General features: G+C 38.2%; 5 protein-coding genes, 1 long non-coding RNA gene, 2 other non-coding genes and 1 pseudogene across 18 annotated transcripts; 4 read left to right on the top strand and 5 right to left on the bottom strand.

The window, feature by feature from the left end:
• Positions 1-52,504: 52,504 nt before the first annotated feature.
• CLHC1 (clathrin heavy chain linker domain containing 1) lies at positions 52,505-90,514 on the bottom strand. Its single transcript, XM_061156293.1, has 11 exons — positions 90,441-90,514; positions 83,082-83,269; positions 78,632-78,765; positions 78,076-78,277; positions 77,847-77,959; positions 77,388-77,472; positions 75,411-75,517; positions 69,488-69,662; positions 57,720-57,922; positions 54,473-54,652; positions 52,505-52,832 (listed from the first exon to the last, which is right to left on the bottom strand). Exons 1-11 carry the CDS (start codon positions 90,507-90,509, stop codon positions 52,636-52,638), a joined length of 1,653 nt encoding a protein of 550 aa, XP_061012276.1. The 5' UTR covers positions 90,510-90,514; the 3' UTR covers positions 52,505-52,635.
• Positions 70,073-70,145, top strand: TRNAE-UUC (transfer RNA glutamic acid (anticodon UUC)). Its single transcript has one exon. It is a non-coding gene; the product is annotated as a tRNA-Glu (tRNA).
• A 366-nt stretch (positions 90,515-90,880) lies between the features above and the next one.
• On the top strand, positions 90,881-93,249 carry RPS27A (ribosomal protein S27a). The gene is made up of 5 exons (XM_061155429.1): positions 90,881-91,067; positions 91,463-91,517; positions 91,926-92,011; positions 92,390-92,521; positions 93,067-93,249. Exons 1-5 carry the CDS (start codon positions 91,020-91,022, stop codon positions 93,214-93,216), a joined length of 471 nt encoding a protein of 156 aa, XP_061011412.1. The 5' UTR covers positions 90,881-91,019; the 3' UTR covers positions 93,217-93,249.
• On the bottom strand, positions 92,702-92,808 carry LOC133065767 (U6 spliceosomal RNA). The gene has a single exon (XR_009695015.1). It is a non-coding gene; the product is annotated as a U6 spliceosomal RNA (small nuclear RNA).
• A 911-nt stretch (positions 93,250-94,160) lies between the features above and the next one.
• MTIF2 (mitochondrial translational initiation factor 2) lies at positions 94,161-121,728 on the bottom strand. Of its 9 annotated transcripts, XM_061155419.1 has the most exons (16): positions 115,602-115,689; positions 115,316-115,437; positions 114,435-115,178; positions 112,853-113,078; positions 112,380-112,491; positions 111,582-111,753; positions 110,946-111,106; positions 109,859-110,035; positions 104,415-104,554; positions 101,778-101,902; positions 100,215-100,419; positions 99,629-99,881; positions 98,854-98,994; positions 97,091-97,255; positions 95,099-95,239; positions 94,161-94,375 (listed from the first exon to the last, which is right to left on the bottom strand). In XM_061155419.1, the coding sequence occupies exons 4-16, from the start codon at positions 113,069-113,071 to the stop codon at positions 94,203-94,205; spliced, it is 2,184 nt and encodes a 727-aa protein (XP_061011402.1). In that variant the 5' UTR covers positions 113,072-113,078; positions 114,435-115,178; positions 115,316-115,437; positions 115,602-115,689; the 3' UTR covers positions 94,161-94,202. The 9 variants fall into 9 exon arrangements, with proteins under 9 accessions (XP_061011402.1, XP_061011404.1, XP_061011407.1 ...); XM_061155421.1 differs by lacking the exon at positions 115,316-115,437 and having other exon boundaries at positions 115,602-115,701; XM_061155424.1 differs by lacking the exon at positions 114,435-115,178.
• A 106-nt stretch (positions 121,729-121,834) lies between these two features.
• LOC133064894 (prolyl-tRNA synthetase associated domain-containing protein 1) lies at positions 121,835-123,647 on the top strand. Its single transcript, XM_061155428.1, has 2 exons — positions 121,835-121,990; positions 123,125-123,647. Exons 1-2 carry the CDS (start codon positions 121,907-121,909, stop codon positions 123,554-123,556), a joined length of 516 nt encoding a protein of 171 aa, XP_061011411.1. The 5' UTR covers positions 121,835-121,906; the 3' UTR covers positions 123,557-123,647.
• A 1,884-nt stretch (positions 123,648-125,531) lies between these two features.
• Positions 125,532-237,611, bottom strand: CCDC88A (coiled-coil domain containing 88A). 3 transcript variants are annotated; one of them, XM_061155416.1, is made up of 33 exons: positions 236,766-237,611; positions 236,569-236,669; positions 209,475-209,583; positions 204,097-204,166; positions 201,679-201,737; positions 198,983-199,066; positions 197,358-197,498; positions 192,052-192,224; positions 182,096-182,177; positions 179,971-180,129; positions 177,872-178,018; positions 177,135-177,279; positions 173,897-174,081; positions 168,470-168,607; positions 165,921-166,991; positions 164,524-164,651; positions 162,713-162,851; positions 159,216-159,380; positions 153,836-153,997; positions 152,409-152,686; positions 152,026-152,169; positions 149,190-149,376; positions 144,933-145,078; positions 143,739-143,831; positions 143,409-143,623; positions 139,881-139,964; positions 138,697-138,900; positions 138,024-138,095; positions 136,952-137,032; positions 134,265-134,524; positions 133,594-134,056; positions 129,381-129,481; positions 125,532-128,665 (listed from the first exon to the last, which is right to left on the bottom strand). In XM_061155416.1, the coding sequence occupies exons 1-32, from the start codon at positions 236,826-236,828 to the stop codon at positions 129,417-129,419; spliced, it is 5,613 nt and encodes a 1,870-aa protein (XP_061011399.1). In that variant the 5' UTR covers positions 236,829-237,611; the 3' UTR covers positions 125,532-128,665; positions 129,381-129,416. The 3 variants fall into 3 exon arrangements, with proteins under 3 accessions (XP_061011399.1, XP_061011400.1, XP_061011401.1); XM_061155417.1 differs by having other exon boundaries at positions 134,265-134,521; XM_061155418.1 differs by lacking the exon at positions 139,881-139,964.
• On the top strand, positions 129,767-149,183 carry LOC133064896 (uncharacterized). Its single transcript, XR_009694764.1, has 3 exons — positions 129,767-130,791; positions 131,191-131,248; positions 147,148-149,183. It is a non-coding gene; the product is annotated as an uncharacterized LOC133064896 (long non-coding RNA).
• Positions 224,726-225,845, bottom strand: LOC133065571 (large ribosomal subunit protein bL12m-like; annotated as a pseudogene).
• Positions 237,612-288,358: the final 50,747 nt, after the last annotated feature.

Below are 288,358 nucleotides of genomic sequence, written 5' to 3'. Positions count from 1 at the left end.
TGTTGGACTCTGTGGGAGAAGGTGAGGGTGGGATGATTTGAGAGAAGAGCATTGAAATGTATATTATCGTATGTGAAATAGATCACCAGTTCAGGTTCAGTGCATGAGACAAGTGCTCAGGGCTGGTGCACTGGGATGACCCAGAGGGATGGGGTGGGGAGGGAGGGGGGAGGGGGGTTCAGCATGGGGAACACATGTACACCCATGGCTGATTCATGTCAATCTATGGCAAAAACCACTACAATATTGTAAGGCAATTAGCTTCCAATTAAAATAAATAAATAAATAAATTTTTTAAATGCTACTAAATGATAAAAATTAAAAAAAAAAAAAACAAATGTGGATGCTTGAGCGAGACCTTGTGACAACAGATGTTATATTCACATTTAGCATCAGAACCACAACTCTGTGTCTGCTTTTTCTACTAAACGACTGTGCATTCTCAAAGTACCTCTGTTGTTAAACTCGCCTGCACTGTTCTGGGACTGCCGAGCATGTCAGGGGCTTTGTGCAGAAAGGGATGGGACTCTCCATGACTCAGTCTTCCCAGTGGCCTCAGACTTTCTGCACCCTCCCAGGATGGAGTGGACAGCAACAGCAGCTTGAAGAACTCTGTCTAGACTTGCCTCATGGCAGTGGTGACCATCCACAAGCCGTGGCCTCTTTTCTTTGCCCTGGATGAAGGAAGTGTGGAACTGTTCGACTCCAGGCAGGGCCAGCCCCACCTGGGCTTCTCTCCTAAGTGTCTACAGCCAAGGAAATGCTGGCCTACAGCTCACTGCAACTTTAATAAATGTTTTCATTTGTTTATAACCATGGGGTGAGGAAGGCCTACTGAGGATACAAAAACACCAAAGCCACAAAGAAAAAAGACTAAAAACCTGGGTCACATAACCATCCAAAATTTGGGGCCATAAAAAAATCACAAAGTTAAAATAACAGTTAAATGTCTGCAGCGTGTAAAACAAGCTAGGGCTAATATTCAGTATGTGAACAATTCTTATAATTCATTAATAAAGCAAACCATTTAACAAAAAGGGGGAAAGAATATAAAGAGGTACTTTGTAGCAAAAGAAATAGAAATGGAAAACAGCAAAAGAAACTATTCCATTTCTCACTGTAATAAAATTACAATTAAAATACTAAAATGTTATAGTTCATCAAATTAGCAAACATTAAAAAGACAGATTATATATATAATATAATATAATATATATAAAATATATAATATAATATAATATAAATATATATAAAGTATAAATATTATATATAATATAATAAAATATTATATATATATATATAAAGACAGATAATATCCAGTGTTGGAATTTCAGTTTGACCTACCAAGAAAAAAAGAAGAGAAAGGACTCAAATAAATAAAATTATGAAGGAAAGAGGAGACATTACAACTGATACCACAGAAATACAAAGGATCCAAAGAGACTACTATGAACAACTGTGCTATGTTCAGTCACTCATTCATGTCTGACTCTTTGTGGTCCCATGGACTGTAGCCTACCAGGCTTCTCTGTCCATGGAGTTTCCCAGGCAAGAATACTGGAATGGGTTGCCATTTCCTACTCCAGGGGATCTTCCCAACCCAGAGATCAAGACCACGTCTCTTGCACTGGCAGGCAGTCTCTTTAACACAGCACCACATTATAGCCCAGCAAATTGGACAACCTGGAATAAATTGATAAATATACAACCTATCAACACTGAATCATGAAGAATTAGAAAATCTGAACTGACCAATAATGAATAAGGAGATTAAATCAATAATTTAAAACTTCCCAACAAAGAAAAGTTCAGGACTAGATGGCTCCACTGGTGAATTCCAATCCTTCTCAAACTCTTCCAAATAACTGACCTGAATAGAATTCCAAAGAAGACATATAAATGGCAAAGTAGTACATGAAAAGGTAGTCAATTATTAGGGAAATGCAAATCAAAACTACCATGAGATATCATTTACATCTGTTAGAATGGTCAAAAAGACAGGTGATAAGACAAATACTATATTATCTCACTTACATGTGGAACCTAAAAAAGCCAAACTCATTGAAACAAAGTAGATTGGTGTTTCCAGGGGCCTACAGACGGGGAAAATGAGGAGATTTTGGTCAGAGTATAAACTATCAGTTATAAGAGGACTAAATTCTGGGGATCTAATGTACAGCATGGTGACCATAGTTAACAATACCGTATTACATACTTGTAAGTTGCTAAGAGTAAATCTTAGATGTTCTCACCATAACAACAATAACAAAATAGTAATTATGTGAGGTGATAGTTGTGCTAACTAACCTCATAACAATTTCACAATCTTTGTGTATCAGATCATCACTTGTATACCTTAAACTTACAGAATATTATACATCAATTATATCTCAATAAAAACAGAAGAAAAGAGAAAGAAAATTTCCAGTGTTGGGAGTTAGGAGGGCAGTTATGTCTCATCAAATTTTAAAATATGCTGTGCTCCTTGACTCAGCATTCTAACAGTTAACCTAGAGAAATGTATGCACTTACAAATAGAGAAGCACAGACAGAAATGTTAATCACAACACTGTTTATCAAAGCATACCACTGGGAATAACCTAAATGTCCTCTAGTAAAGGTGTGGCCTAATAAGGCAGGGGATAGTCATCGCAGGGAATGTCACACAGCCATTAGAAAGAATAGATGAAGATGGTTTGCTGAGCACTGACATGAAAAGGTTTCCAAGACACAGGAAGTGAAAACAGTGAGCTGCTTATCAATATGCATGGTGTAATCTATTTCTATTTTAGACATGTAACCCTGTGAAACCACCCTTTTTTTTCATTTATTTTTATTAGTTGGAGGCTAATTACTTTACAATATTGTAGTGGTTTTTGCCATACGTTGACATGAATCAGCCATGGATTTACATATGTTTCCCCATCCTGAACCCCCCTCCCACCTCCCTCCCCACCCCATCCCTCTGGGTCTTCCCAGTGCACCAGCCCTGAGCACTTGTCTCATGCATCCAACCTGGACTGGCCATCTGTTTCACACTTGATAATATACATGTTTCCATGCTGTTCTCTCAGATCATCCCACCCTCGCCTTCTCCCATAGAGTCCAAAAGTCTGTTCTATACATGTGTGTCTCTTTTTCTGTCTTGCATATAGGGTTATCGTTACCATCTTTCTAAATTCCATATATATGCATTAGTATCCTGTATTGGTGTTTATCTTTCTGGCTTACTTTCCTCTGTATAATGGGCTCCAGTTTTATCCATCTCATTAGAACTGATTCAAAAGTATTCTTTTTAATGGCTGAATAATATTCCATTGTGTATATGCACCACAGCTTTCTTATCCACTCGTCTGCTGACGGGCATCTAGGTTGCTTCCATGTCTTGGCTATTATAAACAGGAAACCACCCATTTTTATATGTACATACATGTCTGCATCAATGGATAGAAATACATCTGGAAAGTTGTCTCTGGGGAGCAGAGAGGGTTTGTCTCCAGGTAGCCTAGTGGAGAGGCTCTTGCTCTGGTTATTCTGCTTGTTGATATTTTTACAAAAAGTATGTATTCATATATAACTCTTGCAATTTTAAAATAGAAAGGAACTAGCATAGGCCCAGGGTTGCTGAAGAGCAGACCTATAAAATCCATTAAGTTGGCCTTCCCTCTGGGGGCCCACATAGCCTGACCAGGGTCTGGAGATGGGGGTGGAGTAGAGAAAAGCAGTGCCAGCCCACCCACATGCCAGTGAGTCCCCTGACTTGGTGATTCTACTTTCCACTGTGTCTCAGGTCAGGTCCCTTGAGAAACAGACTCTGAGACATCTGCATGCAAGAGGTTTACTGAGAAGAGCTCTTGGGAACGACACCCCTGGGAAAGAAGACAGGACTGAGCAGAGGGAGAGGCTGGGCTGTGATGAAGTCACAACAAAGGCCTGAGCAGACCCCAGAAGGAGCTCTGGAGCCAGAGGGCTCTTCAGAGGTGTCCCAGCATGGAGGAAGGGGGCTGGGCCTTTGCACCTCCTTCTTCACAGACCAGTCACTGGACGTGGGCTGCCTCTGGGAAGAAGTGCAACTTTGGCAAAAGCAGCCCCTTTCAGCTGAGGGGCCAATTCTGGGAGAGAGCCAGCTGTGGGCAGCAGCTGGAGGAATGAACACCTCAGTCCTGAAGGGGAGTCTGGGAAGTGCACCATGTCTTGGGGAATCTGAAGCTAAGTGAGTATTCGTCTCAATGCTGATTCCTTCAAAGATGTCAGGTTGCAAAAATGAGGAAATAATTCAGATGGACCTAGCACCAGCGCTAAGCGCCTAACCCGCACTGTCTTCTTTAAACCTCACAAGTCTGGGGTGAGTACCAATATTCTGTTTTACAAGTACTGATATAAGTTGGTTTATAGATGAAATTGAAGAAATTATACAAAAATTATACAATGCAGAGGAACTTGAAAGCTCAGAGAGGTCAAGTAATTTGCCAAAGGTTATAGAGCCGTCAAGTAACACAGAAAGGTTTCAGTCTAGGTCTGGCAGATTCCAGAGCCACCAAGAGGGGAGGTGGTTTACAAAGACTCAAAACGCTCAGCCAGGACAGAGAAAAATAAAAGCAACAACTGAGAGGTGTCAAGAAGGTAATTTATGCCATTCTTCGGAATAGCAGGTTGGAAAAAACATTTCCAGGTGCCACACAAAAGTCCTGGGCCCCTTCGTTGTATAAAGAAAATCAAGTATTTAATTCTCTACATATTGTATGATGCTAAATTTAGCATGTTTCAAAACATGCAAATATTTACTATTTATTATTAATATTTACTATTATTTATTATTGATATATATTACTTTTTAATACAAACAAGTATAAAGACATGCAGGAGAGAAACACCTGTGGAGGGAGGGGGGCTGGATGAGAAGCCATTTAAAAGGCTTCCATGTATATTCATATCATACTAATTCTTAAGCTGGGTGAGCAGTACAACAATATTTATTATATAATTGTCTCTACAAAAGGTAGAAAGGATAATTTAATACCTTTTGGATTGTGAAACAGTTCATAAAATTGTTTTTCCAAAAGGAAAGTGTTCAGATAAGAAAGCTTATAATAGCTAAGCACATTATTTAAGCTTGTACTTGGTGTTTATTTTAATCCTTACTCTAATTTGAGGTGTTATATGACTTAAAAATAGAAGGTGTATATTAATAAATGTGCAGATCCTTTAACAAAGACATATATATTGAAAAATCCTGCTGAGTGTGTGCAAAGGATGGCCCATGTGTCACGTCTTTAACCCATTCTAATAATGTACCTATTACCCACCTGGATCTTTTATAGAAAAAGGATAAAAATACACACAGGATTGACATGCAATGTACACACCAGATTGACAGGTCTTGTTCTTCAGTCTGCAGGTTTTCACACAGGAAGCCAATGCCTCCCCTCCCCCACACACCCTGATGCATGTGATCCACAGCCCTTCTATCACAGTCTGCCCCTGTGCAGGGAACAGAACATTAGGTTTCTCGTCTCCAAATATACAGGCTCCACCTGCCTCACCAGCTGCCCAGGGTCTCCTCTAATCCCTAAGCACATCCCTAGCTCTCCTGGGCTACAGATGACCCAGCTTCCTCCTCTTAGGATTGCATGGCAGAAGTGCTCAAGGTAGTGTTCCTGCATGAGGGACAGTGGAGAAGGGGGTGCAGAAACTAGAGGTGAAGAGCACACCCCACACTGCTCTTGGGGAGTAAAAGCCCAGTGACACCTGGATCTCTGAAGCAGCCCATTCCCGTAAGAATCTGGAGTGTTGGGGACACCAATTCCCTTGGCTCCTTGGGGCCTCTGGGTTTCTGTGCGGGCCCCTCGGGGAAACTGGCTGGGAACCACACTGTCACTTGTGGCGTCTGGCCCAGCATCCACCAGTCACCCACAAGCCGGTGAGCACCATGCAGGACAACAGGAAATAACCTGCAAGCAGACAGCTCACAGACCACAATCAAGACAGCAGTTTTTAAAGTGCTTTTAAAAATATTTTGTATAGCTCCAACTATTCTTTTACTGATTCAAACAAACCAATGGAAAAAAAGATTAAATCAATCGGGAAAACTGAACACATCATTATCTAACACTTTTTAAGCTACTGTTAATTGTGTTGGGTGTGCTAATGGTATTATTTTGTTCTTTCAGAAGTCTTTACCTGTTAGAAATACTTATTCAATATTTAGCCATAGAATGATATGACATTAGGAATTTGCTTTAAAAACCACCAACAAAACAAAGTAGTGGTGGGAGGACGGAATGAAACAAAAATGTCAGTACATTCATTGTTGAAGCCAGGTGGTGGGTACATGGGTCTTATTATCCTACACTTTTGGGTATGTTTGAAGACTTTAAAAAATTTAAAACTGAGATCTTTAGTTTCTCACCACACATAGATATCTTTTTTGTTTCCCTTTTTCTGCCTTTTTTCACTTACAAAAGTAATATATTCTTAAAATATGTCAAGCAATACAAGCACTGTAAATCCAGTTTTCATTAATACAGGTAAGAACTATGTCATGTGTTTCTTGTCACCTTCCTGGTGGCTCAGTGGTAAAGAATCTGCCTTCCAATGCAGGAGATGTGGGTTCAATCCCTGGGCCTGGAAGATCCCCTGGAGAAGGAAATGGCAACCCACTCCAGTATTCTTGCCTGGAGAATCCCATGGACAGAGAAGCCTGATGGGGTACAGTCCATGGGCTTGCAAAGAATCAGACAGGACTGAGCAACTAATCACAGACAACAAAACTTCCCTATGCAGGACACTGCCCAGCGCTGGTATGTGCTCCATTTAATGCAGTTAGAATCATTGTTCCTCACACGAGCCCAGAAGGGACCTTTGAAGCTGCCTACTCTGATTCCTTCATTGTACAGATGGGGAAACTACACCCTGAGGAGAAGGTAAGTTGGTCAGTGTCCCTGAGCTAGTTAGTGGCAAAATTATAAAAATCTCTCACAATCTTTAAGGCAACCTTTGCTGGGTAATTCTCAAGGAGACCCCTCAACCACAGGGCTGGGGAAGCCCCCATTGTTTCTCTCACCAGCACTGCCCATTCCCCCCACCCTTCTGACTTCTTCTGGACAGAAGCTGGGGGCATGAGAGGGCAGATCCCAGACTGAGAGAAGGCCTGGGTGAGCTGCAAGGCCACTCTGCACCAGTACTCTCCCCAGCTGCAGCCCCATACTCACTCCACCTCTCAGGGGCTAATGCCCACCCAGTGGGTGCTCTCCTTAGCTCCCACAGCCCCTCTTCCTACCCCACACCCACCCCCTGCATGCAGTCAGTGAAGTAAATTTGCAATTTGATGCAAAAGGGAAAGTAAGAATGTGTTCTCTTAAAGCAAACACTTATGCTACTTGTCAGGCTTAAACAGAGGGTGGGATGACAGATGGGAATTCACACAAAATCCTAGGTTTATGATCTAGATTCATGAGATCCATTCTCAGACCCAGAGCCCCACAGGACCCAAGATCTTCAGGGCCACAGAAAGGGCCAGCTCAAAACTATTCTGCTGCAGATTTGAGCTGTTGATCCAGAATTCACCCAATCTGAGCCGAGGGGAGAGGGTTTCACTGGAGGGTCTAGATCTGTGCTCTCCAGCACAGGAGCCACTGGTCACATGTGGCGACTGAACACTTGAAATATCCAGTACCGAGTAAGATGTCAGTCACTGTAAAATGCACACCAGATTTCAAAAATGGTACAAAAATAAGAATGTAAAAAGATCTCATTAATAATTTTTATGTTGATATGTTAAAATGATGAGTGATTGTTGCTCAGTCATGTCTGACTCTATGGCTCCATGGAAAGTAGCCTGCCAGGCTTCTTTGTCCATGGAATTCTCTAGACAAGAATACTGGAATGGGTTGCCATTTCAGTATTTTGGATATATGGGGTTAAAACATATTATGTAAGTTATTCTGTTTCATTTCTATCACTTTACTGAAACATACCTGACATGCAATCAACTACATGTATTTAAAGTGTTATTTAAAGGGTCCAATTTGACATGTATACACTGGGAAGCCATCATTACATCAATATAATGAACATGTCCATCACCCCCCGAAAGGTTTCCTCATGCCCCTTTGTTGTCCTGCCTTCCCACCCCTCATTCTAAGATAATTACTGATATTCATTCTGTCTCTATAGAATAGTTTGCATTTTCTAGAATTTTTTTTTTCTAGAATTTTATGTAAGTGGAACCAGATAGTATGCATAATTTTTTACTGCTTTCACTCAGCATAATTATTGTGAGATTCATTCACATTGTTGCATATATCAGGAGTTCATTTTTTCACATTGCTAAGTAGTATTTCGTTATATAAATCTATCATAGTTTTTTGTTTGTTTCTTTATCCATTCGCCTGTTGGACATTGGGGTTGGTTCTAATTGGGTGCTATTCCAGATAAAGTGGGCTTCCCAGGTGGTGCTAGTGGTAAAGAATCCACCTGCCAATTCAGGAGACACTAGAGACTAGGGTTCGATTCCTGGGTTGGAAAGATCCCCTGGAGTAGGAAATGGCACCCATTCCAATATTCTTGCCTGGAAAATTCCATGGGCAGAGGAACCTGGCAGGCGACAGTCCATAGGGCCACAAAGAGTCTGACATAACCGAGTGACTGAGCACAGAACAGATAAAGTAGCTACCGACCATTTGTTTATCTGTTTCTTTTAACTTTTACTTTTTTAAAATACATCAACTATGAAATGTAAAATGTGCTCATGGTGTATTTCTATTGGATAGGGCATACCCAGATTCTCTTCTCAGCCCTCTGTTTTCCTGGCTTGGGCCAACTGCTTGCTTAATTGTATTTAATTCAACCAACTGGGGCCCTGGTCCAGGTGTGGAGCCAGAGCAGAGAGGTGACGGGCCCAGGGAGAGGGGGACCCTGAATACATCACTGCTTTGTGCCCTCCTGGCCTTTCCAGGGACCGCCTCAAGGCACTGGCGATGGGGCATGGAGTAGGGAAGCAGATGCATAAACAGTCACCTTGGATTCAACATCGGAAGCCAGAAAGAGCTGCATAAAGGCTCGGGTGATGCAGAGGAGGAGGCACCTGTGTCTGGGGAGTCTGGGAAGGTTTCCCCAGGAGATGACACTGGCACTGGGTCTTGGAAGGAGAGAATTCACGAACCAGAGTAGGGGGAGGAGTTTCTAAGTACAAGAGAAAGCTCTGAAATTCCCCGGAGCAAGGGCGGCGCCATGGACTGGGGACTCTGGACAGAGAGGAGGGCATGAGATGAAGGTGGTGAAAGCACAGGCAGGAGAGGGGCTGGCAGTCAGAATGAAGGGTCTGCTCCGCCGTGGGGAGGGGCTGCTCCTTGTCCTCCGTGCAGTGATACTCACAAGCTAGGGAAGAGAACCAGGCCAGAAGGCACTTTAGAAAAACCCCAGGGTGGGGGAAGAAAACAGGAGTGATGACTACTTGGGCAGTGCCGGTGGGAACAGACAACAGGACTAAGTTCTGGAGAGTTCAGAAGCTGGTTGAACATGAATTGGCAACTAGCCCGATGTGAGGCCCACAGAAAAGCACCACCTTGGGGTCCCCTACAGCTGGGCTCTGGGGTGGAAGCCATCCTCTCCTGTCTAGATTCTGCTACAGCGCCCCCCAAAGGTGTCCCTCTCACCCTGTCGAGACCACCCACCCCACTGCTGGTAAAGAGAGATTTAAACTCCACAACTGTCTCCTAGCAGTTCCCCTTGTGGCTTTCTACTCACTTCCTTAAATGTTCATGAAGCCCTGTGCAAGCTGGGCCCATCTACCCACATGCACAAATATACATATGTACACACATGTTTGTGTACACACACATATATGTACTCATACACACCCACACACTACAACAGAGCCCTGGCTTTCCATCTCCAAGATCTCTTGGCGTGAGGGCCTTGTCACATGACTTCACCCAGACTGAACACAAAACCCTCCTCCTTCCAGGCAGTGTTTAGGCTCCTTATCCTGAGGCCTTCCGACCCCTGCATCCAAGGTACACTGTGCAGTTCTAACCTCCTTCATGCTCACTAAACTGTTTTGTTTCTGGAACTGGATTGCTGGAAACAGATATGAGAATAACCTGGTGCTGGCAGTAATTGCCTTGGGAAAGCAGAGATGAGGGCAGAGCCCCAAGGCAACACTCCAGGCAACAGAATTTCTGACCCAACACAACATGGAAAGAGGGTCAGAGGCCATTTTTCCATTCTCTACTCTGCAAAGTCCTGGGAAGGCTTATTTTGTCAAAGGGGAAAAACTTGTATGGAGACAAGAAAAGACAACCGGAGGTCCCTGCCATTAACATGTTAGTAATTAAGGTGACTATGATAGAATAAGCATATGTAAAAAGGACAATGAAACATTGGATATCCACTGTTTTAAAAAGAGCAACAAACAATGTGATTTACAGGTCAAGTCTGCATGAAATTAACTGAATATTTATTGAGCTCCTACAATGTCATCAGGTCGTCCTCAAGCTGTAAATGATGCCACAAGTGAACCTAAGTTGTCCGCCCTTGTCTCCAAATATTACCACTCATACTAGGAAGCAAGGTCACACTCAGGAGGACATTTGAGGATCAACCCATCCCCAGGTGAGGAGGCCCAGTAAATCAATGTCACAGGTGTCTGTAACAGGGCTTCCAAACTTTTCTGCGCATTTGCAATTCCCAAAAGCAGATTCTGATCCAGTAGTTCTGGGGCTCAAGATGCTGCCTTTCTCACAGGTTCCCAGTGGAGGCCCCAGCTGTGGGTCTGGGCCCCACTTTGAATAGCCAGGACCTTAGTGATGAAGAGAACCACGTGAGCCGGGAAGGCTCCACCCACAGAACTGAAGGAGAGGGGGACTGGACGAAGCAGGAGGGCTTCCGGGGAGGGCAGCCTGAACAGGGACATGGGACAGAGGCCAGCTCACAACAGGAGAGAACCCTGGCACAGGAAGTCCATAGGCTGGAAGTGAAAACTCTCAATAGCCAGTGGCAGGAATGGCACAGGACTGAGTTATGTGGAGTCTTAAATGCCACACTCAAGAGCTGCAATTTAATTCAAAAGGGGAAACTGAGCTGGAGTTGGTTCTTGAGTCATATTTAGCTGACACATTTAGGAAAAGTAGAGGGAAAAGTAAGGAATATCCTTACTGTAAGGATATGTATATCCACACAGAGGATGAGGTGAAATAGAGCGTGGTTCCTCTCACTTCTTACTTTAAGACACTCAGGTCAGCTCCTTGAGGCCACATTCCCACCCACTATCCTCCATCTCTTTGCCTCAATCCAGGCCTCGCTCCCTGAGTCTTTTGGCTCTAGAAGCCTTTCAAGTCTCAGATGATCCATGAACATGAGGAAAGAAACCTTCTACGGTTCTGCACAGCCTTTCTTTCTCTCCGCGAATGTATAAACAATCCCACAGCACATGATAAAAGCAAGGGGAGGGGGGACCCACATTAATTTCCTTGAGGCAAATGATAAGCTGGCAGGTCTGGTTCTATGGGAGGAGATAAAAGCTCCAAACACAGCCAAGTGGCTCTCGGGATCCGAGCCTGGTACGGATGCAAATTAAAATAAAAACTATATAAACAGCCACACAATTGCACCATTCAGGGCTCCTTCATTAGAAGCCAGCTCTCCAGCACCACTGCCCACAAAGACAACTTCTCTTTCTTTCCCCTCCTAATGAATTTCCAAGCTGATCAACAAAAGGAGGTTAAGGACAAAAGCAGTTCTAATTGATGAGGCTCTGGGGAGAGGGTCGTTGGGGAGATTCGTTTTATGTGTGTAAGTAAAAAAGCAAATGTAATGTGTCAGACTAGCTGAGGATGGGCCTCCTGCTGGGGATCGCGGAGGTGCCAAGCCCCTCCTCTCAAGGTTGGGCGCAGCCGGATAACAACCCAATGATCACATGAACCAGCCAGACCTCCCAGTGCCCGAAAGAGCCAACTTGCCCAAATGCCACCTCATGCAAGAGGACCCACTTAAGAGCCAGACCCAGCATGCAACCACTCACTACTGTGGCAGCTTCTCCTGTATATTGCAGAGGACAGAGTTCATTGGTTGTATTATCATGAAGCATCTTTAAGCTGGGGAATCACTGCGGTGAGGAAAGAGTCTTACCAAAATCCACCACTTGTTGAACATTCAAGCTCCAGAGGGGATCTCTGCTCATAAACTATAGACCTCCCTGATTTTTTTTCCCACTTGGTTGGTATTTCTAATCACCTAGGCCATGCCAGAAGCCTCTTCTAGTGACAGTGTCTTCAACTGTATTATTCATCCATATGTCCTACTCTGCAGCCAGGAAGATGTCTTCACAGTTCAGATCCTTTCACTCTCATCCCCCCAACCCACACTCCTCGCCAACCTTGGAATTCCTTACTATTCCCTCACTGTCCTTCTATATCATCTTCACCTCATGAACCTCATGTTTTCTCAATAATCCTTGCTCTACTCATCTCCTGGGCTAATGGGAGACTCAAATGAAATGAACGTGAAAGTAACTATAAATGGCATAAATATTTATAGTTACACAGAAATGCCTTAGTTGAGGCTACAGCACTGGATCATTTAGTGACTACCAAAAATATATTGTTAAATGAGACTTCTTTTTTTAGCCAGTAGGACAAATGAAAATTCTTGCACATCAACGTCAGAAGGAACTCCCGACATTTTTAAATGGTGGAAAGCCAAACAGCCAAAGCAAGCCATCGCCTACCTCGGTCCCTTTGTGGTTCCCCAGATTATCTCAGCAGCACGTGCCTGGTACTCACCTTCTGCTTCACCCAGTTTATGCTTCTAGTCACACTGATCTGACGTCAGGCCAAAGGGCTGGTGCCTGGGAGAGGCAAAGACCAAACAGTGCTGAGGATGAGAGAATTTTTTTTCTCTAACTCTGGGTGTTGCTTTACTTTGCCCCTTTATGGAGGAGTCCATCATTTAGAAAATGAACTGTGTTTGCAGTTTCAGTGAGGGCAGCTGCTGTGGATGGGGGCCTTGTGTTTTTCCCACTTATATCCGAAGAAGCAAAGGAGGAACAGAGAGAGATATGAAAGGCTCATGACCAGACTGCCCTTCCTACCCTCCCCAGCCAGCTGGGTGGTCACAGTGCTCTATAGTTATTCTCTCATTTTCCCAGTTGATAAGGATAAGGGAGGTGCTATCTGCCACAGACACCCCCAGCTTTAGGAGAGGACAACTGTAGCACTGGTGGGTAATAGCACATGACCCAGCACTATTTTCCTCAACACTTCTAAGCCCTGGCTGCCCTGGACAATGCTGCTGAAAAGATAACAAGGTGGGGTTGATATGTTCAGGTCTCTTCCAAACCACACTCACATCATTACTTGTGAGAGCTGCCTAGGGTTGCCATAACAAATTACCACAACCTGGGTGGCTTAAAACTACAGAAATGTATTATCTCACGCTTGTGGAGGCCAGAAGTTCAAAGTCAAGGTGTGGACAGTGTTGGTTCCTGCTGGAGGCTCTGGAGGAAAATCCATTCCACGTCTCCACCGGGGGCACTCAATGGCACTGCTTGGCTTGGGGCTCTATGGCTCTAATTCCTGCCTCTGAGTTCATACAACCTTTTCCTTTTTGAGTCTGTGTCCTCCTCTCTCTTGAGGACACCTGTCAGTGAACCTAGCACCCGCTCTAAGTCCAAAATGATCGTGGATCTTTGTATCTGCAAAGACCTTTTTTCCAATGAAGTCAACTTTGCAGGTTCCAGGGACACATCTTTGGGGGTGACCCCTATTCAATCCATGACAAAAGGAAAGGCAGATGAGCACCTAAACAAAGGGAAAGGGAGACGAGGAGGAACCCACACTGAACCTCTGTGGAAACCTGCAAGAATTCATGGGGCAAAGTAGGGAGGGGAGTTATTCAGCCAAATTTTGGTAACAAGGGCTGTGGAGTACTGAATGGACGTTCAGCATGGCTGCACTAGGGAAGAAGGGTGCTCTCCACTGAGGCCACCACTGAGAGGGCACCACGTAGCTGCAACAAGAGTAACTGGCAAAAAGCCACCTCATCCATCCCTTGCTCCCACTTACCCACCCTCTTCCTCCTGCTTCACTTACCCCCCACTGGGTAACCTATGAATCACCCGTCTTTTTACTTCCCTGGGGGTTTAAGCGAGGTGGCATCCTGGGCTGAGCTCTGGAAACTTTCCCAGAAGCCTGTTAATGAACTTTGCCTGCCTGCCTTGTGAAAGTCAGTCAGCTCTGTCACACACCGAGAGGCTGCTCAGATGACCACACTTTCATGCCCAGTTTGTGAGCACAGATTTAGCACTTAACTGTCTTCTGCTGCTGTTCATGTTTACCAAAGGAAAAGCCCTCCAAGACTTAGTGCACAAAACCCCAATTTAAGGATCAGAAAAAGGTACACATGTATAAAAATTCTAAAAGATCCTTTCTCCTAGGAAGAAAATACTGAGTGAATCACCATTCCCAAGTTTCAAAGGAACAGTTCCTTAAGTTTCCCTCCAAGAAATCCCTATAGTGTGTAAATACATAGAAAAGATGTGTCAGTGATAGCTACCAATAAAGCGTCTGAGTCTGAGACGGCAGGCCTTCAGTCAAGGCCATGCCTATAACACGTGTGTGTGCATGTTAAGTCACTACAGTCGTGTCCGACTCTTTGTTACCCTATGGACTGTAGCCCACCAGGCTCCTCTGTCAAGGGGAACTCTCCGGGCAAGAATACTGGAGTGGGTTGCCATTTCCTTCTCTGATAACATGTCTTTAGGTTTTGTTTTTAGGCTTGGAGTTCATTTACAAATTAACAGTCGAAAGCCAAACTTTTCTCTACAGTGCTAGGAAGAGGAAGCCTGGCAAATGTGGTCTGAAAAACATCTATGGATCGGTTGAGGGGCAGGTATTTGTTGAGTGTGTACCTTGTATGGGTCACTCTACTGGATATCAAGGGTATAGCAGGGACAGAAATTCAGACATGGCCCTTCCTTCATAGAGATGGAGGAGAGGAGAGGGTAAACTATCACACAAGTAATTGTAGTTGAGCTAAGTGGTACAAAGCAAGAGCATGGACTGTTGTGGAACCATACACAAGGCACTTGCATACCTAAGAGATGATATGGATGGAAATAAAGGAAATAGCTACTTTGCCCCCCAGTGATGATGAAATGTCCAATGAGTCTGAGAGTGAAGGTTTTATATATACTCCCTCTCCTTTCTCAAGGATAGAGATCCTTGCCCCTCTAGGACCTACAAGTATTTGAAGCACATCTTCCAACAAGTTGTGAAAGTGTGTGCCCAGTAAGCCCAAAGGGAATCCTAGAGGCCCAGAGGACAGGAGAGGGATGCTCTTGGAAAGATGAAAGCAATACAAACAGGTCCCAGGAGCTGAGATGAGAAAATAAGACTCTAGCCACCTAGAGTCTGTTACCAAAAAAGCAAAAGAACAAATGTTGGCAAGGACGTGAAGAAACTGGAACTCTTGCACACTTTTGGAGGGAATATAAAATGGTATAATATATAAAGCAGTATAGGAGGTTCCCCCCAAAATTACAAATAGAACCACATATGATCCAGCAATTCCACCTCTGGGTATTCATCCAAAAGCATCAAAGTCAGGATCTCAGAGAGAGATTTGTACTTCCATGTTCACTGCAGCATTACTCAGAAAAGTAATTCTAAAGATATGGAAATAACCTAAATGTCCACCAATGGATGACTGCATAAAGAAAATGTGGTACATACAATGAAATATTTTTCAGCCTCCAAAAAGAAGGAACTCCTGCTATATGCCAAAAGAAAAATTTGACTTTCAGCTGTTGACAACATGGATAAACCTTGAAGACATTACATTAAGAGAAATAAGATGGTCACAGAACAAATATTGCATGATTCCAGTTAAATGAGATACATAAAATAGCCAGATTCATAGAAGAGAGTTGTATGGTGGTTGCCAGGGGCTGGGAGGAGGGAGAAACGGAGTTGCTGTTCTACAGGTATAAACTTTCAGTTACGCAAGATGAATAACTTGCAAAGTTGTAGAGATCTGATGTTCAGCACTGTGACTATAGTTGACAGGACTGTGCTATGCAGTTCACAGTTTGTTAAAGAGGGTCGATCTTATGTTAAATGTTCTTACAGAGAGACAGAAAGGAAGGAAGATAGAAATTAAAGAAGAGGAAAAGGAAAGGAAATAAAACAGGGAAGGAGAGGAAACAGAAGAGAAAGACAGAACTTTAGATCGGGAGTTGACCACCTGTGGCCTACAGTCAAACCCAGCCTGCCACCTGTTTTTGTACATAAAGCTTTGTTGCAACCCAGCCACATTTCATGTACACATTATCTGTGGTTCGTTGGCACCACAACAGCAGAGCTGAGTGGCTGTACCAGAGGGTGCATGATCTACAAAGGCTAAAATGACCACCGTGTACAAGGGTTCAGCTGTTGGCTGTCTTCAGATTCTCCACATTTCTGTTCTTGCTATTCTCCTACAGGAAAACTTGAATCTTTTCTGTCCTGCTCATTAGTCTGTCCCTCAATCCACTGACTGGGCTTAGCCTTTTCTTCTTGCCACAATTCTAATTCACAAGCTTCTAGCTTGCTACTGGTCACCGGACACATGTGACCATTTAAATGCAAATTTAAACTAATTACTTCTGGTGGCGGTGGTTTACTCGCTCAGTCATGTCTGACATTTTGTGACCCTGTGGACGGTAGCCTGCCAGGTTCCTCTGTCCATGGCATTTCCCAGCAAAGAATACTGGAGTGGGTAGTCATTTCCTTCTCCAGGGGGTCTTTCCGAACCAGGGATTAAACATAAGTCTCCTGCAATGCAGGCAGATTCTTTACCAACTGAGCCATCTGGGAATCTGGGCTTTCACAAAGAGAATTTTGCCACCCCTTGCTTCAGAGTCATCGGTACTCTCAGCACTACACCAGAATGTCTTTAAACACTTTTACCTGGGATGCTTTGGAGGGAGGAGGATCAAAACCTCAAGAGATGTCCATGTGCTAAGAACATCAGAGTGTACACATAAGCCCATCCTATGAGCCAGGCACTGTTTTAGAAATATCAATACATTTAGCCTTCACTTTATGAGGTATGAATAATCATCCTGATTTTACACATGAGAAAACAGAGGCTCAGAGATGTAAATTGCTGAAGTAGAAGAGCCCTATTTGAAAGTAGATCTGTCTGCGTATGCATGAAATCACTATATCCAGCTTCCTGCTCTGTCTGCTGCTTAAACATTTCCATAGGATTACTGAGGAGACTTCCATAACTTTGGATAAAGAGATGATCAATAGGAACTACCACAATTGAATCCACGTAACTGACAGTATCAGGCTGCCTGATAGGCCAATGCACTGTTTGGGCCCTTAGAGACTTGGAAGATTGGAGAGTCAGTTACCATTGGGTTCTTTTTGAATTCCTATAGTTGCGTACTGCAGTAAGGATGCAGGCAAAGGGGAAAGTCTGACTTATTGTAAGGCCATCAAAGACATAGTTGCTTCCTGCCAGGCTATTATTACCCCAGCAATCACATTATAAAAATGTACGCTCCTCATCCAGACAAGGGAACCAGAATTGTGAGGCAGTTCTGGCAACTACATCAACAATAAAGGAAATTTACAAGACCAGGCGGTGCTTAGTTCAAAGAAGAGAAGCTGGCTAGCTGTGCCTTATATCTTCAAGAAGCCCTGCCATATTGAGAAGAGTGGCATTCTGTGTGTTCTGTCAGACTTAAGAATGTATAACAATAGAAGTAAAATGAAAGCCAATTTTGGCTCAAAGGTTGAAAGAATGTTCCAACAACTGGAATCTAACAAAGGAAGGGACTTTTGAGATAATGAGCCCACTCACTTCTGGAGATGTCCAAGCAAGAGCAAATGACAGCAGGGATGCTCTGGCATGGATTTCTGAAAAGTATGAATGTTAAACTAGCTCACCTCCACAGCACCCTCCAATTCAAAGAGCCCACAATTCTGTGAACAAAGAGATCAGCCTGAGATCACACTAGGAAAATCAGCACTTTGAACCACATATTAATGCTCTAACTCTATCCACATCCTAACCACAACATCTCACTAAGAGCTAGTGGCTCTTTCCAACCAAGCCCTAGTCACCTATGGTCATAGTCCAGGACTAACTGAATATTTATGACATAACTATAACAATGACTTTTTAGTTTGCCAAGTGAAATTGTAAGATCTCTGGTTTTGAAGGAGGCAGCAGGGAGTGAGTGGGGGGTTAAAATGATAATATTAGCTAATATTTACACTAATGTTGCCATTTACAGGGAAATCTAGGATCCAGTTAATCTTCACAACAACCCTGTTACACATGTTAGTCATTATCAGACATTGGTATAGGAAGAGGTTGCCCGGTTCCCCCAGATGGTACAGACCTACGGAGTGACATTCCAAGACAGGAGGGATGACCTTGATAGATACGGTTTTGATCCATGTCCTACAGAGACTAGCTAAGAGTTTAGGGTTATCCATTAAAATTTGTTCACGATTTTTGTAATGGAGGTAGCCATTTTGGCACACAAAACGTGGCAGAAGTGAGTGCATTGCTCAGAACATCATGTATTTACAGCATATACTTCTTACAAAAGTACCAGTGTTTGCCAGTGTTTCAGTTATCAGGATGAGTTTCACATCCTGAGGACGCATTCAGATTAGGAGGCTAGACACTGCAAGAGATGATTATCAAGGCTCATGCCATCTACACACAGGTTGTCATTATCATTCACAGCTCCCATTGGCAGCACTGGATTTTGTATCCTGTATGCCCATCAGGTCTGGACTGAATCACCCCCTCTTCTGTCACAATACCTGTGGAGGCTTCTGGAAGGCAAACAATGTGCACATGTTAGCTAACCTGTGTGGGGATTAGAGGATGTTCACTCACTGTCACCTGGAGAAACCCTCCGTGTTGCTGGGGTTCTATTAGAGTAATTACAGGCCTGGGAATAACTGGAGATGACCACCTTTGCTTCTAAAAACAAAGAACATCCCTCATCAGAAACACGCCTTCCAGCATTTAAGCCAGGCAAAGCATTTAGGTAAAGCATCGGGTAGGGAGATACAGGGTAAGGCAGGGGAGAACATTCCAGGCAAAGGGGCCACCTGAGTAAAGCCAGGAAGGCATGAAAACGAAGAGCCTCTTCTCTGTAACAGAGCACAGGGGCGCACACACAGGAGGCTGAACAGTTGGCCTGGGGGTCATAATAGGGTGTCCCTCTGACAGCAAGCTCCAGGGAACACTTAATGCTGGGGTCCAGTGCTTGTCAGATGTGTATCAAAATCAGCTGGAGGGCTTGTTAAAGCTCAGCTTTCTGGTCCCCTCTGCAGAGTTCCTGACTCAGTGGGTCTGTGGTGGGCCCAAGACTGTGCATTTCTAACAAGCTCCCAGCTGATGCTGATGCTGCTGATCCAGGGACCACTCTTTGGGAACAACTGCTAGAGTCACAGCAGCTGATAACTTCTTTGAATGGGGAAGTGAGGTGATCAGAGCTGTGTGCTTACTGTCTTTTTTGACCAGTTTGAAGAGCCAATAATTCTGTGAGAAGGTGTGTAAGGAAAGGAATTTGTGGGAAAAGGAATTGGCTCAAGGAGTGAATATATGTTCGGTGGTGAGATCTGATACAAAGCGTCTCATTTTTCACCCATCTGGCAACAGGGACTAAGGAGGATGAACCACATGACCCGTGTTCCTCACAGGAGAACAAAGGAACATCAAAAGTTCTTTAAGTTACCAGATAAACCATATCATTTATAAAGCTCTAGCATGGAGTTTTTAACTCCTCAAATTAATTTTCTTTTTTTTTTTTAAGCAGCAAGGAGATCAAACCAGTCATTCCTAAAGGAAATCAACCTTGAATATTTATTGGAAGGACTGGTGATGAAGCTCCAATACTTTGGCCACCTGATGTGAAGAGTTGACTCACTGGAAAAGACTCTGATGCTGGCAAAGATTGAAGGCAGGAGAAGAAGGGGACGACAGAGGATGAGATGGTTGGATGGCATCATCAACTCAATGGACATGAATTTGCACAAACTCTGAGAGATAGTGAAGGACAGGGAAGCCTGGTGAGCTGCAGTCTGTGGGGTCTCAAAGAGTCAGACATGAACAACTGAACAACAACATAGTTGATTTACCATGTTGTGATAATTTCTGTTATACAGCAAAGTGATATAGTTATACATATATATATATATATATTCTTTTTTATATTCTTCTCCATTACAGCTTATCTTAGGATATTGTATATAGTTCCCTGTGCTATAGGGTAGGACTTGTCCAAATGCATTTTTCTAAAGACACTGACCATGTTAGTCATCAGTGACCCCCTCAGCTGGCAAAGGAATACATTATAGTTTTTCCTTCTCTATTCTTGATTTCTTAGGTATGAAGAGGAATAAGGGATTATGAGATTTAATCTGAAACATCTTGAGTTTCACTTCCATCACAGAAATGGCAGTCAGAAAAATACAGAAAAGGCTCAAAGACATGTCTTGTTTAGGAAATCCTGACATGGTCCAAAGAGGTATGTTAGCACAGTGTTATTCTAGGCTCAACACTAACAAAGATGCTGCCCTAACCAAGGTGGGCATGTGCTTCAGGGCAGAGCAGGAGGAAAGAAGGGGGAAGGTTTTCTACCAGTAGGAGGGATGGGAGCAAGTTAGCCTTAAACCCTATCCTATGCCTGGCTGATGTAAGAGAAAGCTATCACTCTCTGCTCTAAAGTATTATTGATGGTTGAAGCTGAATGCATGACTTCATTCTATCAAGGCTCCCCTTGAGTCAAGCGCTAAAGCCCAGTCTAAATGGGGAACATTGTATTCTAAGGCTACACCACAGTAGAGGTGAAAAAGTGACCCAGCAACTGTAGGACCTAAGTTTTTTCCTTTGTTCTGCAACCCTGAGTTTGGGCAAGATTTTATGGTTAAGAATCTGCCTGCAATGTAGGAAACCCAGGTTTGATCCCTGTGTTGGGAAAATCCCCTGGAGAAAGGAATGGCAACCCACGCCAGTATTCTTGTCTGGAGAATTCCATGGACAGAGGAGCCTGGTAAGCTATAGTCCATGGGGTTGCAAAGAGTGAGACACAACTGAACTACTAACACTTTCACTTTATCTTCACTGGACCTCAAATTCTTCATGTGAGAGAGAATGGAAGTCATATCTGGCTATCTGTATGATCCCCACCATCACTGGTCTTCTAGACTCTGCACCACCTAGCAGATGCCAATTATATGGAATGAGAGCACCCTGACTAGTGGTCATGGCACTGTCCCCCCAGACAGCTGGTTTTACCTGAACCCTGCTAAGTTTAAGTCCCTGGTGTCATTAGCATTTATCTCTGTGCTGGCCAGAGAAAACCAGATAGGAAAGTTTCCATATTAACTAGTAAGAAAACACTCTAGGATACTAATGATCTCATCTGGCTAGAGTGAATGAGGAAGGTTCAGTCCTCATCTCCTCATCAGCAGTATCGAAAGCATTTATGCCATGAAGAGAAACAAACACTATTGATCACTTTAAGGGATTTCCAAGGAAGCCTCAACATGGCTCTTCCCATTCAGATCACAAAGGTTGGCCAACCCCACACTCAGCTCATCAACCCCATCACCCCAGCTCTGTCCAGTCCCCTATATTATGTGTAAATGTGTCTGTTTCCCTAACCACCCAACACAGAGTCATTCTCTTTGAGGACCAGTGACATAGTTTGTTCTTCTTTACCTAATTATAGTCTTCTCTATCCACCACGACTGGGAAAACAATTAAGGGCACAACTGTAATGCCTTTAAGTCCTGATTCTCCACCTGCTGCTGGGAGTCTAAGATCCCCATGGGTTCCCACCATTCCCAAACATGCCCCTTGACTCCACGGCCCACCAGGACAATGGCCCTTCTCTGTAACCCTTCACCGCCACCACGGGTGGAGGAGGAGGCCTGGAGCTCACCACCACTGGCAGCAGGAGACCAGGGCCCTGCCCCTGCCTGGGCCAGTGCTCACCACGGGTCTGCTCTCACGGTTTTTTCTCCTGGCTCTCATCACAGAAGGGAAAGCTCCTTTCTTCACCAATGATAACAGTTGCTCATTCCTATAAGACTCCTCCCATCTCCCAAGGAAATCTGATATTCTTCATATACAGTTCCATCTGCGGGTAAGCAAAGCATTCCCAGAGGTAGACAAGAGAGTGTTGAATGCTACCTTCCCATGCATCACTCCTACCAACGGCAAGCTAAAGTCCAATGTCAGGGTGGATAAGAATGTAACTTTTCTCCTATCCCTCAGTAAGTTCCTTCTCCATCTAAGGGTATTAGGATTGCCCATGAGATGTCTCCTTTCTTAGTTTATAATTATGAACATAAGTGAGTTGCTTACAATGTAAGAGCTCAATTTAAGTCCCAAAATTCTTCTATTTTTTTTCCCCAGAAAGTTTCAGGAGATTCTCAGAAAAAAATAACTGCCAACAGTCTGTTCTGAATTTCTGGAAAGGTGTATCTTCAAAATATTACTCCTCTGTGGTGCCTTTCACAACACTTTGCTCATAGAAGGTACATGTTTGACAAGCAAATACATGTATCAAATAATTCACTCTCATCTTGGAAAATGCAAAGCTCACAAGTGAATGACCATGGGGTAGTCAGTATGCAGGAAAAGGTAAGTAGTAGGGAAGGTGAACAGACTCTTGCCTGGGCCATACATGTTCAGACAGGCAGTGGGGTGTGGAGGGGAAAGGAGACTGGAGGCCTGGGAACTGGGAAGGTAGGAAAGTGCATGTGAAGAAAACTGAAACACTTGGCTGAAGAGGAAAACAACAGTGTGAAAAAACAAGATGGGAAAAGAGGCAATCAAAGTGGGCAGATATCACATACCTATCTGGCCCAGCCTACAGCTGTCTCACAGAAAAAACTTCCAGTGTGAAAAGAGAGAAATGGCAGTGTAAACAAAGTTAGAAAATGAGGTGGATACTGTACAGATAGATGACTCTGTCCTCTAAAGACAGGCAAGACGGGACTTCCCTGGTGGTCCAGTGGCTAAGACTCAGTTCCCAATTCAGGGCACCCGGGTTTGAATCCTAGTCAAGTAACTAGATTCCACATGTCCCAACTGCGTGCTGCAACTGCATGCCACAACTAAGAGTTCGCATGCCACTAGAAAGATCCTGCATGCTGCCACAAAGATGGGAGATCCTGAAGACTGCAACTAAGACCTGGTGCAGCCAAATAAATAAATTTAAAAAAAAAATTTTTTTTTTTTTTAATGACAGACGGAAGTTCAGAGACCGGGTTACCAAAGGGTCCTCAGAAGTGCTCAGATGCTGGGCAGCCAGTTCTTTGCTATGATACTGGCATCTACCGCCCATCCAAGGGGTGGCATACAAGGGCCAAAATAGAGACTGGAGGGGGAAAGCTTACATTGCTCCACGAACCATCAGCTGTGAGACCAACAGAAATGAGAGCATTGGCTCTGTCAAAGTCAGGCCAGGAAATAAAGGACACATCATCCATACCACGGATCTCTAACCCGTCAGGTCCCCAGACAGGCTGGGATGCATTTCCCCAAGCGGCAGCTCTGCTCAGCGTTGAGGCCCCTGGAGAGCTGGGCTCGGCCTCCTCCTACCCTGCCCCCCCTGCATCGACAGCAAAGCTGTGAATTCTGAAGTAAAGGCAGAGAACCTGTGAGCCAGAGGCTGCAGTCACAAAGCCCATTTGCTGAACTCCTCCAGGAGAGAAGAGCTATTGCCGAGGCCTTGCTCCTGTCCGAGAAATGAGGCTGTGGATTAGAAGCAACAGAACGTGTGGCAGCAGGGAGAAATGAGAGTGGGAGAGGAGAAAGATTCAGAGAAACAAGAGCTCAGACACTCTGACTATTGGGGAACAAAGGGCCAACCCCACGTGTTTCAGTTGCCCTCAGACCATCACTGACTGACAGCAAGCAGCACTGCACAATCTCTGGTAGTGAATGTCTCCAGTCACTCAATTAAAAATTACATTAAATATGTGATATTTAAGAAACCAAGACTATAAAAGCTTAACAGCTAATTTTTAAATGTTGAAAAATTAATTTTTTTACTTAAAGAGGTAAATTTTAGATACCAGGAAAGAAGCATGTTATTTGGAATACATCATTGCAGGAGAAGGCTAGAAAGTTGGAAAAATAGAATGTTACTTGTATCTAAGAATGAGCTCTAAATTTCTGCCTTTTCATGCATCCTTACCTAAGTAACTAAGTATTAAGGTGGTGATCAGTGCAAGTAGGAAAAAGAAAGTCTTATACAACATTGATGGTGATTACATAGTATAGAAATTTCACAAGTATTCTGGCTGGTGTATATAAAAACTCCTCTGGAGAGCTAATGATAGACCCTAGGGAATTCTGGTTCTAACAAAGCATCAATAAAACCAGCAGCAACTCCCCAGGAATCAAAGGCTATGATCACCCCCCACAGGGGCTGCTGACAGCCCAGCCTCTGAAAGAGCTACCAAAATCAATACCAATCATTAGACAAAGACAATCAGAGGACATTGAGCACTCCAATGATTGTGTCAGGGTGCCATTTGTCAGAGCCAAGTACTTGCATTTCCAAATGGCAAATCCCTTTCAGGAGCAGATGTATGTCCATTAGGGCCTGGCTATGCTGAGAGCCTTGGAAACTGTTTTGCAAGCTGTTATCATTAAGCAAATAATAACACTTCTTAAGTCTGCTTCGGTGCATAATTCAGACGGGTTTCAACACATCAGCCACCACGCCTATTGTCTGAAAGCCATCACAGAAAGGATAAATACGCTTGCAATAAAATGAACTAGGGCAGAGTTAACAACTTCCAGGTAAGCTACAGTGCCAGAAAGCTGGGCCTTCAAGAAGCAGCAGGACAGAGGCCCAATCCCTGGTGCCCTATGTCACCAACCTGCCTTCCTCTCTCTGAATAAACAATTAGGTGGGCATGTCGGGGGCTTGCTGGATCCCCAAAGTACAGGAAGGTGGGGGGGACCTGGATGTGGGATGAGCCTGACCCAGGAAATAATTCATTCCTTTCCTGAGCTCCTCCACACAGCTGGGAACTAGGCACATGCAGGCTTTTACACAAGAAAGGATGGGTTCAGCCTCAGATGGCATTTCTGCCAAAGACCAAGGAAAAGACACTGCACTGGGGCCACCACCAGCAGCCTCGGCTTCATCCGCGGGTTGAGTGTGGGCACTGCCAACGTCGTGCTGGACACTGCGTACTCTGCGGTCACTTTTCTACTAGGAGCTGCCTCCTCTGGGCAGATTCCATTCATCTGCCCTCAGCAAGCTGAGAAGGGTGGCTCGGAGCTGGTGGGGTGTCGTGGAGAGTGTATGGCCTTGGAGCTGGGTGAACCTGAGTCGCAATCCTGGCTCACTACTTACGTAATTGCTGGGTCACTTCTTCCCTTTCCATTCACCTCCCTAGGCCTCAGCTTCCACAAGTATAAAGAGGGGTTAATAATACTTATCTTTCATGTCTGTTTTAAGAATTCAAGATAATATACAGCAAAGTGATGGCACAGAGTTGGTCAATGAAAGTGAAAGTCGCTCAGTCATGTCTGACTCTTTGTGACCCCATGGGCTATACAGTCCATGCAATTCTCCAGGCCAGAATACAGGAGTGGGTAGCCTTTTCCTTCTCCAGGGGATCTTTCCAACCCAGGGATTGAACCCAGGTCTTCCACTTGCAGGTGGATTCTTTACCAGCTGAGCCACAAGGGAAGCCCTTATGGTCAATACATAATAGCTATTATTATTACTAATATATTATCCTTGGGAGTGTATGACTACACGGAGATGATCTGAAGTGGGGAGAGGAGAAAAGAGACGTTGACACAAACAATGAAATGGGCTTCATTTGTAAAGAAGACTTTTCAGACTGCCACACATCTCTCCTACAGAAACCCTGCCCCCCTCAAAGGTATCACAAGTATGAACACACTCTTTACTTTCATTAAGTAAGTTTCCCACAGCCTTGTGATCTGCAGCTGGCAAGTTGCATCCTGTTTACGTGGGTAGGAGAAACTGAGGTACGCAAGATGACCCGATTCTCTGAGTGAGTCAGAAGCACTACCCAAACAGAAACCCAGGGGCACACTCTTTCTGGACCTGAACTGTCCTAACGAACGATTCATCTTGGTAGAAATCCCAATTTAAAAAAAAAAAAAGATCAGTCCTACAATGGAGAGCACTATGTTTGGAGCCACCAGGAAGTTCACATGCAGAAGCCCCAGGCTGGGCTCCAACCCCATTCTGTGCCAACTCTTCCTCTCTTGATTGTGTCTGGTTCTCAAAGGAGTTGAGCAGGATTACAGATAGAGAACCCACAGCACACCTTCCTCCCTAGGGCCTTCTGGAGTCAACCACAGGACCACGTCCATGCTGGGCATCTGCCTATCCTCAGATTCTGGCTTTCAGGCTCCCCTGGCCAGTTCTTGAGCACACACCTTTCCACCCAGGAGGCTAATTTGGATTCAGTTCACTGAGACTGAGCTGAGACCCTGCAGGGCCCCTGCTTGCTGTGGTATAAGGAACCAGCTTCATCAGGGGAGTCCGCTTCCACCACTCTGCAGGATTTGACCTTGCATTTTTTTCCTACTAGTTAGATTATTCTCCCACCTCTCACGGTCTAATGGCCTCCTGCATACACAGCCCTGGACAAGGGCCTTTCCTTATGAAACTTGGTAGCCTCACAAAGTTCAGAGAGGGTGAGACCAAATGGCTACCAGAGACCGCTGAAGAAATCCCTTCTCTCATCTCCCTCTGTTAGATGGTCTTCCACTGGAAGAACTTGAACCTGGAATTCTCTGCTCACTTAGTTGGGTAGTGTCCTGACCTTATCCATTTAAGTTGCCTATAAATAGGCAACTGGCTTTGCATGTAGCAAAGTGACTTAACTATAAAACCGGACAAAAATGTCTGCTGAATGAATGAATGTTCCTTTTCTTGTTAACCTATACTCTTATTTCATATCTTGCTATTTTTAACTGTACCTGAAGTGATGATGTACCAGTTCTTTAGAAATGCATATTCAAATTAAGCTCCTTTAGAGAAACCATTGGAATGTAGCTAGATTCAGGAGAGCAAATGCAAGGACCCAGTCACCTATCTGATTAGTAATTTTTTCTGCTGATTTGACGCAGAGTTCCGTCCTCTTACTGTACTTCAGAGACCACAGGCATTCCTCTGTAGTCAGGGAGAGGAAACCAAAGCAACTTCTTGCCACAAGTTCAAAAAGCCAAAGAAGCTCACAACCTAGGAAGGTCTCTCCACAGGCCTGGACGACTTTGCTGCCACGGTCACCGACACAATAGCAACGTAACAAACATCAGGGCATCAGCTGGCTGGAGAGCTTGCTGTTAAAATCCATCTGGGCTCAGGCCCTGGTATCCTCTCTCCACTTTTGCTAAATTTATGGCAGTAGTTCAGAAGCTCTGCGACACGAAACTGCTCCCTCTCCCCCAACATTCCTCCTGCCAATCCTCTTTGTAAATGTTTGTTTTAAACGTAATCTGCAGCTTTACTAAGATTATGTCCTGAGCACACATTTTTTTCATCATCTGTATCTGTGCTAAGAGAGCCGATGCCTTCCTGCACCCTCAGTTCCCGCCTCCGCCTTCACTCCTCAGCTTTTCCCCAGGCCTTTCTGTTCTGATGGGGCATTTCAGAATCCGAACCCTGCAGAATCCTTGAGGACAAGGATCACTAGTTACCCTTCCTTTATGTCTTCTCTGTGCCTCACACACAGGAGGCACTCGATAAATATTTTCAGCAAACTGGTCTGTTCATTGCTCCCTGAAGCACATTCCCATCTCTGAGTTCTCGATGAAGCCTTGCCTCCTGCCAAGAATGCACTCTCTACTCTTTCCCATTTATGCAAATTCTGACTGTCCCTGGGGACCAAAATCAAGCCCTCTGAAATCTCATAATTAACATAGCACTTTTTTTCCCACAATTATTTTGGATCTACGAGTTGTCTCCACAGTTAATCTGAAGTCCTGTAAGCTCCATCTGGACTGAAGCAATTTGCCAGAACCAAAACCAGGTGAGAAAGGGAGTCCAGGGCCAATCGTTTGCCTCAGGGGTGATGTCTGGGGTCTTTCCAAATCAGACACTGGGATAGCAAATGAAAGATGCATACCTGGAGGTGGAATCTACGCAAGTGACTCAGGCTCAAAGGCAAAAGTGAAGGAACAGAATGGATACAGAAGCTGAGGTTAGGATGTGGTCTGTCCAGAAGGATGCCCGAGGACAAGGCTTATCAACATGTCGTTGATAAGCCATGATACTGGTGTTGAAAGTCCAGGTCCTGCCCCTTCAGGCAGGATGACCTGGCCCTTAAAGCAGTCCTCCCCAGTCCTCCACACTGACACTGCCCAGTAGGAACTGCTGATCCCTTATTAGAATATTTCCATCCTCACCTGGGATCTAGCACAGTGCTATACACACAGCAGGAAGGAAAGGAAGCAGAGAGGGCAGATGGAAGACAAGCGGATTGTTGGTCCACTCCCCTCAGCCAGTTCAGAAGGCCAGAGCGAGCCCAGGTATCCACCACCCTCACATCCACTTGTCTTTAATAACTGCCACTTCTTTCATGCTTGGGGGATTGCTTTAATCTCTTTGGAAGGTTTTGACTTTCTCAAGCACAGGGACTTCAACTCTCTTTTTTCTATCTACCCCAGGTGGCTGGAATTCACCTTTCCTGTTCCAGACCCTGTGTGTCATCTCTGAGCAAACACAATCTCTGTGGAAAAAGAGGTTCCTATCTCTGAGGAAGCAGGTGCTGGTTCCAGCCTCGAGTGTAGGGTCTCACTGCACTGCTCGCAGGGGGCTCTGGGCAAGACTCCGCTTCCAGTTAAGCCAGGGCGGCTGGGACACCCCTGTGAGTCCAGACACTCTCCCTCTGCCTGGTTTCCCACACTTGCCTCATTCTCCATCCTACCCGAAACACACAAAGACAACTATGCCAAGAGGGGAGCAGTCCCCCACTACCCCATCTGCCTCCAATAGGGCTTCCCCAGACCTCTATTAGCGTTGAAGGTAGGGGACTGTCTCCTCATGATCCTTCTCACAGTCATTAGCAGAATCACCCCAGGTCCAGGTTTATGGCCCCACCCGAGTCCCCCCAAACTTTCCACTGCCAAGTGCACCAAGAATGGACATGGTCTGAGCATGACTGAGCCTGGGCCTGCCCCATCTCTCTCCTCACTGTTTTTCAAGACAGAATCATACCTATGGGAAATTTTAGTATCATGATGCCTCTCCCTCTAACCACATGCAAAGTTGGAAAACTAAGTGTATCAGGGGAATTCCGAGCAGTAAAAACAAAATCCAAATCCCTCATAAATAAATGAATGGAAAGTTCTGCTCCATTCAGTGAAACCTGGTTTCAAATCAACTGAGTCTAGAAAGAGAAAAAAGCCCATGTTACAGAAGAGTGACTTAAAGCAGCCAAGCAAAACCCAAACGGCAAAATGGGGGAGGCGCATGGTTATTTTCATAATCAACAAGAAAGAGGCAGGACTACGGGAAAGAGAGGTGAAGCGGGTCACAGCCTCAGAGAAGCAGCTCCCTGAGCAGACAGGTGGCTGGGACTCACCTTTCCTGTTCCAGGCCCTGGGCGTTATCTCTGAGCAAACACAAGCTGGGCTCTTATCAGAGGACAGTGCTGACCCAGCACTTGATGCACATGGAGACCGCTCAGGATTGGGACTACAACCCTGTGGGTAGGGAGCACAGGGGCTGCTGAATTCACTAATTACATAGATGAGAAAACCAAGTCCCAGAAAGATTTGTTCCAGGTCTTCTAAAAGAAAAATAAGATAACCAGAACTTGAATTTGGCTGTTCTAATGCCAAGTTTAGAGCTCCCTGCACAGGCTGGGGGGGCCCTGGGGCCTGTGCTGGAAGGGAAGGAACTCATCTGAGTAGTTGGTGAGGTCCCTTGGGCTTTTTTCACCCCTTCTAAACATGAAGTGAGAGCACAGACTTTCCGCCAGCTCCCAGCCAGCCCTGTTACTCCAGTGCAGCCCCTGGGCTCAACAGACTTTCGATGGCCATGAACTGGCCCTCCACCAAAGGCATGAGTTCAGCCTTACTCCTTTATGCCAAAGCTGCTTCTACTAAAACACATCTATAAAGAGATTTCTCCTCAGGAGGCCCCACCCGGCTAGCCAAAGGGAGAAAACGGGTGAGTGACAGGGCTTCCTATTTTAGGAAATCTGTCAGTTCTCCATCAGTAGAGCCTGGGCCTCCAGCCAACAGATCCCTGGAGGGAGGAAGAATGAGTTGGAGGCAGCTGTAGAGAACTGGTGTCCCCACTTTGGGGACTCCTGGGCTCCAATGAGGGGGTGGTCTCAGCCCCTGAGCTCAGGCTACAGCAGGATCACTGGCCTGGCCCCTCTTCCACCTCCATGGGAAAGAGGCTCCACTTCCCACAGCCTGGCCTGAGGCCACTGGGGAAGCGTGTGGGTTGAGGCTGTGCCCCTTCCCTTAGCAAAGTGTCCAGAGGCCAAGAGGCCCACGTGTGTCCTCTACCCCTGAAAGGAAAAAGCAGTCCCTTGCTGTGTGACCCTGGGCAATTTCCTCATCTGGAAAAGAGTGACAGCAACACCACCATAGAATACTATGGTGACTGTGGGTGAAGAATTCAGCACCCTGGGCACTTGACTAGCAGCCATTGTCCCCTTCTACCAGCAAATATTCTGAATCCCGTGGCCTCAGCCCCTCAAATATCTTGTTCTGTATCAGATACATTTTTCCCTGAAGCCCAGACACATTTCTCTCTACCCTAGCTGCGTATTTATGTCTCTCCAGCATTTCTAGCCCTTAGTTCTACTGGATATTTGATCTACCAAGCAGGTATATCACATTCACTATAGACCCAGCACTTTCTGAGGCCTTAACAAATCTGTTTCTCAAGATGCCGGCACAAGTTGCACTGGGGAGGAGCGCAAAGGGAAGAACCACACATTGTTTGGGCTTATGTGGTAAGAGGGACAGCACTTCAGGGCAACCCCTTTTCCTTAATCATCACCTAAATTGGGCTTTCCACCTAATGCTCCCAACAGCACACAAGAAGTGCTAATTTTGCAAAGAAAAATTTGGTAGGCTAATCCTTGTGTCTACTTCCGAATAGAGTGTATGTCTTCTCTTGGGGTGTTTTCAAACTCTTATTCTGCAGATTTCTGATGTTAATGTGTTATCTTTCTTTAAGAACTTCTTTTGGCTCAGCCCCTCCCACCAGACATTCCAGGACTGAAGCAACATCAAGAGCAGAAGCTAAACTGCTGGGCCAGCAAATGCAGAGCTTGAACGCCCTCTCCTCTCAGGCCTCTCAGCCCAGCTACGGAGGACGTCAGTGACTAGGTGAAGGCCACAGCTGGAGGAGTGAATGTCAGCAGCTTCCAGAGAACAAAGCAAGACATTTCAAGTCAAAACCTCTGCACAGGCCCTGGGCCAGGGCAGCATAATGCAGGGTGATTACAGGAACAATATAAAAAAATCAATCTTAAACAGGCAGCCAGTGCAGCGCCTCTGAAAACGGACAACTGTTAGGTCTTCTCCTCCCAAGAGCTGGCAGCTGCTACCTGGGGCAGCACAAACAGGAGAACTTTTTAAACCAAAATAGTATCCTTGGTCTGAGAAACAATGAAAGACAAATGCCAAAGCTCAGGGAAGGGTATTTTATAAAGGCCTAAAGCACTTCTGCAAAGAGAAACTAAAACAAGGTAAACCTGCTGAAGGGCTGTCATTCCCCAGCTCCCCCCCCCCATCATCATTATGCTCCTATTAACTCATGATAGTGACAAGGAGGAGGCAGTGTCATCCCCCTCATCCTCCTCACCATCATCCCCTTCATCATCACCACCATCTTCTCCCTCCCCCATCCTCCTCACCATCTCCTCATCCTCACCATCATCTTTTCCCTCTCCCATCCTTCTTCCCCCCCTCCCCCTCATCTTTCTCCTCCCCTTCTTCCCCTCCTCATCAAGGCCCACCTTCACAATTGGAATCAGCTCCTGCTCAGTCTCTGGACCTGCCTGAAGGTTTGATGAGGCAAAAAAAGGAGGCTAAATTTGCTTAAAGAGGTCAGTGTAGGGACAACAAGAAAGCAAGATAAAGAGAGAGACAGAAGCACAAATTCCTAGTAGACAAAGCCTACTACCAACTATTTGAGACTCAGCTGATTCTGCCAGAAACATGAGTGGATGGGTGGACCAAGGCAAGGGCTTTCTCACCTGTTCCCTAGCAGCACCAGGATCTTTGGTTACAGCAGATTTTTGAAAGTACCAAGGGGCACCAAGTTCCCAAGACCCTGTCCCACATCTATTTCCTTTTCTAGTTCAACAAGGACACTATTTTGTTCTTGTTTAGTGAGACTTTGAAGACAGTTTTCTTCTGGACAAAGGATGGTTTTACCAGATAATTTAGGCATCTCCAGGGTGCCCACCAACATGTCCTACTAGGAAATGAATGGTGTAAGAGGGTTGATGCATTAAGTAAACAAAGGAACAGCAAAATATCACACACCCAGAGGCAGTGGGCCCCTCGGACAGGGAGGCAGGGCTAATTCAGAAGGATTCACCTTAGGACAGACAGTGAATCCTGAACTTCACCAGCATGTGGGAGCCCCTCTACTCCTATGCTTATTTTTTTCTAGGAATTTTATTTATTGAAAGTTAATTTATAATGTGTTAGTTTCAAATATACAAAGTGATTCAGTTATACATATATATTTTAAGATTATTTTCCATTATAGGATATTACAAGATATTGTAAGAGCTGTATATTGTATAGTGTCACCCTGCTTATTTAACTTGTATGCAGAGTACATTATGTGAAATGCCAGGCTGGGTGAAACACAAGCTGGAATCAAGATTGCCAGGAGAGATATCAGTAACCCCAAATATGCAGATGACACCACCCTTATGGCAGAAAATGAAGAGGAACTAAAGAGCCTCCTGATGACGGTGAAAGAGGAGAGTGAAAAAGCTGGCTTAAAACTCAACATTCAAAAAACGAAGATCATGACATCAGGTCCCATCATCTCATGGCAAACAGATGGGGTAACAGTGGAAACAGTGACAGACTTTACTTTCTTGGGCTCCAAAATCACTGTGGACGGTGACTGTAGCCATGATATTAAAAGACACTTGCTCCTTGGAAGAAAAGCTATGACCAAACTAGACAGCATATTAAAAAGTAGAAATATTACTTTGCCAACAAAGGTCCGTATAGTCAAAAGCTATGGTTTTTCCAGGTCATGTATGGATATGAGAGCTGGACAATAAAAAAGGCTGAGCACCATAGCCTTTGAACTGTGGTGCTGGCAAATACTCTTGAGAGACTCTTGGATTGCAAGAAGATCCAACCAGTCCATCCTAAAGGAAATCAGTCCTGAATATTCATTGGAAGGACTGATGCTGAAGCTCCATTACTTTGGCCACCTGATTCAAAGAGCTGACTCATTGGAAAAAACTCTGATGCTGGGAAAGACTGAGGGCAGGAGAAGGGATCAACAGAGGATGAGATGGTTGGATGGCATCACCGACTCAATGGACATGAGTTTGAGCAAACTCTGGGAGATGGTGAAGGACAGGGAAGCCTGGTGTGCCACAGTCCGTGGAGTTGCAAAGAGTTAGACAAAACTGAGCAACTTAACAAGATATTGAGTTCCTGTGCTATAGAGTAGGTCCTTGTTGTTTACCTATTTTATATATAGTAGTATTTATGTTAATTGCAAGTTAATTTATCTCTACCCCACCCCCATGCTTCTTGCTCTAAGGCTAATGTCCTAGAAGACATCCCAGGATTTACTAACCAAGCTCCATTTGTGCCTTTCCCCATGCTGGGGCCTGGCCTCCAGAGTTCCCAGCAAGCAGAGGTGCCACTGAAAGTGAAAAGATCCCTCAGAGGAATATCATCACACTCATCAGATGCTGACATCGCCCTCCATCACACCTGCCTCTCTTTCCCTTTTCTCTACCTCCCAGAATGAGGAAGGGTTTCTTTTCGGCTGAGCCCACAGCTGTTGAGTCTCAAGGTGCAACGTGACATTAAAGCTGCCCTGGTGGCAGTCCCTTGTGGTTGCCATGGTGCCCTGGAGGGCCACTCAGCTGCCCCCTCACACCCAGCCTGCAGCTCCTTAGGCAAAAAGGCAGAATGCCCTTAAGATAATGAGCAGAAGCATTGAAATCTCGTTTCAGTCAACCCCACCAAGCGACTTATATACTCCCTATCAACCCTGGTCACTAGGGGTTAAAATAAAAGCTCTAGAGGGCAGGACTGGTGAAAGGAGAAGAGCATACAAGGCACCTGCCAATCCATAAGACAGAAAATAAGCCCCTGGGAACTCTAAATATCTGTTTAATGTATAAATGAACAAATACAAGCAGCTTCAGTATGGCATAGGCCTCTTAAGGGCCATTTTCTGAAAAGACACGGTTGATATTAATAATTGGTGTGCTTGATGTGTCATTTTCTGCCTTCCAAAATGCTTTCCTGTGTTATCACACTTGGTCTCTGCAACAAGAAACGGCACTAGAACTGGGCTGAGAAATTATTTCCATTTTGCAGCTGAGAAAAGGAAGGCATGGAGAGTTTCCCTAGCTGAGCAACTCAGCACTCAGGTGGAGTTCTTGGAGGGGAAGCCCTCTCCCACCTCCTGTAAAGGCTCAGCCACAGGCCCTTCCCTGTCCCTGGCCCCAGCAGGAGCCACTGAACACCTGAGGGGCTGCTGGGGACTCAGGTGTGCCCAAAGCCCTCCTCCATGCCTCCACTCTCTGGGGCCTCAAACAATGAAATATTTATTTGGTGATAAGACCATGCCCTCAGATCAAATGGCTGCTCTTGCCTCCATTCAGTTCAGTTTCTCAGTCATGTCCAACTCTTTATGACCTCATGGACTGCAGTATGCCAGGCTTCCCTGTCCATCACCAACTCCTGGAGATTACTTAAACTCATGTCCATCGATGCCATGCAAACATCTCATCCTCTGCCATCCCCTTATCCTCCCACCTTCAATCTTTCCCAGCATCACGGTCTTTTCATGAGTCAGTTCTTTGCATCAGGTGACCACAGTACTGGAGTTTCAGCTTCAGCATCAGTCCTTCCAATGAACATTCAGGACTGATTTCCTTTAGAATGGACTGGTTGGATCTCCTTGCAGTCCAAGGGACTCTCAGGAGTCTTATCTAACACCACAGTTCAAAAGCATTAATTCTTCAGCACTCAGCATTCTTTATAGTCCAACTCTCACATCCATACATGACTACTGGAAAAACCATAGCTTTGCCTAGATGGACCTTTGTTGGCAAAGTAATGTCTCTGCTTTTCAATATGCTGTCTAGGTTGGCCATAACTTTTCTTCCAAGGAGCAAGTGTCTTAATTTCATGGCTGCAGTCACCATCTGCAGTGATTTTGGAGCCCCAAAAAATACAGTTTCTCACTGTTTCCTTTGTTTACCCATCTATTTGTCATGCAGGGATGGAACTGGATGCCATGATCTTACTTTTCTGAATGTTGAGCTTTAAGCCAACTTTTTCACCCTCCTCTTCCACTTTCATCAAGAGGCTCTTTAGTTCTTCTTCACTTTCTGCCCTAAGGGTGGTGTAATCTGCATATCTGAGGTTATTGCTCTTGCTCCCAGCAATCTTGATTAAAGCTTGTGCTTCATACAGTCCAGCATTTCTCACAATGTACTCTGCAAATAAGTTAAAAGCATGGTGACAATATACAGTCTTGACATATTCCTTTCCCAATTTGGAACCATGTCCAGTTCTAACTGTTGCTTCTTGACCTGCATACAGATTTCTCAGGAGGCAGGTCAGATGGTCTGGTATTCCCATCTCTTTGAGAATTTTCCCCAGTTTGTTGTGATCCACACAGTCAAAAGCTTTGGCATAGTCAATAAAGCAAAAGTAGATGTTTTTCTGGAACTCTCTTGCTTTTTCGATGATCCAACAGATGTTGGGAATTTGATCTCTGCTTCCTCTGTCTTTTCTAAAACCAGCTTGGACATCTGAAAGTTCACAGTTCACATACTGTTGAAGCCTGGCTTTGGGCATTACTTCACTAGCGTGCAAGATGAGTGCAATTGTGTGGCACTTTGAACATTCTTTGGCATTGCCTTTCTTTGGGATTGGAATGAAAACTGACCTTTTTCAGTCCTGTGGCCACTGCTGAGTTTTCCAAATTTGCTGGCATATTGAGTGCAGCACTTTCACAGCATCATCTTTTAGAATTTGAAATAGCTCAACTGGAATTCCATCACCTCCACTAGCTTTGTTCGTAGTGATGCTTCCTAAGGCCCACTTGACTTCACATTCCAGGATGTCTGGCTCTAGGTTGTTGATCACACCATCGTGATTATCTGGGTTGTGAATTTCTTTTTTGTATAGCTCTTCTGTGTATTCTTGCCACCTCTTCTTAGTATCTTCTGCTTCTGTTAGGTCCATAACATTTCTGTCCTTTATTGTGCCCATCTTTGCATGAAATGTTCCCTTGGTATCTCTAATTTTCTTGAAGAGATCTCTAGTCTTTCCCATTCTATTGTTTTCCTCTATTTCTTTGCATTGATCACTGAGGAAGGCTTTCTTATCTCTCCTTGCTATCCTCTGGAACTGTGTGCTCAAATGGGTATATCTTTCCTTTTCCCCTTCGCCTTCAGCTTCTCTTCTTTTCACAGCTATTTATAAGGCCTCCTCAGACAACCATTTTGCCTTTTTGCATTTCTTTTTCTTGTGGATGGTCTTGATCACTGCCTCCTGTACAATGTCACGAACCTCCATCCATAGTTCTTTAGGCACTCTATCAGATCTAATCCCTTGAAACTATTTGTCACTTCCACTGTATAATCGTAAGGGATTTGATTTAGGTTATACCTGAATGGTCTAGCGGTTTTCCCTACATTCTTCAATTTAACTCTGAATTTGGCAACGAGAAGTTCATGATCTGAGACACAATCAGCCTCCAGTCTTGTTTTTGCTGACGGTATAGAGCTTCTCCATCTTTGGCTGCAAAGAATATAATCAATCTGATTTTGGTATTGACCATCTGGTGATGTCCATGTGTAGAGTCTTCTCTTGTGTTGTTGGAAGAGGGTGTTTGCTATGACCAGTGCATTCTCTTGGCAGAACCCTAATAGCCTTTGCCCTGTTTCATTCTGTACTCCTAGGCCAAATTTGCCCATTACTCCAGGTGTTTCTTGACTTCCTTCTTTTGCATTCCAGTCCCCTATAATGAAAAGGACATCTTTTTGGGGTGTTAGTTCTAGAAGGTCTTGTAGGTCTTCATAGACCTGTTCAACTTCATCTTCTCCAGCATTACTGGTCAGGACATAGATTTGGATTACTGTGATACTGAATGGTTTGCCTTGGAAATGAACAGAGATCATTCTGTCATTGAGACTGCATCCAAGTACTGCGTTTCAGACTCTTCTGTTGACTATGATGGCTACTCCATTTCTTCTAAGGAATTCTTGCCCACAGTAGTAGATAAAATGGTCATCTGAGTTAAATTCACCCATTCCAGTCCATTTTAGTTTGCTGATTCCTAAAATGTCAATGTTCACTCTTGCCATCTCCTGTTTGACCACTTCCAATTTACTTGATTCATTTACCTAACATTCCAGGTTCCTATGCAGTATTGCTCCTAAAGCATCAGACCTTGTTTCCATCACCAGTCACATCCACAACTGGGTGTTGTTTTTGCTTTGGCTCCATCTCTTCATTCTTTCTGGAGTCATTTCTCCACTGATCTCCAGTAGCATACTGGGCACCTACTGATCTGGGGAGTTCATCTTTCAGTGTCCTATCTTTTTGCCTTTTCATACTGTTCATAGGGTTCTCAAGGCAAGAATACTGAAGTGGACCTTGTTTCTCCAGTGGACCATGTTTTGTCAGACCTCTCCATGACCTACCATCTTGGGTGGCCCTACATGGCATGGCTCATAGTTTCACTGAGTTAGACAAGGCTGTGGTCCATGTAATCAGACTGGTTAGTTTTCTGTGATTGTGGTTTTCATTCTGTCCACCCTCTGATGGAGAAAGATAAGAGGCTTATGGAAGCTTCCTGATGGGAGAGACTGACTGAGGGGGAAACTGGATCTTGTTCTGATGGGTGGGGCCATGCTCCATATATCTTTAATCCAATTTTCTGTGATGGGTGCGGCTGTGTTCCCTCCCTGTTATTTTACCTGAGGCCAAACTATGGTGGAGGTAATGAAGATAATGGCAACCTCCTTCAAAAGGTCCCATGCATGCACTGCTACACTCAACCCCCCAACCCTGCAGCAGGCCACTGCTGACCCATGCCACCGCTTCTGGAGACTCCTGGACACTCATGGGCAAGTCTGGGTCAGTCTCTTGTGGGGTCACTGCTCCTTTCTCCTGGGTCCTGGTGCACACGAGGTTTTGTTTGTGCCCTCCAAGAGTCTGTTTCCCAGTCCTGTGTAAGTTCTGGCAGCTCTATCATCGGTTAACGGCGACCTCGTCTAAGAGGGCTTAGCCATACCCAGGCCTACTGCACCGAGAGTCCCTGCCCCTGCAGCAGTCCACTGCTGACCCGTGCCTCTGCAGGAGAAACTCAAACACAGTTCTGTCTCAGTCTCTGTGGGGTCTCTGGGTCCTGGTATGCACAAGGTTTGTTTGAGCCCTCTGAGCATCTCTAGTGGGTATGGGGTTTGATTCCAAATGTGATTTGGCCCCTCCTACCATCTTGCTGGGGCTTCTTCTTTGCCCTTGGATATGGGGCATCTTCGCAAAGTCGCTCTAGCGCCACACAGCCAGATTACCTTACAGTAAAGTAGACGCAGTGTCAGTGTCTGCTGCCCCCATGTGCTGGAAGGTCACCCACTCCAGCTTGCACGGAGAACTGCTCCCCACCTCAACCCTCTGGCAGGGAGGCAGAACCACTAGGAGGAAGATTCCTGGCTCTGAGGAGTAAGAGACAGAGCGCAGGCCTTGCACCTCTGGACCCCAGACACCCACCCACTTAGGACCCGCCAGTTCTGGCCTTTCCTTTTCCTTTCTTGGAACTGGCCTGACCTTTCTGCAAATCACTGGTGCTGCCTGCAGCAACCCACAAGATCCTCTCCCCAAAAGGGCTGCCTAGTGAGCAGAAGACAACCTTCTTATTGTTGGGAAACATTCAGGGTAAAAAGCATAGGTTACAAAGTCTGAAGAAGGAGGGAAGATTGTTCACAGGCACTGTCCCAGGGATTCCTTCCTAATTGACCTTGAGAATCCCTTTGGCCTCAAGCTCCTGATGGGTGTCAACTCGCTTCCCTCCTGTTGGCTCACCAGCCCAGACATGCCGTCAGGCATGCAAGTGTACTGTGCCCACAAGCCCTGGTATTCTGAAGAGCCCCGGGCTCTGCCTGCTTTAGAGTAATTTTGAAGATGAAGTGAGATAACATGTAAGAAACTACAGGTAACATAGCCAGGTGGTAAGCAGGTTAGTTGTCATTGTGCTAGGTTTTTTCCATTTGACTCACCTCCATGTATTCTCAGCCCCAGGAGCTTGAGGAAGGTGCCATTGTGAGCATCCCCGCTGGCTGGCTTCTGGTTTTGCCAAGAGGAAGCAGGAGAAATGGGCAGGGATTTCTTCCCCACTCCCTCCCTGTTCTGGGGCCCTGTCTCTGAAAGCCCTTCCTCGTAGCCCGCAGTCCTGCTAGGTCAGGCACTGAGCCTTCCTCCTGCTCTTTGCCCTTACAGAAGTAATGGCGCCCCATGATGCAAGTCTTCAGGTACCACAATACTCCCTATCTGTTCCCCTCATGCCCGCTGCTGTCGATCCTTTTATTATTAGTCTTTCTATTTGAACCACCTGGGATAAATTCTGTTTTCCTGGCAGGCCCCTGACTGATAAACTTAGAGACATCTACATCTGTGTCTAGTCAGCTGAAATGGCCCGCCTTGGCCTCACTGGTCACTGAGAGCAGGGGAAGGCAGCATCCAGTGTTGGTTAACAGAATCTGCAGTGCAGAGCTTCCAAACCCCCAGCAAGGCCAGCTGGCCCCTCCTTCCTCTGCTTCCTTCTAGTGGCCTAGCTGCACTTTCTTACAAGGCAGCTCAGCGTGGGCTGCCAGTAATCTGACATCAGAATGGAAGAATACAGAGGCCTCAGAGGTTCTGCATTTTCTGGAATCTAATGATTCTGCTGATCCTCTGGTGTTTGGCAATTGCTATTTCAATTTCAGGATGCTTAAATCACTTCTTTGTTCTTTCCGCTGTGTAACTAGGGCACCACTATGAGTCTGGAGCAATTGCTGTTTGGGGTAGGCATTTTTATTGGGGGGGGGGGCGGATTACGTAGGGTTGTTTTGTTTTGTTTTTCTTGTAATGGAGGAGTCAAATTATGCACTTGGAGGAATGTCAAGTTTGTTTTGGGATTTTATCCTACAGGAGGTCCACAGCTGACCCTTTCTTCAGATGGTGCTTCTTCTGTCCATCTGTTTCTAACCTTACTTCCTCCTCTTGTTTCAGGGTGGGTGTCTAGTTTCGGAGCTCCAAGGCCTCGCCTCCTCTTTTGTATTTACCTCCCTTCAACTTCCAGGTCGTTGCGAGCTTGTCTGCCAAATTCACTCATGATATATGTATTTGCTGAAGGCCGGCCTATTGCCAGGGAGACTCTGGGCACAGGAAAACAATGGTGACCAAACACTGTCCCTGCCCTCCAGGACCTCAGAGTCTAGCAAGAGGGAAGACAAGGGAGGCTCAGGGGATCACCAGGAGCACCAGAGGGGGAGAACTGTAGGGGTCAGACTGGGCTCTGCTGCCTCACTGTGAGCGTTCGAGGGCTGGGATCAGGTTTACAGCTAGCCCGTTTTCCACACCTCAGAGGAAATGTGCTTCATAAATAAGTAACCACACCTGCTACTATGCAAATAAGCTCAGCTCTGCTCTTGAACAGCCAGGTTCACATTTCCACTAGCCTTTTCTCTCCAGCTTCCACATTCTGTGCTGTTATTTACACTATGCAACCCATTTATCACAGTCTCTCATTACTGAATGAGGCAGCCAACCTCAAAAAGAAAGGACGATTTGAAGGGCCTTTACCTGGCCCCCATGTGCCTGGGTTCCCTTCAGGGGCCAGTGGTTACCCTGGCCCAGTCTCATGCAAAAAAAACCAACAAAAGACAAAGACTGCAGAAAATACCGACTCCACTAAGATTAAGAAAAGGGTGAGGGGCAGCGGGGGGAGGGGTTGGGAAACAGTAGAGTAAAATCAGCAGGAAACCACTCTTGTCCCAGTGGACTCCCTGAGCATTTCAGATGCAACTCAAGTCCTGATTCACCTTCACCGGCCTCACAGGAGAGCCTCACAGAGGTTAAGGACGGCCAGAAGACGGGCTGCTAAGAATTTTCTGGTTTCAGTTCAGGCTGCTTTCCAAAATTATCTGGGGATTCTAAGCTTTTACTCTCCCAGACACTTCAGGTTATGCCATAACTAATCGCACATCTTGCATTTATTTGGGAAAGGAGGCACCAGTCTTCTACGTGGGTGGGATAGGAAGTGAAGACTAGGGAATCTAGTATCCCCTTTTCCTTTGTGAAAACCCTTCAAATCAAAAAGTCATTGAATGTTGGACGTGAAAAAAGATGTTGGGGATCACTTGGTCCAGTGGCCTGTCCTCATTCCAGACAGCTAATCGAGAAAACAGGCTGTGATCAAAGTCCCACAAGCTAAGGGCTGAGCTGACCCAGGCTCCAGGCCAGCTGCACTACTGCCCTGGGAATTCACGCACAAGGTATTGGCAGAGGGTGGAGGTGGAATTTGTGGCCATTAGGGGAATAATGGAAAAACTCGGAGGAGGAAGAAATCAGCTGATACTCAGCTTGTCATCCAAGCTGGCTGTCACGAGGCTCAAATTGGAAGCAGGTGGATCTGCCTGATGAGAGTTGAAGGAGGGAAGTGAGGAAGAGCAGGAAGGAGGGAGGGGTGGAGAGAGGAAAGAATACATTTCAGAATCAACAGAATCTGTGACTCTGTGTACTAACTAGGGTGACAAGGGTTGGATAGGAACAAGAGTAAGGGTGATATGTTCCTGCAGGAGAGAAAATGCTTCTTATATAACAAGCAAAGGGCAAAAGGAATCTTAAATATGAGTAGAAGGTAGGGAAAGCTGCCTGTGGTTAACATGGGGATGCATCCTTAGGTCCCCTTTCCTGAATGGAGGGTTTATTCCCTCACGTGGCGGGAATGCTGCTGGAAGGAGACCCCCAGCTGTCAGCCTCCTTTGGGGAATGCCTGAGCTAAAGGAAGCTGCTCTGCCCAAGGTCATGCTTTTTCTTCAGTGGCTGCCACTTCTTCAGTGGCCCAACACTCTTGCCCCGACTGGAGACACCTGAGAGGGGCCAGCACAACCTCAGAGCTTTCCATGTGGTCAGCTGAGTTCTCTGTTGGGGTTGCTTCGAAAGCTTACCTTCTCCCTCAGCCTGATCCTACTTTCTCCCCTTCCCTTCCACAGCACTGATACCAAGAGCGCCCTCTAGAAAACAGCCTGCACACAAATCTTCATCTCAGAATCAGCTTGTGCGCTAAGTAGCTGAGTCATTTCCCACTCTTTGAGACCCCATGGACTGTAGCCTGCCAGGCTCCTCTCTGTCCATGGAGTGGATTGCCATTTCCTTCTCCAGGGGATCTTCCCGACCCAGGGATCGAACCCGCGCCTCATGCAGCTCCTACATTGCAGGCAGACTCTTCACCATCTGAGGCACTAGAGAAGCCCCCAGAATCAACTTGAGGGAACCCAAATGGCAACACTGCATATCTAAGTAAAACACACAGGGTGCCACTGAAGGCAGAGATAAAACTCTGTGAAGTTGGCCAAGTAACTCCCACCTGTGAAAGCATGTGGCTTTGGAGATGCAGTTAAGGCTGTCTAGGTGACAAGTTGTCACCTCAGTCAGTCAGTCAGTGAAGTTGCTCAGTTGTGTCCGACTCTTTCCAATCCCATGGACTGTAGCCTACCAGGCTCCTCCATCCATGGAATTTTCCAGGCAAGAGTACTGGAGTGGGTTGCCATTTCCTTGTCCAGGGGATCTTCCTGACCCAAGGATTGAACCCAGGTCTCCCGCATTGCAGGCAGATGCTTCACCATCTGAGCTACCAGGGAAGCCCTGGTTATATTTTCAGGGCTTGTGGTTGTCACCTTACCGCCGTTCAAATGCAGGAGCAGTGAGACAGAACAGGCTGTTCCTTCCCTTGCATGGCCACGCCCTACCTGAGCCAACCAGACAGAATCAAGTTCAGGCAATTCTTAAACACCTTTAAAGAAGATTCCAAAACCACTCTTGGAGCTGGCACCCCATGTAAAGCTGAGAAACCTTAATTAACTATCAGAAATGTTCCCCTACAATAAATTTAAATTCCTCACACCCTGTAGGTTTTGATTTCTTTTCGCTCTCTTAGGTAGAAAACATAAGCTAGTTTAGTGACAATTCATGATTCATCTTCAATCTATTCTTCAAGGTGAACAATCCCATTTCCACTATGTTTTTTCTTTTTGCAAACGGTTATACTTTCCATCCTGTCATCATGTCTGTGGCTTTCACTAACAGTCATAAAGAAATCTCTCTCAAATCTTGGTCAATTCAATGGTTTTGTCCATTGCTCTTCTATTAGAGTTAGCTTTATCATCCTGCATGGCAAACAGCAAATAATAAGGCACCATCAACAAGTCAACAAGGTCACTGTCCTTGGTTTCTACGCTTCAAAGTCAGCATTCCCACAGCCTGAAAATATAACAGGGCTTCTAACTGAAGAGGTGGGAAACCAAAAAGATAAACGTCAAGCTGCACAATTCCCAAGGACAGAGAAGCTACTGTGCCCCCCAGATAACTGAAGTAGGGTGGTATTCTGCAGAACTTGCCAGAGGCAGGCAGCTCAGGTTGTGTGCTTCTGCCTATGAGAGGAATCTAGGCACATCAATTCTTTCTTCCTTGCCAAGAATCCTTGAAATATTTATATTTCTGAGTTATGAACTGAAAGTGAGATAAGCCCTATTTTATTTGCTTGTTTTCCTGCACTTATCTCAGGATGTTTCCTGGATCTGTGTGGTAAAATAACGATTTAAGTAGGGGAGAGAAATAAAGGAAGTACATTCAATTATTTGGCTATCTTTGACCCACAGAATAACTATTATGTTTAACTGTGGATTGGTAGGGTTTTTACACTAATTAAGAAAATTGACACCAGTGGCTCTAATGACGTGCCAAGGCCCGGAGACATGTCTGCTTGACCCCGCTAGTTGTGGTGCGGGGGGTGGGGGAGCAGGGCGCCATCTAGTGGATAAACGCCAGAATGCCGCTAAGCACCCTACAGGGCAAGGACAGCCTCACCCAACAAGGAACTATCTGTCTAAAATGGGTTTTGGTTTGGTTTGGGCTGTGCCGGGTTTTCATTGCTGCACAGGCTTTTCTCTGGTTGTGGCGAGCGGGAGGTTACTCCCTAGCTGTGGTGCACGGGCTTCTCACTGCGGTGGCTTCTGTTGCGGAGCACAGACGCTGGTTTGTGGGCCAAGTACTTGTGGTGCTAAGGCTTAGCTGCTCCATGGTATGTAGGATCTTCCCAGACCAGGGATTGAACCCAAGTCTAATGCATTGGCAGGTGGATTCTTTACCACTGAGCCACAGGGAAGCACTTGCCCAAAATGTTATAGTGCTGCGATTGAGAAAGTCTGACTTACAAATAATTTCATGTCCATGTACTCACGTCTTCAGGAAGCTTCAAGCATTGCTGATTTTCCTACTCTTCATACTCAGTGGGCCTGGGGAAATCACAAGCTGCTTGACCGACAATGCACTGTCTTATTTTTGGTGGTGGCAGAGCTGAGGAGCAAAGACAAGTGAAGCCCAAATGTGAAGTGAAAGCAGGCTGATCTTGGTTCATGGGTTCCCTTCAAAAGCAATTATATACTTTATGTGTGGGAATCTGTGAGCAGAAGGGCTGGAGCTAGTGGTGAAGAACCCACCTGCCAATGCAGGAGATGTAAGAAATGCAGGTTTGATCCCTGGGTCAGGAAGATCCCCTGGAGGAGGGCATGGCCACTTCAGAAATCTCGCTTGGAGAATCCCATGAACAGAGGAGCCTGGTGGGCTACAGTCCAAAGGGTCGCAAAGAGTCGGACACGACTGAGTGACTGAGTATAGCACAGCACAGCACACATGAGCAGGAGGGCCGATGAGAAAATAACAAGGAGTTCTTATAATTACTGCCTAGATCAGGGTTTTGTTTACAGGCACAAAGACATGCGTCTTGTTTTCAACTCTGTCATAATCTCATCCCCAGACTCTGAATCAAGGATTGAATATGGTGTAAGCAGAATAACCAGGTACTCTCTTCAGTTGGTTTTGAAATCACTTTAGTGATTTTAAGAAAACAGACTTTCTACAATCTGGCAGTAAATTGACCAGCCTGGGATATTTTTGCGTATACATTTCTTACTTTTCTGAAGAAAAGACTGGTATGCCAGAATTTTTCAAAGCTAAAATTATGGTATAAGCAACAACTCTACAGGCAGCCTGTGCTTCAACATGCAAAAGCAGAAACAGGAAAGTCAGCCAGGCTAGAAGGGCCTGGTCAGGCATATGACAGTGTGGGATCACTGCATGACGGGCAGGATCCCACTACAATACCGCCTTTGAAATGCCTTGAAAAGCAATCTTATGTCTAGAAAATAAAGCCCTCAACTCCAGGCCCGAACTCACCCCACTCATCCCACTCTTATCCCTACTTCAACTGAAAAGCTCGAAAAGAGAAAAAGTGCTAGAATTTAAAACATTTTAATGTAGAATGAATTTTTTTTAAAGGGCCATCTCCTTAAGAACACGAATGCCCTGAGAACAGTCCTCAAGGAGGCTTCTGGAAAGCTGACTGACCAGGAAACACGAGGATTCTGTCTCCCCACCTAGATGACAATTGCAGAACCTGTCTGACATAACTATTCTGGGACTCTGGAGTCTACCGAAGGCTTACAACTTCCAGGGGAAGGCTTGGACAGTAAAGTGCAATTGATTTCAGTCAGTTTTAGCTCTTGGCACAGTAGCAGCGACCCACCCCACACCCCGAGCCCCGTGGCAGGCAGCTGTGCACTGGTCCTGGAGCACCTGCAGATAGCGTGCAGAAGCCAGGCTGGGCAAGAAGAATCCTGTCTTCCAAATACAGGGGCTCTGAACTCTGATTGCTGCTCACTAATTAACCTCAACAAAGAGGCCTTTGACTATTATTGTTTCACCTCCCTCCATTGTTGCAGGTCCCTCCCTGCTCCAGCTGAAGTGACTTCCAGGGGATTTAAAGGCCCAAAACTCATTCTTTTCCTCCTTCCATTTTTTTCTTTTTCCTTTTTTGAAGGACAGTTACAAAAGAGTGGGACATTCAAAAGCAACTCCATATATAATGGAAGTTAGGAAGTCATTATGCACACTGAGAGGAAAGCATGGGCTCAGAAAAGATGTGAGAAGACGGTAAGTTTACACTTCAAACAGATCTCTGGCACAGAGATGGCCTACAATTAAAACAGAAAACCCTGGGGGCCAGAGAGAAGCTGATTTCCAGAGTCACCAAATTATTAGATTCTAATATCCAGTTTTCAAAAAAAAGCCCCACAAGGTATATAAAAGAAATAGAAAAGTATTGCCCATTCAAAGGAAGAAAAAAATCAAGAGAAACTACCCCTGAAAAAGAACTGATATCATGTCTACTAGACAAAAACTTTAAAACAACTGTCTTAAATGTGCAAAAAGCACTAAAGGGAGAGGTAAAGAAAGACAAGAAAATGATGGCTGAGCAAAACGAAAATGCCAATAAAGAGATAGAAAACCTAAAAATAAACCAAAAAGAAATTCTGGAGCTGAAAAGTACAATAATTGAAATGAAAAATTCACTAAAAGGATTCAGCGGCAGATTTCAGCTGCAGATAGAACAATGGAAATACTAGTCTGAGAAAAAGAAAGGAAAAAAAAAACTGAAGGAGGAAAAAATAGAGCCAATGGACCTATGGGACACCCTTAAGGGGACCAAACTATTCATTGTGGAAGTCCCAAAAGGAGAGAGAGAGAGAAGAGCAGAGAGAATATCAGATGAAATAATGGTTGAAAACTCCCCAAATTTGATGAAAGACATGAAATACACATCCAAAAAGCTCAAAGACCTCCAAACAAATGAATTCAAAGAAACACACACTGAGACAGTATAATCAAACTTTCAAAAGACAAAAACAAAAAATCTTGAAAACAGCAAGAAAGAAGTGGTTCATCATGTACAAGGGAACTTCAATTTCATATAAGATTTCTCATCAGAAACAAGCTTTGGAGCTCAGAGGCAGTGCTATTCAAAACGCTAAAACAAACAAACAAACAAACAAACAAAAAACTGTCAAGCAAGAATTCTAGATCCAGAAAAACTGTCCTTCAAGAGTGAGGAAGAAATTAAGAAACAGTGAGGAAGAAACTAAGACATTCTCACATAAATGAAAGTGGATGGAATTTGTTACTAGCACAGTGTCTGGCACACAGAAAACACTTTAAAAATATTTCTCTTCAAACATGGTAGGCAGAGATGCCTTGTATAAAAATGAAAATGCCATGGGAGATGAATAGGTAAAGCAAAGAGGAATTTTAGGGCAGTGAAACTATTGTGTTTGATACTATAATGGTAGATACATGTCATTATAAACTTGTCCAAACCCACAGTATGTACAACACCAAGAGTGAACCCTAATGTAAACTATGGAGTTTGGGTGATAACGATATAGAACTGTAGGCTCATCAATTGTAACAAATGTACCACTCTGGTATGAGGGGGTATTGATAACAAGAGAGGCTGTTCATAGGTAGGGAAAGGGAGTATATGGGAAATCTCTGTATGTTCTGCTCAATATTGCTCTGAACCTACAACTGCAAAAAAAATAAAATCTACTTTTTAAAGTCATGTGTTTAGAAAAATACGACAGATTTTGGTTATTTCTAACCCAATGAAGAATTTCTATCATAGCTATTTCATTACAGCTGTCAGAGAACAATGTCATAAATCTAACATTAATGTAGTGCTGACCCAAAACATGATAGCTACTAATATGACCTAATACCTATTAATACACAACCTAAAAAACAAAGCAGGAATCCAACAGAAATGCATACATGTGTTCATGTACAAGACATGTACAAAAATGTTTATGAAAGTACTATGTGTATGTCCCAGACTCTAAAAAACAATGTAAATGCCCATCTAGGTAGAACTGTGGTATACTTATATAATGGAATAATAAAGAGCGATGAGAATAAACAAATTTACATGACATGAATGAATACCATAAAAATAAATACATTTTGATTTCACTTACCTAATAGTCAATAACAGGCAAAACTCATCTGAGGTATGAGAAGTCAGGTATGGTTGTCTCTGGGAGGGGGACAGTAGTAACTTTGAAAGGGGGCTTCTAGGATTCCAGGAGAGCTGTTTCTTCATCTGGGAGTTGGTAACACAAATGTGTTGACTTCATGAAAAATTATTGTGCTCTACAGTCATAACTGTGCAATTTTTAGAATGTGTTATTGTGTATATGTATATTTATTTATCAATCAAATTTACCAATAAAATAAAGCAAGAGTAAAGCTGATTCACAAGATTGGCATTAAATATGAAAGATTCCAGGTCCAGCCTGAAATTTATTCATTGAACTACTTATTGAAATTTACTTTGTACCCAATACTGTGTTTGATTTGGTGATATAATGGTAACTGTTATGGGTTGAATCATATGTGTCCTCCCAAAATTATTATGTTGCAGCCCTAATCCCAGTACCTTAAGATGTGACCTTATTTGGATATAGGGTCTTTAACAGAGTTAAAATGAGGTCATTAGGGTGGGCCCTAATCTCATATGACTGGTGTACATATAAGGAAATTTGGACACAGACAGAGGGAAGATGACATTAGAAATATAGAGAAGGTGGTCACCTATAAGCCATAGAGAGAGGCAAAGTCCTAGGGCCAATCGTTCCCTTACAGTCCTCTAAAGGAACCAACCCTGCCAACACCTTATCCCAGACTTCCGGCCTCCAGTACTGTGAGCAACAAATCTGTGTAGTTAAGTCATTCAGTTCGTGGTACTTCGTTTCAGCAACTCTAGAAAACTAACACAGTTCCCTTCCCCCATTTTCCACACCCTCAAAATGCGCTGTCCTTGCCATCAATAAAAAGTACTATCCCTGACTGTAACCATGATAATGGCAATAAAGGACAGCCTAGAAAAAAGAAACATGGTATAATTAAGGAAGTCATAAAAGGCTTCCCTGAGGAATTTTTAACCAAGGTAAGACTTGAATTAAAAGAAATTCTTAACTAGGTAAAAAAGAAAGGGATGAGCCTTCCAGGTAGAAGCAGCAGCACATTTTCAAGCCCCTTACAAGAAGAACAGGATTCCCTGGTGGCTCAGACAGTAAAAGAATCTGCGCACAATGCAGTAGACCTGGGTTCTATCCCTGGGTCGAGCAGATCCCCTGGAGAAGGAAATCGCAACCCACTCCAGTATTCTTGCCTGGAGAATCCCATGGATAGAGGAGCCTGGTGGGCTACAGTCCATGGGGTCGCAAAGAGTCGGACATGACTGAAAGCAATATAGCACTAGCACTAGCAGCATCACCTATGAAGCATCCTTGCCAGTATAACTGAACCTAAATCTAGTTAAGTCTTTACAGCTAACTTCCATTTATATGAAATATGGGAAAAAGAAAATCAAGTTAAATAATACCAAAAGGAAGTAATCAGACAAATCTAGAATGTGGAACATTGCCAATGACAAACAAGCCAGTCTAATCCGTCAATGGCAAGAGAGGAAAAAAGAGAGGGAGGAAGAATATATGCAGAGACACAATAGAATGCATGAACCTTGTTTAGATCCTAATTGGAACAGCTCAACTGTCACATTTAAGCAACTGCTAAAATCTGAATATAGACTGGATATTAGATAATACTAAGGAATTATTGTTATTTTTACAATGTGCTGTCTCTTCCCACTGAGGCTGTAATCTTGACAACAGAGACCGTATATAAAATAGGTATTCAGAATGTGTTATTGATAGTGATGTTGACTCTTGATACTTACAATTTAGGCAGGTCAAAAGCCCTGGAAAATCATTACTCCTTTATGGAATTACTGAAGTTTTGAGTTGTAAATGACAAAAGGAATTATCTAGTCAAAATAAATTCAGGAGGAAAACAACACAACGCTAGATCATGGCAGAGCCGGTCTACAACGTGGGCTCCTGTGCCATGAGGTTCATGTTATGCCTCTTCAGTGCAGCTTACAGGGAGGGTCTCACAGCTTCCAGTCCTGTACAGTTCACAGCTCAACTCTTTGTCCTTCCCCCACTTGACTTTATATTCTTGTTCTTCCACCTAGCTCCATCTCCAGGTGTTCTAATTTAGATTCACTTGACAAATTTCACTTTCCTTGGGAAAACTGCCAAAAGTAATGCTAACAAAGAAGAAGAATAATGAGTGGAGGAAAAACATGCTGGTTAAAACCAAAGAAAAATTAACAGTAATAACAACAATGGCTGCTCTTTCAAGTTTTTTCCAGATTTCTGTACCTAATCCATGCTACTGGCTTTCATGTATACATTTTTTCCCAAGTCTGTCAATGAATACATAGTACCTTTTCATCAATCATATATGCCTCAAAGAAAAAAAGGTGTGAAGCCATAGTACATAAAGAATCAATGCTGCTGAAATACCCTCTCTCCTCCCCTTCCTTTTTTCCATCCTTCATGTTTTATTTTCAAAAATTATAGCTAACATGAAGGACAGAAATAAAAATATTATTAGACATTATTATTATTTTAGCACTTATGTTGGTTTTTAAATTGTGCATATGTATTACTTTTAAAAATATTACATTTTAGAAAACTGAATTATAATTCTCCAGTACTGTGCTTACCAATATATGGAAAATTGAGAACTCAGTCAATACTCTTCTGTATTTGTAAGGTAAGCCCAACAACCTTCATATTAGTGTAAATAGATAGTTTAATATAGGCAGTAAGGTGTGTTATATAAAATACTCCAAAGAGGGATAATTATACAAGTATAAATGGACAGATATGTGGGATTTAGTAAGTATAAACCAGAGGAATATGTGTTTCTGGGATCTATTACATCAAGGGTTATCGTCTACTGAGTTATTTTACTACATAATATACTACACATACATGTCACTAAACCTTTAGGGGAAGTAAATAGCCCATATTTTACAAACAGGAAGAGGAAAAATTTGAATTTGAGTATGAAGCTATCTGATTTCAAGTTTGCCATTCCCTTTTCCAGGAGGTCTTCCCAACCCAGAGATCAAACCCAGGTCTCCTGCATTTCGGGCTGATTTTTTTTTTTTTTTTTTTTTTTACCATCTGAGCCACCAGGGAAGCCCATAAAATAAAATGTATACATTCAATAATTTAGGAGGGAAATACTTATGCTCTTTTATTCTAACTAATAGCAGCTCACGTTTACCATGTTCCATGATCAAGGCCGACATTCAGCTATTATGCTCCGGTATGGCATAAGGGCTGAAAGCTATTCTCAACAGTTAGGTATCCATTCTGTTTTGATTGATGCCTATGCCATGCTGATCATTAAATATTTTGAATATCAACACCTGTCCAAGACACAGAACTCTGAGTTTTCAATCAAATACTTAGAGACTTGAAATTATCCAAAACTGCTTTGAATGCCATTTTCCATGCCTACAGGTATCCCAGGTCTATCTATTTGCAAAATTTGGCTATTCTTTCTCTAAATAAGACATGCTGAAACTCTCATTTTATAGTAGAAGCTTAACATTGCCATTTATAAACACCAGAGCTTGAAGCACATCTTTGAGTCAGTAGTACAAAATTACTATATTCGAGGTTTTCAACAGTGAAAACCTTGAATTGACATCCTGTCTTTAAAGTCAGGCTTATGCATTTAATATTTGGGAAATCACCTAACAGACAGGATACTACTCACACCTTCCTCAGTTCTTACTATTAAATCAGATCACCAGAATGGAGTTTAGATATTAACTTATGCCCTTAGTAATACCTAAACTGAGATTTATACAGACTTATGCTCTTAGATTTTTATCCAGTCAATATATGAGAGGGATAAATTAGGAGTTTGACACTAGCATATATCCACTATTATATATAAAATAATAAGAACCTACTATATAGCACAGGGGATTATACTCAATATTCTATAATAACCTATATGGGAAAAGAATCTGAAAAAGAATAGATACATGTATAAGTGAATCACTTTGCTGTACACTTGAAACTAACACAATGATGTAAATCAACTATACGTCAATAGAAAATAAAAATTAAAACATTTTTAAAGGAAAAAATAGGAATTTTTTTAAAAGATTCAATATACAAAATGACCATATTAAAAAAAAGAAAGCAAAGGTATAAATATTTTAAGGACAAATCTAAACATCATCATAATAAAAGAAGCATGATTTATTTCTGAGACCTTCACACTCCAGATTTATTTACAAGTTATACCAAAACCAGTTTACCCAACCAATATACATAAAATGTTATACAGGCTCCCTCAACTGGCTAAGATGTAGAACTACCAAAAGACATGCTGCATTAAGTTGACTGTATCATCCTCTTCAGAAATTTCTGTAACCCCAGCTTGAGATCGAAGAACAGACATGATGTCATTAGATAATTGGTCAAAGCCATTCTGTAAACATACATTTGCTACTTCTTGCCACTTTTCTAGGGAGCAAAATGGATCATTTATCATAAGATGTTCAACTGCATCTGAGGAAATAAAATCCAATATTATAGTACAGCACTCATCTTATAATTTATACTTAACAATTCTTCAAAAATAAAGAAATATCATTTCAACTCCATTCCTGTTAGATCGAATTCGTTTAAGTGTCATGTGGAGTTCCCAGTTGAGCTCATGGTAAGTACTCAAGTGTAAGTTCTTTCTCCTCCTTTTTCATTAACCTTTCTACGCCTCAATTCAATCCTCCACCATTTCTCACATTCCCTATTCTTTCACTCATCTCCTTCTTGGTAACGTCAGCAGATGCTGAAGGTTGAGATGTAGGGAACTCAGAAAGTGAAGACTGTGGGACCAGCCTCATTCACAGTCCTAAGGTACCACTAGGAACTAGCTAACAAACCTGATGGTCAACTTTTCATGATCCTTCACTTTCATAAATGCCCTAATAGTGCTAACCTAAGGATTTTAAAAAAAATCTCTGGTAAAACCTCCATCCAGCCTCTAGACAGAGACCTTTTAATGATGAGGCTTCTATAACAAATGTTTTTCTAAAGGAAATAAAAGAAGGATTTAGTTTATTAAGGAAAACTAATGATATTTATAAAAAAAGAAATTATTTTCATAATTACTTTTTAAAATCATTTATAGTCACTCTCTTTGGGACTATTTATGGAACTCATTCCTCTATTACCTTCATTACTTATGATATTTGATGAATGAGGATTTCTATTCAGGATATTGTAATCACTGTTATTTTATTCCTACCATGATTACTATTTTTCTATCAAACAAAATATTTTAGTTGATATCTATAATGATAATTTCTAAATTATCTTCCCAAATATGTTTTCATGTAATTTACTCTTCATTCTTTGGCCCCATGTAATAATTTAAAATCAAGGTATCGGCTCAAATTTCTATATTAAATTAGAGAAAGGAAAAAAAAAATTGAGGTCTAATTATTCTTGATTGCACTGCAGAGTGAGATTCAAAGTAAATGATACATGTAAATAATATTTACATATATATTTAGTTTGGGAATAAGAAACAAAGTTTGTCTAAATAACATCTAAAATATATACAAAAATTATTAAATATATGCATGTTAATATATATAAAGTTTTTAGAGTAGTCATAGCATTTATAATTATTATGATGTTCTCCTCAAGCTTCATAAAGAATCTCTCTTCATTCTAATCCTCTCAACAAATATACACTAGTGCCAACAGGGTATTATTGACGTGGTAATCTTTATCAACACCTAATGTGCCAAGACGGAGAAGGCACTGGCACCCTACTCCAGTACTCTTGCCTGGAAAATCCCATGGACGGAGGAGCCTGGTGGGCTGCAGTCCATGGGGTCGCTAAGAGTCAGACATGACTGAGTGACTTCACTTTCACTTCTCCCTTTCATGCATTGGAGAAGGAAATGGCAGCCCACTCCAGTGTTCTTGCCTGGAGAATCCCAGGGACAGGGGAGCCTGGTGGGCTGCCGTCTATGGGGTCGTCAGAGGTGGACACGACTGAAGTGACTTAGCAGCAGCAGCAGCAACATGCCAAGAAAGAACTCTGAGGAAGACAGAGTCAACTCAAACATAATAATCTTGAACCTTTCCTTAAATAACTCACTACTATTTCTTCTACAACAACATTTTACTTCACTTACCTTTCCCACCTTTACTTATTTCTTGAAGTAGCTTAATCCCAATTTTTCTCATGTCTACAGAGAACAGGTGAAGTACAGCAAGACCAAAAGATAAATATGGTGGTTTCCCATTCCATTCTTTAGTGAGACACTGAATCAATTCAATGTTGGGACATAACTTTATTAGCTGCTTCAGGTCATCTAAAAGCAAAATGAAAAACTGTATCTCAACATCCTAATATGATGTGGGACTAGTTAATGTTTATCTTTGCCAATCAACTCTTCGTTTTCCAATCCTTCCAAGGCTCTCAATGAATTCAACATTACTATTTCCAATCAAAAAAAAAAAATCCTACTCAGTATAGAAAAAAAACAAAAGAAAACTACCTAAACAAAGAGTACAAGCAAAAATTTATCAAAAAATTGTCATGAAAAGAAATGTGGCATTAAAAAAAAAGACCAGGTGGACAATCAAGAAACCTGAATTTTAATCATAGCTTGATCAGTCACTTAATCTTTTGGATCTCAGTTTTATTTTAGAAATCATTGGTGGGCGGTGGGTAGAGGAGCAGGACAAAAAGAATTTTTCCTTCTAAAACAGATGCACTATGAGTCAGATTTTCCTTTTGGAACAAAAGACTTTTTTTTATAACTACTGTTTTTGTTTTCTTTGATTTGTAAATGTAAATGGAAAGCTGACAGTCTAAATCTCAGAGAGACCATTTTCTTCTCAAACCAGAAAGTATTAACAAACTGAGTATGTCCCCTTATGGCAGAAAGTGGAAAAGAACTAAAGAGACTCTAGACGAAGGTAAAAGAGGAGAGTGGAAAAAGCTGGCTTAAAACTCAACATTCAAAAAACTAAGATCATGGCATCTGGTTCCATCACTTTTTGGCAAATAGATGGGGAAACAATGGAAACAGTGACAGACTATTTTTTGGGGCTCCAAAATTACTGCAGATGGTGACTGCAGCCTTGAAATTAAAAGAAGCTTGCTCCTTGGAAGAAAAGTTATGACAAACCTAGACAGCATACTAAAAAGCAGAGACACTATTTTGCTGACAAAGATCCATATAGTCACAGCTATAGTTTTTCCAGTAGTCATGTATGGATGTGAGAGTTGGACCATAAAGAAGGGTTAGGGTTAGGCAAAGAATTGATGCTTTTGAATTGTGGTATTTGAGAAGACTCTTGAGAGTCCCTCAGACTGCAAGAAGACCAAACCATCCAATGCTAAAGGAAATCAGTTCTGAATGTTCATTGGAAGGACTGATGCTGAAGGTGAAGCTCCAATACTTTGGCCACCTGATGTGAAGAGCCGACTTGTTAGAAAAGACTCTGCTGCTGGGAAAGATTGAAGGCAGGAGAAGGGGAGGACAGAGGATGAGATGGTTGGATAGCATCACCAACTGAATGAACATGAGTTTGAGCAAGCTCTAGGAGCTGGTGATGGACAGGGAAGCCTGGCATGCTGCAGTCCATGAGGTCGCAAAGAGTCGGACATGACTGTGTGACTGAACAACAGCAACAAATGGCCCCGAAGGCCAAGGATGATATTTTGGAAAGCTGTGGCTGTTTGTCACTAAAATGTAAAATAAGCAAAGGAATCTTCCAAACATCGTTTCTACCTTCTAAGCTTAATTTTCCTCAGGTTATTATTATCTTATGGTGCTGTGCTAAATAAATTCTGAGGATAAGTACCAAGATTCTAATTATATAGGAATATTATTATTTCTTAAATTAGAACAATATACAGTTGTCCCTTGGTGTCCATGGGGTATTGGTTGCAGGACCCCTTGTAGATACCAAAATCTGAGGATACTCAAGTCTCATATAAAAAGTCTCTTACACAAAATGGCATAGTATTTGCATATAACCTATGCACATCCTTCCATATACTTTAAATCATCTCTGGGTTACTTAACGCAATGTAAATACTATGTAAATAGTTGTAAATACAATGTAAATGTTATGTAAATAATTGCTAGTGCACAGCAAATACAAGTTCTGCTTTGTGGAACTTTCTAGAATTTTTTCCCCTCAAATATTTTCAATCTAGAGTTCTTGGAATCCACAGATGTGAAACCCATGAATATGGAGAGCTGATTGTGAATTTAATTATTTTCTAGTGTAATGTGTTACTAGAAGAACAGGATAATATGATAATGAGTCAATCGTATTTCTATGTACTCATGTGAGGCAAATTTTGCAAGCAAAAAAAGAAGCTTCACATTTCATTCAATAAAAATTCCAAGAGTAATTAAAACTTACATTCCATGCCTAAACCTTGACTAAAATAATTTTAAGGAAAAACAATAAAACAGAAACTGAATCTGTATAATTTAAATAGTAAAATAATTATTCATTCAACAAATATTATGTCATAAATACTCTTGCTAGATTCTGATCCATTGCTGCGTGTATACAGGCGAATTACTTACCTCTCTGTGAACACATAGTTATTTTTCATCTATAAAATAGGGGTAATAACAAAACCTAGTTCATAGAGCTAACATAAGGCTTAAGTGAGACAGGGATATAAAAAGGTGCACTAAGCTATTATTACACTAACTGTATCAGGCATGCTGTTACATAATGCATGAAAAAAACTAATAACTTTAAAAACCTAAGTAAAAGTTAATTTTTTCTTCAAAAATGATTAGATTCAACAACCATAAAAGATTGTTTGCCTGGAAAAAATGTAACCTAAAAGTGCTATATTTTGTTCCATTTTGTGATTTCTTAGAACTGGAGTACATAGCTTGCAAAATCAGGATTGACACAGGCCTGGGGTATGGGGATTTGTCAGGACTGCCTGTACATTAAGGTTAATGCTGAACTAGACTATAGTAAGAGATTAGCTCATTCAACTAGGATCACTCCAAGGTCCTCCATTCTCTCAGATCATTGTTTAGCTGCAACCTAGGTGTTTTAAACATTTAAAATCAACATTATTTCACTAATTCTAACGCTTATATTATAGTTCAGAAATTATATATGTTTTTTTAAATTCTTAAATAGCATGGTCCAAATATCTAAAGTTTACTAAATGTCTATGTATTGAGGAAATACATAATGTATCTGAAAGTCTGGCATCAAAGTCAATCAGTTCCAGCTTATCTGTTTTCACTAAAAATTACTAAAGAAATCTACTTACCAGTATACATAAAACAAGTTTTACAATGTAAGTCCAAATAATATTGTGGGTGATCTTACAATTGAAGTCCAGAATCTGAACATATACAAATAATAGGCTTTTTCACTTACCAGAAGTAAAATCCTTGAATTGTTGTATGTATTCCATGGCCCCATGAATCTGACCCTGTTTACATAGGCAAAGAAGAGCCTTCTTGTGCAAGCCACATTCACTGTAGATAATCTGAGCTAAAGCCAGACATTTGGGCTTGTTATAAGTATCCTGCTCCCCATAATCAAAAATCACATCCCCAGCCTCCTCAGAAAATGTCAGCCTAGAGCAAGCAGATCAATAGGGCACACATTAGTGAGTTCTTAATGAATGGATGAGAATGAAATATTTGAAAATTCAGCACAGTAGAACTGGATTTTCTATGGTTTGTAAGAATCCCAAGTTAGGCAATTGATGAAATTAAACATATTTAAGATGTAATCACAAGAACAAAAACAATCAGCATGTCTTCCTTTGGGGGAAGCCTTTTGGTGAAATTGAGCTCAACTTTTTAAAAAATCTACAAACAAGGTTAAAACTCTCCTGAAAAGACTGGTGGGGTTTAAATTTTCAAGGTAAACAAAAATTCTCTCCTAATTGAGGGTCTCAATGTTCTTAGCTGTTATATAGTTTCCAAAACCCTGTAGAATGTAAGAACTTATTAAGTGTTAGTTAGAGACAGTGACAAAATTTTTAGCTTGAAATTAGCATCACATCTTGCAAGCACTATATAGTACTAAAAGCGAAATAGAAAGTATGACAGCAGTGTTTTGTTTTTTGTTGTTATAGATTTGGAGGAAACAATGCGGAGGGGCATAAATGAACTTAACTGTCTATTAGGAGAGACTAAAGAAGCAGTTCTTTTGAGATGGTTTGACTAAATAGATTTCACTTTCCATCAATGGCAGTGCACCATCTTCATACACAGTTGAAGGAAATCATATGTACTACACAGTAACTCCAGGCAAGAACACTGGAGTGGGCTGTCATTTCCTTCTCCAGGGGATCTTCCTGACCCAGGGATCGAACCCCGGTCTCCTGAGTTGCAGGCAGATTCTTTATCATCTAAGCCACCAGGGAAGATAGAAACTATAAGCATAAGGCAAAAAAGATTTGGATATGACTAAAGAAACCACTTCTAGTTACTGGCTGTACAGAAATTGTGCTTTAATTAAATTTTTATTTAATAGCTACAGAATATTATATAATATTAATTATGTAATATTAATCACATAATATTAGTGTCTGCGTATATGTAATAAAACACCAATAATAATAAAATGAAATTCTGAAACCCCTACAAAATGTCTCTTTATTGAAAATTAAATAGATAAAGCCCTCTGTGTTTGCTGGTGGGGACAGCAGAGAGGTGGGTCTAAAATCAAAAGGCAGGTTCTGAGTACAAATTAATTACGTAGTAAGGAATTCCCTGACTTCCACATTTCAATACCCAAATACGGGTTTTGGTAGCTATAGTCACAGCATTTCCTGAGGCTGAACAAGTCATTATTTCAGTTGTTTTTAGTGACTACATTACTGAAGCAACATGAAAATATAATTACTTTAGTATTTATTTCTCTTACTAATACTATTATTACATTATTTTCAGTGGTCACCCTCACGATGCTGTCCCACCTGAGAGAAGGCCAGAGTTGAGACTAAGACTGTTCTGTCTTCGCTTGTCACTTTCCAAAAGGATGATGAGAAGCAAAGAGTATGATTAAAAAGAAAATTATCCAAAGGGAGGAGGAGGATCAAGCCCCAAAAGAATGGGATTGGCCCTGAAGGAAAAGGAGGGGAAGAAAAGTAAGGATGCTAGCCCTGGGGGTAAGAGAGGCACCCTGGACCAGGCTGAGAAATGAGCCTGGGAAGCTCCCTCGCCCTCTTCTCCCCCTAATTACCTCATCATGGCAACCCACTTCAGTACTCTTGCCTGAAAAATCCCGTGGACAGAGGAGCCTGACAGGCTGCAGTCCAAAGGGCTGCAAAGAGTCAGACTTGACAGAGCGACTAACACAAAGCCCCTCCTTGGCTCTTCCAACCGCAGCTTCCAGCTCTAAAGGTGGCTCTTTCGAAGACTTCTGAAAGTGGACCTGAGACCAGACTAGCTCTGGGGAATACAAACGACTAATAAATAAAATATGCTTAACTCCACAGGTAAACTAAGGTATACTTGATTATAAGCCAGACTGTGGGCTTCCCTGATAACTCTGTTGGTAAAGAATCCACCTGCAATGCAGGAGGCCCTGGTTTGATTCCTGGGTCAGGAAGATCCCCTGGAGAAGGGAGAGGCTACCCACTCCAGTGCTGTAAATTTTTCAGAAGTCAAAATAAAGGTAATATATAATCACCAAATCTATGCATGATATTCATTTATTGTTATCTTACAGGATTGGGTTTGTAAAGTTAATATTTTAGAGGTATTTTTCCTTTCCAGGGGCAACATCTGCAATTTGGAGACATTAACACCAACAAAGAACCATTTCTTAAATTTAGGCTTTGTGGGTCAAGTGATTAGATTTTTCCCAGTAGGAATGACTAAGAGAGCCAAGTTTACTCTATAATCCAGGTTGCTCTAGGGCTGGCTCTGTGCTGAGCTTCAGGAAAAGAACTGACGCACTTTTAAAGGCAGCTGTGTGGTAAAGGCCAGGTTATCAGAGTCAGAGATCAGGGGACAGAGGGTAAGAATAAAAAGTGTGATTTGCCTTTATTCTTTTCTATCATCTCTGGATCCAAAAAAAAGGAAACATTCTAATATACAAAAAACAGTATTCTATCTAAATAGAGATTAAGAAAAAATGTAGATTAAATAAAGTGCAGCTTATCTTCATACATTTTTAATGATTAATTCATTAAAAATCATTGGGAATCCCTCTTTCTATATGGTATGTTTCATAAGTATGTACATAATTTATGATGCTTTATAAATAATCTAAAGGCTTTTTCTATAAACTAATATATTGAGTTCATACTCTTAAAAGGCTTTGCCTTATTTTCAACTTGTAGCATATTTTCAGTAGTAGTTCATCCAATCATTTTTTGGGAAAAAGTTCAGATTTTTGTTTCTATGAGTTCATAATGGAGACTTGGAATGTATGAATAGGTTTAATCCATAGTTATCCACAGTCTTCTAATTTTAGTGCATAGTTTTACCACATAGTTCCATCAAAGCTTAAGAAAAAATAAAAATACTGCCAGAAGACTGAAATCTAACATTTTAAAATCAATTGTTGCGAATATCAGTTCAGTTCAGTTCAGTCACTCAGTCATGTCCGACTCTTTGTTGACCCCATGAACTGCAGCACGCCAGGCCTCCCTGTCCATCACCAACTCCCAGAGTCCACCCAAACCCATGTCCATTGTGTTGGTGATGCCATCCAACCATCTCATCCTCTGTCATCCCCTTCTCCTCCTGCCCTCAATCCCTCCCAGCATCAGGATCTTTTCCAATGAGTCAGCTCTTTGCATCAGGTGGCCAAAGTTTTGGAGTTTCAGCTTCAACATCAGTCCTTCCAATGAACACCCAGGACTGATCTCCTTTAGGATGGACTGGTTGGATCTCCTCACAGTCCAAGGGACTCTCAAGAGTCTTCTCCAACACCACAGTTCAAAAGCATCAATTCTTCTGCGCTCAGCTTTCTTTATAGTCCAACTCTCACATCTATATACGGTATGAAGTAAAGTTGTAATGATTTTTATAGTGTCTAAACTAAGGTATCTAAATAGAAGAAACCGCAAACATGGAAAATCCAAACAATGTTAATTAGCTTATAAGTGCTCTAGAGTTGAGTGCTCTAGAGTTAAATCAAATTGTCCTATTTAGAATAAAGACATTTATGCTCAATGGTATGCCCAGAAAATACAGAAATATAAATATGAATACTTTGGGGGAAAAAAGTAGTGGTATTTTCCCACTTTATGCACTCAGGGAACTGCATAAGAGTTTAAATTCTTACAACTAAGAGGTAGAATGGCCCAAGTATATGTAAGGAAATCAGTCCTGTCCGAAGTGTCTCTGCACCAGGTGACAGTTGTGAGAAATGAACACGCACTTTTTGATGCACCTGCACCAGCACTCCCTGACAAGCACTTTTTGTGAAGAATGCAGAAGTGTAACCAGGCAAAGAAAGAAAAAAGGCAAAGAAGGGTACATGTATGAAGACGACTTCTAAAACAGGGATTATGTGAACATAGTTATTATGTGAATAATTATTATCTGAAAAGTAACTGAAGGCATAACATGATGGGGTGAGAAGAAGGTACTTTGCAATGGGAAACAATAGTGCGATCAATCCAGGACAGATTTATGACTGTCCTCAGTTGTGCAGGGACATGTGAATTTGAAATAGGTAGCAGTAGGTAGTAATATGCAAACTTGCCATTTTTTATGTTTGGGACATTTCTAAGTTATGGATTTGTTATATAGGGAGGGCTAACATTTGTCCATCTACTCCCTTATGATATCCTTCTTAAATATAAGAATTATAACTACTCTCCAATATGTATTCTGCCCCTATGCATTTAGGGCCAAGAAAGCATAGCCCCTAGGCTGCAAAATGAGCAGGCTATGGCTCCTAGAGAGATGACAGGGAGACCTTTTGTCATTCTCCCTGCCCACACAGACACCACAAAAGGAGCTGGTATCTATTTCCAGACTGATCTTCATAAACTAGTGGACACAGTTTTGGTGCCTCACTCAGGCCCCCTTTACTGTGCCAGTGCCTCATCTCCAGCTGACTAATGACAGCTCATAGCTGCCTCCTTCTCCAAACGGCCCTCAAAACTGGAACCACCTCACCCAGAAAATTAGCCTGTTTTTCAGCCCCCTTGTAATCTAAAGCTGATGACTGACTAGTAAAGGACACAAAAAGCCAGTCCAATAGTCAGCTTTGCATTATGCCTGTGCTCCATAGCTCTATCCCTACAATACTGGCTAACCCTAGACTTTACCTGATTCGCATCCTTGCTTGGTCCTTCCCCTTCCCTATCCTATCTCACTCCTTTTCTTACAAATGCCCCATGTAGTTGTGTATGTCTGGCTGAGTCCATTTGCTGTCCACCTAAACTATCACAACATGGCTAATCAGCCATACTCTAACACAAAATTAAACGTTTTTTAAAAACTTCCCATGTAGTAAATGACACACCCAAATCGAGATATCATGCTCTCTTCAAGGGCATACAGAGCCTGACTGCCAAACCTATTCCCCTTTACCTGTTGTCTAGCAACAGTCCTACCTTCTCACGATAATCAATCAGGACTTCCAGACTCACAGAGCCTAAAGCTGCAGGCATGGGAAGCACAAACTCCCTGTGCTGAAGGTTAACTTTATGTGTCAAGTTGACTGGGACAAAGAGGGCCCAGGTATTGGGTCAAATATTATTTGGGGTGTGTCTGTGAGAACGTATTTAAAGAGAGTAACAATTTAATTGGCAGTCTGAGTAAAGCAGATTGCTCTCCAGAATGTGGGTGGCCCTCAACTATTCAGTTGAAGGTCTGAATTGTACAAAAAGGATGACACCCACTCAGGTAAAAGGGAACTCTTCCTGCCTGACTACTTAGCTGGGAAACCAGTCTTCTCCTGCCTTTGGGTCTCAAGGCTGCCAGTTTTCAGATTGTAACTTAAACCTCTGATCATCTTCAGTCTCCAGATTGCCAACTGCAGATGTGGGGACTTCTCAGCCTCCACAATCATGAGTCCATTTCTTATGTTGTTTTTTCTGTTTCTCTGGAGAACCCTGACTAACATACTCTCCAAGCAGGTTCCTGGGAGTGATAGTTGATTAGGGCCACTCTTTATTTCCCAGATCCAAGTATTCTACCTATTGAGAATACAGTACCATATAATGATCATTAGTTTAAAGAGTACCCTTCATGCTGAAAGATGAAGGGATAAGTTGGCATCACTTCAGTTCAGTTCAGTCGTACAGTCGTGTCTGACTCTTTGCGACCCCATGGACTATAGCACGCCAGGCCTCCCTGTCCATCACCAACTCCTGGAGCATGCTCAAACTCATGTCCATCGAGTCGGTGATGCCCTCCAACCATCTCATCCTCTGTCGTCCCCTTCTCCTCTCACCTTCAATCTTTCCCAGCATCAGGGTCTTTTCTAATGAGTCAGCTCTTCACATCAGATGGCCAAAGTATTGGAGTTTTAGCTTCAACATCAGTCCTTCCAATGAACATTCAGGACTGATTTCCTTTAGGATGGACTGGTTGGATCTCCTTGCAGTCCAAGGGACTCTCAAGAGTCTTCTCTAACACCACAGTTCAAAAGCATCAATTCTTTGGCACTCAGCTTTCTTTATAGTCCAACTCTGACATCCATACATGACCACTGGAAAAACCAAAGCTTTGCCTAGATGGACCTTTGTTGGCAAAGTAATGTCTCTGCTTTTTAATATGCTATCTAGGTTGGTCATAGCTTTTCTTCCAAGGAGCAAGCATCTTTTAATTTCATGACTGCAGTGACCACCTGCAGTGATTTTGGAGCCCAAAAAAATAAAGTTTCTCGCTGTTTCCACTGTTTCTCCATCTATTTGCCATGAAGTGATGGGACCAGATGCCATGATCTTATTTTTTTGCATGTTGAGTTTTAAGCCAGGTTTTTCACTCTCCTCTTTCAAGAGGCTCTTTAGTTCTTCACTTTCTGCCATAAGGGTGGTGTCATCTGCATATCTGAGGTTATTGATATTTCTCCTGGCAATCTTGTTTCCAGCTTTTACTTCATCCAGCCTGGCATTTCCCACAATGTACTCTGCATATAAGTTAAATAAGCAGGGTGACAATATAGTGCCTTGACCTACCCCTTTCCCAATCTGGAACCAGTCTGTTGTTCCATGTCCAGTTCTAACTGTTGCTTCATACAGATTTCTTAGGAGGCAGGTCAGGTGGTCTGGTATTCCCATCTCTTTGAGAGTTTTCCACAGTTTGTTGTGATTCACACAGTCAAAGGTTTTGGCGTAGTCAATAAAGCAGAAGTAGGTGTTTTTCTGGAACTCTCTTGCTTTTTTGATGATCCAGTGGATGTTGGGAATTTGATCTCTGGTTCCTCTGCCTTTTCCAAATCCAGCTTGAACATCTGGAAACTCATGGTTCACGTACTGTTAAAGCCTGGCTTGGAGAATTTTGAGCATTACTTTGCTAGGGTGTGAGATGAGTGCAATTGAGTGGTAGTTTGAACATTCTTTGTCATTGCCTTTCTTAGGGATTGGAATGAAAACTGACCTTTTCCAGTCCTGTGGCCACTGCTGAGTTTTCCAAATTGGCTGGCATATTGAGTGTAGCACTTTCACAGCATCATCTTTTAGGATTTGAAATAGCTCAAGTGGAATTCCATCACCTCCACTAGCTTTGTTCGTAGTGATGCTTCCTAAGGCCCACTTGACTTCACATTCCAGGATGTCTGGCTCTAGGTGAGTGTGAGTGATCACACCACCGTGATTATCTGGGTCATGAAGATCTTTTTTGTCCAGTTCTTCTGTGTATTCTTGCCACCTTTTCTTAATATCTTCTGTTTCTGTTAGGTCCATAACAGTTCTGTCCTTTATTGTGCCAAAATCTTTGCATGAAATGTTCACTTGGTATCTCTAATTTTCTTGAAGAGACCTCTAGTCGTTCCCATTCTATTGTTTTCCTCTATATCTTTGCACAGATCGCTAAGGAAGGCTTTCTTATCTCTCCTTGCTATTCTTTGGAACTCTGCATTCAAATGGGTATATCTTTCCTTTTCTCCTTTGCTTTTCGCTTCTCTTCTTTTCACAGCTATTTGTAAGGCCTCCTCAGACAGCCATTTTGCCCTTTTGCATTTCTTTTTCTTGGGGATGGTCTTGCACTGCCTCCTGTACAATGTCACAAACTTCTGTCCATAGTTCATCAGGCACTCTGTCTATCAGATCTAGTCCCTTAAATCTATTTCTCACTTCCACTGTATAATCATTAGAGATTTGATTTAGGTCATACCTGAATGGTCTAGTGGTTTTTCCCTACTTTCTTCAACTTAAGTCTGAATTCGGCAAGAAGGAATTCATGATCCGAGCCACAGTCAGCCTCTGGTCTTGTTTTTGCTGACTGTGTAGAGCTTCTCCATCTTTGGCTGCAAAGAATATAATCAATCTCTTTTTGGTGTGGACCATCTGGTGATGTCCATGTGTAGAGTCTTCTCTTGTGTTGTTGGAAGAGGGTGTTTGCTATGACCAGTGCATTCTCTTGGCAGAACTCTATTAGCCTTTGCCCTGCTTCATTCCGTACTCCAAGGCCAAATTTGCCTGTTACTCCAGGTGTTTCCTGACTTCCTTCTTTTGCATTCCAGTTCCCTATAATGAAAAGGACATCTTTTTTGGGTGTTACTTCTAGAAGGTCTTGTAGGTCTTCATAGACCCGTTCAACTTCAGTTTCTTCAGCATTACTGGTCAGGACATAGACTTGGATTACACTGATATTGAATGGTTTGCCTTGGAAACAAACAGAGATCATTCTGTCACTTTTGAGATTGCATCCAAGTACTACATTCCAGACTCTTCTGTTGACTATGATGGCTACTCCATTTCTTCTAAGGGATTCTTGTGCCCAGTAGTAGATATAATGGTCATCTGAGTTAAATTCACCCATTTCAGTCCATTTTAGTTTGCTGATTCCTAAAATGTTGATGTTCACTCTTGCCATCTCCTGTTTGACCACTTTCAATTTACTTGATTCATTTACCTAACATTCCATGTTCCTATGCAGTATTGCTCCTAAAGCATCAGACCTTGCTTCCATCACCAGTCACATCCACAACTGGGTGTTGTTTTTGCTTTGGCTCCATCTCTTCATTCTTTCTGGAGTCATTTCTCCACTGATCTCCAGTAGCATATTGGGCACCTACCGATCTGGGGAGTTCATCTTTCAGTGTCCTATCTTTTTGCCTTTTCATACTGTTCATGGGGTTCTCAAGGCAGGAATACTGAAATGGTTTGCCATTCCCTTCTCCAGTGGACCACATTTTGGAGTCAGAACTCTCTACCATGACATGTCCATCTTGGGTGGCCCTACATGGCATGGCTCATAGTTTCACTGAGTTAGACAAGGCTGTGGTCCATGTGATTAGATTGGTTTTCTGTGATTGTGGTTTTCATTCTGTCTGCCCTCTAATGGAGAAGGATAAGAGGCTTATGAAAGCTTCCTGAAGGGATAGACTGACTGAGGGGGATACTGGGTCTTGTTTTGATGGGCCGGGCCATGCTCAGTAAATCTTTAATCCAATTTTCTCTTGATGGGTGAGCTGTGTCCTCCCTGCTATTTACCTGGGGCATCACCTAGACACCATTTTAACCTTCCAGGAACAAAGTTTGGGTTTTTTTCCTTCTCCTTTCTGCTCGTCTTAGGTAACCCCACCCTTGCATGAGCCCTTAGTCACAAGCTGTAGAAGCAGTATCAGTACCCATAAGACGGTGGGAATTGACATGGGGTCTGGGCCACTTATTCATGAAGCTTACTTGGGTGCTCTGGGCCTGACTGAGCACGATCTTGGTCATACTTGATTTTGGATGGACTCTTCTGAGCCCATCTGACCTTGTGACTTGGTGAGTCTGTCAGAATACAGTTTCATGATGAGCATTTCGTTATAGTCTTTGATACTCCATGGATAAATACTCCATCTTTAGCACAACCCAATAGCTGTTTTTCAAATGCTATACATTTGTTATACAAATGTTGTCTGTTATAAGTGACAGGTGATCTGCTATTATATCTCTGGGTAGTCCCATGCCAACTGAACACAGTTAGTGGGTAAATCAAGAACTATGGTTTCTAAATGAGAAAACAATTTGAAAAAGGATAGATTCACGTACATGCATAGCTGAATCACTTCGCTGTACACCTGAAACTAACACAACATTGTTAATCAGTTGTACTCCAACATAAAATAATAAAAGAAACATGGTTTGATAAAGGCATGGTAACCACAGTCATTCTATCAGACAAGCCATCAAGACCAAAAGAAATACAAGTAAGAAGACTCTAAGATGGGTGATAGAGAAGAAAAATAACCAGTATCAATTAATATGGATGAATCTCAAAGTAATTATAAGTGAAAGAAGCCAGACCAAGGAAAAAAAAGAATATACAATGTCTGATTTCAATATATAATATATATAATTTTAGGAAATGAAAATGAAACTAGGATAATATAAAGTAGATCAGCGGTTATCTAGAGATGGGAAGGAGGGTAAAATGATGTGGTAGAAGGAAAGAAGAGGCATTACAAAGGGACAGAAGGAAACATTTGAGAGTTGTGGATATATTTAGTATCTTGATTGTGCTGATAATTTCAAGCATGCATGCATATGACAAGACAGGGTTTTTCTGGTGGCTCAGCAGTAAAGAATCTGCCTGCAATGCAGGAGACTTAGGTTTGATCCCTAAGTTGGGAAGATCCCCTAGAGAAGAAAATGGCAACTCACTCTAGTATTCTTGCCTGGGAAATTCCATGGACAGAGGAGCCTGGTGGGCTACAGACTATGAGATCACAAAGTCAGACACGACTGAGCGACTAAACAACAACAATACGTATGTCAATACTTGTCAAATTACACACCTTAAATATGTGCAGCCTACTGTGTATCAATTATATCTCCATAATGCTGTTTTTAAACAACTCAATCAAATTGTACACTTTAAATACATATAGGTTATTATATATAAACTATATCTCAATAAAGCTGTAAAAAAGCAAATTACAGCCCTAGGCCCTAGTAACAAGGGCTATAATTCATCCTGCTCACCCTCCTCTTATAAGTTTCCCCAAGAATTATCACCACAGAATCCTAGAGGAGCTGTGCCTGGATGGAGCGAACTTAATGTGAAAAGCAAATAGATCTGTATTATGCAAACGGTTGACTAAGGCAGATGCTGTTTTGGTGTCCTGCCCAAATCCTCCTTACTGAGTCAGCATACTCTTCCCCAGCTGCTCTGGGTATTGGCTGCCAGTGGCTCACAGGTGCTTGCCTTCCATAAGGGATTACCCAGGGCTAGTGGGAGCCACCATGCCCAGAAAGCTATGTATTCCCACTCTATCCAGGCAGTCCACGGCCCTTGACTAACTGATGGAGAAGCAGGGAAGCCTGGCCCCTTCCCACAAGTGGGAACAGCTCTGTGACGCGCTTGATGCTTCAGAGGCATCCCTCTGTAATAGCTCAATACTTGCCTGAGGTCACATCCTTGCTTGGCTCTTTGCATTTCCCTATTCTGCTTCACTCAGTCCCTTACAGGTTTTTATTGAGAAGTCATCCTTCACGAACACCCAAATTCCTGTCTTAGGCTTTGGTTCCAGGGAACCCAATCCAAAGGAACCCTGGTACAAGTCTGCCAATTTGTGCCAAGACTCAACTCCAAGAAGCTACCTCCTGCCTGTGCTTGCTGGTTTGTATGTTCTTTTAAATGTTACCTTGGTTCACATCCCTCCTGCTTGTAAGTTTTCTCTTGGGCTTATCCTTTACATGTATCCATAGCCTGTCTGAAATAAAGTTATCCCTCTGAGCAGCATGATATGATCAACCCTTTTCTATCCTTACTAATCAACTTCCATACTCCAAATCATCTTGGTCACAAATCATCTTGTCAATTGCCTTGAGGCAACTCCTGGCCTGAGCTCATTGTGATTAAGCCTTATTACTCCATCCATGAATGCTTAGTAAATACCTTTGGATAAATTGCAATAGAGATCTGAAATAAATGCTCAAATAATGTACTGATAAGAAAACCACCATTAAAATTTTGAGAACTTTTTTATGTTTTATCAAGCAAATGCTTGATAAATGCTTTATCAAGCAAATTTCAAAATTAAGTTAAAAGCGTAACTTTGCTTACCTTTCCTGGGTGACCCAGTTGATGACTAAGTCTAAACGTTTTTCAGACAATCCACACTTGATTCCTTCCAGAGTTAGCACTGCATCAACAGGATGTCTAAAAGCATGACTTATGCTAAAGACAGCCTCAAAAAATAAGAGTAACGGGGAAGGTTTTCCTCTAATTTTTCCAATAGCTACAAAGAGAAGAAAAGGTTTTCAGTCAAATACTTTTAAGTAATAATTTACTTTTTCTTACTTCACATTCTTATTTTCATCTCATATCATTTTCTAAAAATTTTAATCTAAAGTTATATACTAACATTTGTAATTTTTAACTAATGCTTGTGGATTAAACTTTATATTTTGGATAATGGACAGGGAAGCTGGGTGTGCTGCAGTCCATGGGGTTGCAAAGAGTTGGATATGCCAGCAACTGAACAACAATGACAACTAAATAGCATATGCTATGTGAAAACCAAGGCAGAGATTAGAGAGATGGGTCTACAAGTCAAGGAATGCCAAATATTGCTGACTTAAAAGTTATGAGAGCAGCATGGAATGGAAATCTATTCAGAGCCTCCAGAAGGAGGTGAAAGATGGGAATTCCCTGGTGGTCCAGTGGTTAGGTCTTAGTGCTTTCACAGCTGTGGGCCCAGGTTCAATCCCTGGTCAGGGAACTAGGATCTCACTTAATGTCTTACTTAATATTTTGTGATTCTATGAAACACTCAGTAAGTTATCACCAATCTAGTTTTGGTGAATTTCTTAGAGTAAGATCCACATACCTAGTAAATGAATAAAAGTTGGCTGTTTTTCAATTTAACTGGTAATTATACTATTTAAGCATTAATTGCAAGCACTGATTTTTTTTTTTAATTTTTATTTATTTATTTTTTTTTTCAGTGGGTTTTGTCATACATTGATATGAATCAGCCATAGACCCACACGTATTCCCCATCCTGATCCCCCCTCCCACCTCCCTCTCCACCCGATTCCTCTGGGTCTTCCCAGTGCACCAGGCCCGAGCACTTGTCTCATGCATCCCACCTGGGCTGGTGATCTGTTTCACCATAGATAATATACATGCTGTTCTTTCGAAACATCCCACCCTCACCTTCTCCCACAGAGTTCAAAAGTCTGTTCTGTACTTCTGGCAAGCACTGATTTTTACTGAAACTTGCAATCTATAATTTGAGTAGACCAAGACAAAAGGAGAAGAGAAAGAAACTCAGGAAAATACCAATATCACTTAAAAATTGTTATCACTTTTAACTTATACTACGTTGAGAGCACATCCAAAGAAAGAGTTCCTGGTTACTTGCAAGATGTCTCAAAATTTCTGAGTAAAAATTGAACATTTCAATGTTAAAAAAACAAACACTAAAACCTATAAAACACTGTTAAATTTTTTTAAAAACTAAAAACAAAAATGGAGAGATGACCATGTTTATGGATTCACTGGGTCATAAAATTCAGTATTGTTCACTGTCTATTCTCCCCATGTTGAACTATAGATTCAATGCAATTTCTAGTAGATTTTTTTTCTTAGAAATTTACAAGCTGACTTCAAAAATTTAAACAGAAATATATAAAAGACCTAAAATAGCCAAACCAAATTTGATAAAGAAGAACAGAGTTTGAAGACTAACACAATCTAATTTCCAGACTTACTATAAAGTTACATTAATCAAGACAGTGTAGTACAAGCTTCAAGATAAACAGATCAATGAAACAGAATAGACAATCAGTTGATTGTCACAGAGGTACAAAGGTAAATGAGCGGAGAAAGTCTTTTTAAATAAATTATCCTGGAATAACTAGATAGCTATCAGCAAAAAATAAACTTTGAAAAAAAAACTTTAACCCATACTTCCAATCATATATAAAAATTAACCCAAACTGGATCATAGACCTAAACGTAAACCTAAAATTATAAAATCCTTAGGGGGAAAAATAGAAGAGAAATCTCTGCAGAGTAGACATAGATTTCTTAGGTACTACACTAAATTCCTAATCCATAGAAAAATCATAAATTAGATTTCAACGTGATGAACAACTTCTACTCTAAGAAAGACACTGTTAAGAAAATGAAAAGACAAGCCACAAATTGGTAGAAAATATCTGATAAAGCATTTCTTTTCACAGAATAGAACACTACTCAGCAATGAAAAAGAATATATTATTGATAGATGCAATAACATGGATGAATTCCAAAATAATTATGCTCAGTGCAAGAAATCAGTCAAGCATGAGACAAGTGCTCAGGGCTGGTGCACTGGGATGACCCAGAGGGATGGGATGGGGAGGGAGGTGTGAGGGGGGTTCAGGATGGGGGAACATATGTAAATCCATGGCTGATTCATGTCAATGTATGGCACAAACCACTACAATACTGTAAAGTAATTAGCCTCCAACCAATAAAAATAAATGGAAAAAAAAAAGAAATCGGTCAAAAAAGCATACCTACTAAACTTCTTGTTGTGCATTTGGCTGTCTTATAGAACAGGGCAAAAGTGAAGAAAAACAATAGTGGACCACCACCCTAAAAAGGCTGTCAAGAATTTCAAGACAATTTCTCCTGCCCAAGGAAACAGTAAATTTGTAGCCTCTATTTTCAATTGAATCTGGAGAGTGCATGAATACTATTATATTAGCCATCTCCAAAGATAACTGCACACTTATGTAGTATGGCAGGAAAGGTCCTGCCAAGTGTGGAGTGAAAAGAGCAAGATGAATATCTCTGGAAGCATTTGTGGAAGCTATATGCACCCCCCCATACACACATACACACTGCACATTGTATTAGTTTCCTAGACTTCCTGTAACAAATCACCACATACTGGGTGCCTTTAAAAAAACAACAGAAAGTAATTTTCTCACTGTTTCTGAAATAAACTTGAAAATATAAACAAAAGAATTTTACACTTAAACTTTTTGGTTTTGTTTTTTTGTTTTTCAGTCTTTATTTTTATGTTGCTCTGTGATTTCAGATTATGGTTTGTGGTATACTGTGTAACAAGTAATTTTAAAATTGATCATTAGAACATCTTATTTCTAGGAATATTAGAAGTCTCTTGTAAAGAATTGAACTAAGACTGGTTATTCCAGTTAGATAAGCAGTTCCTGTTTGGGGTTTAGTAGATTAAAAAAAAAAAAGGATACCTACATTATAATTCATTTATATGAAATTCTAGAAAATGCAAACTAATCTTTGGTGATTGATAGCAGATAAGTAGTTGCCTGGGGGCTGGAGAGAAGCCATGTGAGAGAGACCAGTGACGGGGAGGGAGTAGTGGGAAAGAGGGATCAGCTCAGTTCAGTTCAGTCACTCAGTCGTGTCCGACTCTTTGCGACCCCATGGACTGCAGCACACCAGGCCTCCCTGTCCTTCACCAACTCCTGGAGCATGCTCAAACTCATGTCCATTGAGCCGGTGATGCCATCCATCCATCTCATCCTCTGTCATCCCCTTATCCTCTCACCTTCAATCTTTCCCATCTTCAGGGTTTTTTCCAGTGAGTCAGTTTTTTGCAACAGGTGACCAAAGTACTGGAATTTCAGCTTCAGCATCAGTCCTTCCAATGAATATTCAGGACTGATTTCCTCTAGGATGGACTGGTTGGATCTCCTTATAGTCCAAGGGAGTCTCAAGAGTCTTCACCAACATCACAGTTCATTTCTTCAACGCTTACCTTTCTTTATGGTTCAACTCTCACATCCACACAAGGCCACTGGAAAAACCAAAGCTTTGACTAGATGGACCTTTGTTGGCAAAGTAATGTCTCTGCTTTTTAATATGCTATCTAAGTTGGTCATAACTTTTCTTCCAAGGAGCAAGCGTCTTTTAATTTCATGGCTGCAGTCACCATCTGCAGTGATTTTGGAGCCCCAAAAAATAATGTTTCTCACTGTTTCCATTGTCTCCCCATCTATTTGCCATGAAGTGATGGGACCAGATGCCATGATCTTAGTTTCTTGAATGTTGAGTTTTAAGCCAACTTTTTCACTTTCCTCTTTCATCAAGAGGCTCTTTAGTTCTTCTTCACTTTCTGCCATAAGGGTGTTGCCATCTGCATCTCTGAGGTTATTGATATTTCTCCCGGCAATCTTGTTTCCAGCTTTTACTTCATCCAGCCCAGCATTTCCCACAATGCACTATGCATATAAGTTAAATAAGCAGGGTGACAAAATAGTGCCTTGACCTACCCCTTTCCCAATCTGGAACCAGTCTGTTGTTCCATGTCCAGTTCTAACTGTTGCTTCTTGACCTGCATACAGATTTCTCAGGAGGCAGGTCAGGTGGTCTGGTATTCCATTCTCTTTGGGAATTTTTCACAGTTTATTGTGATTCACACAGTCAAAGGTTTTGGCATAGTCAATAAAGCAGAAGTAGGTGTTTTTCTGGAACTCTCTTGCTTTTTTGATGATCCAATGGATGTTGGGAATTTGATCTCTGGTTCCTCTGCCTTTTCCAAATCCAGCTTGAACATCTGGAAACTCATGGTTCACGTACTGTTAAAGCCTGGCTTGGAGAATTTTGAGCATTACTTTGCTAGGGTGTGAGACGAGTGCAATTGTGCGGTAGTTTGAACATTCTTTGTCATTGCCTTTCTTAGGGATTGGAATGAAAACTGACCTTTTCCAGTCCTGTGGCCACTGCTGAGTTTTCCAAATTGGCTGGCATATTGAGTGTAGCACTTTCACAGCATCATCTTTTAGGATTTGAAATAGCTCAAGTGGAATTCCATCACCTCCACTAGCTTTGTTCGTAGTGATGCTTCCTAAGGCCCACTTGACTTCACATTCCAGGATGTCTGGCTCTAGGTCAGTGTGAGTGATCACACCACCGTGATTATCTGGGTCATGAAGATCTTTTTTGTCTAGTTCTTCTGTGTATTCTTGCCACCTTTTCTTAATATCTTCTACTTCTGTTAGGTCCATAACATTTCTGTCCTTTTTTGTGCCCATCTTTGCATGAAATGTTCCCTTGGTATCTTTAATTTTCTTGAAGAGATCTCTAGTATTTCCCAGTCTATTGTTTTCCTCTATTTCTTTGCATTGATCACTGAGAAAGGCTTTCTTATTTCTCCTTGCTATTCTTTGGAACTCTGCATTCAAATGGATATATCTTTCCTTTCCTCCTTTGCCTTTCGCTTCTCTTCTTTTCTCAGCTATTTGTAAGGCCTCCTCAGACAGCCATTTTGCCTTTTTGCATTTCTTTTTCTTGGGGATGGTCTTGCACTGCCTCCCGTACAATGTCATGAACCTCCATCCATAGTTCATCAGGCACTCTATCAGATCTAATCCCTTGAATCTATTTGTCACTTCCACTGTATAATCGTTAAGGGATTTGATTTAGAGAGGGATCACTGAGGACAAAGAGGGAACTTTTGGAGGATACGTATGTCAAAAGCTAACAAACTGTATACTTTAACAATGTACAATTTATTGAATATATGTAGACTCGGTACAACAAAGCTTCTTTTAAAGGAAGTGGAGCAAACCTGACAAAATATTAACATTTTTAAGCTTGACAGTGAATTGTTATTGTTCAGTTGCTAAGCTGTTTCTGATTCTTTGTGACCCCATGAACTGCAGACCACCAGGCTCCCCTGTCCTTCGCTATTCCCCAGAGTTTGCTCAAACTCATGTCCATTGAGTCGGTGATGCCATCCAACCATCTCATCCTCTGTTGTCCCCTTCTCCTCTTGCCCTCAATCCTTGCTGTTATTCATACTTTTCTGTACACTTGAAATATTTCATAACTTAATTTGGAAAATCTAATCAAACTCCTTAATGTTATAGGTAAGGAAACTGAACAAATGATAGATATAGGGCTGGAGCCTACATCTTATTTCCCAGTTCAATACTCATACCATTCTATCAGGGGGAAAAAAAATATAATTAGCATATATACGTAAGATTCAGAGAGAAATGCTTACCCTTAAATTTATTCACTGTCCCAATGTTGTGAAGAATTCTTCTAGGACCATTCACTGCAAAATAAACTGCCTTTTCATATTCCCCAAGTGAGATTAATTCATTGAACCTATAGTCATGCATTTCATTATATAATAGTATACAAAAAAAGTAAAGAAAACTGATTAGAAATGTCTAATACAAATTAAACATAGTAGTATAGTAATACAAAAAAGCACCTCTAATAAACTACAACTAGATCCATTTACTCTCTAAGATATTCTTTCACTCCCTTCCCTAATATTATTTTTTGTAGCTTCAGAAGAAGATTCTCATCTGCCAGGTGACTTGAACCTGATTACGTACCTTATTCTTATAGTACTTAGAACAATCCATAGGAAATGGACAGAACTTCACTGAATTTATAATGAGCTCAGATTTTTTTTTTTTTCCGTCTCATATCATCTCCAGAAGAAGAGGGGAACCAGGGGAAAGAAGGGCAATCTGCTTAGAGGCTCAATATAGGGTAAATATTAATTGAATTCAAAGGCTGCCAAAGCTGAAAATCAAGAGGAGTCCTTGGTATTCAGAAGCATAAGTTGTTCCACCAGTAATCAGACTCCTAACTGAATGTGAGACTAAATGAAAGAAGAAAAGATAATAGTTCAGATAACTTAAGCTTCTACTCCTCTTCCTAAGGCAAACTGTCTCCAGCTCAACCCTTACCTGACTATTAATAAAATTATGCCAAATAGGATTTAAAGAGTGTTGCAAATGAATGTGGAACCTCAGAGGAGGAAAAACACCGAAGTAATATTAAGCAAAATACATAAAACTTTTATCCTCAGGCTTTTTCTCTCATATCTGAAGCTGGTAGACTTAGAGAAGCATAGAGTATGAGAAAACAATCCAGGCTTTGGGGCCCCTCAAAATGATCTTTAGCCCGTCTTTATATCATATCAACAAGCAAATCAACAAGAGAAAACTGTTTAACATAGAAGACTAGGAATTTTACATATATTCAATACAGATTGGCCTCATAGCCTATGAATTAACCTCTTAAATAATAAAGTCTTATGGGGGTGGGAAGGAGGTTCAAGAGGGAGGGGACAAACATATATTTATGGGTGATTCATGCTGTTTTATGGCAGAAACCAACACAATATTGTAAAGCAATTATCCTCCAATTTAAAAATTTTTTTAAAAAGAATAAAGTCAGACCTCTTTAAGCATTTACTATACACTATATAATAATTTAATACATATTAGAGAGAAATATGCCTTCCTAATATGTCATAGGATACAAATGAGGAAAAGAAGGACTAAATTGGCTTGGATAATCTGATTCAAGAAGATGTTCCTGGGCTTCCCTGCTGGTCCAGTCGTTAAGAATCCACCTGCTAATGTAGGGGACATGAGTTCGATTCCTGATCTAGGAGGATCCAACATGTTGAGGGCCAACTAGGCCCACACACCACAACTGCTGAAGTGCAAGTGCTCAAAGCCCAAGTGCCCTAGGGCCTGTGCTGTACAACAAAGGAAGCCACAGGAATGAGAAGCCCATGCACCACGATGAAGAGGAGCCCCAGCTCTCTGCAACTAGAGAAAGCCCACACACAGCAACAAACACCTAATTGACACAGGCAAAAATAAATAAACAAATAAAAGAAGATGTTCTCAAAAACATTTTGTAAGATCAGGTCAATGGTTAGGGAATACAAGAAAAATATAAATAAAACTTAACACTATAGTCCAGCTATATCTTCCATAAAATCTCTGAGACCATCAATCTGGTATTTATTTTCATAAAGAATCTATATTCTAAAAATTCTAGTTTATTTTCTAATTTGTCTACTAGAGTTGCATTTAAAAAATACAAAAACTAGAGACTACAGCTCAAAAAGATGCTAAAAAATGCTAAATATTGAGTAAGCATTTAAGCAAGTATTAAATAAATGCTATAATAGCTTAAGGAAGATCAAAGCTTTTAAAATATTTGCCTTTCAATGAAGTACAGCAAAATTTCAGTTTCTTTTGCCTTGCTTGGGTCTTCTTCAAGTAGTTCTTCAACAATGCCTTGTTTATCTGTAAATATTAACAGCATCATGAAGCTTAAGGTTATCAATCAATAAAAACAACAAACATAAATGTTTAATACCAATAATCTAATGCTATAGTTCTAACAGTATCAACCTCTTCCTAAAATGAATGGCCTCCCCATCTCTTGCTTCCTTATTTTCAGGTAGATTTTCAGGTATTCTCTCCCTGGCTAACCAAGTTTACTCTTTACAGATTATCTGCCAACGGCTGAAGGAAGAAGCCCATAGCGTAACAGAGCCCTAACAAAAGTAAGTTCATTTTTAAAACTCAGGCTAGGAAAAGCCCCATTCTTTAGTTTTCAAGGGGAAACAAAATGTTTTCCATTATTTATGATACTTAAAAAAATACAGATCATCTACCGTGTAAATCTTTACTTTTCTGAATGTTCTCCACGATGTCTTGAAATGATCTGCTCCTATCAGATTTTACCCACAAAGTAAGTGCTTGTGAAATAACCTGCAGTCTTTGATGACTATAAAGATAAAAAAAACATTAATGACATACTGAACCTAAAATCAAATAGTGGAATATTAAAATCAACACAAATAAAAGCTTCAAACTTTCAAAACATAGATGCAACTTTCATACCTAAACTGTAATTCATTGTTCAAATTTTCAGTTGAATCTCGCCGTTCTAATACCACAGTCATTTCCTCATCTAAATCTGCCTTCCTCTGAATGGGTACGTATTTTTTGGACATAAGTTCTTCAATTTCTGCGTATTTACCTTCAAGATGTTTCAAGTATTTAGTGAGAGCATCCAAACTGACAGATTCTTGGAGAGTCATGCCTAAGGGAAAGGGAACAAATCAAACAAGACAAGCCGTGTGCAGGACACTTGTGCTCAAAGAGCAAGTCTTAGTATTAATAAAATAGGTCAGATGGTTGACTGTGTTAAGAAATAATTAAGAGATGGCAGCACGAACTTGTAGATTACTGAACTTTAGCATACATTTCTAAATGGCTGGAAGTTTTAAACAAATCATCACTGAAGACTTAATGAAGAGACTTCGCTGGTGGTCCAATGGTTAAGAATCTGCCAGGTAATGTAGGGGACACAGGTTTGATCCCTGGTCTGTGAAGATTCCACATGCTAAGGAAACAACTGGAATTTCTCACAAATATTTTAAACAAAATACTGTACCTGGAATAGGTTTTAAAGGCTCTTTGCAGCAAATACAAAGTTGTTCTTCTTTTGTGTCATACTTTGCCCTGACTTGTTTCATTTCATTTATCTGCAATTGAATCTTTGAGGAATTATTTTCAATAAGTCCCATCCTGAAAATCAGAAAGGCTTTTTTAATATGTTTCTTTCAACTAATTATTTAATTATACCATTCAAAGTAAAAAAGGTTAAATTATTACTTTAATTTGGCTAATTATCATTTTGTACCATTATGAATGTGGGTGAAAGTTTACAAAACAATGCTTAAGAAGTTAACTAACCTCATAAGTGAGAAACCATTCTCTTTCAAAGCATTAATAAAATCTTATACTGACTATGATTTATAACCTTACTGGAAATTTGTAAATGTTAAACAGAATAATCTGGCCACAAAGTACTAAGTCCATTCCCTTTAACTGAAAATTACCTTTGCAATTTAAAAATCATTTTTGTTAAGTAATCATATTAGTTTCCTGTGGCTGCTATCACAAAATACCACAAACTTGGTGGCTTAAAACAACAGAAATCTGTTCTTTCATAGTTCTGGAGCCCAGAAATCCAATATTATTAGGTTGGTGCAAATGTAATTGCTGTTTCAGACCATGAATTTTAAATCATTACAACTAGGCTCAAACACATCTCTTAATCAAAATAGGAACCAATTACAATCAACACATTTTTGTCAATGAGAAATGTTCGTTTATTCCTGTAGTGTAAAAATCTGTGTTTTGGGATTCAGTGAACTCTTGGAAAGCATTTTCTGCACCCTACTGGTTGTGGAAGCATTTTCCCTGCAAAAGGTTGTTGAGATGCTTAAAGAAGTGGTAGTTGGTTGGTGAGAGGTCAGGTGAATATGGCGGATGAGGCAAAATTTTGTAGCCCAATTCCTTTAACTTTTGAAGTGCTGGTTGTGTGAGGTACAGTCCGACATTGTTGTGGAGAAGAATCGGTCCTTTTCTGTTGACCAATGCTGGCTTCAGCCATTCTTGGTGCATCTCATGAATTTGCTGAGCATACTTCTCAGATGTAATGGTTTCGCTGGGATTCAGAAAGCTGTAGTGGGTCAGACAGGCAGCAGACCACCAGTGACCATGACCTTTTTTGGTGCAAGTTTGGCTTTGGCAAGTGCTTTGGAGTTTCGCAGTCCAACCACTGAGCTGGTCATTGCCACTTGTTGTATATTAATAAAATCCACTTTTTGTCACATATCACAATCCAATTGAAAAATGGTCCATTGTTGTTGTAGACAATAAAAGAAGACACTTCAAAACGACAATTTTTTTGATTTTTGGTCAGCTCATGAGGCACCCACTTATCAAGTTTTTTCACCTTTCCAATTTGCTTCAAATGCCCAACAACCATAGAATGGTCAATGTTGAGTTCTTTGGCAACTTCTCATGTAGCTGTTCATGCGTTCAGCTTTAAAGAAGGCTCTCAATTGGTCCTGGTCAACTTCCAATGGCCGACCACCATGCTCCTCATCTTCAAGGCTCTCATCTCCTTTGCAAACACTTCTTGAACCACCGCTGCACTGTATGTTTGTTAGTACATCCTGGACCAAAAGCACTGTTGATGTTGTGAGTTGTCTGCACTGTTTTACGGCCCATTTTGAACTCAAGTAAGAAAATCACCTGAATTTTTAGTCTAAAATCGTTTCCATAGTCTAAAATAAATATAAAATAAACAGCAAGCAATGTCATTAGCAAAAAAACACAAAGTGAGAAATGCACATTAAAATGATGTGTAACATAACCACATTTATTTAAGAATGTATTCCAATATCAAACAGCACTTTTCAACAATGCAAAAACAACAGTTACTTTTGCACCAACCTAATGGTGGCTCAGAGGGTAAAGTGTCTGCCTGCAATGCGGGAGACCTGGGTTCCATCCCTGGGTCAGGAAGATCCCTAGAGAAGGAAATGGCAACCCACTCCAGTATTTTTGCCTGGAGAATCCCATGGATGGAGGAGCCTGATGGGCTACAGTCCATGGGGTCGCAAAGAGTCAGACATGACTGAGTGACTTCACTTTCACTTTTAATAGTATTACTGGGTCAAAATTTGTTATTTCGAGTTCATGCTTCCTCTAGAAGCTCTAGGGGAGAATAAATTCTTTGCCTCTTCCAACTTTTGAGGGCAGGCGACTGGCCTTCAGTGGCTGCATATTTCAGTCTCTACCTCCGAGGTCATGACACCTTCTCCCCAAGTGTGCCTGTGACAATGCTCCCTCTTACCACTCTATTATAAGGACACCTGCGATGGGATTTAGGGTCCACCTGGCTAATCCAATATAATTTCCTTAGGGCGAGATCCTTGATGTAATCCTTAATTACATTAATGTAATCATAATGTAATCATATCTGCAAAGACCCTTTTTATAAATAAAGTAACATTTCCAGGTTCTCAGGATTAGAACCTATTTCTTTGGGGGCCATTATTTAGCCTACTTCATTAATTTTGATCCTAGAGCTAGAGGAATGACAGCACTCTGAGATAAAACTGAGTTCATCCACAAATGGTAATTTTAAAAACCAGGAAGTAGATAAAAACTTCTTTAAACCATTATGTGAAATTTACTTCCTGGTTTATCACCAATATTTTGGCCCAGGAAGGAAATAATAGATTAAAATCGGCTGGATACATAAGTGTTACAGGGTTTTTGGCAATTAAAAACAAGTTTGTCAGGGCTTCCCTGGTTGCTCATACAATAAAAACAAGTTTGTCTGTAGATAACTGCTATCCAGTCTCATTATTATACAGAATTCTGGGTAACTACAGACAGCTCAGAGTAAGAGCCTGTAGTATTTATGAAAGAGGGGATGTGGAGATAAAATGTCCCAGGTTTTCATCCAAATATTAACAGTTGTGCTTTAGTAAGAAAGACATGTTAAAAGTAAACGGACTTTCGAAAAAATTGAAAGCAGGGACTCAACAGATTCTTGTACAAGAATGTTCATGGTGGCACAAGTCACAGTAGCCTATGGTGGAAAAAATTCAAGTACCATCAACAGAGAAGTAGATGAAATATGGTATATACATACAGTGGAATATCATTCAGCCATAAAAAGGAATTAAGCTCCAATACATGCTATAACACAGATTAGAAGGTATCCAGTTGTTCCTTTCCATAGCTACTTTTATGAACTCCTTATCCTTGACAATTTCAGTACAATTAATCTAGCTGAGTATTTATTACTTACAATGGGATTCTTTGGTCTTCCAGAATCTGTGAATTGATATCTTTCACTAAATCTAGAAAACTCTCAGCCATTTTTCTTTTCAAACAGTGTCTGTCTCATGTTCTCTTCTCTATGAGTTATGATTAGACATAATAACTTTCTCACTCTATCCTCCAAGATGTTTTTTATAGTAGTTTTATTGATATATAGTTTGTATACCTTAAAATTCATCGTTTTAAAGTGTTCAATTCAGTAAATTTTAGCATATTCAAAGTGCTGTGCAAATACTACCATTTTTAGTTCCTGAACACTTCATCACTCCAAAAATAGGCCCTGAATCTGTTAGCAGTCTGATAAGCAGAAGGCAATTTTCCATGCAGTCTCCAAAAGTGGAGCAATTTACCTCTTGTTCACTCTTCCGGGTGTAGCCCTTAATCATCCCAGCTTTACATGGGGAAGATTTCCCACTAGACGACACCCCTTGGGCAGACAGATGCCAGGCTCTGTCTTTTATACCTCTGTGCCATAGTAAAAACTAAAGCTTATGGTCACAAGTTTTAATAAATGCTTTCAGGGTTAAAGAAGCTTTAGTGCTCCTCTATCTTTTGTTTTCTGATTTTGCCCTAATATTTCTGTTACTATCTTATCAGCCTCCTGTCCCTTTCGCAAAAAAAAAATTTTTTTTTTACTATTTTATGTAGCATTTTGTCCCAACAAGAAGTGATCCCAACCCCTTGCCAGCTACATAACCAAAAATGGAGGTCAAATTTCACATAATTTTCCTGGTTGACTTGAAATTAACTATAAGAACAATTTACCCATCAGTCACCAAATGGAACACTGAAAGTCTGAGACTGTTCAACGAGAGTGAGTTTTATCCTCTCCCAGTAGGTTACTTACTTTTGTGCATCACAAGAGTAAGTGATCTATTTCAGATGGTAATCATGAAATTGTACTATTAAACCTTCCATGCAAGAAATTACCTGGAGCAATTATCTGCATCCTTCCTTTTACGATACTACAATGTGCCTCCAATTATCCTGAGACATTATAAAATTCTCAAACTGAATTAATATTATTTTTCAAGTAAAAATACAGTAACATCAATAGAAAGGGTAACATAAAAACATGGTTTTAAAATAAAATCAAAGTTGAAGATGACTAAAAATCACTGGTTATAGTTACCATGGCTAGTTAATAAAACCAAGTAGCAATTATCACCTTTAGAGCTACTTACCAATATACTTACTTTGCTTGAAGTTGGGCTATTCTTTTCCTGTGATATACCAATGCTGTGGGCTCTCCTGCCAAAACTCTAAGTTTTCCATGAAGATAAAATGCAGTTCTTTGGCCTTTCTTTATTGTCTCAATAAACGTGTCATATTCTTTTTTGATTGAAGTAAGAATGGATTTGTATGCAGTGACATATTCTATTACCTGAAACATGATTTTTTCTGTCTATGGTACTGAAGTTTTTTCTAGAAGACTATATAGATCAAAAGCCTTGCAAATAGCATTACAGTTTTTTTTAATGAAATGACGGGCAATTAGATATCTAAAATTTTACAAATTTGAGCTTGCACTTATATGTAATATTGCCTGGATATTAAAGACAGTTCACGGTTACTGAATATATGATCTTTGTGAACCATTACAATTCTGTGAGCTTAAATATGAGAAAAAAACATTTTTGCTCTACTCAGGAATTAACACATACATTATATGAGGTCAGTTAAAACCAATACCAGGTCTAACTATCCCAACTCTGGATCTCTTAAATACAATTACATATCATCCCTCACTATCTCCAAATCTAGTCTCTGACTTCATTCAGACCTTAAAATCCTGGACTCCCTTCATCTCCCTGTTTTTCTAACCCATCTGCTCCTGTTGATCAATAATCTCAATTACCAAACTGCATTTCTATCCCCAAGATGTCAAGCACAATTGTAGAAAACCCTTCACATCTTATATTAATGACATTTATGTACATAATATCTCTGGAACAATAATGGAAGAAAATAGAAACCTACAGAGGAGGGAAGAAGAAAACTATGGAGAAAGAAAGGGTAAGTAGATTCTAAAATGAGAAGGACCTGACTTCAGTGTATACTCTGCTTATTGGCTTTTTACTTTATTTTTCTTTCTTTTTCTCTGGTTAACCTTGTGGAGGCATTACCCAAACGAAAAAGCAATAATAATTAAGAAACACTTTAAAGAAGTTAAAAAACAAAAACATTAAAAATAATCTATGGTTGCCAACTCATGAGAATTTCAGAAGGTGTCAAGTGATATAAGGAATAAATGTGACCAATCCACAATCTCCTCTGAAAGATACAATTATGCTTTCTATCCCTGCTACATATCTAGCTTATAGTATACTCCACTATAGCTAGAAAATACCTAGAAAAAAATAATGCAGAAAGACATCTAGTCTATCAAGAAATGGTATAAGGAGGGGAGTTCCCCATTGGCCCAGTGTTTAGGACTTGGGCTTTCACTGCTGTGGCCCAGGTTCAGTTCTGGGTAGGGGAACTGAGATCACAAAAAAAAATGGTATGGCAAAAAAAATAATAAATTGGTATAAGATGATAATTGATCAGTGGCAGGTTCAGTTCTGGGTAGGGGAACTGAGATCACAAAAAAACTGGTATGGCAAAAAAAATAATAAATTGGTATAAGATGATAATTGATCAATGGCAGGTTCAGTTCTGGGTAGGGGAACTGAGATCGCAAAAAAACTGGTATGGCAAAAAAAAAAATTGGTATAAGGAGATAATTGATCAATGCCAAGCACCATAAAAGGATTTCTGAGTGGGAGATACTGGTCATCTTTCTGATATGACCAAACTACCTATCCACCAAAATCAAGACTGCTGCCCAGCAATTTTCAGTAAAATGGAGACCATTAATTTGTGGTCTTTCAAACTAAACATTTCACTGTTCCCTGCTATCCTCCACTCCACAAGCCTCTATGATGTGCTGCAACAATCCAAGACAACTCAGATATCTTAATGGATAGAAAACAGACTTGTTATAACATCATGATCAGCTCCCACGGGTTTACTAGAAGAAACGGATTTCAGAAAGACACTCATGAATTTTTAAGAATGCTCAAAATGCATTAGAGTAAAGGAGGCAAGCTGGTATGCTAGAGGTAGAATAGTTTTGGTTGGCCAGCAAAATATTTTACAATTTAGGAAATTTCACCCAAAGCCCGTATTTTTAGCTTCTCCTGAAAACTGAAGAATCTACCAACATGGAACTCCCATTCCTTTAATGACAGTAGTCAGCTGGCACTTTAAATTGGACTTTTTCTTCTTTTCACCACAGTCCCCATGATTCCTTATTCTCTCTCTCTTTTTTTTCCCTTATTCTCTTAAAGCCAATCCACTTAACTCTCATATGACCTTCCTGACCTCTAGGCATTTAAGTTTCAGTCTCCATAGTAAGGCTTCCCTTAACTCCTTCCAAACAGAGCCGTGTTTCCCAGGTAGAGAACTATGAGGGAGAAAAGGAACGGCACTCATTCCACCTCAGCTCCTACACACGAACATACACTATTTGCACAAAACACATGAGGAACACAAAAGGCCAGTCACTTTCCAGAGTCCAGCTGCCTCGAGAATTTACCCATATCTCCTGAAACGCACTCTTCCTAGCCTTGATCTTCTTTGCGTATTAAGTCCTCGGCTCTCTCTGCAACCTACCCTCAATTCTTGTTACACAAGCCTCAGGTCTCCTTGCTTTGATTCAGGCATGGTTCTCTAGGCCAAATCCTCTACCTCTGATTTTAAACGGAATTTGGTACTTGTTCTCTGGTGCTAAGCACTCAGAAATGCAAGTTGGTACTTTCATCTTTTGCCAAACTAGACCCTTCCAAGAGAGGGAAGATTAGAGAAGGCAGACATTAATAGTTTATTAACAACCAAATGTGTTAGAACATGAAAATGGAAATGCAAATTATTTTATTGAGAAGCTAGAAGAAAGGTTTCTCTAAATACCACAGGATTTCTATTTCAGATCCCCTCTTACTTTTGAAGAATAGTATTCTTCACAATATACAATGTATAACTGTATAATGTACAAATAGTTTGAATGGAAATCTTGGGGGGGTAGGGAGAAAAGGACTAAAGATACAGAAATCATCTTTTATTTAATCTCCTGTCTTTTTTCTTCGAATCAAATTTATCAACACCTCCTCCAAAATGACTTCACCATAACTATACTAATTTAAAGCAGAGAGCTCTTCATGTGTAAAAACTTGTGACAAGTGTTAGCATTTGGATATGCAAAAATAAGTATGTTACAGTTATAACTTTCCTTTGCTGATTTCACGCAAGTAGAGTCTCAGCATGATTTCTGATATTTATAAAACCTATTCAATACACTACCTTTAAACATTCACCTAATACATTCCTTAATGACTAAAACACCAAAACAATTTCATTGATCATAACCACTTATAAACTGAAGCTAACCTGCCAATGTACCAGTTCTTAAAGACAGATTTTCTACATGACTTTAAAGGAAGAAAAGACTCTCTTTTCCATTTTATACTTTTATGGATATGCAAGTGAAGTGAAGTGAAGTGAGGTAAAAGTCGCTCAGTTGTGTCCGACTCTTTCTGACCCCCTGGAGTGTACAGTCCATGGAATTCTCCAGGCAAGAATACTGGAGTGGGTAGCCTTTCTCTTCTCCAGGGGATCTTCCCAACCTAGAGATCGCACCCAGGACCCAGGTCTCCCACATTGCAGGCAGATTCTTTACCAGCTGAGCCACAAGGGAAGCCCAGGAATACTGGATTAGGTAGCCTATCCCCCAACAAATCTTCCCAACCCCGGAATCTAACCAGGGTCTCCTGCATTGCAAGCAGATTCTCTACCAACTGAGCTATTGGGGAAGCCTAGTGGATTGGCATCAATTTTCTTAATTCCACTTTTAGGTATCTATGATTACTTTATGCTCACTTTTCCTTAGAGTGAGGCATTTTATTTTTATTTTAGAGGAGAAATAAGACTCAGTGTTATAATGCTTAAAAATTAAAAAAAAAAGCAAAACAGAGTTCTTCTATTTTGCCTATGGCTGTTTAACTCAGAGCCAAATAGTTTACAGAAGTCTTAACATAAGTAATTATTTCTTCCAGGTAAGGAGGAAAGGATGCTAATTTCACTTATTTTACTGTCAGGGCATCTTCAAAGACAGGTGAAAAAGAAAAAGTGAGGTTAAAAAAAAATGAGGATCAGTGGCCATATTGCAATCGTTTATAAAGAAAAGATGGTTTTTCTAAAATCTTAAAAAGCAAAATCAAATGTTAGCTAAAACTGCAGCATTTTCTGACCTCTACTTTTCAGGTCTGGAAGATCCCCTGGGGGAGGAAATGGCAACCCACTCCAGTATTCTTGCCAGAATAATTCTGTAGACAGAGCAGCCTGTCAGGCTACAATCCACGGGGTCACCAAGAGTTGGACACAACTAAAGCAACTGAGCATGCATGCATCAGCCGCTTGTTTACTAGCCTATCTAGACCTCTAATCCACGAGGGGTCTCAATCCAATATTATAGATCAAATTGAAACCAAGATTTTAATGACACCGCAAATCACCCCCAAAACGATGAAGAATCACCAGGTTCTGGCTATAGCCCAATTCCTAACAAATCGGATAATAATTTAAGATGGAAGGTCAAAATGATGTTTGAAGGCACAGGTAGGTTGTAGCTCAAAAACTGATAGCCTGCACTTAAGCTATGATAACTGAAATACTCATTAACTGTCTAGTAATATAAATCCAGCATAGCATTTTCCACATTCATCCCTTTCTGATAAACTGGACAAACTTTTCAAAACCGATAAATGAAGTAGTCAAACAAGCAGTGGTGTTACTAATGTATGAATATTATTGTCAGGATGGACCATTTCTACCACATAAAAACTCCACTGTCTTAGAGCATTACGATACCTTATCAAAAACATTTCGGTATATGATGTAATATTCATCAGCACGTCCTTCCTCATTACAGCACACTCTTTCAGTTTCTGTAATTATGTATCTTTGCATTCTTTCCAAAAATTCCTTGTCACTTCTACTAATGATAGGAGGGAGAACTGCATGCTTATTTATTTCTTGGACGGACATAGGTCACAATCTATACACTTGTTCGCCAGAGAAAATTTAAGTCTTGATTGCTTTTGCAACAAAGCCAAAACTTTGATAAGCCTGAAAGGAAAAAAAATCAATTAACCTAAAGCGTTACATAAGTTAGGTCAAATATGGATCTAAATAAAATGTTTCAGAAAAAAAAATCTCATGGATCTCATGACATAAATATTTCAACCTATGAGTGAACAGGTCTAATAAATTCTTCTGTCATGTGCTATACTCTACCTCTGGGATAGAAACACCAAACACCAGACAATAAAAAGCTCTTTTCTTACTAAAGAAGCATTTGTATCTTAAGATCGAATGGTTTGTTTAACTTAATATTTTCTAACAGAAGTATAATTAGCATTTTATTTGCTTCATGTGGGAAAACTAGTTTGAAAGCATCCTGATGAAACAAACAAGGTCAAATATTGTGGCCTCCAGTCATTCTGGCGTGGGAGTGATAGCCTTGCTTGTAGGAACTTAGGCTTAACTCTGACTGAGACAGGGAGCTACTGGAGGACTGTGTGCGGAAGACTGACAGCTGACTTACATTTTCAAAGAATTGCTCTTGCTGCCCCGTGAAGACAAGCATTGAAATAAGAATTACTGGGAAGCTACTACAAGAGCCCAGGCAAAAGATAACGGTGGCTTGAAATAGTGGTAACAGCAGAGCTGTGAGAAGTGTTCGGCACATACATCAAAAATAAAACCAAAAAGATTTGTTGAGGGATGCGATGTGGGTATGAGAAAATAATCAAGGATGACCATCAAGTTTCTGGCTTCAGCAACTGAAAAGATGGAATTGCCTTCTATGAGATGGGACAATCAATTTCATAAGATCAGGAGTTTGGGCCCACCTATTACAGATGATGAATCAACAGATAATATGTGAAGCTGGAATTCAAATGAATAGTCCGAGTGAAAAAGAGGTTTATAAGTCATCTGCATATAAATGATATTTAAAAGTTATGAGGCAGAATGGAAAAAGATCTGGGAAATGTAAGCAAAGCAGATATCCAAGGATGGGGCCTTGGGGGGCACTTCAAAGCTTAGAGGTCTGGTAGATAAGGAGGAAGCAGCAAAACAGCCTGGAAAAGAGGGTCTACGGGGATGGAAGTCAATCAAGTGAAGAAAATGTTTCAAAGAGGAAAGGCATGATCCACTGTGTCAAACGCTGCTAAGTCAAAGAAGATTAAGTGGATATTGAATTTAGCAACACGGAGGTTATTCCCACAGTTACTCAGTTGGAATAGGAGGGGAGACAAAAAGCCTTGTCCCCAGGAGTGGGTTCAGTCAATGGAAGGAAAAGAATTAAAGAGACAATGAGTATAAACAACTTTCAAGGAGTTTTGTTGTAAAAGTGGAGATTAATTGGCAGAATATGGGATGAAGAGTGTACCAGAGAGAAGAAATGGATTCCTCAGAAGTGCCAAAGTAGGAAAGACATGTCAGGAACTTCAATTAGCTCAATGTTAATAAAGTGTAAAGCGAGAAATGGCTTTGGCAGATTAGGCTCTAAGGAAGGCAGAGGTTCACTATCACACTAAGGAATTTGGGTTTTATCTTGAAGGTGAAATAGCATAATGACATAATCATTTTTACTTTTTAGAATACTTTGGCGACAAAAGTGAAGGTGGGTTAGAAGACGACTGGAGACAGAGAAAATTAAGAAGCCTGAATTTGGGGATGGGGAAGCAGAGAACGGCAGAGAGATAAAGACATTAGTAGGGTACATATGGCAAAAGGCCATGGCTTCCCATGTGGCTCAGCAGGTAAAGAAACCACCTGCACTGCAGGAAACCTGGGTTTGATCCCTGGGTGGGAAGATCCCCTGGAGAAGGAAATGGCAACCCATTCTAGTATTTTTGACCTGAAAAATTCCATGGATAGAGGGCCCTGGCCGGCTTAGCATATGGGGTCGTGAAGAGTCGGGACAGGACTAAACACAAACGCATAGTAAAGGTTTAGCTCGCTAACCCGCCTGCCTTGCCAGGAGAGCACGCCACACATACTCCAAAAAACTTCCTCTTAGGATTTTCACAACTCCCAACGTCCAAACTTGGAAATTCTGCAGTAAATAAACCTCCATCGGGTTTCTTTCCCATATGACTTCATTTGAAAATCTGAAAACTCCTGAGGCTTTTTAACATATTAAACCTTTTCACACTGCGTAGTGACATACAATACAGGCTCTTCCTCAAACCAGGAGAGCCCAAGAGGTTGAGGACACCACCTATTATTCCGGTTGCCTGGAGCTGGCCACTGGAAGGCCCTTCCCTTGAAGGCCCTGGGAGCTTCTGGTAGTAGATCGCTGATCCTCAGCCCCTCACCGCCTCCGTTAGTGGGTGACGACACTTTTGGCCCCTCTGCTCTTCTCCAGCCTCTTAACCTTCCCTCCTAGTCACTTCTGACCCGTTTCCATCTCCCAGAAACCATTACTGCGCTTGCCTCTTCCTCCTCACCTTAATCCCTTTCTCCAAACCCACCGCTAGGCGACAGTAACTAGGGAGCAGGGAGGTGCGGAACTGCATCTTGGGACAAGTAGTCCTGCCGAAAAGAAAGCAGTGGAAACTACAATTCCCAGAAGACACTGCCGTTTCCTCTCTTTTTCTCATGAAGGCCCTTTAACTCCACCCCCCTTTTAAAGGCTCTTTTAGCCACGTCAACTACAGGGGTAAAGCCTTTTTAAGACATTTTTAAGTTGCTTAAATCTATTATTTCCAGAAAGTTCTGGATGATAAAGTGAGAAATAAGCTAAGCTAGAGGGAGGAGAAATGAGGTCACGACCTGGTCTGGCATGTGGCTGGGCAGCCGCTGCGACAGTGCTCAGGCACTTGGTGTGGCCGCCTAGGAGGCGGGGCCTCCAGGAGCGCCCGGAAAGCTCGTGGACCAGCGTGGGGCCTTCCTTTCGGATCCGCCATCTGCGGTGAGTGTGTGCCTGCGGCCGAGCTCTGTACCGTAGCCTGCCATCGCACCTCCTGTATCTCCGGGTCTCATCTGTCTCCTCCTTTTCCTCACCCTCAGGTGGAACCGCCGCCAAGATGCAGATTTTCGTGAAGACCCTGACGGGGAAGACCATCACTCTCGAGGTGCGGGCCAGGCCGGGGAGAAGCCGCGGCCTCATGGAGGGAGGGCCTGAGGCGGATCTCGGCACTGGCGCTGCTTTCCGCCGTACAACGCGTTTGTGAGCCGGACTTCTAAAATCTGACCTTGAAATGAGCGTTGATTGTTGAGCCGCGGCCTAGGGCGCGTTTTCTATGCCTGAAGTCCGAGTGTGTCACTTCTAGGCGTTCCGGCAGGGTAGCCGGAGCCGGCGTCGCGCGGTGGGAGGGAGGTGCTCTTGTAGGTGGGCGCGAGCACGTGTGGCCCGGCCGCGACGTCTGGGGCTCTTCTAGGTGGGTTTCGGCCCCCACCGGCTCGGTTCTTTGGTAACTTTCAAGTTTCTTACTCTGTTACCGATATGTTTGCGTTTTAAAACTCATAGGTCGAACCCTCGGATACAATAGAAAATGTAAAGGCCAAGATCCAGGATAAGGAAGGCAAGTTGGTATTTTCTGATTCAGAAAAACTGATCTGTAGAGGCTCTTGTCAGGCGCTAGACGTACCTGCTCTCTGTGGGGTGGGAAGAGTTTTACGAAAATGCTTTTGGAATAACACAGTAGGCAAACGTTTATCAGCATGGAGCCAAACTGCAGTTAGGTTTCACGTGTGTGAATTCGAAGGAGCTGGCTAATTTAAACTCAGCGTTTTCTGTAAAGTGGCTATGTTAATGTATATTAAGAGTAAATGAGATTAAAATGTGTAAACATTTACAGTTACACCTTGCCTGTAGTGAGAACTCACTGATGACTGTCAGTACCATTTACTTGATTCAGGATTGTAAATCATGAGCAGATATGCTTAATTTACCATCACTTAATTTGTGTATTCAACTTGTTTCCCATTAGGAATTCCTCCTGACCAGCAAAGACTGATCTTTGCTGGCAAGCAACTGGAAGATGGACGTACTTTGTCTGACTACAACATTCAAAAGGTCTGTTTGGAGGAAAGCAGCCCTTTAAGTATAAATATATGTCACAACTGGGAATTTTGACCAGTATTCAAAATTAGGGAGAATAGCATTCAATTAGCAATAGTATCCCAGGTCATTCCTTCATCAGCATTTGAGAAGCACTGCTACAGTCCCCTACATTTTGGATTTTGCACATTGCATCCCATGATGTTATTTATTTAACCTTTCTATAGTAGTTTATTTAAGAATGAGATCCCCACCCTGCCCCCCAACATTCCATCATCTGTGGGTGTGCTTGACATCCAGTTAGAAGGTGCATGATGCTGGTTGTCCATTCTCTGAACACTAGCATTAATGTAGCCATTTTAAAAGCCTGTTTCATTCTCTGTTCAATAACAGGAGTCCACTCTTCATCTAGTGTTGAGACTTCGTGGTGGTGCTAAGAAAAGGAAGAAGAAGTCTTACACCACTCCCAAGAAGAACAAGCATAAGAGAAAGAAGGTTAAATTGGCTGTTCTGAAATACTATAAGGTGGGCCAAATAAGTTTTTTCTCTATAGATTAATAATTTTGTTTGCATTTCTGGTTTCAAACTTTTTTATTAAAGAAGTTTGGGTGGTTTTTTTTTTTTTCCTGTTTTGGTGTTTGATTGGGCTTTATGTAACGGGGAATTACCTGTAGCTACTTCATTTCTTTTTTTTTTTTTTTCTAAAAAAATATGGAACACTTCACGAATTTGCGTGTCATCCTTGCGCAGGGGCCATGCTAATCTTCTCTGTATCGTTCCAATTTTAGTATATGTGCTGCCGAAGCGAGCACACTTCATTTCAACTAAGCTTTGGATTCTAATGTCAGTTTGGGTTCAGGTCTTAACTCTGTCCATCACTTGCATGGCTGGACTTTAAAAACTCAACTTGTTGTTGTACTAATTACTGGTGAGAATTTGGGATGCTTTGGTTTGTAAATACTAAAAATTATCGTTGTGTAATTTAAAGGGTAAATATTTTGAGTCACTTAAAAAACCAGATCTCAGAATATGTTGCAAGATTATCTTAATAGCAAGTTTCTGCTTTTTAGGTGGATGAGAATGGCAAAATCAGTCGCCTTCGCCGAGAGTGTCCCTCAGATGAATGTGGTGCTGGAGTTTTTATGGCCAGTCACTTCGACAGACATTACTGTGGCAAATGTTGTCTGACCTATTGTTTCAACAAACCAGAAGACAAGTAATTGTATATTGGTTAATAAAGATATGAGCTAACATTTAAATGTTGGGTTTTATTACACTGCTTTTAAAAGTGGACTTTAAGCATCAAATTTTCTAAAGTAACCTGTACTTCACAGAATTATGTTATATTTAGTATCAGTTGTTTAGATTTAAGCCAGTTATTTTGACCTCAGGGGTATTGACATTTGGACTGATAATTCTTGGTTATAGGGGCCTTCCTGTGCATCAGAAGGATAATGAACAGCATTCCTGGCCTCTACCCACTTGATGCCGTGAGCATACTATTCTATTCCCTCCCCACAGCCAAAAGTATCTAGACATTGCCAGATGACCCCTCAGGGTGGTGAAGAACTATGCCCTTCCTCACCCCTGCAGATTGGGAAACACTGGTTTGTGTGAATTGGTATTACAACCTTGCCTTAAAAAGCTACAATATACTTGTTTCCTACAAATGAAGTTGAAAGGCTGAGCTCCTGAGTTGCCAATTAATTCATCCCAAGTCTGGATGGTGGTTTGCTGTTTGCAATACAAAGGGTACATGCTGCTATTCAATGCTACGTGTGTAAATTCTAATGTTTACTGGTAGTGTTGATGCTAAAAAACATGGTTTTTAGTTCTAAAATTTACTGGTAGTGTTGATGCTAAAAAACATGGTTTCATAGTATTGGTACCTCGTTTTGCTTCTAGAGCACAGTTCAGGATCACTGAACTAAAGCACCTGAAATGTTTTAAACTGATTATTAAGATTCAGTGATATACCAATAATAGTTTCCTTTAGCCATATTTTCCCATACCAGGATTTCTAGTTGTAGGCATCCTTAAATAAGGTTTCCTAGGACTGTAGTATTTTTAACAGTTAAATACCAGTTAAAGCTTGGTAGAGCTTTTTGACCAGTAGTAAGTGATGAACTATATCTTCAGTAAAACAAAACTAGTTGCTCCATAATAAGACAAAAACATTTAATCATTTATATTTTTTAAAATAATTTTAAAATCCTGGATCCCAAGAAGTCTTGGCTGGAACTTCTTTTTCTTCGTAACAAACAATAGCATCTCCCACTTTAAATTCTATCTTTTCTTCATCCAAACTAAGACCACAGTCCATTCCAGTTTTGACAACTGAAGTATCATCTTTATGGTGTTTCAGTGAGATTAATGAGCCTTTAGGGGAAAAAGAAAATACAGGGTTCATACAGTCAACAGGTAAGTATCCAGCAAGTGCTGTTTACTACAACAGCAGACTACAAGGAAAATTACACTGAAATTGTTATAGGTTTCACACTTCTTCCATGTTATGTGATGGGGCTAAATACCAAGGAAAGGGAAGAAAGTTACGTGGTTGTAGTAATCTTCCTTTTTAAAGGTTAACACTACAAGGGATGGGATGGTTCTCAGGACTTGGATGAGCTAAACCAGGGTGACACTGCTGGCAGAGGTGGTCAGAGGATGGAAATAAGTAGACATGGCTGCAAGGTACTTCCCAGGTGGCCCTAGTGGTCAAGAACCTGCCTGCCTGGTGCAGGATGTAAGACACAGGTTCAGTCCCTGGGTCTAGAAGATCCCCTGCAGAAGGGCATGGCAACCCACTCCAGTATTCTTGCTGAGAAACTGGACAGAGCCTGGTGGGCCTTAGTCTGCAGGGCCACAAAGAGCCTGACACAACTGAAGCAACTTGGCACACATGGCTGGAAAGGTAGTTTGGGGTCAATTTTTAGAACCTTAGAAAATCAGACTGGGGAACTAACAATCCTATGGGAATCACTGGGACTGGAGGCCAGATAACGAGTTAGCAAGAGGTGACCTGAGCTAAGACTATACCTCAGATAGTAACCCACAATCAGGTGTTTAGTGACTGGATATGATAGGAAGTTTTATGTTGCTTACCCTTCCAAATAACATGTCCGTTGCGGATTAACTTAAATTTTTTTTGCTTTTCTATCTGTCCCTTTTGGACTCTGCAGCCAGCCACAGGAACTTTTTTCTTCCCTTCTGTTATAGAGAAGGTAGCTAGTATAGAAGCCTCACCTTTAGGAAGAAGAGAACATTAAGTATACTGAAAACAGAAATTCTGACAAATACATAATTTCTGACATTCTGCACGGCAAAAATTAAAGGCATGAGGAAAAAAGACAAACTCTGGTAAAGAAGTCCTGATTTTCTCTGACTCCACCACTCTCTTTTCCTGGCCAATGTTAGAAATAAAAGCATAAAAATCCTTGGGTATTCTTGGAAATGTACTTACCAAAAGAATGAACAAAAGAAACATGTTTACTGTTTTGGCTGAATAAAATGCAGTAGAAGATGCTAACAGCTGAATGTAAAATGAGCGTAATTTCTGTCTACTTCATGAAAAGCTAGTTCTCAGTCATCCTTCAATACAGTTTCTCAACTGGATCATATTAAGCTCACCACTGGTAGATTATACACACTTAAGGTACTAAATCTCTGACTCCTCAATTTTTTTACATGACTGAAATTTGAAACATTCCAATACGACATGGTATCACACACTAGAATGTACTACTTTTTTATGGTTAGTGCTATTTGGTGTTCACTTACTCCTAGAAATCCTCATATGACTTTTCCAAATTGCTCTTAGCACAAGAACATAACAAATCTCTGTATGATCATGTTTAGCAGGTCAGAATAAAATAAATCCGCACTGTGGACCAAAAATGCAAATACTGAGTCTCATTATGAGGAAACAGACAAATCAAAATGAAAGTACATTCAACAAAGTCACTGGCCTGTAGCACTTCAAAAATGTCAAGGTCAAAAAAGACAAGAACAGGGACTTCCCTGGTGGTCCAGTGGCTAAGACTCCATGCTCCCAGTGCCAGGGGCCCAGTATAATCCTTGGTCGGGGAGCTAGATCCTGCATGCTGCAACTAAGACCTGCTGCAGCCAAATAAATATTTTTTTAAAAAAGAAAAAAAAACAATCATCCTGGATCAGGGGAAAAATATATACTTGTACATTATAGAAACAATGAACATGGACTGTTGACTTACAGTATTAATGTTCAATTTCCTAATTTTGATATTTGTTCTGTGGTTTTATAAAAAAACACCCTTGTGTTTAGAAAATACAAATATTGGGTAGGCCAAAATGTTCATGTGTGTTTTTACACACGAACTTTTGGTCAACCCGGTATTTAGGGGCAAATGAACACAATACCTCAAATTTACAATTAAGTGGCCCAGGAAAAAAGACAAAACAGTGTGTGTGTATGGAGGAAGGGGGTGGGCTAAAGCAAATGGGGCAAAATGTAAACAACTGGTAAACTGGAAGTGAGTTCCTTATGCTTTTCCAGTAATTTTTCAGGAAACTTAAAACTATCATCAAAATTAAGTTAACCAAGAAAATCTGGATGTGGGGAGGAAAAAACAAGATGATTCAGTCCATCTTAAATAAATTTAGCCTTTAATCTGGCCAAAGGATATGTTAGAAAAAATAATTTTAAATGTTAAATATTTAATGTAAGTTTTCTTACGGTGGATTTCTCTGCCAGTTGCAGAACACAATCAATGGCTCCTTCCACAACACTATTAATAACCTTTATGCCTCCATCCACTCTACTTTGTATTATAATGAGTTGTTTATGTCTAACTAGAGGAAATGTTCTTACTGCCTTATTGCCTTAATATCCTCCCAGCCAAAGCATAAAACCTTACAGAGGCCAGGTATTTACAATTCAGATCAAATTATGCTGAACCCTTATCTACAGTAGTCATTTTTTCTAGAACACAGGATATGTGTTGGAACAGTGAACATATTTAAACAGTGAAATACATTTCCCCTTAAACTTTGCTTTCAAGTGTTACTCACAGCAGGTAAGGTATGAATGTTTAGAAGTACCATTCAGTGAACACTCACCTACTGGGTGCTCTTCCACAATGCAGGGCAATCTGCTGCTCAGTTCTTCCTGCAAATCTTCAATAAGACGGTAAATGACTTTGTGAAGTTTAATTTTTACTCCCTTTTTTGCAGCCGACTGCTGGATAACATTGCCTGCATTCACATTGAAGCCGTAGATAACACCTGGAAAGCATAAATAGAATAAAGTAGCACAAATATTGCATTGAACAGTCTTTCAAGCAAAAATTCAAATCTAAATTTTTTGCTTCTATGTAAGTTAAAAGCAAGTAGGAGAGATAAATTCTGTAATATTTTCTCATGAAAGCCAGTTTTCAAATTAATAAAAATATTTTATAAATTCTGTTATGGCTTACTAAACAAGGAAAATTTCTTTGATTTTTAAGTGTTCTTTATGATGTTTAGTGTTCATTTAGGAAACATTTTAAGTGCCCAAAATGTGCAGGGTGATATGGTAAATGTTAATTTTTACACCAGGGAAATAAGAAAAAAAATGATTATAGCTAAAATATTATTACATTATTTTAATAATTGTTATTAATTGCAATCTTATAGCCTACAACTTTTGTGGTTTGCTCTGAAGTGTTCAGCTGACCAAAAGATGTTCAAAAACACATGACCCTTGAGCAACACAGGTGTTAGGGATGCTGATCCTCCAGACAGTTGAAAATCTAAGAGTAACTTATAGTTGGCCCTCCATATGTGATTCCTCCACATCCAAGGAGTCAGCCAACCTTAGATCTTGTAGTACTATAATATTTACCACTGAAAAAAATCCATGTATAAGTGGACCCACAGTTCAAAACCATGTTGTTCAAGTATCAACTGTAGTTACTTAATTAGATAAGTTCAAGAGTTATTTAAGAAATGAAAGAAGTGCCATGGAGCTGACCATTTTACCAAAGAACAAATAGGGGAAGCAAAAGCAAAACACTTTCCTTTAACAAGTGAAAAAATTAAAGCAAATGGCTTAGTCAGGAGAAAAACATAACCACCTTGAAAACCTTGTCATTAAGAAATCGTTCAACACACCACACTATCTACATTAATAGTACAGTCAGTGTCCATAAAGTACTTTGAAATACCCAGCATTATGGAAGACACCATTTCAGTGGTAGAGGTAACAACTAATTCTAATCAAGTTAGGTCATGAAGTACCTCCTTCCTAAATGATTCACTAATTCAATAAAATTAGTGCTTTGCCTAGCTGTTAAACCCAGTCAAAGTGATGGGCATGCAGTGATGAGTCCCCGTTCTGTGTAATGTAAGTTTGACTTATAAACAGTCCCCTTGCCTTCGAGGTATTTAAAGCTAAAAGGAGCTTTTGATCTAAGAAAAATATAATTTATAAAATTACAAGTGAACAAAAGTAGGCAGTCAAAAGCAAAAGATAAAATACTGAATAGGCTGACTGCAGATTTCAGGAGCATTCAAAAGTCTAAGTGAAAGAGAGAACCAAGCTTGGGTTTGGTTCAGGATCTGGGCAAGATGAGGTGGCAGTAATGGTACACTGGAAAAAAAAATCAAGAAACACTACTGGGGCTTGGAATAGTTCCCCAAGATTTCAGTACAACAATGACAAGTGGGGCTGAGCCTGCAACACTGCACATGTGCAATCGCTAGCTGGGACTAGACTGCCAACAGGAAGGGGAATGCGGATGGGGAGTAAAGGTCAGGTGTCAGCAGCCCAGCAACAAAAGACAAAGTGAAAGGTTCAGAGTGTCTTCTAGGGAACACAGTTAAACAGGAAATGGAAAACTTACCATGAAATGTTTCAGCAAGGTTGACATCATTTTCACTAATATCACCCACACCAAAATGTACCAATTCTAGTTCACACTCATGTGAAGCATCATAGGTATCCATAATGTTCAAAATGGCTTCAACAGAACCATCAACATCACCTAAATGCAGCAAAAGTTTAAAAGTATTGATGTTAGGAGTTAGAAATTAACAGACTCAAAAATTATAATAATCTATTTAAAGCAGTAACAAGAATGGCATTTATCATGGAATATATTCTTATTTAGGTTTAGCATGATAAATACCTTCTTAGCTGAACAAAGTATAATGAACCAGATATACATTTACAGCAAAACTCACAAGAAAATTGTTTAAAGAAATCTCCCCCAGTGGAGGTGGGCAAAAAGGGTAAAGAGGGTCAAAAGGTACAAAATTCCAGCTATAAAATAAATATGTAATGGGGATGTAATATACAGCATAGTGACTATAGTTAATAATACTGCACTGCTTATTTGAAAGCTGCTAACAGAGCAAATCTTAAAAGTGTTCAAGAAAAATTTTATAACTATGTATCAGTGAGAGATGCTAACCAGATTTACTATGGTGGTCATTTCACCATATATACAACTATTGAATCATTATGAAAATGTTACATGTCAATTATATCTCAACTTTTAAAAATTCCCTTCAAAACACTGAAATCATTTCAGCTTATGGCCCAAATTAATGTGAGAATGACAAAATATGAAAAAATGACAAAAAATGAGTTGTAAAGTAAAATCTTTTAAAAGTCACCTTTAACAATTATTGGAAGTACATTTGAATCTCTTTCTAGTTTTTCTTTCAGCTTTAAGGGTTGCTGCTGTCTTTTTTCTTTGTACTTTATATACGATCTCTCCTTCCAGTGCAAAGTGCCATACTTCTCGCGGTCTTTCCGATGTGCTTCTTGGTGTTCCTTTCGCTTTTCTTCTATTAATTTTAAATCCTCTTTATTTTTCTCCTGTTCTTGCTCATACTTTCTCCAGTCAACAACTTCACGTGCCCTTGGCTTTATAGGAGGAGAAAGGGAATTACTTAACTGAACAGAAACCAATAACTGCTGGTTTTTTCCTCCACTATAAAATTAGTTTAACTCATATACGAAACCACTAATTAAAACTTTAATATGGAGGCTTTGTGTAAATTTGAAATTATTTAAAAATCCAATCTCAAATTGCTAAAAATTCTACAGCCAAACTCTAAAATGACATCACTGGCCACTCACACATGTTATAGTATTGGATTATTTATTAACATTACTTATTTTGTATTGTAACATTATAGACTGATATTTTAAATCACTATATCATATTCTATGTTATAGGAATTAAGCTTAATATACCTCAGATTCTACTTCAAGAATTTCATCTCCTGCAGAAGGGAGGTCTCTCCAGCCTGTGATTCCCACTGGCATGCTAGGATAGGCCTCATTGACTGCTCTGCCATTTTCATCAAACATTAAGCGTACTTTTGCCCAACTCTTTCCAGCAACCAGAATGGAGCCTTTTCTCAAAGTTCCTCTTTGAATTATAGCTGTAGTAACAGGACTAATATGAAAATAAAAGCATATTTTCTTAATGTCATAATCAGGATGTAATAGCACTTTCTCAAGTAAAGATACATTTAAGAGATTACAAAATATTTATTAATACGAACAAACAGGGTTAATTCCACCACTTCTTAACTTCTCAAATAATTTTCATACTATTTGCTGTTCAGATGCTCATTCGTGTCCAACTCTTTTCGACCCCATGGATTGCAGCACACCAGGCTTCTCCTTCCTTCATCATCTCCCAGTTTCCTCAAACTCAAGTCCACTGAGTCAGTGATGCCACCCAACCATCTCATCCTTGTCGTTCCCTTCTCCTCCTGCCTTCAATGTATTCAACTTTCATACTATAAAAACATTTTTCATAATTGTAACCTAAGTGTCCATTAATGGAAGAATCAATAAAGAACATGCAATATATACATATAATGCAGTATTATATAGTCTTAAAAAAGAAAAAAAAATCCTGTCACATGCTAGAATATGGATGACCCTCCTAAATGAACGTTATGCTAAGTGAAATAAGTTAGTCAAAAAGGACAATATTATATGATTCCACTCATACAAAGTATCTGAAGCACTGAAAATCACAGAAACACTACTCAAAGGTGTTGCCAAAGGGTGGGGGGAAGGAAAGGGGAAATTAACACTTCATGGGAATAGTTTGTTTTGCAAGATGAAAAAGTTCTAGAGATCTGTTGCATAATAATATGAATATACTTAAGACTACTGAACTGTATGTTTAAAAACAGTTAAGATGGTGATTTAATATTATGTATCTTTTACCACAATTTAAAAAAAGAAGAAAACACACAAAAAATATTTCTTGTAAGGTTATGGCGGTGAAGGGTGCAGATAGCTGAGTATTTTGACAAAATCCTAATCCTATTTCTATAACTAATAGGTTGAGCAGTGAAAAGACCTCTTCTGCTAATAAGGAGGGAAATTAAAGAACACTATTCCAACAATCTTACCATATATTAATGGGTAAGGACATAAAGGATTTAGAAACCTAAAAATGCAACAATTGCTATTTCATTCTAATTTATGTTAGCCTATAAGATTTTACCAATTCAGCTAAGTCAGTGGGGAAAAAAACAAAAATCAAACAAACTGAACTACTAAGCCACCTAAATAGGACTACTAAATGTATGCACATAGTTGCTATGGTCTCTTGATAACTGCATGTTGGGTTCTGTGTGCCAGTGCAATAAAAAACTTTTAAAAACAAATGCTTTGAAAATACTGTTCATGTGTTAACAATAATATGTAATACATATAATATATGGTTATATAATCAGGTCACAAAAACAATGAAATAAAATTATTAGAAAATATGCATTTTAACAGACCTACCCTCTTCCTTTGTCTGTGAAAGATTCTATTACTGTTCCTTCAACTGCACCAGTAGGGTCTGCTTTCAATTCCAACATTTCTGCAAGAGCAATAGTTGCCTCTGCCAAACCCATCATGTTTTCGCCCTTAAAAACAAACAAAAAAAGAGTTGTTAATATACATTAATAAATATTATCTGTAAATGTAAATACCAGGATCAGAAAGTCAAACAACCCCTGACAGCAATACTTTTCTCTTTAAGCATAAAAAACAGGAATTAACCTATAAGAAAGATGGAAGGGAGGGAGGGAGGAAAGGAAGGAAGAAAAGAGAGAAGCAAGAAAAATCTGACCCTGGGACAGATCTTGCAAGGAACAGTGCCTGTATTATTTTTCAAAGACTAGGTACTAGTGCTTGTCAATACCCTTTTATAAACATATGCTTCTTTCACCCTCATTCCTTAATGTGTTTCTACAGATGAGTTTTTTCCCTCTCACTTTCTTTACAATGCTACTTTACATTTGAAGATCTAGCCAATTAAATAAGCTTTCACTGATTTCATTTTGATCACTCAAGAATTCAATGAAATACTACTATTCTTATTAAATAAATGAGGAGACAAAGCACTGACTAGGCCCAGGCTATAAGCTACACTCTAACTACTCAGCTGTGCAACCTTGGAAAATCACTTCACCTCTCTGCATTTGTTGTTGTTGTTCAGTCACGCAGTCGTGTCCAATTCTTTGTGACCCCATGGACTGCAGCCCACCAGGCTCCTCTGTCCATGGGATACTCCAGGCAAGAACACTGGAGTGGGTGTACATTTCCCTCTCCACTCTCTGAATTGCCTTTCCTCAATTGTAAACTGAAGGAGCTAGATTAGATGACTCTTTCACCTTTAATGATCTCTGTTTATTGTGCTTTCTAAGGCTCCAAGATCATGTAGCTGATTAACTCATGATGCAACTGGAATTGATGAGCAAGAGAGTTTTCCATTGTCCATGTTAGCTAAGAGACTGCTCACAGTTGTTACAAAGTATAAAACAATAGAGACAACCTTAACAAAACTAACTAAACACTCTGCTTACCCATCTACTTAATCCCTAGTATTTATTTCAATTTACAAAATGCTGCTCTGAAAAGCAGAGTTGGGGTTGTTTCTTTGCATGTAAAGTCCCCGATTCCTTCTTGGAAAAGAAGGCCTCATTTTACTTCCCTGCTACTCTCTTACCCCTACTCCCCAGGAATCATATCTGCCATGTCTTCAAATTTATGTAAGCAGAATCACATCTATCTATGCACTCATCTGATGGTATCTAGGCAGAAAAAGCAGTCATGTCTTCAAATGTTCTACTCTTGCCATCCAGTTTTCAGAGTGTAGTAAAAATCAAGGTACAATAGAAAGATAAAAAAGTAAGGTGGCATATTATGAGTTTCAGAAAAAAAGAGGCAGAGTTTTATTATTAATGGAGGCAAAACTTCTAATCATCTTGGAGGAACAAATTTAGGAAAAGTAAAGATAAAATGAGATTTAATTGGAGGAAGGTGGCCAAATAAAGTAAAATTTCTTCAGTGAATGATCAGAAGGAAAAAAAGTCCATATTATGAGTAAACCATGGAATATGGTCAGAATGAACAAAAATGAAAATTGTTACTTAGTAGCTACCTATAGAGGACAAGAGAATTGGAAAGTGCTGTCACAAAACAGGTAATGAGTTTCTTTGGTGTTTTTTATCCAGAAGAGAATAACTGGTAATTGAATGGGCTTCCCTGGTGGCTCATTGGTAAAGTATCTGCCTGCCAATGCAGGAGACAGGGGTTCGATACCTGATCAGGAAGATCTCACATGCCAAGAAGCAACTAAACCCATGCGTCCTAACTACTGAACCTGTGCTCCAGAGCCCGGGAACAGCAACTAGAGAAGTCACTGCAGTGAGAAGCCTTCACATCGCAACTAGAGAGTAACCTCCGCTTGCCAAAACTAGAGAAAAGCATGAGCAGCAATGAAGACCCAGCACAGCAAAAATAAAATAAACAGATAAATAAAATTATTTTAAAAAGAATTAATTGGTAATGAAAAGAAAATGGAATTCATCACAAATAACACTATAAAACTTATAGTGATTTAAGTTACTTAAATTACTTATAGTAATTTAGTAATTTAAATTACTTTATAGTAATTTAAGTTCCATAGAAGCATTGGGTCAATCAATAACAGAAAGAACCCAAATGTTACAACACTGTATTAGTAAAAAGTTTTATTTGTTTAAATCTCTCTTAAGTGCCCTAAGACCTATTCTACAGCTTTTCACTTAAAAACAGGCACTTTTTATTACCAATCAAATTTCATTTCTGCTTAAAATAGTTTTTAGCCTACTATTATCCTATCTATCCCTATGACATTTACTACTTATTCTCCTCATTCTAAGTATCTCATAGTAAGTAAAGCACAGTTTAAACCTGATTCTCCTGGACTGGTGACTGACCTTTCTGAGACTAATTTCTAATCTGCCCAACCAGGATAAAGATACCAGCTTTGCTGAGTACTGAGAGAATTTTTAAACGGCAACAGAAATTCTGTGGGTCAAAATGTTCTGGAGCTACAAGGCACCCTGTGCATTTCATGCAGCATTCTTATTTGAACACACCTGTACTTACCGTGAGTGCAGAGACGTGCACTGCTTGAACGTCGCCTCCATAATCCTCACACACCACATCATAGGCTAGCAGTTCTTTCTTCACTTTCTCAGGATCCGCCTCAGCTTTGTCACATTTGTTTATGGCAAGGACAATAGGAACTGAAAGAAACAGAGTTAAGAGTGCAAACGATGGCACTTCAACTCCAGGTATTCACATCAAAACACAAAATTTTCTGGCTTTCTCTTAACTCAGTGACTGTGTTTATCTAACAAAAGACCCACTTTAGTCCCACCCTACCCTACTTTCTACACATGGAGGATTCCAGATAAGAGATGTCAAAATAGCAAGTGTAAGATTCTGAATTAAGACTAGACAATTATGATGATTAAAAAACAAAACCACAACAGTATTGAGGGCAGAGAAAGGCCTATCCTTAACCTGAAAGCAGGATCAGCAACTATACTAGAGATAATTTTCAGAAAAAAAGATCAAGAGAAGACTCTAATTCAACTCGAATACCACTAGATCACCCTTTCATGTGTAACTCAATGAAGCTATGCAAGGCCACCCAAGATGGACAGGTCACAGTGGAGCGTGCTGACAAAACATGATCCACTGGAGAAGGGAATGGAAAACCACTGCAGTATTCTTGCCTAGAGAACCCCATGAACAGTATGAAAAGGGAAAAAGATATGACACTGAAAGTGAGCTCCACAGGACAGAAGGTGCCCAATATGCTACTGGGGAAGAGCAGAGGACAATTACTCCAGAAAGAATGAAGCAGCTGGGCCAAAGCAGAAATGACTCTCAGCTGTGGATGTGTCTGGTGATAAAAGTAAAATCTGATGCTGTAAAGAACAGTACTGCATAGGAACCTGGAATGTTAGGTCCATGAATTAAGGTAAATTGGAGGTGGTCAAGCAGGAGATGGTAAGAGTAAACATCAGTGTCTTAGGAATCAGTGAACTAAAATGGACGGGAATGGAAGAATTTAATTCAGATGACCATTAAATCTACTACTGTGGGCAAGAAGCCCATAGAAGAAATGGAGTAGCCCTCATAAACAACAAGAATCTGAAATGCAGTACTTGGGTGCAACTTCAAAAATGACAGAATGATCCTATTTTATTTCTGAGGCAAACCAGTCAACATCACAGTAATCCAAATCTAGGCCCCAACCACCTATGCCAAAAGAGCTGAAGTTGATCAGTTCTATGGAGACCTACAAGATCTCCTAGAACTAACACCAAAAAAAGGTGTCCTATTTATCATAAAAACTGGAATGCAAAAGTAGGCTGTCAACAGACACCTGGAGTAACAGGCAAGTTTGGCCTTGGAGTACAAAATGAAGCAGGGGAAAGGCTAACAGAATTCTGACAAAAGAATGCACTGGTTATAGCAAACATTCTTTTTCAACAACACTAGAGACGTCTTTACATACAGACATCAGCAAATGGTCAGTACGGAAATCAGATTGATGACATTCTTTGTAGATGAAGACAGAGAAGCTTTAAACAGTCAGCAAAACAAGACCTGGACCTGACTGTGGCTCAGATCATCAGCTCCTCAGAGCAAAATTCAGACTTAAACTAAAGAAAGCAGGGAAAACCACTAGGCCAGTCAAGCAAAACCTAAATCAAATCTTCTATGAATATATAGTGGTGGTGATGAATACATTCAAGGGGTTAGATCTAGTAACGAGAGTGCCTGAAGAACTAGGGACAAAGGTTTGTAATACTGTACAGGGGGCAGTGAACAAAACCATTTCAAAGAAAAAGAAATGCAAGGAGGCAAAGTGACTGTCTGAGGAGGCATCACAAATAGCTGAGGAAATAAGCAAAAAGCAAGACAGAAAGGGAAAGGTACACCCAATTAAAGGCACAGTTTCAAAAAATAACAAGGAGAGACAAAGGCCTTCTTCAGTGAACAATGCAAAGAAACAAGAGGAAAACAACAGAAGGGGAAAGACTAGAGATCTCTTCAAGAAAATTGGAAATATCAAAGGAACATTTCATCCAAGACGGGTATAAGAAAGGACAGAAATGGTAAAGACCTAATAGAAACAGAAGAGATCAAGAAGAGATGGCAAGAATACACAGAACTATACAAAAATTCTTAATGAACTGGATAACCAAGATGGTGTGGTCACTCACCCAGAGCCAGACATTCTGGAGTGTGAAGTCAAGTGGGCCTTAGGAAGCACTGCTGCCAATAAAGCTAGTGGAGGTGATAGAATTTCAGCAAAGCCATTTCAAATCCTAAAAGATGATGCTATTAAGGTGCTGCACTCAATATGTTAGCAAATTTGGAAAACCCAGCAATAGCCACACAACTGGAAAAGGTCAATATTCATCCCAGTTCCCAAGAAGAGCAACACTAAAGAATGTTCAAACCATCAGACAATTGTACACATCTCCCATGCTAGTAAGGTTGTGCTCAAAATCCTTCAAGCTAGGTTTCAGCAGTATGTGAACCAAGAACTTCCAGATGTTCAAGGTGGGTTTAGAAAAGGCAGAGGAACCAGAGATCAAATTACCAACATTTGCTGGATCATAGAGAAAGCAAGGGAATTCCAGAAAAACATTTACCTTTGTTCCATTGACTATGCTAAAGCCTCTGACAGTGTGGATCACAACAAACTGTGGAAAACTCTTAAGGAGATGGGAATAACAGACCACCTTACCTATCTCTGGAGAAGGAAATGGCAAGCCACTCCGGTATTCTTGCCTGGAGAAGTCCATGGACAGGAGACTGGTGGGCTACAGTTCATGGGGTCACAAAGAATAGCACATGACTGAGTGACTAACACACACTTTACCTGTCTTCTGAGAAACCTGTATGCGGGTCAGGGAGCAACCGTTAGAACCTAATTTGGAACAACTGACTGGTTCAAAATTGAGAAAGAAGTATACGGCTGTATATTGCCACCCTGTTTATTTAACTTGTATGCAGAGTACATCATGAGAAATGCCGAGCTGGATGAGTTACAAGCTGGAGTCAAGATTGCTAGAAGTATCAACAGCCTCAGACATGCAGATGATACCATCCTAATGGCAGAAAGTGAAGATGTCTTGATGAAGGTGAAAGAAGCGAGTGAAAAAGCTGGTTTAAAACTCAACATTCAAAAAACTAAGATAATGTCATCCAGTGCCATCACTTCATGGCAAATAGAAAGGGGAAAATGTGGATGCAGTGAGATTTCCTCTTCTTAGGCTCTAAAGTCACTGCAGATGGTGACCGCAGCCATGAAACTAGAAAATGATTGCTTCTTGGCAGGAAAGCTATCACAAACCTACACAGTGTATTAAAAAGTAAAGATATCACTTTGCCAACAGAGGTCTGTATAGTCAAGACAATGGTCTTTCCAGTAGTCAGGTATGGACATTAGAATTGGACCATAAAGATAGTAGAGTGCCGAAGAATTGATGCTTTTTAACTGTGGTGCTGGAGAAGACTCTTGAGAGTCCCTTGGGCAGCAAGGAGATCAAACCAGTCAATCCTAAAAGAAATCAACCCTGAATACTCACTGGAAGGACTAATGTTGAAGCTGAAGCTCCAATACTTTGGCCACCTGATACAAACAGCCAACTCATTGGAAAAGACCCTGATGCTAAGAAAGACTGAAGACAGAAGAAGAGGGCGACAGAGGATGAGATGGTTGGATGGCATCACTGATTCAATGGACATGAACTTGGACAAACTCTGGGAAATGGTGAGCAACAGGGAGTCCTGGCATGCTACAGTCCATGGGGTCGCAAAGAGTTGAATGTAACTTGGCAACTGAACAACAACCACCACCATGAGATCATCTGCCTCTTCTTTTCAGAAGCTTTTAACTCACTGCTAAAACCCAGCATCTCACCAAGGGCTAAGTGTCATTACTGTAAACTTCCTTTTAGGATTTACAGCAACTCCTTCTTCATACACTTAGCTCAGAGACTGACACATAATAGAGTCTCAATAAATGTGTACTTAATGAATGAATCAAATAATCTTATCATCTACTTCTCATTATCAAACATACCCTCTCATTAGAGAACTCACACAAAATACAGATAATTCTCTAGTTAGGTTTCACCAAGTCTACAATGTTCTCAGGTATCAAAGGAACAGAAATTGAAATCAGACACAAAAGAGCTATGCAATCCACAACCTACTTTAGGAAAAAGTACATTCTATATCGACGAGCTGTTACTTAACAGACACCAAGAGAACAGGTACAGGAAGCCTGATATAAGTAGTTTATCTTGTCTCAACCGACTGCTTTGTTACAGGATCCCTGACAGATTTCTCACTCATATTTGTTATATTCCTTAGGATCATTAAGAACATAGCCCATTCCACAATTAAAATTAAAGAGAGGAACACAGAAGCCAGAAGACTGGATTTCAAATGCAGACATGCTGCAAATTAACTGTAATTGGGGGAAGTTCCTACTACCTTCTAGGTCTTAGTTTTCCTGTTTATGAGATGAAAAAAAAAAACAAAAACAAAAACTGGACTAGATCAACGAACTGTCAACCTTTCTTTTTTAACTTGCCAACAAAGCTAAGGGAACATGATGTATTCCGTCAGTTACATTTTCTCAAGACAACAGTATTTTCTCAGTGAGTGTAAGGTCCTATCAGAAAAAGAATGAATGTACAAAATATACGTGTAGTGTTTACCATTACAATTTTTTTTCTTATTTATTATAAATGTAAAGACAGACAGGAAGTGGCCTGATTCCAGCATCCCAGGCTTCCAGCAGGAGGTGCTGCTGCTGCTGCTAAGTCGCTTCAGTCGTGTCCGACCCTGTGCGACCCCATAGACGGCAGCCCACCAGGCTCCTCCGTCTCTGGGGTTCTCCAGGCAACAATACTGGAGTGGGTTGCCATTTCCTTCTCCACATTACAATTTTTAAATGGAGAAAAAAGGAAGAAGATAGCTAAGTGATTTCCGAAAGTTTCAATTTTATACCTTTGACCAAATAAAAACTTATTTAAAGCAGATGAAGGAAAAGTCTCTTTTTAGAGAAGAATTCTAGATAATAAATGAATAAGAAATAACAATTAGAATATCACTGCTTTGGAACTCCTAATGAATTTAGGCAATGGGTACATAGGGGTTCATTATTCTAGGCTTATTTTTTATATCTGTTTTAAATTTCATTGATAAAAATGTTTTCAAAAGTCATTTGAGACTGTTAAAATTGTTACACCATGCCAAGTAAACAGTAGAGCAAGGACTATATTTGTGGTCACAAGTCCCAAGTTGAATCCTGCTACACTCTTCTTAGTAGATAATGTCTTTAGCAAACAATTCAACTTTCTTTGAGCTTTACCTGTTAAACAGGTATAATAGTCCTGGGATTCCCAGGAAGATTAAATGAGCAACATGTAAAAACAGTAACTCTATTTAGTAGATCATTTAAAGGAAAAAGCAACTTCCTTCTTGATACATGGAAGTCAGCCACACAGTACCGTGAGCATCTTTGGCATGCTGAATGGATTCTACAGTTTGTTTCATCACTCCATCATCTGCAGCTACCACCAATATAACAATGTCAGTGACCCGAGCGCCTCTGGCTCGCATTGCTGAAAAAGCAGCATGTCCTGGAGTATCAAGAAAGGTTATCTTTTCCCCAGAGGGCAAAGAGACTGTGGAAACAGAAATACAAGATCACTAAGGACTCAAATAAGAACATACATCACCTTATCAACACAATTAATAATTCTTCAAAATAATTTTATTCTTTCCATTAATCTTAATTAGAACAATATAAATCATCAATCCACAATGAAGTGATAACATACCAGTGAGACCTTTAGAGTTTCTTTTTATGTAATCATTTCAAACTAAAATTTTTCCTATTTCTAGACTATAATATAAATGTACAACAGTATACATATAATATAAATGTATATATTATAATAAAATACCAATTGAAATCTAGAGGAAAAAACAGACTGATAGTTGTATAGGCAGCCACTCCCACATTAGCAAACACCAGCTGCACAACTTCTTTGAGCAACAAATGCAATTTAGTACACAGTTAGGCGCTCAGGATTTGAGTCCAATAGCCTGGGGTTTAAATCCTGGCTTTGCCACTTACTAGCTGTGTACTTTGAAGCAAGTAGCTTAACCTAAACAAGTCTCAGCCTCTTTACATGTATATAGGACTACTGATACCTACCTCATGATGCTGTTGTGAAGATAAGAAAGATAAAGCATACAAGGTTCTCAGAATAGAGCTGGGCATATGCTAGGTGTTCAGCAAATGACAGCTGTTATTTAATTACGAATGGTAACACCATCACAACCCAGTATTGAAGAGTCTTAGGCTCACTGAACCACACTAAGAATGGGCTAGAATAAAAAAGGTATAATTTTCGTCTTAAACTACATACAAAATAACCTTTACCAGCCACCTGCTATACATTTGATCTAATGGCTTTAAGCTTTAGCCTTTCTTTTACTTTAAATTTGTATACTCATACTATGACACCTGGTTTAAGAAAATAATATGTGGGGTTCCCAAGCACATTGTAAGGTGATTTGTGTTCATACCAAGAAAGGCACCAATGTGCTGAGTGATGCCTCCAGCTTCCATTGCTGCCACTTGAGTTTTTCGCAGTTTGTCAAGTAACGTCGTTTTCCCATGATCAACATGGCCCATTATAGTAACAACTGGGGACCTTGGGATTAATAAAGCTGGATCTGCCTGGGGCCTACAATTAACAGCAAAGGAGTTTCATTTCTTAAATATCAGAAACACTTTATAGCCTATGAACTGATTTGCAGTTACCTCTGTGCACTACCTTTAACAACAAAACCCAACATTCAGCTCTGATTAGATATGACTATTTTCCTCTTCTATGCATACCAGTGACTTACGGAGATATATACAATGACTGTCCATCTGCTGTTGGCATCTTAATAACAATGAGCAGAACTGAATGAAATTTTAAAATTCAGGATCAGTGTACATAAATCAGCAAACTAAGAAAAATAACCCTTAGAGTTTTATAATAACCTGAAAATACACTTTTTGATGCTTTAAGTACTTTGAAGAAAAGTTTAACATATATTCACAGATCATTTTAATTGCAAAAGAAATTTTAAGTCAAATCTTTCCATTAAAAAGTGTGGAAAAAAAAACACCAATGTTGTCTCCTTCCCCCAATTTACACAGTTAAATTTTACCTTTTTACAGCATCTTTATTTTCCCTGACTTTGTCTTGTTTTAATTTGCTCCATTTTAACTTCATTCCTGACTTCTTTATCACTTCTTTGATCCATACTTCATCTAAATGTGAGTGTGTTTCTAGTGAATCTATGTCAATAGCAGTGTTCATTAAAGATTCATATACAGAGTCTAGGTGAAACAAGATAAAATCTTTTAGGATCATGAATTAAACACAAGTAAAAAAAAAAAAAAATCCCAGATGCTGCAACTAAAGATCCTGCATGCCATAACCAAGACCTGGAGCAGCCAAATAAATACTTTTTTAAGTTGCACTGTTACTACACTGTATTATAATTGTTATTGTATCCTATAGTCATTACTACAAATATTTTTTTGCCTGCACTACACTACAAATATTGTCAAAATGAGTGCAAGAAGAAAATTTGAGAATTACAGATAAACAAAGGGAAAGTAAATGAGTAGAAACACAGTCTCTCAGTCCAAAAACATCCTTTGGATTTATTCTAATAGCCCACAAGACTTCTGAGAAAGAAAGTTTCATTCAAATTTAAAAAACATCTTTCCCACTTTTATTAAAACAAAATCTTGGAGAACTGTATTTTCCAAAGAGCCAAGAAACTAATTAGGAACTGTCACCTAAAGTGAAAAATATTGGAATTACTTAACATCTTTTTAAACCACCAGTCTAATTTTCATCCTTAAATACCTCAATCTCACTGCAAATAAAATATCAGGTATTCCACATTTATAGGAAAATGTTTCCCTACTTTTCCTTATAAAATTATCTGGCTCACCTACGTCTTTTTCCATTGCTCTGGCCAACTCCTCAACAGTCATTCCAAGCCACACCTCCACCTCCTTTTTAGATTTTGTTGAAGGTAATGGAGATTTCTGTGATCTTTTTTCCTATTAAATATTCAGAATGCATAAAGAAGAAGGAAGAAAAAACTTTGAGATTTATTCTGGAATATATACCACAGTCATGGCTCCTATTTCGACCAACTCTCCCATAAGTGGTTAAACCTCAAGACTAAAATTTAAAATCTTGCATTCTTAATTCACTGTTATATACTGATATAAGTCGTCAAATTCATCAATATTACTAAACAACTAACTAGAACCTCCCTTCCTCACAAAGATTTATTGCCTGGAGTAAAGCATTAAGGCATAAAGATTTCATAAATGACAAAAATATTCAAAATGGACTTCTACTCATCAGTCTAGGAACTTTCACCTCAGACCAAGTAACAGAGAAATCTCTAAGTACCTTCTTTGTCACCAGAAGCCTACGTTGAGATAATGCAGCCCTGATGAGCCCATCTGTTTGCCAGGGCCGGATGTACAGCTGAGACGTCTGCACTGCATAAGCAGATGAAAACATATGCCTCCACTGTGCCAACATTCTTCTTTGACACAGGCTGTGCAGCTGCCTACAAATAGTGTGAAACCGTAGCAAGTTCTCCAACTTCAGTATCTTCCGGTTCATGTTTCTCCTAGGAAAAAAAGTTTTAAAAGAATATTGTGGTCAATATTGAAATCAAGTTGCTGCTGCTTCTGCCAAGTTGCTTGAGTCATGTCCGACTCTGTGCGACCCCACAGACGGCAGCCCACCAGGCTCCCCCATCCCTGGGATTCTCCAGGCAAGAACACTGGAGTGGGTTGCCATTGCCTTCTCCAATGCATGAAAGTGAAAAGTGAAAGTGAAGTCGCTCAGTCGTGTCCAATTCTTCGCAACCCCATCGACTGCAGCCCACCAGGCTCCTCCATCCATGGGATTTTCCAGGCAAGAGTACTGGAGTGGGTTGCCATTGCCTTCTCCAGAAATCAAGTTAGGAAACGTTAATAGGATATGTACCACAGGAAAGCGTAGCTAGTGTTTCAACACTGAGTAAAACTGAGTTCCCACCGTGAGAGAGCTCACAGTCCAGTCAGAGAGATGGGATGTCATACCAAGTAGTCTCTAGATATTAACTATTACTGTTGTTAATGTTCCTACGATTCTGACATATAATACCTTATAAGGGCTCTTTTTTCTTGAAACATCAACTAGCCAAATCACAACTAGAGTGATTTTTTAACACAAATTTGAACTTATCAACTCTGCTAAACATCCTTTGTGGCAGCTAGAAGGGGATTATCCCTAGTTTAATATACAACTTCAAAACATGCTATATAAGGCTCATTATCTGTCTTCTGTCAATCTCTCGCTTCATCTCTTACAATCTTATAGTTCCCTCACGCCTACCTCCCCTATTTTTGTTGCTCTGTCCCACATATAATCTCTGATGGTCGTCGTCTAATCTTTGAACCTTTGCATATGCTTCCTCTACTTGGAAGTATCTTTCAACCCAAACATTTGCCCTTCTTCCACAGCTTTTTCCCAAAAAAGGATGTAAGAGTGGGAAGAAGGCACCCAATAAATACCCATTGAATAACATTTTTTGATTACTCTTGGTTTTTTTTTAAGATTTATTTATTTCTGCCTGTGCTGGTCTTTGTTGCTGCTCATGGGCTGTCTCTAGTTGTAGTGAGTGGGGGCTATTCTCTAGTTGAGGTGCACAGGCTTCTCATTGTGATAGCTTCTCTTATTGCAGAGCAGAGCCTCTAGGCACAAGGGTTTCAGTAGCTGCACCACGTGAGATCTATAGTTGTGACTAGAGAGCTCTAGAACACTGGCCCAGTAGTTGTAATGCATGGGCCTAGCTGCTCCTTGGCATGTGGAATCTTCCCAGACCAGGGATCAAACCTGTGTCTCCTGCAGTGGCAGTAGGATTCTTAACCACAAAACCAACAAGGAAGCCCCTGAATATTACTCTTCAGAAGAAAGAAGAGTTTATTGAGAAACTCACAATAGAACTCAACAGGATAGCTCAGAACTCGGTAGTACAGTCTTTTCCTCCTTGAGTCTTCTGTCTCTTCTGATCACAAGACTGCAGTTCTATAGCTTTGCTTTTCAGTGTTTAAAAGAAGGAGCAACTAAAAGAACACAAGAAGTACTACTTTTCTCCTTGGCAAACATTTCCTTAGCACCATCTTCCAGGGACTGCATTTGAGGTTGTTGATTCAAAGTTTAATAAGCCAGAGTCACTTCCTTTGGAGTTCACCGTCTCTAAAATGTTCCAGTATAATGATTCTTAAACACCTCAAGAATGGCACATTTAAACAATCTTATTTGGGTACATTTCCCTAAAGGATGAAGTAGAGTGCTCAGGAAGCAGAGAATTCCTCCGGGGGGCGGGGGGAGGGATTCTTTTTTTAATGAGTTTAAAACCAGATTTAACAAGGACACGAACTAATGCAGTGGTAGGAAAGGTCCTTCATGGAGATTAACCAAAGCACAGATATTTCACTGAGGCAGATATTCGAAAAACACATGGGGAGGGGGGCAATAAACCAAATACCCAAACTGGAAGGAAAACTTGCCACTTATTCCAAGCCTCTCGTTTTATAGAAAAGGAAAATGGAGTCCAGAGAGCTCAGAAAGCTTTCTCCAAAGTCATACTGTTAGTTACTGACAGTCAGGACTAGAACCCAGGCTTTCTGACTCCCAATTCCGATGTTCCTTTGCAGCTAGGATATTCTTATTATGGAACCTGGAAAAAAAAGATGTTGGAAATAAGGTAGTTGCGTTGGTTCAAACATCTGAATGAAACAGTTGAAAACCTTGGAAGTTATGTGTAAGGTAAAAAGAAGTCACTATACAAGAATGACGGATCTAAGGTAGCTTCACCTGGAACCCGAGTCCAATAAGCCTTGAATATAGCGGAGGCGGGGGACGCGGGACCACCTGCCGCGGCGCTCAGGGAAAGGAAGCAGTCCGCTGCTTCCGGCTGGATAACTCCTTCATCATTCCTAAAGCAGGGTCACGTACGGATTAGGTGCATCATGGAAATGCTCCTGAATGCGCAATGTTTATCATCTGTGCCGCTGACACTTTAGGCCAAAGAATACAATACACGCCACCCAGTAAGACCCGGCTAAGGGACCCAGCCCCGGGCCCCTCACCTAGCTCCTACCTAGGACCCAGGACTTCAGGATTCTGATGGGGGCGGAGATCACCTTCCGGACCGGCAGGACAGTCAGCCAGTCCGTCCCTGAAACGATCCCTCTCCGGCTTCCGTTGCCGCCGGAAGCGGCTCTACTCGGAATTCGGAAGTCCCTACTTCGGAACAGTAGCTGTAACCTTTGTCGAAGCTGTACTCGTGTTGCTATGCGTGGATGAATAATCGCTTTTACAGATCCCTTCCCTTCCTAGAAAGTAAATTACTGCTACTCTGGGGACGTGAGTGGCCTCCATGCATACGCTCAAGGGAAAGTTAAATGGGGAAATGTGGGAGAAATAAGTCCTTAAAACACATACTTCCAAAAAAAAAAAAAAAAAAACACATACTTCCAAAAAGGGGGAAATGCAAGGGAACGCGGTGATAACAGTGATGAGGGAGGAGTGCTTTCTCTTTTAAAAGTCGCCTCCTGTGGGTGGCATTTGAAGTAGTAAAGCTAGAGTGGGTTCCAATCCCAGCTCATTCCCAGTTGTCTATTCAGGGACCTTATGTAAACTCCCTGTGCTGCAGTTTTGCAATATGGTAATAAAACTGCAGTGGGTAGCCATCCATTCCCTTCTTAAAGGGATCTTTCTGACCCAGAGATCGAACCTGAGTCTTCTGCACAGCAGACAGATTCTTTACCGACTAAGCCACCAGAGAAGTCCTGGTTATGGTAGTGGTTTTGTCCCTAAGTCGTGTCCAACTCTTGCAATCCCATGGACTGTAGCCTGCCAGGCTCCTCTGTCCACGGGATTCTCAAGCAAGAATACTGGAGTGGGTTGCCATTTCTTTCTCCAAGGGATCTTCCCAACCCGGGTGTTAAACTCGGGTCTCCTGCATTGCAAGCAGATTTTTTTTAACCAACTGAGCTCTGAGGGAAGCCCCATGGTAATAATAGTAGCTGCTTAATAGGATAGCAGTAGCAGAAAGATTCATAAAGTAGCTGGTTCATAAGGATTTGCTGTTGTTATTATTAGCTTCCTCCCAGAACATTTCCACACCTTGATTGGACGTTGTCTTCTGGCTTGTCACCTTGACCTCAACCGCCACTACTCTCAGGAGTCTTAAGTATTGTTTTATTTCTGTCCTCAAGGTCTAACACTACCCTAGGCTAATGATGTAGGTATAGAAGAGTTTTTTACTGTTATCTGCTTTCTCCCTCCCTAGTGTGGACTCCTAACTCATGCCCCATCCCCTTTTTTCATGTTTGTCTCCCCAGTGTCATCACAAAGATGTGTAGGCAGTGTTGCTGAATGATTGGAAACCTCTGTCCCGGAAATCTTTTTAATGAACCTAACACTCTTGAAAACTACTGAAGTTTCAACTGAAACGGAAAACTACTGAAGTGTTTCAGTTTGCTATCATTTTACTTACCTTTCACACTCACTGAAGTGCAATTTCTGTGAGAAATTCTTTGCTCTCTCTGCTTTGCCAAATAGTTAAGAAGCAGAAATTGATTGGTAGACCATCAAAGTAATGGTCATACCATTCTCCCCAATATTAAAGTGAAAATAACCAATACGTTTCTGATCATGAAGATACACATACTAATGTGGAAAATTCAAGCAATACACCAAAATATAGCAAGTTGAGGGAGCAAGGAAGAAAGTAAGGAAGGAAATGAGGGAGGAAATAGAATGAGGGCAGTTAAATAGGCACCAACCTGAAAAAGTCAAAGCTGGAAACTTCTGAACAACAAAATAATGGCGTATTAGATTATAACCCAAAATAACAAATGAGGGACAGGGAGAAATCCTCCTTATAGAATAATTACACATAATAAATGTTTGTTAACCTCTACTATGAGTTAAAGCTTAGTCCCCACCTCCAATCCCTTGGGTGTGGACTAGACTTAATGACTTGCTTCCAAAGAACAGAATATGGAAAGGGAAAAATAGTACCTTCATAACGGAGAAATCTGGCAGACACCACCTTAACCAACCGATCAAGGAAAACACCAATAATGTCATGTTGACATCAATAAGCCCCTGAAATGATGTGATAAAGACATTACATCTCTGTAATATTTGTCCCCCAAACCCACAACCCTATTACAATCATGGGGGAAACATCAGACAACCCAAATTAAAGAGCATTCTACAAAATATCTGAGCAGAACTTTTCAAAGTTGTCAAGATCATGAAAAACAACAAGAGACAAGGAAACTACCACAGATCTGAAGAATAAGGAAACGTGATGACTGAATACAATGTGGGATCCTGTATAGAGTCCAGGAACACAAAAGCACACTAGTGGAAAAACTTGTGAAATCTAAGTAAAATCTGTAGTTTAGTTAATTGTAATACCCCAGTGTTAATTGCTTAATTCTCACAAACCTATCACAATAATAGGTTAACATTAGAGGAAACTGAGTGAAGGACATTCAGGAACTACCTACTATCTTTGCAAATTAAAATTTATTTGAAAAAACAATTTTGAAAATTTTTCGGTTGTGACACTCAACTTGCGGGATCTTAGCTCCCAAACCACGGATCAAACCCAATGCCCCTGCAGTGAAAGCCAAGTCCCAGCCACTGGATCACTAGGGAATTCCCTAAAAAGATTTCTTTATAATTTTTTCCCTGTTTGTAAAATAATTCAGTCATCTGCATTTATCAGATGCTACCCTCTCCTGGGCTTCCCTGGTGGCTCAGTGGCAAAGAATCCACATGCCAATGCAGCAGCCATGGGTTTGATCCCTGGGTTGGGAAGATCCCCTGGAGGAGGAAATGGCAACCCACTCCAGTATTCTTGCCTGGAAAATCCCATGAACAGAGGAGCCTGGCAGGCTACAGTACATGGGGTCACAAAGAGTTGGACACGACTTAGCGACTACACCCCTCTCCCAGCATCATGACATTTCATATTCAAGTTCTCTGACTAGACGTCTAGCTCAAGTTCATGCTGATAATTTTTATGTCTCATGTTCTTTCCAATGTAAATTTGAGACTGTATTTGCTTTAAGGACAAGGGACCATACAAAGGATAGCATTTCTTTTCTATTTAATATAATGCTGACATGTATGTTTGACAAATAAATATGCATGAACTTGGGTCAGGATAGTTTCTAAACAGTGATATTAGGTTCTTATACCATAGACAGATTTAACTCCATTTTATAATAAAAATCTTTGGTTGTAAAACTTGTTTGGAGCAGGATACCTGGTCATCACACCACAGGTAGACTGTAATTAGGGCTTCCCTGCTGGTTCAGACAGTAAAGAATCTGCCTGCAATGCAGAAGACCCGGGTTCGACCCCTGGGTTGGGAAGATTCCCTGGAGAAGGGTATTGCAACCTATCCCAGTATTCTTGCCTGGAGAAATCTCATGAACAGAGGAGCCTGGCAGGCTACAGCCCATGGGGTTGCCAAGAGTCAGACATCACTGAGTGACTAAGCACAGCACACAGCACAGAATATAATTAAGAGAACATTAGTGTAGACCAGGAGAGATGATAGTAGTTTAGGCTAGAGTGATGGAAGTAGTTAGAGTAGGATTTAAGAAACTGAATTATGATGGATTGTCAGTGGGGTGGAGGGAGGGCTTCACACCTTGCATAACTGATGGATGGCAGTTCATTTCTTCTAAAGAGATTTCCAGGTCAGAACACCCTCCTTGCCTAGACAATGTGCTGGATGGCATTATCAATATTTCCTCTTTGAGTTTCTCTTTTGTAGCTGTCATGCAGACCTTATTCTTGGTTAATTGTTTCCTTACTTTTGTACATGACTCATATTTCTTTCGGAGAAGGCAATGGCACCCCACTCCAGTACTCTTGCCTAGAAAATCCCATGGACGGAGGAGCCTGGAAGGCTACGGTCCATGGGGTCGCTGAGGGTCAGACACGACTGAGCGACTTCACTTTCACACATTGGAGAAGGAAATAGCAACCCACTCCAGTGTTTTTGCCTGGAGAATCCCAGGGACGGGGGAGCCTGGTGGGCTGCCGAATATGGGGTCGCAAAGAATTGGATACGACTGAAGTGACTTGGCAGCAGCAACAGCATATTTCTTTTTTTAAAAAAAACTTTATTTTGTATTGGGGTATAGCCGATTAACAAACAATGTTATGATAATTTCAGGTGAAAGGTAAAGGGACTCAGACATACATATACATGTACCCATTCTCACCCAAACTCCCCTCATCTAGGCTGCCACACAACACCCAGCAGAGTTCCCTGTGCTATACAGTGGGTCCTTACTGGTTATCCATTTTATTTTATTTTTTTATTTTTTATTTTTTTTTTATTAGTTGGAGGCTAATTACTTCACAACATTTCAGTGGGTTTTGTCATACACTGATATGAATCAGCCATAGATTTACACGTATTCCCCATCCCAATCCCCCCTCCCACCTCCCTCTCCACCTGATTCCTCTGGGTCTTCCCAGTGCACCAGGCCAGAGCACTTGTCTCATGCATCCCACCTGGGCTGGTGATCTGTTTCACCATAGATAATATACATGCTGTTCTTTCAAAACATCCCACCCTCACCTTCTCCCACAGAGTTCAAAAGTCTGTTCTGTATTTCTGTGTCTCTTTTTCTGTTTTGCATATAGGGTTATCATTACCATCTTTCTAAATTCCATATATATGTGTTAGTATGCTGTAATGTTCTTTGTCTTTCTGGCTTACTTCACTCTGTATAAGGGGCTCCAGTTTCATCCATCTCATTAGGACTGGTTCAAATGAATTCTTTTTAACGGCTGAGTAATATTCCATGGTGTATATGTACCACAGCTTCCTTATCCATTCATCTGCTGATGGGCATCTAGGTTGCTTCCATGTCCTGGCTATTATAAACAGTGCTGCGATGAACATTGGGGTGCACGTGTCTCTTTCGGATCTGGTTTCCTCAGTGTGTGTGCCCAGAAGTGGGATTGCTGGGTCATATGGCAGTTCTATTTCCAGTTTTTTAAGGAATCTCCACACTGTTCTCCATAGCGGCTGTACTAGTTTGCATTCCCACCAACAGTGTAAGAGGGTTCCCTTTTCTCCACACCCTCTCCAGCATTTATTGCTTGTAGACTTTTGGATAGCAGCCATCCTGACTGGCGTGTAATGGTACCTCATTGTGGTTTTGATTTGCATTTCTCTAATAATGAGTGATGTTGAGCATCTTTTCATGTGTTTGTTAGCCATCTGTATGTCTTCTTTGGAGAAATGTCTGTTTAGTTCTTTGGCCCATTTTTTGATTGGGTCATTTATTTTTCTGGAATTGAGCTGCAGGAGTTGCTTGTATTGGTTATCCATTTTAAACACAGCAGTGTGTACATGTCCATTCCAAACTCCCCGTCTGGGGCAACAGTTTTGGTAACAATTGGAAGCTTAATCTAAACTCCTAAATGAAACTCTAGTGGAATTTCAGGCCTCATTCAAGGTGGGGATTGAGGGTTTTGCAGGATAGTGGAAAACACCCCACCAAGAGGCAGCAAAAATGCTCCTGGAAAAGGCAGTCAAAAGGATAGAGATTGTGGCCCTTTTCTCTTTGTTGGTCCACAACCTCGGGAAGTTCCCCAGGTGAAACCACGCGCGCACACACACCCAGAGACCCCACCCCCCAACCCAGAAGGGCAAGGAAAGACTGAAGAGGCCGGGCATTCCTCATTGGTAGGTGGCAGTTTTAATAATTAATAATCAAAGGAACTTACACTGGTGGTTTGTCTTGGGCACCCACTTGCCAGCATCTTAAGAATTTATATAGAGACCTTAAGGGGGGAGGGGGGCCTCACTTACCTAAAAAGTCCAGAAGGTTTCAATGACACATTACTCTCTCAGGCTGCATCCTTCAGGCAGCACCTAGCTCAGGAACAGTGGATAGAATGTACATTCCAAGGGCAGAAGGGATAAGGAGACTCTGCCTCAGTCTGCTTCCTGGGTAAACCCGAGACCACATACAATGAATCACTCCCTCAACATTCCTTAAGTTGAATTGTTAGGTTTAAATCTATTTAAATGGAAGACATGCTGGATCTAGGAAACCTGCGGCGGGAAAGGAAAGGGCTGTGAGAATGCAGGCGCCTCCCACCTGTGGGACGCGGGTTAAGGACACTGCATGTCTGGGGAAGGATGTTCTTGAGGACTCGAACGAACCTCAGGAACAAACGGTGGATGTCAAGCGAACACGGTCCGACCCCACCTCCGGATAACGCCGGCTCTGGACTTCCGGCACCGCCCCTGTCCCTCCAGGAACTTCCGCCTCAGCCTGCAGTGGGCAGTCCGCGGGAAGCCACGCCCCGCCCCTCGGCCGGGTCTCTAGCCGCCGCCACGAGGACAGCATGGCAGGCGCTGAGTTGCGGGCGGCGCTGGAGCAGCGGCTCGCCGCCCTGGCCATTCGCACAGAGGTCGTGGAGCACCCAGAGGTGAGACGCTCCCGCTAGTACTATCCCCGGAGGGAGTGGGCTCTACTGCAGCGTCTGCGAGGGGAAGCCACTGAAAGTAGACTTCCGGGGTGGTGGGGGGGGCGGTCACTGTACCACAGAAAAAGTCCGTTCTAAGGCATTTCCCGGAATCCAGAGTAGAGAGGGATCTGAATGCACCACCGAGTGCATCTCCTCTTGGGACTCTTGCTGTTATTGTGGAAAAAAAAAAACAAAAAAAACCTGTTTTCCTTTTGGAGTGGTTTTTTTTCTTTTTTTAATTTTGGGAACTAGCGCAACATATTGAGAAGTTGTGCATCTCAAACTGGCCTGGGTATGTAAGTTGCCAAGCAGTAAAACGTTTCTGCAGAGGCTATGATGCATGCGGGACACCAAGGTTAGAGTTTGTTATTTTTTAACATGATTCAGTTCATTGATGGAAAGATTTTTTTGTTTTTGCAAGTATCTCACGTAGCCAGTATATAACCTGGGTGTTGGGATGACATAGTTTTTGCCTAACGCTTGAGTAACAGCTCGTGATAACTAGCTAGATAGTGATAATCTTCGAAGGGTAGAGAAATTAATCAAAACTAGTATTTTCTTTGACCCTTTTGCCTCCCTTAGTCGATACTCTCCCCCTTTTTACTGTGCATATTGCCAGCTTTTCTGATGTTCTTTTTATATTAGCCCAGGCTCTCATTCCCCGCCTTCACTCCCTCTGTAGTTATGTTTTATCGAGTGAAGGTTGTATTATGGTCTGGATGGAATGCCAAGGAATAGGAGTCTGGGCTGCTATAAACTTTTTTTCCCCCATTTTTATTGGAGTATAGTTGATTTACAGTGTTGTGAGGGCTGCTATAAACTGGACAAAGTCTAAAGGAAAAACAAAAATAGCACTTTAGAAATGTGAAGGCTTAGCCAGCATATCGGAATGGAGAACTGGCCCAAGAGAAACTACCTGAGGTCCTGAGATATAATTATTTGATAACAGGGGTTATCAGTGGGTTACCAGTGAAATCCAGGGTACCGAGTACTCCCTAACCTCACTGTTTAGACCCAGCAAGCAACGTATATATAACTGTATATTTGCAGTGTACATGCATGTTATTTTTAAACTTCTCATGTGGTATTTTACAGGTGTTTACAGTTGAAGAAATGATGCCTCATATCCAGCATTTGAAAGGCGCACACAGTAAGAACTTATTTCTTAAGGACAAAAAGAAAAAAGGCTATTGGCTGGTGACAGTTCTTCATGATAGACAAATTAATTTAAATGATCTCGCCAAGCAGTTAGGTGTCGGGAGTGGAAACCTGCGGTTTGCTGATGAAGCAGCCATGCTAGAAAAACTGAAAGTTGGCCAAGGTTGTGCCACACCATTGGCACTCTTCTGTGATGATGGAGATGTGAAGTTTGTTCTGGATTCTGCCTTTTTGGAAGGTGGATATGAAAAGGTGTACTTTCATCCAATGACCAATGCTGCAACCATGGGATTGAGCCCTGAAGACTTTCTCACATTTGTGAAGAACACAGGACATGATCCCATAATACTAAACTTTGATAAAAACTAATTGGGCTAAAGTTCAGAGTATTTATTTCTGAAAGCTGTTTTTCTTACTTGTAATTATAAAAAGCATTAAAAATGGGAAGACATATCTAGCACTTGGTTTGGTGACCTGAACTATTTGAGAAAGACTATTTCATCTTAAAGTTTTTTTTTTGTTTTTTTTTTTTTAAGATCTATTGAGGTAACTTTAGTCAGGTCAGAGGTTCCACCCTCCCCATCCCCATGATGATTACTTGTTACAAGAATGCCTTCATTAACATCAGGAGTTCCCTGGTTGCCTTCTGGTTAGGAATCAGGCTTTCACTGCCTGGCACAGGTTCAGTGCCTGGTCACGGGAACTGAGATGCCCGCAGGCTGCAGGGTGGCCAGAAAAGAATTCATATCAAAACTGAGATTATTTATCTAAGATTAACTGTCTTACATCTTATTTATTATACTTGAGAAAAAGCAAGTTGCAAAAATAGCATATGTAAAATTATACATGTGATAGTGTACATATGGGGAAAAAATAAAATAATATGGGAAGACATTAAATTGTAAATAGTGGTTATCCCGAGGGAATGAGGATTAAGGAATAAGAATTTCCAGCAGTATAATTAAACAAGGGGGCAAGGGAAAACCTTTCTGTTACTGTTTGTTTTTAAACCAATGCTTTTTTCCCCCCCAGTGAAAAATAAGCTAATTTTTTAAATAAAATTCTATCTTTAGAATATCTTAATCTAGAAAAACCCTCAAAGTAGGGGTATAAAATATGCCATAATCATTATACTAATGAAACTACATTTTAAAACTCAGGAGCAGAACATACAGAGGCCATTAAGAAGGATTTGTTTAGTCTTTGTTCAGAGGTTAGAAATTTGAACATGCTTGAACAAGTTTCTTCTGTCCTTTAGGCTATATTAAATTTACTCATTTTTTCAACTATGCATCTAAAAAGGGTAAGATAAATTTTATACACATATAAACAAAAACGTGTAAGAACCCAGGATTAGGTATTGTCAATTGCCATATAGAAGCTAGTTCAAAAACAGTGAGGAAAATTAATATACTTTTTCACCACTCTTAAACGCAAATAAGACCCTAATTGAGGGTCTGAGTAGGCTACAAAACAGCCTAGAGGACTTAGGAAAATTATCATTTCCTCTAATACAATCGGATATTTGAGAGAGAAACGTTTTTTCCTAAGGTTGAACACGCAGTAATTTCTTCTGGTAGAGAAATTATATTTAATTTGTACCAATCTGCATTACTGAAAGGCAAAGGTAAAAACTTGTCATTTTTCAATATATGTGGTTAGAGACTACAAGTTTACTGATGGCATAATTTTTCTAAAATATAGATGAGTGAGTAAGTTAGATGAGTTAGTAAGAAATATCTTCCATCAGTGATAACATTCTGAGATGCTACACTGGTTTTTTGCCTACTTGGTACTATATCTCTAAGAAAGAAGAAATTTAGGTTGCTTTGAATATAAAATGAAGGTTTACTGAATTGAATCAAAGACACTGAGGACCTCAGGAAACTGGTCTAACTGTCCTCACCTTAGAGTGAAAATAGGCCCAGAAAGACTGACCTGCCCAATGACACAAGGCAAGTTGCCATCTCTTAACATTATGCTTCCCAAAGTCTAGGTGAAAATGAAAAGAGACTGATGTGTACAATCTATTATTGTAATGACACTTCTGGGATTGACAAAACTAATAGACTCTTCTCTTTCTCCCAAAACCTCTAATACTCATCCCAAAGTGATTAGAACAGAGATAAACAAGATTATATCTGAAAATTGGTTTTCTAGGGCAAAGAGAAAGGAAAGAATAATACTTGGTTAAATTATATGTTATGATTGCTAATCACTTGTTATAAAAATCATATCAGTTTGACAAGTGAATGTTAAACCAACTTAATTTTTTTAGAAGAAATAAAAGTTAAAAACGAAAATGAAAAATGTTTTTGAAAAAAGACAGATCAGCCAAATGATGGTGTCTTTTTTGTTATGAACTGGATTTTTTGTTATCAACTGTGGCTTTAATATAGCCAAGTAACAAACATTTTGCCATTTAACTACAGATTTCTCAGTAGCGTTACTTTAAAGGAAATGTTACAGCTCTTGTATTATTTGATTTGGTATTTAATAACAGTTATAAGTACAATGGCAAACATTGAAAGAGAGAACCCTTAGAAAAGAAAGACAATTTAAAATCAGGTTTTGTTAAAGGGTGTTATAAGTGCAACTTTATCCATAAGCATTCCTTTTAAGGCATTTTCACTGTTGTCCAAATAACTTGTACATCAAGGTTTATATTATAAAATGGGCTCCGTCTGTATTATTCATTCAAGGCTTAAGGAAAAAAAAACATATCTCAGGACTAAGAGTAGCAGAAAAAAAAACACAAAACTTCACTTTTCTCATAAAAAGTAACTTAAAGTACAAAAGTTATTCAGCATACATTATTACTCCTCATTGTAATTCCAGATTTGGTACAATATCTTTTTCACTTCCTGACATAAACTGTTAAGACAGTACAGGCTGTAATACTTCATTTGTGAGGTGGCTGCAATTCTGTTATATGCACAGTGATTTTTAAATAGGCTCTTACCATGCCTTGCATGAAAGGTGCTACATACAAACCTGTTCTGTGAACTCTTTGGTAACCACCAGTTCAAAAACTTGGACCGAAAATTTCCACACTGCCAGATCTGAAGCACTTTATCGGAGCTCTGGGCCGAAGCTATTACCCTGTATATAAATTCTTTAGTTTCCAAGGGGGAGTAGAGCCAGATAATTAAAATCATGTCAGGCGCCAGTCAGGAAAGTGGCCCCAGCTATTGTACTTTCCAGTTGGTTACATGGTTTTGTTTGGCAGAAGTAGTTTATCTAAGGGAAAAGCATGACTTCCTACTAAGTTTGCTTCTGATGCTATCTTTTGGAAATGGTAAAATACTCATGTGGTTATCTAGTCCTTTCTTGAAATGGTATGAAAAAGGTGATGAATGTGATTTGAGAATATGCCTACTTTTTGCAGTCTCAAGTGTTCTCTTGGTTGTCTTGCTGCATTTCCTCAGTCAGCCCTTTACAGGCTACCCTTAAGCATTTTCTAATTGAAGCAATAATGTGTTGCTTCAGTCAGCAGGGTCTCTGTTTTAGGATATTAGTGTCCTGGAGAGATCAAGCTGTGGTATCACACACCCTCGCTGGACTACCTCCTACTCATTAAATTTCAACTTGAAGCAAATGTCCTGGGATGTGTCCTAGTTGTGCAAATTAGATGCTAGTTAATATAAATCTAAGTTACCCACTTATTGTATTTAGCTAAAACATAATTTCTATATTTACTCTCAATTTATCCACCTAAAAATGAATTTACAGTTTTTACATGCAGACATCTCTAGACTGCCATGATGCCCATTATCAATCTGATACTTCAGTCTAGGAAATCATGATGGAGACATGTTTCACAGTCTAGAGAATAGGTTTTAAATATGTCTGTTGTGCAATATTTGTATCTTAGTAAGAATCCTTTGTATTTATATTTACATAGCACCTTTCATCCAAGATTTTAAAAGTGATTTAACTTTACAGCATTATTTGGTGGCAAAACCTAACTTCCATTTCCGTTTCTTTTCAACTATACATGCCGTATTATTTTTTCATTAATGGTCTTTCTGAAAGTAGACTATGAACACAACACTCTTACTGGCCTATCAAAAAGAGGGGGAAAAAAGAGAAGGGCATGAGGAAGGAGGGAGAGAGAGAGACACATTTCTCATGGCTACTAGGTTAGTGATGAAACACACAGTTCATAAACTACACACTATGGAATTATTCCAAAAAGATTTTTAGAGCTGGTAGTGAGAGCCTAAGAAGTACATTGTTAAAATTAAAAAGTCAGTATCTTTCTCATTTCAGACCTTTAAGATTATTCATATATTTATGTTAAATAATGAATTTGCATTAATATGTATCAATGCAATTTTTGATTTTATAAGAAAATAAAACTGTGATAGAAAATTGGAACTACAAAAAAACTGATGTTTCCCTGGGTTAACTAAATTTACTTTTTTGTGCTTCTTTCAAATGTAAAACAAATGCATACAAATATTTCAAAAGTACTGATAACAGTTACCAACTTTAATGTAGTCTTATAAAGGACAAAACCAAAAATTCTTATTAATAAGTGATAACCTTAATAATAAATGAGTTCCTGGCAAAATGCGGATCGTAGTAAAGTATTTACATTATTTTTGCCATAAGAAAACTTCTTAAGCAACAAACAGTCAGCTCTTAAGTTAAAAAAAACATACATACATAACCCAACACTAAAGAAGGGAAATGAGTTCAAACACAATAGCTTTATCTTGGGAATGTCTTTTTCTAGAAAACCACCTTACTAAAAAAAACATTTCAGAAAAACACATTCTAATTACCTTGGATCCATGTGTGAATGAATTACTTAGTGTTCCTTAGCAGGGAATATGGAAATATTAATATCACTGTAGATTTTTTTTATAACTCCTATCATGGATTTTTCAGTTATTTCATAAACTGAGTTTCTTTTGCAGTGCATCAAAATAATTGGCTTAAAAATAAGAGAATACCAACACATGCAGTCTGCTAACCAAATAAGGCTCTGACATGCCTAAACAATGTTCTCTGTATCTTGATATATAGTACATTCCACAGCATACTACAGCATTTAATTTAGGTTTACACAACTAAATATAAGTGGCTAGACTTAGGCTAATACTTAGCGGAAGCATTAAGCAAACATGGATAAATTCATAAACAAATGATGAAAGAAGTATATTGTTCTTGGAGTACTTCTTTAACCCTTAAAACACTTGGTCCTTAGCGAGAGAACATGCTTTATTCAGTAGATCTTAACAGTACAATGTACATAATAAGTCACAAAAACCTTCTAAAAATTTTGGCAGTTGACTCCAGTAGTGCTCCTTGATTCAAGGAAGGAATGAAGGTTTGTATTTCTTTCCTGCTCTAGTCACGAAGGATTGTTAAGTCTCCTTAAAGATTTTAAAAAATGATTCCTATAGTTGGGTGTCTTGTTACTTCAGAAATAAAGGCTTCACACTGAGAAACTGAAGGACACTTTTCTCTCTGTATTTAGTTGGAAAGTAGAAAGAAAGAAAATATAAGAAAAGTTTGAAGATAAGAGATATAAAATACAGAGCAACCACTAAAAGAACAGCATGCACCAGGTACTTTTACAGGGATAAGAGTGACAGAGAGTCAGAATTTGTCTAAGCAGCTCTTCGTAGAAAAGACATTTAATTTATTCTCCTCAATTACCAAGAACATTGCACAGAAGTTATATTCCTACCAGAAAGATTTTAAACTGAAAAAGTAATTTCTAAAACGTTATTCATTAGTAAAATCAAATTTAAATTGAGGGGAAAAATATTTTTCAGGATTGTTTTCCTGCACTAAGGGGCTTCCCAGGTGGCTCAAATGGTAAGGAATCTGCCTGCAATGTGGGAGACCCGGGTTTGATCCCTGTGTTGGGACGATCCCCTGGAGAAGGGCATGGCAACCCACTCCAGTATTCTTGCTTGGAAAATTACATGGACAGAGGAGCCTGGTGGGCTACAGTCCATGGGGTCGCAAAGAGTCGGACACGACTGAGCGTGCACTGATGGCCAAAAGCTTTGAGGAATCAGGTGATTTTGATTTACTAATCAGACAGACAGAAAATCATGAATAAAGCAAGCAATATTTACATCTGTTAATGCAATGTGCACTTGTTCTTATACTTAATGCAGTTAGTGTGTATAAATGAGATTAATCTCATTTACATTTTAAGCAAGAAACTCACCACTTGGCCCACATGTCATGTAGTGGGGTTATAGAATTAGGAGCTTTGTTGCTCCCTAGACCTGCTTTTTGAATTTCTGTTTTCTTGTACTTTGTCCACATCTGCAGGAGAAAAGCATTTCATGTTATTTAATGAAAAGCTAAACATAATACAATTCATGAAGATAAGAAACTATAGAGCTCTCACTGCGTTGGGCAAAGAGAAGGAATCTAACTCTGGAAATGTTATTCATCTGATAGACATCTCTACTTAAAGACTGATTTACATGTTTTAAAAGTTATAAATAATAATGTGCTCTTGGTGTCTGATAGGTTTATTATGTTTATTTACTATGTGGTCACATATAGTTTTAAAGTAAAAAATAATCTTGCATGCAGCAGCAGAAACATCCACAATGAAATATTTGTATTGTTTACTAAGAAAACCAGGCCTTGAGGCTTACTTTGTAGGAAAATATATCTGCTTACATGGTTAGAGTTAAAACTACTTTGGTCACAGGGGACCCAAAGCCTAACATGAATTTACAGTGCCACAAATAATAGGGGTATCATTTCTAGAAACCTAAGCCAGGAATATGAAAGCTATTCAATTTCATCTAAAATTAGGGTACTAATACAGGCATACCTCGGAGATAATTGCAGGTTTGGTTCCAGACCACTATATTAAAGTGAATTTTGCAATAAAGTGAGTCACATGAATTTTTAGTTTCCCAATGCATGTAAATAACAATGTACATATCTTAATTAAAAAATACTTTATTGCTAAAAAGAGCTATCCATTATCTGAGCCTTTAGCAAGTCATACTTTTTTTTTGCAACAGTAACATCAAAGATCATGGATCACCGATCACAACAAATATTAACAATAATGAGAAAGTTAGAAATATTCTGAGAACTCCCAAAATGTGACAGACAGGAAGTGAGCAAATGCTGTTGGAATAATGGCACTGATAGGCTTGTCTGACAGAGAACTGCCAGAAACCTTCAGTTTGCTGGGAAAAAACCCCACAGTATTTGTGAAGTACAGGAAAGCACAATAAAACGAGGTATGCCTGTATCCTCTGTGAAGTTGTAGAGTATTTATGGAGATGTCTCAAAAAAAGCACAGTTATTCAACTGAGTCAGAGCTGCTTCACTTTGATCAGAAAATAATTGTTTTTTTTAAATTGGGGCATCTTGTAAGATTTCATTTATAGAAGGTATTATATGTTGATTTTTTTAAGAGTTTGGGAAACACTAGCTCTATATGATTTCTAAGGCTCTTATCACTGCTAAAAATGTGATTTCAAGTGCTATCAAGAAACACTAGTAAAATAGTGTTTTAAGGGAATTTTATGACCTTACAGCCAGTGACAGTTTCTGGAGGAAATATCACCTATATTCTCTGACAGTCCTCAAGACACATGGACATGGTATGTATCTTTCTGTCTTACATGCACAATGTGTACGTTCTTTTGGAAAACATGCTGTATATGTTACTATAGTCATCTGGGTTAGAAATGCTTCTTTCCTGTAAGTCTAACATTGTAAAAATAACAGTTTACAACATTGTAAAAATAACAGTGTTTACCATATAGTAGCATATGATTTCTCAATGTATTTTAATAAATAAATTTAATCTTAAACTACAGGTTATGAAGAAAGAAAAGGGACACCGAAAACATTTGAAATGTTAGGACTAATTGTGAAATAAGTGACAAATGGATTGATGTTTTCATGTAGATAAAATATATTAAGTGGTACTAAAAATAAGAAAATTTCTGATTGTTTATTTGATGACCTGCACTGGAAGCTTTTTTTTTTTTTTTAAGTAAAAGGGAGAAGATTTATTCGATCTGAAGTGAAACCAACACATTGGGAGCATTTTTGGTAAGAGCTGGCTATGAGAAAAGAAGTATGGTCAAAGATATAAACAGAAGGGGCCTAGGCCTGAAATGATCTTGTGTAAGTACAAGAGAATAGGGTAATTTACAAAGGAATACAAATTTCCTTCTGTTTCCTTTTTTTTTTGTTTTTATTTTTTTATTTTTGCCCATGCTGTGTGGCTTGCAGATCTTAGTTCTGTGACCAGGGATCGAACACAGGCCCTCAGCAGTGAAACTGCAGAATCCTAACCACTGGACTGCCAGTGAATTCCCAGGTCACACATTTCATTAAGCAAAGATACTTTAGAAATTTTCTCTGGCCCAATGAATAACAATAATAATTTACTATAACAACACGTGTAAAATAATAACTTCCTCCTTGTTTATCAAGTTACATTTCAAATCATTTCTTCTAGATGCCAGGCTGCATTGTGATATTTAGGCTGAATCAAGACAGCAAAAACATTTCAGAGATAGAGCTAAGGTATACTTGTCCAGAAGTGAGTGAGTCAGGGTTATGGGTTTCCTTGGGGCTTTCTTTCTTGTTGTTTTATTCTGGAAGTTAGAAACTCAATTTTGGCTGATTCTGTTTTAAAATGCTATGACCACAGGATAATTTTAAAGTTTATGACATGAATCAGAGTTAGCAAATATTTTCTCTCTCTTTTATGATTATCTTTTAGCTAAGAGGTTGCAATTATTCTTAGTTTTAAAATTTGTTCTACTAGAAACATGTCTGTTTATATGGTTATAAACACTAATTTTACATTTTATTTTAGCACAATGTACTCATTTTAGAAAATTCTGTTTTTAGGACATATGTAACTTAGCAATAAATTGTAGAATTATTTAAGTAACAATCTTCACCACTCAGTAAACTTGCTACCCTTTTAAAAGAGAAGTAAAAATGCAAATTTCCCACACACTGAGTATGATTTGATTTATTTCTCTTTGATTCTACATTTTAAAAAACTCTGAAAAAACTACTGTGTTAACTGATTCCAAGTAAAAAAGTCATCCTGAAAGAAAGATAGTACTTGAACTCTTATGTTTGTCAAGTGAAGAAAAGTGCAGGGAAGAAATAGAATATAAGTGCTCCTAGTCACTGTATAAGTCACATTTAAATTCAGTGTTTTTTTTTTTTAATTACACTAAATTTATGAGTATTAACAGCATTTTAAATCTGAACAATTTTATAAATATGGGCAGTAGTTATTATTTACTATGTAAGGTGTTGACTTATTAACTATTTGAAAATAAAATAGCAGGGCAGAAGGCAAAATTAAATGGCAAAAGAAAATGACATCTTTTTAACATATTTTCCTTACTAATACTGTACATGTGCAATATGAAGTGCACATTTTGGGGAAAAAAAGGAAAGGACAAGAGGTAGGGAGAGAGGGAAAGGGGAGCAAAAGGGACAATGAGCATTCTTTTTTGGAATCAACAAATATGACTTGGAAATGCCTTCTTAGTAATTATAGAGCATGCAACCATTTTAACATGCTTCCAGGTATCAAAGTAACAATCTCTTACTGGGTGACAAAAAATGTGAAAGAGGAGCATGTATTGTTAAGGTTCTTGAAGTCATGCAGAAAATATACAATGCAATTAGTAATAGTTCATGCAGGCATTGCTGTGGTTACATGATCACGTTTATATACATGCCACAATGTACACTTGAACACTATGCCACAACTTAAAAATAAAAATATAAACCTAGTCAAGTGATTCTTTTCAACAACAGCTCTTCCAATCAGATCAGAGAAGCATAGTGTGTATCAAATGACATCAGTATTATATTGTGCAGTTTTGATCATACACAACCATATTCATACCAAACCGTTTGATTATCCTCAGAAACCAACAATGCAGCTTCTGTGTCATCAGGATAGAGGCATGCAGGAGTGGTAAGATTATTATTATCTACAGAGGACTGTGGATTAATGCTACTGTGGCTCTGATGACCAGAAAACTGCTCATTATCTTTCTGAGCAGTTTTTTCCAAAGAAGCAGAAGCCTGGTCAGTTACTCTGGTGACTGGTCTGGGAGGTAACCCACTTATGTTACTAACTAATTCTGTATTCAGGGATAAAAATGGCTGAGCTAGATGAGCCACAGTAAAGGACTCTAAGCTATCTGTAGCTGATCTTCCAAATGCATCATTAGACATATTAATCATGGCAAAAGTCTGATTTAGAAAATGTGACCTTTCAGTTCTTGAGTTTCTGGCCTGGGTGTGTGGAGACTGGGGCTTGTCTGTAGCTAAGGCATTCTGTGCTTGAGAACCTAGCGCAGATGTGGGGCTGTGAGGTGTGTGAGAGGACCGCTGGCGTAGACAGTACTCACTGGATGTCGCAGTGACGCCGCTATCAGCAGAAGCTGGTGGTGAATCAACTGACATAGGTAGTCTACTGTCCTTGGCCAAAAAATCATGGATGCTTGTCCTTCGAGTAGTTCCTTCGGCAGTAGAGATAACACTGCTTGCACGAGGTAAAGTGGCATAGGGATTACTATCTTTTGATTGTCGTGACAGAGAAGTTTCTTTTATTAATTTTATCTTTCCTTGAGCGCCTCGTGTAGGCTTTCCTGAAGAACTCATGAAACAGGTATCTTCAGCCTTTTGAGGACCAGGTCTCACAAACTGTTCAGGCTTAGTTGTCCGTCTATCATGGAAGTCTCCTGGAGTTTTTCCACTTACTGACCTGGCCAGACCACAGCTAACTGGTTTGTTTTTTCCCAAAAAGTCAGAAGAGACAGACAAACTTTTCATTACTTCATCTAAAAGATTCTCTTGACTTGAGGGCTTTAGCTGTTTAAAAAAAAAAAAAAAATCAAAGCAGATTAGCAAATACAGCCATACTTTTGGTTTCCTGATATGGTAGACTATAAAAAATTGCTAATGTCTCTAAACACTCCTTAACTTAAAAAAAAAAAAAAAGAAAAGGCTCTAAAATTCAACCATAGAAATTTAACTTATAGTGTCCATCTAAATTAAGGTAACCATAGATAAAACCAACCTGCATTGAGGTAAGCTTGTTGCTTTCTTCCAGAAACTGTTGTAGAGTAACAACTTCACTTCCAGGGGAACCAGTTTTGATCTTGTGATGTGCCCGACTCTCCAGTGTTCTGTGCTGGAGCGCTGGACTTGATCTGGTCTGTCTTTTCAAGTACTGGATTGGACTGCTACCACTGCTGGACCATGCCTCATGCTCATGAAGCAGGCTAAATTCTCCACTGCTGTGGCTTTGTGGCCTGCTCTGGATATTAACTGCACCTGCTTTAGGAGTAAATGGTGTGTTAAAAGTTCAATAATAGACACAAGATTAACACTATGTATGTACTGACAATTTATTGACTGGATTCTTATGAATAGCCAAACTGACTTTCAAAGCTTTATTCAGAAATACTTAAAACCATGTTAATCTTTCATCAGTCTAATAACTGTCTACCATAGCATGCTTCCTTATTTGTCTGCATGACAAATATTGTAAGCTCCAAAGGGCAAACACTTGCCTTCACCACCAGACCCAGAACCTCAACATATACATCAGGCATTCAATACATGTGATGAGTAAATGCATGAATAAACAAGGAAATAATACATTTTTAAAAACTCAGGTTAAAAAACTATAAAATACCTTATAATTAAAAAAAAAAAATTGTTGTTTTAGTCATGAAGTCATGTCTGACTCTTTTGTGACCCCATGGACTACAGCCCACCAGGTTCTTCTCTCCATGGGGTTTCCCAGGCAATAATTCTGAAGTGGGCTGCCATTTCCTTCTCTGGGGGATCTTCTTGACCCTTAGACCTCCTGTATTGGCAGGCGGATTCTTTACCACTGAGCCACCAGGGAAGCCCAAAATATGATTATATGAATTTTAAATTGAGAATGTTAAAACCAAACACTCTAATAATTCTAATTCTTTGACTATCTATGAAGTCTGTGTTCCTTATTTGAAGGCTTCTCTGTTCATCCTAAACAAATAACCTGAGAGAGTGTGATAACCTAGAGGGATGCATGAGACAAGTGCTCAGGGCTGGTGCACTGGGAAGACCCAGAGGGATGGGATGGGGAGGGAGGCGGGAGGGGGATTCAGGATGGGGAACACATGTAAATCCATGGCTTATTCATGTCAATGTATGGCAAAAACCACTACAATATTGTAAAGTAATTAGCCTCCAACTAATAAAAATAAATGGAAAAAAAAGTCAAAAGGAAATTATTTTGATTAAATACTGATGTAAAAAAAAAAAGGGTGTGATAACCTAGAGGGGTGGAAGGTGGAAGGGAGGTCCAAGAGGAAGGGAGCATATGTCTATCTATGGCTGATTCACGCTGATGTGTGGCAGAAACCAACACCACACTATAAAGCAGTTATCCTCCAATTAACAATAAATAAAAAATAAGTAAAAGAAATAATCTTAAGAAACTTTTAAAAAATTTACATAGCAAGCATCTAAGGAAAGTCAAATGGAGACATGATATAATTAACTTAGAAAATTCCAGTAAAAATCAAGTATGTAGTATCTCATTCTTTAATGTCTGAACAATCTGATTCTCCCTGCTTTCAACTGTCAGTATGATAGCTTTAAAAGACTCAGTTGAGGCTGAACAATGATAAAGAATGCAAATTACTAGATCTGGAAAAAAGCTCCCCAAAGTTTATGCTATTCCTTAAGAGTGCTTATTCATTTTGATCAATCGCAAACTGTGTAGAAGCATCAAGATGGAAAATGCAACTTTCCATGGTTTCCTAATCACAGAGAATAAAGTGGGTCATGAAAGATTTTGGCTCAAACTATGTAACATTTTGTAGGAAAAAGATTTTCTTAAAATTTCAAATCAGAAAAGGCTTCTTCACACTTCAGGTAATATTTTTCTAAAGGATATAAGAACATGATTATAAACATGAAAAAACAATCACTCGAAATCAGATTTTTCAGATCAGTGCAACAAATACTAAAATTATAACCGAGACAAAATTATTCTATAATACAGAAAAGCAAGAGAACAAATGCACTCATTATAATTTAACAATTCTGTTCTGTAGAAAATAACTACTTTAACAAACTTTTATAATCTATTAAATAATTCCAGAATTTGAGTAGGCAGTGTACCTTTAAGAAAAAAGGTATCAGTTGATACTTCCAGACATTCACATAAAATTTCAGCTTAGAATCCACATTAATAAACTGAGGAAAAAGGTATCTTGAACTAATTCTTTATATAGATATATGCATCCATTTGGCACTTGTTACACTCACACAAACACAACTGTCTTCTCAAATTAAAAAAATATATTCCTCCTTATTTCGTGGATAAACAAAGCTAGAAGTATTTCTAAAACACTTTCTGTGAGTTCAGTGTACATGTATCATGAGAAAATTAAGGCCAACCATTTTAATGACAAAGACAATGTAAGAAAATAAGAACTTACAGATACTTTTGGAATACAAAGATAACAAGAAAAAGATTTTACCTATGAAGATGAAAAATGGAAACTAAAATAACTGCTCCTGTTTTTACATTTGTACACATTGAAATACATTTGTATTACAATGTGAAAAGCATAAAATATTCCAAGGAACTATGTTCCAAACACAGATGATTTGGATTTCATTTTACCCCAGAAACTTAATTTCCCATTTTTTCACAAATCTGGAAATGGATGGAGCATATTAATAAATTTACCTACAGCATACCTTTGACTTCATGGAGTGAAGCATTATTATTGCTATTGCTAGTGGATGTTCTGCCACTATCAAGGCTGGCTGGTCTCGAAGCTAAATGAAAAAATCAGGAGACAGTGATAAAACTTGCAGCTGAAGACACTGAACTTTACATTCTGATTACAGAATGCTTTGAGGAAGCAATCATGCATACTTTCACAGACTGAGCATGCCCACAGAGAGTTGAGTCTTATAGATTAGCAAGCAAAGGCATTTCCAGATTGTTCAGTTAAACAACTGAAAACAGGACACTTCTGAGACAACAGCTGAGATTCAAACAAAAGAAGATAAAGTGAATAATCAGATTTGGAAATGGATTTCTAGATGGATACCAGGACTGTTGTAGTTGAACAGAAGGACATGTCCCCAAAAGAAAAAAAAAAAAAAAAGGCTAGTGATTAGGTCACAAAAGATCAGACAAGGAACCCTGCACATTGCAGAGATGCCACGAACAGGAGGAATATGAGCATCTGCAGAGTTAATGTCTTGTATTCCTATCCATACAAGGGAAACAACTGCACCATTAACATGGCCCCACCCTGCTTCCTAAAATCCTGCTCACATATGAAATTTCTTTAACGTATTCCCTTACATATTAAATTCATTCCTTTTCCATTTTTTTTTTGTTGTTAATAATTTAGTTTGGTAAGAGAAGACTTTCCAGTCAGAAACTAAAAACTGAAATGCTCAACACTGCAGAAAATGTGGTTTCTTAGAGTTTGTTCTTTACCAGAGTTATTTTTAAAACCAAATATGAAATGTATCTCTAACAACTTTATGCCAAAATGGCAACAAAATTAGCCTTAAGCATTATGCAGACATACTTTATATATGACCTTGACTAAGGACTATTTAGATGAAGTAATAACCTTATAAAAGGAAAAAAGGGAGTATTAGGTTTGAAGAAATGGCAGAAGTAGCTATGAGATGCAGGTTAGAGAAAACATGCTTGCTGGCAATGCCACATTCATGAGGTCAATGCAAGAGTTTTAGCATTCTCATTCTGTATGTAATATGTACTTGCTAAATAAAGTTCATATCTTACCATGAACTCTTGATCCCGTACTAGAATCATCACTAATACCTTGTGGACTTACGTCTTCAAAGGATGTAGTATCTACGTAAAATAGTAGAATGGATATAAAATTTTTTTAACAAAAAAAAAAAAAAATGATAAAATCTTATTTATGCAGAATATGGAAATTCTTTTTTAATCACGTACAGTACATCTTGTTTTAACATATTTCATACTCTCAATCAGAAGCTGGAACAGGAGTAAGAAACAGAATAACTCTGATGTGAGTTGACTTGCTTAAGGAAAATACCAGAAGCAGTGAAACCACCTCCCTGTGACCCTGCGAAGCAAAGCAAAGCCTGGGCTGTTCTATGTGGTTCTCTGATGGCGTGTTCCTAGGTTTTTGTTTGTTTGTTTTTTTAAAGCTTCTATCACTCTCTCCTTTTCTGTCTTTTACTTGGTTTACTTTTCCATTTCTTGTTAGTTCATTAGCTGTTTATTATGGAAGACCTAGGAAAGATGTAGTTATCTGTATGATGTTTTAAGTTTTTGAAATGATTTGAAAATGCTCTCAGATTAAATCCAGATTGTTTTGATAATTATTTCAGGTTGCTGCTGTCAAAAAAAGTAAACATTGAAAAGTCAAATAAAAATTCCTGTTGCCAACAGTTACACCACAGTGCAAATAGCAGACGGCCTATACCTTTATTATTAACCAACTGCTTGGATCTGAAGCCTGTAGAAGAGTTGACAGTTGAAAAGTTGATGGCTGTAGTAGAGAAGGCCATAGCTCCCAATTCTTTTCTCCTTTTACCCGTTGAAATATCATCAGGAACCTCCAAATTCTCAGTACTACCTGTCCACTGTCCTCCTGCTAGGACCATGGACTGCACCAGGTCATTCATGGCTGGGATGCAAATGAAAGCAAATGAATCAGCATGGTTAATGTACTTGCTCTTATTTCTATTTTGTATTATAAAGGTTCTGATTATTGTCTATGGATTAATGCAAGTGAAATAAAAAACTAACCACAAGGTCATTTGAATTATGACATGCATTTAGCTGTATGAAATGAGGAGGCCAAAGCTTGATAAACTTCAGTAAATAATTTTATCACCCTCCACCCCCTTTAAAGGTAGGAAAAGGATTTTACTCTGTACAACTGCCTTTTGAGCAGTGATGTGCAATATAATTATAAGCCTTCAAAATGTGGTTTTGTGGTGACAAAAATGGAATGAATAAAGGTAAGATGGAGAGCAGTTTTTTACAACATCACTATTGAAAATGATAGAGAGTCCTTGGTCAGAGCAGGTTACTGGAGAAATTACTCATTTTATGAATCAAACAAGTATACCACTCAATAAAAACCTGAAAGAGAGGATATCCAATGACAGACATTTAATGTGATTAATTACCCATTCCACTTAAAAAAAGAAAAACCAGAGTATCAGTATATAAAGAATGACAAACATTTTCAAGGATTACAGGCCATTTTATTTATTTATTTAATCCTAGTTCATTAAGAAAATAAATACCTAATGCTAAAGGTTTTGTTATATTTTCTTTAAGCAAATTTCTTTGGGAAAAAATCTTTATGGCATATAAAATTAAAGTTTTTTTTCTGCCAACTTTTAGAAAGCACTGGAAATTTATAAGTATATTACATGTATGACTAAACATATGCATGTATATGTATAAATGAACATACATATAATGCAGATTCAGTGCCAGTTTTGAAAAAAAAAATTCTTCCAGCTCCATGGGTTACAGGAAGACTGCACTTTGCAAAATAAGAAAATTGGCACAGTCCAGAGAATGGTTAGTGAAAATTAGTAATGGAAGCCAGTGTAGTCATTTGAAAGAAGCTGAACTGTCATAAAGTCTTACACATGGAACGACGGTAGCAGGCCTTCATTTTGTCTTTATCCTTCGGTCTGTTCCTCAAAAAGGGCAGTCTTTTCAGTGCAACCACTTTAATGTCAGAGCATGAGAAAAAACAGAAACAGAAAAATGAAAGAAGAAAGGGAGAAGAACAGATGGGAGTTAAATGTTGAAATTAAGGACAGAAATGAATGTCTGAGTTTCAGCTATGTAAGCTACACTAAAGCTATTATTCTCGTGCTGCTGAGTGATTATGAAATATGAAATATGTACTTTGATACTTTAAAATACTTGGAGAAGCACTGAAGACAATGATGAAAAACATATACTTAGAAAACCTGGACTAACTAAAGTCCTATAAATACAGGAAATGATAAGAACTACTTACTGAAGGAATAATTTTTCTAGTAAAGCTGTAAAGATAGACCTATATCACTAGGGCCACTCTTGGTGGACCAGGGAGCATACGTGACGAAAATGTAGAAGGCTCTTCACTCCTCTGTTTTAACTTTGTTTTTGTCATGCCAAGTGGCATGTGGGATCTTCATTCCCCAACCAGGGATTGCACCTGTGCCACCTACAGTGGAAGCACATGGAGTCTTAACCACTGGACCACCAGGAAGTCCCTATTTTCCTTAACTTTTTAAATTATAAGGTTTTATTTTAGAAAAAAATAATTTAGGAAAATGTACATCCTGTATTTTAGTAAAATACCTAAACAAAAACTAAGGTGTTCCGGGATGTTTAAAATAACCTAAAGAAACTTTTAAAACTTTCATTATTTCTTTAAATGTTAAAAAAGAAAATAGGGAACTACTTCTTGGTTTAAAGTGAATTCTGATGCATTATTTAGAAGCATCACAGAAATATATGTTCTTCTAAGACAAGTCTTTCAAAAGATGGCATGAGCAACTATGTTAATTTCATTTTGCAAAAGGTTGGCTGGAAGAAAAAACAAAAGTATTTTGATAGAAGCTTTTAAGCTCTGATAAGCCAAAAAGTAAGGAGGCATCCTAAAAAGCAAGCAAAAATGATAGAAAATTATGTATTTATAACATTTTTAGATATTTTTGAAGGGCTTTGGGAGTCAGTTTATTTAAAAAATCACAGCACGACACAGGGAAATTATCAATATATGAATGAAAATTAGGATTATAACTACAGTAGGAGTCATTAACATAAAAATTTAAGTGTTCACTTAGAGTAACAGTCTTAAGCTATACTTTAATAAGATTTTAATGGAAAATATTATACCTCTTTGGAGATGCAATTTAAGAGGCAGGGGAAAAACTCACATTAAGATTTAAAAGCATATTGCATACAGCCTTAATAACTATGCTCTTTCTTATGGTTTGCTCTTATCTTATAATAAAAAGCTCTTCTGACAAACTGACAAGTATCACTCATTAAGGAGAATGCAAAGGCATACAGCTTTTTAACTTACTTATTTTATTGCTATTAAGAATAGTCATGACTCATTTAAACTTTTTGTTTCTAGGTCGGAAAACACAGCTGTTTTCAATGATTAAAAAGAAATGAACTGAAAGCAATGTAAAAATGGACACTTAGCTAAAACAAAGCTGAATGGTTGCAGCATGCACATGTCTTGTTTAGATACTTTTTCTGATTTCAACTGTTTTCCATAGACTGCTTTACTGACAGACAGACACTCTTCCAAAATGGAAAGGATAAAAGGAGTTTTATATTTGCCAGTGGTGGAAAGTGATCATTCTTATGGCAATTAGTTTGTAGACATACAATGTTTGCTTCCCAAACTATATTGAAATTATGGGACCATTAGAATGGTAGGGTTTTCTGCTTATTTTTAAAATTCTAAAACTGAATAACTGCTGGGAAGAAGAGTATTACTTCCTTCTGATTTTTACTCTGGATCTTTCCAGCACAGAGTATGAAGGAATGATAGACTGACAATTTAAAACAAGATGACCTTAAAAAAGACTGTTGTACCTTTCTTGTGTTTATTTTCCTACTTGAATTATCTTCCTTTAATTGAAAAAATTATATATACCCATGACCATTTCTCATTAAATCAGATGCCAGATTTTTTTTTTTCAGATATTTTATATCCAAAGATAGTAGATAAAATTGAATCATCTGGCACCTTTTTAAGGAAAACTTGATAATCTCTCTACAATACTTGGAGGTTTCATGTAGGTTTGGCTAACAAGACTAATCTTATGAGAACAGATAGAACTAAACCAATTTCTTATACACAAACATATTTGTATGTGTATATGTATGAATATGGTACTCATGTACGTGTATCTGATTTTTTTGTTGCTTACTTGTGGATTCTAGTTCTTAGGGTGCTATAGTTGCATTCTTAATTATAGCCTATAATGAATGTCTAATCTCTTACACTCTAAAACACTGTCTTTTCAGAGATAATTCCCCTGAGGACAAAACCATGTCTATACAGTTTTTTGAGTGTTTTGAGAGCTGCCCATACAGAGTCTATCCCTGGGGGAAGTAGTGGCTGCTTTTGCCTGCTATTTACTTCTAAAGACTAATATTGAAATGTATATATTAATACATACAAATGTATACATATATATATATAGTATCTATCTTGTACATATGTCTTATGTATAAACATACACACTATATATGCTTTTAAATTTAGTGATTCTGGTGAGGGTGTGAGTGGATTCAAACTATCCTGTTTACATATGTTATAAGAACATTGCTAGTAGTCACATTCTCCTATAACTTCAAAGGGTCTACCACCGGATTCTTTTCTTTCTCTTAAAATATTCTTCCTTGGGCTTTTACTTTGCTCTTAATGTTTAGCTAAACACACTAGTAATGAAATCAAGAGAGTTAACTGTAGAGGTCACGTTATATTACACTTCAGCATTTGTAATTTAAAAAATTAAATCACAAGTTTGTACAAAAACTTGTATCTCCAAATCTATTTTAACTGAACCTTTACCAAGCAATCCCTCAATAACTTTTATAACCTTCAATTATTTCTAAATCATTGAAAAAATTCTCTTCCAATTCATAGCTATTTTTCTTTGCTTCCTCCCCTCAATATAACTTTTTTCCAATTTGATACCATCAAAGTATGATTAAAACCTCATTCTAAAAAGACTTATTACTCTATTTAGTTACAAATAATTATGAAAATGACATCTTATAAATATTTCTCAATTGCTCCTCATAATCTCCCTGTGAAGTAGGACGCAAAAGTAAAAGTCTTGCCCACATTAACAGAACTAGCAAGTGGCAGAGGTATTCTGGCTCTCATTTCACTGTTCTTTCTATACTATTTTACCTTCCTGGTCAAATGATGGTATCTCTTTGTATTTCTCTAAATACACAATAAAGAAAATCACATGGCTAGGCAGTACTGCAGTATGCAATCAATTTTAAAATCATATGGAGTTAAAAAGAAATGCATTCATCAGACATTATCCCAAAGGACTGTGGAAGCTATTTAAAAGAAATCTTTAGTAAGGAATCTAAATCAATTCTAGAGATCACAAATGTTTAAAGAGTTTAAGCACTCACTGCTGCTTTTCTTGGTCCCCAAAGTTTGGCCATCTTCTAAAGAGTTTGAACCTACTGAAGAACTATCTTGACTATCTTGATGTGGGAGTTGAAGAAATCCTTCACTGGAGTCTGAGCGGGTTGGTGTTAAAGTTAGTGATTTCTGGCGTTCCCGATTAACGTCTTTCTTAGACTTTATCAGTTTTCTCATTTTTAGAGTAATCCAGTTGCCTCTCCTAATAAAGTAATTTTAAAAAGTCTTATCAGTTTAAAATTCAGCATACAAATCCCTCTCAAAATCTTTTTTTCCCCAAAATAAAAATGAAAAAAAACCCAACTGGATAATAGTACCTTCTAGGAGGAGACGGGTCATAAAATTTGTATTGATCCATAATTTTCTCTTCTAATTTCTCCTTTTGTCGTCTTAATTCATTTAACTTATCACTATAAAAATAAAGTTACACTTAGGACCATCGTATTTTGTACAGTTATGAATATTATTTGGATTCTAAAATCTAACTTCTCCCCAAAACACAAAGAAATACAGATACCATAGTTGACAACTAAGAATTTAATAGGCAGTAACAACAGAACTGTTTTCAAGTTTTTCGTTGTCTTTTAATTTACAACTTACTTAAATAAAATGATATAGGACTTACAATCTCAATTTTCAACAGGATTTGTCTGAAGGAAATCGTCTATATTACAATATTATCATGACAAAAGAATTCTCTCAACATCTTTCTACAGTTATTAAACAACATTATATGCATAAATACACTAGCTTCACCACAGTTTACTAATAATCAAGCTCTGTCGATTCTATCTTTCACATCTCTCTTGTACTTGATCTTAACTACCACTGCTTGTGAATTACTTTTCACTAGATTATTGCAACAACCTTAAAACTTATTCCTTGTCTCTAATTCTTAGAACCTCCAATCTATAATGTCATCAGTGATTTAAACAAACAAACAGCACAAATCTGATCATATTACTGCCCTGCTTAAATTTTTCAGCAAGTTCTCTGTACAGCAAAGAAAAACCTTTATGAAGTGGCTCCTGAGTGTTTAGTCACTTCTCTGCTATACCTCCTTCCACAATTTTGCTCCAGTATGAGCAATTAATTTTTAGACCATGTATCATCATAATCATAATACAGTTTCATTACACCTCTTTGTCTCTGCATTTGCTGCTCTCTTGGCCTGTTATGCCTCCTCAGGCAAGTCTCAGCTCAACCATCTTTAAAGTCCAGCTTCCCTTGCAAGCTAAGGTACTTCTGCCCCTCTATTTGCTGTATTTCTATGGCTTCCTATAACATATCTTCATTATAGAAATTATTTTTACTTCATTTTATATTAATAGATCATTAAGAGCTGGATCTCTATGTTTTCATTTTAGTATTTCTAGTTATTAGCATACTGCCCAGAACATAACCGGTAAAAAAAAAAAACTGAAATAACGTTGAAAATTAGGAAAAATTAGCACTGCATTTTCTCTGCCACCAGAGTAATATTTCAGAGTGAAAAATTTTTTGGCACCTACATGTACTGTCTTTGTTCAACATGGAAAAGATCCTTGCTTTCCATATTCTGCTCCAATAGTGTTCTGTTCTGTAGCATTAATGTCTGAATTTGATCTAGTAGATGTCGATTTTCTTCTTCTAAATTTCCTTTAAGTTGGCTTAGTAACTGTTTTAAACACAAATATTTATTTTTTAAAATATCAACATTTACATTTGACACAAATCCCCCAAAGCATATGAAAAATATAAAGTATTTCACAAAGTTTATATCTTCTGCCAGTGAACAATCAGATGGTTGTCCTTTGATTAGAATTAGTGATTATTTTAGTAATAATGACATCTAAACTACTGGGTTATGTGCTAGACATTTATGTTTTCTTAATTCTCAGAAACACTGGGTTTAACATATAGTAAGCTATCTACTTCCAAAACCACTGCTGTCTTTACAACCGTTTTGACTTCAAGTTCAAAGCTAGATACATATCTCTGGCCTTCTGTTTAAATAGCTATAAAATGCTAAACAAATTAGTAATTCTCTAAATCTTAACAACTCCACCTATCTATAAATTGAAGATCACAACTCTCATTCCCCCAAGACTGTTGCAAGGATTAAACAATATATGTCAAGTAGCTGGTGACATGCCTATGGCACATAGTAGGTACTTTATATACCTCATTCTTCCTCTAACCATTGTTGTCAAGAAACCTCAAAAGTTTGTGTATAATTTTTATGGCTTGAACCAAGGGAAGTCAGGTAATACTGTAAATTGGTGGTCATATTACTGATTATTACTGGCAGTTAGGCTGCCAGCATGATTTCAGCTGCTTCTCTGTAGTCAGCAGAAACTAGAAATATGCCTCAGTTAGGCCAGAGGTTCCAGCAGAAGTCAGAAAGCCCAAAGCACTGACTGTCAAAATTTAATATCACTTGTAGAATATATTTTTAAAGTAAAGATTTCTGGGTTCTAGCATTAGAATTCAGCAAGTTTGGATTTTTTTAGAGTTTCGTATTTTTTTTTTTAAAGCCAACAACAACCCCTTCTCAAATAAAAAAAAAAAAAAAAAAAGACAAAAACTTGCTCAGAAGGTAGAAAAAAGCAAATAGTATAATACTATGAATATGCATAACTAGCCATCTAGATCTAACAACTGTCAATACTGTGCTGTATGTTTTATTTATATGCTGTTAAATTGAAACATAACACATGTGGTAGATTCACTGCAAAACTGAATGCAGTTTTCATCCCTGTGCCCTCTTGTGCTGTGACTTCTCACTTTTCCCATCAAGAAGTGGAATCTATTTCTACTTCCTCTCTTCTTGACCCGGGAATCCCTTTGGCTAAGGGAAGGAGACAGAAGCGATGGTGTGAGAGTTCCAAGCCCAGGCCTCAAGAGGCTTATGCATTTCCACTCAGGCTCCTGGAATCCTCTTGAAGGATAATAACCCACACGGCACAGAAAAGTTACACCAGCTGGGGCCACCTTAGACCAGCCGGCTCACGGGGTGCATGCTGGCTAACTGCAGATACACGAGCAAGTCCTGCTAAGGTCTACTCATCTTGGTCCACACATCAGTGCAGATCAGCACATCTGCTCAGCTGACCCTGAGACTCAAGAGCAAAAGTAAATGTTTACAGTCCCTTACCACTGAGGTTCTATGTTTCTTACACAGCATTACTGCATCAGCAGACAACTCATAAACCATATACAGAACAAAGAACAAATTTTAAGTGTACATACAACTCAGTGAATGATCATAAAGTGAACTCATGAGCGAACCAGTAGTCAGATCAAGAAACAGCACATCAATTGTATTCCAGAAACATCTGTTGAGTGCTCTTCCAATTAGCACACTTCCCATAGAGAAGTCTCCAACACTATGGATTCATTTTTCCATTCCCTTCAAACACGTTATTATATGACTTAATCCCTACAATGCGGGAGACCCGGGTTTGATCCTGGGTTGGGAAGATCCCCTGGAGAAGGAAATGGCAACCCACTCCAGTACTCTGCCTGGAAAATCCCATGGACGGAGGAGCCTGGTAGGATACAGTCCATGGGGCCACAAAGAGTTGGATACGACTGAGTGACTTCACTTCACTTTCTGTAAGTCTATTACCTCTATTATATTTTATTTAATTCATAAATGACAAGCAGAATGAAGGTTCCATAATTTCTGAACTTTGTTGCATAATTAAATATACATAATATCAAACTAATTTTTCCTTCCATCAGTTTGTGATTTCAGACAAAAAGCTTTTAAGTATTACTTTCTGCTACAGTCTCTTCCTTTTTACGACTGATGCTGAAGCTGAAACTCCAATACTTTGGCCACCTCATGCGAAGAGTTGACTCACTGGAAAAGACCCTGATGCTGGCAGGCATTGAGGGCAGAAGGAGAAGGGGATGACAGAGGAAGAGACGGCTGGATGTCATCACCGACTCGATGGACATAAGTTTGAGTAAACTCCAGGAGTTGGTGATGGACAGGGAGGCCTGGCGTGCTGCGATTCATAGGGTCGCAAAGAGTCGGACACGACTGAGCAACTGAACTGATTCCTAATTTCATTTAAGGGTTTTGCTTAAAAGTGCTGATTTTCTAAGTTTCAAGAAATTCAGATGTTAAGCTACACTCAACTTTAACGATTTAAAGACCAATCACAAAATTTTCAGCATTCTTTTTCTATTTCAAAACTTCTATCACATTATCAACTCATCATGGGAAGAAGCACAGAATCATGTTAAGAGCTCAACTGTATACATAAGGCAGATGTCACTTCTGTTCTAAACTTCCCAATAGCTCCCCTGTTTTATTCAGAAAAGTATTTTACAATGGCCTATAAGGCAACATGGGCTTCCCCTGTGGTGCAGTGGTGGTAAATAATCTGCCTGCCAGTGTAGGGGATGCAAGAGATGCAGGTATGATCCCTGGGTCAGGAATATCCCTTGGAGTAGGAGATGGCAACCCACCCCAGTATCCTTGCATGGAAAATTTCACGGGTAAAGGAGCCTGGTGGGCTACAGTCCAGGGGGTTGCAAAGAGTGGGACAAAACTGAGAGCAACACACACACAAGGCAACATATCTGGCCCAGGCATATCTCCAAGCTCATCTCCTACCACTCTTCTCATTTGCTCATTCCGCTCCAGCCACACTAGCTTCTTTGAGCGTTCCTCAAACACACCAGGATTCCTCTGGCCTAGATTAACTGTGTGTGCTGACTGCCTGGAAGGTTCCTTCCTCAGTATCCACATAACAACACACTAATCTCCTTCAAATCTTTGTTCAGTGATGCCTAGTTAAAGTTTCAATTTGTATTCCTCATCTACTCTGGCAGTCCTTATCCCCTTTTACCTCTCTCCATTTTTACTTATACATAACTTTTATCTTGTAACATACTATATGTGTTGCAGACCAATTTTCAAAATGGTTACAGCAGTATTTCCAGTCCAGGTGCTCTTCCAGAATCTTGCCATTCACCATCAAGAGGCTGAGTCTCTCTTTCCCTTGAATCTGGGTGGGACTCTGCCTCAGTGACTATAACGCAGGGGAAATGATGCTGCACGACTTCTGGGGCCCGATCATTAACACACAGATGCCTTCGGTCTGGTTCTCACCATGGTGTGGGAAAGCCCAAACCAGTCCATGGGGAGAGATCACAAGCGGAGGAGACTGACGCTTTCAGCTGATGGCCAGCATCAACCACCAAACATGCAATTAGCCTTTCAAATCTTTCAGCTGAGGGCCCACATGTAAGTGGAGGAGACAAACTGGCCCCATTGTCCCTGTCCAAATGCTGACCCACAGGCTATGAGAGATAATGAACGACTGATTTACACTACTGTATTTTCGGGTAAATTGTTATACAGCCATATGTAACAGAACACTGAAACACTATATATTTTCACTGTGTATTATATTTATTGTCTACTTCCTTCCACCAGAATATAAATTCCACAAAGGAAGAGATTTTTCCCTTTTTTGGCTTACTAATACATGCCAAGTGGTCAGTAAACATTTTTTTCATTAAACAAGCATTAATTTCTCAAAGTATCTGAACATATAAGTTTAAACTAAAAGTAAAAATTGTTGAAATTAAAGAAGGAAGAAGGAGGTTTTTCTGAATTATTTGTGAATGTAAGTAATCCCTGACCAAAATTTTTAGAAATACCTCATTAAACATTAAACATACTGCTATTGTCATTATGATGGTTTACCTTTTTAGGCAAGTCTTAATGCCTAAAGAAAGGAAACGGCAATTAAATTTGTTAAACTCACCTCACACTGGTTATTTAGCTTGGTGGATGTGATGTCCAATTGTTGGTATTGTTCCTTTAACTTTGAAAATTCCGCTTCTAATCTTGTTTGTTCCAGTTTCGAATTATTTAGAAGACTTTTCAAGTTTTTATGGTCAGTTTGCAAAACTTCAGTCTCTTTTAAAAGCTGATTATATGTATGATTCAACCTATAATTGGAAATGATAGAAACAGATTCTCTTCATAGCTTTCATTATAATTTACACAATGTGAAACTGCTGTAAATTGCATTTAGACATACTTAAAGAATAGAAAAGATTCTCTTGCCAGTGACTAAACTCATCTAGAATCAGTTCCAAGTCTGTAAAAACTAAATTAAAAAAATTTTAATCGCTTAAAGGACAAAGGAGAAAATAACCAATCCAGTATTAATTAACCTAGAGAATTCAAAGATTCTATAATTCAACATGAAAAATAAAGAAAAATCAGATCAAACGAATAATCAATCCAGTACGAGACATGGTAACCTATCAATCTATTGCCAGATTACTTATACATACTAAAATCAAAATTCTAGTTATTGAGATTTCTGCAAATTATTCATAATTATGCAGTCCTCAATTACTAATGACAAATTTTGGATTTTTAAAAAAAATCAAACTATAGCCTTATCTGTCCTTTCTACTATTACATCTTTAGAACAAGGTCCACTGACCTCTGAGAGAGAGATCAGCAAATTCTTTCTGTAAAGGACCACAGAGTAATAAATACCTTAGGCTTTATGGGTTGCATGCTATCTATAGCATGCTCTTCTTTTTTGTTCCCCATCACATTTTAAGGTGTTAAAAAGTGTTCTTTATTTGGGAGCTGTACAAAGCAGGCTGCAGGCTAGATATGGCCTGCTAAGTTAGCTGTAGTTTACCAACCTTGATCTTATGGCATTAAGATCTGGAACTCATACAAGGTAGAGAAAGCCAAACAAAACAAACTTTTGCTCAGCAAGATATTTGCTCAGAACTATCTAATAGTTTATTTCAACTCATTTCCTAAAGGATTTGAGTCCATTTATAATAATTATAAATAACAAAATAATACATTAAAAAAATAAGACTTGGTTTTTAAAAAAGTAAAATGGCAATACCAGAAACATCCAATAAAGACTCCATTAGCAGGCTGAATCCATGTATGAATGCATACCATGTGTGTGACAGCTGTGTAAACCTCACAGAGGCATACAGATGACTACTTAATGCTTTAAGGAGGGGGGCTATAAAGAGCATATACAGTGTCCTCAATATCATCCCAAAGGCAGATACTAAAATCAGCTCTTGAAGAGAGTTTTTTTTACACTATCCCTCAAAGCTGAGAACATTAACACTGAAATGCAATTCAGAGACCATAATTCCAAAGACGCCAAGATAACCCAGTATGTGTAAGCAGCTTTCTTGTCTTGGCATTATCTAAGATTAAAACTTAGGTGATTTAGAGAAATGAATAAACTATTGTTCTTTAGATTAAGTCTCCACAAATATCTTTTATTTGTGAAAGAATTCTTCCAGGTTTTACTTAAAGCATTTTCTTTCCTAAGAACACAGGCATGAGTGCACAAAAGCTGGGTAAGAAACGAAAGTACTGAGAGACAGAAAATACTCTACTCAGGACCACTCTTCCTCTCCAAGACTGCATACTGGGTGAACTGCAATCAAGTTCATCAAGCTCAATTTCTTCTTATCAGTTAAGTTGAGTTCTTTCTCTGGAGACTCATCATTTATGTATACAATTAGATTCTGGAAGGTCTACTCAAGTTCACAAACTGCCCCAGTTTGGTTTGAATTCCAACAAGAAAAAAGGTTAGGTTCAAGATGGGATTTCCACAGTAAATGCATTCCCCAGTGTTCTACATGTAATAACAACAACTGTGTCCTTGTATCCTATAACTTGTCACAATTTGGTCTTCCATTGTTTATACTGTACAAATACATGCTCCTTGATTCTAGCTTGGTGTTAAGATTATTAAAGTTCAAATCCATCAGTACAGAATTTCTCTTTGTAACAACTGAATTAAAAACTACTGAGTATGAAAATGGCTCGAGAAGCTTAGGGATTTTTTTTAATAAAAGAAACGAAACAGATGTTTAATTTTAAAAACAAACTGCATTAAATTCATAATAGGATAAATACTGAATGATCCCCATTTGAATTTTGTGTGCTTTTAGCACTTCCATTAGGGCAATGTAAATACAGTAAACAAATGTTCAGATTGTTTAAATTTTTCAAAGGCTTCTAAAAATTTTTTGAAAATGTACCCTTATGAAGTAGGCTGATTACCAGTTGACAAGTTTTGATTTTGCCAAGGCTTCAAATTAAAAAATAATTGCCCCATGGTAATATGAGCCCATTAATACGTAAGACAGTTAAAAATAAGACTACAAAACCAGTTAGCTAGAAAATGACAAGGCCGCTCGCTCATAGCAACTGTGAAAGACAAGAATTGTGATACCAGACTAGTAGAAAGAAAGATATAAAGAATCAGGTTTTGCTCCATTCTGTCTCAATAAAGTATGCAAATGCAATCAACATACAGAAATTTTGTTATATATTGTGGCTTAAAAACTTAAGTAGTTGAATAAATCAAGAGAGAAACAATCAGAGAAAGTTCAAGACCCACGTTCTTGTCTGAATCACTCGTATAACTAGCTAAATGATGCTGTTGGGTAATTTACGTATTACCCTGGGGTCTTTTTAAAAATTCTAAGTTATAGGTAGTACTGCAAAGGGGCAACATACCTGTTGGATATAATGAATAAATACAATATATAAATAAATAAATACAATAAATAAATATACATATTTATTACCTATCATTTTCACCACAAAGCTTCTTGAATTCTGCAGCTACAGTCTCATGGTTTTTGTTTTTAAGCAGCATTTTTTCTTGTTCTACTTTCAATGTTTTTTCCAAATCTTCCAACTGTCCTTTCTGTTTTAGTAACTGATTGTAACTGGAAAAAAAAATGTTACGCATTTGGTTTATAATATTTCCTCAGGGGAAAAAAAAATTTAGAAATAATGGAAATGAGTTAATTTAATAAATATCACGTAAAGCATGGAAGTTTATAAACACTTCCTATATAAATTATCTCAGATCTGTTTAACATGTAAAATTTATTACATTATTCAATTCAAATTGTTTTCTTAAATTGGTTTTAAGGTAACAACACAAGAAAAGATTATAAATTACCGATCTTCAAGGTCTTTATGTTCCACCTCAAGATTTTTGTGGGCAGACTTTAGAGTTCCATGTTTAGCAATGAGAGTCTCATATTCTGAAGCCTGCCGTTCATGTAGAAGTTCCAGCTTTTCATGATCTTTGACCAGAGAATCATAGAGAGATTTCAGATCTTCTCGCTCTTTGATTACAGATTCATTTTCATTTTCTAAAGAAGACTGCTGGATTAGGAGTTGTGCATTCTGGTTCATAAGTGAGGTACTTTGGGAATTAAGGGTGGAATTTTCAACCTACAAGAATGTATACTGTATCAGACATCAGAAAAATAGTTTATTTATAATTCTTTTAAAATAAAAGAATGTTAACTTTAGGAAGCACTAAATAAATCACAACAGATATATTCATATTATACTAAGAAAATTTGGATTTTAGAGCCCAAAAAGTAAGACTACCATTTAATTTTTATTTTTGGTAGGTGTTAAACATATTATGAGGTATGTATCATACATATTTTTTGAGTTGAATTATTTTAAATGAAGGTGATTAGCAACAATTCCATAGAAGTAAAAAATTTTAAATGCCAGTTTATCATTTTCTAGAAGTTGACAGTTGATAGAGCTGAAAAACTACTTGTGAAACTCAACTGGTAATTTTCTCAAGTCTAAATTAAACCAGGGCTTTCCAGGTGGCTCAGTGGTAAAGTATCCACCTGCCAACGTAAGAGATGCAGGAGACATGGGTCCAATCCCTGGGTTCAGGAGATCCCTTGGGAAAGGAAATGGCAACCCACTGCAGTCCTCTTGCCTGGTAAATCCCATGGACAGAGGGGCCTGGTAGGCTACAGTCCATGGGGGTCACAAAGAGGCACACACGACTTAGCAACTGAACAACTAAATCAAATCAGTATTTTCTTTTTCATTTGGAAAAGTTATAGAAAGAATTTTTGGATTCAGAGGGGGACAACTCCACTTTTTAAGAGATTTCAGAGAGTTGTACTTTCCCCCACCTGACTGCTCTATTTGAAAAGACAATGCTAGTATTAATTTCAAGATGGATCCTCTGAATTAAGGTAAGTCTAAAGACAAAATTCTCATGCTGTTATTTTCCAATAACCTAACTGATATGTTGCAATAATACTTTAAAACAAGGGTTTCTACCTGATTAATTATAATTAACTTGTTGAAATGGGTGAAAGGCCATAAAGTCAATGTAAATAAAATTCTTTTTATTTAATGAGTAAATTTATTACTTAGTTTAGACACTCTGACATTTTAAAAATGCTGATATCCAAAAATTTGGCATAGTACTATATAAAAATACTTTATCTTCAACTAATTGTTAAATTCCATTCACTAAGAAACTGTCATTTATGTCTGTCATCCTTATTTAAAGCGTAATTGAGGAGCTGTGCTGCGCATACCCCAGCACCACGCCCCCACCTGCAGCTTGGCGTTCTGCGTCTGCAGGGTGCTGTTCTGCTCCTGCAGCGCCACCGTCTGCCTCTGGAGGGCGAGAATCTGCGCCTGCAGGTTGCTGTTCTGTGTCTCAAGCTGCTTCAGCTGCGTTTTCAGTGCTTGCTTCTCCGCTTGCAGTGTAGCGTTCTGAATAAAGAAAACACATATTAAAATAAAAGCAGCATCAAACATGTTTCTGTTTAACAGATACTAGAATGTTATACGAGTTCATTACCATGATAATCCAAAAAATCTCAACAACCTTAAAGGAGAAAAAGACAAAACATTTCCCCTGTAACCCAAATTGTAAAAAGATACTTAATCTAGGAAAGAAAGCAATACTAAAACCTTAATACTATTGTGTCTGTGTTCTGCCTGTTTTATAATGTCCAAAGAACACCATATTCCATTATAAATGTATTTATTAACACAAAAAACTAGAATGAAATTGTCGGTTCTGTGATTTTCATGCTATTCAAAAGTGCCCAGAGCACACAGGGCTGTGTCTAGCCAAGAGACAGTGTACCTTTTTCTAATTCCGCAGAGGCAAATACCCATATACACGTAAACATATATGTAGTGGTCCCTGGGGTAGCAGCAAAATTAAGTATTTTATAAACACAATTATTTAGAAGAGAGGCAGGAACAATCTTAACCATCTGTTTAAAAAAAATTTAGTATATAATAGACCTAACAGATGTTACATATTTTTCTCCAGTTTTTTTTTTTTTTTTTTTCATGGTATAGCACATTTACCACAACTGTTTTAGCTATATGACTTCTGGAATGAATCCAAATAAAACATACTATTTTCAATCTTTCTAATATATAGGATCATATTTCAATTTTATAATTAAATGGTTGAATTACCATGCAAATCATTATATTTAAAATGTGATGTTTGTTATAAATATTATATTTTCAGGGTTATTTCTAAGTAAAAACTCATTTAAAAATGAGCATCAAAAAGTACAAAGGAAAAAAAAGTATAAAGAATCCTCTAGAAAATCAAAATAAAACTTTAATATACAAGGCCAGAATTTATATATAATTGCAACATGCAAAAAAGGTCACAACTGAATTACAACAGATCATCTTTATCATTATTTTATATTAGTGGACAATGACAACGTTCACTTTATAGGCTTTCAAGTTATATATACTACATGTCACAGTATAAAAGTTAAATCATGATTTAACTGATATTATACTATAAAACCAAAGGTGAGAAAGAAAAATGCTTTAAAATGAATGTTGACATTGTACTTCTCTTTTGTTCATCTGATCACAAAGGGTAAAAAAAATTCACACTAGAAAAATAATATGGAATACTAATATATTTATATACCATTCTGATATAACAAAAAGGTGCACCATTTTCCACTTATATATGTGAGACATATACGTATATTCACTTATACTATTACAGTTCAGCTCTTCAGAAACCAAAATGTACAAGCTCTAATGAGTCTGGGTATCCTTAATAAGAAAAACTCCTACAGTCTATAATGAATAGAAGAGATAACTGAGAGTAGATAAGGTATCTCAGAACAAGAAAAGGATGAAGTTAACAAACACATGTACTAGCAAATGAGCAAAAATTACCAGTCTAATACAGGGTAGCCATCTTTATAAACCCATTATCTAAATGAGTGAAATATGTCAACCAGGTAATTTCTCCCCAATGGAAATTTATAGATGAAGTAAGTGGGGAAAAAAGATTCATCTTATAGAATATCACACACCAAGTTTTCTGAAATGTAATTTTTAATCCAGGTGATTGATATATAAATATATATGACTAAATAATGAAACATGAATTTTCATATGTAGCTGAAAAATACATTAAAAAGACATAAAATAGCTCACTAATAATTTAAAACACACAAATTAAAATATTTTCTCCTATCACTTAAATAGAAATTACAAGGTTGGTAATACCCAATGTCAATCTGGAATAACAGATATTCTATTAGTGGAACTGAAAATTCACTTTTTTGAAAAGCTTTTACAACAGTATCAATTAAAATTAAATACACACACAGAAATATCTCTATATATATGCTCTTTGGCCTATCAGTTCTACTGTCAGCAATTTACTACCCTAGGAACTTCCCTGGTGGTCCAGTGGTTAAGCCTCTGCCAGCCCAATGTAGGGGGTGCATGTTCGATCCCTGGTTGGGGAACTAAGACCTCACATGCTGTGGATCCAAAAAAGTTAGGGTTTCCAAGGTGGTGGCAGTGGTAAAGAACCAGCCTGCCAATGTAAGAGATATATTAAGAGACTCGGGTTTGATCCCTTGGTCCAGAAGATCCTCTGGAGGGAATGGCAACCCCCTCCAGTATTCTTGCCTGGAGAATCCAACAGACAGAGAAGCCTGGAGGGCTGTAGTCCATAGGGTCGCAAAGTCAGACTCAGCTGAAGCAACTTAGCATGCAGAACACGTTAGGGCTTTCCAGGTGGAGCCAGTGGTAAAGAACCTGCCTGCCAATGTAGGAGACTTAAGAGATGCGGATTCAATCCCTGGATCAGCAAGGGATTCCCCTGAAGGAGGAAATGACAACCCACTCCAGTATTCGGCAGGATACGGTCCACAGGGTCGCAAAGAGTTGGACACAATAGAAGAAAATCAGGATGCAGAAACATGTTATAACATGGATTTTCATGGCAGCAAAATCTGAAAAATAACTTAAATGTCCACTGATGTGGAACTTATTTAAATAAATTATGGTAATACATACACAATGGAATAGTATGTGGTCATCAAATAAAATGATATAGCTCCATATGTGCTAAAATAGATCTAAGATAAAATAATTGAAAAATGGAAATAAGGTCTCAAAAATGTAAATATGTAAAAGAAATAAAACTATATAAACAGATACCTCACAAACATTTTTCTGGAAATATAAAACAGTTTTCAGTGACTATTTTTGGATGAAAAAGTAGAAATCAGTAGTGTAAGAGATTAACTTCTGTCTTCATGGCTTAGTTTTCAATAAACAAATTAGAAAACAATAAAACCAAAGTTGGCTTAAAGCTCAACATTCAGACAACTAAAATCACGGCATCTGGTCCCACCACTTCATGGCAAATAGACAGGGAAACAGTGGAAGACTTTCTTTCTTTCTCCAAAATCACTGCAGATGGTGACTGCAGCCATGAAATTAAAAGACGCTTACTCCTTGGAAGGAAAGTTATGACCAACATAGACAGCATATTAAAAAGCAGAGACATTACTTTGTCCACAAAGGTCCATCTCGTCAAGGCTATGGTTTTTCCAGTAGTTATGTATGGATGTGAGAGTTGGGCTATAAAGCAAGCTGAGTGCAGAAGAATTGAAGCTTTTGAACTGTGGTGTTGGAGAAGACTCTTGAGAGTCCCTTGGACTGCAAGGAGATCCAACCAGTCCATCCTAAAGGAGATCAGTCCTGAGTGTTCAGTGGAAGGACTGATGTTGAAGCTGAAACTCCAATCTTTGGCCACCTGATGTGAAGAGCTGACTCATTGGAAAAGACCATGATGCTGGGAAAGATAGAAGGCAGGAGGAGAAGGGGATGACAGAGGATGAGATGGTTGGATGGTATCACCGACTCCATGGACATGAGTTTGAGTAAACTGGGAGTTGGTGATGGACAGGGAGGCCCGGCGTGCTGTGGGCCATGGGGTCGTGAAGAGTCGGACACAACTGAGTAACTGAACTGAACTGAACCACAACTCTTTTACTTGTTAGCACATTAAGTTCTTTAGGCTCACTCATCTTTGAAAAATAAATGGTTGCTGAATTATTTTTTACAGTAAATATTTAATAAAACTCACTCAGTGCATATTTATTAAGAATCTGCTATCTACCAAGCATTGTTTTACACAGAGAAGGCACAGTGATGTAAAAGAAAGACAAGTTACCTGCTTTCAGGGAGCTTTTTTTATAGTAGTCAAATAATAAATCAATGAATTAAAAAAATTAACTGGTAAAAAGTTCCATGAAGAAACTAAGCAAGGCAGTGGTGTGAAAGTAAATGGTTTTAGGTTGGGGACAAGTGCTTCAGTGGAGAAGGGGTCAGGAAAAACCCCCTATAGATGACATGTGATGTGAGACCTGAAGGTTGACAGAAGCCTGTCACGTGTTCCAGCTAGGGCAAGCAAACAGAAAGGCCCTGAAAGAGGAATAAACAGAAAACGTCAATATGACTAGAATTAATTTGCTTATTAAGTGCCAGTCACTGTTCTGTTTTCCACATATTAACAGATACTAATATTATCCTCAGATTAATAAACAAGGTAGGTAGAAGACTAATATGGTATAAGGCCAGAGATACAGGCAGGGCAATGTCAAATAGGATCTTATGGATACAGTAAAAAGTATGGAAGTGAAAGAGAAAGTGTTAGTTCATTTGTGTCCAACTTCGCGATCCCATGGACTGTATGTAGCCTGCCAGGCTCCTCTGCCCATGGAGTTGGTAGTCATTCCCTTCCCCAGGGGATCTTCCCGACCCAGGGATTGAACCCGGGTCTCCTGCACTGCAGGCCTATTCTTTACCTCTGAGTCACCAGGGATTTCATTATTAACAAAATGGGAAACCACTGAAGATTTTAAGCAGGAAAATGACATGACCTGGATTATGTTTTAAAAATAACTCTAGGGTTCCCTTGGTGGTCCAGTGGTTAAAAGTCCACCTTGCAGCACAGGGGACACTGGTTTGATCCCTGGTTTGGGAAGTTCCCACACGCCATGGGGCAACTAAGTCCAAGAGCTGCAGCTACTAAGGCCACGTGCAGCAACTACTGAAGACTGCAGGCCCTGGAGCCCATGCTCCACAAGAGACGCCACTGCAGTGAGAAGCCCACATACCGCATCTAGAAAGCAGCTCCCACTCTGCAACTAGAGAAAGTCCATGAGCAGCAACAAAGATCCAGTGCAGCCAAAAATAAATAAATAAAAAACCTCACAAATTATTAAAAGAACTCTAGGTCACAAATTATTAAAAGAACTCTAGGTTACTACACTGAGAATGGGGCAGTTTGGGTGAGAAGTGAAAGGGGCAGGCCGGTTAGGATGACACTTCTAACAGTCCAGATGAGGCATAAGGGTAACTTAAGCTACAGTGTTAGCACCAGAGACAGAGAAATACATGAGTTTGCATTCTATTTACATGACAGAGTTGACAAAGCTTGCTGATGGGCTTACATGACAATGACGAAGAAAAGAATATTAAATTGTTCTTGTCTTAATACTATAAAACAAACTGATCAAGAAAGTATAAAATGAACAAAACTACAAAACCAGATTAGTTTTATATATTAGTGTTGTATATTCAGTGATCCTTTACTTCTAAAAAACTTTATTCCTTCTAAAATACTTACATTCCTTTCAACTTCAATTAATCTGTCTTTAACTTTCAGAAGCTCTCTAGTTGTTTCTTGACTTTCTCGCTCCCATTTGTTGTCTTCACCAGCAGCTGGAGGAGAGCTCTGAACCATTCTTTCCTCATCCTGTCTCTGTTTGAGAGCCTCATAATTCTTTTTCACCTAAAATTTTATTTTAAAATATCTTTTAAAATTGAAGTATAGTTGGTTTATAATATTGTTTTCATTTATTTAAAAAGGGAGAAAACATATCACCAAGATTATATTTATCACAATTAAACTCCACAACAGCCTGGTGAATGTGAGAGACAGTTTATTTAAAAATATAATAATATATACAATTACCATTATCATCATGATCACAATTTATGCATTGTAAAGTGCAAATGTTTTCCTCTAGAAATATTAATATACCCTGCATAAGTGTCATGTTGCGATTATTTTGTAATTTCAGATCCTGTTGCTTATGATGAAAATATCACTGAAGAATAATAGATGAATACAGACTTGTTGTTAAGTACTAACAATTGTTTTTAGAGCTATTTATAATTGGTTTAGAGATTTCAGAGACCCCCATGTCAAGAACAAAAACTTGACACATGTATTAATTCCCCTTAAAAAGAATAACTGAAGCTCAGGAAGTATCTATTTATGTATGGTCTTTTAAAAAGGATTATGTTGCCCAGAATGACCTGTTACTAAATAAATGACTTCTTTATACAGATACTGACCCACATAAAATTACTATTATTCAATTTATAAGGAGTAAGCAATCCAAGGATGTATCTTATCCAGGGCTTTCTGGTATGATTATAACCAAATCCTACTTTAACAGAGCAAACTCAAAACTAACAATTTGGTCATCATCCAAAATTAATGATTAACTAAATTGCTCTCTTCAATTTAAATTATTGTTATACTGAATTACTAGTTTTTCCTAGGAAATGATTATCATAAATTTCTAACTTAAACCCAAACTTTCCATATGACAAGGATACAGATCTTTAAAATAATTCAATGTCTAATGCAACCTCAAGAAAGCTTTATGGCTCAAACTTTGCTGTTACTATGGAGTTAGACAATGATGTGAGATTATAGAAAATAAAGATGCCAAGATAGAGTGTCACTTAAATCTTGGCAAATGATCAAACAGATGTTCTGAGATCCTGATTTTCCACTTTAAAAAAAAACACTTTCTGACACCCTAAATAATACAGATGGATAACATAATTTCCAGTCTATTTTATATTAATTTCTCACAGGCTCTTTTTTCAAGGCTTGTAAGAGCTATGGACATATGTCATTATTAAGAAGGGGACATGAGAATAAAACTCAGAACTTCTCATTTTCAGTCCACTGTTCGGTAAGTTTCAAAAATGGTCCTTTACTGTATATATCATTAATGAAAATAGTTAATTTATGTTCATATTGAAAATGACATTTTCCATCAGGGTTTTTCAGAGGCAGTGTACAGGTGGGTGTTGCCTTCTTATCTAATTTATTAATTTAAATAAATTAAATGTCTTTTAATTGGGATGTGCAGGCCATTTACATTTAATGTGATGACTGACATGGTTTGGTTTAAAATTGCTATGTTGCTATTTATTTTCCATTTGTCCAATCTGTAGTTTGTTCTCTCTTTTTTCTTTTTCTGCCTTTGTTTGGATTTTTTTATTCTAGGTAATCTCCTTTGCTGGCATTTTAGTTTTATTTCTTTGTCATACTATTTTAGTGGTTACTTTATACTTATTACTCATATTTAGCTTTCATAGTCTATTTTAACTAGGAAAAAACTAGAACGGTATAATTAATCAATCATATATTAAAAACTAGAACAGCATAATTTTAGTTGAATGCATGTTTATGGCAGAAAACTAGTCCAGTAATAATAATTTGGAAATCTTGCACTTCCAAATGGCTGAAAGTGGAAGACAATCTCTAACTTTTAGACTTGAAACACATCATATACCAACCCATGCTCAAACCCATTATTTTCTGGCTTAGTAGCTTCATGAAATTGACTTTATTTGCAATATAGTGATACTGCATAAAGGGCAAAAATTCAGAAAAAGAAAGATGATTAATCAAATGTGGTAACAAGTTTTACTTTATTTTTTTGGACAACACTTTATGCTGACTAAACAAAGTTCTAAAATTTCTCCTGTAACAAAAAACGTTCTGTGTTAATGTCTGAGAAAAACACCAGCAATGATGGTATGGGCAAATGAGGAACCAGTCCTTTTCCTCTCCTGTATGAGAAATTAATCTTTGGGTAACTTTCTCTGGAAACCTGATAAAACTACAATGTTCCATGTTACCAGTCAAGAAAAATGACTTCTGATTGGTAAATTGTATTTGTACTACAAGAACTATAAATACCTAATAAGAAGCTACATCTTTGGACTTCTCTGAGTGTAGGAACTCTTAAATCTTAAGACTGTGAAGATCTTAAATCCATGCATTTGGAGATGTTGCAAGAGATGATGACTGGTATTAAGCATGATGTCCCAAAGCCAGAGCAACTTGCACACATACCCAATGTGAATCTTGTCTTCTTGCATCTGAACTATCATCTAGTGAGAAGATGACTCTCAGACAAATAGTGAAGAAGGACACCAGATTGTGCCCTACTATCAGCTTATACTTCCTATAGTGCTCTGAACTGAACAGTTCAGTGGCCTATAATAAGCTTGTCAGCCTGAATGTTTGGTTGACTGTAAAACCACTCCAGGTATGACTACAGAGCTAATAAAAGGGAGTAAAATGCAGAACATGATTCTACTAATCTACCAAACACTAACCCTATAGGATGGACAAGTCATTTCAATTTCATTCATTCACATAGGGAAAACAGACAGTAGTCCCTACCTCACATATTTCACAGAATAATTCCAAGTAACACAATAAAAATATTTAGAAAAGACCTCAAATTTTTTAGATCAAGGGCTCTCTTATATCACACATACTGCTTCCCTCTACTTGCTATCCTCACACCCATATTTTTTTTTTAATCAAACTTTTACCTGGATTCTCAATAGGAAAAGAGTGACAGTGAAGTGTCAAAATCACATTGAGAGCTTTTCCCAATGAAATAAGTCTGCCTCTTCCCCATTCCACTCTCACAATTCCAATATGTGTCTTCGTACATATTGAGGGACATTGATACACAAAATAAGATTGAATAAATTATAGTGTATAGACAAAATAGTTTGTTACAAACTACATAACAAAGATCTGTTTAAGAATAATCTCAAGTTTAAGAAAAAGAAATAGACAAAACAGTAATAAAATTTTATGTTTCATTTTCTACTTTATACTTTTCTGTCCAAACATCTGACAGGGAATTCCCTGGCAGTACAGTGGTTAGGACTCGGTGCTTTCACTGCTGGGTCCCAGGTTCAATCCCTGGTCAGTGAACTAAGATCCCACAAGCTGAGCAGTGCAAAACAGAGAAAAAGTTGACAATCAAAATTCTTTCCAACAAAATCACTTACTGTTTTTAGTTCTTGGCGCAACTGCTGGTTGTAATTTGTGGACTCTTCTAGTCGAGCTTCTAAAGCAGCAATTTTTTCTTCTTTTATTTCAAGGGACTTCTTTAGAGTGGATTCTAATTTTGATTCCAAAAGTTTATATCTATTATCCAAGTATAAAAAGAATATAGTTCATTACTGGAGGTCAGAAAATTATTTTTAAAGATAATTTATGATTAGATACTGATACATAAATAAGCCTTATAAAATAGTCTTTTTAAAAAAGAAGCAAATTAAATTATTCTGTTCTTCCTGCCTACTCTCCCTTTTTAACTATGCCTGGTAATGAGAAAACAACAAAAAAGCCCTGAGTAAACAGCTCCAGATTATAGTCTAGGCTGTCAAAAGCAAAAATTAATGCTAAAAAAAGGTATTTGGAAGATCTTAGTCTCAAAATATTTCTTTTAGTTTCATAAGAATAGAATCTACAGGAAGAGTAACTGGATGGATTAATCACATTATTAAGCATTTGTCTATGATATTAATATATAGTATATTTACACAAGTACATATGAATAGTTAAGACTTAAAGCACCCTGAAAACTACCTTCAGGGCATGGAGAACTTTCAGAATATTAAAAATATTTAGTATTTAGAGGGGGGACAACATGGTAAAGAGCCAAGATACTGGTAATAGAACAGGAAGGGGCAGATAGGCTTGAGTGTTAATATTATAGTTATCTTTCTGATTGATGGGTTCATGAATATTTATATTTTAAAGATTTTTTTCTTTATAAAAAGGACATCCATGAACATACTCTGAGAGGGAACCACAGACTAGGAATTACAGATTAATCTATTTCTTACACCTGAGAACCTCGATGACTAAACCAAATAAAAACTTTTAGTATGAATATGAGAAATTCTATCATACTCTGCCTCTTATTGTAATTAATTTGTGTGCATGTATTTTCTGCCCAAATAGATTTTAAGTTCATTGACAAAAGAAAAAAAATCTCACTTTGATATTGCCTTCAATCAATGAATGATTTTAAAGCATGTAATATGTATGACTCTGGATGTATTAAATTTGTGATGCCTGAGTTTTGACTGTCCAGGTAGAGATGATCAGTAAGCAGGGAATAAATCCAGCTGAGATGATGGATAGAATGCTCGTGGAATGGATAAGAGGCCTAAGAACCTAACTCTAGGAAACTATATTGAAAGAGAAGGCACAGGACAAAGAACTGTTGAAAAGAGAAAGACAAGAATGATTACATAGCACTGTTTTCAGCTCTACCATTAAATTCACTTTGCTACATTGATACATTCAATTCCACAATTAGACTATATATTCCACAATGGTAAGAATAAATTCTTGCCAATAAATACAGTCTGCATTAATTTTTCCCACATATATTTATTTATTATAAAATATAAATACTTACTAGAACAGTAATGATGGATAGGCAACAAAATTCAAATTATATAATTACAAAAATTCTAATGAAATAAAATCTAGTGTATAACAATATTCTTAACAATACACACTTCTATTCCAGCTGGAATCAGGTGGCCAACTGAATGCTGAACAGCAGACTACTTGAAAATCTAATTAACTCATAGACTGTATTTACCATGGGAGAATAGAAATTCTCTTCAAGCCCGTACTGAATATTTTCAAATTAAAGTGTATATAAGTTAATTTTTTATTCTGTTTGTTAAGTCCTAATTTTCTACATTATTTTTCTGCCTTAATTGCTCCGCAGTCTCAAAATTAATGCTTGAGCAAAATACATGATTTCCACTGTTTCTCAGATAGACTTAATACTCACCGGTCATCAGTACTTTGCTCATCATGTAAGAGTCGCTCTTTATTTAACCCTATCTTCTCAAGCTCATGAGTTAATTTTTCAAGATCATTATTCATTTGTTGAGTCTTCAATTTTTCACTCACCAAATCCTTATTTTAAAAGTAATGCAAAACTCACATAAGTGTTGTGAACATAAACATCAAAGAAATTCAGCCATATTTAATACACATAATTTAAACCAGTAAAGACAGGCTGTTGCTGAACGTTTTATCAATAAAAAAAGTTAAGCAAAAAAATTATAACCCGGTTCAAAGAGTAATGTTTTCCTTCTTCTATTTTGCTAATACTTTTAAACTTTTTAATGTTAAAAACTAAAAGGAGAAAATCGTACTTGTGATTACACACCTTAGGTTTGAAAAGTGTGGGGGAAACAAAACATATCCATTAACTTTTCATACTGAACTAGAACTTTAGTGCATATTTCTTTCATGTTGGATACAACACCCTTCTCCCATCACAAGCACCCCTCTCCCAGTGGAAGAGGCCTAAGACACTGATCTGAATAACTAGGGGGAATTCTTAGAGATGAAGGGACCAGGAACCTATCATTCATGTGTGTAAGACTGTAGAACAACAGAAAGAAAAAAGAAAAAGGATAATAATGATCCCTTTTCAATGTCTCTTTAGCAGAAAGGCAGATTTCCCAGTGCAAGCATCTGCCAGAATGCTGTTTTTTTTAATTGAACTTAAAAGGTTATCATATATAGTAGAGCATAGGGATAGCAAATAAACACTATTTGTTCTCTTCTGAGCTACACCAACCATTTATTGCCAATCTACTCCTATAAATTTTAGAATTCTTCATGATACACACATCCAGCCAACTACCAATTGTTTGGTGTTGACATGATTTGCATTCTCTTGCTTATATTCTTTCAGTCAAAATTGAAGGGACTTTGGAATCTGAAAGATCTAGATTTGAATCCAGAAATCCAAATCTACCATTTTGTTCTTAAATAAGTTACTTAATGTCTCTGAATCTCAGTTTTCTAATCTAATGGAGGTAACAGAAATAAAGGATTGGTTGTAAAAATTATCTAGTATTTGGCACATAGCTAGTATTCAGTAACTAGTAATCATCATATTCAGTAAGTTTTGATCATATATTTTAATATTACTTTGAAACAAAAGTGTAAAATTATAAGAAATAAGTCAGATACTACATGGATAACTTTTACTATAATTTCTTAAAAAATACAATTTGCACTCACTTCTTAGTTTAACAGAAGTCGAAAACTTTTTAATTCTAAATTTTTACTTTGAACCATAGATGATACAAATTACCATAATAAAGCTTAAAGAAGTTCTAAGTTAAAAAAATTTAAAAATTTGTGTGAAATTTAAGTAACTATACTTACTTCTCGTAATGTAACCAAAGTTTTTATATCAATAGTTGCTCTTTTCACAAGCTCTTTATTTTCTTTCTCTAATTCTTTCAGACGAATGCAGGATTCTTTATAAATACCAATCTCTTTGAAAAGGGTTTTGTTTTCTTTTTCCAAATTTCCAATTTTAACATTATTTTCTTCTAATGTGGTATCTTTTATTTCTGCTTGTTGCCGGAGTCTCTTATTTTCCTTCTCCAGTTGTTTTTTATCCTTTTCCAGTTGAGAAGTCTCCTGCTCTAATGATTTATTTTCTTTTTCCAGCTGTTCTAGTCTTTTGCTAGATATTTTTAACTCTTCTAGGTTTTTCTGCAATGTTTGATTTTCCATCTCTAAGTCCTGTAGTTCACTTTCCAATTGTTGGATTTTTTTATTGCTGTTTTCGAGAGCTTTCTGTAGCCTTTGATTTTCTGTATCTAAACCCTGATAACTAACTTCTAAGCGTTCTGTTTTCTTGAAAGATGCTTTCATGAGCTCTAAACCTTTCTTAAGTTGTTCTTTTTCACTTTCCAGTTCTTTATTCTCTAGTTGTAGCTGAGCCATCTTCATGCTTGCACACTTCAAAGATTCCACACTCCTTCGAAGTTCTAAGTTTTCCTCATCAAGCTGGGAATTCTCTTTTTCCAGGGATTCTAACTGAAAAGTGAGGTTTTTAAAGCTATCCAATGTTTTTTTAAACTTCCTATTTTCTCTTTCTAGCTCTGAATTTTCTTGTTCTAAGGCCTCAATTTTTTCACAAGTAATTTTTAAATTGGTTATCTTTTTCTGTAACAATTCATTTTCTTTCTCAAGATGATGCAACTCATTTTCAAGTTCTTCCGCTCTTTCTCCTTTTTCTTTATAATGTTCCAATTCTTTTCTGATTTGCCTTTTTTCAAATTCAATCTTGCTTAGCTTGCTACTTGTTTCTTTGATAGATTCATGGAGAATTTTGTTTTCTTTTTCAATGTCTTTCACCCTTGCTTCAGCACTTATCTGGGAGCGCTGTCTTAAGGAGGACACGGTTTGATTCAGATGTTCATTTTCCTGTTCTAATATTTTAATCTAATTTAGTTAAAAAAAAAAAGGAGAAAATTTAAAACTTAATGGAACACGAACTAAATATTTTAAAATTACATAGTTTTCCTCCTCCAAAAATTAGCAGGGAAATCAGATCATAAAAAGGTGCTAAAATTGTCTATTTTAATTCTGACAAATATTTACTGAAAGATCACCATGTACATGTACTGCCAGATCTTTAAATTTCATATTTTTAGGGAGTCCGAAATGTACAGGAATGGTTAAGAGAGATGAATATTAACCAAAATGATAATCTTCAGATTATATACTGGTGATATGTTTCAAATTCAAATATGAGTCTAGATGAAATGTATACACATATCTTCTTGAAGATACATGCTTTTACATTCATTCAAAAAATTTCACAATGCATATATACAGGAAGACCTCAGTGAATACAGTATTTGCTCTATTATATGCGTAGATATGTGTATGTGTGTGTGTGTGTGCATGTGTGTGTATGTATGTATGGGTATGTGTGTATTTGTGAGTATTCATTTCCTAAAAGAATTCTAATCTGGAAACATCTAAATAATAATATCTCTGGTACATTTAAAAACGAAAACATCCAATTTATAGTATGGTCTACTATGATGGTAATGGTTCTTAAAATTCAGTGTGTTAAACAATCAATTCCCTGAGAAACTTGTAAAAACAGAGATTCATGCTTAGCTCTAGAATTTTTGTTCCATAGTTCTATGGAAATGCGCGTTTCTACAGGTGACCTAAGGACTAACCCTGGTGGTTCAGATGGTAAAGAGTCTCCCCTGCAATGCAGGAGACATGATTCAATCCCTGGGTCAGGAAGATCCCCTGGAGAGGTAAATGGCAACCTACTCCATATATTCTTGCCTGGAAAATCCCATGGACGGAGGAACCTGGCAGGCTACAGTCTACGGGGTCACAAAGAGTTGGACATGACTGAGCAACTAACACTTTAACTTTGAGGACTATAACTCGATAATACAAATCATTTTACTTCTAAAAATTAGAAATTTTAAAACAGCCAGTTATTTAATCTATTTGATTCTCCGTTTCTTCAAGCATAACATGTGAATCACCAATAAAACTTGAGAGTAAGTATGAAAATATACAGAACAGTTGCTGCCACCACTTCAGTGGGATCAGAGTAGAGCTGCACTTCATCCCAATTTCATTCGGGGCCTTCAGTATCTGCCGTCTCATTCCACTGACACTTGAAAAGCAATTCATGCACAGGTACCACAAAATTTTATATCTGATAATTATTAGGCACACTGTCAATTAAAACAATTCTAAGTTTTCTCTTCAACTTTTCAAAAATGCATGGGATAGAAAATGAAGTAAAACTATAGTTATTTTAAAATCTAAAAATTTCTAAAATATTTCATTTAATGTTATTGAAGATTTTACTTGCACAAACTTTAAAATAACTTTTGTTAATAAGTTTTAAGATATGTTGCTTAATAAAAAAATTTATGAACCTGTCTCTCTGAATTTTCTCGAAGTGTTTCAATTGTTTTTTCAAGCTGAGCTTTTTCCTTCATTAGATCCTTGCTTAAATTCTGACAATTCTGAAGACTTTGCTTTTCTTGAATAATCTCATTTTCAAGGATTTCAACCTGGTGAAAATGAAATTACAAAACAATATATCATTAGTATTTCAAAATAGTGGAAGCATGTAAAAACAAAAACTAATCACTGAATAAAGGGTAGAAGACAGTTTTAATACTCAAATAGTGCAATTTAAGAATTTCATAGAAAAATTCATTCATAGTATTTCAAGGTACTTTTAGCAGCTATCTAAAATACACAGACATGATTATCTTTCTTGTCCTCTGCATCTTTGAAGGCAAATTTCCACTTCTAAACATAAACACATCTGCATACTACACACATGCCACATGAAGAATACACAAAACTTACTGGAAAAAACTCTCTTGGCTTGAATGGATTTGTGAAATGAAAATTTAACTCGGCACGGAATTTAGTGCACAAGAAGGAAAAGATGAGAAAATGAGGAGTCTAGAAGGAACTTGGATTAAAGAGAGACAAAAAGGAGACTACTAGAGAAAAAAAGATTTGAGCAAAACTCTAGCAAAGTATGAGGTTAACAAGTATGAAAAAGCAAATTCAACTTCAAAATATGCCAAACTAGTGATATCCCCATTATTATATAACATATTCAAACCAGGTAACCAAAAAAAAAAAAAAAAAAATTTAGGCATATAAAATATTCCACTTCACATTTAAATATTACCTAAATCCTTGTAACAACAGTAAGAAACTCTAAGAAGTAATATTAATAGCTCAAAAGCATAAAGTCACAAATCTTATTCAATAATTCACATTAAGTTTACACAATCAGGAACCTTTAAGCTATTAATAACTAATCTGGTTCTCACATTAAATACTGAAATATATGGAAAGTATTTATTTAATTAAGCTCATTTGCTGTATTAATGGAATTCAAGTGAAACATTCAGTTTACAAAAGATATGCAAAGAATTAATCAAAAATTGCTGGACTCACTAATTTACTAATTAGACTTTAAAGTTAATTTCAAAATCAAAATTCCAGATTTATAGTGGCAACAAAAATAAAACCATTCCAAGTTCTAAATGGCCACTTCTATTTTAACACTATATTTATTGTGAAATGCTTATTTGGTTAATGAATTAAAGATGATGCAAATAATGTTTTAAAAGAGAAAAAATCTTTCAAGAAAATCAAAGTGTCTATCTGCATTATCTAAGGCACTGGTTCTCATGGCATTGTTCCACAATAGCAAGATGAGTCTCACCTAGGAACTTCTTGGAAATGAGAATTCTTATCCCACCCCAGCCCTACCACATTAGGAACTCGGGGCATGCGGCTCAGCAATCCGTATCTTAACAAGTGCTGAGGGTTACTGTGATGGATACCTACCTATTCAAAGCTACTGGTCTAAAAACTAGGCAGATTTTCATAACCAAACTAGAAACCGAGAATCCAGAGGAAAAACTAGACATAGCTGACACGTGTAGAAGAATATTTATTACAGCATATTTTTCAGTGACCAAGCACTGGAAACAAAAGTGAAAGCACATTTTGAAGGGTATACATGATGGAGGGTGTTCATGGTAAAAATATCATGAACATCTTGATAATACGATTTCTATTTAAGTATACTGTGTGTATATGGTTGTGTAGGCACAAAGATATGCACAAATAAATTACTTGGTCTAACTGTCTCACAACAGTAAAACAGAGTATCTCAGAGATATTGCCAGTTTGGATCCAGACCACTGCAATAAAGTATCGCAATTAAATGAGTGAAGTGAATATTCTAAAAGCTATGTTTACCCCACACTGTGGACTATTAAGTGTGCCATACCATTATGTCTAAAAAACAATGTACATACCTTCATTAAACAATACTTTACTGCTAAAAATGTTAACCATCACCTGAGCCTTCAGCAAGTTTTAATCTTGCTGGGGAAGTGTCTTGCCTAGATGCTGATGGCTGCTGACTGATCAGGGTAGTGGCTGCGGAAGGTTGGGATGGCTATGTAATTTCTTAAAATAAAACAATAAAGTCTGCTCTGTCAGTTGACCCTTCCTTTCATGAACAATTTTTCTGTAGCATGCAAGGCTACAAAAACTTTTTTTTTCAAAATTGGAGTCACTTCTCTTAAACACAGCCACTGTTTTATCAACTTTAGGTAATATTCTAAGTCCTCTGTTGATATTTCAACCAACTTCACAACATCTTCAACAGCAGACTCTGTCTCAAGAAACTTTCTTTACTCATGCATAAGAAGTAACTCCTAATCCATTATAGCTGTATCATGAGATTGCAACAAATCAGTCACATCTTCAGGCTCCATTTCTAATTCTGGTTCTCTTGCTAATTCCTCCACATCTGCGATTACTTCCTCCACTGAAGCCTCTAAGTCATCCATGAGGGGTAGAATCAACTTCTTCCAAACCCCTGTTAACGTTATTTTTACTTCTTCCCATGAATCACAAATGTTCTTAATGGCATCCAGACTGGTAAGTTCTTTCCAGAAGGTTTTTAATTGACTTTGCCAGATCCATCAGAGGTATCACTTTTGATGGCAGCTATAGCCTTACAAAATAAAGAGTAAGACTTCAAAGTCAACTTAAGTCTTTGATCTATGGGCTGCAGAATGGATACTGTGTTAGTAAGCATGGAAACAACATGAATCTCAATCCTAAGTCTCTAACAAAGCTCTTGGGGATCAGGTGCACTGTCAATGAGCAGTCATATTTTGAAAGAAATTTTTGTTCGAGCAGTAGATCTCAAAAATGGGCTTAGAATAGTCAGTAAACCACACTGTAAACAGATATGTTGCCATCCAGGCTTTGTTGTTCCATCAAGAGAGTACAAGGAAAATAAGTACAGAGAGAACAGATTAAGCAGAATTCTTAAGAGCCCTAGGATTTTTGAAATTATAAATGAGCACTGACTTCAAGTCACCAGCTTCATTAGCCTCTAACAAGAGAGTCAGCCTGTCCTTGGGAAAAAAAAAAAAAAATTGTTGTGGCATGGAGGATCTTTAGTTGTGACATGTGGGATCTAGTTCCCTGACCAGGGATCAAGTCTAGGCCCCCTGCATTGGGAGTGTGGAGTCTTAGCCACTGGGACCGCCAGGGAAGAAACCTGTCCTTTGAAGCTTCGAACCTAGGCATTAATTAAACTCTTTCAGCTATGGAAGTCCTAGATGGACTCCTGTTCCAATAGAAGGTTGTTTGTCTACACCAAAAATCTAGTTTAGTGTAGATTAATTAGTGAATTATATCTTGTGGAAAACTAAATACAGCTTCCACATTAGTACGTGTTGTACTTTTATGTTACTGAAACATCTCTCCTTCAACCTCACAAACCAACCGCCAAAAGATTAAAAGTTTTCCTCTGAAGCTTCCTCACCTCTCAGCCTTCACAGCTCTGGATTAGGCTTTGGCTTAAAGGAATGTTGTGGCTGGCAAGTATTCTATCCAGACCACTAAGACTTTCTCCATGTCAGCAATAATGCTCTTTCACTTTCTTATCAAAGTTCACTGAAAGTACTTTTAATTCAAGAACTTCCTTGCATGCACATCTTGGCTAACTTGTAGGAGACCTACCTTTTAGTCTATCTCAGCTTTCAACACTCCTTCCTTACTATTCTGAATCATTTCTAGCTTTGACTTGATTGTGTGAGAGACAGATGTGCAGCTTTTCCTTTCAGTTGGACACATACAGGCCGCTCTAGGGTTATTAGTTGCCTAATTTCAATATGGTAGTGTCTCAGGGGACAGGGAGGTACAAGGAGAGGCTGAGAGGTGGGGAAATCACCAGTCAGTGTGGAGAAGCTGGAACACCACATCACTTGATTAAGTTCACTATCTTATATGGGTGCAGTCTATGCCACCCCAACACAATTACAATACAAACATCAAAGATCACTGACAGAGGTCACCATAACAAATACAGTAACAATGAAAGAGTTTGAAATATTGTGAGAATCACCAAAACGTGACACAGAGACACAAAGTAAGCAAATGCTATTAGAAAAACAGTGCTGAGAGACTTGTTTGAAGCAGGGTTGCCTCAAACTTTCAAGTTGAAAAAAAAAAACAGCAGCAGCAGCAGCAGCAATCATCTGTGAAGTACAATCAAGTACTATGCAATAAAATAAGGTATGCTTTTTATTTCTTTTCAGAGTCTGCTTAAATTCAGGTTTCATAATCCCTAAACTGTGGCCTCTAAATACCACTGTCCACTAAAAGAAAGAATGTCCACTAAAAGAAAGAAGGGCTTTTTAGAGAAATGGCTGTGTCCAGGTCTCAAGCAGGAAATGTTTCAGCAGAACCTAGAACACTGTCACAGCAGAAAGCAAGGAAGCTCTCCAGGAGTGCTTAGGTCATGTCATAAGGATTCAGGTAGCAGCTTAAAAGAGTTGAGAGGGTAAGAAAAACAGTTTACTCAAATACTTTAAAATCCGTGAGTTTATTATGACACCACAACAAACTCAATAATTATCTCAGGAGGATATGAGAGAACCAATTTATTACTAGGAAACTGGTAAATAAAGGACAAGAATCAAACATTCATCCTACTTTACCCACCCTAAGAGTTGTTCCTCAGAGTAACTAACAGTGGTTTATTTTTTTAACCCAGTATTTTTTTTTTTTAAAGGTTTTCCTTACAGAAACACTCTAGCTTCCAAATTAAGAACAGATGATATAATATCAGGATTTTGCACCCTCTGATTAATTAAGGGATCTAAACCAATGATTTTCCATGACTACAAATTCATAGAAAGAGACAACCAGACATGTACTACCTGTTTGAAGTTTCTTCAACAGAAAAACTACTAGGAAAGAAGAGTAAATCTACAGACTAAAAAAGACTTAAGCGACACATCAACTGATTGAACATACCAATCTTATTTGGATTTATATTCAAAAAATATTTGAATATACTTATATTCAAAAATATATATATATTTTTTAAAAAATCATAATAGATTTCAGAAACTGAAATGCTGATCAAAAACTATAATTTTTTAAGTGTGATATCATCACTGTTCTTTTTTTAAATTCCTTACTTTTTAGAGATTTATACTGAGATATTTATTGGTAAAACATTACCATGTCTAGGACTTACTTCAAAATTATCTGGTGGTTGTACAGACAGTATCAAGGACAGAAGTAAGATTGGTTGTTAAGTTAATAACTGTTGAAGTTGAATGAGTCTAAGAGTGCATTCACTTCTATTTATATAAGTTTGAAATCTATATAATCAGTTAAAATAATACTGAGGGTACAAAAAAGTTGGAAAATAAATGTTCTATCTAAACACTATTTATTTATACTTTTACATATACCTTTTTTTATATTATATTAAACATTAATTTTTATACCTTCTTACTTAGTCTTTGATTTTCTTTTTCAATTTTCAGGATTTTGGAGGTGGTGCCTTCAGCAGAATCCACAGTACTCCGAAGCTCTTCTACAGTTTTTGTCAAACTCTGATTTTCCATCTCCAACTTCAACAATCTACTTGATGTCAATTCATTCACCTCATGGCCCAAGGATTTCTGTGGTGCTATAATATTGAAAAATATGACACTGGTAAGATTATGCTTACTCTTCACTATTTAAAATATTTAGTGTAAATACACTAAATCATCTGATCCTTAACTTTATAAAAAATTAATGAAGTTACACAAGATAGACACAATAAAAAAAGAGAGATAAAATACAGGCAAATCTTTAAATTCTAATGCATTCACAAGCGGGGGCTTTCCTGGTGGCTCAGTGGTAAAGAATCCACCTGCAATGCAGGAGTCGCAGGAGATCAGGGTTCAATCCCTGGGTCGGGAAGATGCCCTGGAGAAGGAAATGGCAACCCACTCCAGTATTCTTGCCTGGAGAATCCCATGAACAGAGGAGCCTGGCTACAGTCCATAGGTTGGCAAAGACTCAGACACAACTGAAGCGACTTAGCACACACACACGTGTACATATCCAGAAGCATTCTAGTGGGAAAAAAAGTACGAAATTTAAACTGAAGTGACTAGACTTTTAGTCCTAATTCCATGAGAAAGCAACTTTAACCTCAATGAATCTTAGGTTACGTGGACAAAACATAGCTACTACCCTGCGTATCTAACAGAGTCACTGTGTGACTCAAATAAGTAGTATAAAGCATATTCTATGCCACACCTTCAAAGATTAAAAAAGAAAAACAGTCTGAAGGGGAAAAAAATCCTAATCTGATTCTGAGAAAGGCAAGACAGGTCACTTCAAAAAAGTCTTTCTCTAAATGAAGAATCTAGCTAATTAAGTATGAGGAGCAACATGCAGTCCATTTTGCCAATGGAAATCATCTTTCTAAGCAACTTTTGGAACTATATTTTTTATTTTTTTGGAATTATATTTTTTAAAATAAGAAAACTCAGTTTCAACTCCTGGAAATGTTTTCCAGTAAGCCAAAAATAATTATTTTCTAGTAACTGTATAACAGACTCACTAAATATTTTGAAGATATAAAAATATTAGGATTCACAAATGAAATATGACACTTAGAATTTATTTTGAAATCCTAGACTTCAGGAAAGGAAATGAACAGAAATACAGGAGGGCGTTTCTAGGTCTGTCTACTTTGTGGATGTTTGAAATCCTCCATCATAAAAACCAAACAACACACACACACACACACACACACACACACACACACACAAACCATGTATCCCCACAAGTCATACGTTCTTTTTTAAACATCAGGTAGAGTAAAATATCTCCTAGGTTTTAAGAAAGCCTCAATTCTTATTTCAAGTTTTTGTTCTAGTCAGCACATTGAGTCTTTTATTAAAAGCTGGTATCATAGATAGTCACTGACTTCATAAATTTTATTAGCTGTCCATGTCTTCTTAAATAAAACTCATTTCAATTAAACAAGATTAGGCTACAAAACATGATATGCCTTAATAAAACTTTCAATACTATGTGCTTCAGAGAAACTTCAAGCCAGCCTACAATGAATTTAATAGGATGCACAGCACACATTTTTAACATGGAAGAATGTCTGTGTTATATTTTGGATGAAATAAAGGAACCCTGATTATATATACACACTGATGATGATATATAAAATAAATGTGTGTGTAGAAAAACTCTAGAAGCAAATTTTGTGAAACGTAAAACACAAAAAATTATCAGTGACTTTGATTTCCTTCTTTGTATTTTTCACACTCAACAAATTTTCTAGAAAGGTTCTTGTATAGTTAAAAAAAAAACTACACTACACTAATATTCTATTCTATGACTCCAGCAAAACAACTGATATAATAATAATAATAATAAAACACTCAAATGCTATTTACAAGGTGTTCTAAAGAGCTTCATTAACAAAATCAACCCTCACAACAACCCTACCAGATAGTCCTTACTATTACTGTTACTGTCCCCACCTAACAGCTGAGAAAACTCCTAACAGTGTAATTTTAACTAGTAGAAAACATTTAAATATGAATTGTTTTCTTTGTAACTCAATTCACATGGAATACAATTAAAAAGTTCCACAAATGTTTTATGTAACACCTCTTGGCAAGTTCATTGGCTGAATATCATCACTTACTATGAAGTCAATTTACATGAGGTCCCAGAACTTGGAATTAGGTTCCCAAGTGTAAAATTAGCAAAAGCCTAATAGTAATAAATATGACAAGTCATCTGCAGAAGTTACCATTTTTTAAGCACCAGGCTGTAAGCTCTTTTAGAGCTTATGTCTACCTTATCACTATATTCTCAGAGCCTGATACAATATTTCACACATGATAGGTGCTTAATAAATATCTGCTGAAGGAAGAAAACAGGTATAATAATATAAATACTGGGTAACTGAGGAATTAGGGAACCAGTCTAATTCAAATAAATGTGACTGAGGTATAATTTCAATAAAGTATATCAGTATTAGCAAACTCAAAGTTTTAACACAAAAGGCCACATTGTATGTGTGTGTCCACCTTTAATAAAGAGGACAAGTTAATGTGGAGGCAGAGACATAGAGCCAAAAGTTAAATCTTTATCTGAGGTCTTTTGTTACCTCCCAGGTATAAGTGGACTTGAGCTACATTTTTAGGTATTTTAGGTATAATCCTAAAACGGCAATGACACATATGGATGAAAGTAACCATAAAGATCCTTAAGTTGCTTTATTCTGGCTACATATTCACCAAAGAATATTCCCATTACATTCTTATGTCCTACTTAGGTTTGTCTACAGTCAAAGAACATGTTGACCAGTAAATATGACTTTTCTGTTCTATTTAGTAGATGGTTATATCTCTCAAAATACATGAGTAAACTGATACCCCCGCTTCTTGGGATATTAACATGAAATAGTGCCTGAACAATGGATCAAATGTGTTACTGCACTCAAAGTTGAACTGCAAGACACGCAGAGATAAGGATCGAACCCAGGATTGTGGAAATTAAAATATTCTTCTGTGAAATCCTATCTAGGGAGATATCTGGCCTTTGAGACATTTCCAGTCAAGGAAAATAAAGAACAGTAAGAAAATATCCAGAAATGTAAGCATAAATACAATGTCATTTATTCATTCAATCATTTAAATAAAACAGTATCAGAAATACCTTCAGAAAGTTCACTAGTTCTGGATATTTGTTCCAGTTCCCAGCCAAGATGTAATGATTCGTCCATACTTTGCTTCTGTGCCATTTCCAAAGTCATATTTTCTTCCATTAATTCTTCAATCTTTTTTCTATCCATATCACGTTCCTTTTTTATTAGCAGAGTAGGGAGAGAAAAGAAAGCTAAGAAACAGTACAATTTCAAGCTAATATCATATTACTTTATAACTTTCAATTATCAGAAACTGTATGAGTTAAATTTTGAGTTCCTTAAAATTTTCACAATTTGAAGCTCTTGATAATAATCAATTATAATTATTACTGCTGGTCATTAAACTGATCAGCTGTCTGACCTCCTTTTAAAGTGATTTTTGGGAACACTGAAAACACTTCTTCATAGTCATTATATTGTTCTAGTCACATAACAAATGACTTCTGATCCAATGCTAAATTTTGGAAATAGTTGTATTCCTAAAGTCTAAAGAAATGTTTACACAATAGCTTATTAGAGCTTTCTGAAAAGAAATAGAAAAATTAATAAATAACACCCCTTTGTAATAAAGGCAGAAATTTCTACTACTCCTGAACTTACATAAAATCAGGAGCATCTAACTTATTTAGTTCTCACTTTTCTTTTAAGACCTTAAGGACACTAGCCATCCTTATCACTATAGGGAAATCAGATGAATCATAGAATTCTTACTTAGAAGCTACGTAATGGATCTACCTTATACACTTACCATTTCCATATCATGCAGTTTAGCCTTCAGTTGTAAATTCTCTTTTTCTAATTCATGTAATTTATCAGAGCGAGCTCGAGTTCCTTCTAATTGGTCTTCCAACATGGTTTTTGTTTCCAATAAAACTTGATTGTCTTCTTTTAATTCCTATAAACGTTTCAAGTAAGCTTTATTGGTCACAAATATGTTAATATGATAATTTTTAAAGTTCTGAAACACAAAAATTCTTTGTTGAAAAATAAGACATTAAGCTATCTTTATCAACAGGTCTATGCAAGAGTAAAGGTAATGAGTAACAAATATAGATCAGTTCAGTTCAGTCCCTCAGTCGTGTCTAACTCTTTGCAACTCCATGAACCACAGCACGCCAGGCCTCCCTGTCCATCACCAACTCCTGGAGTCCAACCAAACCCACGTCCATCAAGTTGGTGATGCCATCCAACCATCTCATCCTCTGTCGTCCCCTTCTCCTCCTGCCCTCAATCTTTCCCAGCATCACGGTCTTTTCCAATGAGTCAGGTCTTCGCATCAGGTGGCCAAAGTACTGGAGTTTCAGCTTCAACATCAGTCCTTCCAATGAACATTCAGGACTGATCTCCTTTAGGATGGACTGGTTGGATCTACTTGCAGTCAAGAGACTCTCAAGAGTCTTCTCCAACACCACAGTTCAAAAGCATCAATTCTTTTGTGCTCAGCTTTCTTTATAGTTCAATTCAGCTGGTTTCATTTTATTTCCCAGAATTTAAATTATGTAAACAGGGAAGGGAGATGGGAGGGAGTTTCAAAAGGGAGGGGATATATGTATACCTATGGCTGATTCATGTTGAGGTTTGACAGAAAACAGCAAAATTCTGTAAAGCAATTATCCTTCAATAAAAAATAAATTCATTTAAAAAATTATGTAAACAAATACTCATTACTTATATTAGGATGAGTAATACTACTATAATTTCACATGAAACTGTCAGGGTATATATAAATTCCTAAGTCACAAGGATAAGGAACTCAGTATAAGTAGTCTTCTAGATATTTAAGATGCAAATTTACAGAATTGGGGATTAATTTATTTAATGAAATAGATTTAAGTTTCTCTCTACTTGAAAGTGAAGAGTTTGGGGTTTTGAGTAAAATACCAAGACTACAATCAATATTCAAGTAAATCATATACCAAGGCTTTATCAAAAAATACTTTACATAAACATCTTAAAATTCCTATGTATGTTTTGAAGACATGTTCACAAATCTATATTGCTAAGTTATATGCCTGCCATTTATAAGCTGGCTAAGAGAAAGTATATTAAAACAATGGCACACATGAGGACCCCTGAATAGTCCCACACATGCACCCATTTAAAAAAGTATAAAAGAATTAACAAGCAGCTTATCCTTGTACTCTGTTGGGTCTATTTTCTGGTAACATTCAGGCTAAGTTTTAACTTTCTTTTACAATGTTTTCACTTGATATTGTAAACTCCTTCTTTCTTATCCCATACTGAAACTGATGAAAATCTCCTCTATTTACAGACAAAGAAGAAATCACTGAGAAACAAAAAAAGAATGCAAGAAGCAAAGATTTTCAAATTCTTGCTATCAAACAACTTTATGTAACATAGAATTGCGACCATTAAAAAAGAAAAATTTGTTTTCTTCTAACTTGTTTATATAAAGAGACAAATGGCATTGGGGAGGTGAAGGAAGAGAGAGGAGAAGAGGAAGACAGATACTGATTTTGCTTTCATTGATCCTAATTTAGTATTCTGAGTTGAGCAGCAATCAAAAGTATGCTTTGCATTCACTTCTAGGCATGAGTTTAAAATTAGGAGAGGCATATATACTTTATTTTAACTTCAAAGTCTTCCCTACCTATAATTAAACAAAGGAATGAAATAAAACCTCCAACGAATAGCGTCCAAAAATCCCTTTTTACAAGTCTAAACAATATGCTGATCTACCATAAAATAAACACCTGATGGTATTACAGTTTGCTCAATGTTTCAAGAGTTCTTTACATTTATTAAAGTGCATTTTAAATGCATTTTGAAAAAATCGTAACACTTTTAAAGAAAAAAATTGTGAATTGTTTAAATTATGCAACATACCTCAACTCTTGCCTTATAAAATTCAATATCATGTAGTCTCTCTTTGTATCTGCTGACTTCACTTTCAAGCTTATCAACTCTGACAGCCTTCTCCCGAAGTGCATCTAATTCATCTCGATACATTCTTGCAGAACGAGCATCAGAAAGCAAATTCATGTTCTAAATATAAACACATACTAATATTTAAAATATTACTCTCTATTTTCAAATTGATAATGCTTAGGTTGTACAATCTGATGAATTTACAAAAAAACCCCAATGACTTCTGTACTTTAAAGTGTGAATTTTTGTGGGACGAGGAAGCTGAGCGATTAAGGTGACAGACTGCTAAAAGTGTGAATTTTCTGGTATAAATATTATACCTTAAGTAATTTTTTTTTAATGGGGATATATAAAGTCTTTTTTTTAAACCAAGATTAAGAAGTATTTTTAAAATATACACTCTATACAAATATAAAAACACACGCATACATACAAGTTTTTATGTATAATGTTCACTACTAAGATTGTAAAAAATATTCAGGACATTTTAAAATAAGTAAATCTCTTAACATAACTGTTTGCAATGAATTTAAGGTAGAAAGCTAACTTCAAAATACTAGATAGTAAAAATATAGATGAGGCAAACTACTACAAAAGTTGATCATTAGTTACTTTAGAGAAATGTTTCTATCCAGATATGTTACCAAAATCCTGCTGAGTTTTTTAATACTTCCACATGAATGATAACTTGCATATAATTAGTATACGTCTCTACATCATTTGAATTATTGAAATTCAAACTTTAAAAAGTCCTCCTGCAATCCTTTGAATAACAATAATTGAAAGCATTATCCAGAGACATGTGTGGGTCCCTGAAAGTCTTCTGGGGAGTTCATCAGCTCAAAACTATTTTCATAATAATAATAAGACAGTACTTGCTGTTTTCACTCTCATCCTTTCATGAGAATACAGTGGAACTTTCCAGAGGCTACATAGATGACATGTTATTAACTTAACAGACTGAATGCAGAAACATATGAGAATCTGGTAGTCTTCAATTAAGGCAGGCATTAAATAAAGAGATTTGCAAAAATATAAAAGATTACTATTATTCTAATTTTTTTGTTGTTTTGGAAAATAATGGTTATTTAGTTACCATATAATTTTTATGTTAACATGGAATGGGTTGAGTATTATTTTCAAATGAATTAATAAATATTCTTAAATTACTAGTTTAAATTTCAAATATAGTAAATTCCAGTAAAGGGAATTCACATTAAATAATCCTCATTAATTTTTAAGAGTAAAGAGGGGTCTTGAGACAAAAAAAAGATTGAGAATCACTGTTTTAGATGGAACACAAAAAACCCTGCTACCGAGCAGTGGAACAGCACCCACAGCATATCTAAAACTAAAGGTTATGATCCCTAGATTCATTCACCTAGAAAGGTCCCAGATTTATGATCCCACAAGTGAAGCAACCCTGGAATTTAAAATGGCAAGTTAGGGAAAGTAAGAAGAAAGAAATTTTTCAGCCTTATCCCAATCTTCATCATTTATGGCTTAAAGACGACCTCTTGCACTACCTTCAAATGAAAACAAAACATTACAGAGTAATTAAAAGAAGCAAATTCTTAAACAGTCTTAGTTCATGATGAAAAAACAAAAAGCTTCAGAAAAAATAAAGACATTTTAAAAAGTATAAACTCTGGATCTACATGGTAGAAAAAGTGAAAAATTAAAATGCATTCTATTCTATGGAAGTTAACATAAAGCACAATAAGAGAGCGGAGACCTAGGGAAATATACATAAGCAGCACCGTTTAGCAGTAGGGGTGTTCCAGCTGTCAAGTCACAGAAGCCAATACATAAAAAAGGGAAACCTGGAACTGTCCTAGTCCTAAGAGGTTCCCTGGAATCTTAGCAAGGTTTGAATAGCACACTGACAGAGAAAAAAGAAAACTCCAAAGTTCTTTCCAGCTTTGATTTCTAGTTTTGGCTCTGGCATTTCTGAAGACAGAAACACTGAAAAAGTCATTATATTTCATTAAACCTCAGTAAGCAATAATGCAAATGTTGTAAATAATAAGGAGAAAACTCAATTTCCAATTGATCTTATATAATGAAAGTTCCAGGTACAAACCTCTTGCTGCAGCCTTTTTAGCTCTATTTCCATTTGCTCTAGTTCTTGTTTACAGTCCAATAATTGTTCAGTCTTTTCCTCCCTTAAATGCAAAAAAAATTTATTAAATAAAAAACTTTGTGCTTTGAAAACTATGATCACCTGAATATTATCATTATTAAATATCTAATTTAACATAATATTGGTCATGACCTCAAGCTGGGGAAAAAGACAAAGAAATTGCTATTAGGAATTTGTATGGTTGGATGTCATCAGACTCACCCTTAAAGTTCTCCAAATGCTAATAACCTCAATGACTAATGTCCTCATAGTTCATAATGTAGTTTCTTTTTCTTCTCTTCTGTCATTTCCTGATACCCATCTCCTTACTCTCTCTCCCTCTCTGTACAGTCACAGACAAATTAGCTGGAAGAGTTCTTAAGCAAGGCAATACTAGCTGGGTCTGAGACTTTAAGGGTCTCCAAACTATTTTCAGTATTTACAATGACCTAAAGAAAATAATACAGTGCCACACAGATATGTAAAATCTTTGAATCTCTATTCATTTCTACCCTGATGTCTGGACACTTTTGTATTTCTCTTAATACACTTTTTTCTTTTTACACTGTGTTCTTTCTAACTCCCATTTTCTATCTCTCCTTTAGAGCCAAGCTCCTCAAAGTAAGTCTCCACTCATTGTCTCTACTATCCACCTTCTGTTCTTAAATAATTAAAAATAAATGTTCATTATGTAGAACAATCTGCTTTTGACATCTCATATGTGCTTATATTTAAGTTTTTTCACCAGAGAAAATTTTTATTGAAGTATAGCTGATACACAATGTTATATAAGCTACAGGTTATTGTGATTCACAATTTTTAAAAGTTATACTCCATAAAATATTAGCTATATTCCTTGCATTGTACAATATATCCTTGTAGTTTATTTTATACATAAGTTTGTACCTTTAATCCTCTACGTCTATATTGCCCCTCTCCACTCCCTCTTCCCACCAGTAATCACCTGCTTCCTGTATCTATAAATCTGTTTTTCTTGTTACATTCACTAGTTTTATTTTTTAGATTCCACATATAATTGGCATCATATAGCATTTGTCTTTGTCTTTGATTTATTTTACCTAGGATAACACCCTCCAAGTCCATCAATGTTGGCATACCATTCTCTCTCTCTCTCTATATATATATATATATATATTCTCTATACATCTTCTTAATCTAATCATCTGTTGATGGACACTTAGGTTGCTTCCATATCATGGCAAGTATAAATAATGCTACTATAAACACTGGGGTACATGCATCTTTCTGAACACCACATTAACAAACTGATGAATAAAAACCATATGATCATCTCAGTAGGTGCAGAAAAAGCTTTTCACAAAACTCAATACCTGTTTATGATTAAAAAAAAAAAAAAACTCTGCAAAACGTGGGCACAGAGAATAATAAACTCTATATATGACAAACCCAGAACTAACATCAGACTCAACAGTGAAAAGCTGAACACATTTCCATTAAGATCAGGAACAAAAAACAATGTCCACTCTTGCTACTTTTATTCAACATAGTCCCAGCCACAGCAATGAGACAAGAAAAAGAAAAGGAATCCAAATTTAAAGGAGGAATAAAAACTGTCACTATCTGCAGATGACATACTACAGATGAAACTGAGCAAAACTCTGTCAGGTCCTTCCAGGTACAAATCTTTTTTGTCCCCCATTTCTTGTTTGTAGGAAATAGACTTCATTCAGCATTCTGACTCCCTGAGATCTAAAGGGCAGATTCAAACAGCTGCTCCTCACAGAAGGAAGGGAATGAAGAAACAAAGGAGCAGCTGAGGAACAACAGTCCAGCAATAAAGCAGGGTTCTGGTTCTTCCTCAAGGAATATATGTAACAATATCTTTGAGCTTTTCTGCAGGAACTAAGGCCTCCAACTCAGGTGGAGAATGGTGCTCAATGTGCTCAGCCTGAAGCACAGCTTCAGAGTTGGTTTTTGGACACAAGTCCGCCTTCCCTCTAGGTTGCTGGCCTCCTAAATAAAGCAACCTTTCTTTTCCAAGCAATAGTTCTCTCTTAAGTATTGGCTTTTGAGCATCAAACCTAAGCTCAGCAACAAAGACAGAAAATTCAAAAGATGCAACCAGAAAACTATTGTTGGAGTTCATCAACAAATTTGGTAAAGCTGAAGGATACTAAATCAACATACAGAAAAATCTGTTGCATTTCTACACACTAACAATGAACTATTAGAAGAGAAATTAAAGGAATAATCCTATTTATCTTCACATTAAAAAGAATAAGATACCAAGGAATAAATCTACCTATAGAAGAAAAGGACCTATACTCAGAAAACTATAATATGCTGATGAAAGAAACTGAAGATGACACAAACAGAAGGAAAGATACACTGTGTTCTTGGATTAGAAGAATTCGTACTGTTAAAATGGACATACTATCCAAGGCAATCTACAGATTCAATGCAAACCCTATTAAAATACCAATGGCATTTTTCACAGAACTAGAACAAATAATCTCAAAACTTGTATGGAAACACAAAAGATCCAAATAGCCAAGACATTTGTGAGAAAGAACAGAGATGGAGGAATCATGTGCCTCAATCATATAGTTAAGGCTGTACTACAAAGCTCCAATAATCAAATACAATATGGTACTGGTCTAGAAACAGACACATAGATCAGTGGAACACAATAGGAAGCCCAGAAATAAGCCCATGCACTTAAGCTCAATTAATCTACAACAAAGGAGGCAAGAATATACAATGAAGAAAGACAGTCTCTTTAATAAGTGATACTGGAAAAATTGTGGACAGCTACATGTAACAGAATGAAATAAGAACATTCTCTAACACCATATACAAAAATAAACTCAAAATGGATTAAACACCTAAATTCAAGAGTGGAAATCATAAATTCCCAGAAGAAAATGCAGGCAAATACTTTTTGACATAAATTGCAGCAATATTCTTTTGGGATCAGTCTTCTAAAGCGAAGGAAATAAAAGCAAAAATAAACAAATGGGATCTAATTAAACTTAAAGGTGTTTGCAAAGCAAAAAGGAAAAGATAACTTACTCAAAGAGAGAAAATATTTGCAAGTGATATGACTGATAAGGAGTTAATATCCAAAATATATAAACAGTTCATATAACTCAATATCAAAAAAACACACAACCCAATTAAAAAATGAGCAGAAGATCTGAGTAGACATTTTTCCCAAAGAGGATATGCAGATAACCAAAAGGCACATGAAAAGATGCTCAAGATCACTAATCATCAGGGAAATGAAAGTCAAAAACACATTAATATATCACCTTACAGGTGTCAAAGGACTGTCATCAAAAGGAACACAAACAACAAACACTGGTGAGGATGTGGAGAATAGGGAATCCTTGTACAGTCTTGGTGGGAATGTAAATTGGTATAGCTGCTGTGGAAAACAGCATGGCAGTTGTTCATAAAACTAAAATCAGAACTACCATATGACCTAGCCAATTCCACTCCTGGGTATATATCTGAAAAAAAAAAAGCAAAATACTAATTTGAAAAGATACATGCACATGCTTGCTTTTGTTGTTATTATCTATTTACTTCTTTATTTTTGGCTGTGCTGGGTCTCTGTTGCTGCACAGGCTTTTTTCCGCTAGTTGCCGCGGGCAGGAGCTCTTCAGTTGCGGGCACTACTCTTCAGTTGTGATGCGCAAGCCCACTGCTCTCAAGATGCAGTGGCTTCTCTTGTTGTGAAGCACGGGCTCTAGGGCACTCGGGCTTCAGTAGTTGCAGCTCCCAGGCTCCAGAGCACAGGCTCTGAGTAGCTGTGGTACGTGGGCTTAGTTGCTCCACAGCACGTGGGATGTTCCTGGATCACAGATCAAACCCGTGTCTCCTGCACTGGCATGTGGATTCTTTACCACTGAGCCACCAGGGAAGCCCTGGCTTATGTTTTTTTTTTAGAAACCCATTTTTAATGGAAGAATATTCCCATTGACAGAAGAATCATAATTTACTCATTAAATGGATTCCAATTTTCACTGTAATGAATGATGTTTTGGCAAATAAAATCATTATAAATAAAACCCTGTATATTTTAGGATAGATTTCTAAAAGTATATTATGTCTTTAAAGGTTCTTGATATTTACTGTCAAATTGTCTTGCAGACAGGTCACTATCAATTCATAATGCAACTAGCAGAGGATAAAAGTGACTGTACGTGAAACAATTTAACAACTGAAAAATGCTGTTAAATTTATTTGAATATTATGAAAGGCTAGTTTTCTTATTGTGCCATTTAAATTTCTTCTGATGAAAAGTTACTACAATTTTGTAATATATAAGATACTTCTTACAGATACTTCTTTGCAAAAAGTTAAACGCTTTTTTTTGAGGGTGGGGGACTGCACCACATGGCCTGTGGGATCTTAGTTCCCTGAACAGAGACTGAACCCAGGCCCTCAGGAGTAAAAGCGTGGAGTCCTAACCACTGGACTGGCAGGAAATACCCTGTTAAATGCTTTTTTAAAAATTAAAAATAACTTTTTTTATTGTGGTGACATATATATATATAACATAAAATTGAAATTTTAACCATTTTAAAATGGTTAATTTAAAATGTACAGTTCAGAAGCACTAATTATATTTACAATGTTAAACTATCACCACTACATACTCCCCAAACTTTTTCATCACCCTGTTGTGAAATTCTATACTCTTTAAGCAATAACTCTCCAATTTATTTTCTATCTCTCTCAATTTGCCCATAAAAGATATTTCATTTAAGTGGAATTATTAAAATTTATCATTTTATCTGGCTTATCTCACTTAGCAAGCTGAGATGGCTCATCTCATGGCTCATTCCATGGCTCATGCATGTTGCAGCAGCATATCAAAATTTCATTTTTTACGGCTGAATAATAATCCACTGTGTGCCCACAAGCACATTTTGTTTATCTGTCCATTTGTTCATGGCCATTGGGTTGTTTCTACTCTTCAGCTGTTGGGAATAATGCTTCAGTGAACAATGGCATGCCAGTATACGTTTGAGTTTCTGTTTTCAATTTTAGTGGGATATACATACATGTGGAACTGCTAGATTATATAAAAATTCTATATTTAACGTTTTGAGGAATATTCTAACACTTTTAATACACTTATTTTTTTCTGGATGTTTACATATTTAACATTTTTTAAATACAAACAGAGCAACCACTTTTGTGTGAAATTCTTCCCCACCAAGAGTATATTAACACATACTCATCTAAACTCGGAGAAGGCAATGGCACCCCACTCCAGTACTCTTGCCTGGAAAATCCCATGGACGGAGGAGCCTGGTGGGCTGCAGTCCATGGGGTCGCTAAGAGTCAGACATGACTGAGCGACTTCACTTTCATGCATTGGAGAAGGAAATGGCAACCAACTCCAGTGTTCTTGCCTGGAGAATCCCAGGGATGGGGGAGCCTGGTGGGCTGCTGTCTATGGGGTAGCATAGAGTCCGACACAACTGAAGTGACTTAGCAGCAGCAGCAGCATCTAGACTAGTTTCTTCATCGTGATTTTGTTTTTTACATTTAGCTCTTTAATCCATCTGAAATTCACTTTGGAGTATGTGAAGTATGAATTTAATTACTGGAATTTCCAAAAGAGTTACCCAGGAGGATCTTCACTTACTAATAAAATAATCCCTTTTTGCAACCATCTGACCATTCTATCTACAGTGATGAGGCTTCCATTCACATCTTCCCACTGACACTATTTATTACAGTCAGTCAGTCACTTATTGCCGAATCCAACACATTATTTTCAGATCTTTGAGAAACTTAATTCATGCCACTCTTCTTAATAAGCTTCTCCTTTGGTTTCCATGACTCTACACTCTTAGGATTTTCTAGTTCTCAATATATTAATTCTCTGATTATTTTGCTGATCTCATGTTTTGTGCCTATCTTTTGGCTAACAATTATCAAGTTCTCATTATCTGTGCCACACACTTGTGCTACGCATTTTATACTCTGCCAAGCACTTAATCCTCACAAGAACTCTAAAGAAGTAGTAGCTCGTGACTGCAGCTTACACTTGTTGAGCACTTATGTAATACACACTGTTTACTTACATATTTACCTCACACAACAACCCTACAAGTAAGCACTAATATTATTCCCATTTAACAGTCTAGGAACCTGAATAGCCTTAGAGTTTCAGTAACTTGGCCACAGTCACTCAGTTAGGAAGTGTTGAGAGCCAGGATTCACATTTTAGAATGCCTCTAAAGCTCATGCACTTAATTATTTGCTCTACCTGTCATTTTGTATATGAAGAAACTGAGTAATGTGGGTAATAAATGGTGGCATCTACCTTTAAGCACTTAAACATCTTTCTAATCTTTGTATTCTTCAGATTATATCCTTCACATTCTTCATGCTCATGGGCAGTTTGATCCATTCCAAAGGTTTCAATTATGACTTATATGCTGCTGCATATATTATTATTCTGCATGAGTATACTAATGATCCGAAATCTCTACTCTGCATCATGGGCCAGACAGTCAATTATCCAATTGATCATCTCCACAGAAATATTTCAAAGGCACCTCAAACTAAATATGTCAAAACTAAACTTGTCTTTTACCTTAATAGTATTCCTCTCTCTTATGTTCCCTGTCTGAACGAACGGCATCACCATCCAGACAGACACTACTTGTAGGAAACTAGGAATTATCCTGCAGACCCTACTTTCTTTCTTAGCATCTCCTCTTCAACCTCATCATTAAAACCCTGGATCAGGCCCACACCACTTCTTGCCTGGACTGTCCTTCAATCTGTCTTTACAATGACACCAGAATTTATTTTTCCAATTTGAATACTCACTAAAGGTCAGCTACTAGGTTGATACCTCTTTCTTAAAACAGAAATCTGTTTTTAAACTGCTCTCCTATACAAAAAAAAAAAAAAAAATCTTCAGTTTGGCCCCCACTGTTTAATATTCAAATTTCTCAGCACTGCATACATGACATTCTACTTATCCACTCCATCATTTTCAACTTCATTTCCCCATGTCCCTCTTTATGTTCTATTGCTTCTGTTTCTTCTGCTTATAATACCCATCTGAGCCTTAACTTACTTAATTGCATAACATCAGGTGAAATGTTACTATCTCTATGAACTCTTCCTGACACCACTCCCTTTTCTCCCCCAAGTCAAAAGTGAATAAAATTCACTTACTCTCAACTGTGGGGTACAAAGGTTTCTAACACACCTCCAGTTTTCATGTAATTTCCTGACGGACAGGGAGGCCTGGCATGTTGTGGTCCATGGGGTCACAAAGAGTCGGACACGACTGAGTGACTGAACTGAACTGATTAAAAGTTTATCTCAAAATTCAACTTAAAAATGGGCAAAGGAACTGAATAAACATTTCTCCGAAGAAGATATACAAATGGCCAGTAAGCACATGAAAAGAGACTCAACATTATTAGTCATGATGGAAATGCAAGTCAAATCTACGGTTGTAATAAAAGGGTGTATAATAACAGGTATTGCTGAGGATGCAGAGACACTAGAGGCCTCATACTATGCTGGTGGTGATGTAAAACAGTACAGCCCAGTTTGACAGTTCCTCAGAAGGTTAAACACAGAGCTACTATATGACCCAGAATTTCCACAATTCAGTAAATACCCAAGAGAAATGAAAATATATTTCTCTACAAAAATACACACATGAATGTTCATAGGAGCATTATTTAAATAGCCAAAAAGTAAAATAAATAAATAAATAGCCAAAAAGTAGAATACAATCCAAACGTCCATCAACTCATAAATGAGTAATCAAAATGTAGAACGTCCATAAGAGACTATTATTCAACCATCAAAAGGAATGAAGTACTGCTATATGGTACAACATGCACGGATCTTGACAACATTATGGTAAGTGAAAGAAGCCAGAAATAAAAGGCCACATAATGTATGATTCCATTTATATATATGAAATGTCTAGAATAGACAAATCTATAGAAATAGGAAGTATATTAGTGTTTTTGAGGAGCCAAAGACCAAAGGTGATGCAGTGACTGTTGACGGGTATGCAGTTTCTTTCTGGGGTGATGAAAATGTCTTAATATTAGATGGCATGGGATGATTGCAAAACTCAAAGAATAAACTAAAAATCACTGAATTGCACACTTTAAAAGGTTCAATTTTCTGATATATGAATTATATTTCAATAAAACTTTTTTTTTTTCTAAAAAAAATAATTTGCGTGAGAGAAAAACCCTTTGGAACCATGGGATCCATGGAGACAAAGAGAATTATTAAAGGAAGCATTTGATAGTGTTAACTATTGCATAAAAGTGAAATTTATAAGGAATTACTTCTTCTTCCATCCAAACTGCAAATTACACTTTTACTCTGTATGTCAATAAATTGAAAGCAATTATATCATGATGTACCACCCACAAGTATGCTATCAGTCTGCATGTTCTTATTACAATTATTTATTTCCATTAGGTATAAGGCAACCTAAACTATTTTTATCTATCTAGTGATTCCACACTTCCATCACTTTAGTAAAGATCTATCCAACAAAAACACTTAAAACAGATGTTAACAGAAGAAACCCATGAAGGGACACATTTTCAAAAGACAACAAAAGATATAGATAGTATTTGAAGTAATGCTAGTTACTGAGAAAACTTGCTATATCTGGCATATTTATTTATTCATTAAAAATATTCATTTATATTTTCCAATCAGCATGAGACCAAATTTTACTAATCTCTTTAAGTTGTCTGGAATTTTAATAACACTATGCTCAAGTAAATTTTATTTTAAAATCAAATTCTAATATAGTGCAAAATGTTAAATGAATTCACAGCCATCACTGCAGTTCTAATTGCACGCTTTATCTAAAGACTGAAGAAGATTGTGCTAAATTATACGGAACGAACTAGTGTTCACTGTTTAGGCTATCCATTAACTGCCAGTCAAACTAATAACAGCAATCTCTTCCCTAATTTTCATGGCGCAGCTGTTTATAGAATATCTTGGGCGTATTCACTTCAACAGATACATAATACTGCAGACATTCACAATGAAAACTGTATTTTCTTGTTTTCAAATTTTCCTATGGACTGTATATTTTTTCTACCTTGCACATTCAACCACTTTCTTAAAACTTGCTGCTTTAAACAATCAATAAATAAACTTAATTGCTATATGGTGGTTTTAAATTTAAAATCTATACCCCAAAGCCTAAATTCCAAGAAAACAAAACCTCCCCAAAAAAAGGAAAGAAAAAGCCTATAACACACAACTCCTTTGTTTTTTAAAGTGCAATATAAAAAAATCTCCAGCAGAGACTGGTTGTGTCTTTACAAGTTATTCACCAATGTGACATTTATACTGATTTTCCTGTAATGGTTTTTGAAAGTTAAATAAATATTAATTTTATCAGCACTAACCAATCTGAATATTTACCTTTTTTAAGTATGTGACTCAGGCATTTCAATTACTCCATGCAGAAGATACACAAAATTATTTTTCTGTAATACTGTACACCAAAATTCATTTATGTTAATTTAAAAAAAACTGAACTTAACAATCTGTATCAGTGGTTGTCAGTATTTTGGATTTCATGGAATGAAAAAATAAAAAAATTGAGCAGACCTCAATTTGCCAAGGGAAAACATTATTTTATAAAAGAAAGGACATCCTAACACTAGAAGAATAGGAAGTACACAGATACAGGATAACAGGCATCCTTTAAATTGATAAGACTTAGCATTAAGAAAACTTTATAATAGTGTCTTCATTTTGACAAATGCTGAAAACTGTGACACAGCCTAGCAACTGGGAACCATGCATCTATATTTCATAAGCCTAAAAACATTGCATTTAGGTCACCTTTGCAACCATATAAATTCAATGAGCCTTGAAAAGCAGCAACTTACAATTCCTGCCTAAGCCTTCTTATCTTGGCCTTAGCATCTGCCAGCTCCACTGACAGATGCTGTCGACTTTCTGTTCGCTTCATGCCTGGAGAACCACAAGGTGACTGTGCAGATGAAGAGGCATGGGGTAGAAAATGAAGACCATCCCGCTCTTCAGAGAGTTCTACAATAGTCTAAGCAAACAGAAATCACAGAAGCACTTTTAGTATTTTACATATCAGAGAATCAAATATACAACACTAGTCACTAAGTCTAAGTATTATACTACAATATCAGAAAGAATCCATTGCTCAAAAATGTCTTATTTATTTAATATCTTTATCATTAATGGTGAACTTTTTGTTTTTTGACTATGCCACACAGCATGTGGGATCTTAGTTCCCCAACCAGGGATCAAACCCACACCCCTTGCATGGTGACTTAAAGACAGCACTGCCAGGTAAGTCCCTTAACTTTGACAGATTTAGCTGTCATTTTTTAAAAAGTTTCATTCAACAGTACATGGTTGAGTTATTCAGTAGATAACACAAGAACAAGACAATACTTTTTTCCTTTCCCAGTGTTTTAACAAAAATTAATAAATTGTGGTAAAATATATAGAACAAATAGCAACTGTTGGAAAGGCAGAGAAGATTTGTTGACACAGTAAAGGAATTAAGATTAGTATGTCTGTAACTGTTCTGTCCAACACAGTAACCAGTAGCACAAGAGGCTAATTTCAAGTTTAAAAAATTAAAAATACAGTTCCTTAGCCTCCTTTACTAGAACATTACTCCTGTATCACCATTCATATGCCTGAACCTCCAATCACTCAACTTTCCCCTTCTGCCCAGTCAAATGGATTATTCTTGAGTACCCTCGAGTTCCTACTTGGCCTGAAACTGCAATTAGCCTGTTAAATGTCACCCATACTTTCTAATTTAACACTACTATGTCATTCTTTGACTATGGTTCGTTCACTCTTTGGGAAAAAAAAAAAAAAAAGGAAACAAATATTTATAGAACTTCTAGCTGGAGAATTTTCCAACAAGATCCCATCCACCCACTGGAAAAAAATAATAATAATAATAAAAAAAAATAAATAAAATTTAAAAAAAAAGGAAAAAAAAAAAAAAAAAAAAGATCCCATCCAATACTATAATTGGCAATAAAGGTTTTAATCTATTTTATACATAAAGAAACTGAGGCACATATAGATTAAATAACTTAAAGTCACACACGAATATAACACAAATTCAAATTCAAGTCTGACTTAAAATGCTAAGTCGTTTTCCTCACCTACTGTCAACTTTTCTATTCCTGTTCCAAGGTGATAAAGAACTCTAAAAAATACAAAACAAATAAAATACAGCCCTACTACAGAAGTTGTCATCCACTTTCAATTAAGTTCTTTCCAATGCCCATCAATTCTTTCACTGAAAATCTTGATGATTTCCTGGCAAAATTTTCCCATAAAGGCAGATGTAAATATATTCCCTTTTCTCTACATAAGCCCCCAACTGCAAACTGCTATCATAATTTCCAACAAATGAACTCTCCTTCAATTTGTCAAAGAAACAGAACCATCTGCAATAAATTCCTCCATTTTTATGCATCTCTTATTCCCAACACATATTCCTTACTTCTGTAACATTTTCAGTTTCTCTCTTCCTATTGCTTTTTTCTCCTTGTTCTTCAAAGACATACAAGTTTCCACTATCTGGGGACGGGGGCGGGGTGGGGGGGCGGGAATCACATTTTCCCCTTTATTATCCTTCTATTTCTCCCTCAATGTTACGTTTTGAAGAATGGCTTGCTCACTGACACTACTTCATCTTGTCTATCTACTTAGTATGTCCAGCCCAACTCCACTGTCTCTGTGAACAGCATTACTAAATTAGCGTTACTAATTTCCACAGCAGCCCAAGCTCAAACTTCACGGAGTCAGCTTTTATTTGCCTATTTTCTTACTGTCTCAATTATCTTTAATATTGCCTTGTAACATCTTTTGTCTTTAACAAAAGCACCTGCATACATGTGTGTGTGCCTGTGCTCAGTCATGTCTGATTCTTTATGACTCTTTGGACTGTAGCTCGCTAGGCTCCTCTGTTCATGGGATTTTTCAGGCAAGATTACTGGAGTGGGTCGCCATTTCTTCCTCCAGGGGATCTTTCTGACCCAGTGACTGAACTTGGGTCTCCTATGTCTCCAGCATTTGCAGGCAAATTCTTTACCTGTGAACCATCAGTACCTGCATATAGTAATTACTAAATATCTGTTTCATACACAAACTAGAACTTAATCACATGCCACCTTATTTTTCATTTACAATGTGCTTTTTGAAAATAAATCAGATACAACCTTCCTTATACTTCCTTTGTATCCCTGATGTTATCCAGCATAGTAGTGAACACAAAAAGCTGCTCAAAAATATTTAACTGAATTATTCACAAAACAGAAAACTCAAGAAAAGTACTGAAGATACATATTACATTTGAAATTAGCAGGTGGTAAAATTAAAGTATATCAACAATTTCCAGTTGTAAACAAACAGCACAAAAGATCTATGGATGCAAAATATTTTTTAAAAAGAAAGAAACCATGGGGAGGGAGGTGGGAAGGGGATTCAGGATGGGGAACACATGTAAACCCATGGCCGATTCATATCAATGTGTGGCAAAAACCACTACAATATTGTAAAGTAATTAGCCTCCAACTAAAATAAACAGTAAAAATAAATAAATAAATAAAAAGAAAGAAACCTAGTATTAAGAATTAAAAGAGTACCCAGAGGTACTTTCCATTTTGCCTTTTCTCTAATAATGGCAGTTTCTTGAGCTCAAGAACTCCAAACATTTTCAAAAAGTCTGATAGGAAATGTTATTAAGGCATACTTTTAATTTCTGAAAAGCTTTCCCTGATCCTTCCAATCTTAGGTATTCCACTATCAGTTGCAAGTAATATCTTTCTTCTTCAAATTCCTATAGTACAGCATTTCAGAGAAGGAAATGGCAACCCACTCCAGAATTCTTGCCTGGAGAATTCAATGGACAGAGAAGCTTGATGGGATACAGTCCATGGGGTCGTAAACAGTCGGACACGACCGAGCAACTAACTCACAAATACAGTACAACATTTAGATATATGTCTCTTTTTTGGGTACTTGTCACGAACTTTTATTACAGTTAACTCACTTATTAAAATAATTTCCCTATTAGATTGTAACCATCTTTGGTTCTTCTTTGAAAGTCTGTTGCTCTCACATACTCTAGTAAAAGTTCTCACAAAAAGCAGGTATTTAAAAAAAAAAAAGCAGGTATTTATCAATATATGTTAAAGAATGAACATATGATACAACAAGGCTAAAAATTTCAGGTGACAATAATTACAGAATTCATCATTAAGGAAAAGTTATCAGAGCAGAGATTTAGGCAAAGGTATTATAAAGGTTAGGATCACAAGTGTTGGAGTTAGACTGGGCAAGTCACCTAACTTCTCTGAACTTTAGAATCTTCATCTATAAAATGAGATTATTGTGCAGATGTACTAAAATTAAGTACACAATAAATTTACAATACAAAGCTTGACCTAAAGAGTGAGAATAAATATTTAGTTTTTAGTAAAAGGAGAACATCCTGCTGGAGTTTAGTAAAAGAAGATCCTGGCCTGGGAAGATCCTGCTGGAGAACATGCTACCCACTCCAGTATTCTTGGGCTTCCCTGGAGGCTCAGATGGTAAAGAATCTGCCTGCAATGCAGGAGACCCAGGTTCAAACCCTGGGTTGGGAAGATCCCTTGGAGAAGGGAATAGCCACCCACTCCAGTATTCTGGTCTGGAGAATTCCATGGACAGAGGAGCCTGGCAGGCTACAGTCCATAAGATTACAGAGTCTGACATGACTGAGCCACTTTTACTTTCAAAAGGAGATGACTGAAGAGATTCTTGTTTCATAGCATTAAGGAAAAAAAAAGTATAATTAAAAACAATGTGACCAAATTATACTTTCTAGATCAAAGTGAAACAATGGTGACAAAAGATCAATAAAAACAGAGAAAAGGGCTCTCTGTTCTGACAAGGGGGAGCACCCCCTGTGGACAGCCTGTGGCTGCCCAATTCTGGCCATGCCAACAAACGGAGGACTTGAGTGCTAGGATACCCACTTGAACTCCCAGTGTGAGTACTGCTGCCCGCCAGGATACATACTGAAAGTGTTTTTACTAAAACAGTAAAAAGATACTAATATAAAAAAGTAGATACAGCATATGGTTCAAGACTGACTGAAAATGAAGTGATATGAGTATCTCAGGGTAGGTTTCATATACACTAGGAATGTTTTGAAACTCAATTCTTTTCTTCCTTTGGTCTCACTGTCTTAAATTTTTTAAAAATTTAGCTGTTGCTTTAAAAAACATTTATTTCCTATATGTTCTTCTCTTTTAAAGCCATAAGAAAAGCTAAAAATTCCCATTAGAAATGAATATATTTTATAGAGCAATGAGAAAGCTTTTTATTCCAAAAACATCTCTAGAAATTTCTCCTATATAGTCTTTCATTAGTCCCAAGACTAATCAAATTCTCCATAAACAAACTCAAATCTGTCTCTCTCATGTAAATTGAACGACTGATCAAAGTTTCACAATCTCCAGAATGACAGAGTATTTTGGTCTGCTATTAAGAAAATATTACTCACCACCACATGCACTAACGTCTAGACTTCTCTAAAAATTATAAACTGCTCTTAAAGAATGCAACCAAAAAGTCTGGTGCAATTTTACTCCTTTTAAAAGCAAAGTGCTTTCTTAAAAGAGCTTATAATAATTCTTTTTTAAAAATCACACCTCATTATACTGCTACAAAAATTTGAGACCTTTTGTGGGACATTTTATTCAGAACACCTGTTATTCTCCTTTTATTAACACATTTTTTTTACAGTCTCAAAATGTGGCAATGAAACTACAAAATTAACCTTAATCAAATTCTTAAACCTTGAAAAAGCAATGGTTTTTCCAGTTACATCAACGATATTTTTAGTTTTATACTGTTGCCAGAACTCTGGTTTCATACTTGCTGCCAGAACTATAGGGATGAGTTTTTAAAAAAACACAGAAGAACAAAATCAGAGTAATTTATAAAAGGAAGGGGAAAAGAAAATCAAATGGCAATATGTTTACTTTGGGGGTCTTATGCATCCTTTCTGGTTCCTGTGTTACACAAAATACACAGTACCATGTTAACTGTCCCTAAGAAACAGACTATCAATTCTCAAAAATCTCTTAAGTTTTTTGGAAAGGAAACTTTCATAATATACTAAAAGAAATTTACAAACCTCTGAATGTTCATCTCTCTCATCTATAAGCCTTTTTAGATGCAATACCATATTTTTCAAGAGTGGTTCTATTTCCTCCTGAGACATATCAGTCACTTCCATCCATTGTAGATCAAACACATTTTCCTGATTATGGGTTACCTTTAGAAAGCAAACAAAATAAATAAATAGCTAATATTTAAAAATAAATTTTAGTACATTAAGTTAAATATTATATATCCCATATAATAAAAATATGAAAAGTAAATGTCTAAAGACATTTGAAATTAATGAATGCTGAAAAAGCTTCTACTAAAAATTATTTTCACTAAATATAATCTTTAAATGAATTTATTTTTACCTTCTAACTAAAAAATAAGATTTAATTCAAGGCATTCCTAAGGAAAGGTAATACTATTATTTCTGACAACTGCTTTAATAGAATCAATTGATCATTTCCTTAGATAAGACTAAATTAATTGTAACTGAAATCAAAAGCAAAAGTTTTTTCTAATCCCATTGCACTTTTATTCTTGAAAAGCAAAGTTTTTACAGATTCTGAGGTGACACTATCACAGCACCTTAGGAGAAAAGGACTCCTAATAAAGATTTTTAAAAGAATGGAGAAGTTATGTAAGTGAAATATTTATTTCTTGTTTTCCATTTCTCACTGTGATTCTGATATTTTGCTTTAACTTTCACAATAAACAGAAAAATAACACTTTCAAGAATGGTGGCAAATTCAGCAACTTGTGGCACTCAACATTTATTCAAAATAAAACACAAATCACAAAGCTAATGAAACATATATATAAATGGAAACTACCAACAAAACTGTATCTTATTGTATGTATACTAATATGCTTACTGTTGACAATATTACTGACAAGAAAGCAGAGTTCTATGAACATTAACTAACAGAAAAGATGACATATGGAACACAAAGTGATTTAAATAGAGAATATTTAAGTACAACTCTTCCCCCTTCCATTTCCTTAGTTCTCTCCAATCAACATGTAAAATTTAACACACCATAGTTCTAAAAACTAATAAGTACACAAGATTAAAAGCCCAAGACTAGACAGATGCAGAAATAGCAGCTTTAAAAAAAAAATCTTAACAAATATTAACTTCAATTATTTGACAGTGCACATTATGCCCTATATTTAGGTTTTACATGGATGTTACAAATCACTAATGTATTTATAACTCAAGCAATATCTTCAATAGACATTCCGCTGTGCCCATTCATTACAACAAAATCACTGGAGTGACATAATACATTACCTTAGCTCACTTTAATTTGAATTACAGGCAGTGATCCACTTTATGCTATTTCCATTCACTATATCATGCATGCTATGCTAACAAAGAAATATACATTCCTCAGATAGCACTTTCTGCCTATATCCCTATGGATAAAGTCAACAGTACATCTGTAGTCAGCACTGTGCCATTATAGATGATTCACTTAAGAAGCTATGTCTAAAGAAAAGAGGACGATTTGCCTAAAAGCAGAGTGCATCTATATTTAACTTTTATTTATTCTTGCTTAAGTTATGACTTTAAGTATTTGGGGAGATATACAAATGTAATGTATGACGAGTTTCACAAAAAACACATAAACATTTTATACAGATTATTACCTCTTGAATATGTGCGGCAACTGCTGCTTTCGTATCAAAATCTAAACCTTGAATTCTTTCAATAAATTCTTCTTTTTTCTGACACTAAGGGAAATTAATAGAACAATCACTCATACTTTATAGGGTATAGTTGTTAATATGTTGTAAATAAGTAAAAACTCATTAGGCTAAAAAGCTTGGCTATAATTAGGGTTTAAACAGCACAATGAGGGTTTTGTTTTGCATTTAAATAATCCCTCTAATATACTTATCTAATAAAAAGATTAAAATTTAGAAATATTTATTTTAAAAGTAAGGTACTGAAAATCCATATTACTTGTATGCTGAAAAGTTCTAAAGCAGGTAATCATTACACAATTCATGTGAGGTCAGTACAATATTATTATGCTAACTTTACAAACAGAGAAGTAAAGAATAAAGAACTTGTTTCAGGGAGGATAAGTTACTTGCCAAAAAACACAGTGAGTCAGTGGCAGAATTCGGAATATAGCCAAAATGCTCAGTCAGTCTTTGGCTGTCATCAAACAACACAGCCTTTCTTCTTGGAAAAAAAAATTCTAAACAATTTTTACTTCAAGCTTACAATTCATTCTCACATCTTTATCCTATCAATCTCAATGAAAGAAATCTCTTTTTGTGGCCCAGTTCAACACATATAAGATAATACAATAAATATTTGATTTGTTTCTAACACAAAGTTACCAGGGGCAAAATTTAAGAATGTATATACAAGTACACATGTAGCAAGTGGAATAAAGGCAGCAATTCTTCATTGTGTACATTTAAAAAAACTTGATATAAACTAAAAATGTTACAATGCAAACCGTATCTTTTCCTTTCCAGTCAGTACTGAATAAGAGCTTAACATGCATCTTACTGTTTTACTCTGTCTTCGCCCTACATCTCTCATACTGCAATCCAACTGTTTGTATAACTATTTTTACAGCTACCAAATGAGAAGTGCATACAAAATAGACAGCACTGCCTTGACTAGCTTAGTTGCATCTTTTGGGCCAATTACTCAACTCCTAGTGAAGGCACTAAACTCAAAAAAGAAAAATTGAGTCTTCGGTCAATAAGAAACTTAGTAAGGTTCTGATTTATACTCTACATTATAATATTCTATTTCTATTGTCACACAATTTAACTTAATTAAGCACATTTCTATCAGTGCAGAAAGTTCCTCATCCTATAAAAACAAAATCATTAGGATAATACAAAAATATTTAAAATTAAATTACAAGAAATACAAAGTTTTCAGTTTTAACGAGGAAGTCAGAGTTTTGGGGAACATGTGATAAAAGTTACCAGGTTTAAAAACAAGATTTTTGGTCTATTGACAGGAATATCTGACAGGCATAGTGAGAACAACTAACAGGCATAGTGAGGGTACCTTTGTAGCATATATAAAATAACTTCTTAGGTATGGTAATCCCAATTTTTAAATTTTATGCTTCCAAAAGTGCTGCCCAATAAATAGTTTGAGCCAATGAGCATAAATTAAATGGCAGGGTTATTAATAACTATGACTCAACGAAGAGTCATAATTCAACTGCCATACCTTTGGTTTAAATTAAGCATATACTACAGTTCCCTTTTCTAAGTCCTCGAGCCACTGTTTAAGCTCACCCTTTAACATAATCTCAACACAAATCAATCAGAATTCTTCCTTTACCCTTAAAATACCTACAATTTGTACTAAATCTCACCTCTATTCTAACTTTAGAAGTTTTAAGAAGGCTAGACTTTCTTAAAGAATAAACAGGCTAGACTTTCTTAAAGAACATAGAATGAAGTTGATAGGTTCTTGAAGGCTAGAAAAGAGATAGTACCAAGATGGAAAAGAATGAGAAGACACAAATTTTGAAATTGAAAAATCAGAATATCAGTGTTTTCCTACACAGTACTCAGAAGTTACCTATGGCTGAGTATTGAAATGTAATTAGTGCAAATGAGCAATTGAGATTGTAATTTTATTTAATTGTAATTAATTTAAGCTTAAACAGCAACATGTGGCTAGTGGCTATTCTATTGACAGTCCAGCTCTAGAGCATAAAGAGAGTCTGGTGTTAAAAACAGAACTACAAATAGTTTTACTTCCAATTATAAAGACTCGCATGAAGACTAAATAAGCATTAGCAAACTTTTTCCACTTAAAATTAAGCTCTTTTATCTTTATATACAGTTCTTAAAGTGCTATGGGCACTGAAGAGATTTCTAATTCTATTATAGTAACTGACTTCTAAGCCAGCAGATGATTGAGACTTCATAAGTTCTGCCTTTTTATCATCACTCCTCTTCCCTTCAATAACACATACACATACACGCATAAGTCATACGGATGTTTTGGGAGAGGTTTTCAGGGTACCTCTAGGGAACTTGAAAAGCCTGGGGTCTTTAAAAGCCTCAGTATTTTTTTAAAAAAGAATTAATTTTAATTAAATTAAAAAGAGTTAAATTAACATAAACATAATTTATGCTATCAGATATGACTATCTGATAGCATAAATAATATCTGAAACAAAATAACAAAAAAAGTGTTTTTCTTCAGAATCTCCTTAGGTTATACAGCTATGTTAAAATTTCTAACATGGACTCTGAACAGCAAAGGCCCATCCTTTAAGTCCTTCAGAAACTAGAGCCTCAAAAATTTACAAAATTTTATTAAAATAAAAATATGAAGTATTTTAACTTACCTGAACTGCACAACCCAGTAAAAGCAAAAGCAACTTTTTAACTTCTTCTGTGCCTTGTTCTGAAATAAAAAGAATTACTAGGTACAACATTGAACTTTAGTTCAACTGTGATAGTGGTAGAATTAACTCTAGCGATGGTATTCACAACTTGACCAAGGAATTAAGTTTCTAAGTACAGTGAATTCAAAAGAGCAGCTCTTTATGTGCACAATGTGGTAACAGCAGAAGAAATGTGCAAGGATCTCCATTTTGAAAGGCTGCAGTACAGATAAAATAGCTTTCAAAGCTCTAAGTGATAAAGGATGCTAACTACAAATCCACCACTTCTCCATAAATCATTATATTACAACAGGATACCAAATTAAGAACTGCTGCTATACAGACATGCCAGAGTCAGCCAAAACGGTCCCGAATAAGTCCAGCTTCTTTTAGGCCTATTGGTGTTTTTTTTCTAAAACACATACCTTATATGATTCATCTACCTATAAAATTCAAATGGCTTTCCACTATGTAGAGTGATAAGAATCAAAACCTTAAATGTCAGTTACAGTGAGGCTGGTAAAATAAAGGTATATAACAAGCAGGATAAAATTAATGGTCTGTAACAGAGCTGGAAAGTATATTCACTGTCCAACAGTATTCAATCCAAATGTTCTTAAAACACTGAGTCACTCCAGAATTTCACCATCAAGCCAATCTGTCTACAAATTAGTCCAAATTTTCTTTTCAAATAATTCCTCCTACTCTCCATGAAACCTTCCTAGCTAGACTGATCACCCTTCCCCAAATATGCATACATACACATGCCACTGCCATAACTTCTGTTACCCGCTCTGTCTGTCCTTCTTTGCTACCCCTCTTTCCTCTAATGAACTACTTACTAATCTAATCACAATAAGATGCACAGCTCTTACATCTCTGTAGTCTTCCTTGACCCAAATACCAGTGGTCTCCAGCCCTCACTAATTTGCCAACTTTAATCAATAGCTCCATATTTTATAAGCCTTAACATTTTTACATCTATTTTGCATTAATTATTACATGACCCAGTAATCTGTTTATCACCCACCAAAACACAAGATCCTTCAGAACATAAAACATTTTCTTTATATTCCTGGCCCCTCTAACTTGGTAAGTAAATCCTAAATATATGTGGAATTGAAAACAACTCCATTCTATACACAACACTTTTTCATTTTTTATTTGTATATTCAAACATTCCAATATGTCTCGAAAGAGCACCTAACCTCCTAATTCACCCCCATGTAATTGGGAGTTTCCTCAACAAAACCAGCTGCTTGGATTTAGTTTTTATTTTGGTTTCATCTTTGTTTTGACTGGGAATTGGAGAAGATATACTTGATTTGGGTTACATGTAGCCTGTAAGAATTAAGTCCTTTGTTGAAACTGTTAGGTAGCTGTTAATTTTCCCAATTGTTCAAAACTTAAAACCCTGAACATATCACAATTAAAATCTGGTAAAGGGCAGAAACTTTGAAGAAAATAATTTAAATGATCTAAGAAACTATTTCTCATCTTCTTTCCACTCAAAAGTAGTTTAATTAAACTAGAAAATGTATGTGCATGCTCAGTCATGTCCAACTCTTTGTGGCCCCATGGACTATAGCTTGCCAGGCTCCTCTCTCCATGGGATTTTCCAGGCAAGAATACTGGAGTGGGTTACCATTTCCTCTTCCAGGGGACCTTCCCGACCCAGGGACAGAATTGTTCTCTTGCTTCGGCAGGTGGATTCTTTACCACTAGCACCACTTGGGAACCAATCAGTAAAACCTTAGATTCAAACAACTCTGGCAATGGTGCACGTGTGCTAGTAAGTCCCATTCGACTTTGCAATTCTATGGACTGTAGTCCACCAGGCTCGTCTGTCCATGGGATTCTCCAGACAAGAATATTAGAGTGTGCTACCTTTCATTCTCCAGGGCATCTTTCCCACCCAGTGATCAAACCCTCATCTCTTACATCTCCAGCATTGACAGGCATGTTCTTTACCACTAACGCCACCTGGGAAGCCCAAAGCAAATACCCGAACAGTCAACAGAATCCTAGAAGTCATTTCAAAATCACTTCTTTTCAAAGCTTACATTTTTCTAAGCTTTTAACTACTGTACTTAATTTCCATACTTATCTTTAAGGCACTAAAAATCATCACAGAAAAGTATCAATTTGGTAGAGTCAGAAAAACACTGGACTTAGTGATGTTTGTCTGATTCCGCAACAACTTACAAATATTCTGTTCATTTTCTCTCTATAGAATGGATTATCACCTCCAACTTTCCCTACAGACTGACGAAAAACGTAGTGTGTTAATGGAAATAAGCAAGATCTTAGTAAGCATTACAATATTACACAAAGATGATATTATCTTTATTATCAAAGTATGCTAATTTTAATACTTACCAGAAAAGGGATTTTTGCCAATGATTAAGACATTTGGCAATGACATCATGATCAACTGCTGCAAAGTCTCCTATAAAAAGATACACAAAGGTTGCTGTCTGGGTAAGCTGACAGGGTAATTACTCAACAAGCTATGACTTACTATTTGCACATCTCTTAGGCATGCTATACCTACACTGCTGCTGCTGCTAAGTCGCTTCAGTCGTGTCCGACTCTGTGTGACCCATAGACGGCAGCCCACCAGGCTCCCCATCCCTGGGATTCTCCAGGCAAGAACACTGGAGTGGGTTGCCATTTCCTTCTCCAGTGCATGAAAGTGAAAAGTGAAAGTGAAGTTGCTCAGTTGTGTCTGACTCTTAGCGACCCCATGGACTGCAGCCCACCAGGCTCCTCCATCCATGGGATTTTCCTGGCAAGAGCACTGGAGTGGGTTCCCATTGCCTTCTCCTATACCTACACTGGTATACTGCAATTAAAAAGCTTACAAAATGTGAAAAAAAGGTAACCAAAGTCTTAAATCTTTTGTAATGATAAGTTAATGACTTAAATAACTAAAAGTGTACGATGTCCATAAAACAAAAATGTCCAAGTTGAACTGAATGTTAGGTATTAGATAATTAAACAAGCTTCTTCAATAAAAATTCAGGTATGTGTGCTTTTTGTTGTTTGGTTTTTTTACTACTTCTAAGAGAACCAAAAAAATCAACCGATAGTAAAATTAAGAAAGCTAGTTAGTTCATTAAAAATCCTATCTTACGATCATTTTCATAAAAGTGAATGATTCTTCCTAAGTGAATCACTATTTATCTCCTATCAAAAACAGACGTTTCACTCCCTTTGACTTCTGTCAAACCTTTTGTGACAAGAATATATACAAACTTCTATGGCAGAGAATGATTCAGAAAGAACTGAATGCTTCCCAACAACTCTTTTTATTTATATGCCCAGGATGCATCTTCTGTTCTTTGAGCAAATGAAGGAACACACCATGTCTATCATTATAACCACCACCAATGACACACTGCAAAGGGTCTGGGAAGAAAGAGACTAGAGATCGATCACTGCAATGTGGTAACACTGAATCTCTGCAATATTAGATATTAATAAGTGCTTAACTATTGGGCTTTCACTACACATTCAGACATACTAGCTGCTACAGAATAATTTTTTGTTATTTCTTTCTGAATCATTCTTTAATACTACAACAAACAAGCAAATAACCATGAAAACCTAATTTGTATTGCTTTTAAAAAACTGTGCGATTCTATATCTACAAGTGTTTTCTTATAGTGAGAGAATAGCATGATCCCAGAGGCTAGTTAGAATTGATCTTTTATCTCTAATTTGTGACAAATATGTATTAGAAAGTTATAAAAAATTTTCTTCAGTATTATATTCACTAGTTCTTAAAAAAACTAACACCAAAAATATGCACACATTTAAAGAAAGGTAAACATTTAGCATATGCTGAACACAATAAAGAATACAGTTAAAAATATTATGTAAATATTGTTAATAATATTTTAAATAAGTGTCAAAAACTGCTACAATCACTTGCTCCAACAGATGATACTAAGTTTGGGAGTATTTAATAAGTGAATTTTCAAGTTAAATGCAAGGTATCTCAAGATAAAATATGCTATAGCCAAGTATGTAACAGCTAAATGGACTTTAATAAATGTCAAATTAATTGTAATTTTTAGTTTCCTTGTTCTCATTTTTATCTCGTTTTTTATGATTTTGTTGAGTATGTAGTTCTAGAATCCTTTTTGTTCTTTTAGAGAGAGAAGGTAAAAACCTGCAAAACACTGAGAGAAAAGTAATTATTAACCTATAACTACATACCCAACAAAACTATCTTTTAAGAACAAGGATGAAATAAAGGCATTTTCAGACAAACACTGATAAACATTACTATCAACAAGCCTTTTCCACACAAAACAACTAAAGGATGTACTTCAATAAGAAAGTAGTATCAAAGGCAGATTTGCGATACAACAGAAAACTATGTAGAGGAAAAACAGGAAAATACAGGACTTGATCTAAAAGAACACTGATTTGATTTATTTAACAGTATGCTCAATATTTAATTAATGGGGTTTAAAAAGAGAACTAAAATACAAGACAAGAAGAGCTTAAAAACTGTTAACAGGAAATGGCTAAAATAAGGCAAATTGGAAGTGGTCAAATAGGAGATGGCAAGAGGGAACACCGACATTCTAGGAATCAGTGAACTAAGATGGACTGGAATGGGTGAATTTAACTCAGATGACCATCATACCTACTACTGTGGGCAGGAATCCCTTAGAAGAAATGGAGTAGCCATTATAGTCATCAAAAGAGTCTGAAATGCAGTACTTGGATGCAATCTCAAAAACGACAAGATGATCTCTATTCATTTCCAAGGCAAACCATTCAGTATCACGGTAATCCAAGTCTATGCCCTGACCAGTAACACTGAAAAGCTGAAGTGGAACGGTTCTATGAAGACCAACAAGACCTTCTAGAAGTAACACCCAAAAAAGATTGTCCTTTTCATTATAGGGGACTGGAATGCAAAAGTAGGAAGTCAAGAAAACACCTGGAGTAACAGGCAAATTTGGCCTTGGAGTACAGAATGAAGCAGGGAAAAGGCTAATAGAGTTCTGCCAAGAGAACACACTGGTCATAGTAAACACCCCCTTCCAACAACACAAGAGAAGACTCTACACATGGACGTCAGCAAATGGTCAACACCAAAATCAGATTAATTACGTTCTTTGCAGCCAAAGATGGAGAAGCTCTATATAGTCAGCAAAAACAAGACCGGGAGCAGACTGTGGCTCAGATCATGAACTCCTTATTGCCAAATTCAAACTTAAATTGAAGAAAGTGAGGAAAACCACTAGACCATTCAGGTATAACCTAAATCAAATCCCTTATGACTATACAGTGGAAGTGAGAAATAGATTTAAGGGACTAGATCTGATAGAGTGCCTGATGAACTATGGACGGAGGTTCGTGACTTTGTACAGGAGACAGGGATCAAGACCAACCCCAAGAAAAAGAAATGCAAAAAAGCAAAATGGCTGTCTGAGGAGGCCTTACAAATAGCTGTGAAAAGAGAAGCAAAAAGCAAAGAAGAAAAGGAAAGATATACCCATTTGAATGCAGAGTTCAAAAGAACAGCAAGTAGAGAAAAGAAAGCCTTCCTCAGCGATCAATGCAAAGAAAGAGAGGAAAACAACAGAACAGGAAAGACTAGAGATCTCTTCAAGAAAATCTGAGATACCAAGGGAACATTTCATGCAAAGATGGGCTCATTAAAGGACTGAAATGGTAGGGACCTAACAGAAGATATTAAGAAGAGAATACACAGAAACTGTACAAAAAAGATCTTCACGACCCAGATAATCACGATGGTGTGATCACTCATCTAGAGCGAGACATCAGGGAATGTGAAGTCAAGTGGGCCTATTTCAAATCCTGAAAGATGACGCTGCGAAAGTGTTGCACTCAATATGCCAGCAAATATGGAAAACTCAGCAGTGGCCACAGGACTGGAAAAGGTCAGTTTTCATTCCAATCCCAAAGAAAGACAATGACAAAGAATGCTCAAACTACCAAACAATTGTACTCATCTCACATGCTAGTAAGTAATGCTCAAAATTCTCCAAGCCAGGCTTCAGCAATACATGAACTGTGAACTTCCAGATGTTCAAGCTGGTTTTAGAAAAGGCAGAGGAACCAGAGATTAAATTGCCAACATCTGCTGGATCATCGAAAAAGCAAGAGAGTTCCAGAAAAACATCTATTTCTGCTTTATTGATTATGCCAAAGCATTCGACTGTGTGGATCACAATAAACTGTGGAAAATTCTGAAAGAGATGGGAATACCAGACCACCTGACCTGCCTCTTGAGAAACCTATATGCAGGTCAGGAAGCAACAGTTAGAACTGGACATGGAACAACAGACTGGTTCCAAATAGGAAAAGGAGTACATCAAGGCTGTATACTGTCACTCTGCTTGTTTAACTTATATGCAGAGTACATCATGAGAAACATTGGGCTGGAGGAAGCACAAGCTGGAATCAAGATTGCCAGGAGAAATATCAATAACCTCAGATATGCAGATGACACCACCCTTATGGGAGAAAGTGAAGAAGAACTAAAGAACCTCTTGATGAAAGTGAAAGAGGAGAGTGAAAAAGTTGGCTTAAAGCTCAACATTCAGAAAACTAAGATCATGGCATCCAGTCCCATCACTTCATGGCAAATAGATGAAGAAACAGTGGAAACAGTGGCTGACTTTATTTTGGGGGGCTCTAAAATCACTGCAGATGGTGATTGCAGCCATGAAATTAAAAGATGCTTTCTCCTGGGAAGAAAAGTTATGACCAACCTAGACAGCATATTAAAAAGTAGAGACATTACTTTGCCAACAAATGTCTGTATCATCAAGGCTGTGGTTTTTCTAGTGGTCATGTATGGATGTGAGATTTGGACTATAAAGAGAGCTAAGCGCCAAAGAATTGATGCTTTTGAACTGTGCTGTTGGAGAAGACTCTTGAGAGTCCCTTGGACTGCAAGGAGGTCCAACCAGTCCCTCCTAAAGGAGATCAGTCCTGGGTGTTCATTGGAAGGACTGATGTTGAAGCTGAAACTCCAATACTTTGGCCACCTGATGTGAAGAGCTGACTCATTTGAAAAGACCCTGATGTTGAGAAAGATTGAGGGCAGGAGGAGAAGGGGACGACAGAGGATGAGATGGTTGGATTTCATTACCGACTCAATGGACATGGGTCTGGGTGGACTTGGGTAGTTGGTGATGGACAGGGAGGCCTGCCATGCTGCAGTTCAGGGAGTCGCAAAGAATCGGACACAACTGAGCAACTGAAATGAACTGAACTACGGTCATAATACTATTGCATAAAAAGAGTAAGCTACTGATTACTTTTGGCTTTTGCTACGAAAAGAATAAAAGGTACAATTTCAAGAGCAGTTTCCCAAAAAAACCGAAGTAGGGTGAAAAATTTTAAACCAGTAGACAGAAAAACATGTAGAAACAATTATAAATGCTATAATTTTTCCAGAATTATAAAACAATGCTAAACTCATTTGCAGCTGAAGTGTTTCATTATACAAATTATCAGGAAATTTAAAAAATCATAAAACAATAATTATTTGTAAATTTTATAATTATGAAGTACATGTTTGTATCTTTAACACTGCATAACAAACAAACTGTGTTATGACTACTCTACCTCCAACAAATAGACCAATACCTGGCATAATAATAAGCCTTTAGTATATATTAGGTGACTAATACTAAACAACACAAAAATGTGAATATGCAAGCAGTTACTAAAATATTAGATTAAAAAAAAGAACTACTTACCTGGTAATAAAATTTTATCTGTCTCACCAAAATGGACAGATTATGAATTCTAAGTGAAGCATCATTGTTGACTTTTTTATTTACTCTCTGACTCTCTGATTTAGGATTACTGTAAGAAATTAAAAAAAAAAAAAAAACTTTAAAAATTATATTGAAATATACCTATCAATTTATAGACAACAAAAAATAATCATATAATACATCTTTTCTATAAACAAACTGTGTATTCATCTTCATTGACAGATGATCCAAAAAGACATATTATTTTGACATGTATTTTGTGGTTTTAATTAATATAAATGCATCTGATATTTCACAGACAGTGGTAAAATATAAGTCAGATGTTGCACTTCATTCTCATTTTGTCTCTTCATCTTTCCTGAAATGAATAACATTTTATTTCCTTTGAATATATATACTTCCACCACCCAATATAAATCTATTTAAATCAATAATGTAAATTTGGACTAATAATAAATGTTGTATCTTCTCACTGAAAAACGAGGACTATACTTGAGCAGGCAATGTCCCAGAGAAATTAAAGAGTGAAGTGAGGACACAAAATATCACTTTCATCTTGGATAAACTTTGTAGATTTAATAAAAGTGAAGGACTGAAAGATTGTGAAGTAGCATAAGCTGAAGAAGAATAAAAGGTAGGACATGGTTAAGAAAGAAATTCAATGACACCAAAAGCAAAGGCAATAAAAGCAAAAATAAACAGGCGTGACTACATCATACTAAAAAGCTTCTGGAGAGCAAAGGATACAGTAAAAAAATGATAAGGTAAATAACTGAATGGGAGAAAATATGTACAAATCATTTATTTAACAGGGTTAATGTTCAAAATATACAAAGTACTCATACACCTCACTAGTGAAAATGATTTTAAAATAGGTAGAGGAACTGAATAGGCATTTTTCAAAAAAAAAAAAAGAAAAACACCATACAGATGGTCAATGGGTATATGAAAAGGTGCTCAACATCACAAGAATCAGGAAAATGCAAGTCAGAACTACAAAGAAGTATTACCTCATACCTGTTGGAATCACAGCCATTAAAAGACAAGAGATAAGGGTAGGTGAGGATGCGGAGAAATGACCCCTTGTGCACTGCTGTTGCAAATACATTGGTGCAAAAACTATGAAAGTTCCTCAAAAGCTTAAAAACAGAACTACCATATGATCTAGCAATTCCATTTCTGGGTATAAAAACCAAAGGAATAAAAACAAGATCTCAAAGAGATAATGGTGCTCCCATATTCACTGCAGCATTATTTACAATAGCCAAGATACAGAAACAACCCAAACGTCCTACAACAGATAAGTGGATTAAAAACATATGAAATACACACACACAGACACACACAGGTACATACACAGATAGAGGGACTTCCCAGGTGGTACTAGTGGTAAAGAGCCTCCCTGCCAATGCGGGAGACTTAAGAGACACAGGTTCAATCCATGGGTCAGGAAGACTCCCTGGAGGAGAACACGGCATCCCACTCCAGTATTCTTGCGAGGAGAATCCCATGGACAGAGGAGCCTGGAAGGCTACGGTCCATGTGGTCGAAGAGTCGGACAAGACTGAGGTGACTTAGCATGCACACAGATAGCATATTATTCAGACATAAGAAAGAAGGAAATCCTGCCATTTGTGAAAATATGGATGAAACCTGAGGGGGCCATGCTAAGTGAAATAACCTAGAAAGAGATAGAAAAATACTGTATATTCTTCTTTATATGTTAAATATAAAAAAAAAGTCAAACTCATACAGAGTGAAGTAAGTCAGAAAGAGAAACACAAATCGACATATATATAGAATTTAGAAAGACAGTAACAATGATCCTACATGCTGAGCAGCAAAAGAGACACAGATGTAAAGAACAGACTTTTGGACTCTGTGGGAGAAGGCGAGGGCGGGATGATTTGAGAGAATAACACTGGAATGTGTATATTACCATATGTAAAATAGATGACCAGTGCCAAGTTCGATGCATGAAGCAGGGCACCCAAGCCAGTGCTCTGGGACAACCTGCAGGGACAGGGTGGGGAGGGAGGTTCGAGCAGGGTTGGGAATGGGGGGACACGTGTACACCCTTGGGTTGACCCATGTCGATGTGTGGCAAAAACCTTCACAATACTGTAAAGTAATTATCCTCCAATTAAAATAAATAATTTTTAAAAGAATGTCAAATTCATAGAAATAGTAGAAAAACACTTGCCAGCATCTGGGAACGGGAGAACTGGGTGTAAAGAGGGAGAGGCTGGTAAAAGTGTATAAAATTTCAGCTATAAGATGAATAAGGCCTGAAGATGTAATGAAAAACATGGTAACCACTATATTAAATAATTGAAATTTGCTAAGAGTGTGGAACTTAAATGTTCTGACACACAGTTAAAAATGTGAGGTGAGGGATGTATTAATTAATTAGATGGTGGGAATCCATTCACATGTACACATACATAAAGCCACCGCTATGTACACTTTAAATAATTACAATTTTGTCAACTATATGTCAATAAAGGTGAAGAAAATAAAAATTTTTAATTACAGTTGTTCTTTTTTTTAAGAATAGGAAATTTAAGTAAAAGGGGGGGCATAAGAATGGAAGGGTATAAGTTAATGCCAGAACATTAGCGAAGATCTAGTTCCTCATTAGGACAAGGAGGTCAAGCTAGAAAAAGACATTGCCAGGTGAAATGTCCTTATGCAAGGGCTGAGTGGGTATTATCATAAAGCAGGAATCTAACAAGCTGCTGGGACAGAGTACTAACCCATGATTACAGACGAAGTGCAGGCACCTCCACACGAGAATGCAGAGAAGGCTGACGCTTACCCGACAGAGAACAGGAACTGAACGGACACTTCTCACTCCTTAATCCCTCCCTTTTTAACACAGTCTGTTGTACTCCTGATGCCTTCAGTTCCTTCCCTAGACAGCACCCTACGGTGCTTTATTTCAGCAATTCTTTTGTGGGTTACATTTATCAATATTTACCATATCAGAAAATAAAATTTCACATTTGTTTACTTATTGACTCATTAAAAAAATAATAAACTGATTATATGCTTATAAACACCAAACCAAAAAAAATTTATTGAGAAGACTGGCACTGTTTTACTATTTTTACAAATCTAATATCTAGCTTAATGTTAAAAAAAAGGGGAGGGCTGATGTTCATCTTCGCTTCTGCATTCTATCTACTGTTTGTGTTATTTTGGTTCATTTATACGAAGAAATAAGGGGCTTCCCCAGTGGCTCAGTGGTAAAGAATTCACCTGTCAAAGCAGGAGACATGGGTTTGATCCCTGGTACGGGAAGATCCCACATGCTGCAGAGCAACTAAGCCCATGTGCCACAACTACTGAGCTCAGTTTAAGGGAATTAAAAAACTGAAATTTTCAGAAAAGAAAACCAGAGACAAGGAAGCTATACAAACCAAGGGCTCCCAAAATATGCCCTTAAGATTTTGACTAAATACTAAGTTGTACATATGTACCCTAAAACTCCAGGAGGCTGAACAGAGGACAAGTACAGAAAAGCTGGAAACTAGATAACACCAAAAGCTCACAGAGTGCAAAGAGAAATTTAAGTTCTGACCAGTCTGAATAAATACCTAGAGCATCAGTAGAGTCCTCAGGAGAATCATCTCTTGCAACTAAACTAGCAGTTGAGTAAAAGCTATTCCAGAAGCTCCTTAGAAAGCTTTGCAAACAAGCATTGAAAGGCTCAAGCTGGGAATTCTCTGGCAGTCCAGTGGTTAGGAATCTGCGCTTCCACTACAAGGAACAAAGGACTGAACCCTGGTTAGAGAACTCAGATCCCGCAGGCCATGTGGTGTGGCAAGAAAAAAAAGAAAGAAAAGAAAGGATCAAATTGATTGCAAGTAACTTGAAAATCTGCCAAAACAAACCTCATCACTGTTTAAAGAACAAGATCTAGACACCACCATGTAATAATCACAATGTCCAACATAAAGTAAAAAATTACTAGACATGCAAGGAAGCAAAACAAATAAATAAATAATGTGATTTGTGAACAGGAAAGAAAATGGAAACAGTTAATAGAAACAGACCCAGAAATTAAGAGACCAAGGAAACAGCAAACAAGGATTTCAAAAGAGCTACTATGAATATACTAAAGAACTTTTAAAAAATAAACATTATGTGAAAAAAAAATTTAACTTTCTAAAAACCCAAATGGAACTTATAAGGCTAAAAAATATAATATCTGAAATGAAAAATTTATTGCATGTGTGTAATAGAAGATAAGAAACTATTACAAAAGATCAGTGAATTTGAAGATACAGGAAAAAAAAAATCTCAAAAAACACAGGGGGGAAAAAAAAAACACCACCTGAAATTAACAAAGGAGACTAAAGGAGCTAAGGGGCAACAGATTAACAAAGAAGATGCATGGACAGCACAGTTTTTTTCCTAAACCACTTGAGAATAAACTGCTGACCTGATACCCAAGAGTCCACACATATTTTAGTATTTACCTTGTACAAACACATGTAACTATCAAAATTGGGAAATTAACAGTCATATAATTACTATCATCCAATCTTTAGAATCCATTCAAGTTTGCTCCAATTAATCAATGGATTTATAGGAAAAGGATCTAGCTCAAAACCACACTTTGCATTCAGTATTCTGAATTACAATCTTTAGTCTCTTTCAGTTGGAACAGTTTCTATCTTTCCTTGAAATTCATGACCTATGTACTTTAAAAGGTTATAGTCCAGTTATAGGCCAATTTTTTATAGAATGTCCTTCTATTGGGTTTCTCTGATTAAACTGTATACTGCTCTTAATTAAGTTCAGGTTACATATCTTTGACAGGGGAAATATAGAAGAGATGCTCTGATCTTCTCAGTGCATGCTAAGAGGAGGTACCTGATTTCACTTTATCCCATTACTGATAATATTCACTTTTATCACTTAATTAAATTGGTATCTGCCAGTTTTCTCCATGACAGTCACTATTTTCCTTTTGAAATTATTTTGTGAAGACATACTTTGAAACTATGTCAATAATCTGATTTACATCTATCTTCAATTTATGTATTTGTTTACATCAGTATACACTTATGATTCCCCATAATTATCAGTGATCATAATCTATTAATATATAATTTCTTTTATAACTATCATAGATTGCCTTTTCATTTTGTTGACTGTTTCTTTAATTGCGCATAAATTTCTTAGCTTAATGTAGTCCTAATTACCTATTTTTGCTTTTGTTGCTGTGCTTGGGGATCATATCCATTGATATGATCCACTTTTAATTTTTACTAAAAATTTTTACTACAAAACCACTTTTTAATTTTCTCTAGGAAGGGCTTTTATTAGCTATATTCAAATTCCTTCCAGTTTTTGCTGTTAATGTGAATGTAATTTTTTAAAACATATTTGCTAGTAGATTACTACTGATAAGTAAATAGTCAATTTTTGTTTATTTCTCTTATCTTTAGAAATCCTGTTTGTTGGTGCTCTTACAGGTTCTCTAGAATGTAATTTATAGTTTTTCCATAATCAATTATCCCAACACTAATTACTAAAGAGTTTATTGTTTTCCACTGATCTCTATGATTATACCAGATTTCCATATAAGTGTGCATGTAAGTGTGGCTATACTTTTGGCATCTATTCTGTTTCTTTAACCCATCTGTCTATTCCTGGGTCATTAAAACCCTTTAAATATCGCTATGGCTTTACTGCGATCTTGCTTCTATTAGAGCAAGTCCTTCTCCTTTGCTTTTGTTTTGTAAATCGTCCTGCTTGGTCACACTTGCTGCTCTTTTCTGTGAGTTTTAGGATATTTATTAAGATTCTATGAAAACGCTTGTTGAGATTTATGAGGATTTTATTAATAAACTAATTTGATAAAACTAATTTGAAACATTCACATTAGTAAAATTTTAAAATTTATGCACAATTGTATTTACATTTAAGTAGGCTTTATTTTTTCCCTTGGGATTTTGTTTGTGAAATGGATTTGTTTTCTATCACACCGTCTTCTTGGTTACTGCTAGTGTGTAACAGGAAAACTGCAGTCTGTGTATATTACACTTCTGCTTAACCACCTTTTAAAATTTAGTTTATTCAGTTCATTTTCTTGGATTTTCTAGGTGAAAAAATGAAGCAAATGATAATTTATCTCCTTTCCAAACGTACATCTCGTTTCTGTTTTTTTACTTACTGTATTAACAAATAATAATGGAGATAAGAACTATCCTTATTTTGTTCTCAAATTTCATGAGACTGCTTTTAATGTTTTGCCATAAATACATAATGTTCACTGTAATTTTCTGATCAACCTCCTCCTTCAAGTTAAGTTCCCTCCTAATCCTATTTAATATCTTAATCGGTGAATTTCTCAAACATCTACTCCCATGTGATTCTTCTCATTTAATGTGTTAATGTAGTGAATATTACACTGTTATATCTTTAACACTGAACTGTCCTCACAACCCCAGACTATTACTCCTTCAGCCCCCTATATGTAACTACTATTCCCGTGTTGGTACATCATTCTCTCACAGGCCTTCCAATACTAATCGCCTTTGTGCCTTTCACTCTCTCACCAGAATGTAAGCTCCCTGACAGCAGGGCCCTTATCTTATTATTCTCTAAAATTAGCATAAATCCTAGGCAAATGTTTGAGTAGATAAAAAGAATAAATGATCTGAGACCAAGCAAAGAGTTTTAAAAATTGTTGCTTACTATTAAAGAGTTATGAGATGACATTCTCCAAGCTAAAGTCATTTGGCAGACCCGAGTAACACTCCCTACTAAGGTTTGTGTCCCAAAGATCAGCTGAATAACAGAGTTCTAAACCACAATTTGAGACATACAGAACAAGCAAGAATAACAGAAACGTAAGTTAAATCTGACTTGTGACTGACTTATACTTAAAGCAAATAATGAACAATGAATAGCCCAAAGCAAATGGGTGTGTAAGTGGAAAAGTAGGTCTCTTAGGTAAAGGTACCAACCAGAACTAGTCACCCACAAAAATAAGGAGACTATATTTCAGAAGTCAGATCACGTATCATGGCAGACAAAAGATAAACAGCAGTAAGGTCAGGTCAAAAAAAATTCAGACAGCTGAAGGGAAATTCCTGTTTTATGTAACTAACTTGGTATCCTTCCTGTCAGTAAGTTACATACTGTACATACATACTGTAGCTATATTACTTAATGTATAGAGCTTAGTTTAGTCAAGCTATCATTGTGGAGAAAAGTACATCTGTAATTGGGAAAAGACAGCAGGAATAACTCTAGTAAAAATGTTAGGTATACTACAGATACATAAATTTCCTTTGTAATCACATTCAGTAAGAATCTTTTCTCTCTAGTCTTCTTTCATGTTTTATTTCTGTTTTCCTTATTCTGTATTTGAATTCTATTAAATAACCTCTCACCTTCTGTCCTAAATGATAACATTAAGACCCAAAAAATACTTTAGAGATTATCTAGTTTCACTATAAATCAGAAAATTGAAGTCCAAAGTAGTAATTTGCCTAGGCTCTCACAGATTCTTCCCTTTATTCTCTTTCAATCTTTTCTCTTATTCAAGAAAACAAAGACAATACCAATAGAAAATGGTTTTGGCAATGTCATCTATAAAATCCATGTGTACAATAAATCATTGCTTTTTTGTTTGTGCATATTCCTAATTGTTTTCATAGTGATTAATTAAACTAAAGAAGATTCATTTCCTTCCCCTCTCCAGTTCATTACAGTACTTACTATTTTATTTAAAAATCTAGGTATTTAATTCAGATGAAAAATATTTAAGAAATTTTATTTTACTAGTACTACTGAAGGGAGAAGGCAATGGCAACCCACTCCAGTACTCTTGCCTGGTAAATCTCATGGACGAAGGAGCCTGGTAGACTGTAGTCCATGGGGTCGCTAAGAGTCGGACACAACTGAGCGACTTCACTTTCACTCACTGGAGAAGGAAATGGCAACCCACTCCAGTGTTCTTACCTGGAGAATCCCAGGGACGGGGGAGCCTGGTGGGTTGCTGTCTCTGGGGTCGCACAGAGTCAGACACGACTGAAGCGACTTAGCAGCAGCAGCAGTACTACTGAAGAGGTATGTAAACCAAAAATCCCACAAATTTTATAGTACAAGACCACTGTTACATGCCAATACATAATTCAGATTGTACTGTAGAATAGATGCATAATATTCCAATAAACACATGTGATTTCATTCCCACTTTAACTAATTTTATAATATAAATATTATCTTTGCCTTCACAGAGTTGTTACCAAGTTTCTCTGTGTTCTTAGAGTGCTTTTTAAACTTAAGTCTTAAAGTTTGTGTTAAAATTTTATGTCCAACATTACTCATATGATATTTCAAAATTTATTAAACTGCCAGAAAGGCCTATAGTCTCCTTTGCATAAAGCTCTTCTCTAAGAATTAGCAAGTTTTAAGAGTTTAGAATTTTGGTTTGCTCAAATTTAAGAAATTATTGCAGAAAAAAATATATAAGTTCTGTATCGTTTCTTCAGCCTCTGAGAAAGACTGTGTATAACAATTAAAACAATTCTGAATATAAAGAGCAGGAACTGTCCAGTTTTTATACACTAAGTATAGAAAATGAAATTATTTTAGAAATCTAGGAAAATAGGAAATATGCAATTAAGATATGTTAGAGAAAGTATTTTGAAAAATTTACAGAAAGTACTTCAACACCTAAAGTTAACCTCACTTTCAACAGGGGTCTTAAAAGACAGGGCAATGAAAGTTTTCTAGTGGCTTTATGTTTATAGATATTTGCTATGATTAACATGGGATTTGAGGGGATTTCTAGACAATTAGTAGATCCTACAAGATACTAGAATAAGTAGATCTAGTAGACTCATGAGCAATTTCAATAGAACAGTGCAATTCTTTGGTAAGAATTGGCTGATACCTAGGTACTCAAGACCTCAATTTCAGTTTCTAATCTACACTATACCTCTGGGGAGTTGTTTTAGTAATCAGTCAAGTCCCTACTGATTTAGAATCATTGGATATTCCATCACAGTCCACCCATAAAGTTCTGAACTGGAGACGGGGTTAACTGCTAAGCACTCTAGGCATGGAGTGAAAGCAATAAACTTTCAATTACAAGGCTTGGGTTTCCCATTTGATTCTGGTTAATTTGAGTTAGTATCATACTGACATATGTTAGGACCCTGAAAACAGGCCTTTTGACCCTAAGAACATCAACTCTTTATGTGAGAGGTCTTCTCTCAGGTGAAACTGCCTGAAAAGTCTTAATCTCAATTCCCGTGAAAAGCTATTGAACATTTAAGGATGGATCTACTGAAAATAATGCAATTTAAGAAAATCAGTAACTTTAGGAAAAGTAGTATTTTTTTTTAAAAAAGAAAAATATAATAAGAATATGCTACCTGGTTCTGAAGGAAACATTACATATGAATATTGATTACTGATTTAACTTGCAATAAATTAGAAGGATAGTTTAAGAAAATAAACAGATGGGACATTAAAAAAAAGCTAAAATCTCACCTACCATTATCAGGATGTTAGTAGATAATGTCTGAAAGGGATAAATCAAGAAATACTAGGGTAAAAAGTAAAAAAAAAAAAAAAGAAATACTAGAGTAAGTATATTCTCACTACATCTGGGGACAAGCGACAAAGGAAACTACTTTTTTAAAAAAGTTAAAAGTTTTATTCTGGGCAACAGAAATTAAATGTGACTAAGTTAGGGCAGAGATTGTAGTTTTTCACTGTGAACCTTTTGGTATTAACTAATTCTTTTAACCATGTAGAACACTCTTTTAAAGAGGGAAAAGACACAAAAAAATGCTGTTTCATGAAACTTGTTTATTTACTTTTAGGAAAAAATATGAGGTCATAGACGTGGCACTCAATGCTAGAGATTCAGAGTCACAAGATGTGTGATACTATGCATAAACATAAGGAAATAAAACAATATAAAACATTTCTTCTGTAAAAAGTATGCATTCTATGAAAGACAGAAAGGACTCCACTCCCACTGTATATTTTAAGGTTTATTTCTTTACAGGATACAGGGTCACAGTGTAGCAATTTAAACATACTTAGTATAAGTCCAGAAATCTCTAAAAAGAAACTGGAGTCTATTCAGTATTCTAAAATCCTGTTTTTCTTTCATGTTTAATACTTAAAATACTAAACAAAGATTAATTCAGAAAAAGTCATAATTAACGAAGTTTTAAGTTTTTGAAGGCACACCTTAAAAAAAAAAGACTATCTTTGAAAAAACCTTTTTCTAAAATAAAAGATGAGCTGTTGAATGATACACACATAATATGTGAGGAAGTACCTCTCTAACCATACACAGCTATCTCTAAGTCAACATAATTTCAAATAGTCCATTTCTTCCTATAAGATGAAAATTGAGAGAGGCAAATAGCCTAGCAATATAAATAGAGCTCAAATCTGTCCAGCCACAAGTTAAATTCAACATGGCAGTAAAAGACTGCCTCAAGCAATTTCACATTTATAAATGACCTACTTATGACAAGATACATTAATTTCAGTAAATAGGCTATAGTATTATCTGTCACTGCATACAGTAATTTTTAAATTAGAGTAAAAGAGGAAGGAAAAATTAACAATTCTGCAACTAATATTCTAAGATTTGGTCCTTATGTAATGAAGGATTTTATCTTTATTTATTCATTGACTAATATCTATGAAAAAGAGAAATCTGATAGTTTTAATGGCTTTATGCTCTTCTACCCAGACTGCAAACCTGTTATGTATCCTCTTGGACCATCTGTTTAGTGTTGGTGCCTAACAACTACATGTGCTCATGTTTTTGACAATGCCATTCTAATTTAAAGCTAGTTGTACATAGGGCTTTCTTTTTTTTTAATTTTGAGATATTTCACATAAAACATAAATGAATAGTATTTACATGTCATCTTGAAACATTCTGAAATAACTAATTTGCATATCTAATTTCAAATGTAAATATACCAGGATGATAGCTTTATGAAATATTAAGTGGAAAAATATCATTACATTTAGGGTTATCCAAGTAGTAAGGTATCAGGGAACTAAGTGGTTCTAAAAAAAAGTATCCCTTCACCTTAGCATCTCCCCCTTCTCACAAACTCAATCATAATGCATGATGGCCAATAATAAAATGTCATATTAATATAATCTTTTATATATCTATAAAAAATTTTCACCTTTTAACTAATTTGATCTTCACAATAACTAAACAGTCATTCTTGGAGAGGTATATGACACACAATTACCTCACTGAGATTATGGACACAGCCCCAACCATCTTCATGTATTAAAACACTCATAATTTAAGATAGAGAATTTAAGATTCAAAAGCTGAAGAAATATCTGACATTTTCTAGTTAGCCCTAGACTGAGCTAGCAGTACAGCACAATCTTCCCTTAACAAACAGAATTACTGCTCTGATTTAAAAATTGCAAATAGACCCAAAGAGAATAAAACTACAATACACTTAACTCTGGTTTTATCTGAATTGGATAAAATGACTAAAGATACAGCCTTTACTTGTTAGAATAAGACAACATAAGCTCTTCAAATATTAGGTTAGCAGTTTTCTAACTTTTCGGTCTGAAGACCTCTTTTCCACTCCTAAAAATTACTGATAACTCTAAGGAGCTTTTATTTACATGTTATATCTATCTATATTTTACTATATTAGACATTAAAATTAAGAAGTAAAAAATAATTTGTTAGTCTATCTAAAAATAACAAACTCACTGTATGCTATCATAAAAAGCATATTTATGACAAGTAGATATTCTTTTCAAAAACAGTACAAAAATTTTAGTAGGGAATGACATTCTTTCATAACTTTGTAAATTTCAAATCTCTTTAATGTTTGGCTTAGTAGAAGACATCTGAATTCTTAAATCCACTTGTACATTCAACATGTTGTGATACATTATTTTTCTCTAAGTATATGAAAAAAGTTGACCTTACACAAACATGCAATCAGAAAAAGGAAGAGTACTTTAATAGCCCTTTCAGATAATTACTGATATTCTTCTTTGATACTATCAAAACTCAGTGAAATGCGCTTTTTTTTTTAAAGGTTGGACACAATCTGGAATTCGAAGCCCTTATCAATGAACTTGTCTTGCTGTTATAACACTAAAATCTACTGGTTTATCTGACACCTTGAATGGATCATTTACATATGCATGATTTCTTACCAAGCACTGGTCATTTTGAAAATACTGTTTCACTGAGTTACACAGATCTTCCAAACATTGCACATTTTATTATTCAGTATTTTAAAATTACATTATTATCACCTCCAATCTCACCAGAAAAGTCTCTAAATATTGAGAAGCTACCAAGTTCATGATTTCTATAATTCAGTCTTAATACCGACAACACATAGTATCAGTTATCTTCCCTGAAGTGATAGGTTCACTTTATTCATTTTTGGGAAAGTGTGTGCAGAGAACTCCAGCCTGAGTAACTATAGTTTGCCCGTCAGTCATTCTCTCAAGTAAAAACAGTGTTCCACAAAATAGAGACTTGTTCCACCTTGCAACTCAAAAAATCATGAGTAATTTTTCTTGAGATAATCATCATACCCCATTATACAACAAAAGTGTTTTAGGCATACTTCCCATTTTGTCCTTCAGAATGTAAAAAAGACACACACTCAAGAGTCAAGACTAAACAAGGTAAATTTTACTTTATGAAGACATTTTAAAGGAAAGCTGGATTACTTTTTAACTGCAAGAACATAGTGTGAAGAATATAAGTATATATATAAGCATATAGTGTGAAAAATACAAAGACTACCAGTACAATCTGGTGCTACTCCACTATTTACGCTAAGATGTGAGCAGTTTTACCCACTTTTGCTCTTCTACCATTATTGCTTTTGCAACACAAGCAAGAAAGGCAAATGACATCTTAATATTATTATGAAAATAACTCTGACTTGAGAGACAATCAGACAGACTCCCAGCTATCTGCTGGTCTCACTTTGAGACCACTGTGTTAGGCTAATCAACTCCTGTTCTTGACTGTGGAACTCTGAGGACTTAGTATTATGCTAATCAGTGCCTTCATAAAGTAACAGAATCTTCATGTACTCAGTGATCAACCACATGGCAAGTCACTGAAACAAAAACTGTTTATATAGTACCAAGGGGCATCTCCGACCAGTGGTGGAACTTTCATCCACTGCCCTTAAGCCTTAAGAAAGGGTCACAGGAGTCTGTCTAAATCAGTATTCTAGGGTAGTATATGCTCCAGATCCAGTTACCCTAGAGACTCAAGAAATCTCAAACTGAGTTGATGTGTAGTTAGGTATTTTCCTCAATCAGTGACCAACTTATTAACTAGAATGGCTTTCACTCCCACACTATCAATTCACTGAAGATACTTAACCTGAAGTCCATAAATCCTCCTAGAGTAATTTAAATAGTTCATTTTATTAATTATCAATGACATGTATCATTGTCATTTTTGAGAATAAAGCCCTCTAAAATAAGGAAAAACTTTAAAAAGTATTTTCCAAAGTACAATCTATTCTACTTAATGAACTAAAATACACAGAGAAACTTATCTCAAACAAGAAGTTTTCAAATTTGATAAGAAAATGCTTTCTCATCATCTAATATTAAACAAAAATAGTTCCCATAACCCTAGGGATAACTCTAAGAATATGAATTCTATTGAGAGCAGAATCCTATTAAATGATACTGGTTTAATATGCCCTTTTCAGTATACCGTAAAAGTGATCCAAAAGGATCACAAGCTAACTTCATTATAAGTCCACCAATTAAAGGCAAAACAACAGGTGCCTATTAAAAAGGCACTGGTAAGGACAGACTGAAATGAAAGAAAAAATACAGTACAAAGAAGTAAAACAAGAGGGAAAAAATAGCCACACATATAACAAGTGTAGTACTGAAAAAGATGTGATCAATTGAAAAACAAGTAAGAAGAAAAGCACAAATAAGGAGGCAAGAAAGTATTAATAGGCAAGATGGTCTACAAATGGGAGGGGTAAATTGTTCCAGGGACCTCCAATTTCATAAATATGGATCATTAGTTTTTAATAGAGGAACATATGATGTAAATTTCAGAATATTTTAAAAGTGCCTGGGAACAGCAAAGTTGATGGATAATGGGATGTTCAGAGGAAAAACATGCAATATTCAATAAATACTGAATTTAATTTCTCTATAAATTAAAGAATTTCATTTTTAAAATAGAATTAAGAACAAAAAACCTAAAAACAAAAACAAAAACAAAAACCCTCTGGAGAACTATGCAAAGACCACCAGAGTAAATAACTGTGTAATAGCATATGTCTTCAGAATAATGTGTAATATACGAATATTCTCAGATAACAGAAACATTTGAAGACAGCACTACCTAAACTCTGAAACACTGTTTTAACCTCTATTAGCACAGACAAAACTTTAAATCCTTACAATTACCAGATGTATGCCATAAAGATAGCTAAATTCTAAATAGTTAAACTGCAAGAGGAGAGTTTCTTGGTCATGGAAGGTGCACAGCACAACTGAAAAAAACCCGAAAGAATTGTAATAACACATCCTAAAAATATTTTACAAAATAAATTCATAAACAAAATATGCACTAAATGATAGTAATGAGAATTTAAACAGGAGCACAGACACATAGCAATTGAAATATTTCTCATACAAAATTAGGCCTCACTGTCAAAACACACAGCTATCTCACACATTTAAATGTAGTTGCAAGCTATGAAAAATAAAAAGAAAGTATCTTTATTTCTTCAGCAAAATTAAGTATTCAAACTTCACATCATTTTTGTATAAGCACATAATTTTAAATATAGTCTGTCTGATCAACTTTAATCTTGGCATCATCTTTCATTCTTCCTTTTCACACACTGTATCTAGAATTCCATTAATTCTTTTGCAGTAATTCTTGAATTTGCTCCTTCTTCTCCAGTCATACACCTCACCCTGGTCAAGGACTTCAACACCAAAAGCATAAATGACATCATTACTACCCATCTATCTTCCTTACCTATTCCTCAAACACTATTATTAACAGAATGTTAAGTTCCATTAATTCACTGGTGTAATTCTCAGTACTTGTAATACTATAAATAGTATATGCTCAATAAACTGAATAAACAAATAAATTCCTTCCTCAATCTATGCTGCCAATTAATGCCAAAGTGATTTTCCTATTTTTTTTTTTTTTCAGGGCCTGGACAATGCATTTTTCCCAGCAGCCACGGGGGGTGTGTACACTCCTGGTAGGTTCTAGAGTCCTTCTCCCTGGGGCTGCACAGTCAGCGGCTGCCCCTCCCTCCCCATCTCAGCAGGTCCGTCTGTCCCAGAACAGAGTTGGCCTCGTGGTGCGGATACCCAGTTCTGCTCCAAGGCTGCTCCATCCACTGAGCCTGGGTGCTGGGCACAAAGCAGGCAGAGCCCCACTCAGGGCCCGGGAACCCTGTCCACAGTCTCCTGGGTGGCTACTCCAGAACCACGGTGCCGCCCACTGCCTCTAGGGCCGCCTTGATCTTCTCGGCCTCGGCCTTGGCCACGTTGGCTTTGATTTCCTGAGGCAGGGATTCCACCAGCTTCTTTGCCTGGACGAGGTTGATGCCCTGGACATAGTTCTTGATCTCCTTGATCAGCTTCACCTTGTCCACGGGCTTTGCCTCTGTCAGGCGGACAGTGAAATGTGTCCGTTCTTTTTGTTTGGGGACGTCTTCTTCTGCTGCCTCCGAGGCTGCTGGGGCAGGGGCAGCCCCTGGCACCATGCTACCCATCGGCATCAACCCAACATCTTGGATCTTCAGTGTTTTCTTCAGGAGGTCAGAGATCTCCAGCAACGTGAGGCTGGCAATGTCCTGGACCAGCTGCTGGATCTTGGGGGGGTACTCCTTGGGGGCGTTATCCAGGTGGGCACCAGTGAGGGCCTCCCCGCTTTGATGGCTGCTGCATCTCATAAGCCGCACAGCGCAGACATGAGGTACCTGTTGCCTGGCGAGGCGAAGCGCAGCAGCTCGAAGCCCGAGACACGGCCCCCCGTAGGAGGCTTGTGGCCGCCGGCAGCATCGCTCCACAGGAGAAAAGGTCACACGCGGATCCTAGTAGGCGGGACGCTCTAGCCGCCGGGGCCTTCCTAATATATTACTTTTAATCCCCTAATGAGGAATTTTAAATGGTTCTCCAATGCCTGTATATGCAGTCTAACTCATAACTAGTGAATTTTCAGGTTTTCTATAATCTGGCCTATTACGGTTCCCCAAATTGGATTCTTTGCTAAGGCTAGTCCCCTCACCATCTTCCAATTAATAAATATAAATAGTATACTTTTCCCTCAAGCTGCTTCCCTACTTTAAAACACCCTCCTCTCATCTATGGCTATCAAGTCCAATCATTTTAGAAGATCTGAATCAAATCTAGCTTCCTCCCTATTTAGGTTTCCCTGACTATCCATAACCCAAGATGCTAAACCAAACTTCTAACTTATATAAACAGCAGGGTTCCCTACTCTTTTAGGTTTGTTTCTAATCCAAACCTGCTAATACACACACACACTCTCTCTCTCTCTCTCTCTCTCTCTCTCTCTCTCTCTCTCTCTCTATCTCACTGAAAAGAAACATAAAACTCATGAAAACTAAAGAAAGAAAGAGAAAAGCTACTAATCAGAGATTTGTTTTCAAATACATGCTTGGGATCATTCACCATTCATCTAGGTCAGTTATATACATTCAATACTTAACACAAATACTTAACTTTAAAACAATAAAATGAGATATTGCAAGACTCTGAATCATCACATATACAATATATTTACAGAGGTAGAAATACAGTTTAATTCATTTGCAAAGATTTTAAACAAAGAGTTGGAGAAAATGAAATTAGCAATTATAAGTAAACAACACTCCATTTTCACTGAACATTCAAATCAACTAGGATTTTACTGTGATTTACCCTTTCATAACCAGTCTCAGCAAAAATGGACTGGAATGGTGATAAATGTTCATTGGACTTCTGTGATCATTTTACAGTATATGCAAATACTGAATCATTACACTGCATACCTGAAACTAATATAATGTTAATCAATTATACTTAAAAAAATACACTCTCAGAAATAATGGAAAATAAAATTTTGCTTAATCTTACAAAAAAAAAAAAGAAGGATTGGTGTGGTGTATTGCCTCCACTGGTCTTTCTTCACTTCTTATCCACTACCACTTTGTTATAAATAATCCACATCTTACTCAAGGACTAAAACCCAACACCTAAAACTTAAGCCATCATCCTTGATCCTTTACCACGCTAGGGAAAGGCAACAGTCATGTTGTCAATGGTAATGTGAAGTTCAATTTTTTTTCTGGCTATCACTAGGAAAGTAAGTCACATTAAGAATACATCATTTTAAAAAAACTCCCCAAAAAAACTATTTGTGGAATAGCTAAGTTTGATTTTTAATACAAGGATTATGCTAATAAAAAGTTCCAATTACTGGTCTTCTTTCCCTACTATTAAAATTTTAATTATAACACTGTTAAAATGAGCTATTTATTATTCAGCTTTCCTTTTTAATTCAAAATACTTTTGCCTACCTCTAGGGGTGATCAAGAGACCACCGCTTCATAAAGAATAAGGAAATAAGTTCCTTCTCAACTTTATTTTTTTTTTCCTTCTCAACTTTAGTTACCTTCACTCTATTTTATTTTTATTCACCCATTACCATGGTGTAAGTTTGGCTCTAAATGACCACTCAGAATTGCAACCTCCAAAATCTCAAATTCCAAGTCCCCTCTGACCTCAACATACACACCACTCTGTCTCATTTCTTCACTCCTTCTAAACCAACTCATTACTGCAAACTCTAGTCTATCACCCTCCCCTGACGACACGTCCCTCCTCACTTTAACGTTCACATTCTATTCATTTCACTTCTCACCAGAAAATGTTCTCACTCCACATCTCTGAATCAATCCCTAATTTTGAATAAACTCCACAGATCATGGTCAGTTTCTGAGTGCTAGGCATCACTGAACTCAACCATGCTGACTGGCTCTGCTAAAATGTGTGGTTTCCAAATCTCAAATAAGCCATCAACCCTGAAAGACAATACTTGTATTCATTTTTAACTGACTCCCTTTGTGATTTCCTCCCAGTAGCCTTGTGAAATTTTCCACTTTCCTCTAACTTCCAGCCTTTTAATGTTGCTGCTTCCTAGGATATGTCATTGGCCCTTTTATTTTTTGACATTCATGTCCTTAATTTCTATTACAAACTTAAAAGCTAATTCCCGTATTTCTATCTCTATTCTAGGCCTTTTTCCTGAGCACAAACCTATGCATATCCACCTGCCCATAAGATATTTCTCACAGTTCATCAGACATTCCAAAATATTTTCCACACTTCCCCTCCCCTTAACTTTTCATAATGCCTTACTTACAAAAGGCACTACCACTATCATCCATTCTTTAAAAAAAAAAAAATATCTATCTATATAGCTGCATCGGGTCTTATTATGGCATGTAGACTTAGTTGCATATGAGATCTTGGATCCCTGGGTCAAACCCACATTCCCTGCACTGCAAGACGAATTCTTAACACAGGACCACCAGGGAAGCCCCTCTACCATCCATTCTCCACCCAAGCAAAAAGCTTGATAATCATCTTAAAACACATCCCTTTCTCATTCTCCACACCAAATTGGTAGCCCAGTCCCATCACGTCAGCATTCTCTCTCTTCCATATCATTTCTACATCAACATGGTTTCTATCTCTGTTCTGGCCTCAGACTCAGTCCTTCTGAAATGCAAATACTATCTGCTTAATTACTCCAATGTTCTTTAGTTTATATTAATGCTTTTCAAGATGGAGTAGTGAGTGACACATTTTAAAGAAACAAATTATCAAGAATCTCTGAGGATCTGTCCATAGACATCCTAAGAGTCCAAGGCACCTGTCTGAAAAAAGTCGCTTAAGAAACTAATTTTAAATCTATGATTAAAAAAAAAAAAAAGAAACTTTCAATAGGGAATTACTACTGCAAAAGAAATGTTTTATTATTACCACTTGAAAAATAATTTACTGACATGGAAACAAAAAAGTTAGAATTTCTAAAGATTCCCAAGAATACCTGTGGACCCAGTTAAAGAAACACTAGTTACGATGGCTAATTATATATGTTAACTTGGCTGGAACACACAGTGCCCAGATATTTGGTCAAATATTATTCTGCATGTTTTGTGAAGGTGTTTTCTGGACAAGATTAACACGTTAAGTCAACCGATTTTAAGTAGAGCAGATTATCCTCCATAATGTGGATGGGCATTGTCCAACCATTTGAAGACCTTAATGGAACAAACAGAACTTTCTGCTATAAAATTGCCTTTGAACTCAGTGCATTTCTTCCCTGAGTTCACGCAGGCCCATTCCATTAGATTTCAGACTAAGCCGCCACAATCTCCTGAGCCAATTCTTTAAAATAAATCTATTAACACATCTCTTTCTCTCTCTCCACACACATGTACACACATACACATACAGACACATTCACACAGATACAGTCTTGTCAGTTCCATTTCTCTGGAGAGGACCTGAACAAATATTCATCTCTTCAGGAAAAAACTCCATCTTCTCAATGCGGTTTCTTAAGGACAGCTTGCCACTCTCACCTCTTCAAATTCATTTCCCATGTGCAAGAAGCATACAATCTCTGCTCTGGCCACATAAAATATCCTACAGTTCCCCAATTCCACCATTTTTAGTCACATTTTCATGTTTCTTTTCATGTTACTTTCTTTACTTCAAACGTCCTCCCTCCTACTGCCACTATTTGTGACTTCTATTCACTTGACTGCTCCTACTCAATGTAAATTATTACATTTCTGTGCCAACACACTATCAAGAACATAATCCCACTACATAGCACGTATGCCACACTGCAATTTGTTTACATGTCGCCTCCGTTACTAGTGGGCAAAAGACTTATCTTACTCAGCATCACATCCCAAACACCTATCAGATAGTTTGTAATATAGACTTTGCTATTAAATGAATGAACTGATCTCTGAATGAACCATCCCTTTTATCCTTCTGACTAAGTACTATATTTATAGATCCTGGTTAAAGAGGTCTCTGTCCAGAGTGGCACTCTGGCCTTCCTCAGGACATGCCCCTCACCACTGGGCAAGAAGTCCATGAAACCAAGAGGACAAACCCCTACACTACCCACTTCTTGATGACACTCTACTTATCTGGAACTGTGGAATTTATTATTAAAATACCTCAAACCACCTGCACAGGCCTCTTTTCCCATCTGCTCTGAGGATGTGTTCAATGCTACAGATGTGTACATCCTTGGGCCAAGGAATAGCTGTTTGGAAGAGGGAGTACAAGAGCCTGGACCTCAGGTACAAGCAAGATGTCCACAGGCATGCACAGAAGACCTCTTTGTGGTGTCAGAGTCAGGGATGGTGACAGGAGGTTGGGATTCACCTCTTCAGATACAAAACTGTGAGTTTATGAATTCTAAATTCCACAAGTTATTAATTTGAATTTTTACTGTTGGGCTGTGGACAAAAAATCTCAGTATGTTGAACATCAACAAGAAAGTTACTAGAACGCAAACTGAAGGCTCTATATATTCTAATACCATACAAAACCACCAACTATGACTTGTTCTTACCACCTCACCACAGCAAGACATAACATAGGTGGGGAAAAGCTCCAATAAAGGTAACTGAAATAAATAAAGGGACAGAGGGAAACAAAAGCAAGGAGAAACAGAAGCCAAACTAAAGGGCTTCCCTGGTGACTCAGTGGTAAAGAATTGGGGAAGCACGACTACTGAGCCTGTGCTCAAGAGCCCAGGAACTGCGACTACTGAAGCTGGCATACCCTAGAGTCTGTGCTCTGCCAGAAGAGAAACCACTGCACCACAACTAAAGACTAGCCCCCACTCTCCACAACTCAAGAAAAACCAGTGCAGCGATGAAGACCTAGCATGGCCAAAAACAATTTTTTTTTTTTAATTTAGGGGAAAAAGGGAGACAAACTAAAAAGTAAAACAAAATTGTACAACACTAAAACTAGAGAGGGTTCTCAAAATTTTGAAAATTAATAAAATTACAAAACGTGCATTCATTCCCTTGACATTTACTGAAAACTTAGATGTACCAATCTGTGCTACATGCTGGTGATACATGCCAGGCACGATGCTAAATGCTGGTGATTTGTAACACTAAATCTCCAGCCTCCAAACACTAACTCTCTAGTAGTAACAACAATTTAACAATTTAGTAAAGGTAGCTGAGGAATCATACAGGAGAGGGCAATTAGCTCTGCCAAGGGGCTTCTCAGCGTGTTAAAAGGATGAGTAGGAATTTGCTGGCACAAAAAAGGGGGCGGGGGAGGAAGGGAAGTCTAGAAGACAGTTATTATTATAATAGAAATAAAAGATTTCAGTAGCTAACATTGACTGAGCACTCGCTATATGCTAAGCATTGTGCACAAGCCATCCTATTTGATTCTCATAATAACACTATGATTCTCTTTTTATGCTGTTTATAAACGAGAAAACTGAGAAGTTAAGGGACATGACACCAATAGAGATCATACAAAACCGAGCTGTGAAAGATCATGACTTGTTTGAGGAAACATGAACAGGCAGGCATGGTGACAGGAAACCAAGTCCATCTGATGCAAAGCCCAAATTCCCTCCACTTTACCATACAGCCTCTCTGTTATTCATTCATTCAAGATAAGTGTATCAAGAACCTACTGTGTATCAAGCACTGTGTTAGGAACAAAGATATAAAAGATATAGTCTTTGGTACCAAGACAAACACAGGTTAGTCAGTAGAGTCTAGCATACCAAAAACTGCTATCACCAAGGTATATATAGGGTCCTACGGAAGCACAAGGAGTGCTAAGCCTCAGATGGGTCAGGGAATGGCTGCAAAGTTAAAGAAAGCATTAGTAAGGAGGCGGAGAGTGTTCTAAGGAAGGGAAATGTGTATCAAAAGGCACAGAGACATATGAGAACACAGCTTGTCTTTGGGAACTCTAAGTCTGCTCAGTCTCAGGTTATGAACCGAGGACCGGTACTATACAAAGATGAAAACAGAGAATCAGGCAGCAGCCAGATCTCAAAGGAGTCTAGACATTCAAGTAATATGTTCACTCTGAAGGCAGGAGGAGGCTGCTGAGCCATCTTAAAAGAGAGGAGTAACATGATAAAATCTGCTTGTTGAAAAATTTCCCATGATTACAGATGAGGAGACAACTTGAAGGGGGGCAAGCCAAAGGTAAGAAAACCAGTCAGGGGCTATTTCATTAACCTGAGTCAGGGACACATCTGAGAAACACTGGGGAGGTAAATCAAAAACCAGGTAGTAAGACAGCAACTCTGACTATATCACGAGTGTGTTCTTAAAGAAGTCAAAACAAAAACAAAGCTGAACAAAAACCGTATGAGAGACCATACCAAAGTTCAGAGTCAATGTCATACTTGGTAAGAAAACATGCATTTTATTAGACATTTGACGGTTACTCAGTCATGAAGTTAGCACAGTGCAGTTTTGAATCTTAATCTAGTAGAATGAAGGAAGATTTCTCAGTCAACTTCCTCTATTAAATGCCTTCTTTAGGTATACTTTATGAAGCTGCTTCTCGGGAAATACTTAAGCAGAAGTTGGATGACCATGTCATGTAAGAATGATTTTCATGGTAGATGATTTCTAAAATCCCATCAAGATTTCTAAAAGAAGAAATGCCATAAACAAGCATATCATAATTACTACACAACTCAAGAACAGATTTCTGTAGGGGTCTATCTAATGGGGTTGAATCACAGAATTTCCAAATATGGTTTTGATACTATTAACAACTTTTCAGTACTTAAAACCCTAACATAACCATATTTTCAACTGCTTAGGTAGTATGACTAAAATTATGAAATCAACTACAATGTCACAAATACCTTAAAAATTCACAGCAAGTAATATCCTAAATTGGTTGCAAAACGGCATGACATCTCAAACAGGAAAATGATTATTTCCACTTCACTGTCACCAAGCCCTATGTCTGATAACTAGCACTGAAGAAAAAAGATTTCATCTGGTTGAAGTAGGAAAATGCCCTGCAGCATGCAGAAGAGCTGGCCATCATTACAGATCTCTAAATAGCTTCCTCTTCCCATTAGTTAGAGGACTGATGCCTTGTCACAGGCTCTTACAGAGATTCTTTGATTCAACGAGCTACTCAATGAAATTCAGGATTCATCTCTGAATACAGTGAATCCCAAATCAGTGAACAGACTCCGAAACTATAAGGCAGAGTCATAAACTAGAATGCAGAGGTCCACTCTTTACTTTCAAATTCTGGGTCAAAAATGGCAAATCCAGAAGTCACTAAATTAATTAATATTCTTACTCTTTAGATGAAAAAAAAATTCTACCATAAGGATCCTATAACAAAATTCTGTCACATCTGCAAGGCGGGAATACAAGACAGGTTTTAAGTATATAAACAGATTTTCACATCTGGCCGAGATGAAATTAAAGGAACCAAATTTACCCTCCTGCCTGAAACAACTGAGGGGGATCGGGAAGGACACAAAACATACGAAGCATTTTTCGAAACAATGGACATCAGGCAACAAAGAACAGTAGATCCTTCATAGATGGGAAACATACAAAATAAGCCCTACCTTTGTACCAGTTTATTGCCTTGAAAGAGTTTCTAGGCCACAGAACAGGAATGGGGAACGGAGGCAGAGCACAGTGGTCTCCCTGAATCCAGGAGACAGAACTTAGTCTGGGGACAGCAAGGTGACCTTCATATACACAGCAGAGCACCTAAGAGAGAGCTGCTCAGAAAGATCCAGAGATCTGCAGAGTGTATGCCTCAAGTCTTTAGCTGAGTACTTATCAGTACATATGTGTGAAGAAAACCATCCACGGACAGTGAAAGAACCACCAAAAAGGATTAGAGGGAACACCACCCAGAGCACACAGAAATCCAGGAACAGTTCCCGTTCCCACCGCCAGAGTACTCAAAAGGGTTTTGCCTCAACAGTACAACAAAGCAAAGTGGTACTGCCTAACACAACTTAAAAGCAAGATCTGAAAAGACCACTGTTTCCAAGTAACTTCACTGCATTCCAAAAGAAAGCTCAAAAATATTTTTAATTAGATGCAAAAAAATCCTGCACCCAACAACAAAGTAAAATTTCAAATGTTTGGCATCTAATAAAAAATTACCAGGTATGCAAAAAGCAAGGAAGCACAGTCCAGAGTGAGAAGAAAAATCAATCAAAACCAACCAAGAAACAGCACAGACAATATTAGAAGACATGAACATTACTCCACTTATTACTGTATTCTCTATGTTCAAGAAGCTACAAAAAAGACAAAACATGAAATCTATAGACATGGAAGATATAAAAAAGATTGAATTTTTAGAGATGGAAGTACAGTATCTAAAATGAAAAACACACTGGATGGGAATAACAGCAGATTAAACATTACAGAAAAAAAGGATTAATGAATTCAGCAAGATTATCCAAAGTGAAACAGAGAAAAAGACTGAAAAGAAAACTGAATGGTATATCAACAAACATCAAGTAGCCTGATATACATGTAACTGGGCTTCCAAGAGGAGGAAAGACAGCAAAGAAAAGACATATATACATATATATTTAAGAAATAATGGCCAGATTTTTTCCAAATTTGATAAAAACTATAAAACCACAGATCTAAGAAGCTCAATGAACTCCAAGCACAAGAAATGTGACAAAAGAAAAAGAATCCATATGCTGCATTTACAAACGGTTCTCACCCACAAATTCTATAACCAAACTTAATCTAGAAATTATTTTTAGGTTAACTTACTAGGTACAATTTCAACTGACAATTTAATATAATAAATCAAAAGTTAATTTGAGCAAAGTGCTCAGTAGAAATCTTAATGATTTCAAAATTAGCAAAATATAGCTTTTAAAACAATGTGTATTTTGTTGCCCTATTAGGTAAATAATTAGGTAATAAATTACAATAAATTTGTGATCTCAAAAGACACTTTTTAAAAAACTAAAACATATGTCTTTCTGTTTTCCTTAATTTTATTTTCCTTTAATTTACACAGGTCATTCAGAACAGAATTAGGACACTGAAAAAACTTTTAAAGAAACTAAAAGGTGGAATTAAAAACAGAAGCAGATTTGGTTTGGAATGGAGCTAGTCTTCCCAAAAAAACAACCTGGCAACCACTATTTTGGAACACCATTACTTTCAAAATATACACACACATATATATTTTAAGTATAAAACTGTACCCAAAGTGGAAACAAGCTAAAGTGTCTGTTTTTAGCACCTCAGCTAACTATTCTGGCTTCAAAAAAAAAATGTACTAAATATTTTTTGGAAAAAGAATCATTCAAATAAAAACCATTAAAGGGGGAAACTAATGTATTTTCCTATATTTATGAGCACACCTTTTTTTTAGGGCCCAACATACAAACTCAAAATCTTCCGTCTAAAAACAAATAAGAAAAGAGACATAGGGGAACAAGTTCTGAGTATCTACTGTAATGGCTACCCTTCCTGTCATTTGTGTTCCCTAAAATAGAAGTTGGTTTAATTATTCTACCATTTTGCTTGGGAAATAGAGGGACATTTCCAAGATTAAAGATACTTCCTTGGGAAAGCTGCCCCAAATATATTTATTATCCCTGGAAATAATTAAGGTCCACATTCCCTTTTCCTTTCTTAAGAGAAAAGAAATACATTTCAGATAACATATTTCTTTGGGTGCCTACACACAAAAAAAAACAACACTTTTGGAAATATGTAGTAGTATAATACTTTGCTGTAGGATCAACACATATATGAAAAAGAGCACAAAAGTCTCTTTGAGCATACAGACTACAAGACTCTGAGGACACAGACTGAAGTTACAAGTGGAACAGTTATTTATGGATTTCACTATACCTTCTTTTAAGTAGAAAAATCTAAAAACTAATACCAAAAATATACAGAATTGATCATTTTTATGTTAGGGTATTAGTCTATTAACAGTAGACTTATTCCCTGGTAACATTTACTAATAATGCACTAAATTTCCACATATGTAACACAAAGAATATCTTAAAATGGAAAGTTTCAAACGACTCTTGTAGTGGGGTAGTATTCAAGAGAAATAAGGCTAATACACAATTTTGAGCACAGCTGTAACACTCAGTACACTGATGTGCTAAGAATGCACCTAATGCTACAATACCTATGATAAACAGTTTTTATTTCATTGATCCAGCTACCAGTGACGTTTCAATATTCAACTGCCACCTCGAAAACACTTTTCTACTTAAAGCCAACATTATAAAGACAAAGATCTTTGCCTACTAAATTATTAGCTAGTTGTCATCAAGATTTCAGTCACCTGCATTTCAAAACAAGCTCTAAGAACACCTTAAAATGATTCCCCAAATATGAATCAAATAATTCACACAATCATCTAATCAGACTTTAGTTATTATATGCATTTAAATTACTTCCTACAGCAACAGTCTTCACCAATCAGAACTGCTGTTTGAAATTCTTTTCTCTGAAATCTGTTATTACTTCACCAGTTTGAAAATTTGAGCCATTTATTTTTAGACACAAAGGTTAATAAGAAACATTCTGTACCAAATGCACATAACTTTACAGTAAACGCTTCCCCCCCCCCAACCCCCCACCTCAGGAAACTATTCTAATTCACCTCCTCATTTTACCAAATTATCAAAAAGGACACAATGTGGTCTGGATTTCAGCACTGAAGACAGTAAGTGACAATACATGATTTGCAGAATGAAAAATTAAAAGTTTCACAATTTTAACAGGTAAAATTACTGGCTTGTGATAAATGGGGTTGGCATGTAAGATTATCACCTTTCAAGGTGCAGTTCTTAAACCACCTGAATTTTTCTGACCAAAGATCTTAAAACATAGTCTCTAAGTTCACAGTATGCAATTTGGAAAAAAAAAAAAAAAAGCTGCCTAGAAAGAAAAAACAGAGCACTTACATTTGAAGCATGACTTGGTTCAAGAATACCCCATCCACCAAAGCCACATATTCATCCAGGTTGGTCCCATTTCCTGCAGCCAGAGGTCCAAACGTTTTAACCTAGAACAGAATGATCATTACGACACGAACGCCCACCTCCATCTCTGCAGCCACAAATAATGCAGCAAAATATGCAACAAATAACACCCCACTTACCCAAGTGACCAAGGGGCTGGTCATGAACTGCTCCAGAAGGGGAGTAAAAACCTCGTTCTCCATTTTACAGAGAATGTACTTGGGAAAGAAAAAAAAAAAAAGGAACTACCACAAAAAAACGCCTAGAGAATTGGTCACTAAACGTTGAAGAAGTAAGTAGAAATCAATGAAAGTCCATTTTGGCACGGGAAGAAAATCCCATCGTGGAGGGGAGAAAAACTCTCCCTCCTCAAAAAACACCCTAGAGGGAAACGAATCGAAATCCCGAAAAGTGGCTTCGACAGCAGCCCCGAGCGGCAGCCTGCGCTGGAAATGTCTGTACCGGGCGAGGAGGGGCAGAGAAAAGGCATCTGGAGGAGGAGGAAGGGAGAAGGGGCTGGAGCAGCAAGACAAAAAGCCCGTCAAGGTTGCCCAGCTCCTGGAGGAGCCAGAACAGCGAGGCTGCCCCCAACGAACTAATCCCACCGTGGGCTAAATGAAATCCCACGTTAGAAACCACGTTAGGGGTTCCGAGCGGCCGCCAGGCTAGACCTGTGTTCCGCTCAACACGTTCCACCCACCAGTGGGCATGGGGCAGCTTTGACCCGCGGAGCTTTCCCTGCCTGCAGCCCCTCACCAACGACAGGCAGCGCTCGCTCCTTCCCCGCGAGCACACACCACCTCTCAGCCGCCTTCGAGCCTCGCCGCCTGCCCCCTTCCCCTCCCGGGGTGTGGGGGCTTGAATGAGTGTCTCTAACCCCCCAGGTTCCCGAGCCCCGCCAGCCTTTTCAGTGCGCCTCTGGGAAGCCCTGGCACAAAATCACCGCCGCGGTCCAGCCTCTTCCTCCGCCCTCTCTAGAGGAGCCGGAGTAACGGCCTCAGAACCGCAGTGCCGCATCACACCCCGCTCCTCGCCGCTCAACTAGCGCCTCCAGCCAGCCGTCAAAGGGAGCGTGCAGCTCCCTCCGCGGCCATATCCTTCCGCCGACTCTCCGCCCCTCCCGCGCCGCGAGCCTCTGGATTGTGGGAGAAGAAAACCGCTGCATGAGCGCGCTCCCGAGTACGCGCGACCCCGGGCCGGCCCCGCCGCCGCCCAGATCCTAGCGGCGGGCGCGGCGTGGACGCGCGCTCGCTGCAGCTGCTGCGGTGGCCGGCTCCTCGCTCGCGCCCAGGATGGTTGCCAGGGCCTGGGGGGCGGGGATGGGGAAGGGAGAGGAAAGGGTCGGTCTGCTCGCTTGCTCATGCCTAATTATGGTTTATTTCCTCCCCGAGTGCTTTCTTTGATGTGTGAAGGAAAGAGAACGAAATCCCTCTCTTCTAAACATGAGGGATGCAGACGGCCTTTTTCGGACAGTTTGATCTGTTGAGCGTTCTTTCGCCAGCAAAACGGAGTAAGAAAACTCACTGCAGTAAATAGCAAAGAAGGGACTTGAGCCGCAAACTTGTTTGTTTTAGGGGTTTTTTCCTCTTTTTGCTTCTTCTTTAAAAAATCCAGTCCATGAAAGCATGCATGCTCTTCAAAGTTGCACCTGAATATAGTAGGATTTTAAATAACCAAAGCTGCCTTTCAACATGCTGGTATTTTCTAACTGGAGCAAACGTGATTCAGACATTGTTGTTTGACTATTTGGTGATTGAAAAAAATCCGAACAAAAATCAAGAGCTACTAAGAGGAAACATTTGGAAGTCATCCAAGTTGGGTGACAAATAACCAGATTACATATTTGTCATAAAGCTTAATGCTGTGCACGACTGGAACCATCAAAGTAATTTTAACAGTTCCCCCACAAAATCAAATGTTATTCCTCTTCATTTTGTAGGAAAATAAGGCTTTTCCCTGGGACAAAATGGCATGCAAAAACATTTTTTTTAGAAAATATAGTATTATAGTTCTTCAATGTGTGTTTACATTTACATAAATATCTACTTTGAGTACTTACATGATATTTTTAATTAGCAAAAATGTTTTTGTCATAACACTGAATTAAGAACAGCACAATTTCTTATTTAGGTTGTTGAGAGCCTGGGTTCTAGAGTCTTCTGCCGAATTCAAATCCAGGCTGTAATACTTACCAGCTGTGTAAGCCTAGGCAAGTCTCTGAACCTCTCTGCACTTTACTTTCTTCACGTGTTAAACAGGGTTAACTTAATACAGCTAAATGGCAACCTAGAGTAAGGGTTTTATGCATATTACTGGTGTTGTTTTCATTATTATTCCTCTCAAATTAAGAATCTTGAGGGAAAAAATGAAATGTAACCTGCCTTACTTCAGTTGCAGGAGAAAGAATCTTGCTTTGGAGAGCAGACAAATGCACTTCCCAAATTATCTTAATTAAAATTAGGATGCATTCATGTGGCACTTTGCTAAGTGATATACAGAGTAGAATCTTGCATTGCCCTGGCCAGTACACAAGCCCTGGGTCATCCCGGTTGTTAGCAGTCTTTTCCCTTTGCTCTTGATGACTCTTTCTTAATCACAATCCTTTATTTGGAAACACAGACCAAGAATGAACAGGCACCAAGAAGGAAGAATTGCCCTGTGCCTAACTTGTCCACTTTTCTTTGTAATCTCTCAGAAGCCTGGCTGAAAACAACATGGAAGTGTTCATGCCTGTACTGTGGTTTGTGTTAAGACAGACCAACCTGCTTCATTCATAAAGGAAAACACCATGAAGTTTAACACCAGTGTTGAGTTAAGGGCATTTTGGATGGTAATGACTGAAGGTTAGCACAGAAGTTGAAAATTAAGATAGAATTGTTTATCCTCTTTACAGTTAGTACCTAGCCCTCATAGAAATCTGGATTCCCCTTTAGAACCAGATGGCCCCAGATGCTTCCTGGTCTGTCTTTAGGTTTAACACACACACACACACACACACACACACACACACACACACACACACACACACGGACGCAACAAAGAAACATGAGGAGTTAATTGTAAAAGCAGGAAGCTTTAGACCAGACGGAGGTCTGGAGTAACTTATTTGAAAACCTACCAATTCACAATTCTCTAGTTTAACAGCAGCCTTAGAAATGCTTTATAATATCTCAAGAGTACAATCAGGAAACTTCTCTGTCTGGCAAAAGAGGATTGCACATTATATACAACTTAATGGTCTTTGAATTGCAACATCCTGTAAGAATAAATCCAAAAGTTCTCCCTATCCTCCTTTCACTTAGGAAGATATTTCTCAAGATTTCTTCAAGGTATTTTTTTGTGTGTGTGTGCTTTGTAACTATGTGTCCTGAATTCATTCCCTCTTAGAACATTAAATCCCCAGGAAAGGACTTCAGAAAAATCATATCCATCTGGCTAGGGTCTAAAGCTCCACCCTCTTCTAATCAGAAATTAAATGATTGGAATGGACTAGGATCAATTTAAGAATCACTAGAGAAAGATTCTTTCTGTGTATTATAATTGAGGCTTCCCCTGCAGGTCACACATATATAACATGACCTGTGTACTAAAAGCACCCATGTTTACTTCCATCTTGATTTACACTACAGGAAGTGATAAACTCACTAGGAACCAGGCTCCTTGGTGACAAATATTTGCAAAGCTAATCACATCCATAAGCTAGTATAATAAATGACATAAATACAGTAGCAGAATGGCACTGTTGTTTAGAATAGCTGAAAATGAAAATAACCCAAATGCCCATTGGCTGATAATTGAATAAATTAAATGTGGTATATCTATAAAATGGAGTATTATTTGGCAATAAAAAACAATGAAGTATTAACACATGCTACAGTATGGATGAACCTTGAAAACATTATGCTAAGCTAAAGAAGTCTGTCACAAAGGCCTGTCACATATTGTATGATACCATTTATATGAAATGTCCAGAAGAAACAAGTGTATAGAGACAGAAAGTAGATTTGTGTTTGTTTAGGTCTGGGGTGATTGGGAGGAAATGGGATTCATGATTTAGGGGTGTGGGTTTCTTTTTGAGAAAATACTCAATGACTTGTGATGGATACACAATACTGTGAATATACAATAATCACTGAATTGGACACCTAAAATGGCTGAATTTTCAATTAGTTCTTAAAAAAAGGAATGGCATCATTGCTTCATGAATATTTAAAAAGAAATGCCAGGTCATCAAGAAATCCAATCTCTCAAAGATTTCTCAAAAGGGTCTCTAAGTCCTCTTGATGTAAAGAGTAAGATTTTAAATTCACCTTAGAATATAGAAGATATATGTTTTAATTATCAAGCATAGTTTTAAGAGAAACATAATACGATGACAAAGAGAAGGTATTTTACCTAATTTCTTTGAGCATCTATTTCCTCAGCTGTAAAATGGGATAGTGGTTTCATTCCCTAAGGACATCTAATTAGTGCACTTGTAGTTCTGTTCTATATCTCAAATGGGCAGAGGAAAGTAAAGTTGGAAGAGATGACAGAGCAGAGAAAGGAATCCTCTTCTTAGCCTGGTCATCAGTAAGGTGAAAGTCGCTCAGTCATGTTCGACTCTTTGTGACCTCATGAACTATACAGTCTGTGGAATTCTCCAGGCCAGAATACTGGAGTGGGTAGCCTTTCCCCTCTCCAGGGGATCTTCCCAACCCAGGTATCGAACCCAGGTCTCCCACACTGCAGATGCATTCTTTACCAGCTGAGCCACAAGGGACGCCCTTTCTACAATGATTCCTCTCAAATGCCCTAATGCTGTATTCTGAACAAGGTGAACCATCACAAATTCATCATTACATTCCACGCTTGTTGTTGTTCAGTCATGTCTGACTCTGCAACTCCATGGACTACAGCTCGCCAAGCCTCCCTGTCCTTCACCATCTCCCAGAGCTTGCTCAAACTCATGTCCATCTAGTCGGTGATGCCATCCAACCATCTCACCCTCTGTTGTCCCATTCTCCTCCTGCCTTCAATCTTTCCCAGCATCAGGGTCTTTTCCAGTGAGTCAGCTCTTCGTATCAGGTGGCCACAAGTATTGGAGCTTCAGCATCAGTCTTTCCAATGAATATTCAGGATTGATTTCCTTTAGGATTGACTGGTTTGATCTCCTTGCAGTCCAAGGGACTCTCAAGAGTCTTCTCCAACTTTACAGTTGGGAAGCATCAGTTCTTCGGTGCTCAGCCTTCTTTATGGTCAAACTCTCATATCCATAAAATAACTACTGCAAAAACCATAGCTTTGACTATATGGGCTTTTGTTGGCAAAGTAATGTCTCTACTTTTTGATATGCCATCTACGTTTGTCATAGCTTTTCTTCCAAGGTGCAAGCATCTTTTAATTCCATGTGACCATCCCCTGAAATGCTCATTCCTCATTTCTAACAAAATGAATTCCCAACCTTCAGGATTCCAGGGTCATTTTCTCTGAAGCATTCCTCTTCCACGGGATAAGTGGTGCCTGCAGATGATCTAATCTCCATTTGTTTCTATAATATACCCTGAATGGCATGTATTTGCTGACATGTTCTTCTGGATAGATGGGGAAATCCTGAAGAGTGACCTCATTTTATTAACCTGTGTATCCCTGGCATTTAGCACTGTGCCTTGTTCTTATGGGAACTCTTGGTCAGTGTGTTAGAGTCGTCCTTCAACCATGGTGACCAGTTTAAATTCCTGACAATTGCCAAGAGATCACAGATGAGCAACTTCCAAGAACTATTCTAGTTAACTAATGACCTAGAGGAAGCATTAACTGAAGATACCACTTGCCAGTGAACGTGAAGAACTAAAAAGACACTGAGATTATAAAACACATGGCTTTCAAGACAGATTTTGCCGGTCTATAATTTTTTTCCCTCAAGGAAAAGCATAGAGGTATACATAAATATGATGTAATCTCTCATTTCTCAGACAGCATACGATGACATGTCTTCAATACCCAAACTGTTTTCCATTTGTTATTATTTTATGAAATCTTGTCGAAAGGTGTTATTATTGTCTAAGCTTTATTGAACAGAAATGGACACTTCATTAAAGAAATATGTCACTGCAATTGACCTAAAAGACTGTGTTATACTTTTAATATAATAATATATTCAGAGGCTCTTTAGAAGTATGAGGGTGTTTGACCTGTCCTCACAGGTCCCGGACAACTATGTTTTGAGTTTTTACTTTGAAGAGTTTTCTTCTCTTCTCGCCTGGCTCTTCATTTTTGTTGCTGAGAGTCTATCAAGAGTCCCCATTCAAATCTGCAGCAACTAATTTTCTATCTGCAGGAAATTCACAGATTGTGAAAACAGTCTGAAAGATGTAATAATTTTTGAGTGAGAACCTGATGGACTCTCCTATGAGTAAAGTCTGTGAATTTGTGATGTGCCTACAAGAAGTGTGTAATGTTTTGGCTGTGGTCTGACATGAAATAATCTTCTAAGTTAATGGTCACTTGTCAGGTATTTCCAGGGTATGACTGTCATATCATGTGTTCAGTTCCTTGTATTTGTATGATTTCTTCCCCCTCCCTTAATTCCTTAAATCTGTGCTATAGTTGGTGATGACTCATTCCTTCTTAAGATGCTGCTGATGGAAAGACGGCAAACAAATAGAAACTTGATAGAGGAGAAAATAAAAACATGTATGGAAAAGGACAAATTTTATAAAAATGGACTTTTAAAAGGTGGTAAAAAATCACTCTCATATTCTGACGGTAAACCTTTATGATCTTAGAGGCAAACATTAACAATACCTAGTTAAGAAAGAACTTATCTGTGTCAGAGCAAATGATGGAGCATTAATAAAACAGACAAAACTTCCATGTGGCAGGAAGTACTCTCACAGTGGAGGAAGAACACAGAAATACAACTGATAAATTATATACCATGACACAAAATCTCAAGACCTTCTGATAAAAGAAACACAAACTGGCTATTCTTGGGTATAATAATACCATTTTAGGGAATCATTTGAATTTGTCACACAGCATCCCTTTGGGGTAAATCAGCAAGTCAATTCTACACAAGGCACCAGTGGTGCTCTGAGGCCACTGAAAATAAATGAGGGCTAAAACAAATACTTCTAATCATAGAAAAAATGTAGGTCTGTTTTCATATGAAAATATGAATTACAAATGATGAACATTGCAAATGAGGAAATATGAAAGCATTTTATTTCCTTCTGTCAAATGACAGTGGGAAGATGTGTTAAAAATGCATATGCAAATATAAGGGACTATGTATTTTATGTTCTGCTTAAAGTTAAAATTCATGCAAAACTTTTAAAAATTGTAATGTGAATATTTTTATTTTCTAATTTTCAATTGAGATATGCCAGTTGAATATTTTCTCTTTTTTTCCATTTATTTTTATTAGTTGGAGGCTAATTACTTTACAATATTGTAGTGGGTTTTGCCATACATTGACATGAATCAGCCATGGATTTACATGTGTTCCCCTCCTGAACCCCCCTCCCGCCTCCCTCCCCATCCCATCCCTCTGGGTCTTCCCAGTGCACCAGCCCTGAGCACTTGTCTCATGCATCCAACCTGGACTGGTGATCTGTTTCACCCTTGATAGTATACTTGTTTCAATGCTGTTCTCTCAGAACATCCCGTCCTCGTCTTCTCCCACAGAGTCTAAAAGTCTGTTCTGTACATCTGTGTCTCTTTTTCTGTTTTGCATATAGGGTTATCATTACCATCTTTTTAAATTCCATATATATGTGTTAGTATACTGTATTGGTCTTTATCTTTCTGGCTTACTTCACTCTGTATAATGGGCTCCAGTTTTATCCATCTCATTAGAACTGATTCAAATGAATTCTTTTTAATGGCTGAGTAATATTCCATATTGTATATGTACCACAGCTTCCTTATCCATTCGTCTGCTGCTGGGCATCTAGGTTGAAAATCAGAGTTAATTTTATTCCATGAATTTTGTAAAGATCTTTTGTTTCTCAAACCAAAATAGCTGTATGAAATATTCAGTTACGTGAAACTAAACATATTCCATATTTTAAAAATTATCAATAATACATTTCATTGTCCTATTTGGAAAAATCAACAACACACAAAAATGAAGCAAACAAAAAAAAAAACCAAGCCTATAATTCTACCACTCAGAAGTTAATACATTTCTGCATATAATTCATATTATTTTAAAAAACGGTACCACTCTCAAAACACCACTAGGAAATATAACTATGATCAAAATCTGAACATGCATCTCAGTTTAAATTATTCAATAAATGGAATTCAAACAAATTTTTAATAATGATATTCACCATGTGTTAAGTGTATAGAACCAATTGGTAACCAAAGGTTACCAATTTTTAAAACATCAACCCCCAAATTTCCATAACCATATCTAAAACTTGGCTAATAAGCCTTGTAAAAGAATAAAAATGAATTATTTGGGTTTAAAGCCAAACTGAGATTGAGTTCTATATTGGTCAGTGCATTCTAACTTTCTTTATTAATCAACATTGATTGAGCTACTGCATGTGTGAGATAGCATATGGACTATAAGATTCAGAGAAGTATCCAAATGAGGCCAAAATAAATAAAATGATAAACATATCATTCAATCAATTAGTTCAAAGGTCAGCAAAGTTTTTCTGTAAAAGGCCAGATAGTAAATATTTTAGGCTTTGTGGGCCATAAGGTCTCTGTTGCAAGTATCCCCCACTGCCATGGCTGCACAAAGCAGTTATAGACTATGGAAAAGAAATAGGTGTTGCTGCACTGTAGTAAAACTTTATTTGTGGAAAATAAAGGTTTGGTTTTGTCAGGCCATAGTTTGTCACCTCTAAACTAGCAGTCACTGTATTTATATTGGATGCAAAGAAAACAAAAAACAGGGTTGAATTTCTTCAGTCAAGTCATTAACTTTCTAAATAATCAACTCTATTGCATATATATTCTAGAAGTGTGGAAGAGTTTGTCTACAAGTTGCTTGGAAACAGAATTCCATTATTCTAGTGCCTCAGATATAGTTCAAACGGTTTTCTATCTCTCATCATGTTACCATTGGAAACCAATCCCCTGGGTATAAAAATATTTGGGGGGCATTCTCTTGAGTCTCAACAGGAAAGAGGAGTTACCCTTGAAGTGGTTGAAAGGGGAATTTAATGAAGGGATGGCTTGGAGAGGTGTGGAGAGTTAAGTGAACCACCAGAGGGTGGAGAAGCACTGAGGGAGGAGCAATACCAGGAGGGCTTCTATCCCTCCGCCAAAGGGCTTGGGGAGGAGGAAATTGTGCTTCTGGAACCCCGAAAGACTGTCGTCTTGGAAGAGGAACCACTGGACAAGAACTGTGTCCATAGAGAATGGAGCTACTGACATCATCACGCTGCAGAAGAAGAAATGGGAAAGAATATCCCAACCTCTGTCTTTCTCACTTATGTTGCTGGCCAATGATCCCCACTGCTGAACCCCACAAGAAGCAGAAAGCAAGAGAACCCAGGTGATATGACTCTGGCATAGAGCTGCAGGTGGAAAATGTGGATAACACCTGAAACCGTGTCTTTAGATTCTTTGATAGCCATACAAGTTGGCAATTCTTATCAAATGAAAATAAGCTTGAATCTTTGGTGCCATGCCATGATGAAACACGAGGAGTGAATAAATATGTTAAGATGTTAAGAATAAAATGCCATAAAATATGTGGCATGTCATTCGATATATAAGATCTGTTAATGCAAAGTATAAACCAAATCTCTTTTTTTAGACTAACAAATATATAGTATCAGTGTCCTGCAGTGTCTTGCACATAGTACGTACTCTATATTAGTTGGATGAATAAATTTGTTAAGATAATTAATTTTTCATAACTTTCATATAAAGAACTTGACTTTTATGTAGCAGGAAATGTAATTTATTAGGAGATGTTATTTTAAAAGAAAATAGCAAGATTAATGTGACAATGGGGTGCTGGCACTGGTGTTTCTCTTATCTGTGCCCTTCACTCACAGTAAGAAGCAGAAGTACTACACACACACAGACCAACTTGCACTAAAACCTATACATTCAACATTTAGAATGAATCTTCATTTGAAATCATTTAGTCATCGTTCTGTTTAATAAGAGCAAAATGGATAACAAATCAGAGTTATACCCTTTACTCATATCTGACAAAGTTTAATTAGCATCTTCCAAATTCTTTGTGAAATCAACATGGTAATGACTGAAATAATGTTAGTAGATAATACCAACTAGAGTTCCTATAGTTAATACATTAATCCTATGAAGTCTTTGACTCTAAATTAGGAAGAAATTATTTGTATGCAACTATTACCTTTCACAAATTCATATACATGTTCTGTAGAAATTTACTAATGTAAGTCTGGAAAAATAAATTTTCTAGTCCTGAATTGAGCATATTTTGATCCCAGAAGGCTTTAGATTTCATGCCCCTTCTTTTCAGTTTGAGACATGGTAATAGTATATCAATTACATTACAGCTATGGACAATTTTTGAGTTTTGGTAGTTCTGAATTAGTTACCCATCTGTCTGCTTCTCCTTCATTTTATCTTTTATTTACCATGGCCCTATCTTACTCATACTTAAATTTTTTTAAACTAAGGTCATAAGAACAATGGCCATATTTTTCCTGTAGCTCGATGTGAAAACACTTTGCTCTTACTCATTTTGCAAGAGCATATCAAATTACATAGAATTGGCAAAACTCAACATGATTTTGTGAAGAGCAAATCCTGCCAAACTAATTTCTTTTCTTCTTTTTTTTTTAACCAACTGCAGGACCTGGCAGATGGTATAGCAATGACCACCTCTACAAAACATCATCTGTGTCTACTTACCAGTCTATATATCATGTGTTTTTTAACATACTCTGGTGCTCAAGTTTGAGGTAGAACCATGAAAGGAATGCTTGCTCTCCCTTCATTGCACTCCTGAATGCTGATCTCAGCATCAAGGCGTCAATGAGACCAAAATCAGTGACTGAGTCGGCAAAGTACACACAGATTGTAGATCACCCTTGTCTCCTGAGAAGCAAAAAAGTAGAATTCCACCTGGTCTAGAAATCAAGTGACCTGATGCTTCCAGGATTTCTCCAAACTGTAACACAATATCCCTGTACTTCTGCACTAAAGGACCCCCACCTGGACAAATACCACAAACAAAATAACAAAACAAAAAACTGGCCACTAAGAAGCGGTGGAGAAATTAAAATTCACCAAAAAATCCCTGTATATTTCAAAAATAATCTATTAGTAACATCAGATGCTTCCTGAACTCACGGAAAGCACCACCCACATGCCTCAGCTATAATGTCAGTCTAAAATTTTGTCCAACAGGTTTTGTCCACTATGAGAACTTTCTGTTCAGTCCCTTTTCTTTTGTCTATTCAGTGAACGTGCATTTTCAGTAATTATTATGAGCCACGCACTGAGGATACAGAGGTGAATAAGATGTTTCCTTATGACACATGAACCCTCACGGACCTTACAGTCGGCTAGGAAATACAGACAAACTGATTATTCTTAAACAGTGCAATGTGTGATGGGTAGTATTTGAGGAAGAAACAAGATTCAGTTTTAGTGGAAAGCAAAGAAAGGCTGCACAGATAGATGACCTTTCATCCAGGCCTCAAATGAAAAGTAGATGTTCAGTGGAAAGGGAAAGTCCAGGGCATTTCAGATAGAAGAAAAACAGAAGCAACATATCAAAGTACCAGAGAGCATGGTGTGTTTCGGCGTCATGAATACCTTTCTGTAGAGAAAGAACGTAGTTTCCCAGGGGTGGAGATGAGTGGGAAATGAAAGTTGAGGTCATACTGTCAAGAAACCAAAATATCATACTCAAGAACTGGTCTTGGTCAATTAAAGCTTAAAAAAAAAAAAGTGAATGGTATCGGATTTCTCTTTTAAAAAGAAAATTCTAGTAGTACGGTAGAGGGGGGATTGGAAAGAGGTGAGGCTGCAGGCAGAGGAACCAGACAGGAATTCCTCCTACTAAAGTTTTATAGATTCAATACACACTGCTTTCATTTGTTGCAAGTTTAACGCTGACTTTCTTGAACTTTGTTGACAGACAAGAGGTTATGAACACTACCACCCATCAAGCAGCTTGTTCTTATTGCCCTCTATTGGCAGAAAGGAAAAGAAATTACTGCCTGGGGCATTATTTTAGATTCATTTGCTGGTGGAATTTAGATTTCCCTGAAATAATGTTTGTTCTGTTTGGTAGTATAAAAATACATGCCACTCTAGGGTATATATCTGAAGAAAATAAAAACACTAATTCGAAAAGATGCACGTACTCCAATGTTTATAGCAGTGATATTTACAATAGCCAAGATTATGAAAGCAACCTAAGTGTCCATCAACAGTTGAATGGATAAACAAGACGGGATACAAACACACACACACATACACAGGCACACACACGATGGAATACCACTCAACCATAAAAAAATGAAAAATTTCCATTTGCAACAACATGAATGGATATGGAGAGCATTATGTTTAGTGAAGTAAGACAGATGAGGACAAATACTGTAAGTTTTCACTTTTATGTCGAATCTAAAAAATAAAACAAACTAGTGAATATAACAAAAAAGAAACAGACTCACAGATATAATGAACAAACTAGTGGTTACCATGGGAAGAAGGAAGGGAAGAGGAGCAAGATATGGTTGGGGACTAAGAGGCACAAATTATGTATAAAATAAATAAGCTAAAAGGATACATTGTACAGCAAGAGAATATAGCCAATATTTTATAATAATGTAAATGGAGGATAATCTTTAAAAATTGTGAATCACTGTTTGTACACTTCAAATTTACATATCGTAAATTGACTATACCACAATAAAAAAATGCCAGCATTACATTACAAATATATGTGTATGCTATCATTGAGGTTTTGAATCATCCTCCATACACTATTAAACCACAACTACAAACAAGATTTCTCCTTCTTTGAAATTCAAGTTATTCATAAATTTCATTGCAACCAAGTGCCAGTTAAGTGTGCTAAGAATAAAGGATACAAAAAAGAATCTCAGGATGTTCATAACATGATAATAGAAATAAAATTAATATACCACTAATGTGGTGATCTAAATGTATAGTAAGAATATGTATTATACAAAATGCTCTATGATAAATACAGGTAATTCATATCTGTGTCCTGAATACTATTATAATTATATATCTTAATATATTCAGCATTAATCACACTAATAAAATCTATAACTCATATTTATATAAGTTGACCTGTAAAGTATGTCTTCGCTGTAGAAAAATCAGATCTTATAGATAAATATAAAAAAGATAAAAATGAGAAAAGAAAAATAAAAGAAAGAAATTGGAAAAATTCCACCCATAATCCCATCTACTTAGATGCTTTCAAATGGTCATACACACATGCACACACACACACAATCACACAACTGTGGGATCAAACAATAGACAATGTATAGTACTCTTTTTTTCCCACTTAACAATACACCAAGACTATATTTACACATCAATAAAAACTTTTTAGAATATAATTTGAAGCAGAAAAAAAATTAAATTTTTTTTCCTGTTTTCAGATATTACTGACTTATATGTAAGTTTAAGGTATGCAATGTGTTGCTTTGATACACATGTAAATAACAAAGTGATTTACAGTAAGGTTAGATAATACCTCTATTCCCTCACTCTGCTGTACATTAGATCCCTAGAACTTCTTCATCTTATAGCCGGAAGTCTCTATCCTTTGATCAAAACATCTCTTCATTTCCCCCAGCCACCAGCCCTTGGCAACCACCAATTCTATTCTCTATTTCCAAGAGATTTTTAAATTCCACATATAAGTGAGAACACATGATATATCTTTTTTTGTTCGACTTTTCTCATTTAGCATAATTTCCCCAACATCCATTCATGTTGTCATAAAAGACAAGATTTCTGGGTTTTTATGGCTTGATAATCTTTCAGTGTGCAATGTGTTTGTGTGTATCACACTTTTTAAAATTAATGTGTTGTTGATGGACACTTAGGTTGTTTCCATGAACTTAAATAATTTGAATGCTGCAGTGAACATGGAAGTGGAGATATTTCTTTTTAAGATCCTGATTTCATTTCCTCTGGAAATGTACCCAGAAGAGGGATTGCTAGATCATATGGCAGTTTTATTTTTTATTTTCTAGGGAATCTCCCTACTGTTTTCCATTGGCTGTACCAATTTACATTCCCACTAAGAGTACACAAGGAGTCCCTTTTCTTTATAGCCCCATTAACACTTGTTACAGCTTGTCTTTTTAAGAATAGCCATCCAAAGAGTTTTAAGGGGATCTATCATTGTGATTTTGATTTGCATTTCCCTGATAATTAGTGGTGTTGAGCACTCTTTGATGTACCTGTTAACCATTTGTATATCTTCCTTGGAAAGCTTCCTTTTCAGTCCCCTGCCAATATATTAATCAGATTGATCTAATGTTGAGTTGTATGAGTTCTTTATATATTTTAGATATTAACTTCTTATCAGATATATGGTTTTCAAATGTCTTATCCCATTTCAGAGGTTGCCTTTTCATTTTCCTGTGTAAAAGATTTTGTAGTTTGATGTAATCCCACTTGTTTATTGGGGTAGGAAATGGCAACCCACTCCAGTATTCTTGCCTGGAAAATTCCATGGACAGAGGAGCCTGGCAGGCTACAGTCCATGGGGTCGCAAAGAGTCGGACATGACTGAGTGGCTTTCACTTGTTTATTTTTTCTTTTGTTTCTAGTGCGTGCGTGTGTGCCAAGTCACTTCAGTTGTGTCTGACTCTTTGCGACTCTATGGACCGTAGCCCACCAGGCTCCTCTGTCCCTGGGATTCTCCAAGCAAGAATACTGGAGTGGGTTGCTATTTACTCCTCCAGGGGATCTTCCCAACCCAGAGATGGAACCTGCATGTCCTATGTCTCCTGCATTGGCAGGCGTGTTCTTTACCATTAATGCCACCTGGGAAGCCCCTTTGCTTTTAGTATCGTATCCTAAAAATCACTGCCAAACCAAAGTCAAGGAGATTTTTCCCTATGTTTTCTTCTTGTAGTTTTATAGTTTGGGGCCTAAGTTTTAAGTCTTTAAGCAATTTCAAGTTGATTTTTGTGAGTACTGTAAGATAGAGGTTTAATTTCATTTTTTCTTGTGAATATCCAGTTTTCCCAATACTATTTATTGAAGAGATTATCTTTTCCTCATTGAGATTTCCTGACTCCTTTGCATGTGTGAGTTTACTTCTGGGCTCTCCATTTTCTCCCCATTGGTCTATGCGGCTGTTTTTAATGCCAGTACCATACTGTTTTGGTTACTATAGCTTCATGATAAAGTTTGAAATTAGGAATTGTGATGCCTCCAGCATTGTTCTTTTTTCTTGAGATTCCTTTGGCTATTTGAGGTCTTTTGTGCTTCCTTATGAATTTTAAGATTATTTTTTCTACTTCCGTGGGAAATAGCAACAGAATATTCATAGGGATTGCATTGAATCTGTAGATCACATTAGGTAGTCTGGACATTTTAGCAATATTAATTCTTCTAATCCATGAACACAGAATATCTTGCTATTTATTTGTATCCTCTTAAATTTCTTTCATTGATGTCTTACAGTTTTCAGTACGCAGATCTTTCACTTTTTTGTTTAAATTTCTTAAATATTTTATTGTTTTGATGTTTTTATTATTTTCTTAATTTCTGTTTCAGATGGTGTTTTTTAGTGTATCAGTTCAGTTTAGTTGCTCAGTCATGTCTGATTCTTTGGGACCCCATGAACTGCAGCACGCCAGGCCTCCCTGTCCATCGCAAACCCCCGGAGTTCACCCAAACCCATGTCCATCAAGTTGGTGATGCCATCCAACCGTCTCATCCTCTGTCGTCCCCTTCTCATTCTGCCCTCAATCTTTCCCAACATCAGGGTCTTTTCAAATGAGTCAGCTCTTCGCATCAGGTGGCCAAAGGATTGGAGTTTCAGCTTCAACATCAGTCGTTCCAATGAACACCCAGGACCGATCTGCTTTAGGATGGACTGGTTGGATCTCCTTGCAGTCCAAGGGACTCTCAAGAATCTTCTCCAACACCACAGTTCAAAAGCATCAATTCTTCTGTGCTCAGCTTTCTTTATAGTCCAACTCTCACATCCATACATGACCACTGGAAAAACCATAGCCTTGACTAGACGGACCTTTGTTGGCAAAGTAATGTCTCTGCTTTTTAATATGCTGTCTAGGTTGGTCATAACTTTCCTTCCAAGGAGTAAGCGTCTTTTAATTTCATGGCTGCAATTACCATCTGCAGTGATTTTGGAGCCCAGAAAAATAAAGTCAGCCACTGTTTCCACTGTTTCCCCATCTATTAGCCATGAAGTGATGGGACCAGATGCCATGATCTTAGTTTTCTGAATGTTGAGCTTTAAGCCAACTTTTTCACTCTCCTCTTTCACTTTCATCATTTTTAGTATATAAAAAGTGAAGTTAATCAGTTGTGTCTGACTCTTTGCAACCTCATGGACTGTAGCCTACTGTGCTCCTCCATCCATGGGATTTTCCAGGCAAGAGTACTGGAGTGGGTTGCTATTTCCTTCTCCAGGGGATCTTCCTCACCCAGGGATCGAACCCGGGTCTCCTGCATTGTAGGCAGATGCTTTACCATCTTAGCCACCAGGGAAGACCACTTTTTTTTAGTGTATAGGACAGCTAAATTTTATGTTTATTTTGTATCCTATGACTTTATTGAATTTGTTTATTAGTTATAAAGGGTTTTTGGTGGAGTTTTCAGGGTTTTCAAACAGCCTTTCCCTTCTTCAGGGATCTTCCTAACCCAGGGATCAAACCCAGGTCTCCCACATTGCAGCAAGATTCTTTACCAGTTGCGCCACAAAGGAAGGCCAAGAACACTGGAGTAGGTAGCCTATCCCTTCTCCAGCAGATCTTCCTGACCAAGGAATCAAACCGGGGCCTCCTGCATTGCAAGCAATTCTTTACCAACTGAGCTATCAGGGAAACCCTTTCAGAGACAATTTTATTTCTTCCTTTGTGATTTCAATGTTTTTTATTTTTTTTTCTTGCCTAACTGCTCTGACTAAAACCTCTAGTACTATGTTGAATAAAAGTGATGAGAGTGGAGCATCCTTATCTTCCAGAAAAGCTTTCGACCTTTCACCATTTAGTATGGTGTTAGTTGCAGTCTGTCTTACAAAGCCATTATTATACTGAGAGTGTTCCCTCTACACCTAATTTGTTGACAGTTTTGTCACTAAAGAATGTTGAATTTTGTGGAATGCATTTTCTGTATTTATTTCTATATTCAGTAGTTCAGACGGTAAAGAATCTGCCTGCAATGCAGAAGACCCAGGTTCAATCCCTGGGTCAGGAAGGTCCCCTGCAGAGGGAAATGGCAACACATTCCAGTATTCTTGCCTGGAGAATTCCATGGACAGAGGAGCCTGGTGGGCTACTGTCCATGGGGTTGCAAAGAGTCAGACATGACTGAGCAACTAAAACACACATACACACACACACCAATTAAATCATTTTTAAGTGTACAGTTCAGTGGCATTAAGTACATTCAGACTGTTGTACAACAATCACATCATCCATCTCCAGAACTTTCTCATCATCCCAAATGGAAACTCTGTGCTCATTATGTAATAAATCTCAGTCCCACCTACCCTAGCCACAGGTAACCACTATTCTACTTTCTGTCTCTATGAAGTTGACTAGTCTAGGTACCTCATATAAATGGAATCATACAACATTTGTCCCTTTGTTCTGACTTGTTTCACTGAGCATAATGTCTTCGAAGTTTATCCATGTTGTAGCAGCTATCAGAATTACGTATCAGGAATATGAAAATCAAGCTTCCTTTTCTCAATCTGGGACAAAGTCTAAGGTATAAAGAACATCCCAGAGGCATAAGGCATAAGGCTGAAACTACCCTCAGCAGGACTTTACCTGAACTCACACCTTTGCTTAACTTCTTCCTCTTCCTCATGCTGATTCTCACACTCCCTTATTACTTTCTCCAGGGAGCACTGTATCAATAAATCACTTGACTAGAAAACTAACCTCAGGACTTCCTTCTGGGGAACCCAAACTAAGACATCAAGAAACAACTTGTATCCAAAATATTAAGAAAAAAAGAACCTCTTCAAAAAATAAGAAAATGCAAGCTATCTAATAAGAAATAAAAGCAGATATTGAGCAGATATTCCATAAAAGAGCAAATACAAATGATCAATAACATATGAAAAGTAATCCACTTCATTAGTCATCAGGGGAATCCAAAATGAAATCACAGTGATATATCACTACACACCCACCTGAAAGGCTAAAATGAAATTACCTAGTGTGGGTGAGGATGTGAACAAATGGAACTCATATTTTGCTGGTGAGAACATAAACTGATATTTTGGAGAAATAGTAACATATACTAAAACCAAATATATATATATATCCTATTAATACAGTAATTTCACTCATAAGTAAATACCCAACAGAAATGTATGTCTGTGTATAACAAAGACATGTGTTGGAATGTTCTTGCAACACTGTCTATAATAGTCCCAAACTGGGAACTACTCAACTGCACATCAAGAGTAAAATGAATAAATAAATAGAATACTATATATCAATAAGCATGCTGTACACAGAACAACATAGATGATTCTCACAATATAATGTTGAGTGAGAGGCAGACACAACTGAATGAATAATATATAAAAAAACTCCATTGATATTAAGAACAAAAATAGGTGAAACTAATCTTTACTCTTAGAAGTAGGATAGTGGTTAGTTACCATAGGGATAGGGGAGAGATGGACAGTAGCAGGAAGGAAGCACAGGGGGGTTTTTGGGGTACTAACAATGATCTGTTTCTTGACCTGGTACGGGTTACTCTTGTGTGTTCAGTGTGTGAAAAACCATTGAGCTGTGTCTATTTCTATAAAAAAATTTTTTTTTAATAATTTTTGTAATAAAAATAACTCCCACTAGGATAATTGAATAAATTATTATACAGCAGTACAAAGGCTTATTGTACAGTTGTATTAAAGCTTGAGGAACTAGTGTGAACTATAAACTAGTGTGGACTATTTCAGGATACATTTCTAAGTGTTAAAAGGAAAATGCAAAAGAGTGTTTATGTTTATGTAAAAACAAAGGGAAAATAAAATATATCTATATCTGCTTATTTGTGGGGTAAAAAGGAGGAGGAGGAGTAAGAGGGGGAGGAGGAGTAGAGACAGAAAAGAAGTGAAGAGAAGGTGAGGGTGGAGGGGAAGGGAAGGAAGGGCAGGGGAGAGGAAAGTCAGGAGGGAAGAATGGTGAACCCAGAAACTAATGGGAAGAACCCAGAAACTAATGATGCTGGCACCTACAGTAGGTGAGTAGGAGTAAAGTGGAAAGAATGGAGGAGTGGGATCAGGATAGAAGAATTGAGAGGGTACTGATACTTTCGACAGTAAATTTTTAGGCATAGTTCTGACTTTTAGAACAATATTAATGTTTCACATACTCAAAAAGGAGTAATTTAATTCAACCACTTTGCAAGAGACACCCAAAATGGAATTAAATATAGTAACAAATGAACTTAAGTACTATATTACAAATGAATGACATAATCTTACTGAAAGAGGAAAGAAAGTACTATATTACAAATGAATGACATAATCTTACTGAAAGAGGAAAGACAGAAACTAACCTAGGGAACTTTGAACAACAGTATTTGGCCTATACAGTTGACTCTTGAACAACACAGATCTGAACTGCACTGGTCCACCTGTATGGAGACTTTTTCAGTAAATACATCATCAGTTTTTTTTGAGATCTGCAACAAACTGAAAACTGCACAGATGAACCTCAGAGCATAGAACTATCCAAAAAAATCAATCCAAAGGTGTGTCATGAATGCATAAAATAAATAGGTATACATATCATATACAACTGTGTGTTAGTTAGCTGTTTGTATTATTGGTAAGGCTTTGTGGAATCTAAGGGCAGTAGTATCTCAGAAAGAGCATGGGATAATACAATGGTTAGCAACCAGGAACCCAGGAAATGCCTTCTAGTATCTTGTCCTGTTTCTCTGTTTAATTTTCATTGTTCTGCCTAGCAACTGTTTCTGCTACTCAGTTTACATGTCAGGTTAACCTTTATCCCAGCTTCGATGCTTTAAAATTTCCTTCACTCAAAATAGTAGCTCAGTCTAAATAAGAATATTATGGTCCCAATTTCAATTTCCTAGTAGAAAGAATCTGATGATCTCAGTTTAAGTCAGACCTCTACCCATGGTCTCATCATCTGTGACCAAGGAATGAAGTCATGTAAACAGAAATAGGGTTGTCTGGGGCCCATAGTGTGGAGAATGAAGTTAAGCTAGGTTATTATAAGATAAGCCAGTACCCCAAAAGAAATTAATTTAATTGCTGAGTGGAAACCAAAAAGAGCCATATATAATGCAATCTCATTTCAGTAAAATAGAACAAAAATATCTATACACAAATATGTGTTTATTGCTAACATTTATATTAGAAAAGTCAAGAAAGACATCCGTGAGTAGGAAAAATATTTTTTATTTATTCACTTTTAAAATTAATTTTTATTGGAGTATAGTTGCTTTAAATTGTTGTGTTAGTTTCTACTGTACAACAAAATGAGTCAGCTATACATGAAAAACACTTTTTAATTTTTAAATTTTCATTATGATATAATTTCAGACTTACAAAAGAGTTGTAAAAATAGTATAAAGAATTTTTGTATGCCCTTAACTTGATTTCCCCAAATGTTAAATGTAACATAACCCTCATTAAAATGGCCAAAATTGAGAAAGTACCACCAATAAATACCACTAATTAACCTGTTGGCCATATTCAAATTCTGCCAACTGATCCACTAAATGTCATACTTTTCCTGGACCAGGATGGAACAATCCAGGATTACACAATGTATTTAGTTTTGTTTCTTTAATCTTTAATCTGGGACAGTTTCTCAAGCTTCCTTTGTCTTTTGAGACCTTGATACTTTTTCTCTTTGCCATGAATAAGTATCTTCTGAGCGGGTACTTTGACTTTATGTAAAAAATTACATTTTTCCATTTTTTGTTCCAACAATTTTAGATCTATTAATGATTCTTGCCTAAAACAATGCTTACTATACTTTTGGGCAAATGGTGATTTCCTATTTCTGTCATTTCTTCAACATCTAATGCTTGAAATTCTACTGTTCCAAAGAGCTTTCCCTATCCCACTGATTATTTGATTTTTTGATTGGTTTGATTTTTTATCATATGGTCTTGTGGACATTGATTTTATTATTGGATTATAATGTGCTACTCTCATCTATTTGGTTGCTTAAACTGTCCCAAATTTGGCTACTGGGAACCCATCACATTGGTTATAATGTTCTTTCAACATGCCCCTATTATTATTATTATTTTTTTTTTTTTTTGGCTGCACCTTGAAGCATGTGGGATCTTAGTTCCCTGACCAGCGATTGAACACATGCCCCCTGCACTGGGAGCACAGGGCCTTAACCACAGAATGGTCAGGGAAGTCCCGCTCTCATCATTTTTTCATCACTTACTTTTGGCACTGCAAAATGTTCCAGGCTCTTGTTCTCTCCCTGTTCCAACCTTGGTGTTAACCATCTCTCTAAGGAACTTTATCTTTTTCTTTATTTTGAAAATTATACTTACAGAACAAAGTCTGGGCACTGAGTGAGGTTGTTGCTACTAGGGTGTCATTTCTTATAGGCCCTCTTATCAGACAGAGCTGGGGAATATATGTATATATACATAAATTAATATCTATATGTATATATACATAAGCACACACCTCTGTTTCTATATTTCTATGTTTATCCAAACCCAATAGATCATATTGATCTTTTTCCCCCAGTTTTACTGAAGTGTCACTGACAAAGCTGTGTATATTTAAAGTGTACAACATGAATTAATGTATGTTTACACTGTGAAATGATTACCACCAGTTAACACATACATTACCTCTTTTGTGTATGTATCATGAGAATGCTTACTCACTTAGCAAATTTCAAGTATGCAAGACAATTTTATTAATTATAGTCACTGTGCTGTACAATAGATCCCCAGAATTTCTGCAAGTAAAGCGAAACTGTTCTTATTATGCTCTTCATTGTGTCTGTTCTCAGATTTTTTTGCCTCAAAATGTGCTGGAACTTCTCCCCTGGACTCACGGACTCCTACAAGGGTACCCTCATCTGTGGGTGATTGCCAAAGTTGATGTTTTGTGGTAGAATGATGGTAGAAAACTCCTTTTCTACCATCTTTCCCTGGCACTTTCATTCCATTGCAACATCATAGAAGTCATTCTAGCCTTCCTCCTTTTCTTATATGTTATTCCTTCTTTGATGCTGCAAATACCAATAAAATACTAAAAACATACTGAGTACTTCTCTTAGAACTGTGCTGAAGGCCTTATATAAATACCATTTAATCTTCATGACAATCCTGTGGTAGGTAATATTTTTACCTGAATTTTATAGAAGGAGAGAATGCAATATCAAGAAATAAGTAATATTGCTAATTATTTATTAGGTGTTACAGCAAAGATTTAGACCCAAGGGATTAACTCTAGAATTCACATTTTTGACAGCTATGAATATCTTACTTATAAAACCTGAGGAAGTTAGCACAGTATAAACCAATCTCATTCATATGTATGGATACAACAATCTAACATAGCAATTAAAATACCACATGTAAAAATCTCAAATAAAAAAAGAAGAAAATGTAAATGAATATTTATCCAGTACCTGGATGAGACAGAATTCTGTGACCTCACAAGTTCCCAGCACCCAGTTGTATCAGTCACTTCAGGCTATACCCCCTCATTTGGCTGTGGCAGGAACCAGGTTAAAAAAGAATTTGTAGCTTTATGTATTTTTTCTCAGGGATCATTCTTGGCTTGTCTGCTTTCCTCTCTGCTTGAACTCCCTTCATACTGCATTCTCTGTCAGACAGACAAAATTAAAGCTTCCTCTTTTTATTGTCCTGTCTGAATTTGGCATTCTGACCCTAGACTATTGGTCTTGGCACTACTAACCCAGTAACTCCATAGGAAACTGACCTGGTAATTATCCTCTTGGCTCCACTTGCCACAGCCTCATGCCCACTTCCAGCCCAGGAACTCAGGGCTCTCCCATGCCTCTCAGGCCCCCATCTGTCTAACACAGGAGATTAGACCAAAAGTAATGAAAAATACATATATGAATAAACAAGCAAAGATGATTAGATCTGAATAAACAGTGACATGTAAAATGTCTATTATTCAAGCCAACGTACAATTCTATGATTCTGTATACACATGTATAATTAAGGTTTTTAATTGCTTACATTTCTACTAATGTAAGTACTAATGTTTGCTCAATACCATTCATTTTTTTTTACAAGTTTATATTTTGAAATGTTTAAAACCGACAGGAAACTTTAAAAAATAGTACACAGAACACCCACATTTGTGCGTGTGTATGTTCAGTTCACTCAGTCATGTCAGACTCTTTGTGACTCTATGGCCTGTAGCCTGCCAGGTTCCTCTGTCCATGGGATTTTCCAGGCAAGAATACTGGAGTTAGTTGTCACTTCCTCCTCAAGGGAATTTTCCAGACCCATGGATCGAACCTACATCTCCTGCTTCTCCTGCATCAGGAGGTGGATTCTTTACCACTGAGCCACCTGGGAAGCCTTCTAATACCCACATACCCTTTATCTATGTTCAGCAATCAACAATTGGATTTTCCCACCAGATCTAAATATTTATTGTCTCTATCCAAAGGCATTTATGTGCATTTTGGATCTTGTTGAATGCCATGTGTTTCAGGGGTACCATGACTGCTTCAAGTTTGGTGATTTGCTAGAGGATTTATAGGACTCAAATCAGGTTATACTCATGGCTACAGTTTGTTACAGCAAAGAGTGCAGAGCAAAAACAGCTGGCAAAAAAAGATACACATGAGGCAGAATCCCGAGAGGTCAGATACAGCCTTTCAAGTCCCTCCCCAACAAGGGTCATATAAGACATACTCTCTCTCTAGGCATAGGGCATATGCGGAATGTCTCCATTTAAGGGAGTTAGTTCAAGTCTTAGGGTCCAAGGCTTTTATGCAGGTCTGGTTGCATAGGCATATTCTGATACATGACCATTCATGCCAACTGAAACTCAGGGCTCTCACAATTCTGCATGACGCTTGCGGGATCTTATTTCCCTGACCAGGGATTAAACCCTGGTCTTGGCTGTAGAAGCGTGGAGTCCTAACCACTGGACCACCAGGGAATTCCCTCAGCCATCTTAATGATTATGCAAAGCAATGTGACAAGCAGGTAAATCATGGCCCATTGCTCCAAGTAAATACAACAGAATAACCCCAATTAACATAGCCTTCAAAGGACCACATGCCCAGGTATGGGCAATGGTCAGTCGTGGTCCGGGCTTCCTTGGGGATATGCGAGGAGAGGTCACCAGACCTACTGCATTAACTCCTCACACCATACGTATGCTTGTGCTGTTCCTGTCATTTGGATTGCTTTTCCCAGAAACTTATCTCAGGTTCCATATTCTTTCCAGCACCTGCAAAAGGCCCTTCTTGGAACAAGTAGTTCCTCAACCTGGGTTCATGAGGGAAACTTGAGTGAAGCCTTCTCAGACAGGTTTGACCCAGTGATCTCTTCCTTTTTACTGATTTTTCCATTTATTTTACAATTAATCATAAAAGGCCTAGATATATCTCTTATATCATCATGTGATATTGTCACTAAAATTTTTAAGTTTTTTTCTTAACCAGATGTTAAATGACGATGGTGTCTTAGACCAACTATATATCTTACACACACACACACACACACACATCTGCTTTTAGAAAACATATTGGCTGTAAAAATATACATAATATAAATATTTGTTGATGCTGATTGACCACTTGTTCCAAAAGTATCTTTTTACAATTTAATTTGTAATTAATATATGAATAGTAAGGAGTGAATTATGCAGCTTTGGCTAGTACACATGCATGAAAGGAGTTTATCCTAGTACAAAGTGACATAAGAAAATTCAAGCATTCCAGTCTTGAGAAAAAAAAAATAGTTGAAAGGAAAAATAAATGTTTAAAGAATATATGTTATAGAAACGAAATGTCTTAGTTGTGTTGACTATTAACAGTATTTTTATATTACATGGCATTGATTAAAGACAACAGAAGATAGAACTCTAGAAGTAAAAGTAACCTGAAAAGTTCCGTTGATTACCTAAAAAAATTGAAACTTTCAACCTACCTAATGTGTGGGTTTGAGGATTAGGTGAAAGAATTCATCGCAACACTGGAGGTCTACTAAGTTGGTTTAACTGCTGAAAAAGAGACCTGTGTATGACATTAATCTACGTTGTCAAGTCCTATCCCTGGGGCTTGGCACAAGCCACCAGGAGAGGGTGGTACTTCTCAAAATTTAGGGTGCCCCAGAAGCATGTGGAGGGCTTGTAAAACACAGACAGCTGGCTCAACTCCCAGAATTTCTGAATCAGTAGGTCTAGGGTATGGCCAAATAATTTGCATTTTAAAGAAGATCCCAGGTGATGCTGATGCTGCATGTCCATATACCACAGTCTAAGTATTAAGGCATTAATAATATATTAGTCATGTACTTGCAAAAGTATGTATTTTCAGTATCCGCAGTGTAATTCTCAGCAAACAACTAGGTCCTAAATAGCAGAGCTTAGACATTATCATTCACTCTTTCATCTTTATTTTGGTCTTATTCATCTACATGAGGGTACTATCTTCCATATATAAATATTAATAGTAATATGGCTTTTGCTACAATGGCACTCCTCTTCAGACTATATTCAATAATAAAATTTCATGCCAGAAAGTTGCTAATCATTACATCAAAGTGTTTCTGTTAAAACTTAAAATCAGAACTGGCACTATTTGTCCATTTTTAATCAACAATGTTATAAACCAGTTATAATACAATGGTCAGATAATCATATCACCATTTGTTGTCTGGAGAGTGTTCTCACAATTTGTCCTCTTTGTTCCTTTTTTAAGCTTCTTAGTAACTGAGAGAAATGGAAAAATAATGGTGTCCACATTGCATGTGGTCAGTTGTTGACCTGGCACTTTATGTCTGACAGACAGTATGTGGAGTGAGCTATTACCAGCAATCTGTTCATTCCACCCTCCAGTAGGCACAGTAAATAGGATGTGTTCCAACTAGGCTGCAGGTCTCCTTGAGAGCTAAACACTACATATGGCATTTGTTGAGTCACTTCATTGTCCACAAGACAGAGAAATATTTATCAGGAGCATCATTTACCTGGAAAGTCCAGGAGCTTCTTACCTATAGACAATGATTAAATGTATAAACAGGCTGTTTTTTTCTAGTCCCACCTTCAATTAATTTCAATGATTAAGGAAATTAATTTTGGTTATGATATTCACTGCTAGGGCACACTGGCACTTTTTTTTTCAGATCAGTGTTAGCCCACATCTGCTTATAAAAACTTTTAGATTTCAATTTTAATGGTATCACTTGGTGGTGGTGGTGGAGGGGTGGGGGGTGGGGGGCGGCGGTAAATCCCTGAAAGTTCTTAAGCCAGTTCTACATGGTCTTTCCTACTGAAAATAGGAAGTGGATCAAAGTTTACATGCTTCAAAAATCTTAAGACATGGAAAGTTTTAATTCTTCTTGTTTTTCATAACATCCATTTTAACACAGAGGAGCCAAAGAAAAACAGGGATAGGGCAAAAAGGAGGGTGGGGGAGGCATGGCCTCTGTAGTTTGAGGCAATTTGGCTCAACCTCTTCTTTTGCTGTCTTCTCCCACCCACAAAGCACAGGGCAAGCCCCCCCGACTTAGAGCACCCCAACCTCCCACCAGAGATTTATCCAGGTAAAAGGTGACAGCAATGGAGATAATCCAAGGCTTTCTCCACTGGGTGCTAAAGGGGCTTGAAGCTGATAGGCAGGAAGTTAGCTGAGAGCAAAGAGAGGTGGCCCCTCCATGGTTGTCCAATAGCCACCTAATCCCACCAAGGAATTTACAAGCCCCACCCCTAATACTCCCACTCGTACTCCAAAAATAGTCAGGGGGGCCACAAAAATCCCCCACCTGCAGACTGGTGGGACTTTCCCTCCTCTGGCACATGTGAATACCTCACATCGTGCTATACTAAACTAACTTTTGGCACATATTGGACTCATTATCTGCTCATAAATATTCCATTAATACATACATCTAATTATAACAGACTGAATTATGGGAAGGACACGCATGGCAGAGCATCTTGTAATATAACCTGCAGTTATCAATTAAGACTGTCAATCAATGACCCCCCTGGATTATGCAAATGACCTTGCCTTAAAAACTCTGTACCCTAGCCTTCCAGGGCCGTGTGCCTCCCTTGGTGTGGCCCACCTCTCTCTTGAGGTGTTGTCTCTGTTCTTTCTTTGTGTGTGCTCAGTCGCACCCGACTCTTTGTGATCTGTCTTTCCTTATTGTTAATACACTTTCTTGCAATGGGTAAGAACTTAGATTCTTTTTTGTACCCTTACCAAGGATCCAGGCCCACAGGAGAAATGGTCTCCAAACTCTCCTTCAACTAACAGACCTAGACGAAAGTCAAGTACCTGGTGGAAAGTCAAGTGCCTGGTGTAAAGTCTTATCATAAATAGAAAAGAAGCTAAAATAGAGGAAAAGACCTGCAAGGGAGAAACACAAAGCCAAGGAAAAGAAAGAGAGAGAAAGAGTGAGAAGAGTTTTCAATATCCTTTTCAGTCCCTAGGTCCAGAGTGTCTATGGTCAGATCCTTCTCTATTCTCACCAGGACCATGATCCACTAAATTCTTTGTTTAAATCAGTTTGAGTAGGATTTCTGCCCCTTGACTAATAGTAAGGCATATTACACTGCATCTGAGTCATGGCAACTATTTTTAAAATCAATGTCACTTTCACCCCGAGGAGAAAAAAAAAACTGTGGGAAACAAAATTCATTTTAAACACTGTTAAACTAACCCTAAAGGAGATTAGTCCTGGGTGTTCATTGGAAGGAATGATGCTGAAGCTGAAACTCCAGTACTTTCGCCACTTCATACGAAGAGGTGACTCATTGGAAAAGACCCTGATGCTGGGATGGATTCGGGGCAGGAGGAGAAGGGGATGATAGAGGATGAGATGGTTGCATGGCATCACTGACCAGATGGACATGGGTTTGAGTAAACTCCGGGAGTTGGTGATGGACAGGGAGGCCTGGCGTGCTGCAATTCATGGGGTTGCAAAGAGTCAGACACGACTGAGCGACTGAACTGAACTGAAAGGTATGTGATATTTTGTCTGGAATTTGCTTGAAAATACTCTAGTTTGATGTATATGTGTGTGTACATTAATCTATATCCCAGGGACAATGATTTAACATTAACAGCCAGATAACAGATTTTTTAAAAGAGTGAAATGAGTGTTATTCAAAATATATTGTACAAGCAACTATGGAGAACAGTACGGAGGTTCCTTAAGAAACTAAAAATAGAGTTACTATCAGTTCAGTTCAGTCGCTCAGTCATGTCCTACTATTTCCAACCCCATGGACTGCAGCACACCAGGCCTCCCTGTCCATCGCCAATTCCCAGAGTTTACTCAAACTCATGTCCATTGAGTCAGTGATACCATCCAACCATCTCATCCTCTGTCGTCACCTTGTCCTCCTGCCTTCAATCTTTTCCAGCATCAAGGTATTTGCAAATGAGTCAGTTCTTCACTTCAGGTGGCCAAAGTATTGGAGTTTCAACTTCAGCATCAGTCCTTCCAATGAATATTCAGGACTGATTTCCTTTAGGATGTACTGGTTGGGTCCCCTTGCAGTCCAAGGGACTCTCAAGAGTCTTCTCCAACACCACAGTTCAAAAGCATCAATTCTTCTGCGCTCAGCTTTCTTTATAGTCCAACTCTCACATCCATACATGACCACTGGAAAAACCATAGCCTTGACCAGACGGACATTTGTTGGCAAAGTAATGTCTCTGCTTTTTAATATGCTGTCTAGGTTGGTCTTAACTTTTCTTTCAAGGAACAAGTGTCTTTTCATCTCACGGCTGCAATCACCATCTGCAGTGATTTTGGAGCCCCAAAAGATAAAGTCTGTCACTGTTTCCACTGATTCCCCATCTATTAGCCATGAAGTGACAGATGCCATGATCTTAGTTTTCTGGATGTTGAGTTTTAAGCCAACTTTTTCACTCTTTTTCACTTTCATTAAGAGGCTCTTTAGTTCTTCTTCGCTTTCTGCCATAAGGGTGATGTCATCTGCATATCTGAGGTTATTGGTATTTCTCCTGTCAATCTTGATTCCAGAGTTACCATATGATCCTGCAATCCTACTCCTAGGCATATATCAGGAGAAAACTATAATTCCAAAATATATATGCACCCCAATGTTTATTGTAGCATTATTTTACTTGCTGTGTTTTCACATGACCTCTTCTCTGTGTACAGAGAGAAAGTTCTGGCATCTCTTTGGTTTCTTATAAGGACACCAGTCCTAAAGGATTAAAGTTCCACTCTATGACCTCATTTAACCTTAATTCCTTCCCTAAAAGCCTTATCTCCGAATTCTGTCATCTTGAGGGTTAGAACTTCAATGTTGAAATTTGGAGGGGACACAATTCAGTCCATAACAACTTCTATACCATAGTCCAAGTGACTTTCCCAAAACACAAAGCTGCAAACCTTTCCTGTTTGGATTCCCCCATCCCTACCCCCAGCCTTTTTTGCCTAATTTCTCTGGCTAGACCTTTTCAGTACAATGTTGAATTGAAAGTGGCAAGGGTGGGCATCCTTGTTTTGATCCTGATGTAAGGAAAGAGACTTCAGTCTTTCATCACCGAGTATGATATCAGCTGAGAGTTTTTCTTAAATGCTCTTTAGCTTGTCAAGGAAGTTCCCTTTTACGTTGTTGTTGTTTAGTTGATAAGTCATGACCAACTTGTTTGCGACCCCGTGGACTGTAGCCCACCAGGCTCCTCTATCCATGGGATTTCCCAGGCAAGAACACTGAAGTGGGTTGCCATTTCCTTCTCCAGGAGATCTTCCCAACTCAGGGATCGAACCCACATCTCCTTCATTGGCAGGTGGATTCTTTACCACTGAGCCACCAGGGAAGCTCAAGCTCCCTTCTACTTTTAGTTTATTCAGTGTTTTTATAGTGAAAGGGTGTTGGATTTTGTCAAAGGTTTTTTTTCTCTATCAGTTGAGCTGATCATGTCACTTTTTTGCTTCAAATCTTTCACATTCTGTGGCATTTAGGGTTCTCTGGTAGAGAAACAGTTGACACTGATCATTTTAAGGGGGCTGCAGGAGCCTTTAGGAGAGAAAGGAAGCTGAACACCCAGCTTGGAATGAAACAGTTCCTGAAGGTTTCAGTAGTAGGGATCCCTGATTGGTCTTGTTTGGGTATTCATGCTTCAAGGAGTGAACACTTTCCTTCTTTCCTTAAGTCACACTGCTCAATATACTAAGTTCCTGATTGCATGACATTGTGAATGTACATTATGCCACTGAGTTGTGCACTAACAAATAGTTAAAATGGCAAGTTTTATGTTATATATATTTTCCCACAATAAACAAAAAATAAAAAATAGTCTGAACATAGTCAAATACTGAAAATTTTCAGGAAGGCAATTTTAGAGCAATGAAGCATAAATCTTTCTAGGGATTAAATGACACATGATAATATATGGAAGTAAACAAATGTTTTCAAGTTAAATAAAATTGATACAACTGTGTTTTACTTTGGAGGTAACAAACATAGGTTGACAAAAAGTCAGAGAAACAGAAGATGATGAGACCCTGACATTTCTTCATCCTTCCAACGAGGAAAATACTTTTTTTCAGGCCTTGTCAGTTTCAGTACTGGGCTCTGAAAGGACTCTAAGAAAGCATCATTTATAGCACAAAGCAATACTTTTATCAAACTAACTTAAAGGAGTCTAATGGCATATATTAGTGATACTGGAAAAAATATTTCTTGATATTATATCTCTAAGATTAGATTCAATAAAACCTGGGGACTGGAGGAAATGGAGAAATGTATACACAGTTCAGATTGGCCATGAATTGGTCATGGTTGAGAATGAGTGTGAGTTCAAGGAGATTCATTATACCATCCCTTTTACTTTTGTGTGTGCTGGAATAAAGTTTATTAAATTCTTTTTAAAAAAGTTCTAGGACAGAGTACAGTTGTTCTAGTTAGGTCACATACTCACCCCTTGACTCTCCCAAGGAAGTGAGAGGAACGTTTTTCCTCAAGACTTATTATAAAATAATATAATACAGTATTACTGTAATAGTAAACCACTGGAGGCAATCTACATGTTTTAAAATAGAGTATTGGTTAAGTAAATATATGCATGTAATTGAGTATCATAGAACAATTTAAATGACTGGTTATTTATTCGTTCGCACAAAAATAAAATTGCTGTCAATTGTCTCTAAAGGTTTATATTAATTCTCAATCTTCTCAGATTACATCTACATCTTCAACAACAGCCATTATCATTTAAAAAAAATGTGTCAATAGTATCATGTGTTCTTTACATATTATTTTCAAAGTGGAAAAAAGCTAAAATAATATGTTTAAAGGACTGTCAGTTAGGGAGAAAGCATATCTGGCACCATGGTTGAATATTAGTATTTTTATTTCTCTTAATGCCTGTAATTGGATGTGGCTTAAGTTTTGAACCGGATTAATTCAGGATCGTTCTGTCTGTAAAAAGAATTATTCATTGAAGGCCTAATGATCCTTCAATTTTTTTTTTTCTTACTTAACCTTATATTATTTTTGATTCATTTAATCCTGATTGTCCATGAAGGACAAAGTTCTCATTTGCATGTATTTAAATAAGGAATAATATCTAAAACATAAAATGAGCGTTTAAAATGTCCTAATATTTAGGGCTAGTAATTATATTTCTGAAAATAAATGCTATAATCGAAATGGTTATAATACTGCAAAATTACTCAATAGTAGAAAATATTTAAGAGTATTATTTTATGTTTACAAGCTGTTTTAAGAATATAAGTGTTAGTTGTTCAATCATGTCTGACTCATTTCAACCTCATGGACTGTAGCCCAAAACAGGCTCCTCTGTCCATGGAATTCTGAAGGCAAGAATACTGGAGTGGGTTGCCATTCCCTTTCTCCAGGGGATCTTTCCAACCCAGGGATCGAACCTGGTCTCCTGCAATGCAGGCAGATTCTTTACTATCTGAGCCACCAGAGGTGTTTAAAGAATATAGGAAAATGTTACACAGGATAAGGAGTAGATTAAGCTTGAATATTTATTATGATCACAATTATGTAAAAAAAAACATTTTTGTACTGCAAGAAATCTAAAATGCTAACCTCATTATACTTGAAGCCTGAAAGAATAGATCATTTTCTTTTTTCTTTCTACTTATTTATATTTTTCAAATTTCTTTTACAGTGAGTACATATTACCGTTATATTTACAAAAATATTTAAAATAGAGACTATTTCAGTAGAAATGGACAGAAACACAATTCAAATTAAACTAAAGAGGGAGAGGAGTTGAGGGGAGGGTGAGAAAGAAGGAAAGAGAACTTCAATGGAAGGACTTGGCTTCAGGCCCGCATGGAAATGATATCATCAGGTCTCTCTCTTCCTCCCTCCTCCTAATTGCTCAGCTCAGCCTCCTCTGTGTGGTGACCTCATTTTCTTCCACATTCCAAGTTGCCAGAGAATTAGGTTGCCCACAGCTCTCAGCTTACATCATCTCCTTTAGGAGTCTCAGTGGAAAGAGACCTCTCTCCCCCAACATCTACATATCAGTTCCAGAGAACTCTTATAGGCCCTGCTTGGGCTGCATGCCCACCCCTATACTAATCACGATGTCTGGGGAATGGGGTACTAAGATTGGGTGGGCTGGTGATGTATGCTCATGTCTGTTCCAGAAGAGATGTTCTAGTATTGGGAGAGATTGTGTGATGGCCAGCCAAAATTCAGAAAGATATCAGGCAGTCATCTTCTATCTCCACTGTGGCATTCAAATTCTTAGCCATGGCAAGTGGGATCTAGTTCCCTGAGCAAGGATCAAATCTGGGCCCCCTGAATTGGGAGCTTGGAGCCTTAGCCACGGGACCACCAGGGAAGATCTGGAGGAGTTCTTTAGTGATTCAATCTTGCTGCCCTTGAGTCTACCCCTATGAGAAGCTAGTCTCCCTCAATCAACATGTTCCTGGACTGCACTACTTCAGCCACCAACTACTTACTGACCTCATTATGGAGCCTGTGCATTGCCTTAGGCTTTGAACATTCACAGGCTTGTTTCCAAGTTGGGTTTTTCTGGCAGTACAACTCCCTTCAGATCTCAGCTGGTGTTTTGCCAATTTTATACCTGGGGATTCCATAAGCTAGGCACCAACACCAGAAATCGTATCCTGCCCTTGCAGTTACTCTTAGCGACAGATCTCAGCTTTGCACATCTTATGGGTTTTCAACTGTCTCCCATTATGGCACCCTGCCCCTGGGCTGTAACACGGTGGGTAGTGTTTTTCCACGAGCATGATTATTAATTATATTTGGCAGGGAACAGCACAGTTGTTTAAGAGAAAGGGACAAGGGAAACAGGGTTTTCTGATTTTTACCGTGTTTCTGGTGTGATTCCTGCCTCCTTTCTTTGCAACACTTTTAGAATGGAGCATAGATTTCAGCTTTTTCAAATCAGTAAGAAAAATTATCATTTGACCCTCAGTGGTCCTGGATTGCTGGTCAGAGACAGAAAGGGCCTCCCAATATGTTTTTGCCTTTCTGCTTTCAGGTAAGTGAGCTTGAATTCAAGCTCATCCTTTCCTCTTTGCTTAACAGGGTTCTTCTAGCATCTCCATGTTGGCATCATCCCAGTTTGTCAGTACATCCAGATAAATGGGGAAAAGGGAAAAGAAATGGGAATGCTGAGGTAGACCAACAGTTACCTTGTATCTTTAAAATTCCTTACAGAATTTAGGGCTTCATATGAAAATCATGAAATCTAAAACTGAAAATATATGAGGAGGAAAGTTTCTTAGGATCACACCCTCATGCTTAAAAATTGCAAGGTGATCTCAAACAGAATGAGAAGGAGTCAGAAACAGAGAACAACAAAAACAAAGAACACATTGTCACCCCGTCTTGTCTTCACACCATTAGAAATGCAAGAGCCGATCCTGTAAATATTCAGCAGTTTCCTTAGCTTTTGTCAACTGGCAGCTTCCAAATTTTTGACAGGTAGAGTCTAAATTTCAGAAGTACTTTTAAAAGGTGCATCAGTGAGTGTTCTGTCCATCCTTCTAATCTACATACATGTTTTGATTTTATTACACTGTTATTAAAATCTCATTTCTAGATTTATATTAACATTTAGTGGCCACCTAGAGATTTCCTCTCCTTTTACCAGTTTTGAATCTCCTCACCCAGAAGCTCTTCTTGTTCCATCTTTTTTGGTTTTGCATCTTGGTTCTGTCTTGTCTTCCCCAGTAGCCTCAAGTCCAATCCAGATCCCTGGAATTGGAGCTGACCCCTTTACTCATGGAGACAGAATGGACAATATAATTTCAACACTCTGCTAACTTTAAAAAAAACAAAAAACAAATCTTTAAATTTCAGAGTGACTTTAGACTTACAGCAAAGTTGAAAAGAAGAACTGAGAGCTCCTTTATATGCTTCATCCACTGTTTCTTAACTTTAAAATCTTCCCTAGCCAGCATATATTTGTCAAAACAAGGAAATTAACATTGACACATTATTATTCATTAAACTCCAGAATGTATATGGATTTCATCAGTTTCCCACTAATGTTCTTTTCTATTCCAAGATCCAATCCAGGAGAAGCACATTGCATTTAATCTGCTAACTTTTAAAATGAATTCTTTTCCAAGTCATTTCCAGTTAAGCTGTGACAATTGTGAAGAATGTGTCATTTTAATATTTAAGATAAACTATTCATTAGCAAAACAACACAAGTTGTCAAGATGTCACTTGTGCTGTGATTATGAGATCCTCTAGTAAAGAGTCTCTATTTGTTTGGCATATTTTAGCTATATACAGTTTCATACATTCTCTATAGGACGTAATAATAGTTTCCACAGCAGTGAGAGGTAAGAGAAGTACATGAAAATTCAAAGCATTCTAACTTCTAGGGGAAAACAGTTTCATTCTTCCTAATGTAATTAATAGAGTTTGAATTTTATTCCAGTGACATGCTGTAAAGGTAGTGGAGTATAATTTATGAAAACATTACAGGTCTGATCCAGTCATCACAGTCTAAGCCACAGAAACCACAAAAGACCACAGGTCGAGATTCTTGCCAAATCAACTTCTTTAGAAGGACAAATACTTGCGAACAACCCAAAAGTTCTCTCTAGGAAAAGAAAGCTCTCTTTAGGTGAAATACCTGGAGTAATTTGGGGGAATCTGAAGGTTACCTGGCTTCCCACCTACCGCTCCCCCCACCTCCAACCAGTCCCAAGTGGCTTGTGGGATCTTAATTCCCTGATCAGGGATCAAAACTGTGCTTCCTGCAATGCAAGTGCAGTCCTAACCACTGGACCCCCAGGGAATTCCTTGCATTTTTAAATAAAGCTGTTTTCAGATCAATAGAAGTTATCTTGATACAGGGTTTGTTTTTAAAAAATTACAGGAAATTCCCTGGTGCTCTAGGGGTTAGGATTCTGCACTTCCACTGAAGGGGGCATGGGTTTGATCCCTGGTTGGGGAACTAAGATCTCGTATGCTGCATGGTGTGACTAAAAGGAAAAAAAAAGACTCATTAAGAAAATTTTTAAAGACTATGTGTCTTTTATTATAAGAGAACAATACTGTGGGGATTATAACAAAGAGCTATAAAGAATTCTACTTGAAGTCAGTTCAAGGACTTCTTCAATCCAAGAGAAATATAGAACTTTGCTAAGTGTTATTCCATCTTGCTCCTACCACAATTAATAGCTTTAGATGCTGTCATCAATTACAGGATGACACGTAAAATTTCTGTAGAAGTTTCCTCTACCCCAGAAAAAAAATTTAAGACTTAAATTTTTTTTCATGAAAAAAATCCAGAAACAACAAAATTATTTTGCCAAGTATTATTCTATAAATAAAGAAGGCTAATGAAGATATTAAGTATTTAGATTTTAATTAGCAACTTGTTTTCTGCAGGGATAAGGGATATCGTAATATTGCTAAATAATTTTTTAAAAAGGAAAGCTGAAATAGTGCCTTTCTGCTTCCCAATCACTTGCTCACCCATGAAATACTGAATAATTTATTGGTGTCTTTATATTTTAGGCATAGCTGCCACAGATCCTGACACAAAGTAGGCAATGTGTAATTGTCCTCTGACACCACCTCACATATGACCTCCTCTGTGAAGTCTTCTGATTGCTCCCAGCCCCGGCATCAAGGAATAATCTGCATTCTTTCCTCTGTGGTCTTACTTTTACATAATTCTACGATAGCACTTCTCACAATGTCCCTCTTTTAGGAACAGCATCTAATTCAACTTTTTTTCTTCATAGGTAAATGGCAGTGTTATGGGCTGAACTGCATCCTCCTAGGATGAATATGTTGAAACCCGAACCCCCTGGACCTCAGTTCAGTTCAGTTCAGTCGCTCAGTCATGTCCGACTCTTTGCGACCCCATGAATCGCAGCACGCCAGGCCTCCCTGTCCATCACAAACCCCCGGAGTTTACTCAAATCTATGTCCATCGAGTCAGTGATGCCATCCAGCCATCTCATCCTCTGTCGTCCCCTTCTCCTCCTGCCCCCAATCCCTTCCAGCATCAAGGTCTTTTCCAATGAGTCAACTCTTTCCATGAGGTGGCTAAAGTATTGAAGTTTCAGCTTCAGCATCAGTCCTTCCAATGAACACTCAGGACTGATCTCCTTTAGGATGAACTGGTTGGATCTCCTTGCAGTCCAGGGGACTCTCAAGAGTCTTCTCTAACACCACAGTTCAAAAGCATCAATTCTTCAGCCCTCAGCTTTCTTCACAGTCCAACTCTCACATCCATACATGACCACTGGAAAAACCATAGCCTTGACTAAACGGACCTTTGTTGGCAAAGTAATGTCCCTGCCTTTTAATATGCTATCTAGGTTGGTCGTAACTTTCCTTCCAAGGAGTAAGGGTCTTTTAACTTCATGGCTGGCAACCACCATCTGCAGTGATTTTGGAGCCCAAAAAAACAAAGTCTGTCACTGTTTCCACTGTTTCCCCATCTATTTCCCATGAAGTGGACCTCAGAAGGTGACTGTATTCTGAGATGGAGGTCTTTAAAGAGGTGATTGAGCTAGAACGAGGTCATTGGGGTGGACCCTAATCCAATCTGACTAGTATCCTTAGAAGAAGAAGAAATATGGAGACACAAAGAGACATCAGGGATGAGCGTGCACAGAGGAAAAACCACATGAAGAGAGAATAGGAAGGCCACCATCTGCAAGACAACCAGACAGGCCTCAAAAGAAATCAAACCTGCTGACACCTTGATCTTGGACTGCTATCCTCCCAAACTGTGAGGAAATTAATTTCTGCTCAAACCATTCAGTCTGTGGTATGTAGTTACAGCAGCCCTAGCAAACTAATACAGATGGTCACAGGTAAATGATATACATTAAGTGCTTAAAAATAGTAGTATGCAGTTATTTTATATATATAAATTGTGGTAGGCTACAGTCCATGGGGTCGCAAAGAGCCGGACACGACTGAGCGACTTCACTTTCACTTTCAAAATTCAATGAGTATTTTAGGCTGGTAGCATATCTCAATTCAGATTGTAAATTTTAACAGTTAAATTGAAATGAAGCTCTACCAAAATAATAGAGTTGTAAGTAATGGGAAAAAATTTTACATTTCTTCAGTTTTAAAATTTAAGTTAATAACAAATAAAATTCAGTTCCTCAAAGTACTAGCTCCACAGGTGCTCCACAAGTCCTTCACAAGTGCTCCACAAGCACTCTTGAAGTGCTCCACAGCCACGTGGTGGCCAGTGGCTTCGGTACTGGACAGTGTGGATATGTGACAGTGTGGATATATTGGACACGTGACCCAGTCTCCTGGTCATACTTGATTGGAGCATCAGCAGCCTTCTAACCACAGTTCAACCAATCAGATTCTCACTCCCAGGAATTTTGAGTTTTGAACTGAGAAACAGACAGGAGAAGTTTGGCTGTGAGTCATGTTAATGGCAGAATTCCAAAAGGCGCATTTGTGAGCAGCTGTTGTTAGGGCCCCCAGAGGTTCCCTGTCTTCTGCCCTTCCAGAGGTCTGTTTGGTGGTTCAGTTCTTTGGATTCTGTGAGAGAGCCTAACATATTATTTCCAATAAGTTTTTATTTTCCCTTGAGTCAGCTCAAGCTGGTTTCTATTACTTGTAATGACATTAATAAAAAAATAAAATGAACAAAAACTCATAACATATTTCTTTAAAAGGAGATGCATAAGAGTACAGAAGGGTATACATTTATGCAAAACTGCTTTGAATACCTTAGAAAAATCATAATTGTCCAGGATGTTATCAACTCTCAACAGAATGGAGCAGGATGTGGAAAATTCAAAACAGTAAATTGATACAAAAAGAGCATCTATTTGATTTTGGAATGCATTTGTGTGAACTGGGGGTGGGGATGGGGCAGAGCAGGAACAAGATACAGCCTTCTAATTGTTTTACAGAGAATTTAATCAGCACGAATTCTCTAAGAATTACGTTGATCACACAGCAGGTGCTTGATAAATGCATGTTGATTAATTGACTTAGAATACACCAGCTGTCGGTGAAAGAATGTGATCCACAATCAAACCATTTGACAGAAGAAAGCCAGGATGGCTTTTAAAATTAGTAACAACATGGAATTCTACATGCAAATAGTCCAGAGATGGTGTTGCTGTCTTTGGTTCTCTTCCTAGATGAGCATAAGATAATCAGACTCTGCTTTGGGAGGAAGGTATTTATTGTTTAAGGCCTTAAACCTAAGTAAACATTCTCCAGTCTTTGGGTTTTAGCATCTGGAAGGCCTTTATGTTGCATACACCAAGTCTGTGGTGATGAGGGGTTAGGGGAAGGAGACACAATTATAAATGAGCTCTCCTGATCCTGGGGAGCTTTGATTTTCATCTCTTCTTAGCATCAGATAAGCAATGCTTACATTTCACAGGGCAGAAAAAGAAAAGTTAAAAAAGGTTTCAGAATACCATGTTTAAATGGATGGAGTTGAACTTGGGCCTTTAGTATTACTAACGATTCACAGAAAGTATCAGAATAAAACTACTCATAGGGATACTATCAGCCAAATCTAGAACATGGAAAATTCTACAGAACAAATGACTTGGATTTTTCAACAAATAACAAACTGTGTAACTACCACACATTGTAAATGGCACAATTACGTTAGAGGACAATGGTACCTCCAGCAGACATGGTTTCAGGGTGAGTTCCCTATATAGAGAGCTGTATGCAGAAATTTATTAGACAGAGACCTCTGGGGAGGTAAGGAAGGCAGGGCTGAACAGTGGAGAAGCTGACCCCAGTGAGGTTTCAGCTGAGGACTCAGTCATCCACCCTTCAGAGTTGTCTCAAATTGAGACAAGGGGCCAGACTTAACATTCATTTGATACAGGCTGCCTCTTATTAGGGGTATAACTTTGAGAGAGGCAGGTCCCTGCAGCCAACAGGGGTTCCCAGCAAGAGAGGTGGCAGTGAGCCAACTATAGTCCACACCCCCAGCAGCTTGGGGATGAGAGTGCTGGCCCTGAAGGGCTCTGGCTGGAGCACAACAGTATTCAGCACAATGCAGTGTGGTATAAAACAGAATCAAGTGTTGAGATTATTAGTGGCACTTAGCTCATCTTTGGGCTTCCCTGGTGGCTCAGACAGTAAATAATCTGCCTGCAATGCGGGAGACCCAGGTTCGATCCCTGGGTCGGGAAAATCCCCTGGAGAAGGGAGTGGCTACCCACTCCAGTATTCTTGCCTGGAGAATCCCCACAGACAGAGAAGCCTCGTGGACTACAGTCCAAGGGATCGCAGAGTAGGACACAGCTGAGTGACTAACACTTTCAGTTTAGCTAAACTTTAATCCATAATTTGCACAATAATGGCTATTTTATTTAAAAATTCTAATGGAATATCACGGTACTATGAAAGTTCTGGCATTCAGTCAGTGGATATGCTGAAATAAACTACTGTGTTATAAGTAAGTATTGTGTTACACTCACTTGTTAAAACTTCAGTGGTACTGTCAGTTTTGGAACCCTGGGTTGGGGGACACTAGCCATTTGCCTCTCAGGCTACCGATCTGTTCTCCTTACTGGCCTCTCCTTTCTGGTCTCCTCTGATGACTTCTCATATCTAGCCTGAGAATTTTCTAATGCTGTAGGGCTTAGTTCTCAGACCTCTTTTATTCCTTTTTTGAAAAAAATACGATTATAATTTCCTAAATATTTCCATCCAGACTCATGACTTTAAATACCATGTAGACTTCGATGATTCACAGATATGTATCTCCAGCCTCATCTATTTCCCTGAACTCCTGACTAGTACATCTAGATACTGGTCCATCTAGATAGTCAACATCTCTACTTGATTATCTACACACTAGTTAGTTAGCAACACATATCTTAAACTTGGCAGTGTCAAACCAAGCCCCATTCTCCCTGCAAAACTGCCTTCACCTGCAGTCTTCAAATATCGCAGCAAATAACAGCCTCACTTCCCAGTTGCTCAACCCAGAAATCTTGAACTCATTCTTGAATATTTTAAAGAAAAAATTTGGACATTATGTCAATTAACTCACAGATACTTCATTATACATCCTCTAACTGATAAATATTTCCCCCCAAATTACCACCATGCCTAACAAAATTATTGTTTAATATCATTTGATAATTGGTCTATATTAAAAAAATCCCTAGGTGTCATAAAGATACCATTTTACAGCTGCTTTGCTCAAGTTGGGATTGAAATAAAGGATGAAGTCAATAAACAAATATAAAATAGGTCAGGTGGTAATCAATACTGCAGAGTAGGGGGGTAAATAATACAGAGTAGAAAGGGCTAGTTAGTTGGCTGGCTATTTAATTCAGAGTGCTCAGGAAAGGGCTCTCTGATGAAGTAACATTTGAGTTTAGAATAAAGTGTTATAAGGAAGAAATGACCAACCATGTCATACACTGTGTATACGTTAAACGCAAGGTGAAGACTGAGAACTGATCTTTGGATATGGTAACACAGAGGTCACTAGGGACTTGGACCAAAGCTGCTTTTGTGGCCTGTGTGTATGCTTAGTTGATCAGTTGTGTCTGACTCTTTGCAACCCTATGGACTACAGCCCATCAGGCTCCTCTGTCCATGGGGATTCTCCAGGCAAGAACACTGGAGGTGATGATTTTTTTTTTTTTTTCCAAATGGGAGATGTTATAGTATGTTTGATGCTAATGGGAATGATTACTAGGGAGAAATAATGCAGGATAGAAAAAGAAAATTGCTGGAGGACCTTGAGTACATGGACGGGGAAGCAATCCAGTGCACAACTGCAGGGGGGTGGCTTTAGACAGGAGGGGTGTACGTGTGTGTGTGTGGGTGGGTGTCTTAGTTGTTCTGTTGTGTTCAACTCTGCAACCCACAGACAGCAGCATGCCAGGCTCCTCTGTCCATGGAATTCTCCAGGCAAGTATACTGGAGTGGGTTGCCATTCCCTTCTCCAAGGGATCTTCCTGACCCAGGGATCAAACCTGAGTCTCCTGCATTGTGGCAGATTCTTCACCATCTGAGCTACAGGAGGACCAACAATATATTCACAGTTCCAAGAAAGGAAACAGATATTTGAGCACTGGTGCTGGCAGGCCAGTAGCGGTGGTCGTAGCTGTGGATGTTCTCTTCTCTGCAAAGTAGGAAGCAAAATCGTTACCAGAGGGGTCAGGAGACGTTGAAGAGTTGAGGAGAGAGGAAAAGGAATGAAATCACTCTCTAGGAAATCCAGAGAGCCAATGGGTTAGGGAACATACTGGCACTTCATTAAAGGCCTGTTTGAGGTTGGGGTCGTGAATTTGCAATAAGTAGTTGTTGGTTTTTCTACAGTCACATTTAGCTGCTGGGTGTGACACAGGAAGTGAGTTGGTTTTAAGCGGGGCTGGAGTTTGGACAGAAAGTACAGTGGAGGGAGATCAGAGTAAGGGATTTGAGGGTGTATACAAAAGACTAACTATAATGATGAATCACAGGATATAAGCCAAGTAGAAACTAGACAAAGTGAGAGGGAATCATGAGCAGTGAAAAGGAGACAGCAACCTTTACGTTTTAGAAGGAGTGGAAGACCTGTGGGAGTCAAGGTATAGCAGGAGAAAGCTGGGAAACAGGAGGCAGTGGTAGACACAAAGCCAAAATACGTAGTCAAAAAAATAAGGGCATTGGGTAAAGAGGCAGTTTTATGTTCTGATAGTGGGGATGCAAACTGGTATTATCTCTTTTGGGAGACAATCTTGAAATAACTATCAAAATGTTAAATGCTTTTGACCTAGCAATTTTACTCCCTGAGATTCATCTAACAGTTATAGCTGTGCAGTATTGTTTATAACAGCAAAAGACTGAAAATAATCTAAATCCATTGACAGGGAACTTAATGAATAAATTATGATACAACTCTAAAGGCTGGTATACTATGCAGCCATTACAAAAGAATGACTTAGAAAACCACCATTTAAAAACCTCAGTTTAACTGATTTAAGCAAGAGGCATAAATTGAGTTCATTTCAATCTCTCAGTCATGTCTGACTCTTTGCGACCCCATGGACTGCAGCATGCCAGGCCTCCCTGTCCATCACCAACTCCTGGAGTCTACTCAAACTCATGTCCATTGAGTCAGTGATGCCATCCAACCATCTCATCCTCTGTCATCGCCTTGTCCTCCTGCCTTCAATCTTTCCCAGCATCTTTTCAAATGAGTCAGTTCTTTGCATTAGGTGCCAAAGTATTGGAGTTTCAGCTTCAGCATCAGTCCTTCCAATGAATATTCATGACTGATTTTCTTTAGGATGGACTGGTTGGACCTCCTTGCAGTCTCAAGAATCTTCTCCAACACCACAGTTCAAAAGCATCAATTATTCAGTACTCAGCTTTCTTTATAGTCCAACTCTCACATCCGTACATGACTACTGGAAAAACCATAGCCTTGACTGGACAGACCTTTGTTGGCAAAGTAATGTCTCTGCTTTTTAATATGCTGTCTAGGTTGGGCATAACTTTCCTTCCAAGGAGCAAGTGCTTTTTAATTTCATGGCTGCAGTCACCATCTGCAGTGATTTTGGACTCCAAAATATAAAGTCTGTCACTGTTTTCACTGTTTCCCCATCTATTTGCCATGAAGTGATGGGACCAGATGCCATGATCTTAGTTTTCTGAATGTTGAGTTTAAGCCAACTTTTTCACTCTTCTCTTTCACTTTCATCAAGAGGCTCTTTAGTTCTTCTTCGCTTTCTGCCATAAGGGTGGTGTCATCTGCATATCTGAGGTTAATGATATTTCTCCTGGCAATCTTGATTCCAGCTTGTGCTTCTTCCAGCCCAGCGTTTCTCATGATGTACTCTGCATATAAGTTAAATAAGCAGGGTGACAATAGACAGCCTTGATGTGCTCCATTTCCTATTTGGAACCAGTCTGTTGTTCCATGTCCAGTTCTAACTGTTGATTCCTGACCTGCATACAGGTTTCTCAAGAGGTAGGTCAGGTGGTCTGGTATTCCCGTCTCTTTCAGAATTTTCCACAGTTTGTTGTGATCCACACAGTCAAAGGCTTTGGCATAGTCAATAAAGTGGAAGATGTTTTTCTGGAACTCTCTTACTTTTTCTATGATCCAACGAATGTTTGGAATTTGATCTCTGGCTCCTCTGCTTTTTCTAAAACCAGCTTGAACATCTGGAAGTTCACAGTTCACGAACTGTTGAAGCCTGGCTTGGAGAATTTTGAACATTACTTTGCTAGCAAGTGACATGAGTGCAAACTGTGCGGTAGGTTGAGCATTCCTTGGCATTGCCTTCCTTTGGGATTGGAATGAAAACTGACCTTTTCCAGTCCTGTGGCCACTGCTGAGTTTTCCAAATTTGTTGGCATACTGAGTGCAGCACTTTCACAGCATCATCTTTCAGGATTTGAAATAGCTCAACTGGAATTTCATCACCTCCACTAGCTTTGTTCGTAGTGATGCTTCCTAAGGCCTGCTTGACTTCACATTCCAGGATGTCTCGTTCTAGGTGACTGATCACACCATTGTTGATTATCTGGGTTGTGAAGATCTTTTTTGTACAGTTCTGTGTATTCTTGCCACCTCTTCTTAATATCTTCTGCTTCTGTTAGGTCTGTACCATTTCTGTCCTTGATTGTGCCCATCTTTGCATGAAATGTTCCCTTGGTATCTCTAATTTTCTTGAAGAGATCTCTAGTCTTTCCCATTCACATGAACCACAGCCTTGTCTAACTCAATGAAACTATGAGCCATGCCCTGTAGGGCCACCCAAGTCAGACGGGTCATGGTGGAAAGTTCTGACAAAACGTGGTCCCCTGGAGAAGGGAATGGCAAGCCACTTCAGTATTCTTGCCTTGAGAACCCCATGAACAGTATGAAAATAGACATCAGTGGATGCCAAAACTATTGAGTGGAAAGTGATTAGGAAATAGATGATTTGTCTTGAAAAGTCATCCCACAGATTACTAATTAGAAGGGGAACGGTACCTTTGCATTGGAGAAATCTGACACCACCTGTGTCAAAAAGTTTTTAGCATCATTAAGAGTGAGACAAACTAGAATCATGATGTGATGTGATGGGAAGGGCACACTTTTCCTATGACATTTTTAAAAACAATGTTTAACCTGAATCTAATCATGATGAAGCAGTGGGATAAATTTAGAATGTAGGACATTCTACAAAGTAATTTCCTGGGCTCTTCAAAATTGTCAGTGTCAGGGTTTCCCTGGTGACTCAGTGATAAAGATCCACCTGCCAATGCAGGAGACACAGGTTCCATCCCTGATCCAGGAAGATCTCACATGCCAAGGAACAACCAAACCCTTGTGCCACAACTATTGAGCCTGTGTCTAGAGCCCAGGAGCCACAAATACTGAAGTCTGTGTGCCCTACAGCCTGTGCTCCGTGACAAGAGAAGCTACAGCAACGAGAAGCCTGCGCACCGCAACTAGAGTAGCTCCTGTTACCACAACTAGAGAAAAGTCTGCACAGCAACAAAGACCCACTGCAGCCAATAAATAAATTAAATTACTAAGAAAAAATTGTCAAATGTCATGAAAGAAAGACCAAACAAATGAAAACTAAAGGACAATCAAGAAGACTAAAGACATATTTCTATTACATATAATGAGTGAGCCCTGATTGAAATTTGGATAAAAGAAAAGCTATAAAGGATATTTTGGGCGATAACTGGGGAAATTTGGGTATGGGTTAAGTCATAGGTATTATAGAATCAATATTAAATTTCTTGGGTCTGTTAATAGGATTGTGGTTTTATAAGAAAATGTCCTTGTTTCAGGAGAAACATGCAAATGATGAATAGTCATGCTGTCTGTAACTTGTTTCCAAATGACTCAGCAAAAACAAAAAAGAGAAAGCGAATGAGGCAAAAAATCTAATCATCTGTGAATCTAGATCAATGGTAAACAGGTATTTATTATACTATTCTTTCAACTTTTTCTAGCTGATATTTTAAAAAATAAAACTTTGTGATGTAAAGAGTAACATAACTCTTTAAATACTAATATGTATTGTCATCAGAACCAAGAATTTCAGCATAAGTAAAAAGAGATGGAAATAGAAAATCAAATCAGCCTAGTGAAAACTTTGTAATCTTAAATCTGAACAGTCTGTTATATGATCTGTAGAGCCCCTGTAGAGAGGAAAATGAAAACTTACTATCTAATTTTCCTATCAACAATACTTACACAGTTAGGTCAATGGTGTTAGCAGTTTTCAATTTTTAGAAGCAGCCTATGAATTTGTTCAGGGAAAAGTTAATTATGGTATTAGAGAAAATATGGGCTTTCTTGTGGCTCAGCTGGTAAAGAATCTGCCTGCATTACGGGAGACCTGGGTTCAATCCCTGGGTTGGGAAGGTCCCCTGGAGAAAGGAAAGGTTACCCACTCCAGTATTCCTGCCTGGAGAATTCCATGGGGACCACAGTCCGTAGGGTAGCAAAGAGTCAGACACAACGGAGCGACTTTCACTTCACTTCAGAGAAAGTATAAATGCCAACCTTTATAATTTAAAAGTAAAGGTACAAGTACAGAAAGCAGGAGGAAGAAACTGAGGAGAACACATGGAAGAAGAGGGAACAAATCTTCTCATTTTAATACAGTGATTTACCAGTAAATCAAGAAATAGTAGTAAAGGCTCATTTTTTAGAATTAGGGAAATAACCATCAAAAATCCTTGAAACAGAAACAAAAGTGATTCCTCCTGGGAAACTGAATTAGGGGAAGGGGAGATAGGGCAGTAGACTATGGTTTCATTATAAACCCTAGTACATTGCTTTTTCCATATGTGATTACTATGATAAAAAATGTTCTTAAATAATATTTTAATAAAGCAAGTGGTTCAGACAGCAAAGAATCTGCCTGTAATGCAGGAGACCTGGGTTCGATCCCTGAGTCAGGAAGATCCCCTGGAGGAGGGCATGACAACCCATTCCAGTATTGTTGCCTGGAGAATCCCCATGGACAGAGGAACCTGGCAGACTATAGTCTATGGGGTTGCAGAGTCGGACACAACTGAGCAACTAAGCATAGCAATAAAGCAAGAATGGCCTACAATTCATAGTGCCTTCTGTACAAGCACAATAAAAACCCGGTGTTTAAATTATATCAGTTTCACAAAGATTCCAGGGTGGGATTGGTTAATCACAGGATATACCAGCAGGACAGCAGAGGAGCCTCACGTAGAGGGAGAGGGGAGAAGGGATGCTGGAGACGGGCAGGGTGAAGCAGGGAGGAAAGCAGGGAGGACGGAGGGAGAGGGAAATCAGCTTACTGAAATGAAAGATTTGGCTGTAATTGAACTGAAATGAGAGGTTTGGGGTAATTTTGAGTTTGGTACAGTATATTAATCATATCATTCGCTATCCAGTTTTATCTTAGGACCTTGAGCCAAAGCTCTGGGGAAAGATGACTATTAATTTAGGAAGAGTGAACTCCCCAGAACCTCTGAAGGTGCGAGATGTGCAAACACTGCTCTGCAGAGAGACGTATGGAGGTTTACAGAGGAAATATTGCTCATCTCTTGGCATACTTGGGACCCAGGCTAGAGGTACCAAGAGGGATCCTCCTGGGAACCACAGGGCTCCTTGAAAAAGCCCATGCAATAGCTGGTGAATTTTGAGCAATGAGGTCTGGCATTGCTGTGGGTATAGGTTAAGGTAGAAAAATGCTGCTTTCCTAATGCTATTATAACTCATAGTAGCCACAGCCTGGCATGGCCTGTAAAAACATGATCAGCATAGCTAATTAAATAGCAAAAGCATTAAGGGAGACAAACAGTATTTTATCATGATTAAAGATACATTTGAAAATGGAAATGTAAATGCTTTAATAGTAAATCTTGGATAAAATCCAACAATTAAATAGAGTTTTGAACTGACAGAGATGCAAGGATAAACCTTTTGTGTTGCAGCATTACAGGGGATAACATGAGGTTAGATTCTACTATTGTTTCCCTATTATTTACTGCCCTGTCTATAAAAGGATTATGCCATCAGGTTTAGCCTTATGACTTGCATGAACCTAAGGAATGCACGCAGAAGTGATGGATGCTCCACATCTGAGCAGATGCTTTAAGAGACATCTTGTGATTCAGCCATGGACCAGCATGTCTCACACAGGTCTGTTCCTTCAGTTTACATCCTGGAGTAAAGATACTGGAACAGAGCTGTAGCAAACAGGTGCATAGAGCAGCACTAAACCATTGCTGTTGTGAGCCAGGGGCTTCCCCGGTGACTCAGCGGTAAAGAATCCACATATAATACAGGAGACCCAGGTTCAATCCCTGGGTCAGGAAGATCCCCTGGAGGAGGAAAATGGCAACCCACTCCAGTAGGCTTGCCTGGAGAATCCCATGGACTGAGGAACCTGGTGGGCTACAGTCCATACAGTTGCAGAGTCGGACACAACTGAAGCGACTGAGCAAGCATGCACGTTGTAAGCCACAAGGATTAGGGAGATGATTTGTTCCACAATATAAACTAGTGAAGCACACACAGTATAACTGTCAAACATTTTTTGCTGTCAATACCTAGAAAAGCTAACTGAGTTATAATAAACATAATTTGAAACTCACATTTAAACTCCATCAGGACCTCAAATTAAGAGGCTACTAAAACAAAGTGTAAGTGCCTGAAATGATACTGCAGCTATAAATAGTAATAAGGGGGGGAAAATGCCACAAATTAACATAACAAATCTAGAAAAGGAAATAGGTAACATTTTAAAAGCACAAAAAGGGAAATATTAAACATAAAAGCAGAAATGAAAAAATTGAGCAACAGAAAGCAGAATACTAAATACATGTGCCCAATGACTACATCTATTCATTTAAAAATTGTTCCTAAAATGCTCTCCCTCCCTGTTGTGGTGCCTCTCTCGTACTGTCAGGCTTAATTTACAAACTGTCATAGGTTTGATGTTCACTTTGATGTTCATTTTCAGTACATCCATAAATAACATTTAATAACAATGAATTAAGGTTACATATAGAAACTATTTAAATTCTGAACAAAGTCAACTTCCTTTAAAAATGATACAGAATTGGTACTTCCCTGGCAGTCCAGTGGTTAAGACCTGGTGACTCCACTGCAGGTTTGATCTTTGGTGGAGGAACTAAGATTCCACATGCTGTGAAGTATGGCCAAAAAAATAAATTAATTAAAAAATAATAAAAAGAAACAATATATTCTCCATCAAAAACTCTACATCTTGACCATCTTGAGTTGTCATGATCAAGGTCAGTGTTTTTCAGTTTGAAGCTTGAAACCTGCTACTGAATCATGAAATCAGTTTAGTGGGTTGAAATTTACACTAACAAAATAGAAGACAATAGAATTGAAAATATCACAGTGCAATGCAAGCAGTAAAGTTAAATAGTTTCATGAAACCTTACTTTCAGTTATATAATTTGTACGTGTGGGAATATGTCTTATGTCCTAGATTGAAATAAAAATGTGTATCTTATTATAGGTAGGGTGGAGTCAAAAAAGGTTGAAAGTCACTGGTTTAGGTCCCTGAAATTGAAAGTAAAGTTCAAAATATTTCACAACTGCTCAAGTTGGGTGTGGTCCAGTCAGAACTGAAGCTGTGCTGTGTTGGGACAGGGCCCCAGGGAACTTTGCCAGGCCAGGGGTTACCCGTTTTTTTATGGATTGAGAAAAAGAGGAGGCTCAGGGTGGCTGACGAAGCAGTGGGCGTGGGGCAATGGCTTTGTAGGTATATTCGTTTTCTATTTTTGCAGTAACAAGTTGCCATAAACCTAGGGGTAAAATAACACAAACTTATTATCTTACAGTTTCATAGGTCAGAAATTAGGCACAGGTCTCACTGACCTGAAATCAAGGTGTTTTCACAGCTATCCTTCTTTCTGCAGGCTCCGAGAGAATTTGTTTCCTTGACTTTTCCAGCTTATAGAGGCTGCCTACATTCCTCCATTCCTGGCCCCTTTCTCTATCTTCAAAGTCATCAATATTACACCTCCCCGTCGCTCTTCTTGCATGGTCACATCTCACTCTAATCACAGCTGAGAAAAAGCCCACTTTTAAAGAGCCATGTGGTTAGACTGAGCCCACTGGATAATCCAGAATAATCTCCTTTTTCAACATTCTTAATCTCATCTGAAAAACCCCTTTTTTGCCATGTAAGATGCCAGGTTCTGGATCTATAGGAAGTGGACAACTTGGGGACCATCACTTTTTCTACCACCACAGGTATGGAAAATTCTTGTTATTTGAAGACAGCACAGCCACACCTGTGCAGACTGCCCAAATGGAATTAAATACAGGCCATCTGTGAAATGACTCCTCTGGGGTCTCTATGCAGTTCTCTATAACTGTGGCTTGAATGTTCACCCTTTTACCTCCAAGAGGTGAAAAGATTAAGTTACACCAATATAACTTGATCCACTGCTTTCACCTTTCCAGTATTTTCCTAGGAGGATTAACTCTGAAAAGGATTCACTTACTTTAGACACAGGAGAACTGGGTGGAGAACTGTACACAAACTTAAGAAAAGCATCTGACAGAAATACTCCTTTTCATCATGTGAAAATATAAATATATTTATATGAATTTATTATTTCCATATTACTTTACAATGAACATATAGTATACATTTCATGATGACAGCAAGTGGCAGCTTTAAAAATGAAATTCTAAAAGGATATTTCAATTTTTGTCATTCTTACACATTTCATAATTCTGAAGGAAGTCTCTGGAACATCATTGGAGAGTGGTACCCCACAAAATATAGTCATATATATTATATGGAACATATATATATATATATATATATATATATGTTATATATAATATATATACATATATATGTTCCTGGCAAGGAACAAAGTTCATTTTAAAAGCGAATGTAATGCACTTACAATATTTAAAAAATTAAATGTGCTTTACTACAAAGTAGAATTTTCAAAACAATCTTTAAAACGATCTATACATGTTTATCCATAGAGTAATCATCCTTCTAGTATCACTCACTGGATGTTTTCATGCCACCTAACAAAACAGGAATTAACTCACTTCTGAGTCATATAAGCCACAATGCCCCTGTGAACTCTAATAAAGCATTTTGTGAAGCAGAGTGAAAATGGAAGAAATATAATGAAAGTTAAAAAAAAATTCCACATCAGGTATCAACTGATGGTGATGTGAGCCTTTTACAAATGCTAGTGGATATGCCTGGGTGGAAGATGAAAGGAAGGTACTTTGGGGACAACTCTTATCAGCTGTTTCACTCTCTCTGAAGACAGTGAAGGTGTTAATTTATGTAGTTTTGTTTATTTCTGTTGACTCATTTTTCTTTCATTATAAAGGAGATTTTGCATATAATTAGTGACCTAGATTCTACCACGCTCCTCTTATAAAACTCAATGGCTCTTGCTCAGTTCAGTCGCTTAGTCATGTCCGACTCTTTGCGACCCGATGGACTGCAGCAAGCCAGGTCTCCCTGTCCATCACCAACTATTGGAGTTTACTCAAACTCTTGTCCATTGAGTCGGTGATGCGATCCAACCATCTCTTCCTCTGTCATCCCCTTCTCCTCCTGCCTTCAATCTTTCCCAGCATGCGGGTCTTTTCAAATGAGCCAGTTCTTCATATCAGGTGGCCAAAGTATTGGAGTTTCAGCTTCAGCATCAGTCCCTCCAATGAATATTCAGGACTGATATCCTTTAGGATGGACTGGTTGGATCTCCTTGCAGTCCAAAGGACTCTCAAGAGTCTTCTTCAACACCACAGTTCAAAAGCATCGATTCTTTGGCACTTGGCTTTCTTTATGGTCCGACTCTCACATCCATACATGACTACTGGAAAAACTATAGCTTTGACTAGATAGACCTTTGTTGGCAAAGTAATGTCTCTGCTTTTTAATA

The sequence above is a fragment of the Dama dama genome, chromosome 11 (genome assembly GCF_033118175.1).
Source record: "Dama dama isolate Ldn47 chromosome 11, ASM3311817v1, whole genome shotgun sequence".
NCBI lineage: Eukaryota > Metazoa > Chordata > Mammalia > Artiodactyla > Cervidae > Dama > Dama dama.
Note: the sequence above shows the minus strand (reverse complement) of the source record. Positions and strands in the feature narration are given on the sequence as shown.

Bases quoted from the DNA above. Each gene is read 5' to 3' on its own strand.
- CLHC1 (XM_061156293.1), bottom strand. From the start codon at position 90,509: ATGCAGTTCCGCACCTCCCTGCTCCCTAGTTACTGTCGCCTAGCGGTG. The intron at 78,278-78,631 runs GTACAGTATTTT...CCTTTCCCTTAG, and splicing joins GCCTTTAAAACCTATTCCAG to GCATGACTCTCCAAGAATCT. The intron at 75,518-77,387 runs GCAAATATTTTA...GCATGACTATAG, and splicing joins TTGCTGTACTTCATTGAAAG to GTTCAATGAATTAATCTCAC.
- RPS27A (XM_061155429.1), top strand. From the start codon at position 91,020: ATGCAGATTTTCGTGAAGACCCTGACGGGGAAGACCATCACTCTCGAG. The intron at 91,518-91,925 runs GCAAGTTGGTAT...GTTTCCCATTAG, and splicing joins CAAGATCCAGGATAAGGAAG to GAATTCCTCCTGACCAGCAA. The intron at 92,012-92,389 runs GTCTGTTTGGAG...GTTCAATAACAG, and splicing joins CTGACTACAACATTCAAAAG to GAGTCCACTCTTCATCTAGT.
- MTIF2 (XM_061155423.1), bottom strand. From the start codon at position 113,071: ATGAACCGGAAGATACTGAAGTTGGAGAACTTGCTACGGTTTCACACT. The intron at 111,754-112,379 runs GTGAGCCAGATA...TGTTTCACCTAG, and splicing joins AGCAATGGAAAAAGACGTAG to ACTCTGTATATGAATCTTTA. The intron at 100,420-101,777 runs GTAGGTCTGTTA...TTTTCATATTAG, and splicing joins TTCACAGACAAAGGAAGAGG to TCCTGTTACTACAGCTATAA.
- LOC133064894 (XM_061155428.1), top strand. From the start codon at position 121,907: ATGGCAGGCGCTGAGTTGCGGGCGGCGCTGGAGCAGCGGCTCGCCGCC. The intron at 121,991-123,124 runs GTGAGACGCTCC...GGTATTTTACAG, and splicing joins AGGTCGTGGAGCACCCAGAG to GTGTTTACAGTTGAAGAAAT.
- CCDC88A (XM_061155416.1), bottom strand. From the start codon at position 236,828: ATGGAGAACGAGGTTTTTACTCCCCTTCTGGAGCAGTTCATGACCAGC. The intron at 197,499-198,982 runs GTAATAATCTGT...TGCTTTCTAAAG, and splicing joins TTGCCGCACATATTCAAGAG to GTAACCCATAATCAGGAAAA. The intron at 134,057-134,264 runs GTTGGTTTTATC...TTTTTTAAACAG, and splicing joins ACAAGCTTACCTCAATGCAG to CTAAAGCCCTCAAGTCAAGA.